This window comes from Lithobates pipiens, unplaced genomic scaffold (assembly GCF_037356315.1).
Source record: "Lithobates pipiens isolate NorthernLeopardFrog02 unplaced genomic scaffold, aLitPip1_a1.2 Scaffold_8, whole genome shotgun sequence".
NCBI classification, from domain to species: domain Eukaryota; kingdom Metazoa; phylum Chordata; class Amphibia; order Anura; family Ranidae; genus Lithobates; species Lithobates pipiens.
In genome coordinates, this window is record NW_027507903.1 from 680,622,088 (window position 1) to 680,898,540 (window position 276,453).

The 276,453-nt window shown below is 46.2% G+C and overlaps 5 protein-coding genes across 6 annotated transcripts; 2 read left to right on the forward strand and 3 right to left on the reverse strand.

Annotated features, from left to right (window-relative positions):
* The first annotated feature begins 5,699 nt into the window (after window positions 1-5,699).
* Window positions 5,700-7,603, forward strand: LOC143962090 (E3 ubiquitin/ISG15 ligase TRIM25-like). The gene has a single exon (XM_077471416.1). The coding sequence runs from the start codon at window positions 5,700-5,702 to the stop codon at window positions 7,281-7,283; it is 1,584 nt and encodes a 527-aa protein (XP_077327542.1). The 3' UTR covers window positions 7,284-7,603.
* On the reverse strand, window positions 5,717-120,685 carry LOC143962087 (NACHT, LRR and PYD domains-containing protein 3-like). Of its 2 annotated transcripts, XR_013270625.1 has the most exons (11): window positions 120,490-120,685; window positions 114,794-114,858; window positions 87,630-87,932; window positions 83,317-83,355; window positions 80,806-82,522; window positions 44,202-44,327; window positions 39,895-40,065; window positions 33,937-34,113; window positions 30,276-30,354; window positions 30,076-30,171; window positions 5,717-5,850 (listed from the first exon to the last, which is right to left on the reverse strand). XR_013270625.1 is itself a non-coding variant. In XM_077471414.1 (10 exons), exons 2-9 carry the CDS (start codon window positions 114,825-114,827, stop codon window positions 30,312-30,314), a joined length of 2,610 nt encoding a protein of 869 aa, XP_077327540.1. In that variant the 5' UTR covers window positions 114,828-114,858; window positions 120,490-120,685; the 3' UTR covers window positions 25,812-30,171; window positions 30,276-30,311. The 2 variants fall into 2 exon arrangements, 1 of the variants encoding a protein (XP_077327540.1); XM_077471414.1 differs by lacking the exon at window positions 5,717-5,850 and having other exon boundaries at window positions 25,812-30,171.
* Window positions 120,686-176,005: 55,320 nt separating this feature from the next.
* LOC143962091 (E3 ubiquitin-protein ligase TRIM39-like) lies at window positions 176,006-178,274 on the forward strand. The gene has a single exon (XM_077471417.1). It carries the CDS (start codon window positions 176,039-176,041, stop codon window positions 177,605-177,607), a length of 1,569 nt encoding a protein of 522 aa, XP_077327543.1. The 5' UTR covers window positions 176,006-176,038; the 3' UTR covers window positions 177,608-178,274.
* A 12,096-nt stretch (window positions 178,275-190,370) lies between these two features.
* On the reverse strand, window positions 190,371-192,917 carry LOC143964326 (E3 ubiquitin-protein ligase TRIM11-like). Its single transcript, XM_077474024.1, has one exon. The coding sequence runs from the start codon at window positions 192,844-192,846 to the stop codon at window positions 191,245-191,247; it is 1,602 nt and encodes a 533-aa protein (XP_077330150.1). The 5' UTR covers window positions 192,847-192,917; the 3' UTR covers window positions 190,371-191,244.
* A 33,101-nt stretch (window positions 192,918-226,018) lies between these two features.
* Window positions 226,019-228,034, reverse strand: LOC143964328 (E3 ubiquitin-protein ligase TRIM39-like). The gene has a single exon (XM_077474025.1). It carries the CDS (start codon window positions 227,961-227,963, stop codon window positions 226,311-226,313), a length of 1,653 nt encoding a protein of 550 aa, XP_077330151.1. The 5' UTR covers window positions 227,964-228,034; the 3' UTR covers window positions 226,019-226,310.
* Window positions 228,035-276,453: the final 48,419 nt, after the last annotated feature.

The window sequence follows — 276,453 nt, forward strand, 5'->3', positions numbered from 1 at the left end:
CAGTCACTCCTTCCCTAGACCCACCATGTCCTCCTGAGGAGTCCCCTGAACTGTTTGAGCACATGCTCCAGGAGGATGCCTAGTGTTTTGCAGGCTCTGATGATGATACTCAGCTAGAGGAAGGCAGTAGCGTGAGTGCAGAGAGAGGGGATGCTCAAGAAGGACAACAATCTGGCAGTAATGGTCCACATGCTGCAGCATACTGCTAGGTTTGCTCCAGTGTTGAAGAGGGAGGGGATGATGAGGTCACTGACTCCATGTGGTAGCCTGATAGGAGAGAGGAGGAGGAGGCACATCTCCAACAATGCAGGATGCCCTCTGGGGGCCAGCTTAGGGGCAGCACACTGACTGAATCACACAGCAGAGCTCCGCCTGTGCAGGGCGCTGCCTCTGTGCATTATTTTAAAAGTTCTTTGGTGTGGGCCTTTTTTGAGACGAGTGCATCAGATCGCACCGCTGTTATTTGCAACATATGTTTCAAGCGTATCTCGCGTGGCCAAAACGTCAGCCGCTTGGGCACCACATGCTTGACCAGACATATGTTGACCTGCCATGCAGCTCGTTGGCAAGCGTACCTTAAGAACCCACACCAAGGAACAAAGTGGACCTCTCCTTGCTCCTCATCAGCTGGGATCTCCAACCCCACTAGACCTTCAGTCCTCTCTAAAACCTGCACTGAGGGGAATGAAGGTGTAGAATTAGGTGTGTCACAGCCAAGTGCTAGCCATACACCCACGTCCGATTGTAGCAGGCAAATTACTATACACACCCCAGGTACGAAATTTAAAGGAATATTACACTTTTATTGTTTCACTTTAAGCATTATTAAAATCACTGCTCCTGGAAAAAAAACTTTAGTTTTTAAAACCTTTTTTTTTTTTTGCATTGATACATGCCCCCTTGGCCAGGACCAAGGTCCCCAAACACTTTTTTTTTATGACAATAACTTGCATATAAGCCTTTAAAATTAGCACTTTAGATTTCTCCCATAGACTTTTACAGGGTGTTCTGCAGATTTTTAAATTTGCCGTGAACACCCCAAATTGTTCGGTGAACAGGCAATGTTCGAGTCGAACATGAGTTGGCTTCACCCCGACAGCAAACACAATCAACAAAGATGAAATATCCCTGCCTGCCCTCTTGTCCCTCAGTTGGGAAAAAAGTACCTTCCTACACCAGTGTAAAAGGTGGGGGGGGGGGAAATCTACCCCCCCCCCCCAACACCAAAATGGGTGGCAAGTAGGCCTGCTGTCCTGGACAATTCCCAGAAACGCCATTACCAGTAAGTCTAACTGGGAATTTTTTTGTTCATGTCCTCTTCCAGGATGGCACACCTAAGAGGAGAAACAAGTATACCAGGTCTACCTCAGGGTGGGACCACTGCTTGCAAAACCTTTCTGCTGAATGCCAGGTCCTGCTGTGCAAATACCTCCACTCTGTAGTACCTTGTCAGGGTATCCTGGCTTGCCTGTGTGGTTGCATGGCAGATTTGTTACATAATCTTGAGGAATGAACTTTCAAATATATGCTAACTTACAAACCATACCCCTCCATAGGCTAGTGTGTTGGCCTGCCTAATCCATCTTGATAATGTTGCCTCTAAACCTTTCCTGGACTCCTAGAATAGAACTAGAAAATGTTTTGACCAGTTGAATTATTTGACTCAATCTAGATATGTTGGAGACCTCTCCTAGCATCTAAACAGTGAAAACTCTGTTCCCTCAGTTTTCCCCTAATTTTGTGATTATCTGAAGAATATCTCCTGTGACCTATGGAAATGTGTGGCCGCTTTCAGTAAGGACAGGGTGTTTTATTAAAAAAAAAAAAAAAAAAAAAAAAAAAGAATTCCATCTTCCAAAACAAAAAAAAGGTTCCTTAATGGACAGACCTTGTAAATGCCCTATCCTTCTAGCCGTAGTAATGGCCAACAACAAGGCAAACTTCAGGAACAAAATTTTAACGTAAATTTGCACAATTGGCTTAAAAGGGTGTTTAGTCCTAGCTTCTAGCACCTTCAATAAATCCCAAGGAAGGATCTGTTCATTCTAATAGGAGTCTCCCTCTCCCTTGCTGCCAAAAATCGATTAACTAATGGCTACCTTGTGAGCCTCAAGCCTAGAAAATTTGACAGGGTTTGCGATCTGGCACTTTGTCTAAACACTCCCTCTATTTAAGGATTCCCCACTCAATAGCCATTTGAAAGAAGTCCTGGCTTGGGGTGTATAACTGCAGTGGAGGCACGAACAACCTCTTTACTGTTGCAAACCAGACCCTGCTTGGCCACCACGGTGTGACAAGGTTAGCCTGCACCCTGACCCAAGTACAGTACATACAGTACAAGAAAGTACATAGGCTAGGCTGATAAGTCAGACCCTAGCCAATGTGTTGATTTTCTCCCAGCTCCTACCATGGGCCATGGAAAATAACTGCTCCATCTTGCCGTTCCTTTTGTAGATGTCCATAGATCCTGCGTAACCATGAAAAAAAAAAAAAAAAAACATTTAACAGGTTCTTCTGAACACTGTAGTTGCTTTCCATGTGAAACTTCTTTTATTCAAAAAATCTGTTCAGTTTTCAGAGGAAATATAGTTTGCCTAAAGGCTTGTAAACCGCAAAAACTTGGGAGTAAAAACTTTAAAGACACTGGTTCGCTGCAACAGGGACAACTACTACTACTACAAATAAACATTTGAGGGATAGAGAGAGTCTAGGTCAGTGATTGTGAACCTTGGCACTCCAGATGTTTTGGAACTACATTTCCCATGATGTTCATGCACTTTGCAGTGAAGTTGATCATGGGAAATGTAGATCCAAAACATCTGGGGTGCCAAGGTTCACCATCACTGGTCTAGGTGATATGCCACAGTTGTTTCCAGAGGGATATGTGGACTGTCTGATCCTTTCCCATTGTGATAGGAACTGAGACAGCTTGCCTTCTATCTTGATCCTGGTGTAATTTTTGGTTTCTTTATTAGAGGGACCTGGGGAAGTAAACAACCCTCCTTTCTGCTTCCCTTTACTGTTGCTCCCTTTTTTATTTTTTTTGCCAGAATCTCACTTGGGCCTCAACTGGTTTTAGCTGAAGGGGTCATGAATAAACCTTTATTTTTAACAGGCATTTTTTCCCCTTTTCCGAGCACCTCTATAACTCCGGATCCAAGCCTGAACTGAACAACGGAGAACCTTCAGAAGACATACCACCCAGGTGTTAGACATGTAATCCCCTTCATATGCCTCGACCAGTGGTTCTCAGCATCAGTCCTCAAGTACCACCAAAAGACCTTGTTTGCAGGTTTTCCTTTATCTTGCACAGGTGCTTTTAAATCCGAGTCAATGGCTTGGTATTTTGGACAGCTATTTTATCTAAGAGAAATTCACAAAACATGGCCTGTTGGGGGTACTTGAGGACAGTGTTGAGAACCACTGATCTAGACCACTCTTCTAGTCGAGATGAGGTAGGTCTCAGACTCTAGCCATCACCCTCACCACATTCTCCAAATACGCTATCTCCTTGCCAATGACTATTGGGATTCCAAAACCTGTTCCATCTTGGCACTCTGGGACACATGCCCCATGATCCTGTCAAGCCAGAAATCCATATTTCTTACTACACAAGTGGCTGATAATGCCAGGGCCATAGATGACTCATTTATATCCAAAGCTTTCCACAAGAGTCTTTTGTCCTGCGATCCACTTGGTCTTTACTATTTCCAGAGTCCTCAAAGGACAGGTCTGATTTCTTGGAGAAACTGCCTGCAGGATATTGGAAGGAGGCAACCATTTGTCAAGAGGGAAGAAATATATATTTTTTTTACACTATGGTGAGTTTCTTTTTCCATTAAGACCGTGATCGTTACTTGCTGGTCTGCCTATTGAGTTGGGATCCCCTGGCTTGTTCTCGGTGCAAGCATAGCCAATTCCTGCCATTGTTGGTCTGATTTAATACTACAGGCTTTACACCGCTTGCCTTCTGGTAAGCGCATATGTTGTGTGGTGGAGGGTCACAAGAATCAGTGTCTTGTCTGCACTGAAGGTTTTTACTAAGTCACCATTTTCACTTATCTCACTGGACTTTTATATAATTTTCCACTATCCTCCTGAGTTTGAGGATTGGTTATATATCACGTATTGCTTAATCATTGATTATTGTGATTCAATTGTTTATTATAGTGATTATTTGGTGCAATAATTCAATTATTTATTTTTGTCACTGCATATTTTAGTTAAATTTTTTGGCGCAGCTTATTTTCCATTTCATGATTTGTCAAGAGGGATCGATGAGTACAGACAGGAGAGACTAAAGACTAATGCCCCATACACAAGAGCGGATTTTCCGTTGGAAAAATCTTGGATGGTTTTTCCGACGGAATTCCACCCAAGCTTGGCTTGCATACACACGGTCACACAAGTTTGCTGAACTTTCGACCATCAAGAACGCGGTGATGTACAACACTACGACAAGCCGAGAAAATGAAGTTCAATGCTTCCGAGCACGCGTAGGGATTTGCGCGTCGGAATTGCTACAGACTATCGGAATTTCCAATCTGAACTTTTTCCGACCGAAAAATTGAGAACCTGCTCTCAATCTTTTGCTGGCTGGAATTTGGCCAGCAAAAGTCAGATGGAGCGTACACCCGGTCGCATTTTCCAACCAAAAGCACTTCTCTGTCTTTTGCTGGCCGAATTTCCGATCATGTGTACATGGCATAAGTGTTCCTGCCACCCCTCTTGTGTGCTTGAAAGTCAGATGTGTGTTTGCCAAGGAGCTTTGTCCTGAAGAGCATAGTAAAGGAGCTGTTGCTTGGACTGTTCACCGAGGAAGGGTAAACCTCCTTAATGTTGTTATTGCAGAACCCGTCCACCATCTGATACACAGAAAGTTTAGTGCCCTCACTAATTCTCCCCCTCATTTCAGTTCAATCCTTTATTAAAACATCAAGACACCAACCCTGGACTGTTTATTGAGCTGAAGCAGTAAATGCCCAAATGTGCCTGGCAGTTGTGGGGGAAATAACTCGGCGACCTTTACAATTGCTGGCTCCTACAGGGGTCCCACTACACTTGAATTACTGGTTAATTTCCCAGGAAGGAAACCTCCTCTGTTCAGAGGCCCTGTCTGGGGTGGAAGCACTGCCGACTTTATTATAACCCCCCCCCCCCCCCTTCCACTTGGTGAAGGTTCTAGGCCTTCTAGTTACCTACAGGTTTAACACCCCAGCCTGCTTGGCCATTTCCCATAACCCCCAATGGAGGGCTACACAAGTGAAGTAAATGTCTGGATTATACGTATTTTGTGAGTTGTTGAATTTTTGCACCGCATTCCAAGAGTTTGAAAGGTTAAGTAGGGTAACCTGTTATCAATAAAATGATTAGTAATAAAGATAAACCCAATATTACATTGTGATACTGGGGAGGGTGGAAGTGAGGTTCTGGATGGCCAAGAGGCAAGTTCCCCTAAACTGACCAGAAAGGTGCATTCTATAGAGATGAGTTGGGGGGTGGAAAAAAGTGTGATAAATCGACACCTTACTATAGAAAGAAATGTCATGTTTATGTTTGTGTCTGTCCTGTAAGAACAACCAACCATGTCTTTTTAAACTTTTTTTTATTTCCCTTACAGCAATGTTCAAAGGTCCATGAAACCACTTTTGAGAATCTCGAAAATCTATTGGAGATTTTCATTTTGTCTGCTGTCAGCGATGGCGTTTACTGATCTGCTAGCTGAGCTGGAATGTTCCGTCTGTCTGAACATTTATACCGATCCTGTAATGCTGAGATGTGGACACAACTTCTGCCGGTTCTGTATGGATCGTGTGCTGGATAAACAGGAGTCCGGAGGTTACTTCTGTCCTGTATGTAGAAAAAGGTTCAAACGTCGTCCTGCACTGCACAGGAACATAACATTGAGTAACATAGTGGATAATTTCCTGTCTGCTCAGCCAGATCAGGAGGAGTCCGGGGTCTTCTGTTCTCACTGTGTGGACTCTCCTGTACCTGCTGTTAGATCCTGTCTGCACTGTGAGGTTTCTCTGTGTGATAAACACCTGAGAGTCCACAAAAAGTCCCCAGAACACGTCTTATGTGACCCCACCTTGTCCATGGAGAGCAGGAAATGCTCCGTCCATAAGAAGATCCTGGAGTATTACTGCACTGAGGATAAGACCTGTATCTGTGTATATTGTTGTGTGATTGGAGGACATAAAGGACATAAGATGGAGTCACTGGATGAGGCTTCTGAGAAGAAGAAGGCGACACTGAGGAATGTTCTGCAGAAACTTCTAACAAAGAGAGAGGAGATGGAGGAAAGAGTCCAGAGTCTGCAGGAACACAGGAGGAAAGTAGAAGAAGAAGAAGAAGAAGAAGAAGAAGCTGGTGACATCGAGAGAGTCACTGCCCTGTTTAGAGATCTCAGGAAACATCTGGAAGACCTGGAGGAGAGAGTCCTGAGGGACATCTCCAGGCACGCAGAACAGGTCTCTATCTTTATCCGGGATCTGGAAATAAAGAAGGAGGAGCTGTCCAAGAAGTTGCGTCACATTGAGGAGCTGTGTAACGTGACGGATCCACTGACTGTCTTACAGGAATCAGACACAGGTGACTTGTGTGATACTGAGGATGGAGATAATGAGGACAGAGAGAGACATGTGGAGCTCCTCCATGATGGAGGGGGTCTGGATGTGGCGGGGGTCTTACACACAGGTTTATCTGATATAATAACAGAGGTAAATGTATACTTCTATATACAGGGAGTTATAGATGTATTACTGGATATAAACACATCTCATAATACTCTGCATTTATCAGATGACAGGAAAACTGTATCCTGGTTAAGTATAAACCAGAATCACCCAGAAACACCAGAGAGATTCCAATATTATCCTCAGGTGATGAGCAGTCGGAGTTTCTCCTCAGGGAGACATTACTGGGAAGTGGATGTTGGGGGATCACAATTCTGGAAAGTGGGGATGTGTTACCCCAGTATAGCCAGAAGAGGAAGGCAGTCGGAGATTGGAAGGAATAACAAGTCCTGGGGGTTGGGGAGGTATGATGATCAGTATGGGGTGATACAGAACAGTAAATTGACCCATTTACCCACCCATCCCTCCAGTAACAGAGTCAGGATATATCTGGATTATGAGGCCGGGCGGATCTCCTTTTATGATCTGTGTGACCCGATCCGACACCTCCACACCTTCACCACCACCTTCACTGAGCCCCTCCATGCTCTGTTTGGTGTATTGGGAGGTTGTTTAAAGACGTGTGAGGGGAATACAGAGATGTGAGAACTCCGCCAGAGTTTGATGACATCACAAGGATGGGTGGTGGAATTGATCCATTGTTCCGCCAATGCTTGGAGGAAATGGTGACTCCTGGGAGAAGTAAGAGGGCTGCCATTGCAGGTCTCCTTATGAAAATGCTCGTTACCTTGCTTTGTACTTGTTCTGTGTCCAACACTGGAAGGCTATTCAATACAAAGCATAGACAAGACAGCCAGGGAAGTAGCATTCTCAAAGGGAGAGTTCAGCAATGGCAGCCCCCCATAATTCTGTTATGACAGATGCCTTATGTCCCTTTCTGCTCATTGTGTTTTTTATGTGTGTGTGTATGTATATATATTGGTGTATATTTATTTTATAGGCCTGTCCACAAGAGGTTATACCAAGATCATGACTGCTCAGCTGTGTTTGGTGTTTCAGTGTCTGATCACTTTTATAACACTGTAAATGGATGCAACCCCCCCCCCCCCCCCCAACTACTGCAGCTCTCCCAGCCTTCTTGGGAGCTTGGACATTAGTAAGTGGCCAAGACCGCATCACGCTTAAGAGATGGAGGAACATCAGTTCTGCAATCTCGTTTGGGACAAATTAATCCGCAAGTGATAATGATTTCATCACTTCCAGTTTTAGAGATTCTCCTCTGCCCTCTGGAGGTCAGTCGAAACATTGGAGGGTGATCTCTCCATAAAGAACACCTGTCAAAAGCTATCACAAAGGGGCAGTGCTGGAACAAGGTCACCCAGCGCCCAGGGCAAAGATGCCAAACTGCACCCCCCCACCCCCGTTTATGATGTGCAAGCTTAGAGGGTCCTACACCCAGTAAACTATTGCACCCATGGCCACTTTCCCTCCTGCCCATCCCTTGTCCTGGCCCTGCAAAGGGGATAACCAGTGACTATTTTATTCCTCATTTTCTATCATGTCGACAGTATTTAGTGCTGGAAATACACGTCTCCTTAATACAGGACAGAATTCTGGGAAATCTCTTGCAGAAAACATGAGCAGGAATAAGTCTACCCAATCTTTTGTGATAGTATTGTTTTGTTTTTTGTTTGCTTTTTTTATGTTTTTTGTTTCTAATTGTAAAATTTTGCAAATAAATTATTGAACAACATTTATTCGGCTACATTTTTTTTTTTTTGGTAAAAAATACCCCAAATCGGTGCATATTATTTAGTCCGTGTGAAAGTTATGGAGTCTACAAACTATGGGATATGTACAGTATTTGAAAACTGGCCCTGATGTACTGACAGCCAATCTCATTTCTTGAGGCCCTTAAAATGCCAGAACAGTGCAAATATCCCCCAAATGATTCCTTGTGGAAAGTAGACAGTCCAAGGTATTTAGTAAGAGGCATGGCAAGTTTTTATTTTATTTTTTTTTTTGATCAAATTTTCGGGGAAATTTTTTCTAGAATTGTTGTGTTTTTTTTTTGCAATTTTAACAAGTTATTTTTCATACACAATATAGGCATGCTTAGCATTACACTCCAAAACCTATTCTGTTTGCCTTCTGCGTATGGGGATACCAGACTTTTTCATAGCCTAGATGCATAGAGGGGCTCAAAATCTTAGGAACACCTTCAGGATTTCAAGGAGCATACCTTGCACATTTAATTTCCTGACTACCTATCATATGTAGCATTTCCCCTGTAAGAGCTGCTGATTTGTGTCCCCTGGCCATCCCTCTCTGTATAGCAGCAGCCAGACACACAGCAACTTCAACTTTTTTGGCTCAAACAGTCAAGGGGTTGCCTTTTTAACAGTTTATTGCAGTGTAAAAGGGGTTAACAAAAGCACAGTCGCTAAGATCTTTCTCCCTTAGGGCTTGCATTTTTCCCCTCAGATTCAAGCATGCATACTTCTATGTAAAGCTCCCAAATGTGATCCTCAGTGGCACCCCTCTTTGGCACCCAAAGAACTTGTAGAAAGATGGGCTCCCCAGCTAAGTACAGCTGGGACCTCGTGAGCAAGGCAGAATCTTGAACAGAGTGGTCAGGAAGGGCTTGTAGCCCTCTTACTGAGAACCTCTCCTCCTAGAAAAAATCTCTGCTCTCTGGGGCTCCAAACTATTTATGCACTCCCCAACCACCATCTGGGCACACCTACCAAGGGATTGGCTGGAGCTGCATACATATTCAGGCTGCTCAGTGCTCATTTGATTTTTCCACCCTCTGTTCTGGAAATCTCCAGAAAACAGGAGGAAGCAATAAAACTTGCAACCTGAAGAGCCCAGACCAACCTAAAGCAATCACACACCGGTCTGCTAATTAGAGATGGATGGGACATTTTGCAAATGCGGCCAAAAGTTCACGAACCGCAAAGTTTGCGGCGGGCCCCATTGACTTCAATGGCAGGCGAACCTTAAAAACCTACAGGTCCTATTTTCAGCCAAAAAATACTTACTAGCTGTGCACACATAGTCCCACCACATGGTCACTGACATAACAAAAGTATGAAGTGAATCTGGGATCGACAACTACGAGCATTCTTTTTTTTTAATCTGTGAAATTTTGACAATTCAGAACTCAGGAGCGCATGAAGGCAATGGAGGAGAGGAAAGGTCAGGGTAGGCTATGAAGAGGGTGCAGGAGATGATCACCAGCACCGAGATAGAGAGCACTGACACCAGCACCGAGATGGAAAGCACTGACACCACACCAGCACCGAGATAGAGAGCACTGACAGAAGCACTGATACCAGCAACTCGCTGCTGGGCCCCAAAAATGACACCGCTCAACCTCTTCAAACAGGAGGGTACGGGCATATAGTACGGTGTGCTTTTTTTTGTACAAGGAAGAGAGCCAAAGGTAGAAAAAAGGTCTGTGTGCTTGATTAAATAAATTGTTTATAGAGATATACATGGTCTACTGGTCACGTGTTGAATTCCTCTGAGATCCATGCCTCATTCATTTTTAGAAATGTGAGGTAGTTAACACTGTCGTGAGCTAGGCGAGTGCGCTTATCGGTCACTATCCCCCCTGCTGTGCTGAACGTCCTTTCGGACAGGACACTGGACGAGGGGCAAGCCAACGGTTCCAGTGAAAATTGGGCAAGCTCTGGCCAGGGGTCAAGCCTGCCCACCCAGAAGTCCAGGGGTTCATCACTCCTCAGAGCGTCCACATCGGCCGTTAACCTGATGTAGTCGGACACCTGTCGGTCTAGGCGTTCCCTGATGCTGGATCCGGATGACACCTGTCGATGGGTCGGCTGAAAGAATGACCTCATATCAGAAGACACCTCTTCAAACCGCCCTCTTCTTGCAGGCGCTGTTGGATTGGTACCCGCAACTCCTTCTCTGGGAGTGGGAATTCCTCTGCCAGTGCACGCAAAAGCAGAATGCAGCATTTCTCTATGCAAGGCCTGGAAGTGCTCCATTCTAACAGCCCTCTGTGACGGTGGTAACATTTCCACCATTTTGTTTGTACTGGGGGTCTAAGTACGTTGCCACCCAGTACTGGTCCTTGACCTTTATGCTTTTTATACGGGGGTCCCTGTTAAAACAGTGGAGCATGAAGGCCCCCATTTGCACTAAACTGGAAGTGGTGTGGTGGCCTGGCTCCTGCTAATCATCCAGGATAATTGTTGTCCTCCTCGTTCTCCTCTCGCCATCCACGGACAACAACAGGGATCCCAGAAAGGTTTAAAGCATGCTCTTCTTGCTCCTCCTCATCCACCCCGGCACCATCCTCCTCTGACTCCTGTTGTTGACTTGTCTGAGTAGCCCCCCTGGGAATTCATCCAGCATTGCGAATTCATCTTCCTGCTTCTCCACGGCTTGATCAATGACAGGACGCAATGCACGCTCCATAAAAAAGGCATAAGGTACCATGTCACTGATGGCGCCATGGCTGCGACTGACCAGTTTGGTGATCTCCTCAAATGGCCGCAGAAGTCTGCATGCGTCGCACACACCACTGGCGCGGTGAAAAAAACAAGCTCCCCAGAACCTGTTCTGCCGCAGAGTTCGTACAAGTAGACATTAACTGCACGTTTCTGCTGGAGAAGCCTATCAAGCATATAGAAGGTTGAGTTCCAATCGCAAATAAGACGTCTAACCGGCAGATTGTGTCGCCGCTGAATGTCAGCAAGGAGAGCCATGGCCGTGTAAGATCTTATGAAATGGGCCGAGATTTTCCTTGCTTGCCGCAGGATGTCCTGGACCCCAGGGTATTTGACAACGAATCGCTGCACAACCAAGTTTAAGATGTGTGCCATGCATGGCACGTGCGTAATCTTGCCCTGTTTCAATGTGCTAAGCAGATTGGCACCGTTGTCACACACCACTTTACCAACTGTCAAATTGAGCAGTGTTGGCCACTGATCGACTGTGAATGCAAAGCTGAAAGGAGTGCAGGGCCAGTGTGGCTCTTGGCTTCCAGGCACAACAAACACAGCACAGCATGGCAACGTCTCACCTGGCATGTCGAATAGGTCCTGGGGGGCTTGGGCGGCGCAGAGGAAGAGAAGCTAGCAGCGGAAAAGGAGTCAGCCGAGGAGGAGAGGGAGGAGGATGGAGGAGGAGAAGAGCCAGGCCTGCATGCAATCCGTGGCGGTAAAACCAAATCTACATGGGTGCCACGGGTTACATGCTTGACGGCCGTCAGAAGGTTCACCCAGTGGGCAGTAAAAGTGATATACCTTCCCTGCCCGTGTTGGCTAGACCACGTGTCTGTGGTAAGATGTATCTTGGCACCGACACTGTGTGCTAGAGATACATTCACTTGCCACTGAACATGGCCATATAGCTCTGGGATGCCCTTCTCTGAGAAATACTTCCTTCCTGGGACCTTCCATTGTGGTGGTCCAATGGCCACAAATTTTCGAAAGGCCTCCGAGTCCACCAGTTTATATGGCAGTAGTTGGCGGGCTATCATTTCTGACAAGTCAGCCGTCAACCGTTGGGCAAGAGGGTTATCCGGCCTCATCATTTTTTTACGCTCAAACGTTTGTCCCACGGAAGCCTGCCTTTTTCCAGAAAAAACGTGAGGATGGCGTGATGGAAGGTGGAGTGGAGGACAATTGTGAGGAGAGAGGAGAAGTAGAAGACGAGGCTGGACGGTGAGAGCCCGGAGTGTGGCTTTGTGTGTTCCGTTGCTCCCACTGGGCTCGGTGATGGCAGCTCATGTGCTTTAGGGCGGTCGTCCCTAGGTGAGTGTTGGGCTTACCGCGACTTATGCGTTGATTGCAGATGGCAACACTATTGTCAGCAGCGGTCACGTTAAAAAAAAAAAAAAAAAAAAAAGCCCACACTGCAGAGCCATGTGCCGACGTCCTGGGAGCGCCAGATGTGACCGTACATGGTTGATGCCTCGCTCCTGATACATTAGCAGTCTGCTTTGTCCCTCCTGTGTAATGTAAGTTCTTCCTGCTTCTCCTCCCTATCGGCTGGTCCATATCTCCCTCTAAACTCCCCTCCTCTTCCTCTCTTGTGGGCACCCACGTGACATCACTAGACACGTCATCATCGACGTCACCTTCCCCACCACTATAATTAGAGATCTCGGAGTAGGCAGCAACAGCGGGGACCAACCTCCTCCTTGGGCTGATCTGGGTACTGTCATCAGACTGCTGAGTGGCGGTTGTTGCTACCTCCTCTTCCTGATCCAATGCCAAGAGTGGCTGCGCATCGGCAATGTCTTGATTAGGAATGAGCTTCATGTTCGAGTCGAACATACGTTCGACTCGAACATCGGCTGTTCGCGCCAAATTCGTGTGGCGCTCACAGCCCACAATGCGCAGTGCATTGCTGGCTCATGATTGGCCAAGCATGCACTGTGACCCCGCATGCTTGGCCAATCACAGCGCTGGCAGCAAGCAGAGCCATGATTGGCCACAGGCAGGATGCCTGTGGCCAATCATAGTTCAGGCTGTGTAGTACACGCCCGCACTATATAAGGCTGCCAGCGCGGCGGCCTTGTGTAGTGTGTTGGCGTCTGTAGGAGTTAGTGGGTGTTCTGTGTACCTTCAACACGGTATACACCGATTGTTATTGGCCAATTTTGCGTTCTTGCTCTTCTGTAGTGGTTGTTGTGTGCGTGCCTTGACCGCAGTATACACCGCTATATCCACCTATATAGCTAGCTATATTTCTATTTTTTAATAGAGCTTGCAGTCAGTTGTAGGAGATTCTGCGTGCTATCTGCATGCGCTGAACCCAGTATACACTGCTGTATCCACCTATATAGCTAACTATCTTGCTCTTTTTAAATAGAGCTTGCAGTCAGTTGTAGGAGATTCTGCGTGCCCTGACCACAGTATACACCGTTATATCCACCTACATAGCTCTTCTCTAATTGAGCCATCTGCAGGAGTTAGTGGGTGTTGTGTGTGCCTCCAGCACAATATACACTACCCAACTGCTGGTTTTCCCATCTCCCTTCAGGTCATTACCATGTCTGGAAGGCCAGCAAGGAGAGGCAGACAGGCGCTAGCCGATAAAAGAGGGCAAGCAGGCTCTGTGTCTAGAGACAACAGTGCTGGCCATGGGACACACTTGTCCTTCTTTTCGGCAGCTGGACATGTTGAGCCGCAACATGCCAACGACTTGGTAGAGTGGATGACCAAGCCCTCTTCATCCTCCTCATCCTCTCTCACCCAGACTCAGGGTACTAGCAAAGCAGCATGCCAATGCATCGTCTTCCCTCCTCTCAATGTCATCATCAGTGACTCCTTCCCTAGACCCACCATGTCCTCCTGAGGAGTCTCCTGAACTCTTTGAGCACAGTGTTGAGTACATGCTCCAGGAGGATACCCAGTGTTTTGTAGGCTCTGATGATGATACTCAGCTAGAGGAAGGCAGTAGCGTGAATGCAGAGAGAGGGGATGCTCAAGAAGGACAGCAATCTGGCAGTCATGTTCCACAAGCTGCAGCATACTGCCAGGTTTGCTCCAGCGATGAAGAGGGAGGGGATGATGAGAGCACTGACTCCACGTGGGTGCCTGGTAGGAGAGAGGAGGAGGAGGCACATGTCCAACGAGGCAGGATGCCCTCCGGGGGCCAGCTTAGGGGCAGCACACCGACTGAATCACACCGCAGAGCTCCGCCTGTGCAGGGCGCTGCCTCTGCGCGTTATTGTAAAAGTTCTTTGGTGTGGGCTTTTTTGAGACGAGTGCATCAGATCGCACCGCTGCTATTTGCAACATATGTTTCAAGCGTATCTCGCGTTGCCAAAACATCAGCCGCTTGGGCACCACATGCTTGACCAGACATATGTTGACCTGCCATGCAGCTCGTTGGCAAGCGTACCTCAAAGACCCACACCAAAGAACAAAGCGGACCTCTCCTTGCTCCTCATCAGCTGGCATCTCCAACCCCACTAGACCTTCAGTCCTCTCTGAAACCTGCTCTGAGAGGAATGAAGGTGTAGAATTAGGTGTGTCGCAGCCAAGTGCTTCTGGGCACTCTGCTAGCAGTACACCCACGTCCTATTATAGCAGGCAAATGTCCCTGCCCCAGCTGCTGGACCGGCGAAAGAAGTTCACTCCCAGCCATCCACATGCCCAGCGGTTGAATGCTAGCTTGGCTAAATTGCTAGAACTTCAACTGCTGCCTTTTCAGTTGGTAGACTCAGCCCCCTTCCGTGAGTTTGTACAATGTGTGGTTCCTCAGTGGCAGGTCCCCAAACGCCACTTTTTCTCACAGAAGGCGATTCCGGCCCTCTACCGGCATGTGGAAGGCAATGTCCTTGCCTCGCTGGACAGGGCGGTCAGCAGTAAGGTGCATGTTACCGCTGACTCATGGTCCAGCAGGCATGGACAGGGACGTTACCTGTCTTTCACGGCCCATTGGGTCACTCTTCGGGCAGCTGGGAAGGATGCAGGACAAAGTACAGTAGTGTTGGAGGTTGGTTGTGACACACCTCTCTCCTCCACCCCCTCCTCTTCTTCTTCCTCCAAGGCCTCTTCCAGTGCTCTGTCCTCTGAACCAGCGGTGCTCCACAGGCGGTCAAGGGGCTATGCAAGCAAAACTATGCCATGCCCTGCTTGCGCTGGTTTGTTTGGGGGACAGGAGCCACACTGGGGCAGATATTTTGTCAGCTCTGCAGGGGCAGGCTGAGAGGTGGTTGACGCCACGCCAGCTTAAGCCAGGATTGGTGGTTTGCGACAATGGCACCAACCTCCTCTCCACCCTCCGACAGGGACAACTGACCCATGTGCCCTGTGTGGCTCATGTCCTTAACCTGGTGGTGCAGCAGTTCTTGGGCAGGTACCCGGGCTTACAGGATGTCCTGAAGCAGGCCAGGAAAGTCTTTGTGCATTTCCGCTGATCATTTAATGCCTGTGCTCGGCTGGCTGAACTCCAAAAGGAGTTGAACCTGTCCAAGAACCGCCATATATGTGACATGCCCACCAGGTGGAACTCAACATTGGCCATGCTGCAGCGGCTGCATATGCAGCAGAGGGCCATCAATGAGTACCTGTGCGACTACGGCACCAGGACAGGGTCAGGGGAGCTCGGTTTTTTTCTCCCCACGCCAGTGGGCATGATCAGACTTGGACACCTTTCCCACCGAAAATCCTCTGGCTTACTGGGTCTTGAGGATGGATCACTGGCCAGAGCTTGCACAGTATGCAATTGAGCTACTGGCCTGTCCTGCATCCAGCGTTCTTTCAGAACGCACCTTTAGTGCTGCTGGTGGCTTTGTTACCGATCACAGGGTGCACCTGTCCACTGACTGACCTTCATAAAGATGAATCAGTCTTGGATCACCCACAGCTACCAAGCACCTGAAGCTGATGTAACCGAATATTTTTTTTTTTTAAATATCACATCCTTTCAAGACAATGCTGATGCTGAGTGACTGTCCTGTTATGTTGATTGTCTATCCTTTTCCTCCTCCGCTGATATGTTGGAAGAACATTTTTGGTTCTGGGTGATGCCACCAGCCCAATTTTTCTGCCCCTGTTTAACAGGGGCATTTAATTACAATTTTTGATGCAATGCTTTGCAGCAGGGCTCATTCCTGCACTACAACTAGAGTATATGGGAGAGGTTGCAGTGTGGTGGCACCAGCACCAGTGCCTAAGGCCCAATAATTTTTCAGCCCCTGTTTAAAAGGGGCATGTAATTACAATTCTTAATATAATATTTCACAGCAGGGCCCATTCCTGTGCCCACCGAGAGTAACTGTGAGGACTTAGTGTTGTGGCACCAGCACCACAACCACTAAAGGCCCAATTTTTCTACCACTGTTCAACAATGGCATGTAATTACAATTCTTGATATAATCGTTCACAGCAGGGCGCTCCAGCGCCCACCAAGAGTCACTTTGAGGGCTTACAATGTTGTGGCAACACCAACACCTTGTTCCGCCATTTCTGCAGAGCATATAGGGCAGGCCCCTACTTTCAAACATCCAACTTACAAACGTCTCCTACTTGCAAACGGAAGGAGACAACAGGAAGTGAGATGAAAAAAGACGGACGGCAAAACAAATTATACAGGGGTGATAACCCTTCCCTATGGTTTCCAAAAAGCTTAAAAATAGATTTTTTGACTGGAGCTACACTTTAAAAATGTACCAGTTCAAAATTACAAACAGATTCTACTTAACACAACAAACCTACACAGTCCCTGTCTTGTTTGCACCGCCTGTATACTGCTGTTCTGAGTATATAGGGCCTGGGGGCCTCACGTCTTTCCTTTTTTTAATATGGATACGGGGTTCCCCTTAATATCCGTACAAGACCCATAGGGGCTGGTAATGGGCAGGGGGCTACCCATGCCATTTTTCTCAATGATTTTCATCCATATTGCCGAAACCAGATAATACATTAAAACCGCAAGCAGTTTTAAATTACTTTTTTTTTCATTAAATGTCATTTTGTGCAGGGACTGTTCTAAACACGGGAAACACATGCCACTTCACAGGGCTACTACTATAGACACCCTCCAGGCACGATATTTAACCACTTAAGCCCCGGACCAATTTGCAGCCAAAGGACCAAGCCCCTTTTTGCGATTCGGCACTGCATCGCTTTAACTGACAATTACGTTGTCATGCGATGTGGCTCCCAAACAAAATTGGCATACTTTTTTTCCCACAAATAGCGCTTTCTTTTGGTCGTATTTGATCACCTCTGCGGTTTTTATTTTTTTGCGCTATAAACAAAAATAGAGCGACAATTTTGAAAAAAGTTCAATATTTTTTACTTTTTGCTATAATAAATATCCCCAAAAAATATATAAATAAAATGTTTTTTTCCTCCGTTTAGGCCGATACGTATTCTTCTTCTACATATTTTTGGTTAAAAAAAATCGCAATTAGCGATTATTGATTGGTTTGTGCAAAAGTTATAGCGTTTACAAAATAGGGGATAGTTTTATAGCATTTTTGTTAATTTTTTTTTTTTTACTAGTAATGGCGGCGATCAGCGATTTTTATTGTGACTGCAACATTATGGCGGACAAATCAGACATTTTTGACACACTTTTGGGACCATTGTCATTTATACAGAAATCAATGCTATACAAATAAAAAATAAAAAACAAAAGAACCGCGCTCTTCTCAAAAAAAAACAAACCCAAAGCATGAACACACACCTTCCCCCAGAGACTACAGTCTCAGCCGGGAAGCTATATATGAAAAAGGAGGTATAAAGTATAACCCAATTGTGCATTTATGATAGATGCAAAACTCCATTAGCCTCCTATAGTAAACATATTCATCGTGAATTGAAATTCTGCAAAATAATAGAAAAAATAAATAAAATGCAAAATGTGAAAAACCTGTGAATAAAAAAAACACACGAAAATAAATAATCAAATTTGTCGCGTATAACAGTCCTCAAGAAAAAGGTCCATCTGTGACACACACATTAAAAATGCGAAACACCACATGTCAATTGAAGTGTTCAAAGGGAATGGTTCTTTACTTCATATTCCAATTCATGAAGTGTACCAGAGTGCACCACCACCAGAGGCCAAAATGGCTCCTTACCAAATATCACAAGTTGATTCGCATATCAGAAGTGAAGACAGACTGTACACCCTCCTCAATCCTCCAATCGCCACAATTCTTTAGAATCACCGTTCAATATCATAGACTCCAATTCATATGTGGTAAGTGATCCACCATAAGGGAGAAAAAAAAAACGCTCCAATAGTGTAAAATCGCTTATTTAATAAAAATATAACTCATATAATAACACTTACAAACATGCAACAAGATATGGCTTTTCAAGTGGGAAGCATCGGCCGTACGCACATCTCCACCAGCCTATACTTTTCCAAATGGTATGGATCTCAACTCTCAAAGCAAAAACAGTGCGTCACGCTGCCCTACGCGTTTTGTGAAATGTCACGTCGTCTCGGGGCACGGGTGAGAGTTGAGATCCATACCATTTGGAAAAGGATAGGCCGGTGGAGATGAGCGTACGGCCGATGCTTCCCACTTGAAAAGCCATATCTTGCTGCATGTTTGTAAGTGTTATTTTATGAGTTATATTTTTATTAAATAAGCGATTTTACACTATTGGAGCGTTTTTTTTTTTTTTCTCTCTTATGGTGGATTACTTACCACATATGAATTGGAGTCTATGATATTGAACGGTGATTCTACTGAATTGTGGTGTTTGGAGGATTAAGGAGGGTGTACAGTCTGTCTTCACTTCTGATATGCGAATCAACTTGTGATATTTGGTAAGGAGCCATTTTGGCCTCTGGTGGTGGTGCACTCTGGTACACTTCACGATTTGGAATATGAAGTAAAGAACCATTACCTTTGAACACTTCAATTGACATGTGGTGTTTCGCATTTTTAATGTGTGTGTCACAGATGGGCCTTTTTCTTGAGGACTGTTATACGCGACAAATTTGATTATTTATTATCATGTGTTTTTTTTTATCCACAGGTTTTTCACATTTTGCATTTTATTTATTTTTTCTATTTTGCATAATTTCAATTCACGATTGAAAATGTTTACTATAGGAGGCTAGTGGAGTTTTGCATCTATCATAAATGCACAATTGGGTTATACTTTATACCTCCCTTTTCATATATAGCTTCCCGGCTGAGACTGTAGTCTCTGGGGGAAGGTGTGTGTTCAAGCTTTGGGGTTTTTTTGAGAAGAGCGTGGTTCTTTTGTTTTTTATTTTCCTAATATATATTTTTGGTATATAATAGAACTGCAGCACTGATGTGAATTGATTTTTCTGTTTTATCACATTACTGTAGCGTGATTTTTCTTTCTTTTTAATGCTATATAAATACACTGATTCCTGTGTAAATGACACTGGCAGTGAAGGAGTTAACCACTAGGGGGCAGTGTAGGTGTTATGTGTGACGTTATGTGTTTTTTTTTATTGTAGGGGGCGTGGCCTGGCATGTGACGTCACTGATCGTCCTTCCCTATAAAAGGGAAGAGACGATCGGTGGCAGCCATACAGGGAAGCACGGGGAGAGGTTTGTTTACACAGACCTCTCCTCGTTCTTCAGCTCTGTGACCCGATCGCGGGACACCAGTGGCGATCGGGTCCGCTGGTCCCAAGGCCACGGTCGCGGACCACAGGACCGGGTCGGGAGTGCGCCGCCAGCAGCGCGCTCCCGACCCACGGCTACCACTTAAAGACCCACGGCTGGGCACTTAAAGAATGACGTACCGCCAAGTGATTGTGTCCAGCCATGCCATTCTGCCGACGTATATCGGCGTGAGGCGGTCCTTAAGTGGTTAAAGGAATATTTCACTTTTTTTTTCACTTTATTCGTCATTAAAATCAGTGCTCCCGAAAAAAACTGCAGTTTTTCACAACATTTTAGGCATTGACCCATGTCCCCTGGGGCAGGAGCCAGGACTTCAATGGAGTTCTAAAGTTCGTACGAATTTGCGGTCCGTTTGAAAAGTTCTGGTGCGAACCGAACCGGGGGTTCGGCTCATCCCTACCCACCATCACCTATACTAAATGCTGTCCACTGGGGAGATAATGAGGCATGCTTGAAAGTCCTGCCAACTGTGGTCATTAAGCCTACAATCAGCATGTTCTGCAAAGTTAAGCAAATTAGTGAGATGGAAGGTAGTGTGGGGTGTGCAGATGTGGGCAGAGAAGGAATTACAGTTTGGGGTGCACAGGTGTGCAAGGAGGGGATGTATAGAGGTAAGGAAGGTGGGTGCAAAGATGAGCAGAGGAGGCAGGTAGAGTTGAAGGGGTGGAGTGTTGGAGTGGAGAGGATGGGGGATGGTTTGGGGTGCAGAGGTTAGCAGGGGTTTAAGGATGCGAAGGTGTACTGACAGGGTGGATAAAGATGTAGGTAGCATGTAGGGCAGCCAAATGTGGAAGAAAATCCCAAACCCTTTTTCAAAATCACACAAAAACAATTAATGGCACTGCTGTGCTAAAGGCCAACACGTTTCTGTGGTGTCAGGAAAGCGATTTTGCATGCGTTACCAATACAGACAAATGTGAACGCAGGCTAAATGTCTCAGTTACATTGGGGCTTGGTGTAGAATTCTTACATCCACACTAGTGGCCAGTGTGAATGTCCCCCTTCATTGGTGGTCAGTGTAAATCCCTCCTTACATTGGTGGTTACTGTGACTGCTTCTATTACATTAGTGGTCAGTGTAAATCCACATTACATTGGTGGCCAGTGTTGGAACTCCTCTTTTATATAGGTAGTCGGTAAAAAATAAAAAATAAATCAACGTTGCCATTGATTACACCCTCCCCTCCCCCGCCAGCACTGCCACTGATCCCAGGAGCCCTAGGATCACTAGGAGTTTTCTGTCTATTAATGAGTACCCTCAATTCCCCAGTTCATAGTGTGCAGGCAGTGAGGAGATTATGTGCTGTAACTTCTAGCAACCAATCAGTAAGCAGAAATAATGTGCTGTAACCTCTAGCAACCAGCCAGTGAGTGGTAATGATAAACTGTAACCTCTGGCAACTAGTCGCTGCCCGTTCTGATTCAGTAAACATATTTTTAGTCTAGCTGCTATTTATGTCTCAGAGCAGGTGGAGAGCGAAACTGCATGGGGAGGAGGGGGCCCCAAGAAATTTTTTGCCAAGGGTCCAATCAATATTAAAGATGGCTCTGCCACCAACCGCTGTACCCAAGTGGCCGTGCCCCCTGCCTACATAAGAGCCGTTCACCTGCAGGGCGAGCAGTCAGTGGGAGGCTTCCCAGAAAGCGGAAGTGTTTTTATCCTATATTTTTCGGGGTCTGTCGGGCGTTGTGATTGACAGTGGATTTACTTTGGGGGACACTTTTTTTAAATAAAGGATTTGTCAAAAAACGATCCTCCTGTTTTTCCTTCTTTTTTGGTGAATGGGTAGGGTTATGATGTACCCGATACCCATTCACATAGGGGTCGTGGGATCTGGGGGCTCCCTTTATAAAGGGGGCTTCCAGATTCTGATAAGTCCCCCCACCCGCATACCCCAAAAACCACAGGACAGGGTTGTCAGGAAGAGCCTCCCCTGCCCCAAAGCACCCACCCCCCCCCCATGTTGAGGGCATGTGGCCTGGAATGGTTCAGGAGGGGGGTGCACGCTCAACCCCCCCCATCCTGACCTGCCAGGTTGCATGCTTGGATAAGAGTCTGGTATGGATTTTTTGGGGGACCCCACGCCAATTTTTTTTTTAAACCCCATGACATTTTTTTTCTTTCTTTTTTTTTTAAGTTGGGTGTCGACAATTGTAACCGCAAGTCATTTTTAATAGAATTTTTTTTACTTCAGAAATGTCAGTTTTGCTGTAACATGTTCTGCACATGCTACAAATACGCCACTCTACAGGCACATTAAGGGGGTCACCCCAGGCACAATATTTAAAGGGATTTTTCATTTTCATTGTTGCACTTTAAGCATCATTAAAATCACTGCTCCTGAAAAATCTATTGTTTTTTTTTTATTATTGATACATGTCCCCTAGGGCAGTACCCAGACCCCCATACCCCTTTTATGGCCAAGTACTTGCATATAATGCAATTTTTTCCTTTTTTTTATTCAGCTGTCAGTGGGGAAACCCATTGACAGCTGATGGGTCACTTGGTGTGAAGGACACTGCAGCCGGCTTTCCAGCCCCGTTCCTGTGCAGCGCTCAGTGCATTGCAGGGTGTTCATGGGGGATGAACACACTGTAAATTCAGGTGTTTGGTGAATAGCCAAACAGGCAAATGTTTGGCCCGAACTCATGCTCGGGCCAAACCGTTCACCCATCCCGAATAGTGTTGAATAGTGTATATACAGGACTAAGCTACTAGTCCGGCCACCAGTTGCCCCACTCCTAATTCTGCCCCTAAATAAGTCCTCATAAAGTATCTCATGATATTACACCGCTAAATGTTTTATGCAGAATTAAGTTACAAAAATTTATTTTTAACAACAGCAACTTTAACAATATTAACATAAAGCAATGTAAACATAAAAAGGAAAAAAGTGCTGTACATGGAAATGGCACAAAAGATGATCAGAGACTGTGGAAATGACACAAGAGATGATATCAGAGACTGCAGACATGATACAAGAGATGGTCAGAGACTGCGGACATGGCACAAGAGATATCAGACTGTGGACATGGCACAGAAGATGATATCAGAGACTGAAGACGCAATACAGGAGATGGTAAGAGACTGCAGACATGGCACAAGAGATGGTCATAGACTGCGGACATGGCACAAGAGATGGTCAGAGACTGAGGACACGATACAGGAGATGGTCAGAAACTGCAGACATGACACAAGAGATGGTCAAAAAATGCTGAAATGACACAAGAGATGATCAGAGACTGCGGACATGGAACAAGAGATGATCAGAGACTGCTAAAATGGCCCAAGAGATGATATCAGAGACTGCAGAAATGGCATAAGGGATGGTCAGAGACTGCAGACAGGACACAAGAGATGGTGAGACTGAGGACACGATACAGGAGATGATCAGAGACTGCAGACATGACACAAGAGATGGTCAGAGACTGCGGACATGGCACAAGAGATATCAGACTGTGGACATGGCACAGAAGATGATATCAGAGACTGAAGACGCAATACAGGAGATGGTAAGAGACTGCAGACATGGCACAAGAGATGGTCATAGACTGCGGACATGGCACAAGAGATGGTCAGAGACTGAGGACACGATACAGGAGATGGTCAGAAACTGCAGACATGACACAAGAGATGGTCAAAAAATGCTGAAATGACACAAGAGATGATCAGAGACTGCGGACATGGAACAAGAGATGATCAGAGACTGCTAAAATGGCCCAAGAGATGATATCAGAGACTGCAGAAATGGCATAAGGGATGGTCAGAGACTGCAGACAGGACACAAGAGATGGTGAGACTGAGGACACGATACAGGAGATGATCAGAGACTGCAGACATGACACAAGAGATGGTCAGAGACTGCGGACATGGCACAAGAGATGATCAGAGACTGTGGAAATGGCACAAGAGATGATCAGAGACTGTGGAAATGGCACAAGAGATAATCAGAGACTGCGGACATGGCACAAGAGATGATCAGAGACTGCAGACGTGACACAAGAGATAAGAGACTGCGGACATGGCACAATAGATGGTATCGGAATCTGCGGACATGACACGAGATGATATCAAAGACTGCGGACATGACACAAGCGATGATATCAGAGACTGCGGACATGGCACACAAGATGATCAGTGACTGCAGACATGACACAAACGATGATATCAGAGACTGCAGACATAGCACAAGAAATGATATCAGAGACTGCGAACATGGCACAGGAGATGATATCAGAGACTGCGAACATGGCACAGGAGATGATATCAGAGACTGACGACACAATACAGGAGATGGGTCAGAGACTGCGGACATGACACAAGAGATGGGTCAGAGACTGCGGACATGGCACAATAGATGATGTCAGAGACTGCGGACATGGCACAATAGATGATGTCAGAGACTGCGGACATGGCACAATAGATGTCAAAGACTGCGGACATGACACAAGAGATGATATCAGAGACTACGCATTTGGCACAAGAGATGATCAGAGACTGCGGACATGACACAAGAGAGATGGACAGAGACTGCAGGCAAACTACAGGATATGGTCAGAGACTGGTTTACCAGATGTTGCACTGTTTACTCACTGTGTCTGTGTCGTGCCCCTCTTCATGGTGTGGTGGTGTGTGTCCTCTTTGAGACTGCACCGGAGGGCACAGCGGGTACTTTATAATACAATATACTGTACTTTTACTCTATTCACTATTTTGCTGTGACACTTTGAAGCCATGAAATGCATTGATGGTGTATTTTACAGTTCTTGTCCAATAAACTCCGACCTTTTAAAGAAAACATTTCAAAGTTTCCTCCTTTACCATGGGAGCTTCTGCTGACCTTACCTTTGTGTTCTTGGTGGGGTAAAAGCCCCCCCTGGGATCCAAATACTGCTTAGTAAAGCCAATCTCAACGAAGGTTCCTCCAGAAGTTGCTACAAGTTCTTTAAGCTGTGGTTGGTTGAACTCCTATCGGATGGTGTCTAGATAGATCTGGGTCTAACACCACTTGCCAAAGCCGACACACCAATGTTCTTTTTAGGTGTTTGAAAGGCGGGCATTCTGACCACCATTAGTGGTTTTGCCAATGACTGCTCATGTAAGGGGGATTTTTTTCCCACTACCCCCCCTCCCCCAATTTTAGCAGGGGTTCCCTAAGACCTGAAAATAGTTTCAGGGGTTCCTCTTGGGTAAAAAAAATGTTGAGAAAGGCTGCCTTTATATATGATCATCAAGATATCCCTAATGACCACCAAGTGTGACCGCATATCAAAGACCCCACTCACTAAAAGATCGACTTGTGAGGAGTCACTCTACCCACAGGGGTAGGGAAAATAATATCGCGGGCAATTTCCCTTGTGGAAGGTGTAACTATGGTCCATTATCCTGAAGGGTCATAAGGTAACCCTTCCCAGCGATTGGCAATCGGAAGGTAAACTGTTAGCCCTTCTACACACGGTCAGAGTTTGCGACGGAATGTGTCCGATCGGAGCGTTTTGTCGGATATTCCGACTGTGTGTGGTCTCCATCGGACTGTTTCTGTCGGAGTATCCGACAGACCAAGTTTTCCAACTTGTTGGTAACATTTTCTGACAAAATGCTCCGATCGGACATACTCCGATCATGTGTAGATAATTCCGATCGGACAAAGTGCCACGCATGCTCAGATCAAATTCCTACATCAAAGCTATTGGCTACTAGCCTGAACATAGTCCCGTCGTAACGAAATAATGTCATCACATCGGATTTTCTGACAACTTTGTCCGACCGTGTGTATGCAACAGTTTCGGACAAAATCCGACGGACAGAATCCGACGGACAAAATCCGACGGATTTGGTTGTCGGAATCTCCGACCGTGTGTACAAGGGCTTAGGGTTATTCTTCTCTTGTGATCAGTCAAACTCCAGGTGTATTGAGAAGCAGACAATCTATTTCTGATGTGTCACACAAAAGAGAGAAGCTTACAGGGCAAAATATCCAGTAAGACTCGCACAAAGGAATGTATATTCCTCCTTCTAATACCTACAATAATACAGCCTTTACGCATCTATTGGCTGAGGAAACGCAGATAGCGTGCCTGGTACACGATGGTACTTTATTTTGGCTAATTAGGGTTTCCTGTACAATCTTATGCTACCATATATGGTTAAGCCTAATCATCCTACAACTTACTATGGAGTTAGTTAATAGTTAGTGTTGCTTACCTAATGAAATCAGTGGTGCCCTTTATATAGGGAAAACGAAACGGGAGTTTTTTAATCAAAATTGTAATTAAGTTTTTTTTTCCGAAAAACAAAATGGAGCCACCAATTAGTATACACGTGGGTTTACACCATGATTTTACTTTAATGGGACACAAATTGGATATTATACAGTATATTCAATTCTACCCAATACCTGGGTTTAAACGATTCTATTAGTTACAAACCTTTTTTATAATTATCTAAATTTTTGCACACGTATCAGCCCTTTTTGCTATGTGTAAATGGTCACTATTTTGATAACATTTTGATAATTGGCTATATTCAATTTATTTGTATTATTTGAATTATGTTTTTGTGTTTGTTATCGATTTTGTAAAATTTCAAATATTTTATTTGTAATAGTGTAATGGATATGATTGAAATATCAAAATGAAATGTCTATTCCATAATATGTTTTTAAATATATACAGTAAGTACATGTTTCAAACAAGCTTCTGCTTATTAGCCTTAAACTCATATTCAATAGATAATGTGAACAACCCACCCCTCCCTAATCATGGAACAGCAAGAGTTAACGAAAAGACTGCGCCTGCTTCTACACCCAAAAAGACGACATCGATGTCGAGGAGCAAGGTACCTACCCTCCTACCCTATATGGCTTTAATAGAATGCTACTACCCTATGTGGACAAGGACCCAGCTTAAAATCTATGTACTGTCGTGCATTATCATAATTATCATAAGATGTATACGTTTTTGTGGTCACTTTGTAGTTTGCATAAGCCTGCCTAGTCTGATAACGAAATGTCCGGCTATCAGTATCGCTTTAGAAGTTCAAAACAGGAACTGAAATAAACAGAAAGTTGATACGCTGATACTGTGTCTGTCTCGGTGAATTTTGCTTTTGGTGTGCTAACACCCTAATAATGTTAATCTGACCAGGGGCAGAAATTATCTTGGACCTTGACTGGTTCTAACCAAAACAATAGATGTCCCGCCCATCACTTTGTGGCCACATTTTATCTATAAGTGTACAAGGATCTGTCTTGTCTGCACCCTGGTTGTCATCTTTAAGGTGAGTGAAGTGACAACTGTATGCATGCCCGGGGCACATTGAGATGGACCGAGGTATTCGTGAATTTTCCTGGGCCTTGGTGCACCTGCTGTGCCAGTTTGGCCTGCTGCTGCTTATGCCATTTTGCCCACCTTCTTTTCACCCTGTCCCTTCTACGCACAGTTGCCCTAGTGGTGCGCTGTGTGTGGAGTGGATGGAAACGGGGGGTTGACTGGTGCACTGCAGTTCCTCCTATCCTATGGGGGAGCTGTGTGTGCGGCGGGGATGTACCTTTGTATACATTGTTTGTATTGTTTTGGAAAATTGAATGAGGTTACAATTTGTTTGATGTTTTAGTTGATAATGTACACAGTGTTTTGCTGTTTTACCATCAGATACTCGCCACTGGGCTCAATGATGAAAAAAAAAAATTATATAAACGGGTTGATCATATCATTGCCATTACCCTGCTAGGGACATAGATAAAACTCTCCTCGCTCCGGCCTTGTCACCTAGAGATGTTGGTTGAGCCCTTCCCTTACCAGCCTCATCACATTTGACCTGCATGAGATGTAGGTAGAACTCCCCTTCCACCAACCCCATAACCATTGTCCTGCTATACCATTGTCCAATTATATATAGAACTTCCCTCTCTCTGTGCTCTTAGACTCTGATCCCCCTGGACCCCTGTCTCCTAGACTTTGATCTCTTATGCCGCGTACACACGAGCGGACTTTTCAACATCCAAAGTCCGACGGACTGATTCCGTTAGACTATTCCATCGTGTGTGGGCTGCAACGGACTTTTGATTCGCCAAAGTCTGACGGACTTTAGAATATGGAACATGCTTCAAATTTTTCCCGATGGAACTCCGCCGGACCCGGTCCCTTCGAAAAATTCGCTCGTGTGTATGCTATTCCGACGGACTAAAACCGACGCTAGGGCAGCTATTGGCTACTGGCTATGAACTTCCTTATTCGAGTCGAGTCGTACGTCATCACGTTCGAACCCGTTGGAGTTTAGTGTGATTGTGTGTGGCCAAGTCCGTTCAGTCGAAAAGTCCGTCAGAACTCTGTCGGAACTCCGGCAGAACTCCTTCGGAAGTCTGTCGGACATAAGTCCTCTCGTGTGTACGGGGCTTTAGATTCTGATCCCGTGGACCTCTGTCTCCTAGACTTTGATCTCTTAGATTCTGATCCCCTGGACCCCCGTCTTCTAGACTTTGATCTCTTAGGCCGCGTACACACGGGCGGACTGTTCGCCCAACTTTGTCCGCTGAACAGTGTTTCAGCGGACAGTCCGCTCGTGTGTGGGCTTCAGCGGACTGTTTCAGCGAACAGTCTGCTGAACAAAGTTTTTCGGAATTTCCACTCGTGTGTAGGCTTGTTCGCCAAACTAAGTTGCGCGCATGCTCAGAAAGGATTTTCACGGCGAAGGTTGCATTGCAGTGTATTGGACGTCGAATTTCTCGTCCCGTCGTACGTGCTGTATACGTCATCGCGCTAGGTTTCAGCGGACTGTTCGTTCGTCGTGTGTGGGCAAGTCCATTCATGCAAATTTTGAGCGGACTGTTTCGGAAACTGTTTGACGAACAAGGTTGAGCGAACAGTCCCCGCGTGTGTACGCGGCCTTAGATTCTGATCCCATGGACCCCCGTCTCCTAGACTTTGATCTCTTAGATTCTGATCCCCTGGACCCCCGTCTCCTCGATTTTGATCTCTTATGCCACGTACACACGATCGGCATTCCGGCCAGAAAAAGACAGATGAGAGCTTTTCATTGGAAAATGCGACCGTGTGTATGCTCCATCGGAATTTAGCTGTCTGAATTTCTGCCAGCCAAAAATTGATAGCATGTTCTCAATTTTCCCGATGGAAAAACTTTCTATCGGTAATTCCGATTGTGTGTATCCAATTCCGACACGCCAAAAATCACGCATGCTCAGATTCAACTACGAGACATAAGCTATTGGCTACTGTCTATTGAACTTCCTTTTTCTAGTCCCGTCGTATGTGTTGTACGTCACGGCGTTATAAAAGATCGGAATTTGGTGTGGCCGTGTGTAGGCAAGACAGCCTGAGCCAAATTCCGTTGGGAAAACCATCAGAGCTTTTTCCGATGAGAATTCCGATCGTGTGTACGTGGCATTAGACTGTCCACAGAGGAGAATTGGAATGAAGGATGGAGATCACCCCCCTACTGTCCTCATCCCTCCACAGAGGAAAATTGGGATAAATGACTGAGATTGCCCCCACTGTCCTCATCCATTCACAGAGGGAAATTGGGATAAATGACTGAGATCACCCCCCACTGTCCTCATCCATTCACAGAGGAGAATTATGATGAAGGATGGAGATCACCCCCTACTGTCCTCCTTCCTTCGCAGAGCAAAATTGGTATAAATGACTGAGATCGCCCCACTGTCCTCATCCATCCACAGAGGAAAATTGGGTTGAAGGATAGAGATTTGCCCCCACTGTCTTCATCCATCCACAGAGGAAAATTGGGTTGAAGGATAGAGATTTGCCCCCACTGTCCTCATCCATCCACAGAGGAAAATTGAGTTGAAGGATAGAGATTTGCCCCCACTGTCCTCATCCATCCACAGAGGAAAATTGGGTTGAAGGATAGAGATTTGCCCCCACTGTCCTCATCCATCCACAGAGGAAAATTGGGTTGAAGGATAGAGATTTGCCCCCAATGTCCTCATCCATCCACAGAGGAAAATTGGGTTGAAGGATAGAGATTTTCCCCCAATGTCCTCATCCATCCACAGAGGAAAATTGGGTTGAAGGATAGAGATTTACCCCCACTGTCCTCATCCATCCACAGAGGAAAATTGGGTTGAAGGATAGAGATTTGCAACCACCGTCCTCATCCATCCACAGAGGAGAATATGGATGAAGCATGGGGATCTCCCCCCCCCCCCCACTGCCCTGGAGGAATCTTCATGTCATGAACAGGAATTTCCCAGCATGCTGGTCTCATCAGTGGTGTCAGTTTTGGTGTGAAGATCCAAAAATCACATTTGTTTTATGTAATATATGAATAAATTACCAATACGATATAAAACTTAGGAATCGGAGGAAGATCACCGCTCAGATCATTTCGGAATAATGTTCAGTAGATATCAATCAGTAGTATCATCATCATCTGTATGTGAAGAAAAGGAAAATGATGAATAATCAGCGTCAAGAACAGGTTACTTGGATACAATTCCATTCTTGACATTCTCTTAAACAGGATCTGTGTATTACCTGCAGGGGGGAGTGGAGCTCCCACAGACCATTTTCTTATCTTCTTCTGTTTATAGATGCAATCCAAAAACTTCTAATCCTTCATAGAGGAATAAAATGAGAGTGTTAGAGGAGAAAATGCTCCTGTGATGATGGAAAATGGGGAACTCATACTGTGCTCAGAAAAGGTCCGACAGAATCATTCCGTCGGATATTCCGATCATGTGTGGGATAATCAGTTTTTCAAAACAAAATTCAGACGGACCTAGAAATAGAACATGTTTCAAATCTTTCCAACGGAATCAATGCCTAGCGGGAAAAACGTTGGTCTGTATGCTGGTCCGACGGACCAAATACGACGCAAGCTATGTTATTGGCTACTGGCTATAGAACTTCCTTTTCTAGTCCCGTCGTATATTATCACGTTCAAAAAGAACGGACTTTGGTCCGTTCATGTGTGGGCATGTCCGTTTGGTCGGAAACTCAGTCGGAACTCCGTCGGGAAGACCGTCGGACCTTTTTTGCCGGAAAGTCTGGGCGTGTGTACGTGGCATAAGAAATGATTAAAAAAGGGGGAGCTCGTACTATTCTCTGTAAGAAATTATGAAAAGGGGGGAGGGGCACGTACTGTGCTCTGTAAGATATTATGGAAAAGTGGGGGCTTGTACTGTGCTCTGTAAGAAATTATGGAAAAGGGGGGGCTTGTACTGTGCTCTGTAAGAAATTATGAAAAGGGGGGGCTTGTACTGTGCTCTGTAAGAAATTATGAAAAGGGGGGGGCACGTACTGTGCTCTGTAAGAAATGATGGAAAAGGGGGGCTCATACTGTGCTCTAAGAAATGATGGAAAAGGGGGGCTGGTACTGTGCTCTGTAAGAAATGATGGAAAAGGGGAGGCTTGTACTGTGCTCTGTAAGAAATTATGAAAAGGGGGGCACGTACTGTGCTCTGTAAGAAATTATGGAAAAGGGGGAGCTGGTACTGTGTTCTGTAATAAATAATTGAAAAGGGGGGCTTGTACTGTGCTCTGTAAGAAATAATTGAAAAGAGGGGGGCTCATACTATGCTCTGTAAGAAACTATGGAAAAAGGGGGGGCTCGTACTGTGCTCTGTAAGAAATGATGGAAAAGGGGGGGCTCGTACTGTGCTCTGTAAGAAATTATGGAAAAGGGGGCACTCGTAGTGTGCTCTGTAAGAAATGATGGAAAATGGGGGGATCGTACTGTGCTCTGTAAGAAATTATGGAAAATGGGGGGCTTGTACTGTGCGCTGTAAGAAATTATGAAAAGGGGGGGCACGTACTGTGCTCTGTAAGAAATGATGGAAAAGGGGGGGATCGTACTGTGCTCTGTAAGAAATTATGGAAAATGGGGGGCTTGTACTGTGCTCTGTAAGAAATTATGAAAAGGGAGCACGTACTGTGCTCTGTAAGAAATTATGGAAAATGGGGGGCTTGTACTGTGCTCTATAATAAATTATGAAAAGGGGGGGCACGTACTGTGCTCTGTAAGAAATGATGGAAAAGGGGGGCTCATACTGTGCTCTGTAAGAAATGATGGAAAAGGGGGGGGCTCGTACTGTGCTCTGTAAGAAATGATGGAAAAGGGGGGGCTTGTACTGTGCTCAGTAAGAAATTATGAAAAGGGGGGGCACGTACTGTGCTCTGTAAGAAATTATGGAAAATGGGGAGCTGGTACTGTGTTTTGTAATAAATAATTGAAAAGGGGGGCTTGTACTGTGCTCTGTAAGAAATAATTGAAAAGGGGGGGGCTCATACTGTGCTCTGTAAGAAACTATGGAAAAAGGGGGGGCTCGTACTGTGCTCTGTAAGAAATGATGGAAAAGGGGGGCTCGTACTGTGCTCTGTAAGAAATTATGGAAAATGGGGGGCTTGTACTGTGCTCTGTAAGAAATTATGGAAAATGGGGGGCTTGTACTGTGCTTTGTAAGAAATTATGAAAGGGGGGGGGCACGTACTGTGCTCTGTAAGAAATGATGGAAAAGGGGGGCTCATACTGTGCTCTGTAAGAAATTATGGAAAAGGGGGGGGCTGGTACTGTGCTTTGTAAGAAATTATGAAAGGGGGGGGCACGTACTGTGCTCTGTAAGAAATTATGGAAAATGGGGAGCTGGTACTGTGTTTTGTAATAAATAATTGAAAAGGGGGGCTTGTACTGTGCTCTGTAAGAAATAATTGAAAAGGGGGGGCTCATACTGTGCTCTGTAAGAAACTATGGAAAAAGGGGGGGCTCGTACTGTGCTCTGTAAGAAATGATGGAAAAGGGGGGGCTCATACTGTGCTCTGTAAGAAATGATGGAAAAGGGGGGCTCGTACTGTGCTCTGTAAGAAATTATGGAAAATGGGGGGCTTGTACTGTGCTCTGTAAGAAATTATGGAAAATGGGGGGCTTGTACTGTGCTTTGTAAGAAATTATGAAAGGGGGGGGCACGTACTGTGCTCTGTAAGAAATGATGGAAAAGGGGGGCTCATACTGTGCTCTGTAAGAAATGATGGAAAAGGGGAGGGCTCGTACTGTGCTCTGTAAGAAACTATGGAAAAAGGGGAGCTAGTATTGTTCTCTCTAAGAAATGATGGAAAAGGGGGGGGGGGGTCGTAATATGCTCTGTAAGAAATGATGAAAAAGGGGGGGCTAGTATTGTACTCTGTAAGAAATTATGGCGGGATGGCTCGTACTATGCTCTGTATAAGAAAAGATGGAAGGGGGGGTGGACTTGTACTGTGCTCAGTAGGAAATTATGGAAAAGGGGGGGCTTGTATTTTGCTCTGTAAGAAGTGATGGAAAAGTAGGAGCTCATACTGTGATCTGTAATTCTGTAATAAATAGAGGACATTTGTATACACAATAAAATGGGAAGTGTTTTTCTGTCTTCCTGGAAATGTGTACGATGTGCAGATCGGCAGCTGTACAATGTACATCAGTGGTCTCCTATGCTGGGAGTAGATCTGACGTAGTTTGTATGTAGATGGTGGGATGTGTGATCTCATCTCTTCATAAATGACCCCACTATGCAAATACACCAAACCATCCCCTCTGTCCTCACACTTTAGGGGTTAAAAGTTGTCCCCTTTAATAGTCCCTCACCACCTTGCACATTACCCACCTAATAATGAGGGGTCATCACACTCATGGCCATCCAGCCATTGGGATAGCAGACTCTATACCTGGTATGCTGGGCTGTCCTGTGTACAGGCTGAGAACACACATCTAATTGGTTCAGTATTACAGATATATTGGATATACATTGGAGGATGGGGGTATTTAATTAAATTAATGTTATTTTTATTTCATGGTAAAACCTTGTGGAACATTGTAGGACCTAAGATTATTATTGAAGGATCTGATTTTCCCCATCTGTAATGATAAAACTTGGGATGAGGAATACATTTCCCATCATCTGGGAATTCGGTGACTGGCACAGGAAATCTCAATCATCTCTCTCGTAAACTGTACAACTACAGAAACCTCCAATGGTTTCAACAGAAATTGTATAGAATCTTTGTCACCCTGTCCTTCCATTTTCATTACAGTGCAGCCCGGGGGAAAGAAGACCTCCCAACAACGTTCTACTTCCATCTTCTCATCGATACCCAATGTTGTCTACATTTTACTATTCAGACTTAGTATGTACAGTATGTTACCTCCGATATAAACAGTTCTTACCCTCTTTCCACAGTGAAGCCAGCATCCCTGAGGACCTCACAACAACGATCTGTTTCTGAGTCTGATATCTTCTCAGCACCATACAATAACATCCTCAGCCAGGTCAGAGTTTGGTTTGTGGGGATAACGGAGCAAAGATCATTGCAGCACGATAATGTCCAATTACCGCAATTTACACTGGTGGGAGAAGGAGGAAAGAGGAGAAATGTTCTTCCAGTGATGGGCAAAAGTAGACACATCTAATAAATAATTAGTGGGTGTGGTCTTAGAAAATGAAATGTTGGGACATTTGGATGGATGATTTCATGGAATATTGGTTGGACCTCCCCTGTGAAATGGAGGTAAGTTTTCACCCACCTTAAAAGTCTTATGCCGCGTACACACAGTCGGAATTTCCGACGGGCAAATATTCAATGGGAGCTTGTTGTCAGAAATTCTGACCGTGTGTAGGCTCCATCGGACATTTTCCATCGGAATTTCCATCGCACAAAATTTGAGATCTGGATCTCAAATTTTCCGACAACAAAATCCGTTGTTGTAAATTAAATTTTTCTCGGCTTGTCGTACGTGTCGTACATCACCGCATTCTTGTCACTTGCAATTTCCGACCAACTTTGTGTGACCGCGTGTATGCAAGACAAGTTTGAGCCAACATCCGTCAGAAAAAAAACATGGAATTAGTTTTTGGAATGCGCGATCACGTGTACGCGGCATTAGTCTGGAGTTATACTGTTGCGGGTACAGTCTCGGGCAGAACCAGGTGATGTAATTTCCCGCCTGTAATGCCGTGTACACACGATCAGACTATCCGGCGGACATAGTCTGGCAGACAAACCGCTGGAAAGTCCGCCGGACTTTCCGAATGAGCGGACCTGCCCACACACAACCGGACTTTTCTGGCGCACCAAGTCCGCCAGACTACGGCGGGAGTCCGCCGGACTTTTGAAATGAACGGACCTGCCCACACACAGAGTAAAGTCCGTTCATTTTGGAGGTCTTCTCGCCGGACTCCTCCGCTATCTTCTGCTCTTTTGCTAGCTCTTTTACTAGCGGAGGAGTCTGGCTTTCTTCTTCGTCACCGACCGGGGGTCTTCTTCCGACTTTGGGGGCCTTGTCCCCCTCTTCAGTTCGTCTTGCCGGGCCTCCGCTTTCTTCCTATAGCTCCTTCACCAGCGGTGGCCCGGTCTTCTGTTGCCGCCGCCTCTTCTTCCGACTTCGGGGGTCTTGTCCCCCTCTTCGGTTCTTCTTGCCGGGCCTCCACTCCTTCTTCCAGCTCTTTTACTAGCGGTGACCCGGTCTTCTGTCATTGTTGCCGTCGCCACCGCCTTCTCTTTTCTTCTTCTTCTTCTTCTTCCTTGAGATGTTGACTCGACGCTGTCTCTGGCCGTAATCACAGGGACGCGTTGTGCGGCGACTTATATAGGGACAATGGGCTGGGTCACCGGGTGATGTCCCCGCCCCTTATGATGTCACAGTCCCAGCATCCTCCGGATAGTCTGATCATGTGTACGTGGCATAACTGAAACAGGAAGGGGTGCTGGTGAGTGATATTATCTATTGTCCAATTGGCTACTTGATATGCTGTACTTCACTGTTGGTATTTTTGTTTTGTTTGGAGTTCTATATCTAGTCAACCAAGAGGGACCAGATCCCTTAAAGGGAACCCATGCTTGTGACAGGTGATCTTGCGGGAAGTCCCCCAGGCCCGTTGAGCCCCCAGATTGGGGACAAGCACATGACACCTATATTGTATATGGGGCCAATACCCGAGGTGAGCATTTTATAAGCACGGAGGTGGAGGACTCTAAACACACTTTATTTTGTAGTGACCCACTGGAGGTGGCACCATCATTGAGGAAGACTGGTCACAGATATATGGACTTTCCTCTTATCCATATACACCTGAAAGAGCATATTATGAGTATCGCCTCTGGTCTAAATCTTTATAAGTATTGTATAAAGTAGTGGTTGCTAGGCAATCTGTTCTGGCGTTCTATCAGACCGCCGAACGGACGCACCTGCGCAGTAGCGATCGTTTAGTACGCCTGCGCGATGCGGAGAGGCGGACCACATGGCGTCGGACGCCGCCGATTTCCGGCGGACGTTTAGACGCCATGTGTGTTGGGGTGTCTATTTAACGGTCTGTTTGACCGCTGAATGGACAGGTTCGCACGGACTCCATCAGGACTGTTTTAGGATATTGTCCCCGCTGACAGGTAACCATTTTATATGATGTTACTTATTTATGAATTTATCCAATTTTTTCCCTGACGTTTTGGCTTTATAATGCCCGTCGGCCTTTTACCTTGTCTATATTCAAATGTTTTATATACCTTTTGCAGTATTGATGGCCATTAAGCTACCTAACAGTGGACCTGGTAATTGATACTCAGCGAACGGTACAATATCCTTACAAACAAGTTTGTTTAACCAGCTCAACCCTGATGTCCTGTCTTTACACGATTTCTTGATTGGCTTGTTGGTAAGCCGATTCATTCTTATTGTAACCCCCCTGGAATTAAGGATCCTTATTGGGGTGAAGGGTTTCTTTCTTTTCCTCCTTTTACACTGCTCAATCCACATGATATACATTTGACTATTCACGTTTGATTTGCTAATAATTTTCACATATTTATATCAAATAGTATGGTTTAACCACTTTTGACCTTATACCTCTGGTAATTATATGTAGTCACCTGGAGCATTTCACCTTCACTCTTCCCACCCCCTTCCCTTCCCCCCCCTCCCCCCCCTCCCCCTCTTCCCCCCCCCCCCCCTGTTTCCCTCCCTTTCCCTTTCCCCTTCCCTTTCCTTTCTTTCCCCCCCCCTCCCCCCTCCCCACTTTTCTAGTCACCTAATATCACGGTTCCACCGTCACGAGGTCTTTCTCCTTCTTCTTTCTCTCCTCCCCCCCTTCCTCTTTCTTCCTTAATTCGAGATATACCCCTCCTAATTGATAAATTATTATAATATTATTTATCCAGAGCCGGCGCTAACCAATCCCCCATGTTCACCGTGGGGGGACTCTGCGGATCTCCTTACCTGCAGCCTGTTCCTTGAAGTAGGGTGAGCTGACCTCCTCTTTTAAACATATAGGGAATTTGTGTATGTAAAATCAATAACATTATGATAACTGTATTGCTTATATCTTTACATGTGTATATTATCTAATGACTGTGATACTTTTATATAGATATCCTCCTGAAGAAGCGGGCCTTTTCCCGCGAAACTAGTCGAGGAAATTTATTGTGCACTCTCTACGGTTGAATGTTCCCTATGGAGAACCCGTCAGGAATACCTCAACTGTGATGTGCATATTATTATACTCCTTCAAGTGATAATTCAGTGTTGTTTTGTTTTATATCTTTATTAAACATTATATTGATTTTAAATTTTATTAGTGTTTTTCCATTACCAAGTACCGGTATAGTCCAATTATTATATGGCCGAATGGAACTACATATGGGGTTGGTGTGAGCGACTACCCGGTATTTCCATTTAAGCCCTCCTTCCTTTAACTACACCTGAAAGAGGAAGTAAACCCTGGTGGTTTCCTCAGCTGTCAGTGGGCTTCCCTACTGACAGCTGAATATAAAAAAAAAATGCTGGCAAGAAAAAAAAAAGAATTGCGTGGGGTCCCCCACATGCATACCAGGCCCTTTGGGTCTGGTATGGATTTTAAGGGGAACCCCATGCCATTTTTTTTTTACAAAAAATGGTGTGGGGTTCCCCCCCAAAATCCATACCAGACCCTTATCTGAGCATGCAGCCTGGCAGGCCAGGAAAGCAACCCCCCCCCCCCCCCCGAACCATACCAGGCCACAAGCCCTCAACATGGGCACCCCAAAGCACCTTGTCTCCATGTTGATGGGAACAAGGCCCCTCCCCCTGTTCATGCTGAGTCGGTGACATCACATGGAGGGGTGCCACCAGGTGATGTCACCAGATGGTCCTGCCCCTTATCTATTTAAGAGCTGGCACATGGTGGAGCAGGCAGTTGACAGTTAGTCTTCATCACAGGCAGAGCTTTTTTTTTTTTTTATCAGGTCCGGCGGTGCGGTGGGCATTGTGATTGACAAAGGATCTATATGGGGTACATTGTTTTTTGTTTTTTTAAATTTTAATAAAGAAATTTTTATTTCTTTTTGACACTTTTTTGGTGAATGGGTAATGTTACAATGTAAACTATACTCATTCACATGGGGGGAGTTATCTGGGGTCCCCTTGTTAAAGGGGGTTTCCAGATTCCCATAAGCCCCCTTCCCGCAAACCCCCACAACCACCACCCAGGGTTGTAGGGAAGAGGCCCTTGTCCCATCAACATGGGGACAAGGTGCCTTGGGGTGGGGGTTTACATTCATACATGTCCCCCCAGGTCAGTACCTGGGCCCCCCATACCCTTCTTATGGCCAATAACTAGCATGTAAGCCTTCAAAATGGGGGCTTTTGATTTTTTCGCGTTCGCGGCTCATATCTGAACTTTTTCCCTGTTTGGGAGGGAGTTCTGGTCCGAACCAAACCAAACCCATCGCTAGTTCTAAAGTGTATATACAAGAAACATTTGTCTGGTAGATGGAGAGATCTGAACCTTGTTCAACCACTTGCTGACCAGCCACAGTATATATACTGCGGCAGGTCAACTCTATTTCGTGAAACGACAGGCTCGATGTCTGCCGGCCACCCGCGATCGCCTAGTACAGAGGCAGAACGGGGATCTGCCTATGCAAATGAGGCAGATCCCCATTCTGACAGGTAACAACATTGACATCTGCTGCTCCTAGTGGTCAGGAACAGCGATCTCTTTGTTGTCCCAGGCAGTTCTGTCCCCATACAGTTAAAACACACACACACTAGGGAACACATTTAACCCCTTGATCACCCCTAGTGTTAACCCCTTCCCTGCCAGTGTCATTTTATACATTAATCAGTGCATATATTTAGCACTGATCACTGTAATAATGTCACTGGTCCCTAAAAATTGTCACTTGGGGATAAAATTTGTCCGCTGCAAATTTTCAGTCCCGCAAAAAAAAAAAAAAAAAAATAATAAAAAAAAAAAAATCGCAGATCTCCGCCATTACCAGTAAAACCATTAAAAAATAAATAAATGAAAAAGTCCATAAATCTAGTCCCTATTTTTTAGATGCGATAACGTTTGCGCAAACCAATCATGTGATTTTTTATTTTTTTACCAAAAATATGTAGAAGAATACATATTGGCCTAAACTGATGAATACATTATTTTTTTCTATATATTTTTTTGGGATATGTATTATAGCAGAAAGTAAAATACATAGTTTTTTTTTTTTTTTTACTTATAGCGTAAAAAAAAAAAACAACAAAAAAGAAAAACCACAGAGGTGATAAAATACCACCAAAAGAAAGCTATATTTGTGGGAAAAAAAAGGACATCAATTTTGTTTGTGTACAGCGTGGCACGGTCGCGCAATTGTCAGTTAAAGCGACGCAGTGCAGTATGGGGAAAAAATGACCTGGTCATTAAAGTGGTTGTAAACCCATGGGGGGGGGGGGGGGGGGGAAGCAACCTGCAAGGCAAAGGCATAATGAGCTAGTAGGCATAGCTGTCTACGGTGCCCAGTGCGCCGCTGTCTGTTTTTTATATCATCCACCCAACATCCCACCTCGCCATAGACATAAAGTCTAATCTCTGATGGAGGGGGTGGAGGGGATGAAAGCCAATAACAGTAAGTGACCTGAAGGACTATGATGGGAGCTCCCAATGTAACCGGCTAAGCAGAAGTCTGTCTTGGTTTACCGTTCATCTGGATCCCTCACCTAGAAGATTTAATCCAAAATCTGGCCAAATATGATATTGTTTATAGTATAATTTCCACTTCAGCACTTGCAGGATATATCCTGGATCTCTAAAGTCCCTTAAATAGAAGATTTATACTAGAATAGTGCAGAATATTATATAATTTATAGGATAATTCTCACTTCAGCCACTGCAGAGTACAGCCAGGATGTCTGAGCCCCTCACATAGAAGTTTTATTCCTGAATCTTCCAGATTATTATATAATATATCCAGTCTGGTGAGGGATTGGTTATTGATAAGAATGGATCGGAGATCATCACAGCCGGAGGAATTCAAATCACATCTATCCAACCTGCAGAGGCAAATACAGACACATGATAGTATATTATGGAACTACCTAAAATCTCTTATGCCGCGTACACGCGATTGGAAATTCCGACAACAAAATCCTGGATTTTTTTTCCGACGGATGTTGGCTCAAACTTGTCTTGCCTACACACGGTCGCACAAATGTTGTTGGTGATTTCCAAAAACGTCAAGAACGCGGTGACGTACAACGCGTTCGACGAGCCGAGAAAAATGAAATTCAATAGCCAGCGCGGCTCTTCCGCTTGATTGCGAGCATGCGTGGAATTTTGTGCGTCGGAATTGTGTACACACGCGCTCGGAATTTACGACGACGGATTTTGTGGTCGGAAAATTTGAGATCCGGCTCTCAAATTTTTGTGTCGGAAATTCCGACAGCAAATGTCCGATGGAGCCTACACACAGTCGGAATATCCAACAAGCTCACATTTCCAACAAGCTCACAAGCCGAACATTTGTTGTCAGAAATTCCGATCGTGTGTACGCGGCATTAGGGTATGGTCATCATAAATCAAGATAAAAAGGAAAAAGGCAATGGGATCCCATCATCAAGGTGAGAAAACCCAATAAAATCCACTCATGGTGATCCATGGACGGGGAAGGGTAATTACCTCCAGCAGTCTATTCTCCATGTAGAAAGGGTGTCTCAGGAGTAGAATGCCCACCATATCATTACTGGGATCCGAACAAATGATGGGCACATATTGATCAAGAGCATATAAGGCCTGACATAGGGGGAGGGGCTCAAGGGAAAATTTGGTTAGGAAATGATCCAAAAGTGTTTGGTGAAGTCAGACATCTGCAGATAGAATTAACAGCACAGACAGACATGAGACAAAAAGTCCACTTTCTTGTTGATATCACCCAGAAAAACTGAAATTCAAAAATAGGTAAAACCGCCTAGAAGGAGAATATAAGGAGGATGTTCCTCCCCAGAGGAGAGCTCTACTCATTTTATGGAGAAATAGTTTGTAATGAGGAAATCCAGTGGTGGCCGCTCAACACGGGATGCAGGAGTGTCGCCCCCCACTAGTCCATGCGCCCGGCCCATAATCTACATGCAGGACACATGGATTTCTATGTCTTTTTTTGAAAGCACATGATTAGACCCCGAGGCTCTAATTGGTTTAAAAAAAAAGGGTGAACTCGGGGCGCAGGGCCCCGCACCCTGAGCCCACCCACTTGTGTGACAATAGCAAATTCGTATTCTCTTTTGTCTTCCTGCATATCCTCACAGCCAATCAGAAAGTGGGTCTTACGACTCGATTGGCCCAGAGGAGAAGCAACCATATTGGCCAGGAGCATGGGGGGGGGGGGTGGCACAGAGGAGAAGACACAGGGGGAAGCCACCTAAGATGCTCGCAGCCTGGATGGGGTAAGTGAGGGGCTGAGGGAAGGATGAATGGTGTGATGGAGGGGTTTTGACCGAACGAATGGGGGGAGGGGGCAGGTGGTTTGTTTGCACCCCCCAAAAAAACTCTACATAGTATATTATGTGGTTGTGGAGGGACTCTGGAGGGGGTTTATGTCCATAGCATATAACCTTCATACCTGAACAGAACCCCCACCAGGAGAAGAGAGGGGGAGATAGACACTCACTGCCCAGTAGACATGTGCAATTCATTTATTTCCTTTTTTTTATTTCCTTTTTTTTTTTACGAATTTAGACAAATTCGTTAATTCCGAATTTCTGAATTTTTCAATTTCTGAAATCTCCAAATTTTACGAATTTCAAAATTTGTGAAATTCCGAATTTCCGAAATTTCAAAATTTTGAATTTTTGGATTTGCGAATTTGCGAATTTCCGATTTTCGGATTTCTGAATTTCCGATTTCCGAATTTCGGGTTTTCGCAATTCCGAATTTTCGGAAATTCGAAAATCAGAAAAAAAGAAAGATAATCTGTTTAATTCTAAATAATAACTAACTATTAAATTATAGGTAATGGAAGTCCCTTTCAAATTTGTGTGTTAGTGAACATAATGAGTACAAATTTATCCGAAGTTATGAATTATCTGAAATAACAAATGCCACATCTAAACAAATGGAACGTAACAATCTAAAAATAATAAAACCTTTTTATTATTAATTATTTATTATTAATTTGTTCCCTTCCATTTTATTAGATGCGGTATTTGTTATTTCAGATAATTTGTAACTTCGGATAAATTCGTACTCGTTAATTTAATAGTTCGTTATTGATTAAACTGATGTTCTTTCTTTCTTTTTTTCAGATTTTCACATTTTTTAGACTTTCAAATCTTTGAAAATTCCAAAAATTCGGAAATCCGAAAATTCAAAATTCGGAAAATCGAAAATCGAAATGTGAAAATTTCTGAATTTCCAAATATTCAAATTTCAGAATTTCTGATAAAAATCAAACAAACTAATGAAACGAAAATGAACTAATTGTTTTGTCAGTGCACATGTCTACTGCCCAGAGCCAGGACAGAGGAAAGAGGAAGCAGACAAGACCTCATAAAGATGATGTAAGTTAGGAATGTTCATCAATTCTTTTAGTGATGGGGGAGGGATGACTTTCCAGGATTTATAACTCCTATCCTGCAGAAGTGAGACAATGACAGGTAATATTTCTGGAGTATGGGCTCTATTGATTATGGAATGGCCTTTTGTACAGAAACGCTCTCCCGAGGGGGGGAGGGTTACCTTGTGGGCGCGCTTCCGAGTCCAGCATTTGCGTCCATACACATGAATGCCAGACTCAGCCCCGCCCCCCGCATCATTGGATTTGATTGACATCCAATGGCTGCACTGCTATCAATCTATCCAATCAAGAGCCGGGGACCCCATGGAAAGAGGGACAGCACATCCTCGTCGAGGGAAATACGGGGCTCAGGTAAGTAAAACGGGAAGACTAGGGGGCCAGTCACTGCCAGAAGTTTTTTCACCTTGATGCATAGGATGATTTTGCAACCCCTTTAACATTTTCATTTCCAGCCAGCAAATGAAGCTTAAAGTGGTTGTTAAGCCCCTCTAACCTATATACACCATCAACACTGCCTCCTATTGTAGTATCCCCCTCTATGTGTGATTTATAAAAAAATAAATGCTGCAAATACCTCATTTCACTGCTGAGATTGCGATCACATGACTTGCCAGCTTTCTCCTTTCCTCCTCTGAGAGATGCAGTGGGCGGGGCTGAGATTCCTCTGCTGATGTCAGTCTGGAGGGGAGGTGGAGAGAACTGGCTGGTCATGTGATCACAATCTCGGCTCTTAAATTAGGTATTTACAGCATTTATATTTATAAATCATTCACAGAGGGAGCGGCACTGCAATAGGAGGCAGTGCTGATGGTGTATACAGGTTAGAGTTATGAGAGCAGCAGGAGGGGGAGGGGAGGCTCACGCACAGATTGAGGAGGGAGGGAGGAGGAGAGATGAGAGCAGACAGCAGACTGCTGATGATAGAGGCACGTAAACTGACCACGGTGTCTGGTCTCAGCAGCCATGATACACCGTAGTCAGTTTACAGAGGGGTGGGGAGAAATTGGTATTGGTGTGGCAGGGGGCCAAATGACACAGGACAAGCACTCTAACCAAAAACATCAATTGCAGTCTCACTGTGCACAGTAGCTGCATTTGATGGGCACAGTGAGACTGCAATTGATGTTTTTTTTTTTTTTTTTTCAGTTTGCGTTCCCCAAACAATTTTGGGCACCAGCCGCCACTGCTCACAACCGCTTGACTCAAAAGTGTGAGAGTAGAGGAGAGAGCAGATTCCTGAAACCCACCTTGGGGGACTTCACTGGATATTCTGTGAAAACTGAGGATGGATTGATCCATGGTGTCTGCAGCTACAGAGATCAGTGAGGGTTTGCTGTAAAGCTTATTTGCTGCTTGTTAAGAATATGGATGATCATTTCATATGTTCATAGCCTGGTCACTGTTCTACTATAAGGGGAACCCCAAATCCCATTAAAGAAATTGCAATTAAGGAAGATTCTTGTAGAGAGCAGAAGAGATGAGAAGAGGACAGGTGATAGAAGATTCTACAATTGGTGAGGATGGAGGACACCTGAGATATTAGGAAACACTGAGAGACGGGAACAATCACAAGATGTCACATTTCCCCATCACTATAGGATTGCAGATTTCTCTTACCATAATTCCTGAATTTTACTCTCCGGGTTCATCAGAAAGGAAAGAGTATCAGACTTTATTCCATCTTCATATTTTGCTTCCTCCTCTTCTGGGCAATCTTTACTGGAAATAATACAACCCCAAAATCTAAAACACAATAGTGAGATGATAATTCCTGCGAAGAATGTATGACCTCTGACAACAAGAATAACATGTAACACCCAAAAATTTCCATCTCGCATGACTGCCTTCCCTCTGGCTCTACAGTCTCACACTGGACCTGATGAGGACTTTTCATTGTTGGCCTTGAAGCCCCCGATATACAAAACATCCATCCTACCTACACAGGGGTTTCCATTTATCAACATAGTTAGGTTGAAAAAAGGCACAAGTCTATCTAGTTCAACCAATAAAAAAACGAAAAAAAAATCATAAAATCCCATATACACAATTCTATACCCATAGTTGATCGAAAACAAGGCGAAAAACCATAGCAAAGCCTTATCCTATTTGCTACATCAGGGAAAAAATTTCTTCCTGAACCCCTGGAGAGGCAATTGGATTCTCCCTGGATGAACTTCACCTATAAATGCCATTACCCAGTTATATGATTTACATTAACCTCTCTGGTGGTAATCCAGAGTGTGGCTCTGGGTTAAATTTCAGAACCATGGGTCGTCTTTAATATTGATTGGACCCTGGGCAAACATTTTGTTGGCCCCCGCCCCCCATGCAATTTCGCTCTCCACTTGCTCCGAGACATACAATAAATAGCAGCTCAAAATCAGTTTACTGAATCAGATCAGGGCAGCGATTGCAATTGGTTGCTAGAGGTTACAGTGTATCACTACCGCTTCCTGACTGGTTGCTAGAGGTTACATCACACATTACTACTCACTGGTTAGTTGATAAAGGTTACAGCACATGATTTCTGCTTGTTGATTGGTTGCTAGAGATTACTGTATATCAATACTGCTCACTTATTGGTTGCTAGAGATTACTGCATATAAATACTGCTCACTTATTGCTTGCTAGAGGTTACTGCACACCATTACTGCTCACTGCTTGGTTGCTAGAGGTCACAGCACATCACCTCCTCACTGCCTGCACACCATCGACTGGCATTGTGAAGGGAACCCATCAATAGACAGAAAACTCCTAGGGATCAGTTGCAGTGTTGGGGGGGGGGGGGGGGTGTTATCAATGGCAATGCTGATTTTTTTACCGACTACCAATATAAAAACGGAAAATTTATGTCAAATACTTACCGTAATTTTCCTTTCCTGATGGACTCCATGGCAGCCTACGTGTGGGTTTAGTCCCGCCTCCATTACCCTATAGGACGATACTCCCATAAATCTTTGCTCCCTGCCAGAGGCCGTGTTCGGTAACTATCCTACTCCAGCCATTTGGGAGGGAACTCCTGCTGCCATGGAGTCCATCAGGAAAGGAAAATTACGGTAAGTATTTGACATAAATTTTCCGTTTTCCTGACAGACTCCATGGCAGCCTACGTGTGGGAAATAACTCGCCAAAACACACCCGGGTGGGCAAAAAGGCTGCTTAACAAAGATTTATTTGACACCTTCAACCGACAAAACTTTGACTCCAAAGTCAACTGAGGATAGAGCGGCCGGCTCAACACAATAATGAGACATAAAGGTGTGAATTGAAGACCACGAGGCCGCACTGCAAATCGCATCAGGAGCCACGTGGCGAGAGGCCACCCACGAGATAAAAAGACTTCTGGTCGAATACGCCGACACCGCCTGAGGAGGAGCCAAGCCCCTTACTCTGTATGCCTACTGGATCGCTTGAACTATCCATGCCGCAATTGACCTGACTGATGCTCTAGTGCCCTTGTTCTTCCAACAGAACAGAACGAACAGGAAGTCTGACTGCCGGAATGGAGCTGTAGCTCCCAAATAGAGCTTTAATGAGCGTCCAACATCAAGAGGACGAATTTCCGAGGAATTAGAGGATCTGAATAAGGGTAGAGAGATTTCTTGATTTTCATGAAAAACCGAAGTGACCTTAGGGTTTGACCCCAACTTTGGAACTGGGACCACTCTGTCCGTAAAAAGGTTAGAAAAGGCTCCTTGACTCCTAGAGCTTGAATCTCTGATACTCGTTTCGCCGAGGTGACCGCCACCAGGAATGCAGTTTTCAAGGTGAGTTCTCTGATGGAAAGAGCCTTACTGAGAAGAGAAAAGAAGCCCAGCACTAGAGGCAGATCCCATTTAGGGAATCTGGGCTTTCTCTGGGGCCTCAATCTTTCTGCGCCTTTGAAGAACTGCTGGATAAGGGCATGCTTAGCCCACAGAACCCCTGTAAATGCGGAAATAGCCGAGACTTGAACCCGAAGGGAGCTAACTGATAAGGGTAAGCCCAAGCCTGATTGCAGGAAACCCAAAACGTCTTGAACTGTGGGTAAAACGTAGGAACTGGTTCTGGAGGACACATAAGATAAAAATTTGGTCCAGATCCGTTCATACATCTTATTAGTACTTCTTCTCCTTGCACTTAAGAGGGTGGAAAAGGCTTCCTAAGGACACCCCAGTGCTTCCAACCTTCCCCTCTCAAGAACCAGACCCTCAACTGAAGGTGAGCCGGACATGGATGGAGAATCAACCCCTGGGAGAGCAGGTCCCCTCCGGACAGAAGAGGAACTGGGTCCCGAAAGCTGAGGAGGGATAGGAGAGGAAACCAAGGCCTGTTGGGCCAATGCGGAATTATTGCTAACACCTCCACTTCTTCCCATCTGAGTCTCTTCAGGAACTGAAAGATAATTGGAATTGGAGGGAAGGCGTATGCCTTGTGGAACCACCACTGCTCTGTTAGGGCATTTATCCTGTAGGCCTGCTGATCCTTGAACCTTGAATAAAACCTTGTTAGCTTCCTGTTGAAACAGGAGGCGAAGAGATCCACTTCTGGAGACATCCCCAGGGATAGAACCCACTGAAACACATCTTCGTGAAGGGTCCGCTCATTGTTGTCCAAGTGGACTCGTGATAGAAAGTCCGCTTGGACACTGAGAACTCCAGGCACATAAGCTGCTGTTAGGTTGGCCAGATTCCTCTGGGCCCAACGCATTATTGGATCCACTTCCCTCAGCAGAGACCGACTTCTGGTGCCCCCTTGCTTCCTTACGTATGCGACCGCAGTCGTATTGTCCAGCCTGAGGACTACGGATGCACCCATTATCAGATGCGGAAATGCCAACAGCGCTAGGAAGGCTGCTCAAAGTTCTAACACATTTGACACTATTCCCTGAGAGGGAAAGACCCCAAATGCCCTGAGCCACTTCCGATAGACAATGTGCCCCCCAGCCCTTATTGCTGGCATCTGACGTTACTGAGATCCATTTGATTGGAAAAAGAGAGTGGCAATTCAATAGATTCTCCCGACAAAGCCACCAGAGGAGGGAACCTCTCATGGTCTGAGTAATTTCGCTGGACTGGACCTTTTCTCCCGACCATTGGCGAAGAAAACCCATTTGAAAGGGACGCATCCACCACTGTGCCCCCTTCACTATCGGTATAGTAGACACCATGGTGCCTATGATCTTTAGGCAATGAAGAGCACTGAGACGAGACGAAGAGAGAGTGAGGTGGATCCTGTCCCGTACTACTGCAATCTTCTCCTCGGGCAGAGAGATGGTACCTTTTGCCGTATTGAACAGGGCGCCGAGGAACACAAGAGACTGTGTAGGAACTAACTGGCTCTTCTCTAAATTCAGGAGCCACCCGAGTTCCTTGAGGGTTGCAATGACTTGATCCCTGTGTTTCAAGAGACAATCCTTGTCCTGAGCAAGAAGAAGCAAATCGTCCAGATAATGATGAATCCGGATTTTCCTGACTCTCAACAATGCTACAACTGCTAGAAGGACCCTCGAGAATGTGCGAGGAGAGGTTGACAGACCAAATGGAAGGCAGGTAAACTGTAAATGAAGCTGGCCAATGGAGAAACAAATAAACTGTTGGAACTCTGTGGTAGTGATGGACGAACGTTTCGCCCGGCGGTCGTTTCGCGGCGAATTTCCGACATTCGCGGTCCGCACGTTCGAACGCCTTTTTCCGTCGTTCGCCGCGGCGGACTTACGTGTTTAATGTATACAAGAACTTTAACCTTTGGTGACACGTTTATCATGTGATACAGGACAGCCAATTGAGACATGACAGCACATGGACACTTGGACATTCCCCCTAACCTATAAATACACCCGATCCGGTGGCCATTTTACATTCTTTCTTCTGTTACGATAGGGACAGGTTCCTGTGTGGAGTAGGGAGAGATAAACCACTAGCTATTTGGTACACAAAAGTTCTTTTCAGGACTGGTATAGGTGTTAGGTGTTGATAGGTTTGCTGTGCTGCTGATTCTTGCAGCAGCCTGAGTGTCTTTTGTTAGTTTAGAGAAAGGGAAAGGACGGTGTATGCTACAGGGACAGCCAGATTAGTCTTTCATCATCATCATCATCATCATCATCATTAGCTGTTACTATCAAGGTCCACAAAAGAGCTGTTCCAGTAACCACTAATCGTTCTCTTTTTTTGCCAATTTGTATAGGGACAGGAAGGAAGCAGTGTTGTCAGGCAGTGAGGGTAATTTTAAAGACTTGCTGTTATTATTAGTTCCACAAAGGTTCTTTTCAGGACTGGTATCAGTGGTACAGTAATAGGCTTGTACATGTATAATATTCTTTCTTCCAAATATAGAAAGGATATTATACTTGACTGCTGCCCTTCTGCTGCAGTCTGCTAAACATTCACAACTCACTTGTTCCACAAAAGTTCTTATAAGGACTGGTAACTTGGTATAGGGTGCTACGGTACATAGGCTTGAGTGCGGTACAGTCTGCTGTTCTGTAAGGACCGCTATCGGTCCACAATAGATAGGGTTGACGTGCACCACTGCTGACCGCTGCCCTATACTGCAGCAGTCCTTCAGCGGTATAGGGACTGACGTACAGTCTGCTAATCACTAACACACAACCTGCTTGTTCCACAAAAGTTCTTATAAGGACTGGTAACTTGGTATAGGGTGCTACGGTACATAGGCTTGAGTGCGGTACAGTCTGCTGTTCTGTAAGGACCGCTATCGGTCCACAATAGATAGGGTTGACGTGCACCACTGCTGACCGCTGCCCTATACTGCAGCAGTCCTTCAGCGGTATAGGGACTGACGTACAGTCTGCTAAACACTAATACACAACCTGCTTGGTCCACAAAAGTTCTTATAAGGACTGGTAACTTGGTATAGGGTGCTACGGTACATAGGCTTGAGTGCGGTACAGTCTGCTGTTCTGTAAGGACCGCTATCGGTCCACAATAGATAGGGTTGACGTGCACCACTGCTGACCGCTGCCCTATACTGCAGCAGTCCTTCAGCGGTATAGGGACTGACGTACAGTCTGCTAAACACTAATACACAACCTGCTTGGTCCACAAAAGTTCTTATAAGGACTGGTAACTTGGTATAGGGTGCTACGGTACATAGGCTTGAGTGCGGTACAGTCTGCTGTTCTGTAAGGACCGCTATCGGTCCACAATAGATAGGGTTGACGTGCACCACTGCTGACCGCTGCCCTATACTGCAGCAGTCCTTCAGCGGTATAGGGACTGACGTACAGTCTGCTAAACACTAATACACAACCTGCTTGGTCCACAAAAGTTCTTATAAGGACTGGTAACTTGGTATAGGGTGCTACGGTACATAGGCTTGAGTGCGGTACAGTCTGCTGTTCTGTAAGGACCGCTATAGGTCCACAATAGATAGGGTTGACGTGCACCACTGCTGACCGCTGCCCTATACTGCAGCAGTCCTTCAGCGGTATAGGGACTGACGTACAGTCTGCTCACTTCCTTGACCCAAAAAAGCACACCGTACTATATGCCCCTACCCTCCTCTTTGAAGAGGTTGAGCGGTGTCATATTTCTACTGGGGCTGCTTATGATATCCCTGTGCTGTGCTGACTTCCTCCTGGGGGTTCTTATTATGAAGGGATCACACTATCCCTGTGCTGTGCTGACTTCCTCCTGGGGGTTCTTATTATGAAGGGATCACACTATCCCTGTGCTGTGCTGACTTCCTCCTGGGGGTTCTTATTATGAGGGGATCACACCATCCCTGTGCTGTGCTGACTTCCTCCTGGGGCTGCTTACGGTGCTGCTGTCAGTGCTGTATGTCACGGTGCTGCTGTCAGCGCTGTATGTCACGGTGCTGCTGTCAGTGCTCTGTATTACGGTGCTGCTGTCAGATGCCTCTATCACGGTGCATGTGTCATTCCGGTATGTCACGCTGCTGGTGATCATCTCCTGCACCCTCTTCTTTGCCTACCCTGGTCCCTGACCTTCCCTCTCCTCCATTGCCTTCATTAGCTCCATAGTCCTGAATTGTTAGAACAATTTCCCAAATAAAATAAAAATGCTTGTAGTTATCGATCCCAAATTCACCTCATACATGTATTATGTCATTGTCCAGATGGTGGGACTACGTTTTACCCCCTAATAATTACCACGTGGCCGCAAATTCGACATGAAGGTTTGCAAAGTTCGCCTCCCATTGAAGTCAATGGGGCCCGCGGCGAACGTTCGGTTTCGCGAACGTTTGGGTCCGTTCGCATTTCGCTTTCGCGAAACGTCCCGTCGGAAGTTCGTCCATCACTACTCTGTGGCCACTGGGACGTGAAAATAGGCGTCTTTGAGGTCTATTGAGACAAGCCAGTCTCCTGGCTGCCCTGAATGTTGAATCGTGGACAGCGTTTCCATTTTGAATTTCTTATGAAGCGATTTAGACGCGTCAAGTCTATTACAGGTCTCCACGTACCGTTCTTTTTCTGGACCAGGAAAAGAGGAGAGTACATTCCCAAGCCGCGATGATCGTCTGGAACAGGAATAACGGCGCCTTGATCCAACAAAGATTTTATGTAGGTTAGAAGAATTTGTCTTTTTTCTTCCAACTCTGGAAAGGATGTGGGAACACACTTGAGTTTGGGGACACTGCTGAACGACCACGTGTGCCCGGAGGAAACCGTCTTGACGGTCCAAAAGTCCTGGATCAAGGCCGCCCAGATGTGCCGAAAGCGGAACAAACGAGCTCCTACCCGGCCACCTGGACGGGTACGATCTCAAAAGGACTTAGTAGGCTCCTTTTCCCCATCGAACTGCCCTTTGCGAATTTTTTGAGAGATGTCTGTCTGGACCTCCAAGATCTGGAAAATTCCTGTCCAGGTCTGTAAGTGCGTGCCTCCCTGGCACGATCTTGACTCTGCTTTCCTGGGAAAAATCTCCTTTGATTCTGCAGGTGCCTATCCTGGGGGAGAAATCCCTACCTACCCCCAGTGGCTCGAGTCATAGCACTATCCAGCTTATTGCTGAAAAGGGAAGAACCATCAAAGGGAATACGGCACCAAACCTGCTTAGAAGCAGGATCGGCTAGCCAAGGACAGAGCCACAGGGCACGCCTGGCAATTACAGAAGAGAGCATAACTCGAGCCACCAGTCGGATAATATCGATTGAGGCCTCTCCTAAGAAGGCTGAAGCTAGTCTTAGTTCTTGAATGGGAGAACTCTTGGACAGATCTTCAGAAACATTCCTGAGCGTTTCATCAACACTATTGGACCAAACTTCCATCGCTCTAGACAGAGCCGCTAAGGCCAGGGTCGGCTTACAGGCCATGCCAGCCGTAAGATAGATCCTCTTCAGGTCAGAATCAAATCTCCTATCCAGAGTGTCCTTACCTTAGAAGGGAAAAGTCTCTGAATTTTAGATAGAAGAGAATTCTTTTCTCTACCTTACTCCAATCATCCGAGATCACTTCTCCCAACTCTGAGAGGAAAGGGAAGCTAATACGCTCCTTCTTTAACTGCTTAAAAAACTCTCTTTGTTTCGCTGGGGCCACTACCGGCTCCTCCCAGTTCAGTGTTTCCTTGATAGCTTTTACCAAGGGAGGGAGCAGGGCAAAGTCAAAACCCGAACCAGACTCTTCCTCCTCAGATTCACTCTCTGAGAGGACAGCAGACGGATGGCTAGGCAACGAGGAATCCCATGTGTCCTGGGCCTGAGCATCCCTCCCCGGAGACCTTGGAGACTCTAAGGGAGACAACTGGGGGGCTTCAAATTTCTTTAGACTGTCCTTGACCAATCTTTCCACCATTGACCTCAGCTGTTGGTCAGAGTCACTCCTTTCACCTGTCGCTTTAACATAACAGGCATCACAAAGGGACTTGTCAGCAGGAACCTGCGTCCTGCATCCCCAGCATAAACCTTCAGCTGCGTTACCTGGGCAGGCTGTTGAAGGGCGGGAAGATTCCCGGCTATGGAGACTGGATCTCGCAGGAGAATCATGTCGTCTGGATCTGGAAGAGGAATGCCGGCGGTGGGATTTAGACAAATCACTTCCTCGGTGAGAACTCCGTCGCTGAGTAGACCTAGAAGGGCTGAAAAAGGGAAAACCCCAGCAGTGTTAGTGGAACATTCCCTAATGTTCCACTGTCGCCCCCCCCCCCCCCCCCGGCAGGTAACCCAAAAAAACAAGTACCTTCTCCGAGAGGGCTGGCCACTAGCAGGCGGTGAGGTATCCAAAGGATCCATCAGGGCTGGAGATAAAACAGCCTTAATTAAACACAGAAAACAGCTGAGGAGGCAGAGATAAACTGACCTTAACAGAGACACATACCTAATGCTGAAAAACCAGGGCTCAGGAATGGCACTGCAGGCTTTACAAGTATCCCAGTATCACTGCAAGTTGTTTTCTGTTTTTAAAACTGCCGCCTTAATGACGTCACGAATTGCGTCATAAAAATGCTAGTGCGCATGCGCGAAGCCCACAACGCCCATGCGCAGAACGACCGAGCGGCGAACGAGGAAGTAACCGGGCGGCTGGAACGCAAGGAAACCAGCCGCCCAGCAAGCCAGATACAGCGCTGTGCGGTGTATGGGGAAAGAAAAGCCACTGCAAAACAGCAAAGAAACATACAGAACTGACACAGAAAGGCTGCCATGGAAAAAACAAACAGCTCACTAGTGATGGACGAACTTCCGACGGGACGTTTCGCGAAAGCGAAATGCGAACGGACCCAAACGTTCGCGAAACCGAACGTTCGCCGCGGGCCCCATTGACTTCAATGGGAGGCGAACTTTGCAAACCTTCATGTCGAATTTGCGGCCACGTGGTAATTATTAGGGGGTAAAACGTAGTCCCACCATCTGGACAATGACATAATACATGTATGAGGTGAATTTGGGATCGATAACTACAAGCATTTTTATTTTATTTGGGAAATTGTTCTAACAATTCAGGACTATGGAGCTAATGAAGGCAATGGAGGAGAGGGAAGGTCAGGGACCAGGGTAGGCAAAGAAGAGGGTGCAGGAGATGATCACCAGCAGCGTGACATACCGGAATGACACATGCACCGTGATAGAGGCATCTGACAGCAGCACCGTAATACAGAGCACTGACAGCAGCACCGTGACATACAGCGCTGACAGCAGCACCGTGACATACAGCGCTGACAGCAGCACCGTGACATACAGCGCTGACAGCAGCACCGTGACATACAGCGCTGACAGCAGCACCGTGACATACAGCGCTGACAGCAGCACCGTGACATACAGCGCTGACAGCAGCACCGTGACATACAGCGCTGACAGCAGCACCGTGACATACAGCGCTGACAGCAGCACCGTGACATACAGCGCTGACAGCAGCACCGTGACATACAGCGCTGACAGCAGCACCGTGACATACAGCGCTGACAGCAGCACCGTGACATACAGCGCTGACAGCAGCACCGTGACATACAGCGCTGACAGCAGCACCGTGACATACAGCACTGACAGCAGCACCGTAAGCAGCCCCAGGAGGAAGTCAGCACAGCACAGGGATGGTGTGATCCCCTCATAATAAGAACCCCCAGGAGGAAGTCAGCACAGCACAGGGATAGTGTGATCCCTTCATAATAAGAACCCCCAGGAGGAAGTCAGCACAGCACAGGGATATCATAAGCAGCCCCAGTAGAAATATGACACCGCTCAACCTCTTCAAAGAGGAGGGTAGGGGCATATAGTACGGTGTGCTTTTTTGGGTCAAGGAAGTGAGCCAAATGAATTAAGAAGGTCTGTGTGCTTGATTAAAAAAATAGTTTATAGACATATACATGGTCTACTGGTCACATGTGTTGAATTCCTCCGAGATCCATGCCTCATTCATTTTTAGAAATGTGAGGTAGTTAACACTGTGGTGAGCTAGGCGAGTACGCTTATCGGTCACAATCCCCCCTGCTGCGCTGAACGTCCTTTCGGACAGGACACTGGATGAGGGGCAAGCCAACAGTTCGATTGCAAATTGGGCAAGCTCTGGCCAGAGGTCAAGCCTGCCCACCCAGTAGTCTAGGGGTTCATCACTCCTCAGAGCGTCCACATCGGCCGTTAACCCAATGTAGTCGGACACCTGACGGTCTAGGCGTTCCCTGATGCTGGATCCGGATGACACCTGTCGATGGGTCGGCTGAAAGAATGACCTCATATCCGAAGTCACCAACACATCTTCAAACCGGCCTCTTCTTGCAGGCGCTGTTGGATTGGTACCCGCAAATCCTTCTCTGGGAGTGGGAATTGCTCCTCTGCCAGCGCACGCAAAAGCAGAATGCAGCATTTCTCGAAGCAAGGCCTGGAAGTGCTGCATTCTGACAGCCCTCTGCGACGGCGGTAACATTTCCGCCATTTTGTGTTTGTACCGGGGGTCTAAGTACGTTGCCACCCAGTACTGGTCCTTGACCCTCATGCTTTTTATACGGGGGTCCCTATTAAAACACTGGAGCATGAAGGCCCCCATTTGCACTAAAGTGGAAGCGGTGTGGTGGCCTGGCTCCTGCTCATCATCCAGGATAATGTCGTCCTCTTCATTCTCCTCTCCCCATCCTCGCACAACAGGGATCCCAGAAAGGTTTAAAGCATGCTCTTCTTGCTCCTGCTCATCCGCCCCGGCACCATCCTCCTCTGACTCCTCATCAGACTCCTGTTGTTGACTTGTCTCAGATAGAGTAGCCCCCCCTGGGAATTCATCCAGCATTGCGACTTCCTCATCTTCCCGCTCCTGCTCCTCCACAGCCTGATCAATGACACGACGCAATGCACGCTCCAGAAAGAAGGCATAAGGTACCATGTCACTGATGGCGCCATGGCTGCGACTGACCAGTTTGGTGATCTCCTCAAATGGCCGCAGAAGTCTGCATGTGTCGCGCATGAGCAGCCACTGGCGCGGTGAAAAAAAACCCAGCTCCCCAGAACCGTTTCTTTCGCAGAGTTCATACAGGTAGACGTTAACTGCACGTTTCTGCTGGAGCAGCCTATCAAGCATATAGAAGGTTGAGTTCCATCGCGTCGGGCAATCGCAAATAAGACGTCTGACCGGCAGATGGTGTCGCCGCTGAATGTCAGCAAGGCGAGCCATGGCCGTGTAAGATCTTCTGAAATGGGCCGAGATTTTCCTTGCCTGCCGCAAGATGTCCTGGACCCCAGGGTATTTGACAAGGAATCGCTGCACGACCAAGTTTAAGACGTGTGCCATGCACGGCACGTGCGTGATTTTGCCCTGTTTCAATGCGCTAAGCAGATTGGCACCGTTGTCACACACCACTTTACCAACTGTCAAATTGAGCGGTGTTAGCCACTGATCTGCCTGTGAATGCAAAGCTGAAAGGAGTGCAGGGCCAGTGTGGCTCTTGGCTTCCAGGCACAACAGACGCTGCACAGCATGGCAATCTCTCACTTGTTGAATAGGTTCTGGGGATCTTGGGCGGCGCAGTGGAAGAGACGCTAGCAGCGGAAAAGGAGGAGTCAGCCGAGGAGGAGAGGGAGGATGGAGCAGGAGGAGGAGAAGAAGAGGCAGGCCTGCATGCAATCCGTGGCGGTAAAGCCAAATCTACACGGGTGCCACGGATTACATGCTTGACGGCCGTCAGAAGGTTCACCCAGTGGTCAGTAAAAGTTATATACCTTCCCTGCCCTTGTTTGCTAGACCACGTGTCTGTGGTCAGATGTATCTTGGCACCGACACTGTGTGCCAGAGATACATTCACTTGCCGCTGAACATGGCCATATAGCTCTGGGATGCCCTTCTGTGAGAAATACTTCTTTCCTGGGACCTTCCATTTTGGTGTTCCAATGGCCACAAATTTGCGAAAGGCCTCCGAGTCCACCAGTTTATATGGCAGTAGTTGGCGGGCTATGAGTTCTGACAAGCCAGCCGCCAACCGTTGGGCAAGAGGGTTATCCGGCGTCATCATTTTTTTACGCTCAAACATTAGGCCCACGGAAGCCTGCCTTTTTGCAGAAAAATGTGAGCTTGGCGTGATGGAAGGTGGAGTGGAGGACAATTGTGAGGAGAGAGGAGAAGGAGAAGTAGAAGACGAGGCTGGACGGTGAGAGCCTGCAGTGTGGCTTTGTGTGTTCCGTTGCTCCCACTGGGCTCGGTGATGGCTGCTCATGTGCCTTCTTAAGGCGGTCGTCCCTAGGTGAGTATTGGGCTTACCGCGACTAACGCGTTGACTGCAAAGATTGCAGATGGCAACGCTATTGTCAGCAGCGGACACGTTAAAAAAAGCCCACACTGCGGAGCCATGTGCCGGTGTCCTGGGAGCGCCAGATGTGACCGTACATGGTCGATGACTCGCTCCTGATACATTTGCAGTCTGCTTTGTCCCTGCTGTGCAATGTAAGTCATTGCTGCTTCTCCTCCCTATCTGCTGGTCCATATCTCCCTCTGAACTCCCCTCCTCTTCCTCTCTTGTGGGCACCCACGTGACATCACTAGACACGTCATCATCAACGTCACCTTCCCCACCGCTATAAGTAGAGATCTCGGAGTAGGCAGCAACACCGGGGACCAACCTCCTCCTTGGGCTGATCTGGGTACTGGCGTCAGACTGCTGAGTAGCGCTTGTTGCTACCTCCTCTTCCTGATCCAATACCAAGAGTGGCTGCGCATCAGAAATGTCCTCTTGATATGGATCGGAAAATAATTCCAGTGACTCAAGCGGAAGGTATGTGGTGGTGGTGGTGGTGGTCGTGTTGTTGGTGGTAGTGTCTTTGGGGGTGCACATAGCAGAGAGTGAAGAAGAGGGTGCAGATCGAGAGGATGAGGAGGGTGCAGAAGAGTAAGGCTGAGCGAGCCACTCAACCAAGTCTGGTGCATCCTTTAAAGTAATTGAACGCACCTTCTGCAACTTCCCACTTTGGCTCAAGCCTGTTGCTCCTGCCCTACCCCTACCACCCCTGCGGAAGGGCCTGCCTCTTCCTCTGCCTGTCATTTTTTAAATGACCCTGTGACAAAACTCTTAGTCCCTATACCGCTGAAGGACTGCTGCAGTATAGGTGAGCGGTCAGCAGTGGTGCACGTCAACCCTATCTATTGTGGACCTATAGCGGTCCTTACAGAACAGCAGACTGTACCGCACTCAAGCCTATGTACCGTAGCACCCTATACCAAGTTACCAGTCCTTATAAGAACTTTTGTGGACCAAGCAGGTTGTGTATTAGTGTTTAGCAGACTGTACGTCAGTCCCTATACCGCTGAAGGACTGCTGCAGTATAGGGCAGCGGTCAGCAGTGGTGCACGTCAACCCTATCTATTGTGGACCGATAGCGGTCCTTACAGAACAGCAGACTGTACCGCACTCAAGCCTATGTACCGTAGCACCCTATACCAAGTTACCAGTCCTTATAAGAACTTTTGTGGAACAAGCAGGTTGTGTGTTAGTGATTAGCAGACTGTACGTCAGTCCCTATACCGCTGAAGGACTGCTGCAGTATAGGGCAGCGGTCAGCAGTGGTGCACGTCAACCCTATCTATTGTGGACCGATAGCGGTCCTTACAGAACAGCAGACTGTACCGCACTCAAGCCTATGTACCGTAGCACCCTATACCAAGTTACCAGTCCTTATAAGAACTTTTGTGGAACAAGCAGGTTGTGTGTTAGTGATTAGCAGACTGTACGTCAGTCCCTATACCGCTGAAGGACTGCTGCAGTATAGGTGAGCGGTCAGCAGTGGTGCACGTCAACCCTATCTATTGTGGACCGATAGCGGTCCTTACAGAACAGCAGACTGTACCGCACTCAAGCCTATGTACCGTAGCACCCTATACCAAGTTACCAGTCCTTATAAGAACTTTTGTGGACCAAGCAGGTTGTGTATTAGTGTTTAGCAGACTGTACGTCAGTCCCTATACCGCTGAAGGACTGCTGCAGTATAGGGCAGCGGTCAGCAGTGGTGCACGTCAACCCTATCTATTGTGGACCGATAGCGGTCCTTACAGAACAGCAGACTGTACCGCACTCAAGCCTATGTACCGTAGCACCCTATACCAAGTTACCAGTCCTTATAAGAACTTTTGTGGAACAAGCAGGTTGTGTGTTAGTGATTAGCAGACTGTACGTCAGTCCCTATACCGCTGAAGGACTGCTGCAGTATAGGTGAGCGGTCAGCAGTGGTGCACGTCAACCCTATCTATTGTGGACCTATAGCGGTCCTTACAGAACAGCAGACTGTACCGCACTCAAGCCTATGTACCGTAGCACCCTATACCAAGTTACCAGTCCTTATAAGAACTTTTGTGGACCAAGCAGGTTGTGTATTAGTGTTTAGCAGACTGTACGTCAGTCCCTATACCGCTGAAGGACTGCTGCAGTATAGGGCAGCGGTCAGCAGTGGTGCACGTCAACCCTATCTATTGTGGACCGATAGCGGTCCTTACAGAACAGCAGACTGTACCGCACTCAAGCCTATGTACCGTAGCACCCTATACCAAGTTACCAGTCCTTATAAGAACTTTTGTGGAACAAGCAGGTTGTGTGTTAGTGATTAGCAGACTGTACGTCAGTCCCTATACCGCTGAAGGACTGCTGCAGTATAGGGCAGCGGTCAGCAGTGGTGCACGTCAACCCTATCTATTGTGGACCGATAGCGGTCCTTACAGAACAGCAGACTGTACCGCACTCAAGCCTATGTACCGTAGCACCCTATACCAAGTTACCAGTCCTTATAAGAACTTTTGTGGAACAAGCAGGTTGTGTGTTAGTGATTAGCAGACTGTACGTCAGTCCCTATACCGCTGAAGGACTGCTGCAGTATAGGGCAGCGGTCAGCAGTGGTGCACGTCAACCCTATCTATTGTGGACCGATAGCGGTCCTTACAGAACAGCAGACTGTACCGCACTCAAGCCTATGTACCGTAGCACCCTATACCAAGTTACCAGTCCTTATAAGAACTTTTGTGGAACAAGCAGGTTGTGTGTTAGTGATTAGCAGACTGTACGTCAGTCCCTATACCGCTGAAGGACTGCTGCAGTATAGGTGAGCGGTCAGCAGTGGTGCACGTCAACCCTATCTATTGTGGACCGATAGCGGTCCTTACAGAACAGCAGACTGTACCGCACTCAAGCCTATGTACCGTAGCACCCTATACCAAGTTACCAGTCCTTATAAGAACTTTTGTGGACCAAGCAGGTTGTGTATTAGTGTTTAGCAGACTGTACGTCAGTCCCTATACCGCTGAAGGACTGCTGCAGTATAGGGCAGCGGTCAGCAGTGGTGCACGTCAACCCTATCTATTGTGGACCGATAGCGGTCCTTACAGAACAGCAGACTGTACCGCACTCAAGCCTATGTACCGTAGCACCCTATACCAAGTTACCAGTCCTTATAAGAACTTTTGTGGAACAAGCAGGTTGTGTGTTAGTGATTAGCAGACTGTACGTCAGTCCCTATACCGCTGAAGGACTGCTGCAGTATAGGTGAGCGGTCAGCAGTGGTGCACGTCAACCCTATCTATTGTGGACCTATAGCGGTCCTTACAGAACAGCAGACTGTACCGCACTCAAGCCTATGTACCGTAGCACCCTATACCAAGTTACCAGTCCTTATAAGAACTTTTGTGGACCAAGCAGGTTGTGTATTAGTGTTTAGCAGACTGTACGTCAGTCCCTATACCGCTGAAGGACTGCTGCAGTATAGGGCAGCGGTCAGCAGTGGTGCACGTCAACCCTATCTATTGTGGACCGATAGCGGTCCTTACAGAACAGCAGACTGTACCGCACTCAAGCCTATGTACCGTAGCACCCTATACCAAGTTACCAGTCCTTATAAGAACTTTTGTGGAACAAGCAGGTTGTGTGTTAGTGATTAGCAGACTGTACGTCAGTCCCTATACCGCTGAAGGACTGCTGCAGTATAGGGCAGCGGTCAGCAGTGGTGCACGTCAACCCTATCTATTGTGGACCGATAGCGGTCCTTACAGAACAGCAGACTGTACCGCACTCAAGCCTATGTACCGTAGCACCCTATACCAAGTTACCAGTCCTTATAAGAACTTTTGTGGAACAAGTGAGTTGTGAATGTTTAGCAGACTGCAGCAGAAGGGCAGCAGTCAAGTATAATATCCTTTCTATATTTGGAAGAAAGAATATTATACATGTACAAGCCTATTACTGTACCACTGATACCAGTCCTGAAAAGAACCTTTGTGGAACTAATAATAACAGCAAGTCTTTAAAATTACCCTCACTGCCTGACAACACTGCTTCCTTCCTGTCCCTATACAAATTGGCAAAAAAAGAGAACGATTAGTGGTTACTGGAACAGCTCTTTTGTGGACCTTGATAGTAACAGCTAATGATGATGATGATGATGATGATGATGAAAGACTAATCTGGCTGTCCCTGTAGCATACACCGTCCTTTCCCTTTCTCTAAACTAACAAAAGACACTCAGGCTGCTGCAAGAATCAGCAGCACAGCAAACCTATCAACACCTAACACCTATACCAGTCCTGAAAAGAACTTTTGTGTACCAAATAGCTAGTGGTTTATCTCTCCCTACTCCACACAGGAACCTGTCCCTATCGTAACAGAAGAAAGAATGTAAAATGGCCACCGGATCGGGTGTATTTATAGGTTAGGGGGAATGTACAAGTGTCCATGTGCTGTCATGTCTCAATTGGCTGTCCTGTATCACATGATAAACGTGTCACCAAAGGTTAAAGTTCTTGTATACATTAAACACGTAAGTCCGCCGCGGCAAACGACGGAAAAAGGCGTTCGAACGTGCGGACCGCGAATGTCGGAAATTCGCCGCGAAACGACCGCCGGGCGAAACGTTCGTCCATCACTACAGCTCACCATTCCTGTAGACGGACACCAGCCGAGGTAGGTCCCCACACATGCCGGACTTCTGGGAGGAGGGGGGGGCGAAAGTCACCTGCTAGTAGCTAGGCTCACGACTAATCACGCGGCTTCACCTGTCAGTGACCAGGCATACACCTCTTCAGCGCCTCTTCCATATGCCCCTTTTCCATACTCCGCTAGTAGCTAGAGCTTATTGGAAATATGCGACTCCAAGTCGCTCAGCCGGTCCGTATCGCAGAACAAAATGCAAGTCTTCAGGGTAAAAAGACACATGTTAGGTCCTATGGAGGAGGACAAAAAAAGAACACGGCCTCTGGCAGGGAGAAAAGATTTATGGGAGTATCGTCCTATAGGGTAATGGAGGCGGGACTAAACCCACACGTAGGCTGCCATGGAGTCTGTCAGGAAAGAGGTGTTTTAACACCGATCACCAATCTAATAGAAGCCTTCACAGTGTGACTGTTTGAGTTGGTGGACAGGTGTCTTTTATACTGATAACAAGTTCAAACAGGTAATGAGTGGAGGACAGAGGAGCCTCTTAAAGAAGAAGATACAGGTCTGTGAGAGCCAGAAATCTTGCTTGTTTGTAGATGACCACTTATTTTCCACTATAATTTGCACATAAATTCTTTAAAAAAGAGAAAATAGCCCTAAGTACATTCAACCTGAAGAGTTAAAAAAAAACATTTTCTCTTCAGTTCAAATGCTTTTCACTAATAAGAAGAGATTGAATCTGGAAAATGCTGCAATATGACCACTAGATGGAGCTGATAAGAAATAAGTATTAAAAGCTGAGTTCCACCCAAAAATTCTACTTCCGCTGATCAGATTCCCCCCCCCCCCCCCCGCCACCCTCCACCATTTGACACATTTCAGGGGGAGGGGGGGAGCATATATCTGTCTAATACAGGTATTTGATCTCGATTCCAGCGATAGATCGCCGCAGAATCTGCTGGCCCCTCCTCCATCCCCCCACTGTCTTCTGGGAGGCACACAGGTCCCAGAAGACAGCAGGGACCAGTGAGGACGCGCAGCGCGACTCGAGCATGTGCAGTAAGGAAACAGTAGGGAAACAGCATTCAAAAAAAGTCCATAAACACAAATAAATATAAAAAAAAGTGAATAAAAAGGGAGTAAAAATGATGAGAGAAACAAATGAAAAAACACAGAAAAAATAAAATCAGTCCATTGGGGTAATGCGTTCCAGAAGATATCCACCTTCACTGGAGGGGAGAAAAAGGAAAACAAGGAAAAGAACAAGGGATCCCAGTCTGAAGAGAGAATCCCACACTATGAGTGGGGACCCTTCCCCCGAATTGATGGACCCCCTCAAGAGCGAGGTGGTAAGTGCAGGCAGATTAAGCCCTCTGCGGGGTCTCATAGATCTCCAACGTCTCCAGGCTCTTCGTATTGTGGACGGGACCCACTCAGCAGCACTTGATGAAGCTAAACAGGCAGGCACTCAATCTGGGGATATATACTTGGACCCAAAGCCACAAGTGTAAAGAAGGAAGAAGGGAATCCGATCGTGAAAAAACATTTAAAAAGAAGCCTTTAATGCTCATAAAAAAGGGGGGAACATAAGCGGTAAAAAACGCAATGTGACAAGTACAGCTTTAAAACAGCCGGCAAGCTAAAAAACAAGCAAACGCCCGTGTATAGGGGTCACATGTGGCGTGATGGCGTCAGCGCATAGCACCGCCCTACATGTTTCGTAATACCTTACATCTTCCTGGGGCACTTCCTGATTCCCTTACTAAAGATGCCGGTGCCTGCACCCGGGAGCCGAGAGACAGATCGGGTGAGGACATCGCGGGTGCCTTAGACAGGTAAGTGTCCTAATATTAAAAGTTAGCAGCTGCAGTATTTGTAGCTGCTGACTTTTATTTTTATTTTTCAGGCGGAAATCCGCTTTAAGTGTAATGAATCATCTACTGCAGAGAGTGATCTCTTATACAGAACACATACAATGTTACAGAGTGACCTCCTAAATGTGCTGTACCACAATGGCAGGTTCCTAGTGGCTATTTCTTGTCACGTAAGGCAATTCCAGCTCTGTACCATCACGTGGAAAGCAATGTTGTGACATTGTTGGGCAAGGCAGTCAGCTGCAAGGTCCACATTACTGCTGACATGTGGTCCAGCAAGCATGGTCAGGGACAATATATTTTGTTTACAGCACACTGGGTAACTCTGCTTGCAAACTTGGAAGGATGCAGGACAGGGCTCAGTGCTGGAGCTTGCTGTGCGGCAGGTCTCCATACAGCTGGTGGTGATGATGCAAGATTTGTCAGCTCTACCCCCTGTTCCTCCTCCTCCATACCCTCCTCTGCTGAATTGTCCTATGAACCACCAGTACCCACTAAGTGTTCAAGGGGCCATTCACTAAGTCAGGCTAAAAGATTCTATGCAGTGATTCAGCTGGTGTGTCTAGGGGACAGGAGCCACACCGGAGCAGAGATTCTTGCAGCTCTGCAGAGACAGGCCCAGAGATGGTTCATGCCACACCAGCTGGAGCCAGGAATGGTGGTGTATGATAATGGCACAAACCTCCTGCCACCCTTAGACAGGGAAAGTTGACACATTGTCCCATGCCTGGCACATGTCCTCAATTTAGTGGTTCAGCATTTCTCAAATGGGTACCCAGGGTTGGAAGATCTGCTAAAGCCAGTGCTCAATTAGCTGAAATTCTGTGGGAATTCCACTTGCCCTTAAAATAACTGATTTGGGACATGCCCACCAGGTGGAACTCAATTTTGACAATGCTGCAGTAGCTGCAGGAGGTACGTCAATGGGTATCAGCGTGAGTATGGCATACCAACAGGCTCAGGTCGGCTCAGCTTTTTTCTCCTTGCCAATGGCTGCTGATAAAGGATGCATGCACTGTACTGTCACCATTTGAGGAGGCCACAAGGATGGTGAGCTGTGACAATCCCTGTTGTGTTCCTGCTGGAGCAGATAATCCATGGCATTATGAACAGGGCACTCAAGGCAGAGCCGAGGGAGGAAGAGGAAGACTTTCTTTACTCTCAAGGCCTTCTTTATGCAGACGCTATTCTTGCGATGCCACACAACACACAAGAAGAGAGGGAGGGGGGCATGGCCTGGACGGAGACCGAGATGGCTGCCTAGCTTGGGAGCTCCTGCGTTCTGGGGACATATTTCCTACTTGTACGGGAGCCTACCACCCTCTCCTGCTATGCACAGGTCCACTAGAAGCTCGTCCACCTCCCGCATCCCCAAGGAATCTCAGACCCATTTGGGGAGAAATATTCCGGAGATATTTTGATCGCAGAAGTTCCAGGCACGCGCGGGGCCCTCCCTCCCCCTAGCCTTTTGGACTTAGAGAAAGTCGCCCAGGATATTAAAAGTATGGTAACAGCGGCGATTGCAGATTTGAAGGCTGACCTGCTTGCTGTCACCCACAGCATCGACAATGTGGAACAAACGGCCCAGACACATGCTGCAGCCATTCGTCAGGTACAATCTGCCTATGATTCCCAACTCTCCCAGGTTTTTGAACTTCATAGACATGTGGAAGACCTGGACAGACCTCCCCCTATCCCCCCTCCCTCCCCCGCTTCCTCTCCCCATCTCCCCTCCTTCGCAGGCCTTCCTTATTTGCCATAAATTGTTTTCTGTCAAGATTCCGAACATTGGCCAAAATGTTTATACACTGTTTATATACTGTTGATACTCTGTAGCCCACGGCCCGAGAATCATGCTTGTTAAGTTATAACGTTCTCACTGTTTTATTTTGCTGTTCATATGTATGTTTTCTAGGCTCTCTTCCAGTGGTAGGCTCCCTACTACGCTATGACCTACCTCAGTTTAGGTGAGGTCCTTTCTATCTTTATCTGGTCCCCCAGACCGTGGCTATCCCGTGGTCCCCGCCCTTTCCACAGTCCCCACACAGCGGTCTCTCTGAGATAAGGCTGACACTCCAGGACTTCCCCCCTTCCCTTCAGGTGGGTAGCAGGACTAACCCCACCTCTGGTATACTTCTCCCCTGGATCTCTACCCCCACCCCCCCATCTTATTCTCCCTCTTTTTCCTTTCCTATCCTTTCCCTTCTTCCTCTTATTCTCTCTTGCCTTCCCTTTTCTCCTCCCCTGCTTTGATCTTTTATCCCCCCCCCCCCCCAGACCCTATATCCCCGCTTTTTCAGACCTCCCCTTGCCCCCACCCCAGCCCCCTCCTTCAATTCTCTTTGGGGGTGTGGCCATCACCCCCCTTCCTCCGTGCAGAACTCAGCATCTTCGCTACCGGGAGATAGCCTCTCCCACCGTTTAGCCTCCTACAATGCAACCCACGCTCCAAGTTAGCAGTCCCTTGAAGCTGCAGTGTGTATCACTTAATGTGAAAGGCCTCAACCTGCCGGAAAAGAGGTCTCAAGTTCTTTCCTCCCTCACTAAATTCAAAGCTCATTTTATTCTCTTACAGGAGACTCATTTCTGATCTGATGCCATCCCTAGGCTAACCACATATGCCACCATGCCACCAATCCTGGCGCTAAATCGAAGGGCGTCTCCATCCTTGTCTCTAAACATGCAAATTTCCATCTGACTGACTACCTAATAGATCCACAGGGCAGGTATATCTTCCTTAAGGGCACATACGCTTCCACTCTGATCACATTGGCTAACATCTACTGCCCCAATAAACATCAAGTGACTTTTTTCCGCAAAACCTGTGTCCTTTTATCCTCTTTCCAGAGCGGGCTAGTCCTCCTGGCTGGCAACTTTAATGTGCCCCTGAACCCCCTGCTAGACACGTCCACGTCTTATGCCAGATCAAAGCCCAACTCCAAGCCTTGTCTCTCCATGATGCCTGGCGCACTCTCTATCCTTCCACTAAAGACTACACCTACTTTTCGGCCCCCCACCAAAAATATTCCAGAATCAACTTCTTTTTTCTGTCTCAGACTGACCTCCCCCTCCTACAACACTCCTCCATCGAACCCATGTTCCTCTCCGACCAACACCCCATCACAAACACGCTGTCTTTTCCCGAATCCTGTCCCAAAACTAAGGTCTGGCGCTTTAATCCATCTCTATGAAAGGACCCAATTGCCCTGGAACACATACACTCCCACATTCAGTTATATTTCCAGGAGAACACCGGTTCAGACGTTACCCCTGTCTCCCTCTGGGAGGCGCACAAGTGCATGATCCGAGGAGAACTGTTAGTCCTGTCCTTTTCGGGCCAAAAAACTTCATCAGGAACGTGTTACTACTCTCCTGAGGAAGTTGAAAACACTAGAACTGTCTCATAAACGAGTACAAGCACAAACTACCCTTCAAGAACTGATCAGTACTCACACTCTACTTGCGGAGGAGTTAGGCAGGCGCACTAGAAGACGGTACATTCTTGGCCAAAGGATCTTTTACAAACATGGCAACAAGTGTGGCCGCCTCCAGGCGCGATCGGTTCAATCAGCCAAGTTGTCTTCCACTGTCCATAACCTACGCAACCCCAGAGGCTCCCTACTAGCCAAAAACAAGGACATTGCAAACGAGTTTGAAAACTTTTATGCCAAGCTCTATAACCTTCAGCCGCACCAACCGCCCCAGACCGCCCGCGATGCGCACAAAACTCTTATCACAGACTTTATTTCCCTACACGGGCCCAAATCCATCTCCCAGTGTGTGCAATCTCTAGAAGAATGATTTTCGCCCCTTGAGCTGGAAACGGCCCTGAAACAAATGAAAATTGGCAAAAGTCCTGGGCCCGACGGTTATACACTCCAATACTACAAGACCTTTTTAGATGTTCTCTCCCCAAACCTTTTACATACCTTCAATGCCCTGGCTGACCCACAAGTGCAACCAGGCAGGATGTTGGCGGCACACATCACCGTAATAGCTAAGGAAGGCAAGAAACCCCTTCTAGTGGCAAATTATAGGCCAATATCGCTGTTGAACATGGACATAAAAATTTATGCCAAGATCTTTGCTAATAGACTGTTGCCCCTGATCTCCGGCCTGATCCCCACTGACCAGGTGGGCTTTGTTCCCGGGCAGGGAAGCCCAGGACAACACCACCCGTGCGCTGAACTTACACCACTGGCTCACTTCTTCCAAAACCCAAGGCTTCTTCCTTTCACTAGATGCAGAGAAGGCGTTCAATAGGGTGGCCTGGGACTACATGCGGGCAGTTCTGGAGGTGATAGGACTGGGAGACCGCATGCTCACTTCCATAATGGCATTGTACTCAGGCCCCACTGCGGCGGTGAGAGTTAACAGCCACCTGTCGAACGCCTTCCCCATCAGCAATGGCACTCGCCAAGGTTGCCCCCTTTCCCCACTGATCTATATTCTAACCCTAGAGCCCCTCTTGAACAAACTTAAAGCGAACCCAGATATCAGGGGAGTTTTGGTGAGGGGCAGGGAGTTCAAGGTCTCAGTCTTCGCTGACGACATCTTGCTTTCCCTGACGTCTCCGTGCACCTCCTTGCCATTACTCCTCCAGGATTTGGAGGCCTTCGGGAAGATCTCGAACCTCAAAATCAATTACACAAAAGCTCACGCTTTAAACGTAACCCTCCCCCCCCAGGAAGTAGCCCATTGCCAGGAGTCCTTCCCATTTCACTGGGGAACGAACTGCAATTTCCTACCTAGGGATTAAGATCCCACCCCACCTCTTGGACCTTTACTCACTCAACTTTCACACTGTCTTGGTTCAGACCCAAAACTATCTTAAGGATTGGCTGAACTTAAATGTATCATGGTTTGGCCATTCAGCCCTGATCAAAATGATTATTCTACCTCGTTTGCTGTACCTGATCCAAACCATTCCTATCACCCTACCTGCTTGCTTCTTCTCCTCCTACCGGAAGGCTTGCTCTTCCTTCCTCTGGAGGGACTCCCCACCAAGGATTAAATATGCCTGGCTCACCTTACCCAAATCCAAAGGAGGTATTACTCTTCCAGATCTACATAAATACTATGTCGCCTGCCATCTCGCGAGAATTGCGGATTGGAACATCCACTCCCTCGAAAAAATATGGGTCTCCCTTGAAAACGCTTTTTCCCCCACTCCTATTCATCTTCTTCCCTGGCTGCTCCCGAAACAATGGCCGCAAACACTTGCCACACACCCATTCATCTACACTTCGTTAATGCTATGCAAGAAAATCCCGGCCAGCAGAGCTCTTGCACCAACTCCAGGCCCACTAACCACACTGAGAGGCAATCCCGATTTCTCCCCTGGAAATTCACCTAATTTCCTCAGACGGGAATGGCCTTTCGTTGATGTCCTTGCCTCCCACTTTTACCCAGACGGTAAACTCGCCTCCATAGATACTCTTAGAAATCTCTCGAAGACCTCATCCTTTTCGTTCTGGACGTACAGACAAGTATGCCATTTCTTATCCACCCATGCTACCCCAGACAGATGGACGAGACAACTCACTCCATTTGAGGACCTGTGCAATCGTAAGATTCCTCAAAAACATCTCATCTCCCTCCTGCACGCTCTCCTCCTTGAACCCGGTGACTTGACCCTTTTTCCATCGTAAACCTCATGGAACAGGGACTTGACTACTCCTTTATCTCCAAGGGAATGGACCGGGGTCCATGAATATGCACATGGGGTTCACTGAATGTCACCATCCAGGAGAATGGCTACAAAATTCTCACTAGGTGGTACAGGACCCCCTCCCGCCTTCACAAATTCTCACCCGCCATACCCAATACCTGCTGGAGATGTAATTCAGGAGTAGGTTCCATGATCCATATATGGTGGGACTGCCAATGTATCCAACCCTTCTGGAGGGAGGTCCATAGACTTATCTCAGCAATCATCACCTTTACTCTAGACTATACACCAGCACAGTACCTTCTTCATCACACGTCTTTATCTAAAAAGGCTTACTTCAAGTCCTTGGCCATGCACATGGTCAATGCCGCGAGACTATGTATCCCCAAGCACTGGCGCACTAACCACACCCCAACTCTCAAGGAATGGTTTGCAAGCATTTCAAGAATTGGTGACATGGAAGAGTTGATCCACATTTCACAGGAGAGACTGGAGAAATGTTCTCATATCTGGGCCTGTTGGTCTCACTTCACAACTACCCCAGAGTACAAGCAACATATCCCTCCAGATTAAGAGGAGACTCTCATGGGGAACTGCAACCCCATCCCACCTTACGGGGCTGGGTGAGGTGCTACCCCCCTTCCTCCTTCCCCCTCCCCCTTCTTTACCCACCCCCTCCCTTTTCCCCATCTGGCCCCCCCCCCCCACTCCCGTCTCCACTGTCACCTCTCTCTTTTCCTTCTTCCCTTTCCCTTTTCTCATTTTCTTTTTCTCTTCTCTTCTCTTGCCACCCTCCTTCTCGCCTTCTCCTACTCTACCCTCCTGCCCTTAAACCTTCTTTCTGGTGATGCAGGCGTGTGCTGGTAGCCGCCTGTGGCACCCTATCCAACAGTAAAGGTCATATGCAAGCGAAAATAGAATTAAGACGACAAAGACTTCAGGTTGGGTCTCCCTCCCTCTTTATCTAACTGGGTACACCCAGGAGACCCCCCCTGGCCTATTATACATTGTTTCTTTGGCTGTATCATATGCTGTATCAGTTTGATTGTACGTATCTGTTTCTGTTTTTATTGTAACCTCAATAAAATCTTTATGGAAAGAAAGAAAAGAAGAGAGGGAGGAGGATTCTGTCTGTTTTGGAGGCACTGAAGCAGAGCAGAACCCTTGGGAGAGTAGTATGTGGCTGGGAGGAGGCAGTTTCAGATACTGTAATCCTCAGTGAGCCTGAGGAGTCTGCTTCTTATGCCTACATGGGCTCCCTCATTCTTTAAAGCCTGCGAAAGGACCCGAGAATATGTGGCATCAAGGAGAAGGATCACTATTGGTTGGCAACCCTCCTTGACCACCGTTACAAGGTGAAAGTCTCGGAGCTCATCCTGTCCCCACAGAGGGAGCAGGAGATGAGATCTCTTGAGGACCCCTTAAAGAGGAGTTTATGTAATGCCTTTTCAGACTCTGGTAGATTACAGTCTGGTGGAAAACGTAGTTTTGAGTCTTCTGTTGATCAATAGAGGAGCGGTGGAGAAGAGGACCACCTTAGTGATGCCTTCCAAATTTGTTTAGTGCTCAATGCTCATGGCTGTCAGCTTCCATATCTACATCATATGGTGGGAGATTATCTATTGGCAAACACAGATATGGAGAGCTTTCCAGTAGACAATCCACTGGATTACTGTGTCATTAGAAAAGACCATTGGCCAGAACTTGCCCAGTATGCAAAATTGAGCTGCTGGGCTGCCTTACATCCAGTGTGTCTTTCCCGAACGGGCATTCAGTGCTGCCGGAGGTTTTGTGACAGATAAGAGAGTGTGTTTGTCCACAGACTCTGTGGACAGGCTGACATTTATCTAAACAAATCAGTCCTGGGTTAGCAGTAGCTATTAAACCCCAATGCCGATGTCGCTGATTAAGTGCTTGCTAGATCATGAATCTCTGAAAGACTATCTACACTGCTTAGCTTTGTGGGTTTTGATTTCATCTGGAAGAAATGTTTGGGTATAGGCTTCAAAAGCACATTTAACACCCAAGGAACAATTTTTCCACACCTGTTTGATAGGTGGAAATTCTTTCAAATTTTGACAGCAAGGCCAATTCTTGCTTTCATCAAGAGCACCTCTATAGGGTTACGGTGTGAAGGCATCACCGACACCCAAAGACCAATTTTTACACACCTGTTTGACTGCTGCATATCTTACACATTTACCGGACTGAACCCTTCACATAAGGAGCCCATCCTAAGAGAAACTCTTGCTTGACCACCTGCGATCCTCTGATGTCCAGCTGAAGGTGTAACACACTGACAGTAGTTCTGAGTGTAACAGAAACCATTTGATAAATGAGAACATGTCACTGATATGCATCACAGGACCAGGCTACTCTAAGACCCTGTACACACAGTCGGAGATTTCGACAACCAAATCCCTTCGGATTTTGTCCGAAACTGTTGCATACACACGATCGGACTAAGTTGTCGAAAAATCCGATCATTCAGAACGTGATGACGTAATTTCGTTACGATGGGACTACGTTCAGGCTAGTAGCCAATAGCTTTGATGTAGGAATTTGATCTGACCATGCGTGACACTTGGTCCGATCAAAATTCTCTACACATGATCGGAGTATGTCCGATCGAACCAGTTGGTCGGGAAATATTTCCAACATGTTGGAAAATTGGGTCCGACGGATATTCCAACGGAATCAGTCCAATGCATACCACACACAGTCAGATTATCCGACGACATGGTCCGATAGGACACATTCCGACGGATTCTCCGACCATGTGCACAAGGGCAAAGACTTCTTGGATTTCTATCATATCCTCCCTTTACATAGATGCTTGACACTTTCTGTTGCCGGGGTGGCTGGAGGTGAGCAGCTCTACCATTTCTTTCTCTCCCTGGGCTCCTATTTCACATGGCAGGTTTCCGTTACACTCCGAACTCCTGTCAGTGTGTTACACCTCCAGCTGAACATCAGAGGATCGCAGGTGGCCAGACAAGAGTAGCTCTTAGGATGGGCTGCTGATCATAGTGGATATGTTAGGCTACTTCCACACTGGGGCGTTGGGGGTGTCGGAGGTAAAGCTCCCCTATTTTTTACCGTCCCTTTTGCATCGCTTTTTGAGCATTAGCAGGGAGCTTTTAACCCCTGCCATCGCCCGAAAAAAGGGTTAAAAGCTCCCACAAAGTGCCCACAAAGCACTGCAGTGGCTCTTTGCCGGCTCTTCGGCAGCACTGCCCAATGATTTAAATAGGCAGGGGAGCTTTAAGAGCGGTGTATACACCACTCCTACAGCGCCTCAAAGATGCTGCTTGCAGGACTTTTTTTAGCGTCCTCCCAGCACACCGCTCCAGTGTAAAAGCACTCGGGCTTTCATACTAAAGTGAGAGGAGAGGATCTTTACAGGCTATGCAGGCACTGTTTTTAGCATTATAGCGCCTGTAAAATGCCTTAGTGTGAATGCAGCCTTTATAAATGATTTATCCATTGATCATGTGGTGGCATTTTATGTTGTGCGGTTATGTCAGTCAAATAAAAGTTTTTATTGCTCTAGGTTTGCACTTTCTATGTCTCTTGTTGGATAATCAAAGGGAAAGCTGCACAGTTCTTGTCATTTTTGCTTAGAGCTGATCTTGGAGTCTTTGTCTGCAGGGGCCACACCTGTATGTGAATGGGGGATTGTATCCATTCTGTATAGCAGCTCCCTCTTTTCTGATCATTACACTATCAGTGGTGAGCACAGGAATCTCCATACACTGAGATCAGCTCTTCCTCACATTATTTCCTCTTCTGGTCGAATGTTCTTAGGAACATTTTCTCTTAGGATGGAATGTTACACTTACACTGTGAAAGGCAGCATATAGAAACTGACATCTCATACACATTACAAACATTGCTGGGAATTTTTGTGAATTCTGTGAAACTTTTAAAAAAAGAAAGCCCGGAGCAAAAGACATCAGCGCAGGGTGGGCATGACAGGGTTAACAGGGTGGTGTGCAGTGCTGGGGAAAGATGAGAGGATGGTGCTGACTGGAAGGGAAGAGCAGGAGGGGCGGAGCAGAGTTCACTGAGCAGGGGGAGTGGTTCCTCCCTAGCTCAGTCTGCGTGGAGGAAGGGAGCTTACAGGATGGCTGCAGTGGAGGAGCTTTTTGCTCATTTGAAGGCCCAGGAGGCTTCACAGGGTCCATCATGGCTGGAAAGCAGACTGGCAGAGGCGCTGGGAGACCCAGGTACAGTGGCCCGGGCGGTGGGGTGGGAAATGGCACAAGCGCGGTACACCAGGCCGCCGGCTCGTTTCTCTCCAGACCCCCCTCTCCCCCTCCTTTCTGGGAGACAGTCAGGGCAGGCAGAGCTGGTTCTGGGCCTCCCGCGAAGTGCACGGCGGTGCCTGCGGGGGGCAGGCAACAAGCAGCAGGCAGCACAGAGACATGTGGGGGATAGCGCCAGCAGCTCCAAGGCGGATGCTGGGCCCAGCAGGAAGGTTGGATATAGTGATGGACGAACTTCCGACGGGACGTTTCGCGGACGCGAAACGCGAACGGACCCAAACGTTCGCGAAACCGAACGTTCGCGGCGGGCCCCATTGACTTCAATGGGAGGCGAACTTCGCAAACCTTTAGGTCAAATTTGCAGCCACGGGATAATTATTAGCTTGGCAAACATAGTCCCACCACATGGCCAATCACATAATACATGTATGAGGTGAATTTGGGATTGATAACTACAAGCATTCTTTTTTTATTTGGGAAATTGTTCTGACAATTCAGGACTGTGGAGCACATGAAGGCACATGAAGGAGAGAGGGAAGGTCAGGGACCAGGGTAGGCAAAGAAGAGGGTGCAGGAGATGATCACCAGCAGCGTGACATACAGCAATGACACCTGCACCGTGATAGAGTCATCTGACAGCAGCACCGTGATACAGAGCACTGACATCAGCAGCGTGACATACAGCATCAACACCAGCACCGTGATATACAGCATTGACAGCAACACCGTGATAGAGAGCACTGACATCAGAAGCGTGACATTAAGCACTGACATCAGCACCGTGATATACAGCACTGACAGCAGCACCGTGATAGAGAGTACTGACATCAGAAGCGTGACATTAAGCACTGACATCAGCACCGTGATATACAGCACTGACAGCAGCACCGTGATAGAGAGCGCTGACATCAGAAGCGTGACATAAAGCATTAACACCAGCACCGTGATATACAGCACTGACAGCAGCACCGTGATAGAGGGCACTGACATCAGAAGCGTGACATTAAGCACTGACATCAGCACCGTGATATACAGCACTGACAGCAGCACCGTAAGCAGCCCCAGTAGGAAGTCAGCACAGCACAGGCATGGTGTGATCCCCTCATAATAAGAACCCCCAGGAGGAAGTCAGCACAGCACAGGGATAGTGTGATAAGAACTTTTGTGGACCAAGCAGGTTGTGTGTTAGTGTTTAGCAGACTGTACGTCAGTCCCTATACCAATGAAGAACTGCTGCAGTATAGGGCAGCAGTCAGCAGTAGTGCACCTCAACCCTATCTATTGTGGACCGATAGCGGTCCTTACAGAACAGCAGACTGTACCGCACTCAACCCTATGTACCGTAGCACCCTAGACAGACCAAAGAGCTTTGTGGAACAAGTGAGTTGTGAATGTTTAGCAGACTGCAGCAGAAGGGCAGCAGTCAAGTATAATATTCTTTCTATATTTGGAAGAAAGGAATATTATACGTGTACAAGCCTATTACCATACCACTGATACCAGTCCTGAAAAGAACCTTTGTGGAACTAATAGTAACAGCAAGTCTTTAAACTGACCCTCACTGCCTGACAACACTGCTTCCTTCCTGTCCCTATACAAAGTGGCAAAAAACAGTAGACTGGAACGATTAGTGGTTACTGGAACTGCTCTTTTGTGGACCTGATAGTAACAGCTAATGATGATGATGATGATGATGATGATGATGATGATGATGATGATGATGAAAGACTAATCTGGCTGTCCCTGTAGCATACACCGTCCTTTCCCTTTCTCTAAACTGACAAAAGACACTCAGGCTGCTGCAAGAATCAGTAGCACAGCAAAACTATATACACCTAACACCTATACCAGTCCTGAAAAGAACTTTTGTGTACCAAATAGCTAGTGTTTTATCTGTCCCTACTCCACACAGCAACCTTTCCCTATAGTAACAGAAGAAAGAATGTAAAATGACCACCAGATCAGGTGTATTTATAGGTTAGGGGGAATGTCCAAGTGTCCATGTGTTGTCATGTCTCAATTGGCTGTCCTGTACCACATGATAAACATGTCATCAAAGGTCAAAGTTCTTTTACACATTAAACACGTAAGTCCGCCGGGGCGAACGACGGGAAAAGGCGAGCGAACGAGCGGACCGCGAACGACCGAAATTCGCCGCGAAACGACCGCCGGGCGAACCGTTCGTCCATCACTAGTTGGATATGCAGGAGAGGCCCAGGCTTCCGGCCTAGTGTAGGCGGGGGTGGGGCCTAGTCGGGAGAAGACCAGAAAAGTGGCTACCAGGTACCCCATGAGGACAGCAAGAGGCACTACAGAGCGAGAAGGGCGGAAGGAGGCGAAGGGCAGTGGCCAGGGGCGGCACTGCGGGAAGGCACACTCAGACCCAGGAAGGTGATGGGCAAGTCCATGGGCGGATCTGGCATAAGGAGGAGGGAGATGGAGGACTGCGGATCCCCGGCATCCAGTGCCGCATCTGCCGGAGGGCTGTCGGCCAGTGAAGATGACATGGTAGGCGTTCTTTCTGAGGGTGAGCTGTCGCAGTCGGAGGATGATGAGCAGCAAGGACGTCAAGCAGCGGTGGAGATGGGACCATCGGCTGGGGGGACCCCTTACAGGCATCACGGTAAGTCAGCATTGCTGGGGTCAGTGGTTTTGGGGGGATGGGGGCACAGGGGGAGTGTATGGGGGCGGTTAGGGCTCAAGCGGTGTGGTCGGTCTCGACCGTGCCCCCCGTTCCGGCCACGTTGGCTTCTGCCAGCGCCATGGTGTAATCAGGTTTTCAGGGTTTTTTAGCATGCTTGAAGGAATTGGTCCATAAGTTTGAACCGGGACAAGGTGGGTTGCGGGCACCAGTGGCAGCGTGGGTGGCCCCTGAGGTGGGGGTCTAGTGAGGTGACGACGGTTACCAGGAATCCTCCGGCATTGGCTGGGGAACAGGCGGTGCCCGCAAAGGGGTGGCAGACAAGGAGGCTGTGCCTAAGACTACGGGAGAGTCATTTAACGACACGACTAAAAAACAAGATTTGGTGAGATTGGCAGATGCAGCAAAATGCGAGGTCTATGTGTGCTTCGAGGGACCTCTCGGGCACACTTAAAACCGGAGGTGAAAGAAAAGATCTGGAGTGGGGAATACATTGAAATTTTCACGTTGTTACCTCTAGAGAAGTTTAATCTGGACAGGCCTGAAGACCACAAGAAGGAGGATGAAGAAAAGAGGAGATACAGGCTCATTCCCAGGACTTTCCCAAATTGGCTGCAGGCGTTTGCAATAATGGTGAGCTTAATAGGGGAAAAGAATCTGGAGCACTGCTAGGCCCTGTTCTATTACTTGGACACCGTGGGAGAGGCATACAGAGTCTACGGGGGACAGCTTGGCTGAATTAGGACAAGCAGTTCAGGCAGTGGAGGGTGATTCGTCCGTCCTTGAGGTGGGATCATAAGGACATTAGCTTATGGATGCACCTGATGACTTTTACTAGGCCGACGGGTCAATTTTTTCAAGGGGGGGGGGGCGGTGGATGAACCAACCCTGGACAATCGAACACAAGAAAGAAAGGGGTGTGTTGGTAATATAATGAGGGGTCCTGCAAGTTTGGGGGGTTGTGCAAGTACAAGCACAATTGCTCTGGATGCGGAGGTGGACACCCCATGTCCCATTGTTTTAAGCAGGTAAAAAGGTCGGGCAGGAGACGCTGCTGGTAAAGGGGACAACTCCGGTGAGGGTGGAAAAGATGCAGTCTTTTCTCAATAGGTACCCAGATAGGGAGACGGCGCAATTGCTGGTACAGGGGTTTTTCAGAGGGGTTTTGAATTCTGTTGCGACTGGTTAACACTCCCCCACTGGCGCGCAATTTGAGGTCTGCTATGCAACACACCAGGTTGGTTTCAGACAAATTACGAAAAGAGGGGGCTTTGGGCCGCATGGGGGGCCCCTTCGCGGCAATGCCCATACCGGACTTGGTGGTTCCACCATTGGGGGTAGTACTCAAAAAGGAGCCTAATAAATTTAGGCTCATACATCATTTATCGTATCCAAAAGGGGGTTCTGTGAATGATGCCATTGACCCGGAGATATGCTCTGTATCTTATACATCGTTTGATGCAGCTCTATTTTGGGTGAAAAAATATGGAAAGGGGCACTGATGGCAAAAACTGATATAGAATCAGCTTTCCGTTTGCTCCCGGTTCATCCAGATAGCTTTAGGTTGTTGGGCTGTCATTGGCAGGAGGAGTTCTACGTGGATCGGTGCTTGCCCATGGGGTGTTCGATCTCCTGCGCATTGTTTGAACAGTTTAGTTCTTTCATTGAGTGGGTGGTCTGGGATGTCGCGGGTTTGAACTCGGTCATGCACTACCTGGATGATTTCCTCTGCGTGGGCCCGCCGTCTTTGGAAGTGTGCACGGTCCTGTTAGCTATGGTAGAGCATGTCACCAAGAAGTTCGGTGTTCCGTGAGCACCGGAGAAGAAAGAGGGTCCGATGACTGTGCTGAGTTTCCTGGGCATCATTTTGGACTCAGAGAGAATGGAATGTAGGTTGCCGGAGGATAAATTGGTGGCTCTGAAGGGTGAAATACAGGGGGATCATGGGACTACATAAGGTGCAACTTAGACCATTACAATCGTTATTGGGCAAGTTGAACTTTGCGTGTCGCATCTTGCCGATGGGTAGGGCGGCTGTCGGCAAGTACCGTGGGGGTTACATCCCTCAAGCACTATATGCGCTTGGTGAGGGCACATAGGGATGGCCTGGCGACATGGCACTTGTTCCTGGTTAAGTTTAATGGCAGGGTGTTGTGGATGTCCGGGCCTGTTAGCAACTTTGACCTGGAGCTGTATATGGATGTGTCAGGGGCAGCTGGCTTTGGGGCCTTTTTCCAGGGCAAGTGGAGTACGGGGCCTTGGCTAGAATCATGGACGGCAGCAGGGCTCGTGAAGAACATGTTGCTGTTGGAATTATTTCCCGTCGTACTAGCAGTAGAATTGTGGGGGGAATCTTTTCAGAATTTGAAAGTGCGGTTCCATGGGGACAACTTGGGAGTGGTACAGGTGATCAACAAGGTGTTGGCGGCATTGCCACCGGTAGTCTGGTTGCTTGGACACCTGGTTTTGCGCTGTTTACAGTTGAACGTGTTTATCTATGCTGTTCACCTCCCGGGTGTAGAGAATGTCATCGCTGATGCCTTGTCTCACTTTCAGTGGGACAAGTTCCAGGACTTGGCACCAGGGGCGGAACAATGCGGGGTCCCTTGTCCCGGGTGGCTGTGGAAGATAGCCTTGGAAGAGTAGCCGGATGGATCAGATGGTCGGTGAGTGACTCGATGTGGTCAGCGTACAGTAGGGTTTGGGGGGGGAATGGATTGCATTGGTACAACAGATAGCGGAGGGGTGAGAACAGGACCTCCGTTTGTTAGTTTTATATTTTGTTTCTAGGAATTTGGAGGCAGGGGTGTCAGTGTTTGGTCTGGACAAAAAACTGGCGGGGTTAGTGTTCTGGTTTGTTAAAAGGTTTTCCGGACTTGACCAAGGATTTGTGGGTGAGACAGGCGGTGAAGGGTTATAGGCGTTCTAAGCCGGGCCGGGATACGAGACGCCCGGTTTCTTTTGATTTATTGGGCAGGTTATTGGCCAAATTAGCGGTTACATGCTCATAGGAGTATGAGGTAGTTTTATTCAAGGCAGCATTCACATTGGCGTTCTTTGGGGCCTTTCGGATTGGCAAGTTGGTGAGTCCCTCCACGAAAGTATAGGGGGGGGTTAAGGGTGTCAGAGTTAGTTTGTGAAGGGGATAGACTGTCCTTACTGGTGTGCAAGTCAAAAACGGATCAGCGGGGCAAGGGACGGAAGGTGCAAGTATATTCACTGCCTGGTTCACCCTTGTGCCCGGTAGATTTGGTGCAGGGTTTCCTGACTCTGCGCCCGGAGGTAGGAGGGTCTCTCTTAGTGCACCCGGGATGGGCGGTCCTTATCTAGATTTCAAAATTGCGGTATTTAAAAAATGTTTAGAGGGTTTGGGGGATCAAAAGTTTTCGTCCCATTCATTCCGCATAGGGGGCGGCTATGGAGGCGGTCAGATGGGGGCTGGATGAGGCTGCTGTAAATCGGATTGGGAGATGGGAGTCTAGGAGGTTTAAATCATAGGTTCGCCCTCATCTGTTGTCAGTGTAATGTAAGATAGTTAATGGGTAAGGGTTTTACACTGTGGTGTCTTGTATACGGTTAATATTGATTGTTTTTGGGGGTTGTTTTTTCTTCTTTTCTTTCAAGAAGAACACAGGGATTGGTCTGGATTGTGGGCCACTCATGTGTGTTGAGGGGTTAAGAGAGGTGATGCTCGTCCGGAGGGGAGACAGCTAGGTTTTTCAAGACAGAAGGCATGTATCAAGTGGTTTGGGGTGCTGGGTATGCTTTGGGGCAGGACGGTCTCCCAGGTGCATAGGTTTGCGCGTATGGACCAGCCTCCTGACGTGTTAGTTCTACATGTGGGGGGCAATGATCTCGGCAGTAGGTCTATGTTGGACTTGGTACGTGATATCAAGTTTGATTTGTGGCTACTCCGCTTTGCCCTCCCACACATGATTATTGTGTGGTCTGACATGGTGGCACGGACCACTTGGCGTTTAGCACGGTCAGTGGACGAAATCAATCGGGCACGGAAGAAGGTGAACAAGGAGGTTAGTGGTTTTGTTGTCAGGAATGGTGGGTTGGCCGTCCGGCACCTGGAATTGGAAGTGGATACTTGGCGGTATTTGAAGAGCGATGGAGTTCACCTGAACGATGTGGGGATTGACTTGTGGGCGCTGGGATTTTAGGATGGGATACAGCGAGCTTTGAGGGTTTGGCAAGGCACACAAGGGTAAGGTTTTCCCCTGGTGTGCTGTGGCATTGTGTTGGTCCTTGCTGTTGAAGGATTAGCCCCAGGTTTGGAAGATTTTGGGACCCATCGGTGGTATGGTACCCGAGGGTGGTATTCCAGCTAAAGGTGGTTATCGGGTGCACTGCGGTCAGTGTTTGTTGTCTCTGAGATAGCATGTCAGCTGGAGGCCTATTTTAGTTTTAAGGTACCGCAGTGCCGGGATGGATCTGGTGTTAAGATTGTTTGTTTTTTTTTTCCCCGCAAAGATCAACGGGTGGAATTTAATGGAGGAGGTGGTTTAGTACAGGTTTATACAGTTATGTTAATTTATGTTAATTGTATTTGAATGTTTAACAATAAAGATAATTGGCTGCTAAGGCCAAGTTTTTACCCCTAGATTGGAGTGGACTCCTTTTCTGAGGTTGAAGGGTGGGGTACATAGCAGTGGGAAGTATGTGGGATGGTAATAATGAGTTAGCATGACACATCTGTTATACAATGGTCATGGACAGGTGGTCTGTTTACATGCAGCTACTCATAGAGGAGGCAGTCTGTGTCCGTATCCGCACACAGACTTGCCATCCGCCTGCTTAGTGGGGATCAGCGGAGAGATCCCCTGCTGAGCAAACATATAGCAGCCTCTGTCCACCCCATGTGAAAGGGGCATTACAAGTGAGGTAGATGCCGGAGAACATGTCTGATAATCACTGTTATACTGTATGAAGGTTCCTGCCCATTCTCTGAATTCAGTTGGGATATCCTCACACTTACTTACTTGACCTTCTGACAACTGTGTATTAATGGAGAAAGAACTTTTTGGCACTCTGGATCCACAAGGTGTCTATGAACCTCTAAAGACTGAACATTTTCTCTCGTCAAAGTCTTCAAGCAATATCTCAGCTGTTTGCAATAATTTCTATTCTGCCAAAAGTGAGCAATAGGTGATCCATGCAACTTCAAACTGGAACAATGAGACATGACTCTCCTAATGAAGTTCTCATCCTGAGTCTCGTATAGACAGGATATGGTTGGAATATAGAAAGCCTGTATGATGTCCTTCATGGCCCATTTTATCATTGTAGCTCTGGCTCGGAGTGAAATGTTGATTCCTGTGGTCTCAGAGAATGTCTTCAATGGCTTTTCATGTAAGAAACCAAACAGGAATTGTACAGCTAATGTTAAATGTACGAAACCGCGCCAGACGTCACCGAATGATTTCCCTTTACAGATCTCTGGGAGGAAAGCACCTTTCATAAATCCAAACCCATCATCCAGCACATAATACAGAGCAGCAAGGAACTCCTGTACACTTAGGTGGATGAAGCTGTAGCGAGTCTCGGTGCGAAAAATGTTCTCATTCAGAAATACAGACTCCACCTCATCCAGAGAAATTCCACGCCTTTCTAGATCTTTCTTCTCAAATAAGATTTGTTGGTTCAGAACTCCCCGATTGGCCAGAGCACACAGCTTCTTCAGACAGGTTTGTTTCCGGTGTACAGACTGCTCCTTCTTGCTATGATGGGTTAGTAAAACCTCCAGGTAGAGAAGGTAAATTGAAGTCATCGTAATACACTGAATTACATCCAAATCTTTTCTTATTTCTTGTTTCATTGCAGTGCAGACAACCCAGCATGTGATGGGGACGGCACACATGGTGTACACAACTTCATTTTCTTTTATTATACTGAGAACCTTGTCTGCATCTTCTTTATTTGCATAGAATTTATGGACATATTCCTCTCGAGCTTCCCTTGTAAATCCCAGGATTTCCACATTGCGAGAATCATCGATGAATGTGTTAAGTTTCTCCATGGCCAGTGACCTCGTGGTGATGATCAGAGAAGATTCTGGGAGAACCTGTCCCCTGAGCAAGCTTTGGAGAATTATTTCTTTGTGGGTTTCCATAGAAATGTCAAGACAACCCTCAGATTTCTCCTCCGGAGACCACCTCAGTTCATCAAACCCATCAACTATGGTGAGAAGTTTTCTCTGACTTTCAGGATCCTTCAGAATAGACACCAGGTCATCTGAACTCAGTCTGCAGGTTCTGGATAAAAGTCCCACAAGACTTATGTTTTCAGGGAAGGTGTTGATTTCTCTACAGTTCAGATAAAACACAAAGTCAAACTTGTCTTGGTAGAGATCCCCAGAGGCCCAGTCCAGCATGATCTTCTTGGAGGTCATTGTTTTTCCAATCCCAGCAGGTCCTTCTAACACCACAATCTTAGGGATGAGCCCATTTTCATCAGGGTCAAAGAGGGTCTGAATTGTGATTGGAGAGTATTCATCTTGTCTTTTCTCTATGATCTGTATCTGTCTTCTGTCTAAACCACTTATTTCATACTCTTTTCCCTTTTTATTCTGGGGTGCCTTTCTCATTAATATCGTGGTGAATCTTTTCTGTAGATGAACAGCCTCCCCCATACAGGAATTATAGTGGGTAATCCTCTGAAACTTCTGTTTCGCAGACCCTCTGTATTCCTTTCTGAAATCTTTATGAGAGAAATGAGAATATTTTATTCCTCATATACACATGAAATAGTATTTACAGTATATGACACTGTTGGAAATATTGATTTCTAACCACAAATCCCAAGAATGTAACCCTAAAAGAAGATATCCCCCAAAAAAACTAAAACAGGAGAATTGTGAAAGTATCTAAACTATGGACACTCCATTCAGACCAGAGGCATAACTAGAACCTCTAGGGGCCCTTTCCATTGATCCCTTTCCTCTGGTCCCAGGGCCATTGCCTCTGAGGCCGAGGGCTTTCCCCTGAGGCCAGGGCCTTTCCCACTTGCTCCTATGATGGGGTCCTTTATAAGCCCCAGTTCACACTGCTGTGACTTATCATGTGACTTTCAACACATAAAGTCGCATGACAAGTCAAAACACATAACATTTCAAGGGGGACCATCTTAATTAATGCAATTCAAGTCGTAGCAACAAAAGCAAAAAGGTTCATGCACTACTTTTCTGCAACTTTGGTGCAATTTGAATGCCATGGATGGCAAGGTTAAATCACAAAAATGTTGCAAAGGAAGTGGCAAGGAAATTGCAAGCAGGTCACATGACTTTCAGGTCACAGCAGTGTCAACCGAAACCATACTCTGCAGTGGGACCGCCTTCCTGCCGTCTTGGGGCCCCCCCATGGTGGTGGAACACCAGGGCCCAGTCGCAAGTGTGACCTTTCCAACTCTAGTAGTTCTGCCACTAATCTAGACTACAACAGAACAAAATGATCATCCAGAAGATATTTCATATCAAACGCAGATGTCCTACTAACCTGATGATCTGTTGTCATGCGTCATCTTCTTCAGGTTAGCTGGAAATAAGAATAGGGAAGTGATTAGTCCTGACAAACCTCTGAAATGTATAAAATAATAACTGAGAGTTATTAGTGCAGCAGATCCTCCCAGACACCATCATCAAACCAACCCTCTGTAGATTGGAGTCTCGCCTCCTACGTTTCTCCACTCAGAAAGCCTAGAGGCGATTCAGTTCGCATTGTGCGCTATACAAGTATTTCATTCATTCATTCATTCAGGTGATGGGGAGTTTCTTTCTCTGCCTGGTAATATATTTCAGCACATTGCAGAAGAACCCCCAATTCTCTATGCAGGGTTTACAGGCACACACCTAGAATCTGGAGCCTTGACTCCTCTTTCTGATGGAGGTTCAGGTGGATCCATGGGGCACAAGGCACAAGAGTCTCCCGGGAATACAGCTATAAATATTGAGGTTTTGGATAATAGACAAATGGCTGCAATTGTATTGCTCTGCTCGGCATGCTGAATGATGTCATTGTGTTATGGTGACTGACTGCTGGTATCCTAGAGAATTGTTACTGTGCTTCCATTTTAGATTGTTTCTGAACTCTGTAATCTTTTCCTTCTTCCAAAATCTTGATATCCAAATGAATTTTATTCTGTAAACTCCCTCAGTAAGGAAAGTTTAACTGCGGGTAAAACAAATCCCAACACCTGAACACAATTATGCAACTTTGACCTGTGTTAATAAATCTGTACATATCATAACTATTTTGTGCACCCAGGTGGATTATATTGCCTTTTTCAGGACAAATTGGGCTGCATTTGGTGGAAAATGGTAACAGATATCTCCTGATTTTTTTTTTTTTTAATTATTATTATTATTATTATTATTATTATTAGGGATGAGCTTCAAGTTCGAGTCAAACTCATGTTCGACTCGAACATTGCCTGTTCGCCCGTTCGGCAAACAGTGAAAAATTTGGGGTGTTTGCGGCAAATTTGAAAAGCCGCAGAATACCCAGTACAAGTCTATGGGAGAAAACTAAAGTGCTAATTTTAAAGGGTAATATGCAAGTTACTGTCCTAAAAAAGTGTTTGAGGACCCGGGTCCTGCCCCAGGGGACATGTGTCAATGCAAAAAAAAAAAGTTTTAAAAACGTCCGTTTTTTTTGGGAGCAGTGATTTTAATAATACTTAAGGTGAAACAATAAAAGTGTAATATTCCTTTAAATTTCGTACCTGGGGGGTGTCTATAGTATGCCTGTGAAGGGGCGCATGTTTCCCGTGCTTAGAACTGTCCCTGCACAAAGTGTCATTTCTGCAGGAAAAAAAGTCATTTAAAATCACTCGCGGCTATAATGAATTGTCGGCTCCCCGTAATACAGAGAACAGTCATTGAAAGTCATTGATTGAAAAAAAAAAAAAATAATAAAAAAAGTGTGGGCTTCCCCCATATTCAATTAGCAGGCCCTTCAGGTCTGGTATGGATATTAAGGGGAACCCCGCGTCAAATAAAAAAAAAAAAAAAAAAGACGTGGTGTTCCCCCTAAATATCCATACCAGACCCTTTATCCGAGCACGCAACCTGGCAGGCCACAGGAAAAGAGGGGGGGGGAACGAGAGAGCGCCCCCCCTCCTGAACCGTACCAGGCCACATGCCCTCAACATTGGGAGGATGCTTTGGGGGTCTGTGACCCGTCCAAGCACCTTGTCCCCAGGTTGATGAGGACAAGGGCCACGGAAACCTGCATTACATCAGAGGGGGGTGGGGTCACCCACACGTCATTGGGGAAGCCAGGCTTTCCCACTTGCGTCAGAGGGGGGCGGGGTCAGGTGACGGTGGCCCCTCCCTCCTCATATAAGAAATGTCAGGCTGCCAGGATCCCCGCAGTGTCTCTGCCAGTGGAGACAGAGGATGGATGGACTGCCCTGCGCTGGAGGGAGCGATCACCCGTCGCTGGATCAGATCAGCCATCTCTGGACCCCGGAGAGATGATCATCCATCGCTGGATAGCAAGAGGGGATTACCACCGCTAGAATCTTTTTTTACATTTTTTTTATTTGTAATAAAGGACTTTTACAACGGTGTGTGTCTTTTTTAACATACTTTTACATTTTCTTTGTGAAATGGTAGGGGTACTTTTGTACCCCCTTACCATTTCAAACAGGGGGGGCTGGATCTGGGGGTCCCCTTGTTAAAGGGGGCTTCCAGATTCTGATAAGCCCCCCGCCCGCAGACCCTCACAACCAACGGCCAGGGTTGTGGGGATGAGGCCCTTGTCCTCATCAACATGGCGACAAGGTGCTTTGAGCAGTCACAGACCCCCAAAGCGTCCTCCCAATGTTGAGGTCATGTGGCCTGGTACGGTTCAGGAGGGGGGGCTCTTCCAGCGGCCTGCCAGGTTGCGTGCTCGGATAAAGGGTGTGGTATGGATTTTTAGGGGGAACCCTGCGTCATTTTCTTTTTCATTTGATGCGGGGTTCCCCTTAATATCCATACCAGACCTGAAGAGCCTGGTAATTGAATTTGGGGGAACCCCATGCTTTTTTTTTTTTTAATCAATGACTTTCAATGAGTGTTCTCTGTATTACGAGAGCCGAAAATTCATTATAGCCGCGAGTGATTTTAAAATACTTTTTTTCCTTGCGAAATGACACTTTGTGCAGGGACAGTTCTAAGCACGGAAACATGCGCCCCTTCACAGGCATACTATAGACACCCCCCAGGTACCAAATTTAAAGGAATATTACACTTTTATTGTTTCACTTTAAGCATTATTAAAATCACTGCTCCTAAAAAAACGGCCGTTTTTAAAAAAAAAAATTTGCATTGATCCATGCCCCCTGGGGCAGGACCCGGGTCCCCAAACACTTTTTAGGACAGTAACTTGCATATTACCCTTTAAAATGAGCACTTTAGATTGTGAACGTTCGAGTCCCATAGACTTTAATAGGGTTCTAAAGTTCACACGAAGTTTAGGTCTGTTCGCAGGTTCTGGTGCAAACCGAACAGGGGGGTGTTCGGCTCATCCTTAATTATTATTATCAAAAGGAACACTGTCTAAAAATAAGGGAAAATATATATTTTTTTTTTATGTTTTTAATGTAGATGTATATTTCTTGCTATTGCCATGACTTACCATCCAAAAAAACAACCCAAAATAAATTCTCCCATTCCTGATGATCACAGTGATATCACATATGTGTATGGTAGTTGTTGTTTGTACCCGTAGTAGGGCCATAAACAATAGTGCACATTTTTCTTTTATTTCTACCTAAAAATGACTGGGATTAACGTTTTATATCATGTATACTGCATGTATACAATGTATTATATATTGTATCCTGTATGTATACAATGTATTATATAATATATCCTGTATGTATACAATGCAAATATAATGTATCCTGTATGTTTACAATGTATTTTATAATGAATCCTGTATGTATACAATTATATAATGTATCCTGTATGTATACAATGTATTATATATGGTATCCTGTATGTATACATTGTATTATATAATGGATTCTGTGTGCATACAATGTATTATATTATATATACTGCATATATACAATGTATTATATAATGTATCCTGTATTTATACAATGTAAATATAATGGATCCTGTATGTATACAATGTATTATATAATGTATCCTGTATGTATACAATGTATTATATAATGTATCCGGTATGTATACAATGTAAATATAATGGATCATGTATGTATACAATGTATTATAGAATATATCCTGTATGTACAAAATGTATTATATAATGAATCCTGTATGTATACAATTATTATACAATATATCCTGTATGTATACCATGTATTATATAATAGATTCTGTAGGTATACAATGTATTATATAATGGATTCTGTGTGCATACAATGTATTATATTATATATCCTGTATGTATACAATGTATTATATAATGGATCCTGTATGTATACAATGTATTATATAATATATCCTGTATGTATACAATGCATTATATAATGGATCCTGTAAATAAAAAATAAAAACACAGGGGCGGGCTGAACAGTGACTGATTACTATGATAGCCAGTCAAAGACTTGGTAAGGTCCTAGTCTCTGTGCAGTGCACTCCCAGCATGAAGAGAGGTACACAGATATGTGGCCCCCAGGATAAAGACCCCCTTCTGTGAGGCCCCATATGTGCGTACTGTCAGCTGGGAGAGGTTCATCCAGTTGGAAGCTCCTGATTGGTCACTGGCTTTCCCTGGATGACATTCCTAGTTCTTCCTCACACAGATATTGATCAGGAATTGGTAGGAAATTGTCATTATAGACCGGAACTCACCATTCTGTTCTCTCCTCTCCTGGAGGTCATTTGCGGGTCCCATCAGACCAATCACTGTAAGGACATCAATGGTGACGTCCAGAGCCCCTTCTTCTCCATATGTGTGTATCAGGAGGTCCTTGGTGGTGATCCAGTCTGCATTTTCTAGTTTTCCTCGGGGAATGGGAAGTTTATCTTCATTGTAGAAATCAGACAATTTGTTCCTAAATCTCTTGAAGTCACTTCCTTTCAGATCCTCCAGAGAATATACAATAAGATCCCCGGGGGTTTGTGGGACCCTTCCCAGGACACCAGAAGCCGACCCTGCAGAGAGGACAATCAGAAACTATAAACATTATTCTTAATTTGGATGATCTCTGACACATAAGAGCAGATAAGTCTGTACTGGCAGCCGGCGATGCTATAAAGAGCATATAGAAGAGAAAATAATTTATCTCCAATTTGTGGCAGCCCGTCCATTAGGAACTCAGGGGCACCGCCCCCCCCCCCCCAATCCATGCGCCCGGCCCTTAATCATGCAGGGCGCTGGACGCATTGATTAAGAATGTATTTTTGAAGCACGTGATTAACCAGTAGGCGTCTGCGCTATAGCTGAAAGACGGCTACAGCGCGGCACTCAATTGCCGGGAGGGCGTCCCTGCATGCCGCCGCGGGCATGCATCAGGGGAGAAATCTGTGTTGACCGTGTCCCTTGGACACAGCCAATCACAGATCATGCTAAATGTTCAATCACAGCGGCCATTTAGCACTCGATCGGAGCTTGCAGTGAGAGATGATCTCATATGTAAACATATGAGATCATCTCTCATTGCCGGCTCTCCCTCCTCTCACAGAGACCGCGTGTGAGGAGGAAGAGCGACCTGTGCTGCAGCGTGAGAGAAAAAATCATAAATTACAGTGCCACACTAACACAACACAGTGCCATCTGTCCCCAGTGCCACCTATCAGTGCAATTTGTCCCCAGTGCCACCTCTCAGTGCCATCTGTCAGTGACATCTGTGCCCAGTGCCACCTATAAGTGCCATCTGTCCCCAGTGCCACCTATCAGTGCCATCTGTGCCCAGTGCCGCCTATAAGTGCCATCTGTCCCCAGTGCCACCTATCAGTGCCATCTGTGCCCAGTGCCGCCTATAAGTGCCATCTGTCCCCAGTGCCACCTATCAGTGCCACCTATAAGTGCCATCTGTCCCCAGTGCCACCTCTCAGTGCCATCTGTCAGTGACATCTGTGCCCAGTGCCACCTATAAGTGCCATCTGTCCCCAGTGCCACCTATCAGTGCCACCTATCAGTGCCATCTGTCAGTGACATCTGTGCCCAGTGCCACCTATAAGTGCCATCTGTCCCCAGTGCCACCTATCAGTGCCATCTGTGCCCAGTGCCGCCTATACGTGCCATCTGTCCCCAGTGCCACCTCTCAGTGCCATCTGTCAGTGACATCTGTGCCCAGTGCCACCTATAAGTGCCATCTGTTCCCAGTGCCACCTATCAGTGCCACCTATCAGTGCCATCTGTCAGTGACATCTGTGCCCAGTGCCACCTATCAGTGCCATCTGTCAGTGACATCTGTGCCCAGTACCACCTATCAGTGCCATCTGTCCCCAGTGCCATCTGTCTCCAGTACCACCTGTCAGTGTCACGTGTCATCAGTGCCACATATCGGTGCCATTTGTCATCATCGGTATAAAAAAAAGTGGGCAAGTGGGACTTTAAATGAAGCATGTCAATTGAAAATAAAAATAATGACTACATGTGAGTAGATAAAATGATTTAGATTTAATTTATAATCAATAAACATCATTTTATCTACCTCACTTGTATCAGTTATTTTCATATTCAATTGACACGCTTCATTTAAAGTCCCACTTGCCCACTTTTTTTCTTTATACAATTTGCCCGGGATGGAAGCATGCCATTGCTACTTGGTACTGTGGCAGGTCACTTCTCTCAAATCTACATAATTGGGTGGAAGACACCCGCTCCTTTGGTGACCGTGCTGCACAATTATTCATTATCCTTAGTAAATATTCCTTTGTATGTTTATCCCGATTCATTTATAATCCCGGTTTCGGGTTCATAAACCCGCGACTTGAATTATTATTTTTTATATATGTGTTTCCATCAGTTATTGATAACTCCTTATTATTATTACTATTACTTTATTATTATTATTATTATTATTATTATTATTTTTTCCTGTTTTTTTTTTTTTCCCCTGGAATCTATCCATCGATCAATCGAACATATGGTTTTATGGTTTATGTTATGTGTTTGCTGGGTATGTTGCTGTCTTTTTTTTTCCGGGGGTTGCGATGGGCTCAGCTCCCTCCCTACCTCTCTTTATGTATCTCAAGGGGCGGTGGGGTCCGATCTCAGCACATCGGCGTCGTGCACAAATGGGCCCCTCGAGCGGCGTCAACAGATGCTGCAAGGTGGGATTCTGCGTGTTTTTTTTTTTTCTTTTCTTTCCACCTGATGCTGCAGCTAAGATGAGTGGGCACCCACTGAGGTATAGATTATCCTCAGCTGTGAGTGTTCCCTCACCTCCTCACAGCTGCATGCCGCTGGCAGGGCCCCCGCCCAGGACCTGGTGTATATGAGCTGGGACAGACAGACGGTTCACTCCTCCACTGAGCTCCACTAGTAAGGGATCACGTTTACATTCCTTGTAACAGGAATAAAAGTTATCATTATTTTTTTTTAAGTGTCAAACTAAAAATAAAAGTAAAATTTATAATAATATTTTTTTTTTAAAGCGCCCCTGTCCCCGTGAGCTCGTACGCAGAAGCGAACGCATACGTAAGTCCCGCCCACATATGAAAACGGTGTTCAAACCACACATGTGAGGTATCGCCGCGAACTTTAGAGCGAGAGAAATAATTCTACCCCTGGAACTCTTCTGTAACTCTAAACATGTAACCAGTAAAAAAAAATTGAAGTGTCGCCTATGGGGATTTTTAAATACCAAAGTTTGGCGCCATTCTACGAGCGCGTGCAATTTTGAAGCGTGACATGTTTAGTATCTATTTACTCGGCGTGTCTTAATCTTTCACATTATGCAAAAAAATTGGGCTAACTTTACTGTTTTTTTTTTTATTTAAAGCATGAAAAAAACGTGTTCGAAAAATTGCTGCGCAAATATCGTGTGCGATAAAAAGTTGCAACAACCGCCATTATATTCTCTAGTGTCTTTGCTAAAAAAACATATATAATGTTTTCGGGTTCTATGTAATTTTCTAGCAAAAAAATTATGAATTTTATATGTAGGAAAGAAATGTCAGAATCGGCCTGGGCGCGAAGTGGTTAATTCAACATATAGGTAATAGAGTTTTATTCATGTTTTTTTTTTTTTTTTTCTATGCTGATACATTGTTTCATTCAGAGCACTGCACACATTTGAATGGATGATTTTGTATTTTCTTATCATCCATTCTCACTTATTTTACACACATTTAGCTTTCTCCGATTTCCCAATCATTTTTGCATATCTCATTCACACACATTTTTCAGTAATTAGCTACCGTATATACTCGAGTATAGGCCGACCCGAATATAAGCCGAGGCCCCCAATTTACCCCAAAAAAACTGGAAAACTTATTGACTCGTGTATAAGCCGAGGGTGAGACATGGCTGTCCATCCCTGTGTGTCCGTCCATCCCTGTGTGTGTGTCCGTCCATCCCTGTGTGTGTGTCCGTCCATCCCTGTGTGTGTGTCCATCCATCCCTGTGTGTGTGTCCATCCATCCCTGTGTGTGTGTCCGTCCATCCCTGTGTGTGTGTCCGTCCATCCCTGTGTGTGTGTCCGTCCATCCCTGTGTGTGTGTCCGTCCATCCCTGTGTGTGTGTCCGTCCATCCCTGTGTGTATGTGTCCATCCATCCATCCCTGCGTGTGTGTGTCCATCCATCCATCCCTGCGTGTGTGTGTCCATCCATCCATCCCTGCGTGTGTGTCCATCCATCCATCCCTGCGTGTGTGTGTCCATCCATCCATCCCTGTGTGTGTGTCCATCCATCCATCCCTGTGTGTGTGTCCATCCATCTATCCCTGTGTGTGTGTCCATCCATCCATCCCTGTGTGTGTGTCTGTGCAGCCTTGTGTGTCCAGCCTACCTGTGTCCCGAGCCTCCGTCCCGAGCCTCCGTCCCGTGCCTCCGTCGTCCCGTGCCTCCGTCGTCCCGTGCCTCCGTCGTCCCGTGCCTCCGTCGTCCCGTGCCTCCGTCGTCCCGTGCCTCCGTCGTCCCGTGCCTCCATCGTCCCGTGCCGCCTCCGTCCCGTGCCGCCTCCGTCCCGTGCCTCCTCCGTCCTGTGCCTCCTCCGTCCTTCCGGGATCGCCGCTCTTCATCGGCGCCTCGGCGGCCATTCTACCTTTCAAAAGCCGCACCTCCGCCTGTGATAGGCGGAACACTCAATTTCCCAGCAGTCTGTGTTCCGCCTATCACGGACATCCTCTCATCCTCGTCCGTAGTAATGGACTTAAAGGGACACCCAACGCCGAAAAAAATCGGCGTGGGGGTTCCCCCAAAGTCCACAACAGACCCTTGTCCGAGCACGCTACCCGGCCGGCCAGGAAAGGGGGGGGCGAGCGAGCGCGCCCCCCCCCCCTGAGCCGTACCAGGCCGCGTGCCCTCAACATGGGGGGTGCCTTGGGGAAGGGGGGGCCGCGCGGCCCCCCCACCCCAAAGCACCTTGTCCCCATGTTGATGAGGACAAGGGCCTCTTCCCGACAACCCTGGCCGTTGGTTGTCGGGGTCTGCGGGCGGGGGGCTTATTGGAATCCGGGAGCCCCCTTTAAGAAGGGGGCCCCGGATACCGGCCCCCCACCCTATGTGAATGAGTATGGGGTACAATGTACCCCTACCCATTCACCTGTGAAAAAAAGTACAAAAAAAAACACAACACGGGGTTAAAATATTTTATTGCACAGCTCCGGGGGTCTTCCGTCTTCGGGGGTCTTCTCCGGACTCCTCCGCTATCTTCTTGTAGCTCTTTTGCTAGCGGAGGAGTCCGGCTTTCTTCCTCCCCGCCGCTGGCCTCTTCTTCCCCCTCTTCGGTTCTTCTGCCGGGCCACCGCGCCTTCTTATAGCTCTTTTAGAGGCGGTGGCCCGGTCTTCTGTCGCCGCTGTCGTCGCCGCCGCCTTCCGTTCTTCTTCTTCTTCTTCTTCTTCTCCTTCTCCAGGAGATGTTGACACGTCGCTCCCTCCGGCCGGAATGCCAGAGCCGTGCAATAAAATATTTTAACCCTGTGTTGTGTTTTTTTTTTGTACTTTTTTTCACAGGTGAATGGGTAGGGGTACATTGTACCCCATACTCATTCACATAGGGTGGGGGGCCGGTATCCGGGGGCCCCCTTCTTAAAGGGGGCTCCCGGATTCCGATAAGCCCCCCGCCCGCAGACCCCGACAACCAACGGCCAGGGTTGTCGGGAAGAGGCCCTTGTCCTCATCAACATGGGGACAAGGTGCTTTGGGGTGGGGGGGCCGCGCGGCCCCCCCTTCCCCAAGGCACCCCCCATGTTGAGGGCACGCGGCCTGGTACGGCTCAGGGGGGGGGCGCGCTCGCTCGCCCCCCCCTTTCCTGGCCGGCCGGGTAGCGTGCTCGGACAAGGGTCTGTTGTGGACTTTGGGGGAACCCCCACGCCGATTTTTTTCGGCGTTGGGTGTTCCTTTAAGTCCATTCCAGGCAGCGGTGCCCGCGACGTCTCCTTCGCGGGCCCCGCCTACCTGTACACGCGCTCGAAATGGGCGGACTTTTCTCCGTGCGGGAAAAGTCCGCCCATTTCAAAAGTTGAGTGAACAAGCCTACACACGCGGCAACTGTTCGCTCAAACAAAGTTTCAGCGGACAGTTTTTCGGAATTTCCGAAAAACCTTGTTCAGGAGACTGTCCGCTGAAACTGTCCGCTGAAGTCCCACACACGAGCGGACTGTCCGCTGAAACACTGTTCAGCGGACAAGGTTGAGCGAACAGTCCCCGCGTGTGTACGCGGCCTCAGTGGTTTTTTTTGTTTTTTGTTTTTGTTTTTTTGTTTTTTTTCAGTAATTGTATGCATTCAGATCATGGACTACCCCTAGGGGTTATTGATTATAAATTAAATCTAAATCATTTTATCAACTCACATGTATTCATTATTTTTCCCAAATCCCACTTGCCCAGTTTTTTCTTTATACAATTAACCCGGGATGGAAGCATGCCATTGCTACTTGGTACTGCAGCAGGTCACTTCTCTCAAATCTGTCATCAGTGCCACCTGTCATTGTCAAATGCCATCTGTTATCAGTGTCACGTGTCATCAGTGCCACGTATCCGTGCCATCTGTCATCAGTGCCACATCGCTGTCACGTGTCATCAGTGCCATGTATTAGTGCCATCTGTCATCAGTGCTATGTATTAGTGCCATCTGTTATCAGTGCCATGTATTAGTGCCATCTGTCATCAGTGTCACGTGTCATCAGTGCCACGTATCAGTGCCACATCAGTGTCACCTGTCATCGGTGCCATCTGTCATCAGTGCCACATATTGGTGCCATCTGTCTTCAGTGCCATGTATTAGTGCCATCTGTCATCAGTGCCACATATTAGTGCCATCTTTCATCAGTGTCACATGTCATCAGCGCTACATATTAGTGCCATCTGTCATCAGTGCCACATATTAGTGGCATCTTTCATCAGTGCCACGTATTAGTGCCATCTGTGATCAGTGCCACATCAGTGTCACGTGCCATCAGTGCCACATATCAGTGCCATCTGTCATCAGTGCCACATCAGTGTCATGTGTCATTGTCCTGTTGCTTTAGGGCCTTCAAAAGTGTAATAAGTAGTCAACAAGTTAGATGTGTCATTTATGCTCCTAGAACACCTGATGGCACTCCCTGCATGTTGGGCCTCTCTATGTGGTCAGGCTGTGGAAATGCCCCACACATGTGGTATGGTTAGAGGAGTAGCAGAATGTATTTTGGGGCATCATTTGTGGTATACACATTTCATGTGAGAGAAATAACCTTTCTTGATCATACATCACAGGACACAGGAGCTTCATTACATAGTGGGTTATATAGGCACCTCTGGTGATTGGACACTGGTTGACCCCCAATTATGGAGAATTCCTCTCCTATATAACCCCCTGCCATATGGGAGGCACCTCAGTTTTTGCGGCAGTGTCTAAGGTGGTTGGCCACGTAAAACATGTGCTATGAAGAAAGCTCTGTGCATGTCCCTGCGGGGGTCTAAGGGCTATGATAACCGGATCCATATCTCGGGCCGATATTTGACTCCCAAGATGGTATGGTACCCGGGCCTCGTCATCCGAAGAAACGAGGTTTTGCCTGTAAGTCCTCTCCTTTTGGAAGACTGGGCGCTGGGAAAACCAGACTTGGTGTACTATTTGCATAGTGGCATGAAAGTTTCTGGCAAAGTCTTTTACAAGGTCCAGGTAAGAGGTTCCTCTGAGAAGGAACCCAAAAAATCCTGAAGGTTGGCACAACTCTGCCCGCCATGATGGGTGAAGGCTGGAATCTGTTTTCAGCAATTCCTGTGGCAGGGACAGGTAAGAGAAGTTAATCCTATATAAATCATATATTGTGGATTTCTTCATGTGAGTAGTTGTATGTCTTACCTGGTTTCCACTACTAGAGGGAGTAAGAGCAGCCTGATGCATACTTACATGCCTTTCAAATACACATGCTCAGTGAAGCCTGTTTTCATATGGCTCACATCTTCCGCTGCAGACTCTGCTACAATAGAGAGGTAAGAGAGAGGTCCCACGTAGTCTAGGGGTCCTGCACGGCTCCATAGGTGATCCTCCCCCCCCTTGGACGACCAGCAGTCCTCATGCATACATGCGCGCGTGCACGCGCGCTGAGCACACTCCCATACTAATGGAAGGAGGGGGGGTGGTTGCGGGCAGTGCACGCTGGCTTTACTGTGCAGGCGCCAAAGTGGCAATTTTAAAAAGCCCAGAACATCAGGGGGCTGTAAGTGGAGACACAGGAGCTGTGGGCAGTAAGCATCCTAAGGGATTGGATCCAGGCAAGCCGAAGACACCTACTCAGTATCAGGTTGTGCAGTTTAAGCATATATATTTATTGTGAGACTTGTAGCACAACAGTGACTGCACTTGTACTAGTACCTCTGCTTTGTAGCTTAGGACTATGTCTCCTCATAAGAGGGTCTCAGGGGGAGGTAACAAGGGCACTGGTAAATCACCGCCTAGGTCCAGGGGTTCTAAAAATGTCTGTAGATTACCATCCCCCCCTGCAAGACTGGAGCCAGCCTCACAGGATGAGTTAGTGCCCCTGTCAGGTTTTGCAGCCTCTCCTAATGTTTCAGCCCCAGTGTATGTCACTGAAGACTCCCTTAAGGCTACATTGGAGGGTTTTGAAGGGAGAATTATGAATTTTATTTCAGCTTCCCTGAAAAATATCAGAAAAAGGGGTAGATCCCCTCCCTCTGCTGAGATTCCTCTTTCAGATGACACCTCCGACAATGAGGAGAGATCCCTATCATGGGATAGGCATCAAGAGCAGTCAGATGAGTCAGAGGAAGAGGAGAGAGTCCCCTCCTCCCAGGAACTCAGAAAACATGTTCCATATTATACTGAACTGGTGCGTACCACTTTCAGGATGCCTGCTGCTGAAGTCGCTACATCCTCTGTTTCTTCCCTGGGGGTCAGGAGAATCCCACAGACTGCCTTTTCCTTTCCAATTCATCCCTTAACCTCCCTGGCGGTACCATTATTTCGGATTTTAGGTGCTAAAAGCGGTACCATTATTTTGCATGAAAATTTGGCGTTTTATATTGTAGTCCTGCAATTCTTAGGAATAACTCTCTTAAATCTGTCCAAACCAGAGTCTAGCAGACATCCCGGGTATGATAAAGTTTGAAAAATTAAATCATAAATTATAATATAATAAATAATTATAAATAATTGTACCAAATAATAATATAACAATAATAAAAATTATTCAATAATGTAATCAAATCAAAAACACTGAAATTTGCTCAGTTGCAGAATTGTCACTGTCATTACTTTTCAGTATTTGATGACGGATCTCCCCACAAATCGCTATCGCTCAATTCTGCGAGTGATTCTAATTTATTATCGCTGTTTTCTAGCTGGTCTAAAATCATTTTTGATGTACAGTGACAGTTTTGGTTGCTATGGGCAATCTCCAGTTTCCAGGCATAAAGAACAGTTTTTATTATATAAAACTGCATGCAGGGCACTGGGCAGACCACTAGGGACAACGGGGATGTGAAATATTTACATACAGCAATGTAATCTGTAAGATTACATTATACTGTATGTTTACTGTTTGTTTCACTTTTTGAATTTGGCACCGATCTCCGTGCCCGTGCGTCGCAACGCTCGCAGGGCACGGAGATCGCCGATGTGATAGATCGAGCGAGACATGGCTCGCTCGTACAGCGGGGAGACAACGCTGGATCCGAAGGAGAAGGTAAGTAAACCTCCTCCTGGATCCAGCGACGCTGTCCCGAGTCTGACTCGGGGATACCGCTTTTGGTATGAAAAATCCACCCCGAGTCAGACTCGGGAATACCGTCAGGGGGGTTAATGGATAAATTGTTGTATGAGGATTGGGGACATCCCGATAAACTGTTTGCTCCTCTTAAAAGGTTTTCTATGCTTTATCCTCTGGAGGAAAGTTTCACCAAGAAGTGGGGGGTCCCATCTGTTGATGCGGCTGTTTCTTGTGTGAATAGAAACCTGACCCGTCCTTTGGATAATGCTCAGGTATTTAAGGATCCAACTGATAAGAAGCTGGAAACATTATTAAAAGCCTCCTTTTCCATGGCTGGCGCTGTAGTGCAACCTACAGTCGCAACTGTGGGGTTGTGTCAGTTCCTCAAGGAACAGGTTAAGCAGATTCTTGGGCTCCTTCCCAGTGAGGAAGTAGAGAATTATGCAGAAATACCTCAAATTCTGTGTTTTATGATTGATGCGATTTTGGATTCTGTCCAACAAGCATCTCGCTTGTCTCTCCTGTTGGTACACATGTGAAGGGCCCTATGGCTAAAAAATTGGGCAGCTGAGCTATCATGTAAGAAGTATTTGATTGGGTTCCCGTTTAAGGGGAAAGCTTATTTGGGGAGGAATTAGATAATCTAAAAGATTGCAGGGGGTAAATCTACTCTCCTTCCAATCAAAAAGAGCAAACATCCATCATTTAGGCGTTCTTTCTCCCGGAGCATCAAGCTCTAAGCAGTGGCGACGGCCTTCCCAACCTCCCTCTAGAGGAAAGGCCCAAGGTCACCCCAGGGGCAGAAAAAGACTTGGGGGCGAAAACCTGCCAAGCAGAGCCCAAAAGCTTCCTTGTGAAAGGGCACCCCCACTCGGCAGTGGGGGGAAGGCTCCTGCACTTTGCAGAAGCCTGGCGGGAAGAGATTCGGGACAAATGGGTAACCTCCTCGATATCTCTGGGCTACAAGCTAGAGTTTCAGGGGATTCCACCTTCTCGCTTCCTAAGGTCAAGGATCCCCAAGGGTCCAGTAAAGCAAAAAACGCTACTTCTGGCCTTAGATCACCTGCTATCCCATGAGGTGATAGTGGAAGTGGACTCAAAACAACAGGGTTCAGGCTTTTACTCAAATCTCTTCACCGTTCCAAAGCCAAATGGAGGTGTCAGACCTATCCTGGATCTGAAGGATCTGAACCAGTTTTTGCACATCCGGTCTTTCCGAATGCAGTCAATACACTCTGTGGTCTCCTCCCTGCAAGGGGGAGAGTTTATGGCATCGATAGATATCAAGGATGCATATCTTCATGTGTCAATTTTTTTACGCACACCAAAAGTATCTAAGGTTCGCGGTAGATCAGCGCCATTTTCAATTTGTGGCCCTGACGTTCGGTCTCGCTACAGCTCCTCGAGTCTTCACAAAGATTCTAGACCCTCTCTTGGCAAACCTAAGATCTAAGGGTATAATCGTGATGGCTTATCTAGACGATTTGCTACTCATAGAGCAAACAGTAGCGCTCTTGAACCACAGTTTTACCAAAACGTTAGAGCACCTGAAACACCTAGGTTGGATTATAAACCTAGAAAAGTCATCCCTACAGCCTGCTACCAGGTTGGAGTATCTGGGCATGGACATCGACACCACTCAGGGTGTGGTGTTTCTACCAAGCCCAAAGGCCATGGCTATAGGGGCTCTGGTGCACCTAATTCTGGGCAGAAGAACTTTCCCCAATCGGTTGTGTATGAGACTGTTAGGGAAAACGGTCGCCTCCTTCGAGGCCGTTCCATTCGCCCAGTTTCACTCAAGGCCTTTGCAAAGATGCATCCTTGCAGCTTGGAACAGGAAGCCCCAGGCCTTGGACCTTCCTATGTGTCTATCCCCAGGGACACGCAAGAGTCTCATTTGGTGGTTACAAACCAAGAATCTGCTGAAAGGCAAAACTTTTCTTCCTCTTCCATGGAAGATTATAACTACAGATTATAACTACAGATGCCAGCCTGATGGGCTGGGGAGCAGTGTTGGAGGAGACGTGCACGCAGGGGAAATGGTCTGCGACCGAAAGGTTATTGCCCATAAATATTTTGGAAATTCGGGTAGTTTTTATGGCTCTCATAAACTGGTCTTACAGACTACGGGGTCTCCCTGTTCGAGTTCAGTCTGACAATGCCACAGCTGTGGCCTATATCAAACACCAGGGTGGCACCAGGAGTCTGGTTGCACAAAGAGAGGTGAATCGCATACTTGCTTGGGCAGAAAGGCATGTTCCATGCCTTTCTGCAGCCTTCATTCCAGGAGTGGAAAATTGGCAAGCGGACATTCTAAGCCGCCAACAGTTATGCCCAGGAGAATGGGCTCTACACCCCGACATATTTCAGATCATATGTCACAAGTGGGGCACTCCAGACATAGATCTGTTTGCGTCCAGGTTCAACAGGAAGCTGGACAAATTTGTATCAAGGACAAGAGATGTACTTGCTCAGGGGTCAGATGCTCTGACAGTTCCCTGGGATTGGTACAATCTAATTTATGCCTTCTCACCATACCCGCTTCTGTCGCGGTTCCTGGGAAGAGTCAAGAGGGAAACAAAGTTGGTTCTTTTGGTAGCCCCGGCTTGGCCCAGGCGACCTTGGTACGCAGTAGCACAGCAGAGGAGGGTAATATGGCGCTCGCTGGGGATCCCAAAAATATTGTTGTATGATAACAGAATGTTAGTATAAACAATTGATCGTATTTATATAGCCAAAGTATATTGATTTTTGTGTGGGTTTTGGGTATATCCACACACGAGTATCCACGATGAGAAGTTCAGGGTCTATGTAGATCGTCAAAGTGGTCCGCGAGGGGGATCAGCAGTACAGGCTGTACCCTAAAGGGCTGCCAGTCTTAAAGCAAGAAGTAGCTCTAGGAAACAATGGAATAGAGAAAGAGACGGCGCCCTCTAAGTGCAGCAGTGAGGTTACTCAAATTTATTAAAAGTGGTTAAAAAACACTCACATTAGATTAGTGGTGTAAAGGCACATCAGAGATGTAATGTTTCATCCGTATGTCCATGGGGACGACTCGCAGGGCTGTAAGGCAGGGTTTCCAGCATCTGACTTTTTGACCGATGGTTGGTGTTTTGGTCTATTCCATGTATTTCCTCGAAATGGTCAGAGTAATCGGGGTACTGCTGGTAGCTGTGGTGCCCTTGGTCCGATGTTCAAGGAGTCGGTGTCCTCAGGAGACGGGCTGGACAAAGCGGCGCTTCGGAGCATGCATGCTCCTTCATCAGGCTTTAGGTCCTTGGTACGCAGAGATCATGAAGTTGGCTGTAGGCAGGCCGTGGATCCTTCCTCTCCGCCCAGATCTGCTCTCGCAGGGTCCAATTTACCATCCTGCTTTACACAGTCTGAATTTAACGGTTTGGCTGCTGAGACCCACATTCTGAGAGATCGTGCACTTTCGGAAGCCAGTCCTTTCTACTCTGGTCAATGCCAGAAAGCCGGCCTCCAGGCTTATTTACTGCAAAATCTGGAGGGCATATGTTTCCTGGTGTGAACCCAGGGGATGGCATCCTAGATAGTATGTCATTAGCAGGATCTTGGCCTTTCTCCAGTCAGGCCTAAAAATAAATTTGGCCGTAAGCACTATCAAGGTGCAGATTTCGGCCTTGTCAGTGTTTTTACAGAAGCCCCTTGAATCACATTCCCTGATGCGGGCTTTCATCCAGGGGGCTATGCGGTTAAGGCCGTCAGTCAAACCTCCGGTATGCCCATGGGATCTGAATTTGGTTCTCTCGGCATTGCAGGGGCAACCATTTGAACCTTTGCATCTGGCTTCATTAGTTCTTTTGACTAAAAAATTGGTTTTCTTGATAGCCATATCCTCGGCTAGAAGAGTGTCAGAACTAGCAGCTCTTTCCAGCAAGGAACCTTATCAAGTTATTCATAAGGACCGAGTAGTGATGCGTCCGAATAGGTCTTTTCTGCCTAAGGTGGTTTCGGGATTCCATTTGAATCAAGACATAATCCTACCATCCTTTTTTCCGGATCCACAGTCCGCAGAAGAAGAGTCTTTGCACACTTTAGATGTGGTAAGGGCAATCAGTATCTATCTTCAAGCAACTGCTCAGATAAGAAAAACTGATTGCTTATTTATTTTGCTGGAAGGCCCTAGGAAGGGCCAGGCGGCATCAAAATCCACTCTCTCAAGATGGATTAGAAAGGTTATTCTTCAGGCCTATAGTGTAAAGGGGAAGATTCCTCCTTTTCAAGTGAAAGCGCACTCAACGAGGGCCGTAAGTGCTTCTTGGGCAGTGCATCACCAGGCCTCCCTGGCTCAGATCTGTAAGGCTGCAACTTGGTCATCAGTCCACACATTCACCAGATTCTATCAGGTGGATGTCAGAGGGCAAGAGGATACCGCCTTTGGGCACAGTGTACTGCAGGCTGCAGTTTAGATCCTCTGGTCCATGATGGTCTATATTTCTGATCTGTGTCTCCCTCCCCTCAAACTGAGCATTGCTTTGGGACATCCCACTATGTAATGAAGCTCCTGTGTCCCGTGATGTATGATCAAGAAAATAGGATTTTTGTATACAGCTTACTTGTAAAATCCTTTTCTTGAGAGTACATCACGGGACACAGAGCTCCCGCCATTCTTGGGTTTTATGTGGTTTCTTATTGCTTTGCTACAAAACTGAGGTGCCTCCCATATGGGAGGGGTTATATAGGGGAGGAATTCTCCTTAATTGGGGGTTAACCAGTGTCCAATCACCAGAGGTGCCTATATAACCCACTATGTAATGAAGCTCCTGTGTCCCGTGATGTACTCTCAAGAAAAGGATTTTACAGGTAAGCTGTATACAAAAATCCTATTATTACAATGAAAATTTTGTTGGAAAAAAAAATCTTAATTTTGCAAAGAATTGTTGGAAAAAATGACAACATCAAAATTTACATTATCCCCTTGATCGCCCCCTAGTGGTTAACCCATTTCCTGCCAGTGACATTTACACAGTAATCGGTGCATTTTTATAGCCCTGATCGCTGTATAGATCAGTGACGTGTCACACACAGCCACGCCCCCCCCCCCACAGTTAGAAACGCACCCCTAGGACACACTTAACCCCTACACTGCCACCTAGTGGTTAATCCCTTCACTGCCAGTGTCATTTACACAGGAATCAGTGCATTTGTATAGCACTGATTGCTGTATAAATGACAATGGTCCCAAAATTGTGTCAAAAATCTCAGATCTGTCCACCATAATATGGTGAAGAGTCTGGCCAGAACAGGTTAATAGATTCAATAGGCACTCAAATGGTTAGGTGATAAATATACTATCGTCCAAACTAAAAGGTAATGTATAAAAACATAAAAAACAATATACGTATTTAGGGAATAGTGAGGGGCCCTCACTGCTATGCCGTAGTAGTATTTTGAGTAAAGATCAAGTGGATATAGGAAATTCCAATAGTTAGAGCTAGTGATTCCCAATGCGATTGTATAAGATTAACAAAGTTGCATGAAGTGACAGTGCTGGATATGAAGGAGGTCCGTGAAGATAACTACTACATCATAAAGTGACTTAAATAATATATATAAAACAGTCGACGAGATATATAGTGATTCCCAATGCGATTTGTTAAAACTGACAGAATTGACACATAAAAGTGCCGGTGCTGGACAATAAATAGGTCCGTGAGAATATCTACTACATCAGAATCTATAGATAACAGTATACAAAAGAACAGTCACTAACTAAATAAAACAATAGTGCAAATAATGGTTGACCTGTGACTGAAGGAATCGCATAAAGTGTCAATGCCAAGGGAGGGTTAAAAAAGAGTGAATATGTGCAAATGTCCTATACCATAGAAAATGGTATCAATGCAGTGAGCAGCAAAATAATAACATGGAACAAAAAATATATTAAATCAAAAACGAAACAAAAAACGCTAAAGCAATCTTGGTGTTGGGGGAGGGAAAGAACCCTCTGGAAATAGTCCAAAAAAAAAAGGAGGTGTGCACAATATTTAAAAAATTTGTAAATAAAAGAAAATTGAACAATGATCTTTGTTAAAAAATGTCCATTCAACTTGTGCGACAACTGGTGGCGATTATCCCGAAAATCGCATGTAACGAGGCAATCGCATACAGCGCTGGTGCTTTAAATATATGTGCACTATAAAGTAACAGATTAAACGGTGGTGGTAATGGTGATGGTGGATGTATCCCACGTGGTCCTGTGTGATCGAAATATGGGTGTCCCCTTAGGGCCGGTTCACACAGCGAGCCACGGCGAGGCGTCTCCGACTTCCTCGCCGCGACTTGCAGGGGGGGTCAGCGGCGACTTGCAGAGGACTTCTGCATAGAAGTCAATGCAAGTCGCCCCCGAAGTCGCCCCGAAGTAGTACAGGAACCTTTTTTCTGAGTCGGAGCGACTCGAGTCGCTCCTCTCAGAGCGGTTCCATAGTACTGAATGGGGGCGACTTGCGGGAGCGAGGCGAGGCGAGCCGTGTCGCCTCGCCTCGCCTCGCAGTGTGAACCGGCCCTTACCTTACAGCTGTAAGGTAACAGCATATGATATATGTGTCCTCAGGGTTCCTGGTGATCGTTATCCCTCGAGGTCCTGTTCCTATGTCCCCGGATCCTGGCGTCTCCTGCCTATTGTGCCGTATTGGACTCTTTATGTGGTCACTCAGCAGTACTTCAGCGTGGGGGGGGTACCTTGGCGATGGGTGTTTATGTAAGGGGTTAAACAAATGAGGAGGAAGGGAGCCCCATAGTGTAGTAATTTTTTAACAGTATTGAAGTTTATTCATAAAAAAACGGATTAAGTACTCACAAACAGATAGTTTTCTTGTATGAGGTATAAACGAGCCTCGAGCTCGATTGCGTCACTTCCGGTAGCGTCCCGACGCGTGTTCGTCACGGTCACGTGACTTCATCAGGGGATGCCTAGTGCTCAGGGAAGTGTCTTTAAATAGAGACATTAATTGCTTGTTTGTCGGCCATTTTGGGGAAGACCCGGAAGTGTCCCGGCGGCCATTTTGCAGTATACATGGTCGCCGGAAGTGTGCGGGCGGCCATTTTTTTGGTTATCACGCCGTGTTTATTATGTTACTGGCTGGAAAAAGGCGTGTGACTATTTTTGAAGGTGTCTCCAGCGGAACATATCCACATTTGCATATGGATGTCGCCGCCCACCTTAATAAATAGCGTATTTGGTCGTAAATAAAAAAACGGGGAAGGGGGCGAGGGGGGTTATTCCAAATATGCAAACCGGGCTATTGATTTACACCTATGGTGAAGATACTCAATGCTCTGTTTTAAAATGAATTTGTTAACAGGAATCTGGATTAACCGGATGATGGTAACCATGGCGATGGATTTAAAAATATATGTTCAAACAGTGCACTAAAATTGATTGCGTGTGAAGTAGAAAATGGAGAAAATATCCAAATATGCGTAAAATTACATACAAAAAATATCTATCTATAAAAAAATTATTTTTAATTCTACATTTAAATATAAAGAAAAGTTAATAATTATTAAATGACATAAATAAGATTAAATAATTGGTGAGACCTTAATAATAAGCGTAAGATGATATAATTTTATCCGAATGGTAATTAAAATTGAGATTAAAATCTAAAATTAGTTTAAAGAAGTAAAAATCAGATAAAATATAATAGAAAAATAAAATAAAAATAAAATTGAAAAAACGAGGGAAATAATTCCCATTGCTGCCGTAAATGACGTTTAGAGCGGGTTTATACAAACACATTCTGAGTATTTGAGCGCGAAAGCTAAGATCCATAAAAGGGGTGCATATATATGTGTGAACCCATCCATATATGCATATATCATATATATCTATGCATGCCACTATTGTGATTCAGTAACTCAGGTGATCATATTGCATGCAAACAATCAAAGTATATAATGGGGGCTATTCTAAAAAAGAGGTTAAGGTGCACCCAGGGTCTGAGGTGTGAGGAGGAAGATATATGGACTATACAAAGTATATAGAATGGTCTAAAAAATATATAGAATAAAATTGCCAGAGGTTTGAGAGGTGATTAAAAATCGCTAATAAAACAATTCAAGTCAAATTCCATGTTGAGTCCCTTTGGCGTGAATGTGTCTAGTGTAAATATCCATTTGGACTCAATTTGACTGAGGGTTCTTACTTTATGTCCCCCTCTCCAATGTTTAACATAAGGTTCGATTCCCCAGAATTTGAGTTATTAACTTTTCTTTATATTTAAATAAATGTAGAATTAAAAATAATTTTTTTATAGATAGATATTTTTTGTATGTAATTTCACGCATATTTGGATATTTTCTCCATTTTCTACTTCACACGCAATCAATTTTAGTGCTCTGTTTGAACATATATTTTTAAATCCATCGCCATGGTTACCATCATCCGGTTAATCCAGATTCCTGTTAACAAATTAATTTTAAAACAGAGCATTGAGTATCTTCACCATAGGTCTAAATCAATAGCCCGGTTTGCATATTTGGAATAACCCCCCTCGCCCCCTTCCCCGTTTTTATTTACGACCAAATACGCTATTTATTAAGGTGGGCGGCGACATCCATATGCAAATGTGGATATGTTCCGCTGGAGACACCTTCAAAAATAGCCACACGCCTATTTCCGGCCAGTAACATAGTAAACACGGCGTGATAACCAAAAAAAATGGCCGCCCGCACACTTCCGGCGACCATGTATACCGCAAAATGGCCGCCGGGACACTTCCAGGTCTTCCCCAAAATGGCCGCCAAACAAGCAATTAATGTCTCTATTTAAAGACACTTCCCTGAGCACTAGGCATCCCCTGATGAAGTCACGTGACTGTGACGAACACGCGTCGGGACGCTACCGGAAGTGACGCAATCGAGCTCGAGGCTCGTTTATACCTCATACAAGAAAACTATCTGTTTGTGAGTACTTAATCCGTTTTTTTATAAATAAACTTCAATACTGTTAAAAAATTACTACACTATGGGGCTCCCTTCCTCCTCATTTGTTTAACCCCTTACATAAACACCCACCGCCGAGGTACCCCCCCACGCTGAAGTACTGCTGAGTGACCACATAAAGAGTCCAATACGGCACAATAGGCAGGAGACGCCAGGATCCGGGGACATAGGAACAGGACCTCGAGGGATAACGATCACCAGGAACCCTGAGGACACATATATCATATGCTGTTACCTTACAGCTGTAAGGTAAGGGGACACCCATATTTCGATCACACAGGACCACGTGGGATACATCCACCATCACCATTACCACCACCGTTTAATCTGTTACTTTATAGTGCACATATATTTAAAGCACCAGCGCTGTATGTGATTGCCTCGTTACATGCGATTTTCGGGATAATCGCCACCAGTTGTCGCACAAGTGGAATGGACATTTTTTAACAAAGATCATTGTTCAATTTTCTTTTATTTACAAATTTTTTAAATATTGTGCACATCTCCTTTTTTTTTTTGGACTATTTCCAGAGGGTTCTTTCCCTCCCCCCAACACCAAGATTGCTTTAGCGTTTTTTGTTTCGTTTTTGATTTAATATATTTTTTGTTCTATGTTATTATTTAGCTGCTCACTGCATTGATACCATTTTCTATGGTATAGGACATTTGCACATATTCACTCTTTTTTAACCCTCCCTTGGCATTGACACTTTATGCGATTCCTTCAGTCACAGGTCAACCATTATTTGCACTATTGTTTTATTTAGTTAGTGACTGTTCTTTTGTATACTGTTATCTATATATTCTGATGTAGTAGATATTCTCACGGACCTATTTATTGTCCAGCACCGGCACTTTTATGCGATTCTGTCAGTTTTAACAAATCGCATTGGGAATCACTATATATCTCGTTGACTGTTTTATATATATTATTTAAGTCACTTTATGATGTAGTAGTTATCTTCACGGACCTCCTTCATATCCAGCACTGTCACTTCATGCAACTTTGTTAATCTTATGCAATCGCATTGGGAATCACTAGCTCTAACTATTGGAATTTCCTATATCCACTTGATCTTTACTCAAAATACTACTAAGGTATAGCAGTGAGGGCCCCTCACTATTCCCTAAATACGTATATTGTTTTTTATGTTTTTATACATTACCTTTTAGTTTGGACGATAGTATATTTATCACCTAACCATTTGAGTGCCTATTGAATCTATTAACCTGTTCTAGCCAGACTCTTCACCATAGTACTGCGCATCACTACTTCTCTGCCCTCTTTTTTCTTTAATTGGGGTTCTAGTACCCCATCCCAGTGTGTGCAGCGGTACAACAATTAGACTTCTTTCTGATTAGGCGCAGGAATAATTCCTTTTACACTTAGCTTGATACCTATCTTGACCCATTCTTGCAGCCATCATGGACGTTTTTTCATTTTTAGATAAAAGACAGGTTAATTTGGGAGAGGTTTTTAATGCAACTATACCCACCAATAAAAGCAGTGACCTTGAAAGCCTAATGAGGAAACTAGGGCACAACATGGAAAAGAAGGTCAGTCTATGGTGGGACATCACCACCTTTGAACAATATTTCAAGGATGGGATTGTCCCCAGACGCTTGAGATGGGATGTCATACCAAACGATGGATTGACAGATCAAGAATCAATTGATGATTGGTTCAAATTTTTTAATGGGAAAGGTTTAGAACTTCTAATGTTCCTATTAGATAGAAAAAAGAAAAAACAAAAAATAGTAGATGAGATCATTATGGGAGTGAAGGAGGAATTGGAAGCTTATAAGGATACAGCGGAATTCACATCCCTAACAGCACAACTAAACAAAGACCTCACAAAAAAGGATAGAGAAGTCCAACAAAGGAAAAGCAAAAAATACAATCGAGACATAAACGATTTTAAAACCGATCGAGCTTTCAAATGGCAAAGCCAAGTGGGACATCTAGACCCAATCTCAGCCTACTCTACTCCAGAAAAACTAGTAAGAGTACAGCCGGAACATACTAACATGCGAGTAAACCAAGAAAACCAAAATCCAAATGGGCCATATGATACATATGAACGAACCAGACCTGACACGATGAGGAACGAAGCTAGACAAGGCAACCATCACCAATATACTCCCCGAACAAACGATAGAGGACATACACCTTACAGAAACGAGAGGAGACCTTACCACCAAGATAGGACACCCCGAAACGGTTGGAAAAAACCTTTTTGGAAGAACAACAGGAGGAATAACGGACCAAGACCTCACTATGATAATAGAACCTACCATCAACAAAGAGATAATAGAGGAGCAAACAATGACAATAGAGGGCACCCCTATGATACACAAGCACCAAGGGGAAGAAGCCCCTATAGACAACACGAGAGAAGGGAAGAGGTATACCACAACCCTCTCCCTCAAACACCATACCGCACATATGAAAGAAGCCCAATTCCGACATACAACTACTATGCACCTCTGGAGCAAAGATAGGAAGACGACAGAGCGGATAGACACAGACAATCCGACATGGAATATGAGAGGTCTTTTTTAGAGAGGGGCCGAGAGAACGTTCCAGCGAGGAGGAACGAAAATCCAAGGAACAAGAGAAGAACACCAGAAAGAGGGGATGTAGAGGGGGGAAGAGATCACAAAAGAAAAAGAGAGTGAAGGGAGAGGGAATCTTTAACCTCAGCGGACAACCACTCTCTCATGAAGAAATAGGGGTTCTCGATAAGGGTCTAAAATACGCACCTACAAAAAATCTCGATAAATTTCAAACATACATTGGAATCCAGAAATTTGTGAGGAAATTAAACATTAAGAAGTACCTGATCAGCAATCCATGTAAACCCAAGACCACAAGATCCACCAATGAAATTATGCACAGTACCCTGAGAAATAAATCTACCTTTAATCTAGTAACAAAAGACAACAAACATATAGAAGTATTTAAACGTATTGTTCTGGAGGAGGTGAAAGGACTAAAGATAAAGAAGCGTGATGAACCGAAAAACACATTAAAAGCGGTATTCGTAAACTAACAAAAAGAAAAGACCTGGTCATACGACCAGCAGATAAAGGAGGAGGCATTGTAATACTGTCTAAAGATCAATACAATGCAAGTATGAACTCCCTACTCGAAGACAAAGACACATACGTCCAACTGTTGAGTAATCCAGTCTTCAAATGCAGGAAAGCACTCGAACAAGTGGTACATTTAGGCCTCAAGAAGGATATTCTCAACAAGAAAGAAGCCAAATATTTAATACCTGAGGCATGCAGAACACCAATTATTTATTCACTCCCGAAAATCCACAAAGATAGGGATAATCCACCTCCCAGACCAATAGTCAATGGCATCGACTCTTTGACAGCGAGAATGGGGCAATATATAGATTACTATCTACAGCCGGCAGTACAGAAGACACGGGCATACCTGAGAGACACCAAGCACATATTACAAATCATAGAGGATATACCAACAGAAGAAGGACCTTGGTGGCTTGCCACAGCAGATGTAGCCTCACTATACACAAGAATTCTGCACCACCAAGCCTGTGAGGCAACAAAATGGGGACTACGGAAATATACAGATCTCCCCTGCTTCCAGAGAAAATTCCTCATAAAATGTCTCGACTTCTGTCTGAAAAACAGCTACTTCTGGTACAATAGGAATTATTACCATCAAAAGACGGGCGTAGCCATGGAAGCGAAATTCGCCCCTAGCGTCGCAGGCCTCTTTATGGCACAATGGGAGGAAGAAGAAGTATTCGCCAATCCTCCAAACAAACTGCACACATACCGAAGATATATCGATGATGTCATCATATTGTGGAAGGGCGAACGATCAAGTCTGACGACCTTTTTGAAAAAATTGAATAAGAACAACAGGAACATAAAACTGTCATGGGAGATAAGTAATAAATCCATTACTTTCCTGGACCTGGAAATAATACAAGACAATAAGAAACTTCTTTCCAAAACACACTTCAAGAGCATAGACCGTAATAGTTATTTACCATTGGAAAGTTGTCACCACAGGAATTGGCTGTACAATATACCAAAAGGCCAACTTATGCGCCTGAGGCGCAATTGTACACAAGAGGATCACTTTCTTGATCAAGCCAGTAACATGAAACTAAAATTTATAGAAAAAGGCTACGATGAAGAATTTATTAACAAGAAAATATCAGAAGTCGCTAACTTAAATCGCAAAGACCTTATAAAAAACAAACCCCACAATGTGACCACACAGGACAATATTCCTATTATTTTGGATTTTAATGTGCAGTTCAAACAGGTTGAAAAAATCATTAAACGCAATTGGGAGATACTACGCTCAGATACATGCCTTAAAGATATTTTGCCCACTCGCCCAAAATTTGTTTATAGGCGAGCCCCTACCATTAGGGATAAATTAGTAAAGAACATCCCAGATCCACCAAGTAGGGGCCTTTCCTTTTTCACGGGAAAAGGATTCTTTCCCTGCAAACGATGCTACGCATGCACCAAAACAAAGCGTCCTAATGAAAAGAAAAAAGAGTTTACTTCAACCAGTATAGGCAATAGCTACGATATCAAAGAGTTCATCTGTTGCAACACTATTGGAGTGGTATACGCATTGGAATGCAGCTGTGGCCTCCAGTACATAGGCCGTACCAAGAGACCACTTAAGGTACGTGTCAAAGAACACGTAAAGAACATACTGAAGGGATTTGACAAGCACAGCGTATCCAGGCATTTTGCGCTATACCACAAGAAAGATCCCTCCCAACTCAAATTCTGGAGAATCGAACCTTATGTTAAACATTGGAGAGGGGGACATAAAGTAAGAACCCTCAGCCAAATTGAGTCCAAATGGATATTTACACTAGACACATTCACGCCAAAGGGACTCAACGTGGAATTTGACTTGAATTGTTTTATTAGCGATTTTTAATCACCTCTCAAACCTCTGGCAATTTTCTTCTATATATTTTTTAGACCATTCTGTATACTTTGTATAGTCCATATATCTTCCTCCTCACACCTCAGACCCTGGGTGCACTTTAACCTCTTTTTTTAGAATAGCCCCCATTATATACTTTGATTGTTTGCATGCAATATGATCACCTGAGTTACTAAATCACAATAGTGGCATGCATAGATATATATGATATATGCATATATGGATGGGTTCACACATATATATGCACCCCTTTTATGGATCTTAGCTTTCGCGCTCAAATACTCAGAATGTGTTTGTATAAACCCGCTCTAAACGTCATTTCCGGCAGCAATGGGAATTATTTCCCTCGTTTTTTTCAATTTTATTTTTCTATTATATTTTATCTGATTTTTACTTCTTTAAACTAATTTTAGATTTTAATCTCAATTTTAATTACCATTCGGATAAAATTATATCATCTTACGCTTATTATTAAGGTCTCACCAATTATTTAATCTTATTTATGTCATTTAATAATTATTAACTTTTCTTTATATTTAAATAAATGTAGAATTAAAAAGAATTTTTTTATAGATAGATATTTTTTGTATGTAATTTTACGCATATTTGGATATTTTCTCCATTTTCTACTTCACACGCAATCAATTTTAGTGCTCTGTTTGAACATATATTTTTAAATCCATCGCCATGGTTACCATCATCCGGTTAATCCAGATTCCTGTTAACAAATTAATTTTAAAACAGAGCATTGAGTATCTTCACCATAGGTCTAAATCAATAGCCCGGTTTGCATATTTGGAATAACCCCCCTCGCCCCCTTCCCCGTTTTTATTTACGACCAAATACGCTATTTATTAAGGTGGGCGGCGACATCCATATGCAAATGTGGATATGTTCCGCTGGAGACACCTTCAAAAATAGCCACACGCCTATTTCCGGCCAGTAACATAGTAAACACGGCGTGATAACCAAAAAAAATGGCCGCCCGCACACTTCCGGCGACCATGTATACCGCAAAATGGCCGCCGGGACACTTCCGGGTCTTCCCCAAAATGGCCGCCAAACAAGCAATTAATGTCTCTATTTAAAGACACTTCCCTGAGCACTAGGCATCCCCTGATGAAGTCACGTGACTGTGACGAACACGCGTCGGGACGCTACCGGAAGTGACGCAATCGAGCTCGAGGCTCGTTTATACCTCATACAAGAAAACTATCTGTTTGTGAGTACTTAATCCGTTTTTTATGAATAAACTTCAATACTGTTAAAAAATTACTACACTATGGGGCTCCCTTCCTCCTCATTTGTTTAACCCCTTACATAAACACCCATCGCCAAGGTACCCCCCCCCCCACGCTGAAGTACTGCTGAGTGACCACATAAAGAGTCCAATATGGCACAATAGGCAGGAGACGCCAGGATCCGGGGACATAGGAACAGGACCTCGAGGGATAACGATCACCAGGAACCCTGAGGACACATATATCATATGCTGTTACCTTACAGCTGTAAGGTAAGGGGACACTCATATTTCGATCACACAGGACCACGTGGGATACATCCACCATCACCATTACCACCACCGTTTAATCTGTTACTTTATAGTGCACATATATTTAAAGCACCAGCGCTGTATGCGATTGCCTCGTTACATGCGATTTTCGGGATAATCGCCACCAGTTGTCGCACAAGTTGAATGGACATTTTTTAACAAAGATCATTGTTCAATTTTCTTTTATTTACAAAGTTTTTAAATATTGTGCACACCTCCTTTTTTTTGGACTATTTCCAGAGGGTTCTTTCCCTCCACCCAACACCAAGATTGCTTTAGCGTTTTTTGTTTCGTTTTTGATTTAATATATTTTTTGTTCTGTGTTATTATTTAGCTGCTCACTGCATTGATACCATTTTCTACGGTATAGGACATTTGCACATATTCACTCTTTTTTTAACCCTCCCTTGGCATTGACACTTTATGCGATTCCTTCAGTCACAGGTCAACCATTATTTGCACTATTGTTTTATTTAGTTAGTGACTGTTCTTTTGTATACTGTTATCTATATATTCTGATGTAGTAGATATTCTCACGGACCTATTTATTGTCCAGCACCGGCACTTTTATGTGTCAATTCTGTCAGTTTTAACAAATCGCATTGGGAATCACTATATATCTCGTCGACTGTTTTATATATATTATTTAAGTCACTTTATGATGTAGTAGTTATCTTCACGGACCTCCTTCATATCCAGCACTGTCACTTCATGCAACTTTGTTAATCTTATACAATCGCATTGGGAATCACTAGCTCTAACTATTGGAATTTCCTATATCCACTTGATCTTTACTCAAAATACTACTAAGGCATAGCAGTGAGGGCCCCTCACTATTCCCTAAATACGTATATTGTTTTTTATGTTTTTATACATTACCTTTTAGTTTGGACGATAGTATATTTATCACCTAACCATTTGAGTGCCTATTGAATCTATTAACCTGTTCTGGCCAGACTCTTCACCATAGTACTGCGCATCACTACTTCTCTGCCCTCTTTTTTCTTTAATTGGGGTTCTAGTACCCCATCCCAGTGTGTGCAGCGGTACAACAATTAGACTTCTTTCTGATTAGGCGCAGGAATAATTCCTTTTACACTTAGCTTGTCCACCATAATGTCGCAGTCATGATAAAAATCGCATATCGCTGCCATTACTAATAAAAAAAAAAATAATAAAAATACTTTAAGCCTCGGTTCACACTGGGGCGACTTGTCACGTGACTTAGCCGCCTGACAAGACGCGATCCATTCTGTACAATGGAACCGGTCTAATAGGAGCGACTCAAGTCGTTCCAACTTAGAAAAAGGTTCCTGTACTACTTTGGGGGCGACTTGAGGCGACTTGCATTGACTTCTCAGTGTGAACCGGCTCTAAATCTATCCCCTATTTTGTAGACGCTATAACTTTTGCGCAAACCAATCAATATACGCTTATTGAGATTTTTTTTTTACCAGAATACATATCGGCCTAAACGGAGGGAAAAAAAAAATTGCTTTTTTATATATTTTTGGGAGGATATTTATTACAGCAAAAAGTAAAAAATATTATTTTTTTTTTTCAAAATTGTCGCTCTTTTTTTTGTTTATAGCGCAAAATATAAAAAACGCAGAGGTGATCAAATACCACCAAAAGAAATCTCTATTTGTGGGGAAAAAAAAGGAAGTCAACTTTGTTTGGGTGCAACTTCACACGACCGCGCAATTGTCAGTTAAAGCGACGCAGAAAAATGTCCCAGTCATTCAGCAGCCAAATCCGAAGTGGTTAATCCTTACTAGCTATATGCACTCCTGGGCCCTGGCTTGCTGACCTCCTGGTGGGCCAATCCTGAGGACCATAACCTGGTACTAACTTGCAGATAAATGCATATCCACCATCAGAAGCTCTGGGGAACACCAGTTAGAACTTAGACCCCACACCAAAGGTGAGCCTACATCATCCACTAGGGTGACCTGCTTATCCCATTGGCTGGTGGAAGTCCCACTACTGTTATGGCAACTGGTTTTCGAGCCTGACCCCAGATCGTCACAGTGATTGTGAAATTGATGAAAGCTCCTGAACTCTTCTAATGGGTGGACTGACCACATGTGTACAGGAAATGTCCAGACCACGGAGACATAAGATGTCCTGTCATCTAATTCCAATCTCTGGAGATGTGAGATGGAGGAAAACACTGGAAAGGGTTATCAGGATCAGCAGTCATACCTTGTGAGGGGGTTTTGGAGAAGAAGGTTCCCATGACATCAGGAGATGACCCGAGATGATGTCACCTGGAAAGAACACAAACAACCTCATATGTAGTGCATTGAACTAAAATAATAAGTAGAGTTTTGTGCCCTCATGTGGATAACTATTGGCTATCTGGTTGTACATTTAGAGAAAATCAAAATTGGATGGACATTATATACAACCCTTAAAACTATGAGGGCCAATCAGAACCTTCATCCCTGCATTCATCTGATTGGTATGTCAGGGTCACAAAGGAATTTTACCCTGTTTATGGGCAAAATTTATACAGACTCATACTTTCAGTTGTCACCTCCACAAATCTGTGCTATTCATAGCCAAGACTGGTACTAATCAGCACCAAAGTATCTTCCAGTAAGATTTCTATAGAGAGGTCAGGTAAAAAAACAAAAAAAAAAGTATATGGCCTCAAAATGGAACCAGTCTGTGGTCATCAGAGGTGTCCATTCATTAACCACTTGCCGACCGCACTATAGCTGAATGATGGCTACAGCGCCGTCATCCCGTTCTAGGAAGGTGCCTATTACCATCCTCCCATAACCGTGCTCCCACATGCCTTCTGCGGTGCACACCCAGTGTGTTCTGCGATCGTTGTGTCCTTTTACCACGTGATCAGCTGTGTCCAATCGCAGCTGATCACAAAGTACACACACTTGCCTGTTGTTGGCATTCCTTTCCTCATGCTGTCACAGTGTGAGGAGAAGAGAGCCAGTAGCCGGCTTGTGTGAAAAGGGACATCTACACTGATAATCAGGGCAGCCCCAACAGTGTCCATCAGTGCTGCCTATCAGTGCCAATCAGTGCCCAGAAGTTCTGCCAATCAGTGCCCATCAGTGCCTCCTCATCAGTTCCACTTATCAGTGATGCCTATCATCAGTGCCCATTAGTGCCACCTATCAGTGTCCATCACTGCCGCCTATCATTTCCTATCAGTGCTGCCTATCAGTGCCAATCAGTGCCCAGCAGTTCTGCCAATCAGTGCCCAGCAGTTCTGCCTATTAGTGCCCAGCAGTGCTGCCAATCAGTGCCCATCAGTGCTGCCCATCAGTGCCTCCTCATCACTGCCACTTATCAGTGATGCCTATCAGTGCTGCCTATCAGTGTCTTTCAGTGCCACCTATCAGTGTCCATTAGTGCTGCCTATCAGTGCACATTAGTGTTGCATATCAGTGCAGCCTTGTCAGTGCCACCTATCAGTGTCCATCACTGCCGCCTCTCAGTTACCATCAGTGCTGCCTATCAGTGCCAATCAGTGCCCATCAGTGCTGCCTATGAGTGCCAATAAGTGTCCAGCAGTCAGCGCACATCAGCGAAGAAGAAAAATTACTTGTTTGAAAAATGTTATAACGGAAACTATGAAAAACGTTTTTTTGCTCAATTTTTAGGTATTTTTTCAAGGCAAGTGGTTAATATTGATCATAAAAACAGGTTAAGCACCATCAACACGTTCAGTGCCTCTTTAGTGGCCACTTTGCCAGGAAACATAAAGTACACTTTAATGGATGGGATCTGTGTGCACTCCTTCAGCCCAGGAGTACAGTTTTTATGAAATTAGATTAGAATTAATCATATGAATTCTGAAGGAGACCAAGAAGAAATGTTTTTTGTATGATTGTCCACCTTAATAACAGAGACTTAAGCCTCGTACACACGATCGGATTTTCCGCAGACCCTTTGGGCACCTTCTGCTAATGTTGTGTTTGGTGAGAATTACTTTACGAGCATGCGTGTTTGTACTTTTGTCTGATGGACTTGTGTACATATGATCGGAAAATCTGTCAAAAAGTCCTGTGTGTTTGTAAACACAAGACCCTGTGCTGTGAATGTGTAAGGGATACCGAATGCAGGTATCCAGCAAGGATGACCAGATCGGTCTGCTGTTGGAGAGAGGGCCGACTGCCCCAACTCCCTGGAGCCATGAAGACATGGAAAGTTCTAGGTAGAGGCCAGCGGCACTCTGCCCTGTTGCCAGCTGGTGACCCCACATCCTCCACTTTGGCTGACTCTTGAGGAGGGAGGATAGCTTCTTCCACCCTGGGTGGTGGATATGCTGATGGGGGCGGATGATGACCACCGTCTCTCCCGGATGGTTGATCTGCTGCTGTGGATGGATGATGACCACCTCCTTTCTCAGATGATTGATCTGCTGCTGAGGGAGGGTGACCATTTCCTCTCCCAGATGGTTGATCTGCTGCTGGGGAGGGAGGGTGACCACCTCCTGTCCCGGATGGTTGATCTGCTGCTGGGGACGGATGATGACCACCTCCTCTCCCAGATGGTTAATCTGCTGCTGGGGAGGAAGGGTGGCCACCTCCTCTCCCGGATGGTTAATCTGCTGCTGGGGGCGGATGATGACCACCTCCTCTCCCAGATGGTTAATCTGCTGCTGGGGAGGAAGGGTGGCCACCTCCTCTCCCAGATGGTTGATCTGCTGCTGGGGACGGATGATGACCCCCTCCTCTCCCGGATGGTTAATCTGCTGCTGGGGAGGAAGGGTGACCACCTCCTCTCCCGGATGGTTAATCTGCTGCTGGGGACGGATGATGACCACCTCCTCTCCCGGATGGTTGATCTGCTGCTGGGGAGGGAGGATGACCACCTCCTCTCCCAGATGGTTGATCTGCTGCTGGGGAGGGAGGATGACCACCTCCTCTCCCGGATGGTTGATCTGCTACTGGGGATGGATGATGACCACCTCCTCTCCCGGATGGTTGATCTGCTACTGGGGATGGATGATGACCACCTCCTCTCCCGGATGGTTGATCTGCTACTGGGGATGGATGATGACCACCTCCTCTCCCAGATGGTTGATCTGCTGCTGGGGACGGATTATGACCACCTTCTCTCCCGGATGGTTGATCTGCTACTGGGGATGGAGGATGACCACCTCCTCTCCCAGATGGTTGATCTGCTGCTGGGGAGGAATGATGACCACCTCCTCTCCCAGATGGTTGATCTGCTGCTGGGGAGGGAGGATGACCACCTCCTCTCCCGCATGGTTGATCTGCTGCTGGGGAGGGAGGATGACCACCTCCTCTCCCGGATGGTTGATCTGCTGCTGGGGAGGGAGGATGACCACCTCCTCTCCCGGATGGTTGATCTGCTGCTGGGGATGGATGATGACCACCTCCTCTCCCAGATGGTTGATCTGCTGCTGGGGAGGAATGATGACCACCTCCTGTCTCAGATGGTTGATCTGCTGCTGGGGAGGGAGGGTGACCGCCTCCTGTCCCGGATGGTTGATATGCTGCTGGGGACGGATGATGACCACCTCCTCTCCCGGATGGTTGATCTGCTGCTGGAGAGGGAGGATGACCAACTCCTCTCCCAGATGGTTGATCTGCTGCTGGGGAGGAATGATGACCACCTCCTCTCCCAGATGGTTGATCTGCTGCTGGGGAGGTAGGATGACCACCTCCTCTCCTGGGACTGCAGATCTGCTACTGGGGAGCAAAGAAGACTTCCTCCCCCTTCTCTGGTCCTTGGCCTGCCCCTAACTGTGTGCAATGTGTGCTGATTTTACTATGAGACTTGGCTGCTTTTTCTCCCTACTTTGCAGGGGAGTAGAAACAGCCAGATCGCCGATCTGTGTACAGAGTCCTGTGTGTTTGTAAACACAAGACCCTGTGCTGTGATTGTGTAAGGGATACCGAATGCAGGTATCCAGCAAGGATGACCAGATCAGTGGGCTACACCTTAAGGAATCAGGAAGCAGACTGAATGAGATGAAATAAAGTCTATTAACATAAATATCACTCTTTCAACACCAGTAATCCACAGACAATGTAAAAAGTGATAAAATATACAAGATCTTGCGGCAACCCTTCATGCCAAAAAAATATCAGGACCCCTTGAAATCCATACCAGACCCTTATCTGAGCATGCAGCCGGGCAGGCCAGGAAAGGGGGGGAGGGGAGCATTTAACCCCTCCCCCCTGGACCATACCAGAGAACATGCTCTCAACAGGTTCTCAAAGCATCTTGGCCCCAAGTTGATGGGAATAATCCAGTGGAAATGAGCTGGATAGAAGTGCAAAGAGTTAGGAGGACAAATTAGGATATTAGTGAAGGGGATGCTGGGACTTGTAGTTCTCCTATGACTGGACACGCAGGTGATATTAGTGAAGGGGATTCTGGGACTTGTGGTTCTCCTATGACTGGACACACACAGGTGATATTAGTGAAGGGGGTGCTGGGACTTGTAGTTCTCCTATGACTGGACACACAGGTGATATTAGTGAAGGGGGTGCTGGGACTTGTAGTTCTCCTATGACTGGACACACAGGTGATATTAGTGAAGGGGGTGCTGGGACTTGTAGTTCTCCTATGACTGGACACACAGGTGATATTAGTGAAGGGGATTCTGGGACTTGTAGTTCTCCTATGACTGGAAACAAAGGTGATATTAGTGAAGGGGGTGCTGGGACTTGTAGTTCTCCAATAACTGGACACACAGGTGATATTAGTGAAGGGGATGGTGGGACTACCATGTATACACTATACTGTATATATGGAGAGTGCACAATATACAGACTCCTTTCCATATACCATGTATACACTATATATATGAGAGAGACAGAGACAGAGAGAACAATATACAGACTCCTCTCTATATACCATGTATACACTATATATATGGAGAGTACACAATATACAGACTCCTCTCCATATACCATGTATACAATATATATATATGGAGAGTACACAATATACAGACTCCTCTCTATATACCATGTATACACTATATATATGGAGAGTACACAATATACAGACTGCTCTCCTCTCTATATACCATGTATACACTATATATATGGAGAGTACATAATATAGAGACTGCTCTCCTCTCTATATACCATGTATACACTATATATATGGAGAGTACACAATATACAGACTGCTCTCCTCTCTATATACCATGTATACACTATATATATGGAGAGTACACAATATACAGACTGCTCTCCTCTCTATATACCATGTATACACTATATATATGGAGAGTACACAATATACAGAATCCTCTCTATATACCATGTATACACTATATATATGGAGAGTACACAATATACAGACTCTTCTCCTCTCTATATACCATGTATACACTATGTATATGGAGAGTACACAATATACAGACTGCTCTCCTCTCTATATACCATGTATACACTATATATATGGAGAGTACACAATATACAGACTGCTCTCCTCTCTATATACCATGTATACACTATATATATGGAGAGTAGACAATATACAGACTCCTCTCTATATACCATGTATACACTATATATATGGAGAGTACACAATATACAGACTGCTCTCCTCTCTATATACCATGTATACACTATATATATGGAGAGTAGACAATATACAGACTCCTCTCTATATACCATGTATACACTATATATATGGAGAGTACACAATATACAGACTGCTCTCCTCTCTATATACCATGTATACACTATATATATGGAGAGTACACAATATACAGACTCCTCTCCTCTCTATATACCATGTATACACTATATATATGGAGAGTACACAATATACAGACTTCGGGTCTATGTGGAATTGGGGTGCTGTGAGCGGAGTTCCCATTTCCTGCCGGATCTCAGAATATGGATTTCCTCCCCATTTCTGATTGGTGGGGGTCTCACCTTGTTGGATCTGCCCATCCGTCCTCCAATCAAATTGTTTGTACTTGACAATGAAGAGAGCAGCTGGCAATATATCTAGGAAAGGTGAAGCAACCAATCACAGAAGACTTCAGTAAGAGATAAGATTGGCACTGGGAGCGTTCAAATCCAACTTCCAATACGAGGCCAATACTATTCTCACAGATTCCAGGAAGAGGAGGAGAGGGGGGAGGGGAGACGTGCTTCCGCCTGCAGAGACTGTTTGGTTATCAGTCGCCTTGAACACTAAACATGGCGGGGTGTGTCCACATTCCTCCGCTCGTATAATGTATAACACACTGTACAGGTTTAAGGCTCTGCGTGTGCAGAAATATTGACTGATGTAATAAAATCCCACCGACAGGAAGGTTGATTTCCTTCTAGAATATCATTTAATGTCACACTGGAGCTTCTCTAGACTCCGGAGAGTAGGGTCGCCACCTCATCCCTTTAAAACTGAACACACATTAATTACACGGGTTCTGTGCCTGATTAAGGTGGTAATTGAACTCATTTGAGTAAGAAGGGTAGTGGTGCGCTGTACACAAGGAGGATATATCTATTGATAAAAGCAGTATATAAAATTCGCAATGGGGGGGATATCCAGTAAACAATACAGGTCTGGGTATGTCTATGTGACTAGTTTAAACAGCAACACTCATTTCTACTAATAGTCCACAACATAAATACATAAAATAGTGAAAATTCATATAAAATCCAAAGTGCAACGTGTTGCGATCCTGTAGTCGCATAAAAGTGCAAATATTCCAATGTGCCGCAGTGACGGATAAAACAATAATGTTTGTTGCTATTAGTGTAAAATCTACAACATAAAACCGTGAAATAATAAAAACAAGAAAAAAGAAGAAAAAACACAATATAACATTCAAAAGTGCAGCGTGTTGCGATCCTAAAATCGCATAAAGTGCAAGTGTTCAGCTGTGGTGCACATAGGCAAACCTTCAAACATAAATGATAATTAAGTGACAAAAAATATAAGTGTATCAGACACAAAGTCCGTTTTCAGTGCAAAGTGCTGCGATTATTCTCAAAATCGCATAGGGTGTGACTTCTTCAACAAGATATATGATGTGGAGCTGTTGCAATGGGAAGGGCAGTGGTGCTGGTGGAAGGGGATATGGCCTTGGTGGTCCCGTATATACCAGTAATGGATGTCCCCTTACCTTAAGGTAACAGCGTATATATAGAGAGCTTTTTGGGATCCTTTAGCGGAATTTTCCCTTTAATGTGGGGTGCCCAGGTCCTGACCAATGATATGGTCCCTTTAAGGGGGTTTCCTCTGTGGTATTGCAGTCAGGGTTCAAACAAACAGTCTGTACAAGCAGTGTATAAAAGAGCTGCGGGCTCGGTCTACGTCACTTCCTGGTTGCTGTGTCCCGACGCGTGTTCGTCACGGGTCACGTGACTTCATCAACCTGTACAAGCAGTGTATAAAAGAGCTGCGGGCTCGGTCTACGTCACTTCCTGGTTGCTGTGTCCCGACGCGTGTTCGTCACGGGTCACGTGACTTCATCAACCTGTACAAGCAGTGTATAAAAGAGCTGCGGGCTCGGTCTACGTCACTTCCTGGTTGCTGTGTCCCGACACGTGTTCGTCACGGGTCACGTGACTTCATCAATCTGTACAAGCAGTGTATAAAAGAGCTGCGGGCTCGGTCTACGTCACTTCCTGGTTGCTGTGTCCCGACGCGTGTTCGTCACGGGTCACGTGACTTCATCAATCTGTACAAGCAGTGTATAAAAGAGCTGCGGGCTCGGTCTACGTCACTTCCTGGTTGCTGTGTCCCGACGCGTGTTCGTCACGGGTCACGTGACTTCATCAATCTGTACAAGCAGTGTATAAAAGAGCTGCGGGCTCGGTCTACGTCACTTCCTGGTTGCTGTGTCCCGACGCGTGTTCGTCACGGGTCACGTGACTTCATCAATCTGTACAAGCAGTGTATAAAAGAGCTGCGGGCTCGGTCTACGTCACTTCCTGGTTGCTGTGTCCCGACGCGTGTTCGTCACGGGTCACGTGACTTCATCAACCTGTACAAGCAGTGTATAAAAGAGCTGCGGGCTCGGTCTACGTCACTTCCTGGTTGCTGTGTCCCGACGCGTGTTCGTCACGGGTCACGTGACTTCATCAACCTGTACAAGCAGTGTATAAAAGAGCTGCGGGCTCGGTCTACGTCACTTCCTGGTTGCTGTGTCCCGACGCGTGTTCGTCACGGGTCACGTGACTTCATCAATCTGTACAAGCAGTGTATAAAAGAGCTGCGGGCTCGGTCTACGTCACTTCCTGGTTGCTGTGTCCCGACGCGTGTTCGTCACGGGTCACGTGACTTCATCAATCTGTACAAGCAGTGTATAAAAGAGCTGCGGGCTCGGTCTACGTCACTTCCTGGTTGCTGTGTCCCGACGCGTGTTCGTCACGGGTCACGTGACTTCATCAATCTGTACAAGCAGTGTATAAAAGAGCTGCGGGCTCGGTCTACGTCACTTCCTGGTTGCTGTGTCCCGACGCGTGTTCGTCACGGGTCACGTGACTTCATCAATCTGTACAAGCAGTGTATAAACGAGCTGCGGGCTCGGTCTACGTCACTTCCTGGTTGCTGTGTCCCGACGCGTGTTCGTCACGGGTCACGTGACTTCATCAATCTGTACAAGCAGTGTATAAAAGAGCTGCGGGCTCGGTCTACGTCACTTCCTGGTTGCTGTGTCCCGACGCGTGTTCGTCACGGGTCACGTGACTTCATCAATCTGTACAAGCAGTGTATAAAAGAGCTGCGGGCTCGGTCTACGTCACTTCCTGGTTGCTGTGTCCCGACGCGTGTTCGTCACGGGTCACGTGACTTCATCAATCTGTACAAGCAGTGTATAAAAGAGCTGCGGGCTCGGTCTACGTCACTTCCTGGTTGCTGTGTCCCGACGCGTGTTCGTCACAGGTCACGTGACTTCATCAATCTGTACAAGCAGTGTATAAACGAGCTGCGGGCTCGGTCTACGTCACTTCCTGGTTGCTGTGTCCCGACGCGTGTTCGTCACGGGTCACGTGACTTCATCAATCTGTACAAGCAGTGTATAAAAGAGCTGCGGGCTCGGTCTACGTCACTTCCTGGTTGCTGTGTCCCGACGCGTGTTCGTCACGGGTCACGTGACTTCATCAATCTGTACAAGCAGTGTATAAAAGAGCTGCGGGCTCGGTCTACGTCACTTCCTGGTTGCTGTGTCCCGACGCGTGTTCGTCACGGGTCACGTGACTTCATCAATCTGTACAAGCAGTGTATAAAAGAGCTGCGGGCTCGGTCTACGTCACTTCCTGGTTGCTGTGTCCCGACGCGTGTTCGTCACGGGTCACGTGACTTCATCAATCTGTACAAGCAGTGTATAAAAGAGCTGCGGGCTCGGTCTACGTCACTTCCTGGTTGCTGTGTCCCGACGCGTGTTCGTCACGGGTCACGTGACTTCATCAACCTGTACAAGCAGTGTATAAAAGAGCTGCGGGCTCGGTCTACGTCACTTCCTGGTTGCTGTGTCCCGACGCGTGTTCGTCACGGGTCACGTGACTTCATCAACCTGTACAAGCAGTGTATAAAAGAGCTGCGGGCTCGGTCTACGTCACTTCCTGGTTGCTGTGTCCCGACGCGTGTTCGTCACGGGTCACGTGACTTCATCAATCTGTACAAGCAGTGTATAAAAGAGCTGCGGGCTCGGTCTACGTCACTTCCTGGTTGCTGTGTCCCGACGCGTGTTCGTCACGGGTCACGTGACTTCATCAATCTGTACAAGCAGTGTATAAAAGAGCTGCGGGCTCGGTCTACGTCACTTCCTGGTTGCTGTGTCCCGACGCGTGTTCGTCACGGGTCACGTGACTTCATCAATCTGTACAAGCAGTGTATAAAAGAGCTGCGGGCTCGGTCTACGTCACTTCCTGGTTGCTGTGTCCCGACGCGTGTTCGTCACGGGTCACGTGACTTCATCAATCTGTACAAGCAGTGTATAAACGAGCTGCGGGCTCGGTCTACGTCACTTCCTGGTTGCTGTGTCCCGACGCGTGTTCGTCACGGGTCACGTGACTTCATCAATCTGTACAAGCAGTGTATAAAAGAGCTGCGGGCTCGGTCTACGTCACTTCCTGGTTGCTGTGTCCCGACGCGTGTTCGTCACGGGTCACGTGACTTCATCAATCTGTACAAGCAGTGTATAAAAGAGCTGCGGGCTCGGTCTACGTCACTTCCTGGTTGCTGTGTCCCGACGCGTGTTCGTCACGGGTCACGTGACTTCATCAATCTGTACAAGCAGTGTATAAAAGAGCTGCGGGCTCGGTCTACGTCACTTCCTGGTTGCTGTGTCCCGACGCGTGTTCGTCACGGGTCACGTGACTTCATCAATCTGTACAAGCAGTGTATAAACGAGCTGCGGGCTCGGTCTACGTCACTTCCTGGTTGCTGTGTCCCGACGCGTGTTCGTCACGGGTCACGTGACTTCATCAATCTGTACAAGCAGTGTATAAAAGAGCTGCGGGCTCGGTCTACGTCACTTCCTGGTTGCTGTGTCTGCATTCAGTTAGCTTAGGAAGCCGAGTAAGGCTGGATTCACACCATTACAAATTGGATTAGGGATCCCCGCGTCCAATTTGCAATAGCAGGAGCCGGTTCACATATCTCCACATCAGGTCTGGCGCATTTTGCACAAAAATGCTGTGCGTGTTTTGCTCTGTTTCAGGTCCAAATTCAGACCAAAATTTGGGTTGAAATCGGATCTGAAACAGTGAACCAGCACGCACCGGACCCCCGCTGTCAGATGTATGTGGCTCATATGTGAACCCAGCCTTTTTCATATGTGTTCGGATTTAAAGGGATGAGGTGGCAAGCCTACCAGAGAGAGACATAATCCCTAACCTGTATATTATTATTATTATAATACACGACTTATATAGCACCAACAGTTTATGCAGTGCTTTACAATGTAAGGGGGGGGACAGCACAATTACAGTATAGTTCAATACAGAAGGGACAGGAGGGACCGGCTCATAGAGCTTACATTCTAAAGGGAGGAGGTGGTGGTACAAAAGGTAATAGATGCGTAGAATGATTTGATGGGGGTGGCTCTGGGACAGTTGTTAGGTGGGTGTGGGATAGGCTTCCCCGAATAAGTGAGTTTTCAGGGCTCTCCTAAAGGTGGACAGGTTAGGGGCTGATCGGATATACAGGGGCAGGGAATTCCGGACGATGGGAGAGGCTCTGGAGAAGTCCTAAAGACGAGCATGAGAGGAGGTAACAAGGGAGCTAGAGAGCAGGAGGTCCTGGAAGGAACGGAGGGGGCGATTTGGGCGATATCTGTAGATGAGGTTGGTGATGTAGATGGGGGCAATGTTGTGGATGGCCTTGTATGTTGTTGTTAGTATTTTGAATTTTATATGGTGGGGTAGGGGAAGCCAGTGAAGGGATTGGCAGAGAGGGGCAGCAGTCGTGGATCGGTTAGTGAGGGGTATTAGTCTAGCAGCAGCATTCATAATAGACTGAAGGGGGAGGAGCCTACATAAGGGTCGGCCATTAAGGAGAGAGTTGCAGTAGTCAAGACGGGAACTAATCAAGGAGTGAATAAGTTGCTTTGTAGTGTCATTAGTCAGGAAGGGTGGAATTCCGGAGATGTTGCGGAGGTGAGGGCGGTAGGTTTTAGCCAGTGATTAAATGTGGGGGCGGAAGGAGAGATCAGAGACAAGGATTACACCCAGCAACCTGGCATGTGTGGAGGGACCAATGGTTGTGCTCAGGGCCGGACTTACTATTGGGCTTGACTGGGCTCAAGCCCAGGGGCCCCGCCCAATAGGGGGCCCCGCAGCCCTGCCAAGATACATAGCTGAACCTGTCACTCACAGTGTCTTGTGCAGCAGACAGAGTGTAACTCCCCTCCCCCTCTCCAGCCCACCACATTTGACTACACAGGTGCTGAATGGGGGATCTGGGAGGGAGATGCACGGTACCTGAAGCCCCAGGAGGACATAGCAGAGCAAGGTATGACTATAGGAAGATCCTGCAGCACTGAACACACACATCATTCTGGCTGAATGGGAAGAAGATGGTGGGGAGCCCTGTACAGTCACATGTAATGCTGGCCGAACAGTGTCTTCCACTGTGTATTGTATACACAGGCAGGGAGGAAGTGATGTCATTCTCCTCGGGGCGGTCTTATTGACCGGGCTATGAGGAGAAGACACAGTAAGTCTGCACCAAACACTACACTGACACTAAATAACACATAGGCACACAAACCCCCCCTGACCCCCCCCCCCCCGATCCCCCCCCAGTCACAGTGTCACTGATTGCAGTGATCATTTATTTACTGATCACTGCATTTAGTGTCAGTTGTAAAAGTAAAAACTGTCAGGGCAGTTAGTGTTAGGTCCAAGGTAGCCCTCTACCCCCCCAATAAAGATTTAACCTTTTGCCAGTGTCACTAAGCGATCATTTTTCTGATCGCTGCATTAGTGTCGCTAGGTAGCTAGTTATTTTTTTAGGTTCACCGCCAGGTTTTTATAGCGCTAGGTACCCCGATATACTACCCAATAATGGTTTTAACCCCCTGATTGCCCCTAATTAACCCTTTCACCCTCTTTTGCCAGTGTCACTAAGCAATCATTTTTCTGATCGCTGCATTAGTGTCGCTAGGTAGCTAGTTATTTTTTTAGGTTCACCGCCAGGTTTTTATAGCGCTAGGTACCCCCATATACTACCCAATAATGGTTTTAACCCCCTAGTTAACCCTTTCCCCAGCGATCACAGTATAAGTGTCACTGGTGATGCTGGTTAGCCAGTTAGTTATTTAGGTTCCCCGTCAGGTTTTTATATAGCGCCAGGGACCCCCATATACTACCTAATAAAAATTTGAACCCCCTGAATGCCCCTAGTTAACCCTTTCACCAGTGATCACCGTATAAGTGTTACGGGTGACTCTGGTTAGTTTGCTTTTTATAGCATCAGGGCACCCACCATTTATTACCCAATAAAGGTTTAACCCCCTGATCACCCAGCGGGTGATATCAATTAGGTTTTAGGGTCAGGGTCTGCGTCGCCCCCGGCAGCGCTAGGTTAGTGCCAGTACCGCTAACACCCACGCGCAAAGCATACACCTCCCGTAGTGGTATAGAATCTGAACAGATCAATATCTGATCTGATCAGATCTATACTAGCGTCCCCAGCAGTTTAAGGTTCCAAAAAAACGCATTGTTAGCAGGCCCAATACCTGCTGGCACCTGCGTTTTGCCCCTCCGCCCAGCCCACCCAAGTGCAGTATCGATCGATCACTGTCACTTACAAAACACTAAACACATAACTGCAGCGATCGTAGAGTCAGGCCTGATCCCTGCCATCGCTAACAGGTTTTTTGGTAGCATTTTATATTTAAATCCGGAAGGCAGTGCTTGGTTTTCGGGGTCCCGTACGTGGATAGGCTCCCAAAAAGTCCCCCACATGTGGTATCCCCGTACTCGGGAGAAGCAGCAGAATTTATTTTGGGGTGTAATTTGACTTATGCCTATAGCATGTGTAAGCAATATATCATTTAGTGACAACTTTGTGCAAAAAAAATTGTAATATTCCTGCAACTTGTGGCAAAATAAAAAAAATATTTCCTGGACTCAACATGCCTCTCAGTAAATAGCTCTGGGTGTCTACTTTCCAAAATGGGGTCATTTGGTGGGGGGGGGGGGTTGTGTTATTTTGGCATTTTATGGCCTTTGAAACTGTGATAGGTAGTGAGTAGGGATGAGCTTTGTGTTCGAGTCGAACGCATGTTCGACTCGAACATCGGTCGTTCGTGCGTTCGCCGAATTCCGAACGTTTGGGCCGTTCGCGGCAAAATTCGTGTGGCCCACAATGCACTGCGATGGCGCAATGCATTGCTGTCTCACGATTGGCCAAGCATGCACTGTGACCCCGCATGCTTGGCCAATCGCAGCGCCAGTAGCGAGGAGAGCAATGGTTGGCCACAGGCATCCTGCCTGTGGCCAATCATAGCTCAGACTGTGTAGTGCACGCCCCACACTATATAAAGCCGCCTTTCAGGCGGCCTCGTGTAGTGTTTGTTAGCATCTGAAGCAGTGGGTGTTCTGTGTACCTTCAACACAGTTACACACCAATCGTTTTTGGCTGATTTACTATTTTGCTCTTGTGTAGTGCTTACTGTCTGTGCCCTGACCGCAGTATACACCACTATATTCACCTCACCTATATAGCTAGTGATCTAGCTTTAATAATAGAGCTTGCAGTCAGTAGTGTTAGTGCGTGCTGTCTGCGTGCTCTGTACCCAGTACATACCACTATATACACCTACATAGCTGTTCTCTATGTTACCGGCCTCAAAATGTGAATTAAGAGAGCCGATGATTGTAGACGCGATGAGATAAGGTGATCAGCTTGGCGTGGACTGCAAAGAATCACACAAACAGCATGAGATATGACCACTGACTTTATGGCTGGAAGTAGTTTAATTTTTACATAACAATACATCTTTTACATTTTTATAGTCACATGTTTATAAACATTAACAATATATATAATACCGATTTTAACTAAAGTATTTTAAAACGTAGTTATAACAATGAACATTACTATATTTTAATAACATATATATCCCTGTTATTCAGTGTTATAGATAATTATCTTTATCTCTCTGGTACATTTTAAGTGTGCAATAATCATACTAGCAATGCATTGCTTTAATACAAATATTATCATGGTAGTACTCTTTTTTAACCACTAGATGGTGCATATTGCATGTCTGTATGATGCAATACATAAGCTTTACATACAATAGGTTTTTTTCTTAATGCTAACAGAAAACATGTGCGTTATAATCTATGCAATTTTCAATAATCAGGTTTAAATATACCTATTTAGAAAGGTTTAGTGTTTATCATAGACATTTGTTCTGACTAATGCAGTATTTTCATGTTCTTATGCACTTTTCACTTGTTTCTGACACATGCTGTTCTAAACTTCTAATTACAGCAAAACTATAGCATAAAATCTGCTGAGACTTTTTTTGCATCTGCTCAAGATGTTTAGGAATCTTTCTATCACAGGTTAATACAGATTAGGAACAATTTAGAGTACATACCTGCAAAGAATCACACAAACAGCATGAGATATGACCACTGACTTTATGGCTGGAAGTAGTTTAATTTCCAGTCACATGGTGTGTGGCCTTATATAGACTCTGTTTGTGTACCTTCTCTGCCATCTACTGGTTATTAATAGAATAGAAGGTAGATGTTTAGAAATATAAAAAAAAAATGAATATGTACTTTGCTTTGGGGTGTCTGTTTTGTGACCATATAAACCCCACTCCGTCACACTCTCCCCTCCTTCAGTTAATGGCTCCTGACATTAAACTCAATTGGTATCCGAACACTATTTAGTGATTTAAGTAACCCAAATAGGTACTTGTTGCCACCAAGGAGCTACGTTAACTACCTGGCATGTCATGGGAGTAGCTAGCATTGTAGGAGTTTGTATGGTGTGAATCTGACTTGGTATGTATCTTGGCTGACCTAGTGTGTCATATGTAAAGATCTCTTTAGGCTTAGCTTGTCTGGTAGATCTTCTGACAGGAGTTGAGTCTTCTCCATCAACATCATTTTCCATTTGCATATCTTGGTTCACAGGTAAGTTTTGACTTAATGAGGGTAATTCTGCAGTGTCTAGTCCCACCATATCTGTAGCCCAGATTTGGTCGCCAACTACTGTTCCATCATTTTGTTCTTGTTCAAGATTGGGTGTGGTAGTTGTAGGATAGAACTCTTCAGCAGAAACTCTTAATGGGATTTTCTGTACGTTTTGAGAGTTTGGTTGAGACACAACACAATCATGACTTTCTGTAGTCTCTGGTATATAAGGATAATACCATCTTTCTTCATCTGAACATTCCTCCTCCTGGTCCACATCCATTCTGGTATCCTTTCTGTTACTTGATTGTCTTTGTTTCATCGGTACTCTTGGAATGTGTCCTTCAATTGGTAGGTCATTTACTGGTAGTAAAAGATTTCTGTGCAGTACTCGAATAGTCTTTTTACCACTTTCAGGCTGAATTTTGTACACAGGCCCATCTTTGATTCTTTCTACCACTTTGTGTACTGATTCTTCCCAGTATGAACGAAGTTTACCAGGTCCTCCTCTTTCAGAGAGATTTCGTACTAAGACCCGATCACCCGGTTGAAGAGGTGCTCCTTTTATCTGTTTGTCATAGTACTTCTTCCCTTTAGCAGATGATTTTTTGCTATTCTCGGATGCGATTTTGTAAGCTTCTTGCATTCTAGATGCCCATTTCTGAGTAAATATTGGTTGACTTTCTGATTCCTTTTCCAAATTTAGGTTGAGCATTAGGTCAATTGGCAAACGAGGAGATCTTCCATACAATAGAAAGAATGGTGAGTATCCTGTGGCTTCATGCCTGGTGCAATTATATGCATGAACCATATGTGGAAGATGTTCTTTCCAATCTGACTTTTTCTCTTCCTCTAAGGTGCGAAGCATCTGTAACAAAGTACGGTTCAGTCTCTCCACTGGGTTACCCTGTGGATGGTATGGAGTAGTTCTTGAATGAGAAATCCCTGCCAATCGTTGCAATGTCTGAAATAAGTTGTTTTCAAATTCTCTTCCTTGGTCATGGTGGAGTTTCTCTGGATAGCCAAAACGTGGTATGAAATCTTGAAAGATCTTTTCTGCCGCCGTTTTTCCAGATTTGTTCTTAGTTGGATACGCTTGTGCAAAGCGTGTGAAATGGTCAACTATTACAAGTATATACTCATATCCTCCTTTGCTTTTCTCCAAGTGAAGATAATCAATGGATACTAACTCCAAAGGTGAACTGGTAGTAATCGAACCCATAGGTGCTCTTTCGGTGATATTTGGACGCTTTCGTTTGATGCAGCTGCACTTCTTCAGCACATATTCATCAATGTCTTTTTGCATAAATGGCCAGTAAAATCGTTCACGTGCTAGGTGGGTTACTTTGTCAGTACCAATGTGACCCATGTCATCATGAAGATTTCTTAAGACCAATGGTTTTAACTTTTCTGGTAGAATTAGCTGTTTTCGGGTTCCAGAGTGTCGGTAGAGGATTCCTTCATCGACTCCGAGTTTATTCCATTCATGTATCAAACGTCTTGTTTTGCTGGTCATACTCTCCTTTTCTTTGTGGTTTGGAATCCAGTCGTTCTCCTTTAGCCAGACCACTTCTCTAATGTTGGTATCGTCTTGTTGTAATGCTCTGATATTCTCCTGAGTCATTGGGCAGATTGTCTGTCCTTTCAGCAATTCTTCGGCCACATCACTTTCTGAGTGAAGAGTCAATGAAGCCACCCATAATGCCTCTTCTTCGTCAACAGCTTTGCTCCCTTGCCACATAGCTGACACAACCTCAGATGGTACAAGCTCTGTGTACTCACTCAGATTCTTTGTGAGTTCCACCGGAAATCGTGACAGTGTATCTGCGTCTGCATTCTGTTTACCTGGCCTGTACTTGATATCGAAGTGGAAATCAGCCAACTCGCCAACCCAGCGATGACCCACAGCATTCAGTCTGGCAGTACTCAATACATATGTCAATGGGTTGTTGTCTGTGTAAACGGTGAATGTTGGAGCGTAGTACAAGTAATCTCTGAATTTGTCACAGACTGCCCACTTGAGAGCTAAAAACTCAAGTTTACCAGAGTGAAGATGGTAATTGCGCTCTGCTGGAGTCAATGTTCTGGAGCCAAACCCAATAACACGAAGTTTTTCTCCTTGTCGTTGGTATAGTACAGCACCTAGGCCTTCATTGGAAGCATCAGTGTGTAAGACGAAGGGTAAATCAAAATCAGGGTATGCTAGAATTGGTGGATTGGTTAGCATGTCCACCAGTCTGGATACTACAGCTTGATGTTTGGGTGTCCATTGAATCAGTGTTTTAGATGGCACTTGTGCTTTGTTCCCGTTTTTCTTTGTAGATTCCCTCCGATTGTTTTTGGGGATGGATGTAGCAGATTTTTTCTCAGTGTTCTGCAAAAGTTCATACAGTGGTTTAGCAAGTCGAGAGAAATCTTGAATGAAGGACCTGTAGTAGCTCAGGAATCCTAACAAAGATCTGACCCCTCCCACTGTTTTGGGTTCTTTCCTTTTCAAATGTAATACCGCTTCAAGATCTTTTGGGTCAATTTTTATGCCTTCTTCTGACACCATTCGTCCAAGGTATCGAATCTGTCGTTTAAAGAGTTCACACTTCTTCGGTCTAAGTTTGATACCATGCTCACGCATTCGACTAAGCACTTGCCTAATATCATTGACATGCTCCTGAAAAGTTTTGGAGTAGCAAAGTACGTCATCCAAGTATGGAGAACAACATTTGTCTCTGATGCCCTCTAATACATTCTCCATGCATCTCTGAAAAGCTGCTGGGGCATTCGTTAATCCAAATGGAATACGGTTCCACTCCAGGAGTCCCCAGGGGGTGCTGAAAGCCGTCAGATGTCTGGAGTCTTCATGCACAAAGCCTTGATGATACGCACTACCCTGGTCCAGGATTGAGAACCACGTAAATCCTCCTAAGCTATCCAGCAGATCTTGTATTCTGGGTAGTGGATGTCTATCTGGGATAGTCTTTCGGTTTAACTCCCTAAAGTCAACACATAGTCGTAGGCTACTGTCCTTCTTTCGAACACAAACAACTGGTGATGAGTATGCGGAAGAAGATTTTGTTACCCAACCTCGGTCAAGAAGGTTTTGGATATATTCTTTCACTTCTTTGTATAGGGGTTTCGGTATCGAATTGTAGCGTTTCTGGACAGGAGTTTCATCTTTCAGATTTATCCTCAGTTTCAGGTTAGGGATGCATCCTATCTCTCCCTCATCTCGAGCAAAGACATCTGATTCATCATATAACATTTGTCTCGCTATCTCCTGTTCTTCTTCTGAGAGATCTTCCAAATTGACAGGTGGGTGCCACTTAACAGATTTGTTAGTGGGTAGCTGATTTCCAGTTTCCACTTGATTCAACTGGTTTACATGAAACAACCTTTTCTTCTGGTCAATTCCCTTTCCATCGTCTTTGTTTGGAGACAATGGTAGAATCTCAGCTGCTGGAGAAATGGTACCCAATACTGTTCTGGGTGGAAGGTAGATGTCATGTTGAGCACAGTTCAGTATAGGTATCTTCACCAGTTTAGAGAACCCATCTGGCACATCTACCACTGAAGGAAATAGTTCAAGTCCTTCCTCAACTGGATATTCGGGAAGTGGTTCAAATGACATGATTCCTCCTTTCGGCCATGCTCTAATTCTGCATTTGACTTCACAGAGCTCGCCTCCTTTAATCTGGAGTCCCTTCTTCCCCACTTTAACCATACGACTATCGAATATTTCTCCTGGGTCAGTTGCTTGACTGACAGCATTGACAATGTTATTCGCTACACTCTGTCTTACTTTCATAGCTTCACTCAGCAAGATAGTCAGGTTTTGGGTGCTGTTTGGTCGGTCACGGTTTTCTCTGATCAATTCTTCGATAACATTAAACCCAAGAATTGGATTGTCATTACAGCAGTCACTCACCAGCATTGGCACGTAAATGGCTAAGTTTCCATGTCCACTACTTTTGAATTCCAGGCAGACTTCAATCCATCCGATGAATGGAATGAGAGAACCATTTGCAGCTGTAATGGATAAGTTTTCATCACAAAGTAAATCTTGTATGTGACTAATGGAGACGCTGGGTAGAAACTTTTCTAACCATGCCTTCCCGACAATGCTGACCTGAGCTCCTGTATCCATCAACATGTCAACCGGTACACCATTCATCCGACATGACAGTAGGCATTTTCCTCCAATTAATTGTGCTACGTGTTGTTTGGAGAATCCATTCTCTTTTGGGAGTGTTCTAGTTGACCGGTGGGTGAATACCCTGTTTACCTTAGCATGGGACAGATCATTTGAGGTGGTCACTGGTTGTCCCTTTCCCAGTGACCGTCTGTCGTTTCCCGACTGCCTTCTTTTCTTCAAGCAATCAACCGCTCTGTGTCCTGTCCAACCACAGTAGAAACAATGGTAGCAGTTCTGACTCTCTCGTTTAATGCAATCATCACACCTGGGCTTGCAGTGAGTTGTATCTGGAACTTGAACATTGGTTAGTGGCTTAGTCATTTGATTTCCAACAATAGGAGTTAGCTTCATCATCTTTTCCAGGTTCTTTGTGAGAGCAGAGACCTGTGTTGTTAGTTCCATTAATGCAGTGTGATTTGCTCTAACATCTCCCTCAACTCTCTTTTGCAAGGTGTCTTTTTCACTATTCCCTGGTGTCTGTGATGAATGAACAGTAAGAGGTTTATGTTTAGGTGCACTGTTTAAGCGTCTCTGCCTTTCTGTTTCCTCATCAACTGATCTGGTGACTTGCTCTATGATAAAGTCATCCGTTACTGTCAAATCAGACACGTAAGGCTTGATATCTCGTCTAACATTAGAATTTTTCTCATTTAGTCCCTGATACAGTGTATGAAGGAATATGCCTTGCACCAGTTTTTTGTCATAGTTAAACTCTTGCCTATCATGTTGTGATGTAGACAGAACTTTTTGTTTTAACCCCACTAGCCTGTAAACAAATTGTTGTGCTGTTTCTCTTTCTTGCTGGGTAGCATTGCTAAGGTCCTGAAATAACTCATTACCACTTCGTTCTCTCATATGTGACTTCAAAAACCTTTTCAATTCAGCAACAGTAAGATCATCTTTGTCAGTCAACATATCTTTAAAATTACCAGGTTTGATTATTCTCAACACTGTGCGTATAATTTCAGATTCAGGGAATTTTTCTGTTAGACCCTCGTCAATTTGTCTGCACACGCTACTGTAACTCATGTCCGAACCATGATCTGAAATTACACCACCATGCATTTTAAATTCTCTACGTGGCAATAAAGCAACAACATCAGTTAATCTCACCACCTCCGATACCTGTTCAGTCCTTGCAGTCCCACTACTTATTTTTTTTGCAGCGGTTGCAATGTCCACAGTTGGTGTACTTTCCTTGTTAAGTTTTAGTTCATTGATCTTGTCTTGGATGATGAGTAGGTACGACATACCTTGATCTTCCAACTTTTCCAGCTGATCACTTCTCAAGTAGTCTTTAATAAATTCAACAAGTTCCATTTCGTTGGTACCAGTCACTGATGGAACGTCCACGTCTCTTTCATCTCCCAGCGTAATAGCGAGGCTATGCAGCTGTTCTTCATTAAGCAGATGAATTTGTTTCCGGATATCCCACATCAGCGCACGATGAGGAGACGCCATCTCTGTTGCAATCTGAAGACTTGCACTCACAAGGCAGACGACACTCAGGACTCTCCTTGTAGCTCTGTAGCAGGCTCACGCTTGTCTCGCGCTTCCTTTTCACTGGTAACACAACGAATCCCGGCACACGAGCCCCCAAAATGTTACCGGCCTCAAAATGTGAATTAAGAGAGCCGATGATTGTAGACGCGATGAGATAAGGTGATCAGCTTGGCGTGGACTGCAAAGAATCACACAAACAGCATGAGATATGACCACTGACTTTATGGCTGGAAGTAGTTTAATTTTTACATAACAATACATCTTTTACATTTTTATAGTCACATGTTTATAAACATTAACAATATATATAATACCGATTTTAACTAAAGTATTTTAAAACGTAGTTATAACAATGAACATTACTATATTTTAATAACATATATATCCCTGTTATTCAGTGTTATAGATAATTATCTTTATCTCTCTGGTACATTTTAAGTGTGCAATAATCATACTAGCAATGCATTGCTTTAATACAAATATTATCATGGTAGTACTCTTTTTTAACCACTAGATGGTGCATATTGCATGTCTGTATGATGCAATACATAAGCTTTACATACAATAGGTTTTTTTCTTAATGCTAACAGAAAACATGTGCGTTATAATCTATGCAATTTTCAATAATCAGGTTTAAATATACCTATTTAGAAAGGTTTAGTGTTTATCATAGACATTTGTTCTGACTAATGCAGTATTTTCATGTTCTTATGCACTTTTCACTTGTTTCTGACACATGCTGTTCTAAACTTCTAATTACAGCAAAACTATAGCATAAAATCTGCTGAGACTTTTTTTGCATCTGCTCAAGATGTTTAGGAATCTTTCTATCACAGGTTAATACAGATTAGGAACAATTTAGAGTACATACCTGCAAAGAATCACACAAACAGCATGAGATATGACCACTGACTTTATGGCTGGAAGTAGTTTAATTTCCAGTCACATGGTGTGTGGCCTTATATAGACTCTGTTTGTGTACCTTCTCTGCCATCTACTGGTTATTAATAGAATAGAAGGTAGATGTTTAGAAATATAAAAAAAAAATGAATATGTACTTTGCTTTGGGGTGTCTGTTTTGTGACCATATAAACCCCACTCCGTCACATCTATTTGAGCCCGATTGTCATTTGCTGGAGTTATTGGAAGTTGTGTGTGCCTCCAGCACAGCACAGTATACATCTGTATATACCCCTTTAACTCTGCTGTTTTCTGGTTATTATCTGCGTGCCCTGACCGCAGTATACACCGTGATATTCACCTCACCTATATAGCTAGTGGTCCATCTTTAACAATAGAGCTTGCAGTCAGTAGTCTCACTCAGGAGATAGTGCGTGCTGTGTGCGTGCTCTGTACCCAGTACATACCGCTATTATCCACCTACATAGCTGTTCTCTATTTGGGCCCGATTGGCATCTGCTGGAGTTATTGGAAGTTGTGTGTGCTTCCAGCACAGCACAGTATACATCTGTATATACCCCTTTAACTCTGCTGTTTTCTTGTTATTGTCTGCGTGCCCTGACCGCAGTATACACCGTGATATTCACCTCACCTATATAGCTAGTGGTCCATCTTTAACAATAGAGCTTGCAGTCAGTAGTGTCACTCAGGAGATAGTGCGTGCTGTGTGCCTGCTCTGTACCCAGTACATACCGCTATTATCCACCTACATAGCTGTTCTCTATTTGGGCCCGATTGACATCTGCTGGAGTTATTGGAAGTTGTGTGTGCTTCCAGCACAGCACAGTATACATCTGTATATACCCCTTTAACTCTGCTGTTCTATAAAAAAGGCATCTGCAGGAGTTAGTGGGTGTTGTGTGCCTCCAGCACAATATAAACTACCCAACTACTGTTTTACCCAACTCCCTTCAGGCCATTACCATGTCTGGAAGGCCAGCAAGGAGAGGCAGACAGGCGCGAGCCGATAAAAGAGGGCAAGCAGGCTCTGTGTCTAGAGACAACAGTGCTGGTCGTGGACGCGGTGCATTGTCATCAGCATGTGGCCATGGGACATGCTTGTCCTTCTTTTCTGCAGCTGGACATGTTGAACCGCAACATGCCAACGACTTGGTAGAGTGGATGACCAAGCCCTCTTCATCCTCCTCATCCTCTCTCACCCAGTCTCAGGGTAGTAGAAAAGCAGCTGCCAACACATCGTCGTCCCTCCTCTCAATGTCATCATCAGTGACTCCTTCCCTAGACCCACCACGTCCTCCTGAGGAGTCTCCTGAACTCTTTGAGCACAGTGTTGGGTACATGCTCCAGGAGGATGCCCAGTGTTTGGTGGGCTCTGATGATGACACTCAGCTAGAGGAAGGCAGTAGCGTGAGCACAGAGAGAGGGGATGCTCAAGAAGGACAGCAATCTGGCAGTCATGTTCCACAAGCTGCAGCATACTGCCAGGTTTGCTACAGCGATGAAGAGGGAGGGGATGATGAGGGCACTGACTCCACGTGGGTGCCTGGAAGGAGGGAGGAGGAGGAGGAGGAGGCACATGTCCAACGAGGCAGGATGCCCTCCGGGGGCCAGCTTAGGGGCAGCACACCGACTGAATCACACCGCAGAGCTCCGCCTGCGCAGAGCGCTTCCTCTGCGCAGAGCGCTTCCTCTGCGCGTTATTCTAAAAGTTCTTTGGTGTGGGCCTTTTTTGAGACGAGTGCATCAGATCGCACCGCTGCTATTTGCAACATATGTCTCAAGCGTATCTCACGTGGCCAAAACATCAGCCGCTTGGGCACCACATGCTTGACCAGACATATGTTGACCTGCCATGCAGCTCGTTGGCAAGCATACCTCAAAGACCCACACCAAAGAACAAAGCGGACCTCTCCTTGCTCCTCATCAGCTGGCATCTCCAACCCCACTAGACCTTCAGTCCTCTCTGAAACCTGCTCTGAGAGGAATGAAGGTGTAGAATTAGGTGTGTCACAGCCAAGTGCTTCCGGGAACTCTGCTAGTGGTACATCCACGTCCGATTATAGCAGACAAATGTCCCTGCCCCAGCTGCTGGACCGGCGGAAGAAATTTACTCCCAGCCATCCACATGCCCAGCGGTTGAATGCTAGCTTGGCTAAATTGCTAGCACTTCAACTGCTGCCTTTTCAGTTGGTAGACTCGGCCCCCTTCCGTGAGTTTTTACAATGTGCGGTTCCTCAGTGGCAGGTCCCCAAACGCCACTTTTTCTCACGGAAGGCAATTCCCGCTCTCTACCGGCATGTGGAAGGCAATGTCCTTGCCTCGCTGGACAGGGCGGTCAGTGGTAAGGTGCATATTACCGCTGACTCATGGTCCAGCAGGCATGGACAGGGACGTTACCTGTCTTTCACGGCCCATTGGGTCACTCTTCTGGCTGCTGGGAAGGATGCAGGACAAGGTGCAGTAGTATTGGAGGTTGTTCCGCCACCACGCCTCCAAAATGCTACTATTGGTTGTAACACACCTCTCTCCTCCACCCCCTCCTCTTCTTCTTCCTCCATGGCCTCTTCCAGTGCTCTGTCCTCAGAACCAGCGGTGCTCCGTAGGCGTTGCAGGGGCTACGCAAGTATGCAGGCAAAACGATGCCATGCCGTGCTTGCGCTGGTTTGTTTGGGGGACAGGAGCCACACTGGGGCGGATGTTTTGTCAGCTCTGCAGGGGCAGGCCGAGAGGTGGTTGACGCCACGCCAGCTTAAGCCAGGAATGGTGGTTTGCGACAATGGCACCAACCTCCTCTCCGCCCTCCGACAGGGACAACTGACCCATGTGCCCTGTGTAGCTCACGTCCTTAACCTGGTGGTGCAGCGGTTCTTGGGCAGGTACCCCGGCTTACAGGATGTCCTGAAACAGGCCAGGAGAGTCTGTGTGCATTTCCGCCGATCATTTAATGCCTGTGCTCGGCTGGCTGAGCTCCAAAAGGAGTTGAACCTGCCCAAGAACCGCCTTATATGTGACATGCCCACCAGATGGAACTCAACATTGGCCATGCTGCAGCGGCTGCACACGCAGCAGAGGGCCATCAATGAGTACCTGTGCGACTACGGCACCAGGACAGGGTCAGGAGAGCTTGGTTTTTTCTCACCACGCCAGTGGGGCATGATCAGGGATGCATGCACTGTCCTGTCACCGTTTGAGGAGGCCACAAGGATGGTGAGCAGTGACAGTGCATGCATCAGTGACACTATACCTCTTGTCCACCTCTTGGAGCATACGCTGCGTGGAATAATGGACAGGGCACTTGAGGCAGAACAGAGGCAGGAAGAGGAGGACTTCCTTGCCTCTCAAGGCCCCCTTTATCCAGACAGTGTTCCTGCTGTGCCACCCATCACACAGGAAGAGGGTGAGGAGGAGGAAGAGGAGGAGGAGGATGATTGTGTCAGCATGGAGGTGGAGGCTGGCACTCAGCATCAGCAGCAGCAGTCTTATAGGGATGATTTACAGTCCCAAGAAACACGTGGACTTGTACGTGGCTGGGAGGAGGTAGCTGCGGATCATGTTGTCCTTAGTGACCCAGAGGACTCCGGACCGAATGCCTCAGCTAACCTACGCTGCATGGCCTCCCTGATCCTGCAAAGCCTGCGGAAGGATCCTCGTATTCTTCGGATCAAGGAGAGGGACCATTACTGGCTGGCCACTCTCCTTGATCCACGGTACAAGGGTAAGGTTGCCGACCTTATCTTGCCATCGCAGAGGGAGCAGAGGATGAGACATCTCCGGGAGGCCTTGCAGAAAGCTCTGTGCAACGCGTTCCCAGAGACTGGGAGGTCACAAACTCCTGGTCCTGGACAACGTGTTGCTGAGGCATCAGTCAGAAGGAGCGGTGGAGAAGGTGGCCGTCTGACTGATGCTTTCAGACAATTTTTTAGTCCGCAGCCCCAAGGTATGATTGGTTCCAGCACCCATCGCCAGCGTCTAATTTACATGGTGCAGGAATACCTAGGGGCAAGGTCAGACTTGGACACCTTTCCCACTGAAAATCCTCTGGCTTACTGGGTCTTGAGGATGGATCACTGGCCAGAGCTTGCACAGTATGCAATTGAGCTACTGGCCTGTCCTGCATCCAGCGTTCTTTCGGAACGCACCTTCAGTGCTGCTGGTGGCTTCGTTACCGATCACAGGGTGCGCCTGTCCACCGAATCAGTTGATCGACTGACCTTCATCAAGATGAATCAGTCTTGGATCACCCACAGCTACCAAGCACCTGAAGCTGATGTAACCGAATAATTTTTTTTGAAATACCACATCCCTTCAAGACTGCCTATGCTGATGCTGAGTGACTGTCCTGTTATGTTGATTGTCTATCCTCTTCCTCCTCCGCTGATATGTTGGAAGAACATTTTTGGTTCTGGGTGATGCCAGCAGCCCAATTTTTCTGCCCCTGTTTAACAGGGGCGTTTAAGTACAATTTTTGATGCAATGCTTTGCAGCAGGGCTAATTCCTGCAATAAAACTAGAGTATATGGCAGAGGTTGCAGTGTGATGGCACCAGTGCCTAAGGCCCAATTTTTCTGCCCCTGTTTAACAGGGGCGTTTAAGTACAATTTTTGATGCAATGCTTTGCAGCAGGGCTAATTCCTGCAAAAAAACTAGAGTGTATGGCAGAGGTTGCAGTGTGATGGCACCAGTGCCTAAGGCCCAATTTTTCTGCCCCTGTTTAACAGGGGCGTTTAAGTACAATTTTTGATGCAATGCTTTGCAGCAGGGCTAATTCCTGCAAAAAAACTAGAGTGTATGGCAGAGGTTGCAGTGTGATGGCACCAGTGCCTAAGGCCCAATTTTTCTGCCCCTGTTTAACAGGGGCGTTTAAGTACAATTTTTGATGCAATGCTTTGCAGCAGGGCTAATTCCTGCAAAAAAACTAGAGTGTATGGCAGAGGTTGCAGTGTGATGGCACCAGTGCCTAAGGCCCAATTTTTCTGCCCCTGTTTAACAGGGGCGTTCAAGTACAATTTTTGATGCAATGCTTTGCAGCAGGGCTAATTCCTGCAAAAAAACTAGAGTGTATGGCAGAGGTTGCAGTGTGATGGCACCAGTGCCTAAGGCCCAATTTTTCTGCCCCTGTTTAACAGGGACATGTAATTACAATTCTTGATATAATATTTCACAGGAGGGCCCCTTCCTGTGCCCACCCAGAGTAACTGTGAGGACTTATAGTGTTGTGGCACCAGCACCACAACCACCAAAGGTCAATTTTTCTACCACTGTTCAACAATGGCATGTAATTACAATTCTTGATATAATCGTTCACAGCAGGGCACTCCAGCGCCCACCAAGAGTCACTTTGAGGGCTTACAATGTTGTTGCAAAACCAACACCTTGTTCCGCCATTTCTGCAGAGCATATAGGGCAGGCCCCTACTTTCAAACATCCAACTTACAAACATCTCCTACTTGCAAACGCAAGGAGACAACAGCAAGTGAGATGAAAAAAGATGGACGACAAAACAAATTATACAGGGGTGATAACCCTTCCCTATGTTTTCCAAAAAGCTTAAAAATATTTTTTTTGACTGGAGCTACACTTTAAAAATGTACCAGTTGAAAATTACAAACAGATTCAACTTAACACAACAAACCTACACAGTCCCTGTCTTGTTTGCACCGCCTGTATACTGCTGTTCTGAGTATATAGGGCCTGGGGGCCACACGCATTTCCTTTTTTTAATATGGGTACAGGGTTCCCCTTAATATGCGTACAAGACCCAAATAGGCTGGTAATGGGCAGGGAGGGCTACCCATGCCATTTTTCTGAATGATTTTCAACCATATTGCAGGAACCAGATATAACATTAAAACCGCAAGCAGTTTTAAATGGTGTTATTTCCGCTTAATGTCATTTTGTGCAGGGACTGTTCTAAACACGGGAAACACGTGGCACTTCACAGGCATACTACAGACACCCCTCAGGCACCATATTTAAAGGAATATTTCACTTTTTTTTTTTCACTTTAATCGTCATTAAAATCAGTGCTCCCACCAAAACGGTAGTTTTTAAAACTTTTTTTTGCAGTGACCCATGTCCCCTGAGGCAGGAGGCAGGTCGCCAAACCCTTTTTAGGACACTATCTTGCATATTAGCCGTTAAAATTAGCACTTTCCAATTCGAACGTTCGAGTCCCATAGACTTCAATGGGGTTCTAACGTTCGTACCGAACGCGGGGGTCGTTCGCAAGTTCTGGTGCGAACCGAACCGGGGGGTGTTCGGCTCATCCCTAGTAGTGAGGAGTGAAATCAAAAATTTGCACCCTTAGAAATCCTGAAGGCAGTGATTGGTTTTCGGGGTGCCGTACGTGGCTAGACTCCAAAAAAGTCCCACATATGTGGTATCCCCGTACTCAGGAGAAGCAGCAGAATATATTTTGGGGTGCAATTCCACATATAACTATGGCATGTGTGAGCAATATATCATTTAGTGACAACTTTTTGTAAACTTTTTTTTTTTTTTTTTTTTTTTGTGTCATTATTCAATCACTTGGGACAAAAAAAAATATTCAATGGGCTCAACATGCCCCTCAGCAATTTCCTTGGGGTGTCTACTTTCCAAAATGGGGTCATTTGGGGGGGGATTGTATTGCCCTGCCATTTTAGCACCTCAAGAAATGAGATAGGCAGTCATAAATAACTATATAGCTAAATAGCTATAACTTTTGCGCAAACCAATAAATATACGCTTATTGACATTTTTTTTTACTAAAAACATGTGGCTGAATACATTTTGCCCTAAATGTATGACTAAAATTGAGTTTATTCGATTTTTCTTATAACAAAAAGTAGAAAATATCTTTTTTTCTCAAAATTTTCGGTCTTTTTCCATTTATATCGCAAAAAAAATAAATATCGCAGAGGCAATCAAATACCACCAAAAGAAAGCTCTATTTGTGGGAAGAAAAGGACGCAAATTTCGTTTGGGTACAACATTGCATGGCCGCGCAATTACCAGTTAAAGCAGTGCAGTGCGAAATTGTAAAAAGACCTCTGGTCCTTAGGCTGTTAATTGGTCCGGGGCTGAAGTGCTTAATGTTTTTGTGAAGGATTTCCTGCTGATTCAGGCTGGAAGTTTCACAGACCCATTAACTGTTTACTGTCCTCCACTAATCCTGACCAGATCACTGTTTGTAAAAAAAAAATGTTATTTTGGAAATGAAATGCTGCCTTGTCACTTGGTTGCACTTTTCAAAGAAGGATTGCTGACTCGATCTTGCAGAACCAGTTTAAATAGAGTGTCACAGCCCTGCAATACTATATATATGTACACTGAGTTCAACCATATCAGCAGTCTCTGACCATCCCATGTACCGTGTCTGCAGTCTCTGACCATCCCATGTACCGTGCCTGCAGTCTCTGACCATCCCATGTACCGTGTCTGCAGTCTCTGACCATCCCATGTACCGTGTCTGCAGTCTCTGATCATCTCTTGTACCATGTCTGCAGTCTCTGACCATCTCTTGTACCGTGCCTGCAGTCTCTGACCATCTCTTGTACTGTGTCTGCAGTCTCTGATCATCTCTTGTACCGTGTCTGCAGTCTCTGACCATCTCTTGTACCATGTCTGCAGTCTCTGACCATCTCTTGTACCATGTCTGCAGTCTCTGATCATCTCTTGTACCGTGTCTAAAGTCTCTGATCATCTCTTGTACCGTGTCTGCAGTCTCTGACCATCTCTTGTACTGTGTCTGCAGTCTCTGATCATCTCTTGTACCGTGTCTGCAGTCTCTGACCATCTCTTGTACTGTGTCTGCAGTCTCTGATCATCTCTTGTACCGTGTCTGCAGTCTCTGACTATCTTTTGTACCGTGTCTGCAGTCTCTGACCATCTCTTGTACTGTGTCTGCAGTCTCTGACCATCCCATGTACCGTGTCTGCAGTCTCTGACCATCTCTTGTACGGTGTCTGCAGTCTCTGACCATCTCTTGTACTGTGTCTGCAGTCTCTGACCATCTCTTGTACTGTGTCTGTAGTCTCTGAACATCTCTTGTACCGTGTCTGCAGTCTCTCATCATCTCTTGTACCGTGTCTGCAGTCTCTGATCATCTCTTGTACTATGTCTGCAGTCTCTGATCATCTCTTGTACCATGTCTGCAGTCTCTGATCATCTCTTGTACCATGTCTGCAGTCTCTCATCATCTCTTGTACCATGTCTGCAGTCTCTCATCATCTCTTGTACCGTGTCTGCAGTCTCTTTCTTTTTCAAATATTTTATTGAATATAATTGTCATGAAAATCTCACGAAGAGATTGTCCTCCAGGTCTTCTGATGTACGATCGTCGCGGGTACGCACGATCGTACGAACGCCCTTACGTTCATACACAGGTGCGCGTGCGCGGGCACGCGCACGGTAGCGTGCGTGCGTCCGTATTGGCACCAAACGGCCTATTTAAACCAGCCTTTTGCCAACAGTCTTTGCTGTCTGCTCAACAGCGTTATACCTGTGAGACCTGATCTGTGTTGTTTGTTCCTGTTTGACCCGGCCTGCCTGTGACCCATCTGCTATCCGCCTGCACCCGACCTCGGCTTGTTGTGACTATTCTCCTGCCTGTTCCCTTGTACTTCGTTCCCGCCTGGTATCCGATTCGGCTTGCTCTGACCATCCGTCTGCTAGAAGGGTAACCTGCTTATATACTGAACTGTTCATCTGCTATAAGTGCCTGCTCATATTGAACTACCTATCTGCTGCAAATAATCTGCTTATACTGAACTGTTCATCTGCTATAAGTGCTTGCTCATATTGAACTACCTGTCTTCTGCAAGTCACCTGCTTATACTGGATTGTATTATCTGCTACAAGTGATCTGCTAGTATTACACTATCCATCTGCTTCTAGTACCTGCTTATATTGACTGTTATCTGCTGCAAGCACTTGTGTATATTACCCTGTTCACCTGCTACTAGTGACCTGCTTCCCTGCACTGTTTATCTCCAAGTTACCTGCTCCATTGAACTGTGTTGTCTGCTATAAACTACCTGCTGATCCCTTCACTGTGATCACCTGCTCCACTGATCCTCGCCTACCCATCCTACCCATCTGTTGATCCTGCCAGGCACCTGTACCCCTCCTTACTCCTGTGTTCCCTGTTGTATTGCCAGGAAACCGGTAGTGGGAGTCGTAAAGGAGGCCTCTCTCCGCAATCCGGGCTCGCTACTAGAAGGTACGTGACAATAATGCAATAAAAAGAGTCATACAATAGATTTATAGTTAAGTAGAATGTATAAAAGTGTGAAATGAGGCTTCTCGGTATATTAACAGGAGGTGAATACTATAATAACAGTCATGTAATTTGGGATATATTAGTTTAACACATTTTAGCTAAAGATAAACTGCCCTCCTAAAACTCACTAATGACTTACTAACAGCCAAAACCAATGGTCATTATTCCATACTCTTACTCTTTCTGCTGCCTTTGATACAGTTGACCATCCCCTCCTCCTCAAAGAACTCAATTTGCTTGGTCTCCATGGCTGCACTCTCCGTTGGTTTGAATCTTACCTATCTCATCGCACCTTCAGTGTCACTTACAACTCTACTTCCTCTTCTCCAACTCCTCTTTTACCATTGGGGTCCCCCAAGGTTCTGTCCTTGGACCTCTACTATTCTCGATCTACACGTCCTCCCTGGGTCAGCTGATAGCCTCCCATGGCTTTCACTACCATTTATATGCTGATGACACCCAAATCTATCTCTCTGCCCCTCAGCTCACCCCATCAGTCTCCTCACCCATCACTGATCTACTAACAGACATATCAGCCTGGATGTCACACCACTTCCTCAAACTTAATCTATCTAAAACCGAGCTCTTAATATTTCCTCCCCCACGTGCCCCTTCGCCTGACTTCTCTGTCAAGATCAATGGCACATCTATCAGTCCATCCCCACATGTCAGGGTGCTAGGGGCAACCTTAGACTCCGAAACTGTCCTTTCAGGCCCACATACAAGCCCTGTCCAAATCATGCCGCCTCCACAACATTCCCAGAATACGCCCCTTTTTTAACTAGTCTCTGACCATCTCTTGTACTGTGTCTGCAGTCTCTGATCATCTCTTGTACCATGTCTGCAGTCTCTGACCATCTCTTGTACCGTGTCTGCAGTCTCTGACCATCTCTTGTACCGTGTCTGCAGTCTCTGACCATCCCATGTACCGTGTCTGCAGTCTCTGACCATCTCTTGTACCGTGTCTGCAGTCTCTGACCATCTCTTGTACCGTGTCTGCAGTCTCTGACCATCTCTTGTACCGTGTCTGCAGTCTCTGACCATCCCATGTACCGTGTCTGCAGTCTCTGACCATCTCTTGTACCGTGTCTGCAGTCTCTGACCATCTCTTGTACCGTGTCTGCAGTCTCTGACCATCTCTTGTACCGTGTCTGCAGTCTCTGACCATCCCATGTACCATGTCTGCAGTCTCTGACCATCCCATGTACCGTGTCTGCAGTCTCTGACCATCCCATGTACCGTGTCTGCAGTCTTTGATCCTCTCTTGTACCATGTCTGCAGTCTCTGACCATCTCCTGTAGTGTGTCTTACACATATACAACTCACATCACTCACACACACAGCCTACATAGGCTGTATGTGAGTGATGTGAGGTGTATATGTGTGACATAGGCTGCATATGAGTGACATTATACACACATACACAGAAAATGTTCACACATATATTAAAGAGAGGACCGGAGCGGAAATGGAGCTGGGAGGAATGTAGAAGAGGGCCGGGCATGAGTGTGTCAAGTGACACACTAAGGGGTGGGGTTTAGAGCAGGTAGGCGGAGAAACGAAGGGGAGCGGCCATATAAAAAAGGGGCGGAGCTACGAACGGGCAGTCGGAAGGGAGAACGCGCGAGGAGGCAGTTTTTTCACTGCTCCTCGTTTTTCAGCGTGAAGATGGCGGACGCGGCGGCGTTGCTGGAGCAGCTCCGAGCGGCGGCGGCGGCATCCAGAGGGCCCGATTGGTTACAGCGGCAGGTTGCGGCGGTGCTGGCGGAAGCGGGCGGACGGCTGGACGATGGCGGACGGGCTGGAGAGGACGGCGCGGCAACACACGGCAGGATCTGGAGGCCGCCATCAAGGTACTCTCCTGGGGCTATAGCGGGGCCCTCCCGGGGGGCCAGGAGTCCCAGGGGGGGATCACTTGGTGCCGCCAGCAAAGAGGAGCCAGACAGCTTTCACGGCGGGGCCTGGACGGCCTGCACGCCGCGGCCCCGTGACGGGGGGCGGGGCCACGGGCCTTCATGGTGCCACTTCCCCGGGGGTGAGGAGGAGAAGATCCCCGACCATGTGGTCCCCGGTGGCTCTGCACGAGCCAAGGGGAAGGAGCAGCCACACAGCCAGGAGCCCTGCTGGGGATGGGGACTTGTGGGTGGGGCGGGGGGACCGGGACTCTGCATTGGTGTCGCCCCCAGCAGCTCTGCACGAGCTGTAGGGGAGGGGTGGGAGGTCTGCACGGGACTCTGCTAGGAAGGGGAGGGAGCCGGGTCCAGTGGTAGCTGGACCAGTCACCCCTGCAGCTCTGCACGAGCCGAAGGGAGTCCGTGGCGGGAAGGCAGGCCGCGTCAGGCACAGGCCGCGTCCGGGGCAGGCCGCGTCAGGCACCCCGGCGGCTTTGCACGAGCCGCGGGGGGTCACCAGGGAAGAGTCAGCTCCATCCTCTGTGGATCGTGCTTGTGGGTCTCTGGACGGCACAGTGGGTGGGCGGACGCCGCCGTGTGCAAGGGGACAGGACTTCCGCGGCAGGAGTGGTGCCAGGGCCGGCCCACCTGCGTGCTCGGAGGGAGGACTGCGCCGTCGCTTGGCCGGCTCGGTGCCGGCGGAAGATCGGCCCGGGGCGCGGAGGCGCTCGGCGTCCAGGAGCCCCTCCCCGGAGGGGCTGCCGCTCCTCGAGAGTCAAGATGATGGGAGTCGGTCTGAGGGCGAATTGTCGGATGACGTGGAGGAGCAAGCGGCGGGGGAGGTCATCGCCAAGCGGCTGTTGGAGCGGCCCCCAGTCAGCCCGGTAAGTCCCATGAAAATGTTGATTTTGCCTATGTGTTGCGGGGTTTATTGGGTGGGGCTGCTGTGCAGGGGGGGAGGCGGGGCCTCCCGCTACGCTGTTGGCGGGTCCTGTCCAACCGCGGGTGGGGAGTGGGGCTGCGGTCTCGGGTGCCGGGGGTCCGTTAATGGCGTTGCTGGAGGGTCTGCGGGCTTTGGTGGGCCAGTTCGAGGGTGGTCAGGGGGCCGCGCCGACTGAGGCCCCCCCGGGCGGGTCCACGGCGGGCGTGGTGCCGGCCGCCGGCAGTGTGCAGGGCCCCTCCACCGCGGAGACGCAGCCGGTCCAGGCAGCGGTGCAGGCAGCGGAGAAGGTGAGTGTGGCAGTGTCAGGGACCACGGAGACCGATGGGAGAGCCGACATCGTGTGGATCGCGGATGTGGCGCACTGCGAGGTGTATGTGTGCTTCGAGGGACCGTTAGGGGCCCACTTAAAGCAGGATGTCCGAGACAAAATTTGGAAAGGGGAGTATGTGGAGATTTTCTCCTTGCTGCCTCTTGAGAAGTTTAATCTGGACAGGGTGAAACTGGACGATACGAAGAAGGAGGACGAAGAAAAACGGCGTTACCGCCTGATTCCGAGGACGTTTGCCAATTGGCTACAGGCCTTTGCTATTTTTGCCAGTGTAGTCGGTGAAAGGAACCCCGAACACTGTTCGGCGTTATTTTGTTACATGGATGCCATTGGGGAGGCGTATCGTGTTTACGGGGGCTCCGCATGGCTGCGCTATGACGAGCAGTTTTGGCAGCGCAGGGCGGTACACCCGGCCGTGCGCTGGGATCATAAGGATATTAGCCTCTGGATGCGGCTAATGACGTCGGCTAGGACCCCGCCTCAGTCTTTTCAAGGGGGGGCCGGGGGTAGCAACTCCTCGGGATCGCCGGCCGGAAAAAAGTGGGGAGTGTGCTGGCAGTTCAACGAGGGCTCTTACAAGTTCGGCGGTGGCTGCAGATTTACGCACGAATGTTCGGGATGCAGGGGGGGCACATGCCCTCGCTAAGTGCTTCAAGAAAGGAAAGCGTGCCGGTGAGCCTGCGTACAAGAGGGACGACTCCGGTGATGAGGGAAAGGATGCTGCCTTTTCTAAATAGATACCCGGATAGAGCGGCGGCGAGGTTGATCAATGCTGGATTTCAGGACGGTTTTAGGATCCCATGTACATTGACTGTGATTCCCCCGATTGCGAGTAATTTGAAGTCGGCTATGCAACACCCGATGGTGGTCTCTGAGAAGTTGGCGAAGGAGGTGGCATTGGGGAGGATGGCTGGGCCGTTCGCTCAGGTTCCTTTCGACGATTTGGTGGTGTCCCCGCTAGGGGTGGTTCCCAAGAAGGAGCCAAACAAGTTTAGATTGATACACCACTTGTCGTTCCCAAAAGGGGGTTCGGTGAACGATTTCATCGACCCCGAGGCCTGCACGGTTTCTTACACCTCGTTCGACGCGGCGGTCCGCTGGGTTCGCCGTTATGGCCAGGGGGTGCTGATGGCTAAGGTCGACGTGGAGTCGGCGTTTCGGCTGTTACCGGTGCACCCCGATAGTTTACATTTGCTGGGTTGTTGTTGGCAGGGATGCTTTTACGTAGATAGGTGTTTGCCCATGGGCTGTTCGGTTTCTTGTGCTGTGTTTGAAGCATTTAGTTCCTTTTTGGAGTGGGTTTTGCGGGACGTGGCTGGTTTGGATTCCGTCATCCATTACTTGGATGATTTTCTCTGCGTGGGCCCTCCGTCGTCCAATGTGTGTGCGATTTTGTTGTCCACGTTGCAACACATTGCGGAGAAGTTTGGTGTGCCGTTGGCGGCCGACAAAACGGAGGGCCCGCGGACGGAGCTGAGTTTCCTGGGCATTGTGATCGACTCCGTGGCTATGGAGTGCAGGTTGCCAGAAGGGAAGCTCAGGGATTTGCAGGCGGAGATTAGGGCGGTTCATGGTTGTAAGAAGGTTCAGTTACGTGCTTTGCAGTCCCTGCTGGGCAAGTTGAACTTTGCTTGCCGTATCATTCCCATGGGGAGGGTTTTCTGTCGGCGGCTGTCGGCCGCTACGGCGCGTGTGAGGGCTCCTACGCACTTTATTCGGCTGAGTAGGGAGCATAGGGAGGACCTCCGGATTTGGTGTTTGTTCCTTTCCGAGTACAACGGCAGGTCAGTGTGGATGTCGGGCCCGGTGAGCAACTTCGACGTGGAATTGGTTACTGACGCCGCGGGATCTACGGGATACGGAGCATTTTTTCAAGGAAGTTGGAGTGCTGCGCCGTGGCCTCAATCGTGGGTGGCGGCAGGTTTCTTAGGGAATTTGGTGCTGTTGGAACTGTTTCCAGTGGTGCTGGCTTTGAAATTGTGGGGGCAGGCGTGCCGGAACCTGAAACTGCGTTTGAATTGCGACAACATGGGGGTAGTGCAGGTTATCAATAGCATGTCGGCGTCTTCGCCGCCTGTCATACGTTTGATGCGACAGTTGGTGTTGCGCTGCTTGCATTTGAATGTTTTTATCTACGCTGTACATATTCCGGGAGTAGATAACACCCTAGCTGATTCTTTGTCTCGCTTCCAGTGGGACAAGTTCAGGGCCCTGGCGCCGGAGGCAGACAAGGAGGGAGTGCCGTGCCCGGATTGGATCTGGGAATTGGCGTTGGAATCGTCGCACGGTGGATACGACGATCAGTGAGTATGTCCACGTGGTCGGCGTACCAGAAGGTATGGCAGGAGTGGTCGGAGTTCATTTTGGAGTCGGAGGGTTGTGGGGGCGGGACCGATTTTCGGCTGCTGGTTTTGTACTTTGTGTCCAGGAATATGGAGGCGGGGAAGTCCGCTTCGGCTATTGACAAGAAGATGGCGGGCATAGCGTTTTGGTTTAAACTGCGGGGTATGTCGGATTTGACTAAGGACTTTTGGGTGCGGCAAGCCCTGAAGGGGTACAGGAAGGGGCACAGGAGGCAGGATGGGAGGCGGCCTATTACGTTTGCGAATTTGTTGATGCTGGGGGAGCAACTGGAATCGGTGTGTTCCTCGATTTATGAGGTTGTTTTGTTTATGGCCGCTTTTTCGTTGGCCTTTTTTGGGGCATTTCGCATTAGCGAATTGGTGAGCCCTTCCCGGCGGATGGTGGGTGGATTGGGTTACCAGGATGTCGAGGTGTTTGAGGATAAGGTGTCGGTGCGGCTGCGGAGGTCGAAAACCAATCAAAGGGGTGTGGGAGTGCAGTTGGGTTTGTACGCTATCCCGGGGTGTGCGGTATGCCCTGTGCGGACGGTGGGGAAGTTTGCACGGGTGAGACCCGCAGGAGAGGGGCCTTTCTTGGTACATGAGGACGGGTCGCCCCTGTCGAAATTCCAGTTCGTGGCAGTGCTGCGCAAATGTTTGGGGAGGATGGGTATGGACAGTTCCGCATATGCCTCACACTCCTTCCGCATTGGGGCGGCCACTGAGGCTGCCAGGTGCGGGTTGGATGAGGCGGCGGTGCGCAGGTTGGGTAGATGGGAATCTAAGCGATTCCGCTCTTACATTCGGCCTCAGTTGGTCTGTGAATAAAAAAAAAAAAAAAAAAAAAGAAGGAATGTTGAACAATGTTACAGGTACTGGGGGTTTGTGTGTGGTGGTGCTGTTTGGGATACGGGGATGTTATTGGTTCGCTGACAGTTGGGTTATGTTTTGTCTTTTCAGATGGAGGGCCTCCATGTCTCATCTGGATCCTGGGGCATTCCTATGTTTGTTGGGGAGCCCGGAGGGGGGACGCACGACCAGGTGGGAGACAGTTGGGTATCTCTAGGAGGGAGGCGGTGCTACGGTGGCTGGGCAAGCCGGGTATGTTGTGGGGCGGGGTGGTCCCGGAAGTGGAGCGTTATGCTAGGATGGACAGGCCACCGGATGTATTGGTGATCCATGCAGGGGGCAATGACTTGGGAGTGCGGACTGTCAGGGACCTGATAGCGGACATCAAGTCTGATCTAGTGTACTTGCACGCGGCCTTCCCAGATACATTGATACTCTGGTCAGACATGGTGGCGCGGACTGCTTGGCGCATGGCTCGGTCGGTATATAGGCTGAATAAGGCGCGAATTCGGGTGAATAAAGTGGTCGGGCGCTTTCTGGCCCGGGATGGGGGGTTGGTGATTCGCCATAAGGAGTTGGAGATTAATGTGGGTCTCTATTTACTGACGTGGGTATCGACCTTTGGTCTCTGGGGCTGCAGGAGGGTATTAGGGCGGCCCTGCGGGTGTGGAGGTGCCATCATGGGTGAGGTTTCACCTCTTCAGGCTGTGGCGGTATTTATTGTTGGTCAGTGACGGTAGCATAAAAAGAGGTGGTTAAGTAGGTGGGGGGCTCATCGGGAGATGGCCCCTCCGGTGTGTACATCACATTTTTGATGTTAATGGTGTTTGTTGCACTGCGGGAAAAGTGGTTGTCTCCGAGCGGCACAGCTGGAGGCCGGTAAGGTGGTGGTAAAGGTCCCGCAGTGCCCCCTGGTGTGTATACAGATATGTATACTTGGAAAAAGTAGCTCTGTCACTGACCAACAGAAATTTGGGTAAAACATGTTGTTTATCATATGTTGTTTATCATATGTGGTTTCCACATGTTGTGGAAAATGTTTAGGATATTAAAATTTAAATTTGGAGTTTTATTTGTTTTGTTTTAATAAAGGCTGTTGTGGCCATTTTACTCCAAAAGCATGGTAAGGGTTTAAGGGTTAGGACTCGGAGTAAAAGGGTCGGTTACAACAGAGTGAGTCATATCTGGGCTACACTAGTCATGTGTCATGTGGGGGGTCTTGTTGCGTCACCTCCCTGAAATTAGATTTTGCAGGTTGGGATTAGGGATGAGCTCCGGCGTGTTCACACACTCTATGTGCAGAGCCCGCCAGGAAGTCAGCGCAACGCAGCACACATCGAGGCAATGTCTCACTGCCTGTGATTCGCCCAGCGCTGCACCGACTTCCTAGCGGGCTCTGGACGTGGAGTGTGCGAACACGCTGGAGCTCATCCCTAGTTGGGATGTCTGTGACTGTGAGCCGAGCCAAGTATACTTGGCTACTCTCGGCTCCGCTCGGGACGGCGAGCAGACCCAAGAGCCGCAAAGATACACAGGACTCTGTATCTCTGCGGTGCCATTTTTAAACTTCAAGACTGCAATGACAACAAGGCTGCAAGTGACACTGACAAGGCTGCATTGATGGGCATTTAAATGTAAGGTTTTTTTCCCTTAAACTTCCCTCCTAAACTTTGGGTGCGTGTTAGACGCCAGCGCGTGTTATACGGTAATGTATAGAAGGTAGGGCCTGAAAGTGACTCAAGCCCAGGGCCCCGACCACCCTAAGTCCTGTCCTGGTTGTGCTGTTGATCTTAATGGTGAAGTCATGGGGGGGACCGGGAAGGAGGAACTATTACAAACTCAGTTTTAGAAAGATTGGGTTTCAGAAAGTGGTGTGACATCCATACTGAGATGTAATTCAGTAAGTTTGAGATCCGTGAGGAGATTGAGGGGGTGAGTTGAGGAGTGGAGAGATAGATCTGGGTGCCATCGGTGTAGAGGTGGTATTGGAAGCCATAGGAGGTTATCAACTGGCCCAGGGAAGAGGTATAGAGCGAGAATAGAAGGGGTCCAAGGAAAGAGCCTTGGGGTACCCCAACAGAGAGAGGAAGAGAAGTAGAGGAGATGGAGTTGTAAGTGACACTGAAAGTGCGCTGAAATAGGTAGGAGGAGAACCAGGATAAAGCAGAATCACAGAAGGTCAAGGGAGTGGAGTTTACTGAGGAGGAGAAGGTGGTCAATTGTGTTGAAGGCAGCAGAGAGGTCTAAGAGTATGAGTATGGAGTAATGCCCATTGGTTTTATCAGTTAGTAGGTCATTGGTGAGTTTTAGTAGGGCAGTTTCAGTAGAGTGTTGTATACGGAAGGCAGACTGTAGGGGGTCGAGAAGGCTGTTGTCCGTGAGGTAGCGACTCATTCAGTCATGGAAAAGGTGTTCAATGAGCTTGAAGGCAAATGGGACCAGGGAGATGGGGCTTAAGTTATTCAAACAGGTGGGGACTAGTGAGGGTTTTTTAAGTATGGGGGTAGCCAGTGCATGTTTGAGTAGGGAAAGAAAGGTGCCGGAGGAGAGGGAGAGGTTGAAGATGTGGGTTAGGGAGTTTAGGATAGAGTGGTAAGGTGGTCACAGTAATTGTGAGGGGACAGGGGGTGAGGTGGGTCATGGAGAGGAGTTTATCAACTACATCAGTGGTAACTGGACAGAAGGAGGAAAGTAATCAGTGTGGTGTTGGGCCTGATGTGTTGGGTAGGGGAGGAAGTTGAATGTTGGATATCTCCATAGGAGATATCCATATCCGGATATCCATGTATAGGAGGAAAGCACTCACTGACCGGTCCCCACCACACACTTTTCTCTTTGATGTGCAGCACACACTAGAGTCAGGCCATGTCTTTATCTCCTTGGGCAAAGTGACTGAGTAATACAACTACTGAATGTATAGGAGGCATGTGATCAGGGCTACTGAATGTACAGGAGGTAGGTGATCAAGGCTACTGAATGTACAGGAGGTAGGTGATCAGGGCTGCTGTTAGACATCATGGGGCCCTGTACAGCCTACCTGACAGGTCCACTTCCCCCTGAAAATATCAAAATGATATTTTTGCTAAAAATACACTAAAATCATTATTGCCAGACACACACACAACATAACTTATAACATTCCTGCTCAATCCTAAAGATAAAACTCTATTGAGTTAACCATTTCCCACTCGGAATATAGCACAATGACAGCTGGTGGGGGTTTCATTGTTCTGACAGCTGCTGGGGGTTCATCATATAACATCCTCCAGAAGAAGCTACTCATGCGTGCCCCCGGAGCACACAGCGCAGTGATCAGTGGTGCGGTGTGTCCTTCGGATCACCTATCAGTGCCATATATCACTGCCCAATGCCCATCAGTGCCCATCATTTATGCCTATCAGTGCCATCTATCACTACCCATCAGTGCCCAGTAGTGCTTATTTTTTCCACCTATCAGTGCTCATCAGTGCTGCATACCAATGCCGCCTATCAGTGCCCATCATTTCAGTGCCCATCAGTGCTGCATACCAATGCCGCCTATCAGTGGCATCTATCACTGCCCAATGCCCATCAGTGCCTATCTGTGACAGCTATCACTACCCATCAGTGCCCAGTAGTGCTTATTATTTCCGCCTATCAGTGCCCATAAATGCTGCCTATCATTGCTCATCAGTGCTGCATACCAATGCTGCCTATCAGTGCCCATCAGTGCTGTATACCAATGACGCTTATCAGTGCCCATCATCTCCACCTATCAGTGCGCATAAAAGCTGCCTATAAGTGCCCATCATTTCTTCCTATCAGTGCTCATAAATAGTGCCTATCAGTGCCCATCTTTTCCGCCTATCAGTGCCCATAAATGCTGCCCATCAGTGCTACATACCAATGCCGCTTATCAGTGCCCATCAGTGCTGCATATCAATGCCGCTTATCAGTGCCCATAAATTCTGCCTATCAGTGCCCATCAGTGCTACATACCAATGCTGCTTATCAGTGCCCATAAATTCTGCCTATCAGTGCCCATCAGTGCTGTATATCAATGCCGCTTATCAGTGCCCATAAATTCTGCCTATCAGTGCCCATCAGTGCTGTATATCAATGTCGCCTATCAGTGCCCATTAGTGCCTATCATTTCCGCCCATCAGTCCCCTTAAATGCTGCCCATCATTTCCACCTATCAGTGCCCATAAATGCTGCCTGTCAGTACCCATAATTTCCGCCTATCAGTGCCCATAAATGCTGCCTATCAGTGATCATCATTTCCGCCTATCATGGCCCATAAATGCTGCCTATCATTGCCTATCAGTGCCCATAAATTCTTCCTGTCAATTCCTATCAGTGCCCATCATTTCCCCCTATCAGTGCCCATAAATGCTGCCTATCAGTGATCATCATTTCCGCCTATCAGTGCTGCATACCATACCGCTTATCAGTGCCCATAAATGCTGCCTATCAGTGCCCACCAGTGCTGCATATCAATGCTGCCTATCAGTGCCTATTAGTGCCCATAATTTCTGCCTATCAGTGACCATAAATGCTGCCCATCATTTCCACTTATCAGTCCCCATAAATGCTGCCTATCAGTGCCCGTTAGTGCTCATAAATGCTGCCTATCAGTGCCCATCAGTGCTGCATATCAAGCTGCAAAAGGAGGTTTGGTGATTCACCCTGATGTAGGGGAATTGCCAGAGGACTTATATTGCATCTGTCATGTCACAAAAATATGTGTGGATTAACATACCGAAAGAGACAAAATTGCGAAGGAATTTGGGAAAGATTCCCAGAAAGTTGGTATACAGTGACCCCTGGCAATATCTAAGCAAAAAGGACAATGTTTATTGGACTCAAAGTTTAGTATCAAAAAAGACAATAACAATTAATAAGAAATCTCCACCAAACACCACAAATAACAATGTTGTTATTTGATCATTAAAATATAACACATACAGAGCCAATAGGCACAGATTCATGAGAGCGGGAGACCATATCCTCTGTTTATGGTGTGTGAGTGAGATCAATCAGATAATTTGCCCAAGTGAGCTATATTGATCCCTTTGTGTAGGGATCAGACACCACGACATATAGACAATGAATCGCCCGCTCAAGAGATAAGTTGGTATCAATGAAATTGTCAGGTGTATACTGGTGTATAATGGAAAAATCTCTCTTATTGTGGATTCAGGTAAGGGCTGATTATACTGGGAGCATACCCTATGGTATGGCAAAAAGTCCAGGAGTTGAAATGGAAACACAGATCCTAAGCTGTGATAAGGTTCCAACAGCAGTTGTGAATGCTCAGGTGGGGATGTGCCTATCTCCTGCTACGATCCCCTCGGCCGAATGTTATATGTTATCCAGGCTCTGACTACAAGTTAGAAGGCTGGCCATCGGCTAGCCTGAGTTTGTAGGAGTCTGGGATTTATTATCCCCCCTCCTTCCCTACACACTCGTTGGCTAGCGTTTTCTGGTGGAGGAAGCAGTTGACACGTCACTTCCGGTTCTAGGTCAAGCTCAGTGGGAGTTCCCTGTCTGGCAGTGCAGACACTCTGCCCCCCAGCTAGCTGGCTTTTGATCATTCTTTTCTCCGCTCAGGAGAAGCTTGGCTTGATCCAGATCGTGAAGGGAAGGAGGCAGGCTGTCATTTTCCGGCTATCGGATGGCAGGGGGGTCGCCGTGTGGACGCTCACCTCATTTCAATTGCTTGCTTCCGGTGGCTCATACGGCTCGGCAGCTTGGCTATCAGTACAGGTACCTACCTCAGGTATTGCACCCAGACACGCAACGGTCTGGTAAAAGTAGGTGCGGGGTCGGGGTGGCTGGGGGGGATGGTGAAACACATATACCATACCATGGGGCGGTCACTGGCCCTGTGGTTAGGCAATATAATGGAGCAATTTTGATGGGGGGAAATAGGATGGGGCAGGTTTGATGGAGCAATTTTGATGGGGCAGTTTTGATGGAGCAATTTTTATGGAGCAATTTTGATGGTGGCAGTATAATAGGGCAATTTTCACTGCAGGTTTCCTCTGGCATGGCTGGCTGCATCATTTACTCTAGGGGTTTAGTCACCGGACCTCCCCGTGCATGGTGTATCACTGGGTCTGCCCATGGTGTTGGTTTGACCAGCTGTCAGCATTTCCAGCACCAAGGGTCATAGCACTGGGCACATCACTAGTGTCATTCATGCAATCCGCTGGGTCTTGTTGTTCCTCTACTTGCAGCCTTGTTTAGCCCCTCATTGGGTGCCATATCGCAAACGTCAGCACAATCAGGGCAGGCAGGGCTCAGCTCCAGGGGCTTCAGTCCTGGGAACATCACTGGCGTTACTCGGCCAGTCCACTGAGTCTCATAGTTACACGGCTTGGTGGCCACATTGGCCCTTCATTGGGCTGCCACTGTCACTGGCATTTGCACCATGTCACAGCTCACAGGTGGGTCGGGCCACGCACAGCCTGTTCCCTCAGCCACTCACCTTTTTTCTAAAGAGGGGGTTTCATGTTATTCATTCTCCTCTGCAGGTTCCCCATTCTTTCTCCCACCACAGAGCTCACGCTTCACGCTGGTCAGGTGGTGTCTTATTTTGTGTTGCTTTTAAGTTTTGATTTTCTGTTTGTTCATTCCATCATTTTACTTAGTGAGTACCTCATGATGTTGTTTCAGGTGGATTCCACATTTTACGTTCAGGAACAGCAAGGTGTGTTCTCTGTGTCTTTCGGTCAGGGATTATAGCTGGGGGCATTACATACCAAGATCTGTGACGTCTACAGCTCTGTGTGGGCTGAGGTTTCGTTTTTAAATGATTGTAACATTCGCAGTCTTCTCACCTGTACTTCATACGTTGCACGTCACTTACATTCCTGTTTTTACCTACCACGGTCTGTAGGTTCCAAGCTCTGAGTGTTCATTTTTAATTACCTGTCTTTGTGCTGCAGGTTGCTCGAGCTCGCTTACTACATACACACAGGGGGGTTATGGTTATTAGATTCGCTGTTCCTGTTTGTTTACTTTGGTTCACAGCGCCTACATTTTAATCAGAGTTAGGCACAGTAGGGTGTCTTTGTTTTTTCAGGATTCAATTTTTCTGGGGTCTGATGGTCTAAAGTTGGGTTTTTGCACATATATGTACATGTCGCAATGTTTCAGAGAGCGATGAATTTGCCTTCATCCCTCCTACTCCTGTTAGGGGTTCAGAGCACGGCAGTGCCCCATCTCGGAGAAACTGGACTATACCGAAGCTCATTGTAGAGCTCCAATGCAGGGGCAATCCATTCTCAGCTACGGCCAGGAAAGCAGAGTTGTTCACGCTGTTATTTTCTAGCCCGCCACAGCCACAGCCATCCACTAGTGCAGAGAATGTGTCCTTGCTTACGTCACTAACCCAGATTCACACAGTCATTAACACACTCTCCACTTCTGTTCAACTGCTTCAAGATAGGATGGATGTGATGGAGGCCCGCCCTGCCAGGATGGAAGTTGCTGCTGCTCCCACGGCCCCTGTGTTAGCTGGCACCTCTGAAGGTAATACCAGCATGCCATTACCTATAGCTAATACTTCACCACTAGCAGTGCTGCCATCCATGTCCCCTGCACACTTCATCCCTGCCAACCTCAAAAAAGATATCTAAGCCCTTGTACACACGATCGGAGATTCCGACGGAATGTGTCCGATCGGAGCGTTTTGTCGGATATTCCGACTGTGTGTGGTCTGCATCGGACTGTTTCCGTCTGAATATCCGTCGGACCAAATTTTCCAACTTGCTGGAAATATTTTCCGACAAACTGCTCCGATCAGACATACTCCGATCATGTGTAGAGAATTCCGATCGGACCAAGTGCCACGCATGCTCAGATCAAATTCCTACATCAAAGCTATTGGCTACTAGCCTGAACGTAGTCCCATCGTAACGAAATTACGTCATCACATTCTGAAAGATCGGATTTTCCGACAACTTTGTCCGACCGTGTGTATGCAACAGTTTCGGACAAGATCCGTCGGACAAAATCCGACGGATTTGGTTGTCAGAATCTCCGATCATGTGTACAGGGGCTAAGAGGGGAAGGATATACAGTAAATCTGGCATCCCTGCTCATAGCGTCACAAGATGTGGTAAAAAACAAGTCTTATGCTTGCGGGGAAGTCTCTGTGGTTCTCAAAACTAGAGACCCGAGGCTCAATCTTAAACTCAGCATTGCAGAGTTTGTTCTGTCCTTTGGCATTTACAGAGACGTCATTTGTGCTGTTAGTCCTGGCAGGAGAGAGGATTTGGACCTTTATCTACACAAGGTGGTGGACCTGGCTCACAAGTACAGTGGCTCTACATTCTATGACCATCTTTTTCAGCGAAGGTCGCAGCTAGTTGGGCGCAGTTTCAAATGGTCACATATTGGAGCAACATTGACATGGAATTGTTCTGTAGGCACTTTTCCAATCAGAAGTCTCCAACATGAGGTCATTGTCAGTCATCAGCCTACACCACCAATTGGTGACCCAATCTGGAGCATTCCCTGCCATCAGATTCTGCCAGGCAGGTGTCCAGTGGATCCTCCACAGGGCCGTCGGGTCAGGTAGACAAACTGGGCATACCCATTCATTTTCTAGGCAAGGCTCAGCTGTGGAATAATTTCAATTTCAATTTCTTGACCTGTAACTATAATCAGTGCAGACTCCTTCATGTTTGAGCCAACTGCTTCAGGGCCAAATCCTCTTGTCTTAAGTCATCTGGTCCTTCTTGACTAAGCTAAGTCAATGTTTCCAGATTAGAATTTGGGTTGTTACACCACCCATCCCCTCCTCTCAGGCAGTTTCTCGCAGGGGGGGTTTCTGACAATTTTCATATGGGCCTCATTACTTTACCTTTGCAGAATTTTGAATGTGCTAACATATTATCTGCCACCAGCAATGCCCTATTAGTAGATGCATTGTTACAGGTCGAGTTAGCCAAGGGGATTGTCATAGGGCCATTTCTTGCTGCACCTTTCAGTATGTGGAGGGTCAGCCCCATCTGTTTGGTTAAGGGTACGTTTTCTAATAAACAGCGCTTAATCTACGACTTGTCTGCTCCTCATTCCTCACATATACCTAGTCTTAATTCTCATTCTTTCAGAAGAATTTTTGCTGCAATATTTGTCAGTGGACTTGGCCATTCAGTACATTTTGCAGTCAGGTAGGGGCACATGGTTATCCAAAGCCAATATTTCGGATGCCTTTAAACTCCTCCCCATCAATCTGACCCCTGGCAATGGCATGGGTTCAAATGGCGGGAGCAGTATTATTTTGCCACAAAGTTGGCTTTTGGGTCCAAGAGCAGTCCATGGCTCTTCAACACTTTTGCCTCTGCTCTCAATTGGATATTGTCCAATTGCAAAGTGTGTCATTCATTATTTGGACAATTTTTTGTCCAATTGCAAAGGGGGTCATTCATTATTTGGACAATTTTCTGCTATTAGAGAGCCCTGCGTAATCTCCCAAGGATCTTGAATCGCCCATGGAACTGTTTTCTGATTTAGTCCTCTTAGCTGCCCACAAGGTGGAAGCGCCTTCCGTGGTTATTACCTTCCTACGTATTACCCTTGACACTAATCACATGATCGCTAGTTTACCTCAAGAAAAGCTAGATATTATTTATGGCACCATTCACAATCTTTTCAGGTCCCCTGTTTGCTCTAGGAAGGATTTGCAGTCTCTGTTAGGCATGCTTAACTTTGTCATGAGGATTACTCCTCATGGTAGGTCGTTTGTGTCTAGGTTGTTGGCTCTCCTACCTCTGTGCCAGAACACATATTCAGCTGTGAGTTTACAAGATGACACTGCTGCTGATCTGCTCACGTGGGACCAGTTTTTGAACAATTGGAGCGGTATCTCCATGTTTATCCATCTTCCTAAGGCCATGTCCCCCACAATTTTTTCAGATAACGCAACCTCAGTGGGTTTTGCAGCAATTTATTGATGTCAATGGTTGGCCGGTCCATGGCACCCTGAGGTTTTCAACATTGCCGGGTTTTCTCCGACTTCTGCTCTGTTAGAGATTTATCCAATAGTCGCAGCAGTTGTCAATTGGGGCCCCACTTGGTCTGGCCACACAGTCCTTTTCTTTACCGATAATGCAGCCACAGCCAAAATAATCAACAAGGGTAGATACGGGTCGCTCATCATAATGTCCTTCATGTGCAGGTGACATGGTTGGGCCTCATGAATAATTTTCATTTTCAGGGCGGGTTTATCAGTGGTGTCTGTAATGTGGCTGCTGACACCTTATCTCATTCTGATTTCTGAGTTTTTTCCTACAGCATCTGGAAGCAGGGCGAGCCGGTACCTCTCTTTTCCATGTTGACAATGGATTAGCTGATCTGTGGGTGTAGGTTGCCAACCTGGTGAATTCTTCATTGTCAGTGAATACACTCTAGGCTTACAAGATGGCTTGGAGGTGTTTTTCTAGATTCATCTCCCTTTATCCTTGTGATTCGGTCGGACATGTCAAATACATGTTGGCTTTTGCTGCTTATTGTCATGGCGAGTTGTCACTTTCATTCAATGCCATCAAGTTGTACTTACATAGTTACATAGTTACATAGTTAGTAAGGTTGAATAAAGACATCAGTCCATCCAGTTCAACCTGAGTGAGTGTCTACAATTGTCCCTATCCCTTTACATTGCACACTCACATTGGTCCCTACCCTCAAGGAGCCACAATCCAAGATCCCCAGTTGTATACTAGGGCCAATTTTAGACAGAAGCCAATTAACCTACCTGCATGTCTTTGGAGTGTGGGAGGAAACCGGAGTACCCGGAGGAAACCCACGCAGGCACAGGGAGAACATGCAAACTCCAGGCAGGTAGTGTCATGGTTGGGATTTGAACCAGTGACCTTTTTTACTGCTAGGCAAGAGTGCTAACCACTACACCACTGTGCCGCCATATATACTTCTCAGGTATTCAGCACTTTATGTCACTTCAGGATTCTGATAGACCATCTTTTTTTGTGGCTCATCCCATTAAAGCCATTTTGAAAGGTATGCAGAGGAATCAGGGTCAGTCAGGTTTGACGCGTCTACAATCACCGACCGGATGTTCCGTGGGCTGTCTGATTTGTTGTGCTTATCACCGTTTGGCTCAGGTCCCAGCCTTGTCCTCAAGGCTGCAATCTTCCTGAGTTACTTTGGTTTCCTCAGACACGGGGAGGGATCCCAAGCCAGTCACAATGCACCAGTGCTCCTCAAGGGTAGTCTCACCAGCTATCCTGATCACTTTTCACTTCAACTACCCAATAAAAAAAAAAAAATTACAGACTGGTCAGGGTTTCATCATCAATTATTACAAGACCAACACTATCTGGCGTCCATTTGATGTCTTGGACCAGCTCTCCTCCATGTCTGCAGCAGCTCCTCTTGATAGCCCACTACTCCGTTTCCCTACGCAACCTCTGGCTTCCAGACAGTTCATCGCTCATGTTCGAATTTTGCTCATTAGTTTGGGATTAAATCCAAAACAGTTTTTGGGTCATTCCTTAACCGGTTCCCGACCAGCGCACGCCGATGTACGTCGGCAGAATGACACGGGCAGGCATATTGGCGTACAGGTATGTCCAATCTCTAATGCCCCCTACCATCGAAGGCGTGCTCGCGTGCTGGTCGGAACCCCCCTGAGTCTGGTCGTGGATCCCACGGACTCGATCGCCGCGGGCATACCCGCGATCGTCTCACGGGGCGGCTGAACGGAGAGATGCCATTGTAAACAGCATCTCACTGTTCTGCCTAGCAACTAGTGACGCTGATCTCTGCTCCATGTGATTGGAGCAGAGATCAGTGTTCACTAAATGAAAGCCCAGCCCCCAACAGTTAGTAACACACCTCTAGGAACACTTAACCCCTACACTGCCACCCACTGGTTAACCCCTTCACCGCCAGTTTCATTTACACAGGAATCACAATGCATTTATATAGCAGTGATTGCTGTATAAATGACAATGGTCCCAAAAATGTGTCAAAAATGTCCGATGTGTCACATAATGTCACAATCACAAAAAAAATCACTGATCGCCGCCATTACTAGTAAAAAAAAGAATTAATAAAAATTCCATAAAACTATCCCCTATTTTGTAAACGCTATAACTTTTGCGCAAACCAATCAATAATCGCTTATTGCGATTTTTTTTTTACCAAAAATATGTAGAAGAATACGTATCGGCCTAAACTGAGGGAAAAAATGTTTTTTTTATATATTTTTGGGGGATATTTATTATAACAAAAGTAAAAAATAATGCCTTTTTTTCAAAATTGTCGCTCTATTTTTGTTTATAGCGCAAAAAATAAAAACCATAGGGGTGATCAAATACCACCAAAAGAAAGCTCTATTTGTGGGAAAAAAAGGACGTCAATTTTGTTTGGGAGCCACGCCGCACGACCGCGCAATTGTCAGTTAAAGCGACGCAGTGCCGAATCGCAAAAAGTGGTCTGGTCTTTGACCAGCGAAATGGTCTGGGGCTGAAGTGGTTAAGGATTGGAGTGGCTTCCTCGGCATCCAAGCAAGGGGTCCCATCCCATGTCATCAAATACATGGGTCATTGGAAATCATCCTGTTACAGTCAATATATTCCTGATCCTCACGAGGAAGTTAAACAAGCTTTTGCTACTCTGCTTGACTGACTGTGCACATGTGTTGCATTAAACTTCACTTTTCTTACCTTGTTCTTGTATTTTTGTCCTCTTTTAAGCATAATGTTCCACACGACCATGACACACCTCAGGTCGCCGTAGTTGGGGTAAGTCGTATTCCGGTATCCAGGTTCTGACTACAAGTTAGAAGGCTGACCATTGGCTAGCCTGAGTTTGTAGGAGGAGTCTAGGGCTTATATTCCCCCCTCCTTCCCTACACACTCCTTGGCTAGCATTTCTGTTTCCCTCCCACCCATACCCCTCATACTGCTTATTTCATACTCATAGATGCAGTCTTGTCGTGGGTAGTTACCCAGTGGTTGAAGGGGTTGCGGGGGGCCATTGGCCATTGTAGATAAAAGAGTGATCATCTAGGTGGGCTTGTTCCTGAGGAGTAAGTTGCGATTTCACAAAAGAGTCCCATCTGTTGTGGAAGCGCTGTAGTGAAGAATGTTAACCATCCATGCATGGATTTCTCAGCTGAAGACTTCGATTATCAGCCTAGAGTTAGCTTGTTGCAGAGCTCTCCGTGGCTCTCATGGATCATGTGTGTTTCCAGGCGGGCATTTCCTTTCCGCATCTGTTTAATCTTGTTCCTGGGGCTAATGTTAGCCCTCACCTCTGCTGTGTCCCCAGCCACACAAACCCCTCATTCACACTGTATGGGCCAGAGAACCTGCATGAATGAGCCCTCATTTGTTAAATTATTTTTTACAATCTATTCTGTTCCTGTCCTCCCCCTTAACCTCCTTTCCTAAGCTACTAAAAACCCTAGACCCATTTGCACGAATATCGGGCTTAGTAGTGAACCCTCAGAAATCTAAAGCCTTTAATATATCCATACCCCCTCGCTAATACCACAATTTCAACAAGCACTACCATTCTCTTGGTCCCCCCAATACATCTCCTACCTGGAAATCAACTTGACTGCAGATACCCTAAGGCACTGCATTCCACCAACTACCCAGCGATGTTGACCCATTTAACCATTTTCATGTCCTTGTGGTCCATACTCCCCCTGGCATGGATGGGCCGCATCACTGTTACCAAAATGGCAATCTTCCCGGAAAATGCTTTACCTTTTTTGAAGCTTACTGATCCCAGTTCCATCCCATTTTTTTAAGAATCCTGCAATGTTGTGTGTTCAACTATGTTTGGGGTAGTACAAGACCTTGTGTCGCAAGGCACATTCTATACCTCTCTAAACTTAAACAGGGACTGGGGTATTTCACTGGTCCATCTAGGGCTCCCCAATAATCACTAAATATTACCAAGCCGCACACCTGGCTCAACTTCCCAAATATCACGCGACACAGGAAATACCCTTGTATTTCTTGTACCTAATTGTATCAGTAGGTTCTGACTCCCTATCTGTGGCCAACTTACTGTGGCTCCACCCAAGAGATCGCAGATCACTAAACAACCCAATAACCTGTCACTCCTTAGCGATTTCGGACAAACTTAAAAGTAAGTACAGCTTCCAATCTCCTCACATTCCGCTCCTGTTATACCTCTGTAACACAGCCTTCTATCCTGCCTGGACCTCCCCCGCTTCATTCCACAGGTAGACCTCTGGTAACCTTATTCATGCCCACAAATTTACAACTCCCAATGAGTTTAAGTTACTCCTGACCCTCCACGAATATCATGACATCTCTTATTCTGTTATCTCCAAATTAAGCATTTCTTCACCTTCTGCCTCCGAAGAAACACATCCCTACCCACTATGTCAACATTTGAACAAAACATGTAAAACAGACCCCCCCCAACTTATGGAACCCCTTTCCTCTACACTCATACCCTATGCAGCTAACTCCCTCTTGACACCATAGACTGGACAGAGATCTGGAAAGTTACCAAGTAAGTGTTGCAGAATATAGTGGCGTTGGAAACAAATTATAAGGTTTTTTTTTGTGCTGGTATCTGGTCCCTGCCTGGATCACCAAATCCCACCCCACCTACACTCCCACATGTTTTTGAGGCTGCCCAGATGCCGGTACACATCTCCACACCAGGTGGACCTGCCCACTGGCCCAAACGATCTGGACTGAAATCTTCCATATTCTTTCAACATTGTTCAAAGGGCCACTGGACCCTAACCCAGCCACAGTCCTACTTAATAAAAAAAGCCTCCGTAACTAACCTGCACACAATTTAAACTCCTCTTGCAGGTTACTACCGCGGCAAAGCAAACCATCGCGAAGGTCTGGAAATCTCCATGCCTTAGCATCACAGAAACCAAAAATAGGGTCACCAGGGCCATAATCCATGCTAAAGTGGAAACTACTCTCTTAAGCAAATCAAAAAAATATCAACGCCTATGGAAACCATGGGTGGATCATTATCTCCCTTCTGACTTCAATCAATCACTGCTGTCCCCTCAAACCCCCTTACTTATTTTACTAAGGACCATTGAATGAAAACTCTCTAATACTACACCCCCCGGGACCTATCCTCACTTCCTCCGCCCCCCCCCCCCTCCCCTCATAGCTCCCCTGCCCCTGTCTTCCTCCTATCACCCCCTACCCTCCTGCCCCATTCCCCTCTACCATCTTTTGCTATCCTTTCTTACCTTCATAACCTCCTTCTTCAGATCACGCAGTCTTAGCCCAACAAAAACTACCCCAACCGGGGACAGCCTATCCCTACAATAGCATGCATAAGAAGTTAGCAGCACCTATTGCCACACAATCTTTACTCCACATATTCTCTCCAAAAATAGCCCATGTCATTCTCCCAAACTGTCCAGTCCAATACCCCTACCTAAATACCCCAAATGTTATATGTTGTCTCTTGGCACTTAGATCATACAGCACCTCAAATGTGTTTAACCACTATGTTTGATCTAGCTGAACAGTTAGAATTAACCACATCCCTATGCATAGAGTTATTACATTATTATTTTATACCGCACGTTACTGTTCTAAATACTTTTCCTGCCAAACTAATATGGGCTGCGTCCCCGCGCAACTAGCATGATATTCCCTTTGTATCCTAAGCCCTTGTACACACGATCGGAGATTCCGACAACCAAATCCGTCGGACTTGGTCCGACGGATTTTGTCCGAAACTGTTGCATACACGCGGTCGGACGAAGTTATCGGAAAATCCGATCTTTCAGAACGTGATGACGTTATTTCGTTACGATGGGACTATGTTCAGGCTAGTAGCCAATAGCTTTGATGTAGAAATTTGATCTGAGCATGCGTGGCACTTTGTCCGATCGGAATTCTCTACACATGATCGGAGTATGTCCGATCGGAGCATTTTGTCGGAAAATATTTCCGGCAAGTTGGAAAATTTGGTCCAAGGGATATTCCGACGGAAACAGTCCGATGCAGACCACACACAGTCGGAATATCCGACAAAACGGTCCGATCGGAGCCACATTTCATCGGAATCGTGTGTACAAGGGCTTAGACTGTTATGCCGCGTACACACAATCGAATTGTCCGGCAAACATTCCGGCAAACAATCCGCCGGACTTTATAATGAATGGACTTGGCCACACACGGACGCTCCGAAAGTCTGGCAATTACTAACGCGATGACATACAGCACGTACGACGGGACTAGAAAAAGGAAGTTCAATATCCAGTAGCCAATAGCTTCCTTCTCATACTTGCTTCAGAGCATGCATCATTCTTAGTCCGCCGGACTAGCACACTGACAAACAGATTGTCCGCTGAAAGCCAAGTCCGGCGGACAAATTTTGAGTCAAAACTACTTTCTAAGTCTGCTGGAAAATTCGATCGTGTGTACGCGGCATTACTGTACTTGTTTGTTATCCTTTTATTTCTGTAAAAATAAAATCATTTGAAAAAATATATATACTATATACAGTAACTCATAAAAGTGAGTATATCCCTTACATTTTTGTAAATATTTTATTCTATCTTTTCATGTGACAACACTGAAGAAATGACACTTTGCTACAATGTAAAGTAGTTGAGTGTACAGCTTGTATAACAGTGTAAATTTGCTGTCCCCTCAAAATAACTCAACACACAGCCATTAATGTCTAAACCGCTGGCAAGAAAAAGTGAGTACACCCCTAAGTGAAAATGTCCAAATTTGGCCCAAATTCTCCCTCCCTGGTGTAATGTGACTCGTTAGTGTTACAAGGTCTCGGGTGTGAATGGGGAGCAGGTGTGTTAAATTTGGTGTTATCTATCTCACTCTCTCATACTGGTCACTGGAAGTTCAACATGGCACCTCATGGAAAAGAACTCCCTGAGGATCTGAAAAAAATTATTGTTGCTCTACATAAAGATGGCCTAGTCTATAAGAAGATTGACAAGATCCTGAAACTGAGCTGCAGCACGGTGGCCAAGACCATACAGCAGTTTAGCAGGACAGGGTCCACTCAGAACAGGCCTTGCCATGGTCCACTAAAGAAGTTGAGTGCACGTGCTCCGTGTCATATACAGAGGTTGTCTTTGGGAAATAGACATGTAACACTTAGCCCCGAAGGAGCGGCTGGTTTGTTTGGGCTTACCGGTTACCTCCTTCACCTCGTAGCTCATCATTCTTGTCTAGGGGTTCCCGAGGTTGATGGCCCAATAACTGCAGAGACCGACAGTTAAATTCCTTCAGAAATTTTTATGTGCGTAAAACAATTGAACAGAAACTCAGTCTCTCAGTTTGGAGTAGAGGGTATGGATAGAAAAGCTCAGGTACTTTGGAACTGCTGACACTTAGTAAATGTCTCTCTAGATGATCCAGGGAGTAGCCACTCGCAGCTGGATACTTCAATTGTTAGATAAATTCTTGTTTGTGGATCTAGCAGCCAACAAGTGATTTAGCTTAGCGAAGTCTCTGCCACAGATTTGGTTGTAAAACTTTAGATGAAAAGTCTTTCAAGGGGAACTTAGTTGCAACTGACTGATAAAGTTAGGAACTTTCTTACATTACCAGTATCTTGCAGCCGGTCCGGCGATACCGTAAGAAATGCAGAATCAATTAGTGTCCTTATAGCTCAGCTTCCAGGCTCTTACCAAGCAGCCAGCCTTGTAGCCCTCTTTCGAGGAGTCCTCCCCTGGTTGCATGTAGAGTTGCTGGGCCTCTCCAAACCCGAGATGGCACCGGACCACCTTAGAACCCTCCTCCCAGTTGCTGTGCCTCGGAATAGCCAGTTCCAAGACTCGGAAATGGATGGATCTGCACCCCATCCATGAGGGCCTCTGGGGGCTGGTCAGGAGGACCAGGACCATGGAGTCAGAACAAACTTCTGAACCGGAACCCAGAACCACGTGACTTCAGCACCTTAAGTACCCTCTCCCGGAATGCACAGCGAGACAACACACCCACTGATGGGCTCAGAGAGAGAAATTGGTACCTAATACGCACAACCAGAGTGCGTTCCATTGCCTGTCAAAGGTGATACCTACACCTATGACCAGTAGACATGGGCGCCGTCAATAAATTTGTTTTGTTCTATTCCGTTATGGTTCGTATTAAAATTAATTCGTACTTCATATTTCGTGTCCGAAATTCCGTTTTAATTCGTACGAAATACGAATTGTTGTTAGGTTCGTTAACTTGTACGAACGTTCGTTGAGATGAATTTAACGGCAAAAATATACCTCAATATGACAGTCGATGCTGATGGAAGTTTGGTTTTTATCCGAAATACGAAATTCCGTTGAAGAATTTCTTATCCGAAATACGAATTTTCGCTAGATGAGGGGCTCCCACCATCCCTGTGCTGTGCTGACTTCCTCCTTCGGATTCGTAGACAAAAGTTCGTATTTCGTACAGAATTCGGGTGCATAGGAATTCGTATATCAGATCCTCCCGAACGTACGAATTTAGGGAAATGACCAGGCTAATGGCCAGGCAGAACATAGTGCAGCCCAGCCAAACTGATGCCAAACCTACAATTTTAGACAAATTAACCCCAAGACTCAACTACAGTCTTAGGAAAAAAAACAAATTTACAGTACAAAGTGCGTACTCTTCAGGAGTACCGGCGCTACAGACGTATGAGTGCTGTCAGCATTGCTGCAGAGTTTGAAGGGGTGGGGGGTCAGTCTGTCAGTGCTCAGACCATATGCCACACACTGCATCAAATTCGTCTGCATGGATGTCATTCCAGAAGGAAGTGAAATGGATATTTTATAGATAGGCAACTCATATCCTCATATTGATCATATTGATTAGTGGTTCCAAATTAATAACTACTGCAGTAGGGAACAGACACAAAAGATACGCTCAGCATCTTTCCAAATAACCGTTCTCCTTTATTATGATGCATGTGAAGGTTTTTATACACATAATTACGTAGGTATCACATTAATATTACAATTGTACGTTTATGGTAACAAGGGGCATTACATAGGCAGGCTAATTCTAATCAGGACTCAAAAGAATGCAAAACATGTACTGAAAACATTATTAGTGCCGTGTGTACAGTGAGGGCATTGTGCAATACATATAAAATATAATACAATTATATACAGAACTTACAAATTTCCATTACAGAAGCCTCTTCTAAAGATGATGCACAAGAAAGCCTGCGAACAGTTTGCTGAAGACAAGCAGACAAAGGACATGGATTACTGGAACCATGTCCTGTGGTCTGATGAGACCAAGATAAATGTATTGGGTTCAGATGGTGTCAAGCGTGTGTGGTGGCAACCAGGTGAGGAGGACAAAGACAAGTGTGTCTTGTCTACAGTTAGGCATGGTGGTGGGAGTGTCATGGTCTGGGGCTGCATGAGTGCTGCCGGCACTGAGGAGCTACATGAACCTGATGAAGAGTCTTTAGGTGATGGACCAACTGAGCAGAAGAACCAAAGAGATAAAAAATAGTCAATACACCCCAAAAAAGGCTGAGCTATAACTTCCCAGGTCAATGTTTAGAAGAGACTGTGTACACAGCCTGAAAGTCTTCATAAATGCTGGAACTTTCTGCCACAGCTTTGGTGGAAAGCAACTCCTACTTCCTGTGTGCCCACTTCATAACACACCTTGGTGGAAAGTTCCCTTGGCCTTGCAAGTCTCCTGACACCTCTGACACTCTGGGTTTGGAGATTTCAGCAGTAGTAAACAAGAAATATGGATGCAGACACAAAATAGTTCACAGTAACCCAACTGAATTTTACTTAACGTTTTCCAGTAGAATCAGCAGAAAATGAATCAGAAAAGAGAAATAAGGTTATTGTTATACTCTTTATATGAACAAGCAAATTGATTGTCAACTGAATTTCCCAGGTGAGTAATAAATCAGCGAATTTAAATAGGTCAAGGTCTATGACTGCAGGTCAGAAAAGGGTAGAAAAATTACCAGTCTGGAGTCAGACTACTCCCTTTAACCTCCCGACGCCACAGCCTCCTTTAATACAAACACTTAACACAGCTTAGAAAGTTGTATCTGGATGTTATGACCTTCTCTCTGAGTAAAAGAGAATTCCTTGATGAAATGGGGCCAGATGGGCACCCAATATTCCTGTCCCTTGTGTAGGGGGGGCAGATACAGTAGTCTTTTGATGCAGAAGTTTTGTGTCTTCAGTTAGCTCAATTGACTGGGCCCAACGTGATTTGATGAGTTTAATGAGTATAACATTCACTCAATGCACAATGATTGTTTATTGGTAGAATTTTAATAATGGGGAACAAAGCAATGGTGTCTGCATGCAGTGTCCTTGGATATAAAGAGGATGGGCATACGCCCACTCACCAGTCCAGATGATATCAAGCTCAGAAAGGATGATGTTCAGTCCCTGCAGCAGGCCTCTACAGATACTGTGTTCAAACAAGGGTGCATGACCCCACATCTCTCAGCACTGCCGCTCAGCTGAATTTGGGATGCAGGTGAAAAAAGTGACCTCCCGGCTGCCACCTGATGTCCAGACACTGCTGACAACAGGTGCATCAACACATGCTCTCCGAAGGCTCTCCTCGACCATCCAGATCACTGCTCCCAAATAAAGGCCATGGCCCCAAGAGAGCGACTCTTCCCCAACACAGGTTATTTATTACCTCTCCCAGTGTTCTGTTCTCTCACTGCAGCCAACAACAATCAGTCCCCAGTGTAGATTTGGGCCCTTTGGACTATGTGTCCCAAGATCCTCTGCTCTTCTGTAAGTTTTTACTCATTCTGTATTCAGGATAAAGAGATGGTGATATGGGTTGGTGATAAATTCAAGACAAGCACCAACATTCCTGAAAGGACACTAGAAACAGAGACATTTGAACCGGGACTCTTAGGTGTTAATACAGTGAAACCAAGTATTCAATTCGAGTAAAAAGATTTTTTATTAAGACACAGATAAAATCAGAAATGTGTTGTTTTTGGACAACATGGACATCAATACAGCTTATAATAAGATACTTCCATATGCACAGCATATCTTATTGTGTGGAGGGTGGCCGTTAATGAATTTATCAGTTTAAAGAGACCAGAGCCAATGCTTTTAATAGTGCTTAAAATGACATTAGCCTTTGTTCTCCAACATAGCAGCTGGGCCCCAACAAGCTGGCAAGCATAAATTAAAGAGAGAGAATTGTTTAGAGACTGAACTGTCTGTGTGGCAACATTTTCCTTAGGTAGGATTGCTTCAGTATAGGGGCTGGAAGGAGTTACTTTCCACACCCATTATACTATTCACCTAATTTCAATATATATTTCTGGCATAGTTTAACTGTTTGCTGAATCATTGCTGTTGTTTCATATCTCTTTTGCTACTGGGGTACTGCATATACATCTGTAATATATATTCCCCACATAGCCAGGTGTGCCAAAGTGTTCAGAGTCATGGCCACAGAAATAGGGGACCCAATACATTTAAATAAAACCAAAGAAATTCCCAGCTCAGCTTACCTGCTGCCAACAAAATGATCCCATCCAAAAGTATGTGCTAAAAAAAGGGGGTTTTGTTTGCATAGATTTGCAAATACATACCTAAGCTGAAGAGCCACTTCACTGTGTTGTGGAAATTTTTATTATTGTATGTTGTCAGATGTCCCCCAGTGTCGGTTTTGCTGTAATAAGCTCATGTGAGGGTATTCGCACATACAGTACAGACGTTGGTGGAATACCATTGGCTGCGGAAACCTTCCCGTGGACATGGAAGATCTGTTTGCTCTTTTAAGGATGTTCGTTCATGCCTCACCAAAGGACTGGCCACTCCATGGCGACCGCATCTAAACTCCTAAGTAAGCAGATCTGCATACATGGGAACCATAGCATAACCATACAAAATTATAGCCCACTGAGCCATGATAGAGTACAGCTCGCATCATTGGTAACAGTGGGAGTGTGCACACGGTCGTGTTCAGAGCCATGTAAGTAGTGTTCAAATTGTGAGGCACTTTGTGTCTCACAAGACGCTTGCCGCATGGCTCTGCACATGACCGTCTGCACACGTCACTACTGTATTTATATTTGAATATATACATGTGTGTGTGTGTGATTGGTTCTTTTGAAAGAATACAAGTGTTTGATTGGCTGATTCTGAAGCCACCACCTTCTTTTGTTTATTCATGTTGACAGTATAAATAAAAGGAGTAAAGCATTCAATGGAGGATTCTGCTAAGCTCAACGTGATACCAGTGTCTGTGTCTGTGTTACTTGCAAATATACAAGCGTGCTTTCTCGGTAGTACATAAGAGAGCTGTTTTTGTGCTTTTAAGTGCAAATAAATTATTTGCTTATAAGGAGAAGCTTAAAATTTCCCGGACAATGGGACCCCAGTATTATTTGCAGTCCTAACTAAATTTTTTGAGAGCCTCCATAGTAGAAGAGGTAAGTTGAGCTGGGAATTTCTTTGGTTTTGTTTGACATGCATCGCGCTTCCATGTACCCCTTCCTCCGAAGGCCAGTTATAGGTGTGGGCAGTGGCCATTTGTTTGTACTGACCCAATGTTCAGTGGCTCCTACAGAAGTAAGTGCTATGAACATATTACTGCTAGTATTTTATCATAAAAAGTCTATATACTGTATGGTTACTGTTTATGCTGAGTGCAGTAACACCTTTGCTCAAAAATTAAGATTACTGGTTACCGTATTTATCGGCGTATAACACGCGCCGGCGTATAACACGCACCCCAAGTTTAGGAGGTAATTTTAAGGAAAAAAACTTTTAGGAGGGAAGTTTAAGGGGGAAAAAAAAAAATTACATTTATATGCCCATGAGTGTCATCTGCAGCCTTGTCCACCATTGCAGCCTTATGCAGCCTTGTCCACCATTGCAGCCTTATGCAGCCTTGTCCACCATTGCAGTCTTGTCCCCCATTGCAGCCTTGTCTATTTTCTTTGCTATTTGTTTTTTTATTTTTTTAAAATGCCGGCTCTGTATCTCGGCGGCGTGTGGTAGTTCTCGACGGGCCTCCGGCGCCTTCGGCTCTTCTCGCCAGCTCGAAAGCTGCCGAGAACGGCCGAAGGCGGCCGGAAGTTGCTGAGAACGGCCGAAGATGGCCGAAAGCCGCCGATAATGGCCGAAGATGGCCGAAAGCCGCCGATAATGGCCGAAGGTGGCCGAAAGTCGCCTTGAAGAGCCGAAGGTGGCTGAAAGCTGCCCAGAGGCTCAGAATTTCGGGGGATCGGCGTATATCATGCACCCACGATTTTCCCCTGCTTTTAAGGGGAAAAAGTGCGTGTTATATGCCGATAAATACGGTAATTTCATAGGAAGGCAATTCCCTCTGCTCACAGAGACCCTGTCCTGGGTGCAGGCACTGCCAAATTTACTAAAACTGTAACTTTGTGAAGGCTCTGATCCTTTTTTAGCACCACAGCCTATTTGGGAGGGTCATTCCACCTAAATTTACTCCAGAACAAGGCTAGAAAAGTCAAGTAATTGTCTTTAGAATTCTACTTTTTTTAAAAAACTGAATTATGTTTATGTTGCTTATGTCCTGTAAAAACAGTCAACCATGAGTTAAACCTGTTGTAATCCAATGTTCAAAGGTCCTTGCTACATCTTAGATATAAGTCAGAAAGTACCAGGAACTTTCAGTTTAGTTTCTCTTCTGCTGTCAGCGATGGCGTCTGGTGATCTGAGAGCCGAGTTGAAATGTTCCGTCTGTCTGAACATTTATACCGATCCTGTAATGCTGAGATGTGGTCACAACTTCTGCCGGGTCTGTATTGATGGTGTGCTGGATACTCAGGAGGGGTCTGGAGGATATTCCTGTCCTATATGCAGAGAGAAGTTTTCGGATCGTCCTGCATTGCCCAGGAACATAACACTACGTAACATAGCAGAGACTTTCCTGTCTACTCATCAAGATCAAGAGGAGTCCGGGGTCTTCTGTACTCACTGTGTGGACTCTCCTGTGCCTGCTGTTAGATCCTGTCTGCACTGGGAGGTTTTTCTGTGTGATAAACACCTGAGAGTCCACAAAAAGTCCCCAGAACACGTCTTATGTGACCCCACCTTGTCCATGGAGAGCAGGAAATGCTCCGTCCATAAGAAGATCCTGGAGTATTACTGCACTGAGGATGAGACCTGTGTGTGTATATCTTGTATGATTGGAGGACATAAAGGACATGAGATGGAGTCACTGGATGAGGCTTCTGAGAGGAAGAAGGAGATTCTGAGGAATGTTCTGCAGAAACTTCTGACAAAGAGAGAGGAGACGGAGGAAAGAGTCCAGAGTCTGCAGGAACACCGGAGGAAAGTAGAAGAAGAAGCCGCCGGTGACACCAAGAGAGTCACTGCCCTGTTTAGAGATCTCAGGAGACGTCTGGAAGACCTGGAGAAGAGAGTCCTGAGGGAAATCTCCGGGAGGGCAGAGCGGATCTCCATCTCCATCTGGGATCTGGAAATAAAGAAGGAGGAGCTGTCCAGGAAGTTGCGTCACATTGAGGAGCTGTGTAACGTGACGGATCCACTGACTGTCTTACAGGAATCAGACACAGGTGACTTGTGTGATACTGAGGATGGAGATAATGAGGACAGAGAGAGACATGAGGAGCTCCTCCATGATGGAGGGGGTCTGGATGTGGCGGGAGTCTTACACACAGGTTTATCTGATATAATAACAGAGGTAAATGTATACTTCTATTTACAGGGAGCTGAAGACTTATTACTGGATGGAAACACAGCTCATAATGATCTATATACATCAAATGACAGGAAGACTGTTTCCAGGTCATATATAGACCAAAATCACCCAGAAACACCAGAGAGATTTAGGTTTTGGCCTCAGGTGTTGAGCAGTCTGAGTTTCTCCTCAGGGAGACATTACTGGGAAGTGGATGTCGGGGGATTAGATAAATGGAGAGTCGGGATGTGTTACCCCAGTATGGAAAGGGGAGGAAGGAAGTCACTGATTGGATGTAATAGAAAGTCTTGGGGTTTGTACAGGTCTGGTAATCAGTATTGGGTGATACATGACAGTAACTGGATCCCTTTACCTGCCAATCGCTCCAGTAACAGAGTCAGGATATATCTGGATTATGAGGCCGGGCGGATCTCCTTTTATGATCTGTGTGACCCGATCCGACACCTCCACACCTTCACCACCACCTTCACTGAGCCCCTCCATGCTGGGATAGGTGTATGGGGAGGTTGTATAAAAATAAGTGGGTGGAACCAAGAGATGTGAGAATTCCACCCAAAGTTTAGTGACATCACAAGGATAGGTGGAGGGAAAGTTTCTGTGTTCAGCCATTGCTTGGATGAAGTGGTGACTCTGTCATGGGAGAAATATGAGGGCTTTTACTGAGGTCTTTCTTCTGAAAATACCTGGCTGGGTCCAACTTAAGAACTTACCAGGAAGAAACATGCTATAAATAAGAATCATAAAAAATATCAGAGTTATTTTTTTGTATACTGGCTCTGAGTCAAAAGACAGTAGTGAAGCAAAAGTATCGGTAAAGCCGCGTACACACGTAGCGGTATGTCCGACGTACTTAGTCTGGTGGACTTCCCGCCAGACTTTCCGTCGGACTTTCCGAATGGGCTACTTGCCCACGCGCGGCACTTTTTGAGCGGACTAATACGGCGTACTAAGTCCGCCGTACTATCCGCCCTACTTTTGAAATGAACGGACTCGCCCACACACGCGGAGGAAAGTCCGCTCAGTCGTGTGTTGTGGTTTTTTTTGTACTTTATTTTACAGGTGAATGGGTAGGGGTACATTGTACCCCATACTCATTCACATAGGGTGGGGGGCCGGTATCCGGGGGCCCCCATATTAAAGGGGGCTCCTGGATTCCGATAAGCCCCCCACCCGCAGACCCCGACAACCAACGGCCAGGGTTGTCGGGAAGAGGCCCTTGTCCTCATCAACATGGGGACAAGGTGCTTTGGGGTGGGGGGGGCCGCGCGGCCCCCCTTCCCCAAAGCACCCCCCATGTTGATGGCACGCGGCCTGGTACGGCTCAGGAGGGGGGGGCGCTCGCCCCCCCTTTCCTGGCCGGCCGGGTAGCGTGCTCGGACAAGGGTCTGTTGTGGACTTGGGGGGGACCCCCACGGCGATTTTTTTCGGCGTTGGGGTTCCCTTTTAAGTCCATACCAGGCGGCGGGGCCAGCGACGTCTCCTTCGCGGGCCCCGCCTACCTGGAGACCCGCTCGAAATGAGCGGACCTTTCTCCGGGCGGGAAAAGTCCGCTCATTTCAAAAGTACGGCGGACTCGCATACACATGACCGGATTGTCCGCCGAAATGCCAGTCCGGCGGGAAGATTGGAGTGCAACACGGCATTCTAAGTCCGCCGTACTTTCGGGTCAAAAAAGTATGCCGGAGGCTACACACGGGGGGATTGTTTGGCGGACTTGAGTTTGCCGGACTTTTACACCTGATTGTTTGATCGTGTGTACGCGGCATAAGAGGCACAAGAAACTAGATTTCTCAAAAGGAGGGTTTAGCAATGGCAGCCCCACCATGATTCTCTCATGACAGATGATTATTAAATATAATGAATAAAAAGTATTAACTGACACAATTATAACTGCCGGGTACGTCTGGATTCCAGGGACAGTCCCGGGATATAGAGGGTTGTCTTTGGAAATTGTGCAGATTTTAATATTAATTCATACAGAGATTTCTATTATAATTTGTATCAATTATAATTAGTAAATTCACCTTCATGGTAATAATAAACAGCGATAGTTGCATTATTTCTCAGTTTCACGTTTCTATCAATGTCGGCAGTTTTCAGTCCTGGAAATACACGTCTCCTTCATGCTGGACAGAATTCTGGGAAATCTCAGAAAGAAAATATAAGGATTATAAGGATAAGGTCACTTCAGTTGGAGACTTCATTGATTTTCTAGCCATCTGTAGGTAGTTCTTTTACAAATTTTGTTCCAGAAAGAAATATTTAAATAAAAAAAATAGTCTTTTAACATTTAGTAATAGGGACCAATTATGATAAGCGAGTAGCAAATCTGTCCCAATTTGAGTTTCAAGGAGTTTTGTTTAGAATGATGTTACAGATCCCATTCAAGTCTATGGTGGGGGGAGAACCTGGTTATTAAATTTGGGTGATTTTTAGGGATAACAACCAAGCTATTGTAATAAAATAAGGCATTGAATACCAAACCCCATCATAGTAGACCTACAGTATGTCAATGTTCCAATGTGAAAACTATATAGCAAAATGTTGGCAGCAAAGTGGTTTCAATATCCTGACCGGACGTCATATGACATCCGGCAGGATATCAAGACAATAGGCGTGCATCCCGGTGATCGTTGTTGCGGGATGTCAGTCTGACACACCACATCACCGATCTAGGTAAAGAGTCTGACGGAGACTCTTTACCACATGATCAGCCATGTCCAATCACAGCTGATCACAGTGCAAACAGGAAGAGACGGTGATCGGCATTTCTTCACTCGCGTCTGTCAGACACGAGTAGAGGAGACCTGATCGGCTGCTCCTCTGACAGAGGGGGTCTGTGCTGATCAATTATCAGTGCAGCCCCCCTGAGGTTGCCCACACTGGACATCCAGGGACACCACTAGGACTACCAGGGATTCCACCACTAGTCACCACCAGGTATGCCATCCTAGACCACCAGGGATGCCAACCAGTGCCCATAATGGATGCTAATCCATGCCCACAATGGGCATCACTGATTGCCAGGCATTGTTTGGCACTGATTAGCATCCACCAGTAACATTTATTAGTGTACAGTGCCACCTATCAGTGCCCATCCATGCCACCTATCAGTGCCCATCTGTGCTGCCTATCAGTGCCCATCTGTGCCTCCTTTCAGTGCCCATCAGTGCTGCATATCAGTGCCACCTTTCAGTGTCCCATCAGTGCCGCATATTAGTGCCCATCATCATTGCCACCTCATCGGTGCGCATCAGTGCTACCTTATCAGTGCCCATCAGTGCAGCCCCATCAGTTCCCACAAGTGAAGGAGAAAAATTACTTATTTACAAAGTTTTGTAACAAACTAAAAAAATATTTTTTTTCAAAATTTTCGGTCTTTTTTTTTATTTGCTTAGCAGAAATTAAAAACCCCAGGAGGTGATCAAACACCACCATAAGAAAGCTCTATTTGTGGGAACAAAATGTATTGGTACCCCCCCCGTAGGGGCTGATGATTAACTCAATACCCCACTGGCTATCCCCTACTCTGCGGATCCTCTCTTACCTCTGACACCTCGGGTTCCATATTGTAAAGTGATGTTATCAATGAGAATCACACAACGAGCTGCTGAATATTTAAGTAAATTTACTTTAATATATTCTGAACATAAATGAAAAATGCAATTCAACATAAACAGCAAGTAACAATTGACAACGTTACATATACGCTTTATGAGTGTGGATTAAACAGTTACCATAAGATATGTATGCAAATGGGAAAGAAATGGGATAAGCGTCCAATATACCAAACTCATATACTAAACGCCTTCCCTCCAACCCCAGAGCATACACACCAATTCTGCAAGAGATGCTATGCACGCCAGTACAATACACTATATTGATATCCTGCACTCAAGGGCTCCCCCTAGGTTGCAATACAATGTTCTGAATGCAAAGTGAACTATGATGTTCTGTGAAAGATGATAGAAGCCTCTTGTTTTCTTGATCTTCAGCTAGCTCAGATTATTAGACTGCAGTATTTGTAAATTCAAACAGGGAAACAAGTAAGCAGTAGCTTGTAGAAGGAATAATGCGCTGATAGTTATGTACTTGTGACAAAAGGCTCTTACAATAATTCCTCCTTAGCGGTGGATGTGTTGCAACTTCAACTTTATAGCACATGGAAAACAATCCTGAAGTTCCATTGTATGCAGGCTATGAATGAATGAAAATACTTCTGAGAAACTACAAGTCCCGCCAACAGTCTGTAACTACGTAACACAGCAACAGTACAGTATATTGATCTGGGCAAGTGCCCGCTCACCACAACATGCCCAGATGCTTGCAAGGTTCTTTTCTTGGTATCTCAGTCCTGATCCCAGCTGGCGCTGTCACACCACACCGCTCCTTCCGATGGCTGATGTTACTGTAATGCAGGAAACCTTTGGAAATCTCGGATCCTCCGGTCCATCCGCACGCTGGTCCAGCTGACTGTGCTCTGGAAACTCCTCAGAGGCCAAATGATTCCGCTCCGCGCCTTCCAGGGCGCAATTTCTCGGTCACACACAGACCCCTCTGCAGGCAGGCTTTGAATGGCGTCCCAAGAGGCCGGACAAATGGCCGCACTGCCCCTTATATGTCACTACCCAGCAGGTTGTTCTGTGACCTGGCATTGTGGGTAGGTGAACTAAGCATTGTGGGTCAGTAGTTCAAAGACTGAGTATTAGCACATGAGAGTCACTTCCTCATTCACTATATCTCCCACAATGCTTTGGAGCGTGACTTTAATGAAACCAAACAAAAAGTCTTAATAGCATTAAATAAAAAAGACACTAGAGGGAGCCAAACTCTTACTCATAACCTACTGCAATGCATAAGCTAGCAAAGCATGGCTACAAAAATTATAAAAATTTTGTTTGGGTACAGTGTTGCATGACCGCACAATTGTCATTCAAAGTGCGACAGCGATGAAAGCTGAAAACTGGTCTGGACAGGAAGGTGTATAAGTGCCCAGTATTGAAGTGGTTAAAGCGGAACTTTACCCATAACAACTTTCTTCTTTATGGGGGCTGGCATTTTGCTGAAGCTCAGAGCCCCTAAACAGCAGTAAATCATGCCAGGATTGCCAACTGTTATATTTGCTTGTGTCCTCAACCAAACTGTCAAGCCATCAAATGGCCGGTGTCGTAACTGATCACATGAGCAGCACCATGGCAGTTGCAATTTAAACATATGGTGCCCACCCTATTTAGCTGGGTGCTTAATAGGTTTTCTGTAAATAGTGATAGGTAGATTTGGCCAGGGCCTTGTACTTTTTAGGCCTGGTTGTTTATTTGGGAGAGGGGAGTGCTAGAATAGAGGTGGGTGTGGTCACCTACACTATGGCTCAAGGAAGTCCCCTCAGCCTTTCTGTGGAAATGTTCTGGAAGGGAGGCAAGATTTGGGACTGGAGTGGTAGGCAGCTTATTTGGAGAGCTCTGGACCAATCATTAAATTGTGTTGGCAGGGGTAGGACTCACATATAAGCTGAGGGTCACATGCTTCCGGGAGGAGGAGAGAACCCAAGATGTAGAGAATGCAGTGGGAGCAGGCTTGAAGGCCTTGGATCTGTGTTCAGCAACCCCTGAGTCAAACCCTGGAGGTCTTCTTACCCCTAGACCCAATTCATTAGCTACTTGTTAAAACTCAAGGCACCTCATAGTTATTTAATAACATTTGGACCTTAAGAGACCACAGTGGCATCGCTGGGGGGGGGGGGTGCAGTGGCACCTGCTATAAGGGTGACACCATCTCAAAGTCTCAAGGGTGACATGGGCGTGCCTGGCACCTGTCCTCCTCCTTCTTTCACTCCTGCGCTGCCCAAGCCTGTCATAATCTGCTCTCGACCCGGGGGGGGGGGGGGGGGGGTGCGGCTGCACACTGTCCTTTCCTCTCCAGCTGCCACCCAGGTGTTCCATGTACCAGAGCTGACTGAGCTAGTGCTGTAACAGATGGGGGGTGTTGGCTTGCGATTGGGTAGGGGATGTCCTCCGCCACCAGAGGTATGGTGCTGTGACCGGGGGGGGGGGGGGGGCTTGCTGATGAGGTTGATATTTGCTGCTGGACACATCACATTTCATTTTCAAACATTGTTTTGTGTTAACCGCTTCCCAACTGTCACACACAGATGTACATCGGTAGAATGGCACGGACAGGCAAATGGGCGTACATGGTACATCCCTTTAAATTTGCCGCCATGCCATCGCGCGTGCACCACGGGCTCTGGTCGGGACCTCCGTGAGTCAGTTTGCGGGTCCCGCGGACTCGATCGCCACGGGGATACCCGCGATCATTGCGAAGAACGGGGAGATGCTATAGTAAACAAGCATCTCCCCATTCTGCCTGGCAACAGTGTCACTGATCTCTGCTCCCTGTGATTGGAGCAGAGATCAGTGATGTGTACAACACAGCCACTCCTCACCCACAGTTAGCAACACACCCCTAGGACACACTTAACCCCTACACTGCCACCTCCTGGTTAACCCCTTCACTGCCAGTGTCATTTACACAGGAATCAGTTCATTTGTATAGCACTGATTGCTGTGTAAATGACAATGGTCCCAAAAATGTGTCAAAAATGTTCGATGTGTCCACCATAAGGTTTCAGCCACAATAAAAATCGCTGATGGCTGCCATTAATAGTAAAAAAAAAAAAAATATTAATAAAGATGCCATAAAACTATCCCCTATTTTATAAATGCTATAACTTTTGCGCAAACCAATCAATAATCACTTATTACGATTTTTTTAACCAAAAATATGTAGGAGAATACGTATCGGCCTAAACTGAGGAAAAAAAATGTTTTTTTATACATTTTTGGGGATATTTATTATAGCAAAAAGTAAAAAATAATGTGTTTTTTTTTTTTTTTCAAAATTGACGCTCTTTTTTGTTTATAGCGCAAAAAATAAAAACTGCAGGAGCGATCAAATACCACCAAAAGAAAGCTCTATTTGTGGAAAGAAAAGGACGTCAATTTTGTTTGGGAGCCACGTCGCACAACCGCGCAATTGTCAGTTAAGGCAACGCAGTGCCGGATCGCAAAAGGTGGTCTGGTCTTTGGCCAGCAAAATGGTCCGGTCTGAAAGTGGTTAAAGATATTTCACATTGCTAATATTCACATGCGCAAGTGCCGTTTATGCACTGAGAATACTCTTGTAGATTATATTTTGTTTTGTACAAACAAAAGTTTTGGGACAGCAGCTGCAGATATTTATATTTATACAGGTGGTGCGAGTGTATTTATTAACACTGGAACTGCTGCTGAGTTTGTTGAGGACAAAGACAACATTAAATACCTGGCAGCGGTTTTGTGGCTCCATTATTTTATGCTGCCCCCCCACACGTTTGTTCATGCTAAAAACATGAATGTGTAAAGGGATAGGCTATCCCAATTACAAAGCTTTCTCTCTATTTTATCTCACTACCAATATCTATTGTTTAACCGCTTCCCGCCCAGCCAATAGTAGAATGACGGCCGGGCGGTGGTTCAGTTATCCTGACTGGGCATTATATGATGTCTTTCAGAATAACAGCCGCCACACGCGCCCGTGGGGGTGCGCATCGCGGCCATTGGTGGTGCGGCGCGTCAGTCTGACACACCGCTACGCCGATCTCGGTAAAGAGCCTCAGACAGAGGCTCTTTACCACGTGATCAGCCATGTCCAGTCATGGCTGATCACGATGTAAACAGGAAGAGCCGTTGAACAACTTTTCCTCACTCGCGGCTGACACGAGTAGAGAAGAGGAGAGCCGAACGGCTGCTCTGCTGATGGGGGGTCTGTGCTTATTGTTTATCAGTGCAGCCCTCCCTCGGATGGCCACCCAGGACCACTAGGATGCCACCAGGACCACCAGAGATTGCCATCACACTTTACCACCAGGTATGTCACCCTAGACCACCAGGGAAATGCTAATCAGTGCCCAGGCAGCTGCCAATCAGTTCCCATCCCCAATGCCCGCCAGTGCCACCAGTTATGCCTATCAGTGCCATCTATTAGTGCCACATATGAGTCCCACTTATCAGTGCACATCAGTACCGAGCAGTGCCGCCTATCAGTGCCCATCAGTGCCACCTATCAGTGCCACTCATAAGTAACCAGTGCAGCCTTTTAGTGCCCATCAGTGTCACCTATCAGTGCTCACCAGTGCCACCCATGAGTGTCCATCAGTACCGCCTATCAATGCCCATCAGTGCCGCCTACCAGTGCCCAGTGCCACCTCATTGGTGCCACCTCATAAGTACCCATCAGTGCAGCATTTTAGTGCCCATTAGTGTTGCCTATCAGTGTCCACCAGTGCCACCTATCAATGCCCATCAGTGCTGCATATCAGTGCCATTCATACGTGCTGCCTACCAGTGCCCATCAGTGCCGCCTATCAGTTCCGCCTATCAGTGCCCATCAGTGAAGGAGAAAACTTACTTATTTACAAAATTTTATAACAGAAGCAAAAGAAAAACAATATATTTTTCAAAATTTTCGGTCTTTTTTTTATTTGATTAGCAGAAAATAAAGAACACACAGAGGTGATCAAATACCACCAAAAGAAAGCTCTATTTGTGGGAACAAAATGATAAAAATTCAGTTTGGGCACAGCGTAGCATGACCGTGCAATTGTCATTTAAACAGCGACAGCGCTGGAAGCTGAAAATTGGCCTGCGCAGGAAGGGGGGAAGTGCCCCCCGGTATTGAAGTGGTTAGTGGTCATTGCTGTGTACATTTTTTTGTTTGTTTTTTCCCCTCAGAAAGCTTGTCCTGAAACATTAGATGTTAGTGCAAATAGAAAAGTATCATGGACAGTAGTCAATGTGCACTAATACGGCTGCAATCACCTCGAGCAGGGTGAACACAGGAAACTGTCAGATGATGATAGAAGGTCACCAATCAGCTGCAATCAAGGAAATTCCTACCCCAGAGTTGTGGTGGGTACAGGGGTGGACTGACAACTCATAGGGCCCCTGGTCAATAGGAGATTATGGGGCCACGCAGTATACACAAACACACACATGCAGTATACAATCATACAGTATACCCAGACATGTTTCTATTGGCTAAGAAGGTACTGGAGAGGTGGGGCAGCTATAATCTCTGGATTTTTAGACCAAAAGGATGTCGGTAAGAGACATTTCAGAGACAGATGTGAAAAAAAAAAAAAACACACAAATTTTTACATACTGTCCCTGGTTTTACTGAGGCTGGCAACCCTGATGGGGCCCCCTAGTGGCATGGGGCCCTCGGGCAGTGCCGAGTGGCCCAATGGTCAATCCGCCCCTGGGTGGGTAACAAAGTGACGGGATTCTGGTGACATCTCCCTAATAATGACTACATGACCATAGTTAGACAATGTCTTTGGCTATGTGGCCATATTAGGCCAATGAAGTCACCAGCTTCCCTGTCTTATTATCATGTGTGGCTGTTGAGGCAGGAATTTCTCTGGTCACAGCCTGCAATCATGTGGTTTCCCATACACTTGGGTCAAACTGGGTTCAGCCCAAACCTTAGCTCATCACTCTTTACAATAAGGCCCCATGTACACTGCTGCTGCTAAACGGACCTTCAGAGGGAGTTGGACACTTTTTTCAACTGCCCTTAAACTCATTCAGGTTCCATGAACACTGGACTTAAAAATTCTACAGGCGTTTGATGTTTTTTTTTCGCCTGCATCTAGAAGCACTTCTATTGTGTTCTATGTGTCTTTGCACATTATGTCTACTACAGACGGTCAGAGGCAGGAAAACAAAAAACCCTTCTCTATCGCGTTTTCTGGAGAAGTTTAGGAGCTGTAAAAACGTCAGTCTCTCCTAAACTTCTCTCATCTCTTCTAAGGCCGGGTTCACACGAGTACAACAAATGCTCCGATGTTGGGAGCTCATGTCGCATGACGTGTGAAAATCAATGTTTCCCTATGGGAGCCGTCTTAACTGGTCTGACACAAGTCGGTCCGACTTTGAAAAGGGTCCCTGTACTACTTTGGTCCGACTTTGATCCTACTTCAGCCCGTTGACTATCACTGAAGTAGGATCAAAGTCGGATCCTTGTCTTAACCATCCAACTTTGGCATCCAACATTGTGTTATTTCCTGCCCCCTGCTGTAGCCCCTCTCATTGTCTGTTAGTTTTGATCGATCAAAGGACAAGTTGTACTATCTGAAAAGTCAGATCAAAGTAGTATCCTGTTCATGAAAGTCGGATGGATGTAGGACCAATGTAGGACTGATGTCGCAGAGCAAAGTAGGATCAAAGTTGTACTACTGTCGTGTAGTATAGTGTAAACCCAGCCTTAACATCAAGTTTCAACATTTTGTTTTGTTTTTGAGTAAAAAAAAAATGGCGTGTTGTCCCTGCACATCATTTCCTGGCTTTACAGGAAGTATCTTTTGACCCTGTCCATCGTCTCCATCTTTCTATGAGAGAGCCACACGTTCAGACATGACCAGGAGGGAGGTCTCACAACATCAGTTGATTTCGGCTCTGCAAGGACATGCCAACCTCTAGGATAAATCTCACCCAGATTATAAAGACAGAATTATAAAACACTCATCCTGGGAGGAGATAGCGTGAACTGGAGCAACCTGAGTATTCGGAAGAGTAGAATTGAAGAGTCGAGTGGCATGGCTCTCGATGGCTCAGGAATCTCTGCTCACAATATCCTTTGCTCTTTCTGTCCAAAATGAACTGGAGCAACCCGGGTATTCGGAAGAGTAGAATTGAAGAGTCGAGTGGCATAGCTCTTGATGGCTCAGGAATCTCTGCTCACAATATCCTTTGCTCTTTTTGTCCAAAATGAACTGGAGCAACCCGGGTATTCGGAAGAGTAGAATGGAAGAGTCGAGTGGCATGGCTCTGGAATCTCTGCTCACAATATCCTTTGCGCTTTTTGTATAAAATGAACTGGAGCAACCTGAGTATTCGGAAGAGTAGAATTGAAGAGTCGAGTGGCATGGCTCTCGATGGCTCAGGAATCTCTGCTCACAATATCCTTTGCTCTTTTTGTCCAAAATGAACTGGAGCACCCCGAGTATTTGGAAGAGTAGAATTGAAGAGTCGAGAGGCATAGCTCTTGATGGCTCAGGAATCTTTGCTCACAATATCCTTTGGTCTTTTTGTCCAAATTGAACTGGAGCACCCCGGGTATTCGGAAGAGTAGAATTGAAAAATCGAGTGGCATGGCTCAGGAATCTCTGCTCACAATATCCTTTGGTCTTTTTGTCCAAAATGAACAGGAGCAACCCGAGTATTCGGAAGAGTAGAATGGAAGAGTTGAGTGGCGTGGCTCTTGATGGCTCAGGAATCTCTGCTCACAATATCCTTTGCTCTTTTTGTCCAAAATGAACTGGAGCACCCCGAGTATTTGGAAGAGTAGAATTGAAGAGTAGAATTGAAGAGTCGAGAGGCATAGCTCTTGATGGCTCAGGAATCTTTGCTCACAATATCCTTTGCTCTTTTTGTCCAAAATGAACTGGAGCACCCCGAGTATTCAGAAGAGTAGAATGGAAGAGTAGAGTGGCATGGCTCTTGATGGCTCAGGAATCTCTGCTCACAATATCCTTTGCTCTTTTTGTCCAAAATGACATGTGTGCATGGAGCCTAATATTATCTTAAAGCCCGTACACACGATCTGACTTTTTCACAACAAACATGCAAATTAGCTGTTTTAAGGCAACATCCGACCATGTGTACGCTCCATCGGACAAACTTTTTCGGTTTTCATCTGACTTTTCGGCAAACTTTTTGACAACATAAGTCCAATGGAGCAAATTCCGATCGTGTGTACACAAAGCCATCGGACTTTTGTACAAAGTACAAACAGGCATGCTCAGAACCAATGCAAAAAAATCACACAACAATACAGACGTTGACCAAAGGTGGCGGTAAAGAGCAGAAAAACCACATGATTTGGTGAAAGTTGGCTGAAAAAGTCCTGCCGTGTGTATGCAATACAAGTTCAGGGCCGACGCACTTTGTACAAAAATGCACGGAAAAGTTTGTACAAAGTCCGATCGCGTGTATGAGGCTTTATGTGTACATGTACACAGGTTTGTTTACTGTCTTTTTTAGACAGTTGCGTTTATAGGCTTTTCTTTTAAGGTAAAAAAAATGAGTTCAGACGCCGAAGTTTTCAGACGTTTCAGACGTGAAACACGGCTAAATGCGGTTACTCGCTTTTTATTTATAGGCGCTTTTTGTTTTTGCAGATTTATAAAAAAACGTATTTTTTTTAAAACACTTCAAAATGCAAACGCGGCAAAATGCCACTAAACACGGCATATAAATGCAGCCAAAGGGACGTTCCCCATCTGTCAAGTGGAATCGTTCAGTAGAGGTTGTAAAAACGTCCCGTGTACATGAAGCCTTAAAAGAAAATTGCCTAAAGCCCTGTACACGCGATCGTAAATTCCGCCAGCAAGTTCAACGTGAGATTTTGGTCGGATATTCCGACCGTGTGTACGCTCTATGTGACTTTTGCTGGCGGAATTTCTGCCAGCAAAAGATTCAGAGCAGGTTCTCTATTTTTTTCGCTCTGAAAAAGTTCCGATCGGAAATTACGAACGTCTGTAGCAATTCCGACGCGCAAAATTCCAACTCGTGCTCGGAAACGATTTGGCGCATGCTCGGAAGAATTGAACTTAATTTTCTCGGCCCGTTGTAGCGTTGTACATCACCGCGTTCTTCACAGTCAAAAGTAAAAAGCAAAAAATATTTCACCAGCACACCAAGGATCTCCAGAATGGGTCCAAAGCTTTAGCGATCAGATCGTTACAGTGCATAGTAACATTTTGAAGCCACACAGGACCCCTTCATCAGGCTTTTGCTATCTGTTGTAACGATGTGATCGCTGATTAATGATGAGTATGTAGCGCTAAGCCATCCAAACTATGATAGAAAAAAAAAATCACAAACTTGTGAGTGCAATTAATCAAACAAGCTACTGGTGAAAAAATTCCACATATAAATTAGTGAAGCATAAAGTGTCCATCAATGAGTGAATTGTAAGCAGGGTGTCACACAGCCATGAGGATCATCGAACTGTAGACGTCGTCAAAGTAAACGATAAGGTTCATACACGCTTACCAGAGATGTTGGACTCGACAATATCGCAAGACAACAAGTCAATCCAGCATGAATGCACCCATGGTGGACATGCCAGCGGTGACCGTGCCAGCGGTTCCCACAAATAGAGCTTTCTTTTGGTGTTATTTGATCACCTCTGCGTTTTTTATTTTTTGCAAAAAAAAAAAAAGACAGAAAGACACCAAATTTTATAACAAAAACAAAGAAAAAAACTTTTATTTTTGTTTTCAAAATTTTCTAAATAAGTAAGTTTTCTCCTTCACTGATGGGCAATGGTAAGCTGCACTGATGGGCACTGATAAGGCGGCACCGATGAGGTGGCACCAATGAGATGGCACTAATATGGTGGCACTGATAGGCGGCAATGATGGGCACTCGTAGGTGGCACTGAAAGGCTGCACTGATGGGTACTTATGGGTGGCACTGATAGACAGCACTGCTGAGCACTGATAGGCGGCACTGATGGCCACTGATAGATTTCACTGATAGGCATAACTGGTGGCACTGGCAGGCATTTTTCATTGGCACTGATTGGCAGCTGCCTGGGCACTTATTGGCATATCCCTGGTGGTCTAGGGAGGCATACCTGGTGGTCCTGTGTGGTGGTCTTCCCTGGTGGTCCTGCTGGTCCTGGACGGGCATCCGAGGGGGGCTGGACTGATAAACAATCAGCACAGACCACCCCCCCCCCCCCCATCAGGAGAGCAGCTGATCAGCTCTCCTCTACTCGCGTCTGTCAGTCACTAGTGAGGAAAAGCCGATCGACGGCTCTTCCTGTTTACATCGTGATCAGCCATGATTGGACACGGCTGTTCACATGGTAAAAAGTTTCCTTAAAAGACTCTTTACCTAGATTAGAGTTGCAGTGTGTCAGACTGACACGCCGCAACAACGATCGCTGCGATGCAGGGCCCCCACGGGTGCGCGCCAGCAGTTATCCTGCTGGACATCATATGACGCAGTCAGGATAACAACCACCGCCCAGTCGTCATTCTGCTATAGGCTGGGTGGGAAGTGGTTAAAGTTACCTTTAAGTCCAAACATTGGCTCTGTAATCAACCAATCCCATTCCTCCTCCCTGTGATGTCACCAGTTTCTGGCCAGAGTTCTGAAATCTCCAGATTTCCCCCCACATATCTTTATACAACCATCCCCTACACATATCCCAGCATGGAGGGGCTCAGTGAAGGTGGAGAAGGTGTGGAGGTGTCGGATCGGGTCACACAGATCATAAAAAGAGATCCGTCCGGCCTCATAATCCAGATCTATCCTGACTATATTACTGGAGATATTGGTGGGTAAGGGGGTCTTATTACTGTCATGGCTCACAAAATACTGATTACCACACCTGAGCAAACCCCAAGACTTGTTATTCCTATTTATCCCTGCTGGAAAAATGGTCCTCTCTATACTGGGGTAACACATCCCGACTATCCAGAAATCTGACCCCCCGACATCCACTTCCCAGTAATGTCTCCCTGAGGAGAAACTCCGACTGCTCAACACCTGAGGATATTCAGTAAATCTCTCTGGGCTATCTGAGCGCTTCTGGTTCCTATCTGACCAGAACAAAGTTTTCCTGTCACCTGATATTTGTAGCTCATTACCAATTGTGTTTACATCCAGTAATATGTCTGCAGCGCCCTGTATAGGGAAGTATACATTTACCTCTGTTATTATATCAGATAAACCTGTGTGTAAGACCCCCGCCACATCCAGACCCCCTCCATCATGGAGGAGCTCCTCATGTCTCTCTCTGTCCTCATTATCTCCATCCTCAGTATCACACAAGTCACCTGTGTCTGATTCCTGTAAGACAGTCAGTGGATCCGTCATAAAACACAGCGTCCTAATGGGATGCATCTTCTTGCACAGCTCAATCTTCTTCCTTTCCAGATCCTGGATGAAAACTGATGTGGAGCTGGAGATCCGCTCTGCCCTCCCGGAGATCTCCCTCAGGACTCTCTTCTCCAGGTCTTCCAGACGTCTCCTGAGATCTCTAAACAGGGCAGTGACTCTCTCGGTGTCACCGGCGGCTTCTTCTTCTACTTTCCTCCGGTGTTCCTGCAGACTCTGGACTCTTTCCTCCGTCTCCTCTCTCTTTGTCAGAAGTTTCTGCAGAACATTCCTCAGTGTCTCCTTCTTCTTCTCAGAAGCCTCATCCAGTGACTCCACCTGGTGTCCTGTGTGTTCCCCAATCACACAAAACGTACAGATACAGGTCTCATCCTCAGTGCAGTAATACTCCAGGATCTTCTTATGGATGGAGCATTTCCCTATGTCTATGAACAAGATGGGGTCACATAAGACGTGTTCTGGGGATTTGTTGTGGTCTCTCAAGTGTTTATCACACAGAGAAACCTCACAGAGCAGACAGGATCTAACAGCAGGTACAGGACAGTCCACACAGTGCGTACAGAAGACCCAGGACTCCTCTTGATGTGGCTGAGAAGACAGGAAAGTCTCCACTAGGTTATGTAGTGTTATGTTTCTTTGCAGTTCAGGACGATCCGGAAACTTCTCTCTACATTTAAGACAGTAATATCCTCCAGACCCCTCCTGTGTATCCAGCACATGATCAATACAGACCCGGCAGAAGTTGTGACCACATTTCAGGGTTACAGGATCTGTATAAATGTTCAGACAGATGAGACATTCCAACTCATCTCTCAGATCACCAGACTCCATCGCTGACAGCAGAAGCGAGAAGTGAAAGTTTTGGATATTTCTCTCAGAGTGGTTTCACAGACCTTTGGATATTGCTGAAATTACAAAAAGATGAATTAATGGTTGGCTGTTCTTAGAAGACATAAATAACATAAACATGATGTTCTTCTACAGTAAGGTGTCAGCTGATCACACATTTTTTTTACTATAAGTTTTGTTGACCTTTTTTGTGCAAACAATCTAGATATAAAAATTGTACCAATAACTTGTCAGGGATATGCAATTAGCGGACCTCCAGTTGTTGCAGAACTACAAGTCCCATGAGGCATAGCAAGACTCTGACAGCCACAAGAATGACACCCAGAGGCATGATGGGACTTGTAGTTTGCAACAGCTGGAGGTCCGTTAATTGCATATCCCTGTTGTACAGAGTAGAAGAAAATAATTTTTGTCCAGATCTATAAGCATATGATGTCATAACCATTGTAAGCTATTTAATAAAAAATGAAATACTCAGTTCAGATCTACACTATCCTTTCCTGCAAAGATGTATAAACCCATTTTAAATAAACGAAAAGAGGCAAAAGAAGGAAGAAAGGACAGGAGATGGAGGGGAGTGCCAGCTAAAGGGGATAGAGGAGGTCTCAACTGTGAAAGAGACAAAAGAAAGGTCAAGTGTCACCATATATCATTGAGACAGAAGTATGCTTCATATATATGACTTGACCAGTGTAGCCCAGTTGTCCCCAACCATCATAACTGCCCAACCACTTCTACTCCACCTTCCCCCTTACCGTTACCTAAATTAACATCCACAACTGAAATTGGAGTATAAATGGCCATAGCAGCCTTTTTAATAACAAAATATAAAAATTTAACAACCTTTAACATATAAACAAAACTATTAGTCACTCAGACTTTTGGTCTTTGACGGCACCCCAAACTTAACACATACAGTATTCCACCTCTACACTGCGGGACCTTTTTCCATTGTAAAGGAAATTTGTAAGTTCTGTATATAATTGTATTCTATTTCGTATGTATTGCACACTGCCCTCGCTGTGCACTGGGGATGAGCTTTGAGTTCGAGTCGAACGTAAGTTCAACTCGAACATCAGCCATTCGACGAATTACAAACATTATGGGCCGTTTGCGCCAAATTCGAGTGGCGCTTCATGGCCCATAATACACTGCAACATCGCAGTGCATTGCTGGCTGATGATTGGCCAAGCATGCACTATGACCCGCACGCATTGGCCAATCACAGCGTGGTAAGAACGGAGAGCCATAATTGGCCAAAGGCAGGGGGGATTGGCCCAATTAGGCCTCAGGGGATTTAGTACACGCCCCACACTATATAAGGCCATCTGGAAGTCGGCCTTGTTCAGTGTGTTCCAGCATGCTGAGAGAGAGATAGAGAGAGAGAGAGAGAGACACAGTGTCATTTCATTTGAGTTAGCTGCAGTCTGTGTATTTAATATGTATAAATATATATACATACACACACACACACTGTATTCAGTTTAGCTAGATCCGTTCCTGTTATTATCTTCCTAATAAACTTAGAGGCAGGCAACTGCAGTATTTTCAGTCAGTGTACTGTATCCTGTGCACAGTGTACAACTAAAGCTAACTGCAGACAATTGCTGGTGTTCTCTTCATAATAATACCACAGGCAGGCAGTTGATTGAGCTAGCTGCAGTATAATCAGTAATATATATATATATATCCATATCCCAGCTTTGTGCAGCTACATTTCACTGCAAGCCATGCCTTGTGTACCGATTCCAATACATCAAAGACAGTATGTCTGGAAGGTCAACAAGGAGAGGCAGTCACAGGCCAATAAAAGAGGGCAAGCAGGCTCTGTGTCTAGAGGCAACAGTGCTGGTCGTGGACACAGTGCATCCTCATCAGCACGTGGTTGCTTGGCATGCTTGTCCTTTTTCTCAGCAGCTGGCCATGTTGAGCCACAACATGCCGAAGAGTTGCTAGAGTGGATGACCAAGCCATCCTCCTACTCCTAATCCTCTATCACCCAGGCTACCTTGGCTGCCAATTCAGGTGCCAAAGCAGCCTATTCCTTGGACTTGAGGTTATCATCAGTTACTCCTTCCCTAGCCCCACCGGAGGAGTCCCCCAAACTTTTTGACCACAGTGTCGGGTACATGCTGCAGGAGGATGCGCAGCGTTTTGAAGGCTCTGATGATTGTACCCAGCTTGAAGAAGGCAGTAATGTGAGCCCAGAGAGAGGGGTTGCCCAAGAAGGACAACAAACTGGCAGTCATGTTCCCCCAGCTGCAGCATACTGCCAGATTTGCTCCAGTGACGAGGAGGGAGAGCTCACTGACTCTACGTGGGTGCATGATAGGAGAGAAGAGGAGGAGGTGGAGAAGGTGCCAATTGTGGCGCCGGAGGGGGGGAGGGTTCCAATGAGAGGAAGGTCCACTTTAGGGTGGACCTCCGCTTTAAAGAGAGCTAACCACTTAAAGACCAAGCCTCTTTTTCAGACTCGGTGTTTATAAGTTAAAAACACGTATATTTGCTAGAAAATTACTTAGAACCTCCAAACATTATACATTTTTTTTCTAACACCCTAGAGAATAAAATGGCGGTCATTGCAATCATTTTTGTCGCACCGTATTTGCGCAGCGGTCTTACAAGCGCACTTTTTTGGGAAAAACTTCACTTTAAAAAAAAAAAAGAAAAATAAGACAATAGTAAAGTTAGCCCAATTTTTTTTTTATACTGTGAAAGATAATGTAAATTTATACCCAACATGTTACGCTTTAAAATTGCGCCTGCTCGTGGAATGGTGTCAAACTTTTACCCTTAAAAATCTCCATAGGAGACGTTTAAAAAAATTCTACAGGTTGCATGTTTTGAGTAACAGAGGAGGTCTAGGGCTAGAATTATTGCTCTCACTCTAACGATTGCGGCAATACCTCACATATGTGGTTTTACCACCGTTTTCATATGCAGGCGCTACTTATATATGCGTTCGTTTCTGCGTGTGAGCTCGTCGGGAGAGGGTGCTTTAAAAAATGTATTTTTTTCTTATTTAATCTACTTGATGTTATTTATTTTTACACTGTTTTATTTTATTTTATTTTTTAATAATTGGGTCACTTTTATTCCTATTACAAGGAATGTAAACATCCCTTGTAATAGAAAAAATCATGACAGCTCCTCTTAAATATGAGATCTGGGGTCAAAAAGTGGACTTAAATGCAATAAAAATAAAAAAATTGCCATTTGAAAAAAATTACAACAGAAAAATGGCCCTTTAAGACGTATGGGCGGAGCTGACGTTTTGATGTCGCTTCCGCCCTGCTATGGTATGGAGACGGGTGGGAGCCATCTTCCCCTCACTCGTCTCCATACCCAGCCACGGTCAGGTCCGATGGCCTCCGCCACTACAGACGGCTCCGGTAAGCGAGGGCGCAGGAGAGCAGCGGGAGGGGGGGGGTGCCTCTCCCACCAACTGATAATGGTGATCCTACGGTGACTCCGCCGTAGAGACAGATAGTATCTGGTCGTTGCTCCCAAACAAAATAGAGCTTTCTTTTGGTGGTATTTGAACACCTCTGCGGTTTTTATTTTTTTGCGCTATAAACAAAACATTTTTTTGAAAAAAAAAACGCATTATTTTTTAATTTTGCTATAATAAATATCCCCCCCCAAAAAAAAAAAAAAAATTTCCCTCAGTTTAGGCTGATACGTATTCTTCTACATATTTTTGGTAAAAAAATGCAATAAGCGTATATTGATTGGTTTGCGCAAAAGTAATAGCGTTTACAAAATAGGGGATAGTTTTATGGCATTTAAAAAAAATGTTTTTATTAGTAATGGTGGCGATCAGCGATTTTTATCATGACTGCGACATTATGGCGGACACATTGGAAAATTCTGACAAATATCTGTGACCATTGGCATTAATTAAAAAATTGCATTGATTACTGTAAATATGGCACTGACAGTGGGAAAGGTGTCCAATGCCGCGTACACACGTAGCTGACTATCCGGCGGACTTAGTCTGGCGGACTTCCCGCCAGACTGTCCATCGGACTTTCCGAACGAGCTACTTGCCCACACACGGCGCTTTTTCAGCGGACTAATATGGCGTACTAAGTCCGCCGTACTATCCGCCGTACTTTTGAAATGAACGGACTCGCCCACACACGCGGAGGAAAGTCCGCTCATTTAGAGCGCGTCTCCAGGTAGGCGGGGCCCGCGAAGGAGAAGTCGTTGACTCCGCCACCTGGTATGGACTTAAAGGGGAACCCCAACGGTGAAAAAAATCTGCTTGGGGGTCCCCCCAGGTCCACATCAGACCCTTGTCCGAGCACGCTACCCGGCCGGCCAGGAAAGGGGGGGGACGAGCGAGCACCCCCCCCACTCCTGAGCCATACCAGGCCGCATGCTGGGACTGTGACACCATAATGGGTGGGGACATCATCCGGTGATGTCCCTATATAAGTCGCCGCGCGTCCGGTCCCTGTCATTGTGAGCGGAGGGAGCGATGAGTCAACATCTGAAGAGAAGAACAGAAGGCGGCGACGATGACGACAGCGGCGACAGAAGACCGGGCCACCGCCTGTAAAAGAGCTATAAGGAGGCGCGGTGGCCCGGCAGAAGAACCGAAGTGGGGGACAAGACCCCCGAAGTCAGAAGAAGAGGCCAGCAGCGAGGAAGAAAGCTGTGCTCCTTCGCTAGTAAAAGAGCTAGCAGAAGATAGCGGAGGAGTCCGGCGAGAAGACCCCCGAAGACAGATGACCACCGGAGCTGTGCAATTAACTATTTTTACCCCTTTTGCTTTGGGGTGGGGGGGCCACCCCATGTCCCATGCTCATAATTGGCTGGTTTTGGATGAGTCCAATGCGGCGGTGGTCCTGGAAGCGGCGTGGTTGGGGTCATATGAGGCACTAAGATACTTGGTGTATCGCGGTCTACGAGCCCCGTTCCCTCTTACTGCTGCAATGAGGGTGGTTATAAGGGCATGGAATGTTGCTAATTTGATACACCCCGTACCTTCGGGACACATCTCCCCGCATAGTCCTCTTTGGTTTAACCCGAATTTACCAGAATTTGGCTCTATTCCCGACTCTAGTGTATGGGCAAGCAGGGGTATCAAATATATTGAACAACTCTGTTTTGAGGGCAAAATACAGACCTTTGACAGGCTGAAGCAACAGTATGCTTTGCCCAACTCACACTTATTCAGATTCTTACAACTTAATCATGCCTTTCAAACACAGTTTGGAAACGCCCCAGTCGTATTCTACACCTCGAGGTTGGAATCTCTGCTCAGAGACGATGATCTGTCTAAACCATTGTCCGCTATTTATAAGGTGTTACTCCCAAATGCAAAAAGAAAAGATAAGATTGCGCTATGGACAAATTTACCTGTTTGCTAGACAAGTTTAAATAAGTTTAAATGTTAAAATGACTACAATAAAGTGAACTGTGAAGGGTTAAAGCTGCCTGTGCTTGAAACCTATCCCTCAAGATGGGAATAGATTAGAAATCTGAAAAGCGCTCCAGATGACGTCGCTCTGACGAAACGCGTAGGGCGTGGCCTAGAACGTGCACCTTACACTGCTATTCAAGCAGTAACGCCGGCGGAACATATTTCACAGCGATCTATCTTTTTTGGAATTTGTGAGTAAAACTGATTTTAATAAACATAGTACGTTTATACAACAATATTGCACCATGGTTGTACTTCTGTTTCCCTTCATGTACAAACGCTAAACGGACCATTCACGGAAGGAAGAGTGTAAAATATCCCCACAGCACAGCGGTGGCAGAGCCTTGAGAGAGCTGCACAGTGGCTCATACTGTGACTGCTTGGTTAACCCATTGGGGGTTTAATGTCTGGTGAGCGCATATATACATTTTTTCTCTAACACAGAGTGGCGCACCGGAGAGGAATTTAACCCTTGTCTTCACCAGTCACCTTGCTTCACCTTCCTATCTGATAAAAGTCTTATGCGTTTTTTCAGCAACTAGATGATGCGACTTTGAACAAATATTTTTTTTTTTAGTTGGACATTATAATATATTTTGGATTGGACATTATATGATCTTTTTGGTGTTTTCACTTGGTATTTTCACAATGCCTTTTTGATTATCACTTTTTAGAGTATAAGTATTGGCTCATTTATGTGAGCAAAAGCACTTTTTACCAAAGCACTTACATTTTTAGTTGTGATAGATTAGTTGTATTTTTCATCATATTATTTACCACACTTGTGCATAGTTATTATTTTTTACCACACTTGTGCATAGTTGTTATGTAAGATAACGGATACACATTCCCAATCACATATATTTTTAATATCCCGTATACAGTGTATTGGTGAAATTCCCACATTGGGCTTCATTTTATGTAATTTGCAGAGTATTAGCATTTTTAGCACACCATTTAGGTTTTAGCGCCAAAGCTTAATTTACTTTTCATGTTACTCCCAAATGTCCATACGGGTCTGGAACTCCTGAGGGCAAAGTGGGAAGCTGATTTTTCCTCATTAGACACGGAAGACTGGGAAGATGTATGGGAGTATCCTTTCTTACAGTTAGTGTCAGCCAGAGATAGATTGGTGCAATTTAAAATAGTACATAGGGTATATTACACTCCGCAACGTCTTCACAGAATATATCCATCTGTCCCTGCCTCCTGTTGGAGATGTAACTCACTTTTGGCGGATTTTATACACATGTTCTGGAGCTGTCCTCAGATAGCTAGTTTTTGGGTGGAGGTGACTAATTTTATTTTGGCTGTTACCACCGTTAATATACCGTTATCGGTCGAGATATGCCTCTTAGGACTGGTCGAGCCGCTGGCTCCACGCCGAGCGCTCAGAACACTCCTGGGCTTATTGCTATACTATGCCCGTAAGTCGATTGTTCTTAAATGGAAGGCCCCGATAGCCCCCTCTATTAGTTTCTGGAAGAGTTTAATGAATACAGCTCTCCCTCTATACAAGGCCACCTACCTTTCGCGCGACTGCGGCATTAAATTTCATAAAATATGGGACATATGGACGGAGTCACGTGACACCAACGCTGACTTGAATCCAGACTGACAGAGTTCCATTAGTGATTAGTAGAGGGGTTCTAAGGTTTTGACAATCATGTAGCCCTGGGTCATTATTTATGGGGGCAGCAGGGGATTAGTAGGTGGAGGGTAATGCTTGTATATTTCATCCTGGGTCTGATTGTAGACTGCAGTAGAGCATGGGCGAATTAGGTAGCTGTCCTGAGAGATGTGGAGTGGTGCTAGAGCGTACGGTGGGTTTTTGGATGCATACGCCGGTGGCGGTATGTCGGGTGGGGGGAGGGGAGGGTTATTGGTTGTTCCCTGATTGTTGACTCAGGGGGGTGTTGTAATAGTCAGCCTGGGCATGCCCAATAGGCTGTAAGTTGTTTTATATTTTACTTGCAAATTAATAAAAATAATAAAAAATTAAAATACTTTTAGTACCTGCTGCTGAACCCCCCCAGAACACAAAAATGATCTATGACCCTAATATACTCCCACCCAGGGCTGAACAGGTCTACTGTGATACCTTCCAAAAGGTGTAGCTGCTGACTTTTAATAAACGGACACTCACCTGTCCCACGCTCCATCGATGAGGGCGTACAAAGCCCTGCTCATCTCCCCCTCCTCTCCACGGCACCGGCATCACTACTGTGGGCGCCCGGCTAAGGCTTCACAGCCTGGCATGCACGAGCCATGCTGTGCGATGGGATTGGCTGGGCAATCTTCTGGGACCTGTGACAAGTCCCAGAAGATTGCAGGGGGGGGGGGAGGGGAGAGAGGTAAACTTCCTTTTGGTGCCGTGGAGCTCCCGGAGTAAGTGGGAGCTGGATGCCTCTAAAAAGAGGGTATCCGCTCCCCCCCCAAAAAAAAAATGACTTGCGGAATGTGGCATGTCAGGGGGTTACCGTCACTTAAAGCAGATGTTCCATTTTTGGGTGGAACTCCACTTTAACCACTTAAGGAGCGCCTCATGCCGATGTACGTCGTCAGAATGGTGCGGCTGGGCACGTAGATGTACGTGATTCTTTAAGTGCCCAGCTGTGGGTCGGGAGCTTCGCCGCTGCCGGCGCGCTCCTGACCCGGTCCGGAGCACCATGACCGTGGCTGCGGGACCCATGGACCCGATCACCGCTGGTGTCCCGCGATCGGGTCACAGAGCTGAAGAACGAGGAGCAGTCTGTGTAAACAAACCTCTCCCCGTGCTTCCCTGTGTGGCTGTCACGATCGTCTCTTCCCTTTTATAGGGAAGGACAATCAGTGATGTCACATGCCAGGCCACGCCCCCTACGATAAAAAAAAAAAACACATAATGTCATACATAACACCTACACTGCCCCCTAGTGGTTAACTCCTTCACTGCCAGTGTCATTTACACAGGAATCACTGCATTCAAATAGCAGTGATTGCTGTATAAATGACAATGGTCCCAAAAATGTGTCAAAAATGTGCGATGTGTCCACCATAATGTCGCAGTCACAATAAAAATCGCTGATCGCCGCCATTACTAGTAAAAAAAAAAAAAAATATTAACAAAAATGCTATAAAACTATCCCCTATTTTGTAAACGCTATAACTTTTGTGCAAACCAATCAATAATCGCTAATTGAGATTTTTTTTTTACCAAAAATATGTAGAAGAATGTGTATCGGCCTAAACTGAGGAAATTTTTTTTTTATATATATATATATTTTTTGGGGATACTTATTTTAGCAAAAAGTAAAAAATATTGCATTTTTTTCAAAATTGTCGCTCTATTTTTGTTTATAGCGCAAAAAATAAAAACCGCAGAGGTGATCAAATACCACCAAAAGAAAGCTCTATTTGTGGGAAAAAAAGGACGCCACCTTTGTTTGGGAGCCACGTCGCACGACCGCGCAATTGTCAGTTAAATCAATGCAGTGCCGAATCGCAAAAAGGGGCCTGGTCCTTTGGCTGCAAATTGGTCCGGGGCTTAAGTGGTTAAGTAACTTCAGACCAGGCATGACAACGCTTTAAACATTGTACTTGAATAATGCGGTATGATGAGTGCACTCTTTTGCCAACATCCCTAGTGTGCTTGTGTACTGTTCTGGTATATCTGCTTAGGAAAGAGTCCATGGCTGACATCTTCTGGGAGTACTGCAAGTCCCAGAAATCCCCCTACATGTGGCTGGCTCCAGGATGCAGGTTTTTAGCAGCTTTGCTGGAATTAGGAACAGAAGCTTTCTCCCACATCTTACTGGCTATGTGCGTCTTTCCTTACCAGTTGTGAGACCAGCTGTGAGACCTTGTGGGACCACAAGTCTCAGCAACCCCAGACAAGTCGACAGGCTCCTCAGGCAACCAATCACCAGTGAGGAAAGTCAGGATGAGAAGGCTGCTGAAGACAGAGAGGAACAGAGCCCTCAGGTGGTTGCTGGAGGGTTACATGTCAGCTGTCAGCCTTCTCTCTTCCCACATGGCTGGGACATGTCTGGACAGAGCCTTCCCTCCTAAATTTATATGGGGGGGGGCAGAGTCAAGCAAAAGCCCACCAAAACCAGAGATACCGTTAACTCTTTCCCTCTCAGCTGGGCAGCATGCTACTAATTAGCTTTTCAACCTGCTTACATGCAGAAGATCCACGGGACCCCTCAGGTATGGCAAAGATTTTGGTCATAACAATTTTCAAACTTCATACCTGTAGAGTCTGTACAAGTCTGAGTTATGGATGCGAAAGAAGAATTTACACCCCAGCTCAGGAACAATTTGGGTAATGGCAATCTTCAACATCTCATTACTGTTTCCAGTTATGGATTATGGATATATGAAGAAGGAGCAACGGTCCTGGCTTATGTACTGCAGAGTGTCAATAGTACCCTAAAAATTCCCAAATATTAATAATGCCACCATATGTTATCATAAACCCGCAACCAGCATGCATGGTGTGAAAGAGCTTGTCTTTGTGTCTTCTATAGAGTCAGGTCGTTTTATGATTTTGTGCGAGAGGGGGATGGGAAAGGAATTATGAGATTATTTTTGAAGGTTGAAATAAAAAAAATGTAGGCAGGTGCAGTCTGTACTACCCACTATAGGCGGCGCTTGACCAAAACAGCAATACATACTGGCAGGGTAAGGTTCCGGAAAGTGCAGGGACTGTCCTCCTCCTTACAGTGGCTCCTCTATTGGGGTGGACCAGCCAGGCCACACTTCCATTCCTCTTTGAATACACTTTCAGAATCGCTCTAAGCCCCGGGATCGCTGCTGTGTGTTTTGTAAGTGGCATTGGACAGCGCCAGCACTAGCAATAGGCAGTTGCCTGAGGATGTTAGGAGGAATAGGGGGGTAAAATCCCAGGAGCCCAGTATGTAAACCCTGGAGTGGAGTCCAGTGTCAGAACAAGTTCCTGCACTTGGCTCCAGTGACTTGCTCGGCAGGGCCGTGCGGGTGTGAACACCAGTGACACCTGCCTAGCAGCTTGTGTGGGGTGTTTCGGCTCCCACACGCTTCAACTGTATCACACCATCTCTGCCTCGCCCACCTCTGCTGCCTCATGCCAGCACACTGACTGCATGCAGAGCAGACTAAAGCCCCCCCCCCTCTGATCTTTTCCTGTATACAGACAGGAGGAGGAGGGGAATGAGGATGGACACCGCTCTGTATGTCCCATGCCAATCTGAGGTCTGTAGTGAATGCAATATACATCATGAGACTTACAGGGGAAGGGGACACAGGGAAAGGGATTTGGGGGACATGAGAGGATACTGTATGTGCTAGGGAGTGCTTTGGGAGGGAAGAGGACTTGTTCTGGGGGGTGAGGTTTTATAATCAACCACCCTTCTAGCACAGGTTTCTTTCCCTCCCAGAGCACCCCCTAGCACATACAGTATCCTCGTATTCCCCCCCCAAATAACTGCAAGTGTTCTTCTTTCACAACTTGCCTCCATATTCAAAGAGATGCTGGCTTCTACAGAGGGGTCAATTTTGTCATCTGGGACCCCTGGCATCTCGCTAGAGATTTGGAGCAATTTTTCCTGGGTGTCCCTGACAGCATTCTGGTGTGAATAGGCCTTTAGACCAGATTTACTGTATTTAGTTTGTATCTCAGGAAGGTCACACCAAAACCAGGGCAGTTGGGAAGTGTGGATATGTATTAGAAGGGGAGAGGATTTGTGTTTGAGGAGGGAGGGTTTGTCCTGGGAAGGGTGATTTGGGCGGGAGTATTTGTGACAGAACTGGGGAGAGAACTTGTGCTGACGTGGGGGATTTTTTTTGTGAGGGGGGGAGGAGAAGATTTGTGCTGGGGAGGATAGGGGGAACAGGATTTGACCCAGGATAAGGGTGCGGTTGTGCTTGAAGGGAGAACATGGGGTAGAGGATATGTGCTAGTATTTTTGCATAAAGGGGGATTGGGGGGGGGTGGTTTAGTCCTGGATGGATTTGAAGAGGTGTCCTTCATGCTGCACCCTATCAAATATGGGCACAATGTGAGGTAGGTTGAAGAGGTGTCCATGCTGCACCCCTTCACAAATATGGGCACAATTTGAAGGAGGTTGAAGAGGTGTCCTTCATGCTGCACCCCATCACAAATATGGGCACAATGTGAAGGAGGTTGAAGAGGTGTCCTTCATGCTGCACCCCATCACAAATATGGGTACAATGTGAAGGAGGTTGAAGAGGTGTCCATGCTGCACCCCATCACAAATATGGGCACAGTGTGAAGGAGGTTGAAGAGGTGACCTTCATGCTGCACCCCATCAAAAATATGGACGCAAAGTAAAGGAGCCCCTACGCGGCTGAAGACAGTGGGGGTGGGGGGGTTGCATTGTGGAGGGGAATGGCAGAAGGACAGTAGGGGGGACACCAAAATGCATCTTCTATGTAGACAAACATCCTTGCACCAGCCCTGCCCGCCAGACATATTTTTACCTTGTCGGAATGTTTCCAATACATTCCAATTCATAGCACTCTGCCTCTGGGTATTCTCTGTACTACTACACCCTTTTGCACACTGCTTGTACTCACTCCTTGTCTCAGAGACCTCAGTGAGACTTTTAAACCTCCCTGATGGTTTGGGATGTAGACACATCGGCTGGTGTTCAGTGAGGAGCACACCGGATCTAATGACCCCCCTCTGTAAAAGCCAATTACACATTTGGGACTGGAAAACATCATGATGTAATATACAAACAATTCATAAGCTAGGTGCTTGGAATAGAGAAGAGTAGTAGGCATCTGTCAGTAATGGAAACAGGGGAGGTAATAAAATGATTAAGATCCACATCACTACTACAACCACAAGTAATAGTCCGGACCAGGATACATCATCTTCAGATATTTCTATACACACAGCTGAGCTCTGGATATAGAGCAGGATAATAATCCGCAGATTTACCTGGATGGTAATGTCAGGATTGATGGAGTCCGGGTCGGTGGGTGTCACAGATCTCTAGTACTGCAGCAGTCGCTGTTCTCTCCGGAGAGCTCGGGGGGGAAATGAACCTTCTCCTGGATGAACCATGAAAGAATGTTTCTGACAATAAGGAAATTGTACTTGTATCCTCTACGAAAGACGCTCTCTTTAGGCTGTATCATGACCCCGCCCCTTTCTCAATGATTAAAGTAGAGTTTTCAACCCTCTGCAAACTTTTTTTATGACTAAAAATGAAAAGAAAATTACTGACGGAGGTCAGTTTTTACTGACAACCTGAAAATATGACTGAAACGCCTATTAGAAACTAAAACGATTAATATTTCAGTAGATGTAAAATGTTGAGCATATAACAACAAGTAATCTGTCTGACAAAATGTGAACAAGATTATGATTATTAAAGAGGAAGTAAACCCTGAAGAGTTTACGTCCTCTTTCATTCCCTGCAAAGGTAAAGCTTAACGGGCTACTATGCATCGCATCGCATAGTAGTCCATTATGTGTCACTTACCTGACACAGGAGCCAGCGAAGTCACCGCTGTCCCCTGTAGCCCGGCGCATCCATCTTCTCGGTGGGTTTCACTGCTCCGCCCGCTGTCATTCGGCGAAGCCGCGATGACGTCACTCCCGCGCATGGGAGCCGCCACGCGCGGCATATCGGCGTTGACGGCGGCGCGCTCGGTGCTCCTGTGTGCCGCTGTCTACGGCGCATGCACCGTAGACAGCAGTGCCTGTCTTTCGCCAAATATCTCCTAAATCGTGCAGGTTTAGGAGATATTTCTTGGACCTACAGGTAAGCCTTAATCTAGGCTTACCTGTAGGTCAAAGTGTGTTGTAAGGGTTTACAACCACTTTAAAAGTCAACAGCTACAAATAATGACTTTTACTATAAGGACCAGGCCCGGACTGGCCATAGGGCAGACCGGGCATTTTCCCGGTGGGCCGGGGGCCGTCGGGCCGCATGTCTGCATCCTTGGGATATGCAGAGCTGGCCGCGGGCTCTGACACGCAGGACCGGTGTTCTAACACCAACCGCTGATGTTCGGCCAGTGGTGTACTAAGTGCTGTATTTGTGCTTTGCAGTGGAGGTTGGGTGCGTGCGAGCCTCCTCGGCGCACTCGAATGACACCTGTCGGCACATCAGGGGGCCCGGGACCAGCAACGTTCCCCTTCTCTCTGGCACGGTGGCCGCGGCTCTGAACAGTCTCGGCTCGGCAAAGTGTAGCAGCCGCCTCTCCCTCCTCCTTTATGTCTACACAGGGGGAGGGGACTCGACATGCAGTCCCGCTTTGATCCAAGGTACATTATGGGTCTGAAAGGGGGGGGGGGGTTCTGTATTGTAGGGGGTCCGAACTTTAGGGGGTTCTGTAATGTGGGGGGGCATGTAATGTAGCGGGGGTACTGTAATGTAGGGATGTTCTGTAATGTGGGGGGTCTGTAATGTAGCAGGGTACTGTAATTTAGGGGGGTCTGTAATGTAGGGGGTTCTGTAATGTGGGGGGTCTGTAATGTTTGGGGGGTCTGTAGTGTAGGGGGGTCTGTAATGTAGGGGGGTCTGTAATGTAGGGGGGTCTGTAATGTAGGGGGCTCTGTAATGTGTAGGGTTCTGTAATGTGGGGGGTCTGTATTGTAGGGGGCTCTGTAATGTAGGGAGTGGTCTGTACTGTAGGGGATCTGTAATGTAGGGGGGTTCTGTAGAGTAGGGGGGTCTGTAATGTGGGGGGTCTGTAATGTAGGGGGGTCTGTAGTGTAGAGGGTCTGTATTGTAGAGGGGTCTCTAATGTAGGGGGTTCTGTAATGTGAGGGGGTTCTGAATTGTAGGGGGGTCTGTAATGTGGGGGGTCTGTATTGTAGGGGGGCTCTGTAATGTAGGGGGGGCTCTGTACTGTGGGAGGGGGTCTGTAATGTAGGGGGGTTGTAATGTAGGGGGTATGTAATGTAGGGGGGTTCTGTAGTGTAGGAGGGTCTGTAATGTAGGGGGTCTGTAATGTAGGGGGGTTCTGTAATGTAGGGGTTCTGTAATGTAGGGGGGTCTCTAATGTAGGGGGTCTGTAATGTAAGGGGGTTCTGTAATGTGGGGGGTTCTGTATTGTAGGGGGGTCTGTAATGTGGGGGGCCTGTATTGTAGGGGGGCTCTGTAATATAGGGGGTGGTCTGTACTGTGGGAGGGGGTCTGTAATGTAGGGGGGTTATGTAATGTGGGGGGTTCTGTAGAGTAGGGGGGTTCTGTATTGTTAGGGGGCTTTTGTAATGTAGGGGGGTTCTGTAGTGTAGGAGGTCTGTAATGTAGGGGGGTTCTGTAGTGTAGGGGGCTGTAATGTAGGGGGTTCTGTATTTTTGGGGGGTTCTGTATTGTAGGAGGTCTGTAATGTAGGGGGTTCTGTAGTGTAGGGGGGTCTGTATTATAGGGGGGGTTCTGTATTGTAGGGGGTTCTGTAATTTAGGGGGCTTCTGTAGTGAGGGGGTCTGTAATGTAGGTGGGGGTTCTGTAATGTGGGGGGCCTGTATTGTAGGGGGTGGTCTGTACTGTCGGAGGGGGTCTGTAATGTAGGGGGTCTGTAATGTGGGGGGTTCTGTAGAGTAGGGGGGTTCTGTATTGTAGGGAGGTTCTGTATTGTTAGGGGGCTTTTGTAATGTAGGGGGGTTCTGTAGTGTAGGAGGTCTGTAATGTAGGGGGCTGTAATGTAGGGGGGGTCTGCATTTTTGGGGGGTTCTGTAATTTAGGGGGCTTCTGTAGTGAGGGGGTCTGTAATGTAGGTGGGGGTTCTGTATTGTAGGGAGGGGGTCTGCACTGTAGGGAGGGGGTAAGGTGCTGGAACCACCCCACATCCCATCTCCCATCATCAACCACCCCCATGAAGCGCTGCCGCCGCCCCCCCCCCCCCCCCCCCCCGGGCTGCTCAGTCTAAAATGCCCGGACCGATTTTTTGTCCCAGTCCAGGCCTGATAAGGACACTTACCTGTCCAGGGATCCCGCAATGTCCTTCGCCCAAGTGGATTCTTGCATGAGTCGCGCTGTGCCTTGTAAATGGTCCCGTAGTCTTTTGGGACCTGTGATGTGTCCCAGAAGTCTGTGGGGGGAAGAGGGGGCCCAACTTCCGACTCAGTTTATCATGGCGATCTGAGCCGGAAGTGGGTATTTCTCACTTTTTGGGGGCTTCTCCCTGCCCTCAAAAGTGGCAAATGTGGCAGTTGGGGGGGAGGGGGGCAATCGAACTTGGAAAACCGGCCACGACCAAGTGCTCCTCACAAGAAATCTGACAGAGGAGTGAAAAGAATCATCAGAAGAGTTGCCCAAGAGCCAAGGACCACTTGTGGAGAGCTTCAGAAGGACCTGGAATTAGCAGGTACACAATAAGTAATGCACTCACCTGCTGTAGCCGGTATGCACGCTCACCACACAACACTCCTTTGTTGAAGAAAAAGCATGGTGAAGCTTGGTGAAAGTTTGCTGCACAACATTTAGACAAGCCTGTGAAATACCGGTAGTATATAGTCTGGTCAAATGAGACCAAAATGGAACTCTTTGGATGCCATAATACACACCATGTTTGGAGGTCACATGGCACATCACCCCAAAAACAACCCCCATACCAACAAATGAAGTTTGGAGGTGGGAACATCATGGTGTGGGCAGAGCTGTTTTTCAGCATACGGGACTGGACTGGCAAACTTCATGAAGGATGATTGGTGATAAAAATCTGCTGCCATGTACCCGGATGATGAAGATGAAACGAAGGTGGACATTTCAGCAAAACCAAGGAGAGACTCTCAATTGGCGTTAAAGAAAGGAAATAAAGCAGCTAGAATGGTCCAGCCAATCACCTGACTTGAATCCAATAGAAAATCTATGAAAAGAACTAAATATCAGAGTTGAGAGGCCCCCGGAAGCCTTCAAGATTTGAAGACCGTGTGGAAGAATGGGCCAAAACCAAACCTGAGCAACGCACGCGACTAGTTTCTTCATACAGGAGGCATCTTGAATCTGTCATTACCAACAAAGGATTATGTACCAAGTATTAAATACATTTCAGTTAGCGTGTTCAATACTTCTTCCCTGTGTCATTACATGGAACTTAATTTTGGAACGTATTAGTTTTGGTGTCTTTGTATGTATGAATTGCATGGGTTGTTACCAACAAGTGGGGAAAATTTCATGTCAATACCACCTTTACCAATATATTTACCAAGAAAAATGGTGACGTGCTCAATACTTATTTTACCTGCTGTAGATCAGACCAAAATGACGGAGAAATAAGGAGGAAAGGGGGGGAAGGGAGGGACAGGCCCTTGAAATTTCTGAACGGACGGGAGCGATAGTATGTATACCCAATACAGAGGGTTACAAATCTGTTCTGTTAAGCACTGATGTCGATTTACGCTTGGTTTTTGGTTTTCTGTTTATCTCTACATACTATGACTTCTCGGTGACTATGCATGATAAAACACCCTTCGGGTAGGGTGTATCTTATTTAATTCTCGATTTCCATTGAAAGGCCTGTATTATTCACCGTGCATTGTTTTCTGACGACAATATATTTTCTAATGTTGGAAGTTCCTCTGTAATGCCTTTCTTTCTTTCCGACTAGTAAAAAGAGAACCTTTTTTCAGCTGCTATAGCCAGAGGGGCCACGTACTTCCGCATTCTCACTCACACCCATGTCCGCAAGGCCTTTCACACCTGCTTTCTAGGCTGTTTTGACAAGGTTAATGGTCTCATCTTTTATGGCTGTTTAATTTTTCCTGTGTTTAGAGGCCTACTAAACAATTTTCCATAATTTTTTTTTTTTTGTTGGCAGGTGGGCCCCCTATTTAGATCCTTTTCTTTTTTTATTTTTTTTATTTTTTTTACTGAACCTACAAAATTCTGGACACTTCATGATCTAACCTTTCCGGATCACGTTCCCCCACAGCGGACTTTGAGTCTAGACAGATTGTTCTGGCACGTGTGCATTTTTAGGTGGTCTAGAAGCTCTATGCCTACCTCCGGGAGTTACTCCCCTATATAGATGGGCTGAACACCCCCATGGTTCGGTTTGCACCCCCGAACAGCAAACCCTATTAAACTCTATCGGACCTGAACTTGATCAAAAGTTCCTATTTTAAAAAGGTCTATATGCAAGTTATTGGCCATAAAAAGGGTATGAGGGCCCAGGTACTACCCTGGGAGGACATGTATCAATGCCAATTTATTTTTATTTTTTTTAAAAGATTGCTTTTTCAGGAACAACAATTTTAATGATGCTTTAAAGTGAAACAATAAAAATGAAAAAATGTATTTAACCACTTAAGCCCCCGGACCATTTTGCAGCTAAAAAAGGACCAGGCCCCTTTTTGCGATTCGGCACTGCGTCGCTTTAACTGACAATTGCGCGGTCGTGCGACGTGGCTCCAAAACAAAAAATTGGCGTCCTTTTTTTCCCCACAAATAGAGCTTTCTTTTGGTGGTATTTGATCACCTCTGCGGTTTTTATTTTTTGCGCGATAAAACAAAAATAGGAGCGACAATTTAAAAAAAAAAAAAATACTACATTTTTAAAATATCCCCAAAAAATATATATAAAAAAAATTTTCCTCAGTTTAGGCCGATAAAAAAAATAAAAAAAATGTAGAAGAATATGCATCGGCCTAAACTGAGGAAAATTTCTTTTTTTATATATAATTTTTTGGGGATATTTATTATAGTAAAAAATATAGCATTTTTTTTTTTTTTTTTACCAAAAATATCACAATAAGCATTTATTGATTGGTTTGCGCAAAAGATATAGCATCTAAAAATAGGGGATAGTTTTATAACATTTTTATTAATTTTTTTTTTCTACTAGTAATGGCGGCGATCAACGATTTTTATTGTGACTGCGACATTATGGCGGACACGTCGGACAATTTTGCACATTTTTGGGACCACTGACATTAATACAGCGGTCACTGCGATTAAAAATGCATTGATTACTGTAAAAATGTCACTGGCAGTGAAGAGGTTAACACTAGGGGGCAGTGAAGGGGTTAAGTGTGACCTAATGTGTGTTTCTTACTGTAGGGGGGGCGTGGCTTGGCATGTGACGTCACTGATCGTCGTTCCCTATGACAGGGAACAAGCTCACTAGGAAGCACGGGGAGAGGTTTGTTTATACAGACCTATCCCCATTCTTCAGCTCTGTGACCCGATCGTGGGACACCGGCGACGATCGGGTCCACGGGTCCCGCAGCCACAGTCAAGGAGCTCAGGACCGGGTCACGAGTGCGCCGCCAGCGGCGCGCGTGACCCACGGCTGGGCTCTTAAAAGGGCAACGTACCTGTACGTGCTTGTGCCCAGCCGTGCCATTCTGCCGACGTATATCGGCGTGAGGCGGTCCTTAAGTGGTTAAATATAGTACCTAGGGGGTCCCCTTATGCCGCGTACACATTTTCCGTCGGAAAAATCTCGGATGCTTTTTCATACGGAATTGCGCTCAAGCTTGTCTTGCATACACACGGGTCACACAAAAGTTTGCTGAACTGTCAACCGTCAAGAACGCGGTGACATACAACACTACGACGAGCCGAGAAAATGAAGTTCAATGCTTTCGAACATGCGTCAAATTGTTTCCAACCATGCGTAGGAAATTTGTGCCTCGGAATTGGTACAGACGATCGGAATTTCCGATCAAAACTTTTTCCGACAGAAAAATTGAGGCCAACTAAAGTCCAATGGAGCGTACACACGGTCAAATTTTCCCGACCAAAAGCTCTCATCAGTCTTTTGCTGCCCGAATTTCCGATTGTGTGTACGCGGCATCAGTCTGCCTGTAAAGTGGCACATCTGTACCATGTGTAGCATCCTGATGTTTAGGCAGGGTTGCTATTAAATTTAATTTGCCAAGTGATAGTTGCCTTGGCCAATTTCTATGAGGTCAATTGACTTTGCCCTAAATATGGAACAGCTGCCCTTTTCTCTTCTGTCGCTAGGTGGCCGGGTATCTGGTGACATTAGATAAGAGAAGGGCATTGCGAGGACAGATTAGGAGTGAATGGGGTGTCTCAGCCAATGGGCAGGGTTTTTCTTGCATTGCTTGGCCTGCTGGGAGAGTCTACTTATTTGGGTGGAGTCAGGTGATCGGGGTTTTGTGCGACCTGGGTGGACGTGTGTTGTGTGGCCCCGGACTGCTAAGCGGGAAGCATGAGGCCTATCCTGGGGACGTCTGGCTGCTGGGCTGTCTGAGGGACTATCCATAACCAGGAGAGCAGCGTAGGGTTGGGACTGCGGCTTGCAGTCCAACCAAAAGTAACGGTTCTGCCGGCCGGAGAACCCGTCATGGTCGGAGGTAGAGGGGAAGCTGTCGCCACTAAAGGGACCATCCACCTTGTTACCGGGGATCACTGTGAGTAGCTGAAGCAAATACCAGAGCAATCTTATAACCAGCCGGGGATGGTGGAGAAGTGGGAAACTTCAGCAAGTGCCATGCCAGGGACCCAGCCAGTGGAGGTGACGCTTGCAGAGCATTATTGTGTGCCAAGCCAGGGACCCAGCCAGTAGAGGTGACGCTTGCAGAGCATTATTGTGTGCCAAGCCAGGGACCCAGCCAGTGGAGGCGACGCTTGCAGAGCATTATTGTGTGCCAAGCCAGGGACCCAGCCAGTGGAGGTGAGGCTTGCAGAGCATTATTGTGTGCCAAGCCAGGGACCCAGCCACTGGAGGTGACGCTTGCAGAGCATTATTGTGTGCCAAGCCAGGGACCAAGCAGGCCATTGGGGTGTCCCTTGAGGAGTATCTGAGTGCCAAGCTTGGGACCCAGCAGGGACGCAGGGGGTGACACTTGAGGAAGATACTGAGTTAGAAGATTGGAAGAGCTCAGGAGGTCCAGTGGCGAGTGGATCTGGTAGTCTAGTGAAAGACTGGGAGGTCAGCTGAGTGACGATTGTAGAAGAAGTGAAGGAGTTCATTGCAACTTTTGTTAGAAACCGTTATAAGATTGTTGGCCTAGGAGACAGCGGTCCTACTCATGCAGGTGTGGTGTCTAGCTGGATGCCTTTCCCTGCATGGCTGTCTGCCTATAGAAGTCTCAGAGTCTGACAATTAACATTGCAACTACTAAAGGATGTCCTGGCCCTAACCCGCTCTCCCACAGTTCTGTTTAAGAGACAATAAATCTCTTTGCGTTCAAGAAGTGTCTGGCGCCCATCAATCCACCTTGAATTACACCCACCAAGCCTTGTAACCCACTCTACACAGGATGAGGTCAGCTGTCCCCGGCTCTGGAGGTCACCGTTAGGCCTCTGGTAGCCTGGGACCTTCACTACACATGTATAGAACCTGCTGCATCAAAATTGAAATTTATAAAAGAGAAAAAAAATTATGAAATGACATATAAAAACTGCCGGCAATAGAAAAACTCCTGGCTTTGACAGGTCCTTTATAAGTAAGGGCGCAGCCAACTGGCTACGTCACCTGATGGCACTTTCCCCTTGTGAGGTCACTGACCCAGCATGCACCAGTGTAAATGTAAATTGATGATGTAAATTCCCCAGTCACGATCAAAGCCTGCCGACCCAAAAAATAGAGAATATCAAAATCGCTTCCGCTTCATAAGAGGCTACACGCCGTATGCGCCCTCTGTGCTTTGACAGCTCTAATATAGGCAAGGATAGGGCTACCCAGTGACATAACTAGGTGACCCTGCCCCCTTCTGACGTCATGTGATGTCAGAAGGGGTGGGGCCACTGATACCCATTCACATAGAGGGGCGGGATCTGGGGGGTCCCCTTGTTAACCGCTTAACCACCTCACGCAGATATACTGCAGCAGAAGGGCACGTATAGGCAGAATCACGTATCTGTACATTGCTCTTTAAGAGGTCAGCTGGTGGGCATGCCCGCAGGAAGCTCCACGAGTCGGGTCGCGGGTACCGCAGACTCGATCACTGCAGGGATGCCCGCGATCGTGTCACGGAGCGGAAGAATGGGGAGATGCTAAAGTAAACAAGAATCTCCCCATTCTGCCTAGTGATAGTGTCACTGATTTCTGCTCCTTATGATCGGGAGCGGTGATCAGTGACATGTCACACACAGCCACGCCCCCCACAGTTAGAAACGCACCCCTAGGACACACTTAACGCCTACACTGCCACCTAGTGGTTAACCCCTTCACTGCCAGTGTCATTTACACAGGAATCAGTGCATTTGTATAGCACTGATTGCTGTATAAATGACAATGGTCCCAAAAATGTCCGATGTGTCCGCCATAATGTAGCTGTCACGATAAAAAAAAAAAAAAAAAAAAAAAAAAGCTGATCGCTGCCATTTAAAAAATAAAAATAAAATTATTAATAAAAATGCCATAAAACGAACCCCTATTTTGGAACTAACTTTTGCGCAAACCAATCAATAAATCGCTTATTGCAATTTTTTTTACCAAAAATATGTAGAAGAATACGTAATCGGCCTAAACTGAGGGAAAAAAATTAATATTTTTTATACATTTTTGGGGGATATTTATTAGAGCAAAAAGTAAAAAATAATGAGTTTTTTTCCAAATTGACGCTTTTTTTGTTTATAGCGCACAAAATAAAATCCACAGAGGTGGTGAAATACCACCAAAAGAAAGCTCTATTTGTGGGGTAAAAAAAGGATGTCAATTTTGTTTAGGAGCCACGTTGCACGACCGCGCAATTGACAGTTAAAGCGACGCAGTGCCGAATTGCAAAATGTGTTCTGGTCAGGAAGGGGATAAACTCTTCCGGGGGGCTGAAGTGGTTAAAGGGGGCTTCCAGATTCCAATAAGCCCACCCACCCACAGACCCCGACAGCCCAGGGTTGTCGGGAAGAGGCCCCCCATCAACATGGGGACAAGGTGCTTTGGGGTAGGGGAGCACAGATTCCGCCCCCCCCCACCACTGCCACAAAGCACCCGACCTCCCATGTTGAGGGCATGTGGCCTGGTATGGTTCAGGAGGGGGAGGGTGCTCGGTCATCCCCTCCCTTTTTCTAAGCTGTATGCTCCGATAAGGGTATGGATTTTGGGGGGGACCCCACACCATTTTTTTTTTTAAGGGGTATATAATCACTTTTGTGAGATATCCACTGCAGCCTATGATATATCTCTATCACATGTGTATCCACCGCCAGCCCATGATATCCTAACGTTTTAAAGATGTACGGCGTGTATCCATAATAGATTTGATATGGTTTCCTTTATGGTGGTGTTTTTTGACACACTGTTAGGCTGGGTTCACACCTACACAAATTGGAATGTGGGTTTCACTGCATTCAATTCGCACGACAGGAGAATGTGACCGGCTCTCTATGGAGCCGGTTCACATATGCCTGGGGCGCCTGTGCGTCTTTGGCTCCGTTTCAGGGCCGAATTCAGGCAAAGAGTCGGCCCCCGATTTGTCCCAGAAACTGAGAACTTCTAGTCATTTCTTCAAATGTAAACATAATCTACCTTTATTTTTATAGTATATCATTTATGATTTATTCTTTGCTGATCATTGCTCCTTCAAATACTCCTGAGAAAGCCCTAACCCCGCAAAACATGTTGAGAAATACTGGATAACTTTCATCACAAACCCCATGTCCTATTGGGGTTCTATGCTGTATTGTTAAACGTCCAGTATTAACTACTTCCCACCTGGCCAATGTACATATACGGCCGGGTGGGTGCCCTCTCCTGAGTGGACGTTCAGGAACGTCCTTCAGAAAGAGAGGGATCGCGCACGCGCGCGTGCCTGCACATTGCCGCGATCCCGATGCACCGCGTCACCCGGACACAGTGCATCTCCGATCGACAGGAGGGCTCTGTGATTGGCCCTCCTGATCACATGGCGGCCATGTGCCAATCACAGCCATCATGTGTTGTAAACAAACAGCCGGTTGCGAGGCAATCAGCTCTCCTCTCCTCACACGGAAGTTGTCGCTTAGGAAAGGAGAGCGGATCTCTGCAGCCGGCTGGTGATCAGTGAGTATGAGCTGCAGCTTTTTACTCACTGATCCCCAACCTAGTGTAAACACACATGTCCCCACACAATGTCCCCAAAACAAAGATGAAGATCAAGATTCACCGAGGGACATATGGGAGGATATGACAAAGAGAAGGAGCCGTTGTGGAAAATTGTATGTTGTCAGATGCCCCCCAGTGTCAGTTTTGCTGCAATACACTTATGTTAGGGTATTCGCACATACAGACATTGGTGGAAGACCATTGGAATGCGGAAACCTTCCCTCGGACACGGTGGATCCGTTTGCTCTTTTAAGGTTGTTTTAAAGCCCTGGTCCAGATGAGCTCCCAGTGTTAGGCCTCATGCACACAAGCCACTGTTAAACGCGTGTTCAGAGGCAGTTGGACACTTTTTTCAACTGCCCCTGAACTCATTCAATGCTATCCTATGTGTCCATGTACACAGTCTAGTTTTTTGCCGTTTTTATGCAGTTGCGTTTAACCTTGTTTTTCCAGAAGCAAAAAAAAAAATAAAAAATGGGTTCAGACGCAAACATTTCCACGCTTCAGACGCAAAACGTGGCTAAACGCGGCACACACGCTTAGCCACATTTGCTTTTATAAGCGTTTTTAAAAAGGAACCCAATTTTTTGGACCTGAAAACTCAGAAATATGATGGAAAACCATAGAAAATGTTTAAAAAAAAAAAATGTTGTAATTACTTTATATAATTCATAGAGCGTATTTACTTTGTGATACAATCCCATAAAATCTCTAGTGTTTCCAGTAGCTTGGACAATGAGGAATGCCTCCATTTCTTTGCCCCAAACCCTCATCCAATTTCTAATCTAATCAGTGACTCCACCTAGTCTGGCCAAACCATAGCATTGTCTTTTTTTCACATAGAAAAACCTGCATACCAATGTCTAGTCAGCCCCAACCCCCCCCCCCCCCCCCCACCATGTTTCAATGTTGAACACCCATCCTTCATAAAACTGAAACTTTTTTCCACAAGACACCCCCGTTCCCCCAAGCTAGGCTTGTCCACACCTTGGATTGTGATTAGCAAGTTGATCATCTTGGAAGACACATCTCTGAAAATGACTTCCGATGTAACCCAAAACCAATTAATTGAAGTAATTCAGAATCACATGCAATTATGGGACAAATCTCATATGGCAGAAATAGTGAAAAAAAAAAACATGCTTTGAGAGCTTGGGGAGGGTCTACATGATGTTATCTTTATAAACGCCTTTAAAACGCAAACGCGGCAAAACGCGGCTAAACGCGGCATGCAAACGCAGCAAAACGGGCGTTTCTAAGTGCGCGTTTCGGCTTTTTTTTTTAGCAGAGTTTTCACTGGCGTCTCGTGTGCATGAAGCCTTATAGTACCGTCGCTGAGATCCTCTCACAACCTTTTCTGTATGAGGCAAAACCCCCACCAGACTCCAGCCCGAATTTCTTGAGGCACATATCACGGTTCTTCACAAAAAAAAACAAAAAAACAAAGATGGAACCTCGGTCCTATACTATTCATGAATATTGTTACTATATGTAGACATCAAGTTTTTTGCAAAAATTCTTGCAAACCTACTTCGGTCATTTCTACCTACCTTCCAATTAGCGAGGTATTGGTTTGTCTATGAATGCTGAGGCTCGACGCATTTGACAGAGTGGCCTGGGACTAGAAGGAAGAGGCTTTGTTGTCCTTGCCCCTGGGGAAGTTTATACAAGCAAACATCACTAGTCTTTACTCCAATCCCCAGGGTAAAAGCCGATGGTCACCTGTCAGATGCCTTCTCCATCCAAAATGGTACAAGATAGGGCTGTCCACTCTCCCCAATCATTTTTGTACTAACACTGGAACTACTCATCAGATATTTCATGGCTACTAGAAACACACAGGTGTGGAGATGCGACCCTGTGTCAAAGGTGCATATAAGCCGTGTGTGCCTGATTTTTATAGACATGTGCACACCGAAATATTTTGTTTTGGACTTTAGTTTTCATCCGAAAAATTTAATTTAGTTACTCCCGAATTTCGTTTTTATTTATTTTGTTTTTTAAAAAATGCATTCATCCGAAAATCCAAAATAATGAAGGTCGAATCTGTCATTGAAGGCTCATGGTGTCCGTCGAATGTTCTAAGAAGAGTCGGCGGAGCAGCTAAACTGTCGCAATACGCTGCAATCGTACATTTCCGGCCACATGTTCAGTTTACAAGCTATAGTAGAATTCTAATGTTGTAAGACACTAGTAATAATTATATTTATTAATCATTATTACTAGTCAACCAACATTAGAATTCTTCTATAGCCTATGGGGCAGAGCATTTGACCATAAATGTCCGCTCGCGGCGACCGCTTCGTCGAATAATCTTGGTCTAATAGAGTTAGGTTAGGCACATTCAACCTTTTTTGCTATTGTCTCTATAATGTCAAATCTTTTCTCTCTGGTGTCGAATCTTTTCTCTATTAGTCCAAGATTATTTGACAAAGAGAAAATATTCGACATTATAGAAAATGAGGTTAGGCACATTCAACCTTTTTTGCTATTGTCTCTATAATGTCGAATCTTTTCTCTGTGTGTCAAATCTTTTCTCTTGGTGTCGAATAATCTTGGACTAAGAGTTAGGTTAGGCACATTCAACCTTTTTTGCTATTGTCTCTATAATGTCAAATCTTTTCGCTCTGGTGTTGAATCTTTTCTCTCTCTGTCGAATCTTTTCTCGATTAGTCCAAGATTATTTGACACAGAGAGAAAAGATTTGACACAGAGAGAAAAGATTCGACATTATAGAAAATGAGGTTAGGCACATTCAACCTTTTTTGCTATTGTCTCTATAATGTCGAATCTTTTCTCTGTGTGTCAAATCTTTTCTCTCGGTGTCGAATAATCTTGGACTAAGAGTTAGGTTAGGCACATTCAACCTTTTTTGCTATTGTCTCTATAATGTCAAATCTTTTCTCTCTGGTGTCGAATCTTTTCTCTATTAGTCCAAGATTATTTGACAAAGAGAAAATATTCGACATTATAGAAAATGAGGTTAGGCACATTCAACCTTTTTTGCTATTGTCTCTATAATGTCGAATCTTTTCTCTGTGTGTCAAATCTTTTCTCTTGGTGTCGAATAATCTTGGACTAAGAGTTAGGTTAGGCACATTCAACCTTTTTTGCTATTGTCTCTATAATGTCAAATCTTTTCGCTCTGGTGTTGAATCTTTTCTCTCTCTGTCGAATCTTTTCTCGATTAGTCCAAGATTATTTGACACAGAGAGAAAAGATTTGACACAGAGAGAAAAGATTCGACATTATAGAAAATGAGGTTAGGCACATTCAACCTTTTTTGCTATTGTCTCTATAATGTCGAATCTTTTCTCTGTGTGTCAAATCTTTTCTCTCGGTGTCGAATAATCTTGGACTAAGAGTTAGGTTAGGCACATTCAACCTTTTTTGCTATTGTCTCTATAATGTCAAATCTTTTCTCTCTGGTGTCGAATCTTTTCTCTATTAGTCCAAGATTATTTGACAAAGAGAAAATATTCGACATTATAGAAAATGAGGTTAGGCACATTCAACCTTTTTTGCTATTGTCTCTATAATGTCGAATCTTTTCTCTGTGTGTCAAATCTTTTCTCTCGGTGTCGAATAATCTTGGACTAAGAGTTAGGTTAGGCACATTCAACCTTTTTTGCTATTGTCTCTATAATGTCAAATCTTTTCGCTCTGGTGTTGAATCTTTTCTCTCTCTGTCGAATCTTTTCTCTATTAGTCCAAGATTATTTGACACAGAGAGAAAAGATTCGACACAGAGAGAAAAGATTCGACATTATAGAGAGTTAGGTTAGGCACATTCAACCTTTTTTGCCATTGTCTCTATAATGTCGAATCTTTTCTCTCTATGTCGAATCTTTTCTCTCTGTCGAATCTTTTCTCTATTAGTCCAAGATGATTCGACACAGAGAGACAATAGCAAAAAAAGGTTGAATGTGCCTAACCTAACTCTATTAGTCCAAGATTATTCGACACAGAGAGTTAGGTTAGGCACATTCAAGCTTTTTTGCTATTGTCTCTATAAATGTCAAATCTTTTCTCTCTGTGTCGAATAATCTTGAACTAATCGAGCTAAGGTTAGGCACATTCGACCACAGGTTCGATGCACACAGATCGCTATTGTCAGCGTCATGTCGAATCTATCTATATTGAACTGTTGCAACGAAAACGAAGCTTTTTTTTATGTCGGATCTGTCAGTTTTTCGAAAATACCCAAAATTTCGGACGAAAACCGCATTCGGATGAATAAACGAATGCACATGTCTGATTTTGGCAGGGATGCCAATTGCACACCTGTGTGCTGGCTTCATAATCCTCCCAGGAAGAGAGCTCAGGGCTCACACTTGGAGACAGCTCCACCCTACAGACAGGAGGCCTGGTCTAGGAGGTCAGGAGGATCCCAGTAGGAGACGTCTCCAGCAGAAAGACACAAGGTCTCTGAGCCTAAGGCTGCAGGCGGCAGCCTAAGCGTGTATGTCTGCAGGAGGCAGATGTGGCCCACCACCGAGCAGCACAAAGTTGACCAAATAAGCTCCAGGAGGGAGCTTGATTAAGTAACAGTGAGTAAGCCAGGAGGCTGAATTGTGTGTATACAGTGATGGTGGAACCCCCTGCGAGAGAAGTTACTGTTTGAACTTTCTTTTCCTTCAATAAAAGTGGGCAGCCATGCCCTTATAAAGACAGTCTGGAGTGGCACGCACCACTTGAGTATAATCACCCCAATATCTTCCACAGGTCATCTCCATTGGCAACAAGGAGCATAGAATTTCTGCATTTGTGGATGTTTTTCTATTGCTTCATTTAAATCCATTAGTGTCCTTTCCTTCTGAAGATTTTTTTTTTTTAAATGCTGTATGCAATTTTTAAATAAATCTTACTCAATTCTATGCTCTTAAAGTGGTTGTAAGCCCTCAGGTGTTCTCACTTTAATGCATTCTATGCATTAAGGTTAAAAACCTCCTGTGCTGCAGCTGCCCCCCAGAGCCACCCCCCCTTTTACTTACCTGAACCCAATCTTTCCAGCGACGGGGACAAGCACACCAGCTCCAGCCAGTGCCTCGGGTCCTCATTGGATAGACTGATAGCAGCAGGAGCCATTGGCTCCCTTGCTGTCAATCAAAACCAATGACGTGTGAGCCGGGGGGGGGGGGGGATCCTGCTGTCTGTGTCAATGGATGAGGCAGCAGGACTTGGGAGCACGCCCGCACGAGTGCCCCCAGGAAAAGCGCGTCTCTGTGGGGGGGGCACTCGGTGCGGGGAGGAGCATTGCTAGGGGGGGGGCCCAGAAGAGGAGGATCGGAGCCACTGTGCAATACCCCGAAAAAAAAGGACCTTACAACCCCTTTAATATAACTTGGTCTATAGACTTAATACTTATTGTCAACAGACATTCCCGTGCTCTCACCTCCCTTGCCATCCAACTACCTTCTGATCCCAAGGATCTCTATTCCATAAATTTCCCATCTCTGCTGTCGGACTTTCAACAAGACGTAGCCAAATTGGGATGAACTTGGATTTTCATAGTTTGGTAGAGTTGCTACCTTAAAGATGAATGTGAAACCAGGAATGCCTATGTAATGTAGGCAATCCCTGTTAAGTTGCCTATTGGTTTCTTCTCCTCAATCCAAAGAACTGTTTAGATCATTTATCCAGAAACTGCCACCCCTAAACGGAGTCTAATATCCTTGTCATTGCCCAAGTTCAAAGGGGGCATTTGGGTCCCAGACACACGGCAACATTATAGAGCCTGCCAACTGACCAGATTAGTTGACTGCCATGTCCACACGACCTCGAAAGACTCCATTGCTTTCAAACAGTCTCTTGCCTGGAATATCTTAACTTTCCTTCCATGGGCCCCCATTGGGTAAACTCTCCCATCCACTTATTGGACCAACCTTGCAGTGTTTTCATTCAGCCTGTCTCTGCAGGCTTTGCTTTAAAGTTTTGCCCTATGACTCCACTTTTTGCCAATCCAGATGTTCTGCCAGGCTTGCAGCCAGACCTACAGTTGTGTTGCAAATGTGATAGACCGACCCCCCCCCCCCCCCCCCAAGAGCTTACCAGTTTTTCTCTAGAGGCTCCTTCGCCTCTCGATCTGACATTCCCCTTTCCGAACAACATCAACTCCCTTTGTGGTTTTACCTTCAGATTAGGCATTATTTAAAATGATCCTACATTTAGAGAAGCCTTCAGTAGATCTCTGCCTCATTTTGAACAATTATGCATGGCCAACTCTACTCAATGGCATCTCATTTTAACCATTTACTCTATATTGTTGTCCAACACGTCTTACAATTGTCGGTCTTAGCCCTTGTACACAAGGTCGGACATTCCGACAATAAAATCCGTCTGATTTTTTTTTTTCCCCCCCCCCGACGGATTTTGGCCGAAACTGGTGTTGCATACACACGGTAGGACAAAGTTGTCGGGAAATCCGATCGTTCATAACGTGATGCCGTTTGTTCGTTGCAACGGGACTACGTTGCGGCTAGTAGCCAATAGCTTTGGTCGATCAGAATTTTCTACAAACGATCGGACAAAGTCAGATCGGACCATGTCGGAAAATTTTATATCCGACTCTCAAACTTTGTTGGTCGGACATTCCGACGGAAAAAGTCCGATGGAACCCACACACAGTCGGATTATCCGACAACACGGTCCGATCGGATATTTTCCGTCGGAATTTCCTACCGTGTGTACAAGGGCTTACATTGAGCACGGTATTCTCCTAACAGAACCGCTTTAGAAAGCGAGATCCAGACAGATACCTCCCAAGGATGTGCAATAAAGTGCATGAGAAAGATAAACAATCCAGAATAGGACTGTTCAGTCTAAATGCCCTTCCTCTAAAAGCTGTGGTCAGAAAGAAACTTAGGAGAATGTGTTGATTTCTGAATCAGAGAATTTTCCAGAGATCTGAGTGCTACAAAGTAACATTGTGGGCTAAATTGTATCTGCAGAAAGGATAGTCACTGATCCTGCTAAAGTGGAGGCTGTGGAGAACTGGCCTTGTCTCACAAACCCCCCTTCAAGGGTCTTCTATATATTTTGGGGGACTTTTGGATAAGTTTCCGTACTTTCTTTTTTAAAGAATTTGGTGGCAATGAATGTCATTTGCTGTCTATTTAAGTTGTATTGAAAAAGTTAGTAAACATCACTTTTACTGTAGTATAGGGATGGACAAATCTACAAATAAATGAACATATGGGGTGCTCGCGGGAAGTTTGCTCCCCGCGGAGCGCCCCATAATGCACTGCGGGATCACAGTGCATTGACTGCTGCTGATCGGCCAAAGCATGCTCCTGACCTGTATGCTTTGGCTAATCACAGCACAATGTACTGCGAGAGCTATGATGGACCAAATGCAGGGTGCTTTTGGCCAATTATGGCTCAGGGGGCTAAGTCCACACCCCACACTATACAAGGCTGCGCCTTTCCGGGCGGCCGTATATAGTGAATGAATGGAGATTAGGTAGGGTAGTGTACAGTTAGTGTAGTATATAGAATTCAGTTCAGAGTATATATAATACAGTGTATTGAAGTTGCTAAGGGGAACCCTATGACAGAAGAAAAATGGCATGGGGGTCCCCCCCAAAATCCATACCAGGCCCTTTGAGTCTGGTATAGATTTTAAGGGGAACTCTATGCCAAAATAAAAAATGGCAAGGGGTCCCCCCAAAATCCGTACCAGACCCTTATCTGAGCATGCAGCCTGGTAGGTCGGTAAAGGGAGGGGACAAGTGAGCACCCAATGCCCCCCCTCCTGAACCATACCAGGCCACTTGCCCTTAACATGAGGGTGCTTTGGGGTGCCCCTTGTCTCCATGTTGATGGGGACAAGGGCCTCTTCCCAACAACCCTGGCCTCTGGTTGTCTGGGTCTGCGGGTGGGGGGGTCTTATAGGAATCTAGAAGACCCCTTTAATAAGGGGGGCCCCCGGATCCCTGCCCCCCATATGTGAATGGTATCGGGTACATTGTGCCCCTACCCATTCACCAAAAAAAATAAATATTAAAAACTACAGACATTTTAACAATCCCTTTATTGTAGAAATAAATAGAAGTGTCCCGCAATGTCTACCCATCAATCACAACACCCAATGGACCTAAAAAAATAAAAAATAGAAAAGTAAAAAAAAAAAAAAAATTAAGCCATGAGAGGCCTCCCAGTGACTGCTGTCCCTTGGCTTTGACAGCCGTTATATAGGCAAGTGTGGGGCCACCTGGTGACGTACCTGAGGGACCCTGCCCCCTTCTGACATCAGAGGGGGTGGGCCATCCAGTCATGTCACCGGGTGGCCACGCCCTTGCCTGTCAAAGGGAAAATACAGCAGTTTCCGGGAAGCCTCCAATGGAGGCAGAGTTTTTTCCTGTTTTTTTCTATTTTTTGGGTCCATCGGGTGGTGTGATTGAAGATAAATGAACATCATGGGACACTTTTTTGATTGTTTACTTTTTTTTTTTTTTTTTTTTATTAAGGGAATTGTCAAAAACTGTCTCCTGTCATGTGTTTACTTTGACACCTTTTTGGTGAATGGGTAGGGCTTCAATGTACCCAATACCCATTCACATAGGGGGAGGGTGCAGGATCTGGGCCCCACACACCCTTGTTAAATTCCCTTTCCAGATTCTGATAAGCCCCTCCCTCCTCTGACCCCAACAACCACAGCCCAGGGTTGCCAGGAAGAGGCCCTTGTCCCCATTAACACAGGGACAAGGCGTTTTGGGGTGGTTACGCAGAGCTCCCCTGCCCCAAAGCACCCCCCCATGTTGAGGGAATGTGGCCTGGTATGGTTCAGGAGAGGAGCTCGCTCGTCCTCCCCATCCTGCCCTGCCAGGCTGAATGCTCTGATAAGTGCCCAATATGGACCTTTGGGGGGGGTTGGGCACAGTTTTTTTTTTCCATCTATATGGCAATACATTACAGCCACCTGCAAGTTTAAATGACATTTTTTCCCCTCTTTAGAACAGTAATTATTGCTGCAAAATCATATCGTTCATTTCCATCTCCTGTTGAGGGGGGGTGGCATTGGTTTGCAGCTTCCCCCCCAAATTAATTGGAGCACCAGCCGCCACCTCAAAAAGGGAAATGTGACAAACAAGAATACAGACACCAACCTGCAAATAGATTTCTGGATTATTACAGATTTTTATTTTATACCAAAAGAAAGATGGTGTGAAGATGTGTTTTTTCACAGGTTGCAAACTGTCAACGTTAACTTAAACAGGAAAATCAGAAATAACAGTCACAGTCACCATTTATTATCATCATGAAAGTGAACTGACCCTGTAATACAAATCATAATAGAAAAACAAAAAAAGGATATGAAAAATTTGATTCAAACTGGGAATATTTCCTGGGACAAACCTCTAAATCCCGGGACTGTCCCTGGAATCCAGACACACCTGGACGTTATCATCGGGTCAGATAATGAAGTACATTTATTATATTTAGAGGGTATCTGTCATGAGAGAATTATGAGGGCCGCCATTGATAAACTCTCCTTTTGAGAATGCTAGTTCCCTGGCTGTCATGCTGATGCTTCGGCTTTAATATAGTCTCAGTCTCTGACCCGGAACAAGTATAGAGATAAGGAATTCAGACACTTATCTATGAAGGAGCAGTGGAGACCCCCTTGGACAGTAGCCTTGTCTGAAAAAGGGGGGGGGATGTTAGATTGACTAATTGACTTAGATGGACTTTACATAAGTGACCGAAAAATTAAAGCCGAGGTCCAGATAAACACTTTTACAGCAACATTTTTGTTTCCGTTTTGAGATAAATACATAGATTAATGAATCAAAGCTGATCATTTTGAGCACCCCTGTCTGTTTTAAATGGTTTGTCCCAACCCTCTAACCGCCACCTTTTGCTGGACAGATTGGTCAGTTAAAGACAGTTGAGAAATAACAGCAGAGCCAACAGGTAAAAGAACTAAGTTACAGGCGGGACTCATGTCATTTTTTTTTTATTTTTCCTTTAGAACCACTTTATAAAAAGGTCTCACATTAGACACAGCCAGGGAACTAGCATTTTCAGCAGAAGGCCTACATACCCAGCCCTCATACTTCTCACCACTTCCTCAAAGCATTGAGCTGAACAATGAACCGATCCCATTACCTGACCCTGTGCTGTCGTCAGACGGGGCGGAGTTCTCACATCTCCCGCCTACCCCACATATCGTTAAACAACCTTCCGCTACACATATCACAGCATGGAGGGGCTCAGTGAAGGTGGTGGTGAAGGTGTGGAGAAGTTGGATCGGCTCACACAGATCATAAAAGGAGATCCGCCCGGCCTCATAATCCAGATATATCCTGACTCTGTTACTGGAGAAATTGGTGGGTAAGAGGATCTCATCACTGTCATGAGTCATCCAATACCTTAATGTATTACAGTTCAAACCCCAGGACTTTTTATTCAATCCAATCAATGACTCCTTCCCTCCCCTCTCTATACTGGGGTAACACATCCCAACTGTCCATTCATCTGACCCCCCGACATCCACTTCCCAGTAATGTCTCCCTGAGGAGAAACTTTGACTGCTCATCACCTGATACCAATACTGGAATCTCTCTGGTGTTTCTGGATATTTCTGGTCTATATATGACCTGGATACAGTTTTCCTGTCATCTGATATCTGTAGTTCATTATCAGCTGTGTTTACATCCAGTAATATGTCTGCAGCTTCCTGTATATAGAAGTATACATTTACCCCTCTTATTATTACATCAGATAATGTGTGTAATATGTGCAAGACCCCATACACATCCAGACCCCCTCCATCATGGAGGAGTTTCTTACGTCTCTCTCTGTCCTCATTATCTCCATCCTCAGTATCACACAAGTCACCCGTGTCTGATTCCTGTAAGACAGTCAGTGGATCTGTCACGTTACACAGCTCCTCAATGTGACGCAACTTCCTGGACAGCTCCTCCTTCTTTATTTCCAGATCCCGGATGGAGATTGAGATCCGCTCTGCCCTCCCGGAGATGTCCCTCAGGACTCTCTTCTCCAGGTCTTCCAGACGTCTCCTGAGATCTCTAAACAGGGCAGTGACTCTCTCTGTGTCACCAGCGGCTTCTTCTTCTACTTTCCTCCGGTGTTCCTGCAGTCTCTGGACTCTTTCCTCCGTCTCCTCTCTCTTTGTCAGAAGTTTCTGCAGAACATTCCTCAGTGTCTCTTTCTTCTTCTTAGAAGCCTCATCCAGCATCTCAACCTGGTGTCCTCGATGTTCTCCAGCCAAACTGCAGGACATACAGATACAGGTCTCATCCTCAGTGCAGTAATACTCCAGGATCTTCTTATGGATGGAGCATTGCCTGCTCTCCATGGACAAGGTGGGGTCACATAAGACGTGTTCTGGGGACTTTTTGTGGACTCTCAGGTGTTTATCACACAGAGAAACCTCACAGAGCAGACAGGATCTAACAGCAGGTACAGGAGAGTCCACACAGTAAGTACAGAAGACCCCGGACTCCTCCGTATCTGGCTGAGGAGACAGGAAAGTCTCTGCTATGTTACGTAGCGTTAAGTTCCTCTGCAGTGCAGGGCGACTCCTGAACCTTTTTCTGCATACAGGACAGAAGAAATCTCCAGACCCCTCCTGTGTATCCAGCACACGATCAATACAGACCCGGCAGAAGTTGTGACCACATCTCAGCATTACAGGATCCGTATAAATGTTCAGACAGACGGAACATTCCAACTCGGCTCTCAGATCACCAGACGCCATCGCTGACAGCAGAAGAGAAATTAAAGTCTCTAATATTTTCTGAGATTCTCTCTAGGTATGGACCTTTAAACGTTGCTGTAAAATAAAAAAATAAAAAGTTGAACTCATGGTTGCCTGTTTTTACAAGACATAAATAACATAAACAGGACATCTTTTAGTAATGTGTCCCTTTATGTTTTTTGTCCTTCATATCTTACTGACTCATCACTGGATTATGCAGTTGCCTGGTCAGTTTAGGGGAATCTGTCCCTTGGCAATTCAGGACAATCAATCAATCATAGGGGTAAAATCCTCACTTCCACCCTCCCCAGTCACATTGTAATAATGTTTATCTTTATTACTGATGGTTTGATAACAGGTTACTCTGCTTAACCTTTAAGAATCTTGGATGTGATACAGTAATGCAACTCACAAAAAAGTATAATTAGGACATTTACTTGGCTTGGGTAACTATAGTTATGGGTCCTCCCCAAACAGGCTGTGGTGCTAAACCTGTAGGTAACTAGAAGGACCAGAACCTTCACCAAGTGGAAGAGTGAGTTTGATAATAAAGTAGGAAGTGCCTCCACCCAGGACAGGGCCTCTGAACAGAGGGGATGCCCTTCCTGGGAAATGAATTAGTAATCTAATCAAAGTAATTGGGAGCATATGAACTACTGCACCCAGCATATAATATTAGTATGCATAAAGTAATACAAGCGTCATATGAAGAAATAATACATCATCCACTATACAAACATATGACCTCAGCAAATTATCCCAACCGAAGCCCTGGTGGAGTTGTGTTTATATACCCGGGTATAGACAGTCATTTACTAAAGATACCTCCAGATGACAACTAGGGAAGAGCCAAACAGCCCCGCTTCAAAAAAAAAAAAAAAAAAAAAAAGTGTGAACACTGTCTATGAGACACGAACGTTGAAAAAAACAAACAAACACAAGAGTGCTCATTTTAAAGGCTTATATGCAAGTTATTGCCATAAAAAAATGTTTGGGGACTCTGGTCCTGCCCCAGGGGACATGTATCAATACAAAAAAAAGGTTTGAAAAATGGCTGTTTTTTGGGAGCAGTGATTTTAGTAATGCTTAAAGTAAAACGATAAAAATTAAATATTCCTTTAAATATCATGCCGGGGGGGGGGGGGGGTCTGCCTGTAAAGTAGCACATCTTTCCCATGTTTATAAAAGTACCACAGCAAGATTACATTTGTAAAAGGGGAAAAAAAAAAAAAAAAAAAAAAAAAAAAACACACACATTCCACACTACATGGCCTGCCCTATATACTCTGCTGAAAAATTGGACCTTAGGTGTTGGTGGTGCCAGAACACTAACCCCTCACAGTTACTTTTGTTGGGTGCAGGAATGGGCCCTGCTGTGACAAAAAAAATAAAAAAATTTGGCCTTGGGTGGTGGTGCCCTAAACCAAAAATATTGTTTGAAGCCAGCATCATCAAGATTGAGGCGGAATTGGGTAGTCAGCATAGGCAGTCCTCAGGGGATCCCAGATCCATAACAAATTCAATCAGTTAAAATCAGCATAAGCTGCTTGATAGCTGCTGATCCAAGACCCATTCATTTTTATGAATGTGAGCCTATCAACGGAGTCTGTGGACAGGCGCACTCTTTGATTCATTACAAACCCTCTAGTAGCAATGAATGTGCATTCAGAACGAACACTGGATGCATTACAGGCCAGTAGCTCGATTGCATATTGAGAAAGTTCTGGCCAGTGGTCCATCCTCAAGACACAGTAGTCCAGTGGATGCGCTGTTGGAAAGGTATCCAAGTCTGCTCTTGCCCCTAGATATTCCTGCACCATATAATGCAGAGGCTGCTGATGGTTGCTTGAACCGATCAGACCTTGGCACTGAGGACTGAAATAAATGTTTAAAAGGCAACAGTCAGCAGGCCACCTTCTCCACTGCTCTTCTGACTGAACAAAGCCTCAGCAACACATAGTCCAGCACCAAGGAAATGGTAACCTCCCAGGGTCTAGAAATGCGTTGCACAAACCTTTCTTCAAGGCCCCCTAAAGAGGTTTCATCCTCTGCAAAGGCAGGATGAGTTCTGCAATTTTACCCTTGCTACGTGATCCCTCTCCTTTATAACACAAATAGATTTTGCCTCAATAGATCTTGTAAGCCTGGGTACCTGCTCAAGAACTGCTGCAGCCCCAAATTCAGGATGCATGCCAAACATGTAACATGGGTCAAGTGTCCCTGTCAAAGGGAGGGGAGAAGGTTGGTGCCATTGTCACATACAACCATTCCTGGATGAATCTGGCATGGCGTCAACTACCTCTGAGCCTGTCCCTGCAGAGCTGATAGAATCTCTGCTCCAGTGTGGCTCCTGTCGCCTAGGCAGACCAACTGAAGCACCGCAAGAAATCTTTTAGTCTGACTGCTTTGCGTAGCCCCTTGAATGCTTACGGAGCACTGCTGGTTTAGAGGACAAATCTGCAAAAGAGGCCACAGAGGAAGAAGAGAGGGTGGAGGATAGAGCTGTGGCAGAATCTAGCATTTTGGAGGTGTGGTGATGGAACAAGCTTCAACAACACTGAACCCTGTACTGCATCCTTCCCAGCTGCCAGCAGAGTTACCCAGCGCACCGTGAAGGAAAAGCAACATCCCTGCCCATGCCTGCTGGACCATAAGACAGTAGTAATATGCACCTTACTGCTGACTAGGGATGAGCTTGATGTTCGAGTCGAACATACGTTCGACTCGAACATCGGCTGTTCGCACGTTCGACGAATACCGAAGGTTATGGGCCGATTGCACCAAATTCGTGTGGCGCTCACGGCCCACAATGCACTGCACCATCGCAGTGCATTGCTGGCTCATGATTGGCCAAGCATGCACTGACCCCGCATGCTTGGCCAATCACAGCACCGGCAGCGAGGAGAGCCATGATTGGCCACAGGCAGGATGCCTGTGGCCATTCATAGCTCAGGCTGTGTAGTACACGCCCCACACTATATAAGGCCGCCAGCGCGGCGACCTTGTGTAGGGTGTTGGCATCTGTAGGAGTTAGTGGGTGTTCTCTGTGTACCTTCAACACAGTATACACCGTTCGTTATCGGCCAATTTAGCATTCTTGCTCTTCTGTAATTGAGCTTTTAGCAATCTGCAAGTGTTTGTGGGTGTTGTCTGTGTGCCCTGACCGCACTATACACCATTATATCCACCTATATAGCTAGCTACATTACTCTTCTGCAGGAGTTAGGTAGTTTTGTCTGCCTCCAGCACAGCATACACCAGTATCTACCCTTTAATTCCTGTTCTATAATAAAAAGGCATGAGAGGGAGAGGGAGAGGGACATGTCCAATGAGGCAGGATGCCCTCCGGGGGCCAGCTTAGGGGCAGCACACCGACTGAATCACACCGCAGAGCTCCGCTTGTGCAGGGTGCTGCCTCTGCGCGTTATTCTAAAAGTTCTTTGGTGTGGGCCTTTTTTGAGATGAGTTGCTATTTGCAACATATGTCTCAAGCGTATCTCGTTTGGCCAAAACATCAGCCGCTTGGGCACCACATGCTTGACCAGACATATGTTGACCTGCCATGCAGCTCGTTGGCAAGGGTACCTTAAAGACCCACACCAAAGAACAAAGCAGACCTCTCCTTGCTCCTCATCAGCTGGGATCTCCAACCCTACTAGACCTTCAGTCCTCTCTGAAACCTGCGCTGAGAGGAATGAAGGTGTAGAATTAGGTGGGCACAGACAAGTGCTTCCCGGGCACTCTGCTAGCAGTACACCCATGTCCGATTATAGCAGGCAAATTTCCCTGCCCCAGCTGCTAGACCGTCGAAAGAAGTTCACTCCCAGCCATCCACATGCCTAGCGGTTGAATGCTAGTTTGGCTAAATTGCTAGCACTTCAACTGCTGCCTTTTCAGTTGGTAGACCCGGCCCACTTCCGTGAGTTTGTACAATGTGCGGTTCCTCAGTGGCAGATCCCCAAACGTCACTTTTTCTCACGGAAGGCGATTCCGGCTCTCTACCGGCATGTGGAAGGCAATGTCCTTGCCTCGCTGGACAGGGCGGTCAGCGGTAAGGTGCATATTACCGCTGACTCATGGTCCAGCAGGCATGGACAGGGATGTTACCTGTCTTTCACGGCCCATTGGGTCACTCTTCTGGCAGCTGGGAAGGATGCAGGACAAGGTGCAGTAGTGTTGGAGGTTGTTCTGCCACCATGCCTCCAAAAATGCTACTACTGGTTGTGACACACCTCTCTCCTCCACCCCCTCTTCTTCCTCCATGACCTCTTCCAGTGCCCTGTCCTCAGAACCAGCAGTGCTCTGTAGGCATTCAAGGGGCTACGCAAGTACAAAGGCAAAAGCATGCCATGCCGTGCTTGCGCTGGCTTGTTTGGGGGACAGGAGCCACACTGGGGCAGATATTTTGTCAGCTCTGCAGGGGCAGGCAGAGAGGTGGTTGATGCCACGCCAGCTTAAGCCAGCAATGGTGGTTTGTGACAATGGCACCAACCTCCTCTCCGCCCTCCGACAGGGACAACTGACTCATGTGCCCTGTGTGGCTCCCGTCCTTAACCTGGTGGTGCAGCGGTTCTTGGGCAGGTACCCGGGCTTACAGGATGTCCTGAAGCAGGCCAGGAAAGTCTGTGTGCATTTCCAATCATTTAATCCCTGTGCTCGGCTGGCTGAGCTCCAAAAGGAGTTGAACCTGCCCAAGAACCGCCTTATATGTGACATGCCCACCAGGTGGAACTCAACGTTGGCCATGCTGCAGCAGCTGCACACGCAGCAGAGGGCCATCAATGAGTACCTGTGAGACTACGGCACCAGGACAGGGTCAGGTGAGCTTGTTTTTTTCTCACCACGCCAGTGGGGCATGATCAGGGATGCATGCACTGTCCTGTCACCATTTGAGGCCACAAGGATGGTGAGCAGTGACAGTGCATGCATCAGTGACACTGTACCTCTTGTCCACCTGTTGGAGCATACGCTGCATGGAATAATGGACAGGGCACTTGAGGCAGAACAGAGGCAGGAAGAGGAGCACTTCCTTGCCTCTCAAGGCCCCCCCTTTATCCAGACAGTGTTCCTGCTGTCCCACCCATCACACAGGAAGAGGAAGAGGATGAGGACGAGGAGGATGATTGTGTCAGCATGGAGGTGGAGGCTGGCACTCAGCATCATCAGCAGTCTTGTAGGGATGATTTACAGTCCCAAGAAACCCGTGGACTTGTACGTGGCTGGGAGGAGGTAATGCGTCTCATGTTGTCCTTAGTGACCCAGAGGACTCCGGACCGAATGCCACAGCTAACCTACGCTGCATGGCCTCCCTGATCCTGCAAAGCCTGCGGAAGGATCCTAGTATTCTTCGGATCAAGGGGAGGGACCATTACTGACTGGCCACTCTCCTTGATCCACGGTACAAGGGTAAGGTTGCCAACCTTATCTTGCCATCGCAGAGGGAGCAGAGGATGAGACATCTCCGGGAGGCCTGCAGAAAGGTCTGTGCAACGCATTCCCAGAGACTGGGAGGTTACAAACTCCTGGTCCTGGACAACGTGTTGCTGAGGCATCGGTCAGAAGGAGTGGTGGAGAAGGTGGCCGTCTGACCGATGCGTGCAGAGAAATTTTTTAGTCCGCAGCCCCAAGGTATGATCAACCATCGCCAGTGTCTGATTTACATGGTGCAGGAATACCTAGGGGCAAGGTCAGACTTGGACACCTTTCCCACCGAAAATACTCTGGCTTACTGGGTCTTGAGGATGGATCACTGGCCGGAGCTTGCACAGTATGCAATTGAGCTACTGGCCTGTCCTGCATCCAGCGTTCTTTTGGAACACACCTTCAGTGCTGCTGGTGGCTTTGTTACCGATCACAGGGTGCGCCTGTCCACCGACTCGGTTGATCGACTGACCTTCATAAAGATGAATCTTGGATCACCCACAGCTACCAAGCACCTGAAGCTGATGTAACCGAATATTTTTTGGAAATATCACATCCCTTCAAGACTGCCTATGGTGATGCTGAGTGACTGTCCTGTTATGTTGATTGTCTATCCTCCTCCTCCTCCTCTGCTGATATGTTGAACATTTTTGGTTCTGGGTGATGCCACTAGCCCAATTTTTCAGCCCCTGTTCAACAGGGGCGTTTAATTACAATTTTTGATGCAATGCTTTGCAGCAGGGCTCATTCCTGCACCACAACTAGAGTATATGGGAGAGGTTGCAGTGTCGTGGCACCAGCACCAGTGGCTAAGGCCCAATTTTTCAGCCCCTGTAATTACAATTCTTGATATAATATTTCACAGCAGGGCCCGTTCCTGTGCCCACCGAGAGTAACTGAGGACTTAGTGTTGTGGCACCAGTGCCACAACCACCAAAGGCCCAATTTTTCTACCACTGTTCAACAATGGCATGCAATTACAATTCTTGATGTAATCATTCACAGCAGGGCGCTCCAGCGCCCACCAAGAGTCACTTTGAGGGCTTACAGTGTTGTGGCAACACAAACACCTTGTTCCGCCATGTCTGCAGAGCATATAGGGCAGGCCCCTACTTTCAAACATCCAACTTACAAACGGAAGGAGACAACAGGAAGCAAGATGAAAAAAGACGGACGGCAAAACAAATTATACAGGGGTGATAACCCTTCCCTATGTTTTCCAAAAAGCTTAAAAATAGATTTTTTGACTGGAGCTACACTTTAAAAATGTACCAGTTCAAAATTACAAACAGATTCTACTTAAACACAACAAACCTACACAGTCCCTGTCTTGTTTGCACAGCCTGTATACTGCTGTTCTGAGTATATAGGGCAGTGATGGCGAACCTTGGCACCCCAGATGTTTTGGAACTACATTTCCCATGATGCTCATGCACTCTGCAGTGTAGTGGAGAATCATGGGAAATGTAGTTTCAAAACATCAGGAGTGCCAAGGTTCGCCATCACTGATATAGGGCCTGGGGGCCCCACGTCTTTCCTTTTTTTAAAATGGGTATGGGGTTCCCCTTAATATCCGTACAAGACCCAAAGGGGCTGGTAATGGGCAGGGGGGGGCTACCCATGCCATTTTTCTCAATAATTTTCATCCATATTGCCGGAACCAGATATTACATTAAAATCGCAAGCAGTTTTAAATGACTTTTTTTCCCCGTTAAATGTCATTTTGTGCAGGGACTGTTAAACACGGGAAACACGTGGCACTTCACATGTATACTATAGACACCCCCCAGGCACGATATTTAAAGGAATATTTCACTTTTTTTTTTCACTTTAATCGTCATTAAAATCAGTACTCCCGCCAAAACGGCAATTTTTAAAAACATTTTAAGCATTGACTCATGTCCCCTGGGGCAGGAGCCAGGTCCCCAAACCCTTTTTAGGACAGTATCTTGCATATTAGCGATTAAAATTAGCACTTTTTATTTCGAACATTCGAGTCCCATAAACTTCAATGGGGTTCTTAAGTTCGTACGAATTTGCGGTCCGTTCGAAAGTTCTGATGCAAACTGAACCGGGGGGTGTTCGGCTCATCCCTACTGCTGACTACCCTGTCCATCGAGGCCAAAACATTGCCTTCCACATTAGGAACCTGTCACTGAGGTACGGCACATTCCACAAATTCACAAAAGGGGCAGAGTCTACCAGCTGAAAAGGCAGCAGTTGCAGTGCTAGCAATTTGGCCAAGCTAGCCTTTAGATGCTGAGCATGTGGATGGCTGGCATCAATTTTTTTCACATTTTAGCAACTGGGGTAGGGAAATTTGCCTGCTAAAATCAATTGGTGTAATGCTAACAGATTGGCTGCAAGTACTTGGGACACCTATTGCTATACCTCAGGGATCTGCAATTAGCGGACCTCCAGCTGTTGCAAAACTACAAGTCCCATCATGCCTCTGCCTTTGGGCGTCATGCTTGTGTCTGTCAGAGTCTTGCTATGCCTCATGGGATTTGTAGTTCTGCTCATCTGGGATCTCCAACACTACTATACCTCCAGTCCTCTAAAAAAAACCTGCACTGAGAGGAATGAAGGTATAGCAGGGATATGCAATTAGCGGACCTCCAGCTGTTGCAGAACTACAAATCCCATGAGGCATAGCAAGACTGACAGCCACAAGCATGACGCCCAAAGGCAGAGGCATGATGGGACTTGTAGTTTTGCAACAGCTGTAGGTCCACTAATTGCAGATCCCTGCTATACCTTCATTCCTCTCAGTGCAGGTTTTTGAGAGGACTGGAGGTATAGTAGGGTTGGAGATCCCAGATGAGCAGAAGTTTGCCCTTTTCTTTGATGTGGGTCTTTCAAATGCTATTGTGAATGGACTGCATGGGAGGTCGTCATATGTCTGGTCAAGCATGTGGTGCCCAAGCGGTTGCTGTTCTGGCCACACTTGATCTGCTTCAGATATAGGTTGCAAACAGCAAAAGTGCGATCTGCTGCACACGTGTCGAAAAAGGCCCACACCAAGGAACTTTTAAAAGTCAGCAGGGAGTGAGCAGCGCCCTGCACCTGCGGAGCTCTACTGTGTGATGCAATAGGGTGGCTGCCCTTAAGCTGCCCCCTAGAGGACATCCTGCCTTTTTTGAGTTGCACCTCCTCCTCACTTTCCTCCTCTCAGGCACCCAAGTACAGTCAATGACCTTATCCCCCAACTCCTCATCACTGGAGCAAACTTGGCAGTATGCTGCAGCTGGGAGAACATGACTGCCAGTTCTTTGACCTTCTGTGGCACCCCCTCTCTCCAGGATCACATTACTCCCTCACTCAACCTGGGAACCAACATCATGTAACCAACACTGTGGTTGAATAATTCTGAGGACTCCTCCATGCACGATGGTTAGGCTACAGAAGGAGTGACTGGACAAGGAGCCAGTGGAAAAGGCGGCTTTGGCAACTGCGTTGAAAGGCAAACTATTCTGAGCCTAGGTGACAGAGGACGAGGATGGCTTCATTATACATTCCGCCAACTCTTCTGCATGTTCTGGCTCAATAACACGGCCAGCAGCAAAGGATGCACCATGTCCATGACCAGCACTGTTGACGCAGAACCTGATGACGCTTGACCTCTTAGTGGCCTGTGAGTGTCTGCCTCTCCTTGGTGGCCTTCCAGACATGATGTATTTTTTGTTTTGCAACGCCGCACTATACTGTGTACGCCGCCTGAAGTGTATTAGAAACCACACACACACACACCCCATTACCATGTTACGCTGGAGTGGAGGCCGGGATCTGGGGGTCCCCTTGTTAAAGGGGGCTTCCAGATTCCAATAAGCCCCCCACCTGAAGACCCCCACAACCTCCGGGCAAGGGTTGTAGGGATGAGGCCATTGTGCCCATCAACATGGGGACAAGGTGCTTTGGGGGGGGGGGGCTACCCCCAAAGCATCCTCCCCATGTTGAGGGCATGTGGCCTAGTATGGTTCAGGAGGGGGGGGCACTCTCTCATGCCCCCCTCTCCCCTCTTTTCATGCTGCCTGCCAGGTTGCGTGCTCAGATAAGGGTCTGGTATGGATTTTAACCACTTGACCACTGGGCACTTAAACACCCTTAATAACCAGACCAATTTTCAGCTTTCGGTGCTCTCGCATTTTGAATGACAATTACTCAGTCATGCAACACTGGACCTATATGAAATTTTTGTCCTTTTTTTCACAGAGCTTTCTTTTGGTGGTATTTAATCACCGCTGGGTTTTTTTTTTTTGTGCTATAAAAGAAAAAATACCGAAAATTCTGTAAAAAAACGAATTTTTCTTTGTTTCTGTTAGAAAATTTAGCAGATTAGAAATTTTTTCTTCATAAATTTTGGCCAAAATTTATACTACTACATATCTTTGGTAAAAATAAGTACAAATTGGTGGATATTATTTGGTCTTTGTGAAAGTTATAGAGTCCACAAGCTATGGTGCCAATATCTGAAAATTGATCACACCTGAAGGACTGACGGCCTATTTCAATTCTTGAGACCCTAACATGCCAGAAAAGTACAAATACCCCCCAAATGACCCCTTTTTGGAAAGAAGACATTCCAAGGTATTTAGTAAGAGGCATGATGAGTTTTTTGAAGTTGTCATTTTTTCCCACAATTCTTTGCAAAATCAAGATTCTTTTTACTTTTTTTTTTTTTTTTCACAAAATTGTCATATTATCAGGTTATTTCTCACACACAGCATATGCATACCACAAATTACACCCCAAAACACATTCTGCTATTACTCCCGAGTATGGTGATACCACATGTGTGAGACTTTTACACAGCGTGGCCACATACAGGGGCCCAACATGCAGGGAGCGCCATCAGGCGTTCTGGAGCACCCAGGACAATTCTGACATTTCTCTCCTACATGTAAAAATCATCATTTATTTGCTAGAAAATTACATAGAACTCCAAAACATTATATATGTTTTTTTAGCAAACACCCTGGAGAATACAATGGTGGTCTTTGCAACTTTTTATCTCGCACGGTATTTGCGCAGTAATTTTTCGAATGCTTTTTTTTGGAAAAAAAACTGTTTTGTGCTTAAAAAAAAAAAAAAAAACACAGTAAAGTTAGCCCAATTTTTGCATAATGTGAAAGATGAAGTTACGCTGAGTAAATAGATACCTAATATGTCACTCTTCAAAATTGCACACGCTCGTGGAATGGCGGCAAACGTCGCTACTTAAAAATCCCCATAGGCGACGATTTACATTTTTTTTACTGGTTATATGTTTTGAGTTACAGAGGAGGTCTAGGGCTAGAATTATTTCTCTCGCTCTAACGTTCGCAGCGATACCTCACATGTGTGGTTTGAACACCGTTTTCATATGTGGGCGGGACTTACGCATGCGTTCGCTTCTGCATGCGAGCACATGGGGACAGGGGCGCTTTAAAAAAAACATTTTTTTTTTATTGTTCATTTTACTTTATTTATTTTAGTTTGACATTTTTTTCCCCAAAAATAATTTTTTTGATCACTTTTATTCCTATTACAAGGAATGTAAACATCCCTTGTAATAGGAATATGGCATGACAGGTCCTCTTTACAGTGAGATGTGGGGTCAATAAGACCCACATCTCACCTCTAAGCTGGGAAGCCTGAAAAAAAGACTCAGTTAGACTTACCGGTGACGGTATTTCTAAGAGCCTTTCAGGACAACCCCGGAGAGAGTAGCTCCACCTTGCAATCAGGAAACACATGCCCACTTTAAAAACACCTCCTCTTCCTCCATGGCTTCAGTTATTGTGGCCTTCCGACGCTGGAAAACAAAGCACAGAAAGCACAACACCATGGTAGAACTTAATACATTTACTAAGCATAACCTAGGGAGGGAAGTAACGGTTGTCCTGAAAGGCTCTTAGAAATACCGTCACCGGTAAGTCTAACTGAGTCTTTCTCAAATCGCCTTTCAGGACAACCCCGGAGAGGATAACCGAGAAACTTACCCTAGGGCGGGACTACTGCCTGCAGTACCTTCCTGCCGAAGGCCTGATCTGCTGCAGACAGTAGATCTAACCGGTAATGCCGGAGAAATGTCGAATAACTGGACCAAGTGGCAGCCTTGCAGATTTGTTCAGGCGTGGCACCGGCCCTTTCAGCCCAGGAAACTGCCGTGGATCTAGTAGAGTGGGCAGCAATACCTGAGGGAGGTATTTCTCCTTTTGCTTTATAGGCTTCTGTTATAGCCAACTTAAGCCACCTACCCAGCGTACTTTTAGAAGCTTTCTCCCTCTTGCGTGATCCAGAAAATATCACAAAGAGGGCGTTTGATTTTCTAAATTCTTTAGTAACTTTCAGAAACTGTAAAAGACATCTTCTCACATCCAATGTGTGAAAAACTTCCTCTCCTGCATTTGCTGGGCTTGCAGAGAATGTAGGTAACACTATTTCCTGTGATCGATGGAAAGAGGAGGATACTTTCGGTAGGAATGCTGGATCCGTCCTCAGTACCACCCTGTCCTGATAAATTCTAAGGAAGGGTTCTGTAATAGCTAGAGCTTGGAGCTCGCTGACTCTCCTGGCCGAGGTGATGGCCACCAAAAAGATTGTTTTTAAAACCACCTTCTGCAAAGAAGCTTCCTATAAGGGTTCAAACGGTGCTCCCGAGAGACCCTGTAAAACTGTAGACAAATCCCAACTGGGAAAGTCTTTAAGGGCTACTGGTCTATTTCGAGCAAGAGCCCTAAAAAATCTAGAAATTAAAGTTTCTTTAGATAAAGTCTTTTCAAAGAAAACTGATAAGGCAGCCACCTGAGTCTTCAGGGTACTGGCTGCGAGACCCTTCTCCATTCCTTCATGGAGAAACTCCAAGACTGACACCGTGCTCTTGACCTTGAGTTCTCTAGAACTGCACCAGGAGTTGAACTTTTTCCAGACCTTCATGTAAAATTGCCTGTGTAACTGCCTTCCTACTGGACAGCAGGGTCTTTACTACTTTATCTGAGAGACCTTTAGCTTTTAACAGGTCCTCCTCAGAAACCAGGCGGTTAGCTGCAGGAGTTCCACTTCTGGATGACTTACTGTCCCCTGGGATAACAGATCTTTTCTGAGTGGTAACCTCCATGGGGGCTTCGAGGCTAAGTTTCGAAGACCCGCGAACCAGGGTCTTTTTGGCCAAAAAGGAGTGACTAGTATTAAGTCTGTCCTTTCTTCCCTGAATTTCCTCAGTACTAGTGGAATTAGAGGAAAGGGGGGAAAGGCATAGCACAGCTGGTAATGCCAGGGGTGAGCGAATGCATCCAACCCTATTGCTGCATCTCCTCGGTGAAGAGAAAAGAATCTGTCCACCTTTGAGTTCTGCTGGCTGGCAAAAAGGTCTACCTGAGGAACCCCCCAGGCCTCGGAGATCATCAGGAACACTTCCTGATTCAGACTCCATTCTGCCTCTAGCAATTTGCGCCTGCTTAGGAGGTCCGCAAACAAATTCTGAGAGCCCTTCAGATGCACTGCCGATAGTGAGGCTGTGTTCTGTTCTGCCCAGGCTAACAACAGATTGGCCAGCTCCATCAAGCTCCTGCTTCTGGTTCCCCCTTGCTTCATAATGTAGGTAACCGCTGTTGTGTTGTCTGACAACACCTGAACATGGTGGCCTCTCAAACTCTGCTGAAATGCCAATAAACCCAGAAAGATCGCCTTCAACTCCCTCCAGTTGGATGATCTTTGAGCTTCCTGTTTGGACCAGACCCCCTGAGATGTCTGACCATCCAGATGGGCTCCCCAGCCCCAGGCACTTGCGTCTGTAGTAAGGCGCTTGTCCACAGGAAAGGTCCACACCAGGCCCCTTGAGAGGTTTGCCTGGTCTCTCCACCACCAAAGAGCCCTTTTCGTCTTTGACGAAATTTTTAGCTGTTTTTCCAAAGGATCCTGATGGGACCAGCTTGACAGAACCTCCCTCTGAAGGGGTCTGGAATGGAACCTGGCCCACTGAACAGCTGGGATTGCTGCCGTAAGCAGGCCCAGAACTGCCATAGCCATCCTGACTGAGACTGTCTGGTTGCTCTGTATCCGCTGTACAGCTAGCTGTAACTTTTCCTGTTTTTCCAACGGCAGGAAAACTTTCTGGAGAATCGAATTTAATGTATACCCCAGAAATTTCATTTCCTGTGAGGGGGTCAGGATTGACTTCTCTAGGTTTAGGAGCCATCCCAGGCCCTCGAGGTGAGACTGGGCCCTCTGGAGATTGACTAGGACCTGCTCCCTGGAGTCTGCAAAAAACAAAAGGTCGTCCAGATAAGGAACGACTGGAATCCCCTTCAATTTCAGGGGTTCCAAAGCCTCTGCCATAATCTTCGTAAAGACCCTGGGAGAGGACGAGAGTCCGAACGGCAGAGCCCTGAATTGGAGGTGCCATACCGAACTCCCTACCTTCAATGCCAGGCGCAGGAACTGCTGCGATGCCTGATGAATTGGTATATGAAGGTAGGCATCCCTTAGGTCCAGGGATGCCATGAAGCATTCTGGGGTCAACAGCTTTGTGATGGAGAAAATTGTATCCATCCTGAAATGTTTGTACCGAATGAACCTGTTCAGGAATTTCAGATTCAGGATTAGACGGTACTTCCCTGAGGGTTTTTTCACCAGAAAAATATGTGAATAAAAACCCCCGCCCTGCTGGTTTGCTGGGACTTGAATCAGAACCTCTTGCTGTATCAGCTCCTGTAACAACAGCTTCATTGCAGAGGCCTTCTCCTGATCCCTTGGTAATGTTGTCACATAAAACCTGCTCGGGGGTAGTTCTGAAAACTCCAACCTGTACCCCTGATCGACAACGCTCTTCACGAACAGATTTGGAGACAGCCTGTCCCATTGTTCGCAAAAAGCTGACAGTCTCCCCCCCACTGGGGAGATATTGTCACTTGTTCTTAGGGGACTGCTGAAAAGCACGAAAATTCTTTTTAGCAATCTGCTTTTTCTTAACTGGAAAAGCCTTCTTTTTATCGGCTGTTCTATCCAGCACAGACTCTAAATCGGAACCAAAGAGCAAGTCACCCGAGAAGGGAAGACCACACAGCTTGACCTTAGAAGCAGTGTCCCCAGACCATCTCTCCCTGGTTCAGGCACATGCTTCCTCCAAGGAGGAAACACAATAACTGAAGCCATGGAGGAAGAGGAGGTGTTTTTAAAGTGGGCATGTGTTTCCTGATTGCAAGGTGGAGCTACTCTCTCCGGGGTTGTCCTGAAAGGCGATTTGAGAAAAAAAGATTCTGGCTTTGATCGTATTAGCGATTCGGTAGAAGCACCGGAGGGCGGAGGGCGGCGGGAGATGTCTATGGCTGGGTATTGCAGGGTATCACCGACTATGGCTGGGTATCTCAGAGCATGGTGTTGCAGAGTACTGCGTTGCAGAGCATTGCAGGGTATTGGCGGGTGTTGCAGAGCATTGCAGAGTGTTGCAGGGTATCGGCGGGTGTTGCAGAGCATTGCAGAGTGTTGCAGGGTATTGGCGGGTGTTGCAGAGTGTTGCAGGGTATTGCAGGGCATTGCGGAGTGTTGCAGGGCATTGCGGAGTGTTGCAGGGCATTGCGGAGTGTTGCAGGGCATTGCGGAGTGTTGCAGGGCATTGCGGAGTGTTGCAGGGCATTGCGGAGTGTTGCAGGGCATTGCGGAGTGTTGCAGGGCATTGCGGAGTATTTGCAGGGAATTGCAGAGTATTTGCAGGGAATTGCAGAGTAATGCAGAGTATTTGCAGGGAATTGCAGAGTAATGCAGAGTATTTGCAGGGAATTGCAGAGTAATGCAGAGTATTTGCAGGGAATTGCAGAGTAATGCAGAGTATTTGCAGGGAATTGCAGAGTAATGCAGAGTATTTGCAGGGAATTGCAGGGAATTGCAGAGTAATGCAGAGTATTTGCAGGGAATTGCAGAGTAATGCAGAGTATTTGCAGGGAATTGCAGAGTAATGCAGAGTATTTGCAGGGAATTGCAGAGTAATGCAGAGTATTTGCAGGGAATTGCAGAGTAATGCAGAGTATTTGCAGGGAATTGCAGAGTAATGCAGAGTATTTGCAGGGAATTGCAGAGTAATGCAGAGTATTTGCAGGGATTTGAGGGGTTAATTTTCGGTGAGCAGCGATGTGGGCACTGCAGATGCAGCCCACATCGCTGCTGACACCGATCTCTTCCCCCTCCGCTGTACCGATCGGTACAGAGAGGGGGAGGGAGGAACCGGCGTCATAACATGACGCCGGCTTGTTTACAAGTGATCACTCCGTCATTTGACGGAGCGATCACGTGGTAAACGGCCGCGATGAGCGGCCGTTTACCGTGATTCGTGATGCGCCGGGTCCACTGGACCCAGCGGTCACGGATGCTCTCGTGTGTGCGCCCCAGGGGGCGCGCGAGAGCAGAATTCTAGGAGGCCGTTAATTAACGGCCTCTTAGAGTTAAACAACCGCCCTGATGCCGTTAATCGGCAATGGGCGGTTGTTAAGTGGTTAAGGGATTTTTTTTTATTTTGGCGCAGGGTTCCCCCTAATATCCATACCAGACCCGAAGGGGCTTGTATTGAGTTTGGGTGGACCCCCTCACAAATTTTATATATATTTTTTTTATTTTGGTTTGGGGTTCCCCTTAATATTCATACCAGCCCCAAAGGGCATCACATTTTTTTCAATGACTTTTTTTTATCTGCATTGCCGGGACTGACAATTCATTATAGCCACGAGTGATTTTAAATTACTTTTTTCCCTTTAGAAAGGACACTTTGTGCAGTGACTGTTCTAAGCACGGGAAACATGCGCCCCTTTACAGGCATACTATAGACACCCCCCAGGTACGAAATTTAAAGCAATATTACACTTTTATTGTTTCACTTTAAGCATTATTAAAATCATTTTTAAAACTTTTTTGCATTGATACATGTCCCCTGGGGCAGGACCCGGGTCCCCAAACACTTAGTTAGTGTCCCATAGACTTTAACGGGGTTCAATTTTTTTTTTGCCTGTTTGCACGTTTTGCTGCAAACCGAACTGGGGGGGGGGGGGTGTTCAGCTCATGCCTATTCATGAGTAAGGCTGCTATGTTACCATTACCATGTTACTCATTCACAAGGTGGGGGGGGGGGAGTTAGTATCTGGGGTCTCCCCTTATACCTAAATGGGGTTTCCACATTTAAAAGACCCTCACAACCACTGGACCAGGGTTTTGAGGAGGAGGACAAGGTACAAGATACTTTTCAAGGGGAGATCCCTCCTAGAAAGGTACCTCCCATGTGGAGGGCATGTGTCCTGGTATGGTTCAGGAGGAATGGGACATGCTCACTCCTCATTTGTCCTAACCAGCCAGACTGTGTGCTTCTAAAAGGGTCTTGTATGGATTTGGAAGGGGGGGGGCCCCACACTTTGCTGTTTTTGTTGAGTAAGCCTCCTTATAAAAATTCCATATCAGACCTGAAGGGTATAATATAGAATTTGAGGGACCCTACACAATTCTGTGTGTGGGTTCCCCCTTTACAACCATACCAGACCTCCATCAAGGATAAGAATCGGGGATTAATTTTGGGGGAACCCATGCTCACCCCCCCCCCCATGAGGTCCCCCTTAAAATTTATACTAGATTTCCATTAAGGATAACATCCTAATGTGCTTATTATACATTTTTTTGTGTGTGGGGGTCCCTCATCTAGTATTCTGGTATAGATGAAGGGAATCCCCAGCCACTCAGTTTATATTAAGAAGTAAAGTGGCAGGGAACTGTCATTTACATACAAGGCTAACAGCATTTGTTTCCTATGTAAATATCAGTTTTGCTATAGTAGGTTGTATACATCGTACAGATTCACCACTTCACAGGAAGAAGGTTTAGGGCGCCTCCAGGTATGGTATTAATAGGCATTTTGCATACCTGATGTTGCCCTTTAAACCACTTGCCGACCAGCCACTGTCGTTATATGGCGGCAGGTCGGCTCTCCTGTTGGAATCACCGTAGCTGCATGGCGGCTCACGCAGGCACACGCCCACGCCCGCTGTGGGAGCATACCCACGGTTCGGGTGGACTCGATGTCCACCGGCAACCCGCGTTCGCCTAGTACAGTGGCGAGACAGGGAATCTGTAAACAAGGCAGATTCCCATTCTGACAGATCTACTGCTCCCAGTGATCGGGAACAGTGATCTCTGTCATGTACCCCTCAGCCCCCCCCTACAGTTAGAACACACTTAAACCCCTTGATCGTCCCCTAGTGTTAACTCCTTCCCTGCCAGTGTCATATTCAACATCGATCAGTGTATTTTTATAGCACAGGTCAATGCAATATTGTTACTGGTCCCCAAAAAGTGTAATTTGAGGTCAGATTTGTCCGCCACAATGTCACAGTCCTGCTAAAAAAATAATCCATAAATATATCCCCTATTTTGTAGAACATACATACACATTTTATTTATTTATTTATTTTTTGGGGGATATGTATTATAGCAAAAAAAAAATTTGTTTTTTTTTTCCCCAAAATTGTCGCTCTTTGTTTACAGAGAAAAAAAAAACGCAGGTGTGATCAAATACCACCAAAAGAAAGCCATTTGTGGGGGGGGGGGGGGGGGAATAAAAAAAAAGGGGGGGGGGGGACATCAATTTTGTTTGGGTACAGTATTGCACGGCCCTGCAATTGTCAGTAAAAATGATGCAGTGGCGCATCGCAGAAAATGGCCTGGTCATTAAGGGGGAAATCTTCCAGTCCTTAAGCGGTTAAGCTTTATTAGAATTGCCACTTTCCACAAAAAATATTTATGCATTTTTTTTGCTCTGGTCCATGTGCCCCAGAGCAGTGCCCAGACCCCCGTGAAATTTGTTTCAAAATTGGATTGTTGTCTCTTGTAGTAACCCAAGTAGTCAACCAATCAGGGTTCATCTTCAATAAAAGCTAAATATTGATTGGTTGCTGAGCTTTTCATATTGGGTTTTACTTTACACCACCCTATAGAACAGTCTTCATGGAGCAATGAGCCACCAATCTGAATTCATTTCTCAGCAATGATGGGACATTCCGATTGGGAACGCCGTCCAGTCTTCCCACAGCTCCCTCTGACTCCATGTCAAGTGAATCTTATTAAAAGGATTTATCAAGTCAAATTTTGGTTGGTTTGCATTTCGGGTGGCGTGGTTAAAAAAAAAAAAAAAAAAAAAAAAAAATTAAGACCTTGGTCAAGTTTTTTTTACTGCTACTGCTTGAGGAACCCCTCAAAGAGATATCCCCTCACTTCCTGTCCTGTTGACAACAGTTTCTCCAAACTGGAAGTGAAGTAAAATCTCCAACAGGGACACTGTTCAAAACTTTACAAAAAAAAAGAAAAATTAAAAGATAAGAGGATATTTCTGTCTGTGTTGTTGCTGGAGAGTTCCTCTCACTTCCCGTCTGGTAAAAATGTAGTCACCAAGACAGGAAGGCAAACCTCTAACAGAGTCACAGCTAACAGTAAAATTGACAGGGTATCCAATCCTCCCCACCATCCAGAACTAAGAAAAATGAGTTATGGCTGGACATACAATTAATGCATAGTTCCCACCGGTCCTTCATTTGGAGGGATTGTCCCTCTGTGGAACCAAGTCCCTCTGTTCGCTTCTCCTTCTCAGTTGTCCCTCTTGTTGGTCTGAAGTGTAGACCTCTATACAATGTATTATTTACCTATCAAACATGTTATATTGGCACTAAATAATAATAAAACCACACGCACATACACACATCTCCTGACCAGCAGTGGTCCATCTATTGGAGAGATTTCCAGGTTATATACAGATGGTGTACAGAGCTCCAGATATAACCAGTTCCACCATCTCCTGACCAGCAGTGGTCCATCTATTGGAGATATTTCCAGGTTATATACAGATGGTGTACAGATCTCCAGATATAACCAGTTCCACCATCTCCTGACCAGCAGTGGTCCATCTATTGGAGATATTTCCAGGTTATATACAGATGGTGTACAGATCTCCAGAAATAACCAGTTCTAACCTTCCAACCGAACCCCTAGCCGTGTCCCATCACTAACTACACAATAGCAGTCCTAGTTCACCAGCTGCACAGTCCTAACACTTGTCATCTTCACAATACAAACTCTTCCCAGGATCACCAACCTCAGCTCCAGCAGATCCCTCCTGTCTGCTCCCCCAGACTACCGAGCTCTGCCTGGGTGTCCCAGGTGAACCTAAATTGCCCAAAAGGGAGAGAGCAAAACCCGGAGTGTACAGAGGATCAGAGGGCTGAAAAGGGGGAAGAAAGGAGCCTGGAGGATGTGTAAACCCTGGACAGGACTTTTCCAGGTTCACTGCCAGACCCTCTACTACAGAGATCAGGACATCAGATGGGTCATGTATGTCTCTTGAAGGCCTGAAGGTGCTTCTAAAGCCTCGAACACATGATCGGCTTTCCATCGGACAAAGCGTAGGACTTTTGTCCGAAGGGCATTGGCCATGAACTTGTATTACATACAAACGGCAAAGAATTATTGGCCAACAAACACAAAACTACGTGGTTTTTCAGCTCTTTAGTGCCACCCTTTGGGCAACGTATGCTAATGTTGTGTTATGGTGAGCATTGCTTCTGAGCATGCGTGTTTGTACTTTGGATTTTTTTTCTGAAGGACTTCTGTACACACGATCGGATAATCCGATAACAAACATTTGTTGTCGGAAAATTTGAAAGCATCCTATCCAACATTTGTTGGCGTAAAATCCAACAACGATTGACCGATGGAGCGTACAAATGGTCGGATTTTCTGACAACAGCCTACCATCACACAATTCCTGTTGGAAAATCCGATCGTGTTTACGGGCCTTAATACTCGGGAGAAATATCAGAATGTATTTGTGGGTGTGACTGTGAAGCCTCGTACACATGATCAGATTTCCATCGGACAAATCCGTGGATTTTGTGCGAAGGGCGTTGGCCGTGAATTGTTCTGCATACAGACGACCAAACTTTTTCAGCCAACATTCACAAAACAAAGTGTTTTTTCTGCTCTTTAGCGCCACCCTTTGGGCAACTTCTGCTAATGCTGTCTTATGGTTTGCATTAGTTCTGAGCATTTGTGTTTGTACTTTGGATTTTAGTCCGACGGACACGATCTGATAATCAACGGAACACATTTGTTGTCGGTAAATTTGAGAGCATGCTATCCCACATTTGTTGTCGGAAATTCCGCCAAACAATTGTCCGATGGAGAGCGTACAAACGGTCGGGTTATCCGACAAAAACCCTGCCATCACACATTTGTTGTCGGAAAATCCGATCGTGTGTATGGGCCTTAAGTCCCGCTACAAATCAAAGGGAGATCGCAAATTCGCAGTCCAAGGACCACGGCTATGGAACGCTCTACCCACGAACATCTGCATGGAGGAAAACCATCGGGTCTTCAGGAAAAAAACTCAAGACCCAACTCTTCTTAAGCCTCATACACACAATCGGACTTTGTATAAACTTTCCCCTGGATTTTTGTACAAAGGGCGTTGGCCGTAAGTTTGTATTGCATACACACGATCAGACTTTTAGGCAACAAACACGAATGTAGTGACGTTTCAACGTACTGACGACACTTCAAAAGAGAACGTTCAATTACTCCAGCGCCATCTTTGGTCAACTTCTGTATTGTTGTCTCATCTTTTGCATTGGTTTTGAGCATGTGTGTTTGTACTTTGTACAAAAGTCCTGTGGTTTTGTGTACACACGATTGGACTTTGCTCCATCGGACTTATGTTGTGAAAAAGTTTGTCCGTTCGCACAGCCAACAAATGTCCTATGAAAGCCGAAAAAGTTTGTCCGATGGAGCGTACACACGGTCGGATTTTGCCTTAAAACAGCTAATTTGCATGTTTTTTGTCAAAAAGTCCGATCGTAAGTATGGGCCTTTAGTCATACGCACAAACAAATGTGTTTAACCACTTTAAGCCCCGGACCATTTGGCTGGACAAAGACCAGAGCACTTTTTGCGATTCGACACTGCGTCGCTTTACCTGACAATTGCGCGGTCCTGCAGTGCTGTACCCAAACAAAATTGACATATTTTTTCCCCCACAAATAGAGGTTTCTTTTGGTGGTATTTGATTGCATCTGCGGTTTTTATTTTTTGCGCTATAAACAAAAAAAGAGCGACAATTTTGAAAAAAGCGCATTATTTTTTACTTTTTGCTATAATAAATATCCCCCCCCAATATGTTGGGCCTCTGTATGTGGCCACACTGTGTAAAAGTCTCACACATGTGGTATCGCCGTACCCGAGTAATAGCAGAATGTGTTTTGGGGTGTAATTTGTGGTATGCATATGCTGTGTGTGAGAAATAACCTGATAATATGACAATTTTGTGGAAAAAAAAAAAAAGTAAAAAAAATCTTGATTTTGCAAAGAATTGTGGGAAAAAATGACAACTTCAAAAAACTCACCATGCCTCTTACTAAATACCTTGGAATGTCTTCTTTCCAAAAAGGGGTCATTTGGGGGGTATTTGTACTTTTCTGGCTTGTTAGGGTCTCAAGAATTGAAATAGGCCGTCAGTACTTCAGGTGTGATCAATTTTCAGATATTGGCACCATAGCTTGTGGACTCTATAACTTTCACAAAGACCAAATAATATCCACCAATTTGTACTTATTTTTACCAAAGATATGTAGTAGTATAAATTTTGGCCAAAATTTATGAAGAAAAAATTACTAATCTGCTAAATTTTATAACAGAAACAAAGAAAAATTCATTTTTTTACAGAATTTTCTGTATTTTTTCTTTTATAGCACAAAAAATAAAAAACCCAGCGGTGATTAAATTACACCAAAAGAAAGCTCCATTTGTGTGAAAAAAAGGACAAAAATTTCATATAGGTCCAGTGTTGCATGACTGAGTAATTGTCATTCAAATTGTGAGAGCACCGAAAGCTGAAAATTGGTCTGGTTATTAAGGGTGTTTAACCACCTTCAGACCGGACCATTTTGCTGGTAAATGACCAGAGGTCTTTTTACAATTTGGCACTGCGCTGCTTTAACTGGTAATTGCGCGGTCATGCAATTTTGTACCCAAACAAAATTTGCGTCCTTTTCTTCCCACAAATAGAGCTTTCTTTTGATGGTATTTGATTGCCTCTGCGATTTTTATTTTTTGCGATATAAACGTAAAAAGACCGCAAATTTTGAAAAAAAATGATATTTTCTACTTTTTGTTATTAGAAAAATCGAATAAACTCAATTTTAGTCATACATTTAGGCCAAAATGTATTCAGCCACATGTCTTTGGTAAAAAAAAAGTCAATAATTGTATATTTATTGGTTTGCGCAAAAGTTGTCACATCTACAAACTAAGGTACGTTTTCTGGAATTTACGCAGCTTTTAGTTTACGACTGCCTATCTCATTTCTTGAGGTGCTAAAATGGCAGGGCAGTACAAAACCCCCCCAAATGACCCCATTTTGGAAAGTAGACACCCTAAGGAAATTGATAAGTGGCATGTTGAGCCCATTGAATATTTTATTTTTTTGCCTCAAGCGATTGAATAATGACAAAAATTTTTTTTTTTTTTTTTTTTTTACACAAAGTTGTCACTAAATGATATATTGCTCACACATGCTATGGGCATATGTGAAATGACACCCCAAAATAAATTCTGCTGCTTCTCCTGAGTACCGGGATACCACATATGTGGGACTTTTTGGGAGCCTAGCCACGTACGGGGCCCCGAAAACCAAGCACCGCCTTCAGGCTTTCTAAGGGCGTAAATTTTTGATTTCACTTCTCACTACCTATTACAGTTTTGAAGGCCATAAAATGCCAAGATGGCACAAAACCCCCACAAATGACCCCATTTTAGAAAGTAGACACCCCAAGCTATTTGCTGAGAGGCATTTTGAGTCCATGGAATATTTTATATTTTGCCACAAGTTGCGGGAAAATTACAAACTTTAATTTTTTTTTCACAAAGTTGTCACTAAATGATATATTGCTCACACATGCTATGGGCATATGTGAAATGACAACCCAAAATAAATTCTGCTGCTTCTCCTGAGTACGAGGATACCACATATGTGGGACTTTTTGGGAGCCTAGCCGCGTACGGGGCCCCGAAAACCAAGAACCGCCTTCAGGTTTTCTAAGGGCGTAAATATTTGACTTCACTCCTCACTACCTATTACAGTTTTGAAGGCCATAAAATGCCGAGATGGCACAAACCCCCACAAATGACCCCATTTTAGAAAGTAGACACCCCAAGCTATTTGCTGAGAGGCATGTTGAGTCCATGAAATATTTTATATTTTGCCACAAGTTGCGGGAAAATTACAAACTTTTTTTTTTTTTTTTCACAAAGTTGTCACTAAATGATATATTGCTCACGCATGCCATGGGCATATGTGAAATGACACCCCAAAATAAATTCTGCTGCTTCTCCTGAGTACGGGGATACCACATATGTGGGACTTTTTGGGAGCCTAGCCACGTACGGGGCCCCGAAAACCAAGCACCGCCTTTAGGCTTTCTAAGGGCGTTACAGTTTTGAAGGCCATAAAATGCCAAGATGGCACAAACCCCCCCCAAATGACCCCATTTTGGAAAGTAGACACCCCTAAATTTAGGGGTACACTAGTGAGACTAGGTAATAAATGGCGGGTGCCCTGAAACTATAAAAAAAATAACTAACCAACCAGCGTCACCTGTAACAGTTATATGGTGATCACTGGTGAAAGGGTTAACTAGGGGGCAATCAGGGGGCTTTATGCGGTAGTATATGGGGGTCCCTGGCGCTATAAAAAGCTGCGGTGAACCTAAATACCTACCTGCCTAACTAGCGTCACCTGTGACACTAATACAGCGATCAGAAAAATGATCGCTTATTAGGCTGGGTTCACACTGGAGCGATGCGGGAACGCCACGAATCCGCGGCGGGTTCCCGCATCGCATGCCTCCCGGCGGCAGTTCACACTGCCCTATGCGAACTGCTGGGAGTGTCAGTGAAATGTTAATGACACCCCCAGATCAGTTTGCATATCGCAGTGCGATCTGCAAACTCGGATCGCATGGTGTGAACACCCATGCGATCCGATTCTGCTGCGGGCCAAAAAAAAGGTCCCGTGCGAATTTGCGGCGGGTGCGGCGGGTGCGACACGAATTCAGCCATACTATCTGTATGGCTGAACTCGAATCGCACAGAGATCGGATGTGATTTGCACTGCAGTGCGGTGCGAATCACATTCGTTCTCATAAACCGCTGCAATGTGAACCCAGCCTTAGTGACACTGGCGACGGGGGGTGATCACGGGGTTAAACCTTTATTGGGGGGGTTAGGGGGGCACATTAGAACTAAAGGGGGCTAACCCTAACTGCCCTAACAGTTATTACAGTCACAAATGACACCAATGCAAAAAAAAAAAAAAAAAGCAATTGGTGTCACTGTGACTGGGGGGGCAGGGGTAATTGGGGGGTGATCGGGGGGTAAAGGGGGGGTGTGAGTGTGCATGGCATGTTCTACTGTATGTGTGGTGTGTTGGTGCAACTCACTGAACCTCTCTCCTCGGTACCGGAACGAAAAATACCGACACGGAGGAGAGAATACATCACTTCCTCTCCTGTGTTTACATTACAGGAGAGGAAATTATGTCACGGGACATTTTCATTCGTCGGGAGCGATCGCGAGGGGGTGGCCATGAATGAATGGCCGTCCCCTCGTCCGGGATCGCTCCCGAACGAATACCGACCGCCGCAGGCACCGGGCGGGGGCCCGATCGGGCCCCTGACCGGCGGGCAGGCAAGGACGTACATGTAAGCCCTTATGCCTGCCCGTGCCATTCTGTCGACGTACATCGTAGTGCGGCGGTCGGGAAGTGGTTAAGTAAGTGGTCAAGTGGTTAAATAATGTCAGGGAGGATTTAACCCTTTCATGACTAAGCCTATTTTTGGAATTTGGTGTTTACAAGTTAAAATCCATATTTTTTGCTAGAAAATTACTTGGAACCCCCAAACATTATATATATTTTTTTAGCAGAGACTCTAGAGAATAAAACGGCGATTGTTGCAATATTTTATGTCACACGGTATTTGCGCAGTGGTGTTTTAAACGCAACTTTTTGGGAAAAGGGACACTTTCATGAATAAAAAAAAACAAAACAGTAAAATTAGCCCAATTTTTTTGCGTAATGTAAAAGATAATGTTACGCCGAGTAAATAGATACCAAACATGTCACACTTTATAATTGCGTGCACTTGTAGATTGACGACAAAGTACGGTACCTAAAAATCTCAATAGGCGACGCTTTAAAATTTTTTTACGGTTACCAGGTTAGCGTTACAGAGGAGGTCTAGTGCTAGAATTATTGCTCTCGCTCTGACGATTGCGGCGATACCTCACATGTGTGATTTGAACACCGTTTACATACGCGGGCGCGACTTCCGTATGCGTTTTCTTTGCTTCGCGAGCTCGCGGGGACGGCAGGCGCTTTAAAAAAATTTTTTTTCTTTTTTTATTTATTTTATTTATTTTAAAATGGCTAAATTGTTTAAAAAAAAAAAAAATTGATCACTTTTATTGCTGTCAATGGAATGTAAACATCCCTTGTGACAGTAATAGGTGGTGACAGGTCCTCTTTATGGAGGGATCGGGGGTCTAAAAGACCCCCCACCCCTCCTTTACACTTCAATGTATTCAGATCGCCGAAACCGGCGATTCTGAATACCGGATATTTTTTTAAAACCGGCGCCATTGGCAGCCGAGTAAACGGGAAGTGACGTCATGACGTCGCTTCCGTGTTTACGATGAGGAGACTGGAACGAAGCCGATTACGGCTTCGTTCCAGTTCCTCCGCAGCAGCCGGAGGCGTCGGAACACTGATCGGTGCTCCCGATCGAGCGGGAGCACCAGTAACAGCGGCGAGAGGCGGGAGGGGACGTCCCCCCCTCCCGCTCCTCCGGCATAACAGCCGAGCGGCTTTTAGCCACATCGGTTGTTATGCCTGGATAGCCAATCGCCCGCTGCAAAAAACGGTACCGGGATGATGCCTGCAGGTGCGGGCATCATCCCGGTATAACCCCCGGAAGCCGAGTATGCATATCTGTGTACGCTCGGCGGGAAAGGGTTAAGAAAATGGAGTAGTCTATCACATTCCTGGCTGGCAAAGTCAATATTGTCAAAATGAACAAATTACCCCTTATCTTATTCATCTTCCAAATGGTCCCATTGGGTGTTCCTATAGGGTTCTTCACCACTCTGCAAACCTTGATCTCCCTACTTCATTTGGAAGAACAGCCACCCCAGAGTATCTAGAGATGTATTATTTCGTTCCAAGGACTCTGGGGGACTGACCCTCCCAAATTTTAAGACATATTATCATGCTGTCATATTGTCTAGATTGGCTGAATGGAAATATGCTGTTGACTCCAAACTATGGGTAAACCTAGAACACTCCCTAAGTGTCGTAGACCTTTCGGTTGCACCTTGGTTACCCTGCTCCTAAAGACATCTTGCCCAAACAGCTTCTTTGCTTACCACATCTACCTTGGACATATGGGATGCCCTGCACAAAAGGTTCTCCTGGTCGTATGATTCCCCCTTGCTACCACTCCTTAACCATAATTATTTCTTACCAGGCTTAATAATCCCAGGATTTAAGTCATGGTCACCAGACGGTCCGATCTTACTACATCATGTCCTCCGTGCTAATCCTCTTAAGCCACTTTTTTTTCATTCTGGGCTCTAAACTAACTACATTCCTGGATAAATGGAAGTTCCACCAGCTTCAAAGCTTCCTCCGGACCCTCCTTCAACCACTAAGAGGACTCCAAGACTTAAACAGCAATGTTTAACCCAAAGGACCCACCTCTACACTGTATTTCGCTTTTCTACAAAACCCTCATCAAGCTCCAAAACCCTTCACACCTGTCTTTTCTGGCTAAATGGGAAACAGATCTGGACTCTTCCCTCACAAAAAACAAAAGGATAAAGTTCTACAACTAACCCATATTTCATCCCTTGCTTCAAAAATGGCTGAAGTCAATTACAAATTACTCACCAGATGGCACTATACCCCATCCAAATTGCACCAAATGTTTCCTACCAGTTCCCCATTGTGCTGGAGGAACTGTGGGAACAAAGCAACTCATGCACACATTTGGTGGTCGTGCCCACTCATCCACCCCTTCTGGACCAACATACTCCACTTAATACAACAAATCTCAGATGTCAATCTTCCCAATGATCCTTGGACCATCCTCTTCTATGCTACTAAGGAGCCCATCGGCATCTACAAACGCTGACTTATCCCCCACTTACTAAACATGGCCAAAGCTTTAATACCCACCCTTTGGGGCCAATACACGACTCCATCAATGAAAAGCTGGTTACAAAGGATAACAGATGTCCATCTTATGGAAGGAATTACCCATAACATCAAAGACACTTCTCAACATCATGCACTAACTCGGGCCCCTTGGATAAAATTTACAGCTGCCCCCTACTATAAGGAGCTCATAACACAAACCAACTGAGATTGAGCTCGTCACTCAAAATGTCCTAACTGCTCCCTTCATCTGAGTGATGAATCTCTTGAGATTTATGCTTGGCTTTTCTCCTGCAAGACCCTAAAGGATTAGTGGCATTTACTTTTAAAATGATGACATGCATGCCAACGGCCCTCCCTCTATCTCACCAATACCTCTCCCACAACCCCTTCCCCTTCCTATCCCCCCTCCCCCCTTTTTGCCTTTCCATCTTAACTCATTTCCCCCTCTGAACTTTCTCCCTTTACTAGATAAACTTTATCTACCAAGTTTGACCTGAATGTATACATAAAAGCGCACATTTACCTGACTGAATGGTATACGCATTTGTACCACTATTGTAACAAGCACAGTGCTTATTATTTGCTTCTTGATTCCAAATGTTACAAAATGCTCAGGTAAACTAATGTACTCTACATGTAAGATTGTATAATCTTTGTTGATTGTCTATTCTTTACCTTTATTGTTCCAATAAACATTTATTAAACAAAAAAAACTCTTGGAGGAGAAAATTTTTCCTTCCTAGGGGTAGATTTCCTCTCACTTCCTGTTGTCTCCCTCCGTTTGTAAGTAGAAGTTGTTTGAAAATAGGGGACCGCCTGTATATACTATATGGCCTGCCCTATACACTCTGTGGAAAATTGGGCCTTAGGTGTTGGTGGTATCAGAACACTGTAAGCCCTCACAGTTACTCTTGGTGGGTGCTGAAACGGGCCTTGCTATGAAATATTATATCAAGAATTGTAATTACATGCCCCTGTTAAACAGGAGCAGAAAAATTGGGCCTTAGGCACTGGTGGTGGTGGTGGCACAACGCTGTAAAGCCTCAGAGATACTCTTGTTGAGCGCAGGAGCGGGCCCTGCTGTAAAATATTAGATCAAAAATTGTATTTACGTGCCCCTGTTAAACAGGGGCAGAAAAATTTGGCCTTAGGCAGTGGTGGTGGTGCCCTGAACCAAAAATAATCTTAGAAGCTATCATCATGGGCGGCACAGTGGTGTAGTGGTTAGCACTCACCTAGCAGTAAAAATGGTCACTGGTTCAAATCCCAACCACGACACTACCTGCCTGGAGTTTGCATGTTCTCCCTGTGTCTGTGTGGGTTTCCTCCGGGTACTCCGGTTTCTTCCCACACTCCAAAGACATGCTGGTAGGTTAATTGGATTCTGTCCAAAAATTGGTCCTAGTATATAAATGGGGACCTTGGATTGTGGGCTCCTTGAGGGTAGTGACTGATGTGAGTGTGCAATGTACAGGAATAGGGACGATTGTAGACACTCACTGAGGTTGAACTGGATGGACTGGTGTCTTTATTCAACCTTACTATTTAACTATATAACTATGATTGAAGAGGAATAGGATAGTCACTCAGCATATGCACTCTTCAAGGGATCCCACATCCATAGAAAACCAGGTGCTTGGTAGCTGTTGATCCAAGACTGATTCATTTTTATGAATGTGAGCCGATCAACAGAGTCTGTGGACAGGCGTGCTCTGTGATCGGTTACAAAGCCTCCAGCAGCACTGAATGTGTGTTCAGAAAGAGCACTGGATGCAGGACAGTAGCTCAATTGCATATTGAGCAAGCTTTGGCCAGTGGTCCATCCTCAAGACCGAATAACCCAGTGGATGTTCTGTTGGAAAGGTCTCTAAGTTTGATCTTGCCCCTAGACATTCCTGCACCATTTAATTCAGATGCTGGCGATGCTTGCTGGAACCTATCAGACCTTGGCACTGAGGACTGAAGAATTGTCTGAAGGCATCGGTCAGCTGGCCACCTTCTCCACCGCTCTTTCTGTGACTAAACGAAGCCTCAGCAACACGTTGTCCAGGACCAGGAAATTGTAACCTCCCAGGCTCTGGAAACGCATTGCACAAACCTTTCTGCAAGGCCTCCCGAAGATGTTTCATCCTCTGCTCCTTCTGCGAAGGCTGGATAAGTTCTGCAACCTTACCCTTGTAATGTGGATCAAGAAGGTTTGCCAGCCAGTAATGATCCCTCTCCTTGATACCACGAATCCTAGGGTCCTTTCGCAGGCTTTGCAGGATCAGGGAGGCTGTGCAGCGTAAGTTTGCAGAGGCATTCGATCCTTAGTCCTCTGGGTCATTAAGGATCCTCAACCACCTCCTCCCAGCCACGTAAAACTCCATGGGTTTCTGGGGACTGCAAACGACCCCTTGAAGACTGCTGCTGAGTGTTATCCTCCATCTCCATGCTGACACAATCCTCCTCCTCCTCCTCCTCTTCTTCTTCCTGTGTGATCGGCAGGCCCTCAGGAATACTATCTGGATAAAGGGAGACTTGAGAGGTAAGGAAGTACTCCTCTTCCTCCTGCTGTTCTGCCTCAAGTGCCCTGTCCATTACTTCATGAAGCGTGTGCTCCAACAGGAAGACAAGAGGGACAGTATCACTGATGAATGCACTGTCACTGCTCACCATTCTCGTGGCCTCCTCAAATGGTGACAGAACAGTGCATGCATCACTGATCAGTAGCCACTGGCGTGGCAAAAAAAAAGCCAAGCTCCCCTGACCCTGTCCTGGTGCCATACTCACACAGATATTCATCGATGGCCCTCTGCTGCATGTGCAGATGCTGCAGCGTTGCCAACGTTGAGTTGTGATCAGTCTTCAAGGGATCTCACATTCATAAAAAAAAAAAAATCGGTTGCATCAGATGCTTGGTAGCTGGTGATCCAAGACTGATTCATTTTTATGAAGGTGAGCCGATCAACCGAGTCTGTGGACAGGGGCACTCTGATCGGTTACAAAGCCTCCAGCAGCACTGAATGTGTGTTCAGATAGAATGCTGGATGCAGGATAGGCCATTAGCTCAATTGAATATTGTACAAGCTCTGGCCAGTGATCCCTCCTCAAGACCAGTAACCCAGTGAATTTTTGGTTGGAAAGGTCGCCAAGTCTGATCTTGCCCCAAGGTATTCCTGCACCATGTAAATCACATGCTGGCGATGGTTGCTGGAACCGATCAGACCTTGGGGCTATGGACTAAAAAAATTGTCTGAACTCATCGGTCAGATGGCCACCTTCTCCACCACTCCTTCTGTGACTGACCGAAGCCTCAGCAACACGTTGTCCAGGAGGACCAGGAAATTGCAACCTCCCAGGCTCTGGACCGCATTGCACAAATCTTTCTGCAAGGCCTTCATTCTCTGCTCCCTCTGCCAAGGCTGGATAAGTTCTGCAACCTTATCCTTGTAATGTGGATCAAAAAGGGTTGCCAGCCAGTACTGATCCCTCTACTTGATACCACAAATCCAAGGGTCCTTTTACAGGCTTTGCAGGATCAGGGAGGTCATGCAGTGTAGGTTTGCTGAGGCATTCTGTCCGAAGTCCTCTGGGTCACTAAGGATGACATGATCCGCAGCCACCTCCTCCCAGCCACGTACTAGTCCATGGGTTTCTGGGGACTGAGAACAATCCCTTGAAGACTGCTGCTGAGTGCCAGCCTCCTCCTCCTCAAGTGCCCGGTCCATTATTACATGCAGCGTCTGCTCCAACAGGTAGACAAGAGGAAAAGTATCACTGATGCATGCACTGTCACTGCTCAGCATCCTCGTGGCCTCCTCAAATGGTGTCAGGACAGTGCATGCATCCTTGATCATTAGCTACTGGCGTGGCGAAAAAAACAAAACAAGCTCCCCTGACCCTATACTGGTGCTATACTAGCACAGATACTCATTGATGGCCCTCTGCTGCGTGTGCAGCTGCTGCAGCATTGCCAACGTTGAGTTTCACCTGGTGGGCATGTCACAGATGAGGCAGTTCTTGGGCAGGTTGCATTCCTTTTGAAGGTCAGCCAGCCTAGCACTGGCATTATATGACCGGCGGAAATGCCCACAGACTTTTCTGGAGATCCTGTAAGCCCGGGTACCTGCACAAGAACCGCTGCACCACCAAATTAAGGACGTGAGCCAAACAGGAAACATGGGTCAAGTGTCCCTGTCGGAGGGTGGATAGGAGGTTGGTGCACTTGTTGCAAGCCACCATTCCTGCCTGAAGCTGGCATGGCGCCAACCACCACTGAACCTGCCCCTGCAGAGCTGCCAGAATCTCTGCCCCAGTGTGGCTCCTGTCCCCTAAGCAGACCAACTCAAGCACCGCATGTCATCTTTTTTCCTAAATGCTTGCATAGCCCCTAGAACGCCTATGGAGCACCGCTGGTTCAGAGGACAAATCTGCACAGGAAGAGGCCATGGAGGAAGAAGAAGAGGAGGGGATGGAGGAGAGAGGTGTGTCAGAATCACCACTACCAGCATTTTGGAGGCGTGGTGGCGGAACAAGCTCCAACTTTACTGCATCCTGTCCTGCATCCTTCCCAGCTGCCAGTATGATTACCCAATATGCTACGAAAGAAAGGCAACTTCCCTGTGCATGCCTGCTGGACCATGAGTCAGCAGTAGTGATGGCCGAACGGTTCGCCCGGCGGTCGTTTCGCGGCGAATTTCGGACGTTCGCGGTCCGCTCGTTCGGCGGACTATTGGCGCCGTTCGCCCGGTGGACCTTCGTGTTTAATGTGTAAAAGAACTTTGACCTATGATGACACATCCATCATGGGGTACAGGACAGTCAATTGACACATGACAGCACATGGACACTTGGACATTCCCCCTAACCTATAAATACACCCGATCCGGTGGCCATTTTACATTCTTTCTTCTGTCACTATAGGGAAAGGTTGCTGTGTGGAGTAGGGAGAGATATATCGCTAGCTATTTGGTACACAAAAGTTCTTTTCAGGACTGGTATAGGTGTTAGGTGTATATAGGTTTGCTGTGCTACTGATTGTTGCAGCAGCCTGAGTGTCTTTTGTCAGTTTAGAGAAAGGGACAGGACGGTGCTGCAGGGAGAGTCAGTTTAGTCATCATCATCATCATCATCATCATTAGCTGTTACTATCAGGTCCACAAAAGAGCTATTCCAGTAACCACTAATCGTTCCAGTCTCCTCTTTTTTGCCACTTTGTATAGGGACAGGAAGGAAGCAGTGTGTCAGGCAGTGAGGGTCAGTTTAAAGAGTTGCTGTTACTATTAGTTCCACAAAGGTTCTTTTCAGGACTGGTATCAGTGGTACGGTAATAGGCTTGTACACCTATAATATTCTTTCTTCCAAATATGGAAAGAATATTATACTTGACTGCTTCCCTTCTGCTGCAGTCGGCTAATCATTCACAACTCACTTGTTTCACAAAGCTCTTTATCAGGACTGGTAACTTGGTCTGTGTAGGGTGCTACAGTACATAGGGTTGAGTGAGGTACAGTCTGCTGTTCTGTAAGGACCGCTATCGGTCCACAATAGATAGGGTTGAAGTGCACCACTGCTGACCGCTGCCCTATACTGCAGCAGTCCTTCAGCAGTATAGGGACTGACGTACAGTCTGCTAATCACTAACACACAACCTGCTTGGTCCACAAAAGTTCTTATAACGACTGGTAACTTGGTCTAGGGTGCTACAGTACATAGGGTTGAGTGAGGTACAGTCTGCTGTTCTGTAAGGACCGCTATCGGTCCACAATAGATAGGGTTGAGGTGCACCACTGCTGACCGCTGCCCTATACCGCAGCAGTCCTTCAGCAGTATAGGGACTGACGTACAGTCTGCTAATCACTAACACACAACCTGCTTGGTCCACAAAAGTTCTTATAAGGACTGGTAACTTGGTCTAGGGTGCTACAGTACATAGGGTTGAGTGAGGTACAGTCTGCTATTCTATAAGGACTGTTATCGGTCCACAATACATAGGGTTGAGGTGCACTACTGCTGACCGCTGCCCTATACTGCAGCAGTCCTTCATTGGTATAGGGACTGAAGTACAGTCTGCTAATCACTAACACACAACCTGCTTGGTCCACAAAAGTTCTTATAAGGACTGGTAACTTGGTCTAGGGTGCTACAGTACATAGGGTTGAGTGAGGTACAGTCTGCTATTCTATAAGGACTGTTATCGGTCCACAATACATAGGGTTGAGGTGCACCACTGCTGACCGCTGCCCTATACTGCAGCAGTCCTTCAGCGGTATAGGGACTAAGAGTTTTGTCACAGGGTGATTTAAAAAATGACAGGCAGAGGAAGAGGCAGGCCCTTCCGCAGGGGTGGTAGGGGTAGGGCAGGAGCAACAGCCTTGAGCCAAAGTGGGAAGTTGCAGAAGGTGCGTTCAATTACTTTAAAGGACGCACCAGACTTGGTTGAGTGGCTGACTCAGCCTTACTCTTCTGCACCCTCCTCATCCTCTCGATCTGCACCCTCTTCTTCACTCTCTGCTATGTGCACCCCCAAAGACACTACCACCAACAACACCACCACCACCACCACATACCTTCCGCTTGAGTCACAGGAATTATTTTCCGATCCATATCAAGAGGACATTTCTGATGCGCAGCCACTCTTGGTATTGGATCAGGAAGAGGAGGTAGCAACAACCGCTACTCAGCAGTCTGACGACAGTACCCAGATCAGCCCAAGGAGGAGGTTGGTCCCCGGTGTTGCTGCCTACTCCGAGATCTCTACTTATAGGGGTGGGGAAGGTGACGTTGATGATGACGTGTCTAGTGATGTCACGTGGGTGCCCACAAGAGAGGAAGAGGAGGGGAGTTCAGAGGGAGCTATGGACCAGCAGATAGGGAGGAGAAGCAGGAATAACTTACATTGCACAGAAGGGACAAAGCAGACTGCAAATGTATCAGGAGCGAGTCATCGACCATGTACGGTCACATCTGGCGCTCCCAGGACACCGGCACATGGCTCCGCAGTGTGGGCTTTTTTTAACGTGTCCGCTGCTGACAATAGCATTGCCATCTGCAATCTTTGAAGTCAACGCATTAGTCGCGGTAAGCCCAACACTCACCTAGGGACGACCGCCTTAAGAAGGCACATGAGCAGCCATCACCGAGCCCAGTGGGAGCAACAAAACACACAAAGCCACACTGCAGGCTCTCACCGTCCAGCCTCGTCTTCTACTTCTCCTTCTCCTCTCTCCTCACAATTGTCCTTCACTCCACCTTCCATCACGCCAAGCTCACGTTTTTCTGCAAAAAGGCAGGCTTCCATGGGCCTAATGTTCGAGCGTAAAAAAATGATGACGCCGGATAACCCTCTTGCCCAACGGTTGACGGCTGGCTTGTCAGAACTCATAGCCCGCCAACTACTGCCATATAAACTGGTGGACTCGGAGGCCTTTCGCAAATTTGTGGCCATTGGAACACCACAATGGAAGGTCCCAGGAAGGAAGTATTTCTCAGAGAAGGGCATCCCAGAGCTATATGGCCATGTTCAGCGGCAAGTGAATGTATCTCTGGCACACAGTGTCGGTGCCAAGATACATCTGACCACAGACACGTGGTCTAGCAAACACGGGCAGGGAAGGTATATCACTTTTACTGCCCACTGGGTGAACCTTCTGACGGCCGTCAAGCATGTAACCCGTGGCACCCGTGTAGATTTGGTTTTACCGCCACGGATTGCATGCAGGCCTGACTCTTCTTCTCCTCCTCCTCCTACTCCATCCTCCTCCCTCTCCTCCTCAGCTGCCTCCTCCTTTTCTGCTGCTAGCGTCTCTTCTGCACCGCCCAAGCTCCCCAGAACCTATTCCACATGCCAGGTGAGACGTTGCCATGCCGTGCTGCGTCTGTTGTGCCTGGAAGCCAAGAGCCACACTGGCCCGACACTCCTTTCAGCTTTGCGTTCACAGGCAGATCAGTGGCTAACACCGCTCAATTTGACAGTTGGTAAAGTGGTGTGTGACAACGGTGCCAATCTGCTTAGCGCATTGAAACAGGGCAAAATCACGCACGTGCCATGCATGGCACACGTCTTAAACTTGGTCGTGCAGCGATTCCTTGTCAAATACCCTGGGGTCCAGGACATCTTGCGGAAGGCAAGGAAAATCTCGGCCCATTTCAGAAGATCTTACACGGCCATGGCTCGCCTTGCTGACATTCAGCGGCGACACAATCTGCCGGTCAGACGTCTTATTTGCGATTGCCCGACGCGATGGAACTCAACCTTCTATATGCTTGATAGGCTGCTCCAGCAGAAACGTGCAGTTAACGTCTACCTGTATGAACTCTGCGAAAGAAACGGTTCTGGGGAGCTGGTTTTTTTTTCACCGCGCCAGTGGCTGCTCATGCGCGACGCATGCAGACTTCTGCGGCCATTTGAGGAGATCACCAAACTGGTCAGTCGCAGCCATGGCGCCATCAGTGACATGGTACCTTATGCCTTCTTTATGGAGCGTGCATTGCGTCGTGTCATTGATCAGGCTGTGGAGGAGCAGGAGCGGGAAAATGAGGAAGTCGCAATGCTGGATGAATTCCCAGGGGGGGCTACTCTATCTGAGACAAGTCAACAACAGGAGTCTGATGAGGAGTCAGAGGAGGATGGTGCCGGGGCGGATGAGGAGGAGCAAGAAGAGCATGCTTTAAACCTTTCTGGGATCCCTGTTGTGCGTGGATGGGGAGAGGAGAATGAAGAGGACGACATTATGCTGGATGATGAGCAGGAGCCAGGCCACCACACCGCTTCCACTTTAGTGCAAATGGGGGCCTTCATGCTCCAGTGTTTTAATAGGGACCCCCGTATAAAAAGCATAAGGGTCAAGGACCAGTACTGGGTGGCAACGTACTTAGACCCCCGGTACAAACACAAAATGGCGGAAATGTTACCGCCGTCGCAGAGGGCTGTCAGAATGCAGCACTTCCAGGCCTTGCTTCGAGAAATGCTGCATTCTGCTTTTGCGTGCGCTGGCAGAGGAGCAATTCCCACTCCCAGAGAAGGATTTGCGGGTACCAATCCAACAGCGCCTGCAAGAAGAGGCCGGTTTGAAGATGTGTTGGTGACTTCGGATATGAGGTCATTCTTTCAGCTGACCCATCGACAGGTGCCATCCGGATCCAGCATCAGGGAACGCCTAGACCATCAGGTGTCCGACTACATCGGGTTAACGGCCGATGTGGACGCTCTGTGGAGTGATGAACCCCTGGACTACTGGGTGGGCAGGCTTGACCTCTGGCCAGAGCTTGCCCAATTTGCAATCGAACTGTTGGCTTGCCCCTCGTCCAGTGTCCTGTCCGAAAGGACGTTCAGCGCAGCAGGGGGGATCGTGACCGATAAGCGTACTCGCCTAGCTCACGACAGTGTTAACTACCTCACATTTCTAAAAATGAATGAGGCATGGATCTCGGAGGAATTCAACACATGTGACCAGTAGACCATGTATATGTCTATAAACTATTTTTTTAATCAAACACACAGACCTTCTTTCTTCATTTGGCTCACTTCCTTGTCCCAAAAAAGCACACCGTACTATATGCCCCTACCCTCCTCTTTGAAGAGGTTGAGTGGTGTCATATTTCTACTGGGGCTGCTTATGAGGGGATCACACCATCCCTGTGCTGTGCTGACTTCCTCCTGGGGGTTCTTATTATGAGGGGATCACACCATCCCTGTGCTGTGCTGAGTTTCTCCTTGGCCTGCTTATTATGAGGGGATCACACCATCCCTGTGCTGTGCTGAGTTTCTCCTGGGCCTGCTTATTATGAGGGGATCACACCATCCCTGTGCTGTGCTGACTTCCTCCTGGGGCTGCTTACGGTGCTGCTGTCAGTGCTGTATATCACGGTGCTGGTGTGAGTGCTTAATGTCACGGTGCTGCTGTCAGTGCTGTATATAACGGTGCTGATGTCAGTGCTTAATGTCACGCTTCTGATGTCAGTGCTCTCTATCACGGTGCTGCAGTCAGTGCTGTATATCACGGTGCTGATGTCAGTGCTTAATGTCACGCTTCTGATGTCATAACTCTCTATCACGGTGCTGCTGTCAGTGCTGTATATCACGGTGCTGATGTCAGTGCTGTATGTCACGCTTCTGATGTCAGTACTCTCTATCACGGTGCTGCTGTCAGTGCTGTATATCACGGTGCTGATGTCAGTGCTGTATGTCACGCTTCTGATGTCAGTACTCTCTATCACGGTGCTGCTGTCAGTGCTGTATATCACGGTGCTGATGTCAGTGCTGTATGTCACGCTTCTGATGTCAGTACTCTCTATCACGGTGCTGCTGTCAGTGCTGTATATCACGGTGCTGATGTCAGTGCTTAATGTCACGCTTCTGATGTCAGTACTCTCTATCACGGTGCTGATGTCAGTGCTTAATGTCACGCTTCTGATGTCATAACTCTCTATCACGGTGCTGCTGTCAGTGCTGTATATCACGGTGCTGATGTCAGTGCTGTATGTCACGCTTCTGATGTCAGTACTCTCAATCACGGTGCTGCTGTCAGTGCTGTATATCACGGTGCTGATGTCAGTGCTGTATGTCACGCTTCTGATGTCAGTACTCTCTATCACGGTGCTGCTGTCAGTGCTGTATATCACGGTGCTGATGTCAGTGCTGTATGTCACGCTTCTGATGTCAGTACTCTCTATCACGGTGCTGCTGTCAGTGCTGTATATCACGGTGCTGATGTCAGTGCTTAATGTCACGCTTCTGATGTCAGTACTCTCTATCACGGTGCTGCTGTCAGTGCTGTATATCACGGTGCTGATGTCAGTGCTTAATGTCACGCTTCTGATGTCAGTACTCTGTATCACGGTGCTGCTGTCAGATGACTCTATCACGGTGCAGGTGTCATTGCTGTATGTCACGCTGCTGGTGATCATCTCCTGCACCCTCTTCTTTGCCTACCCTGGTCCCTGACCTTCCGTCTCCTCCATTGCCTTCATGCGCTCCACAGTCCTGAATTGTCAGAACAATTTCCCATATAAAAAAAGAAGGCTTGTAGTTATCGATCCCAAATTCACCTCATACATGTATTATGTCATTGGCCATGTGGTGGGACTATGTTTGCCCAGCTAATAATTATTTGGTGGCTGAAAATTTGACCTAAAGGTTTGCGAAGTTCGCCTCCCATTGAAGTCAATGGGGCCCGCCGCGAACGTTCGGTTTCGCGAACGGTCGGCCCCGTTCGCGGTCCGCATTCGCGAAACGTCCCGTCGGAAGTTCGTCCATCACTAGTCAGCAGTAATATGCACCTGACCGCCCTGTCTAACGAGGCCAAGACATTGCCTTCCACATGCCAGTAGAGAGCCAGAAAAAATGGTGTTTGGGAACCTGCCACTGAGGTACCGCGCATTCTACAAATTCTTGAAAGGGGGCAGAGTCTACCAGCTGAAAAGGCAGCAGTTGGAGTGCTAGTAATTTAACCAAACTAGCATTCAGCCGCTGAGCATGTGGATGGCTGGGACCAAATTTCTTTTGATGGTTTAGCAACTGGGATAGGAAAATTTGCCTGCTACAATCGGATTTAGGTGTACCGCTAGCCGATTGTCCTCAAGTGCTTGGAACACCTAATTCTACACCTTCATTCCTCTCAGTGCAGGTCTCTGAGAGGACCTAAGGTATAGTGGGGTTGGAGATCCCAGCTGATGAGGCGCAAGGAGAGGTCCACCTTGTTCTTTGGCGTGGGTCTTTTAAATACTGTTGCCAATGGACTGCATGGGAGCTCGAAGGCATGTGGTGTCTAAGCGGCTGCTGTTTTGGCCACGCGAGATACACTTCAGACATATGTTGCAAACAGCAACGGTGTGATTTGCTGCACACGTCTCCAAAAAAATAAATTAAAAAAAAGGCCCACACCAAAGAACTTTTGAAAAAACGCATGAAGTCAGCTGCGCCCTGCACATGCGGAGCTCTGTGGTGTGATGCAGTCAGGTGGCTGTCCTTAAGCTGGGCCCTGGAGGGCATCCTGCCTCATTGGAAATGTGCCTCCACCTCCTCTCTTCTATCAGACACCCACATAGAGTCAGTGACCTAATCATCCCCTCCCTCCTCGCCACTGGAGCAAACTCGACAGTATGCTGCAACTGGGGGAACATTACTGCCAGTTTCTGGTCCTTCTTGGGCACCCCATCTCTCTGGGCTCATGTTACTGCCCTCATCCTCAACCTGGGTACCATAATCGGAGCCTTCAAAATGCTACTCATCCTCCTGCAGCATGTACTCGACACTGTGGTCAAACAGTTCGGGGGACTCCTCAGGACATGATGGTGGGGCTAGGGAAGGAGTGACTGACGCCATTGAGCTGATGGAATAGGCTGCTTTGGCAGCCAAACTTCTCAGAGTGGGTGACAGAGGAGGAGGACGGCTTTGTCATCCACTCTACCAACTCTTCTGCATGTTGTAGCTCAACATGGCCAGCTGCCGAAAAAAAAAGGACAGCCATGTGCGGAAGATGCACCGTATCCATGACCAGCAACGTCAGCTGTAGATACAGAGCCGACTTTCCCTCTTTTAGTGAGCTGTGAGCATCTGCCTTTCCTTGGTGGCCTTCCAGACATGCTATAAATTGGATTAGCAAAACACCTCCTGAAGTTTACTAGAAAAATTACATCAGGAATGGCCTGCAGTCAGGTATAGACTTGGCTAGACTAGAATGCAGTGTATATATGTAGGCGACAGTATATATTTTATGCACTGCAGATCACCGAATCACCTGCCTGAAAGTGTATTTGAATATGTACACCAGGAATTATTATACACACACAAAAAAATACACTGCAGCTAACTGAATCAACTGCCTGCCTGAAGTAGAGTAGAAACAGTACAGCAGGAACGGTCTGCAGTGAGATCTAGCTAACTGAATAAACTGCCTGCTCAAAATTAAATGAAATTACACTTTCTCTCTCTCTCTCCGCCAGCAACACACTACACAAGGCCGACGCGCAGGCAGCTTTATATAATGTGGGGTGTGGGCTTAACCTCCTGAGCCAATTATGGCTCTTTGCTTACGGCGCTGTGATTGGTCAAAGCATGTGGGTCATAGTGCATGCATGGCCAATCATCATCCAGAAATGCACTGCATTATAGGGCGTGACGCACCGCTCGAATTTGCCGCGACCGCCCCATAATGTTCGAACAATCGAACAGCCGATGTTAGAGTCGAAATCATGTTCAACTTGAACTTGAAGTTCATCCCTAAATAAGACACTAATTAGGCAAAAAAAAAAGCACAAGATTTAAAAGGGATAAAAAACAAAATGAAGATCAGTAGCAGCCTGAATAAGACATAAAAAAAAAATTAGTAAATGAGTAGGTGTTTTTGAGTGCAACATCAGAGATATAGTTACAAAATTTGACCAGCAACAGGACAGAAAATGAGCAGCAAATATGTTGCAGAAACTGTCAGATGACAAGGAAAGACAAGAAAGGTGATTTGCAGCAAAAAAAAAAAAAAAAATAGAGTATAACATCCGCCCCCTTTTGACATCATGCAACGTCACGCAACACCTGAAGGGGGCAGGGGTCACCCATTTACATCACTGGGTGACCCCGCCCTCAGCTATATAACAGCTGTCATTGCAAAAATCCTGCAGTTGCAGGACGCCTCCCACTGAGGTGGAGTTTTTCCATTTTTTTTCCCTCAGCGCCGTCATCGAAGATGAAGTTATATCATGAGACACTTTTTTTTTTTTAAATAAAGGACTTGTCCCAAATTGTCTCCTGTCATTTTTACACTTTTTTGGTGAATGTGTAGGGCAGGGATATGCAATTAGTGGACCTCCAGCTGTTGCAAAAAAAAGTCCCATCATGCCTCTGCTTCTGGGTGTCATGCCTGTGGCTGTCAGTGTCTTGCTATGCCTCATGGGACTTGTAGTTCTGCAACAGCTGGAGGTCCGCTAATTGCATACCCCTGGTGTAGGGGTACAATGATACTCCTACACATTCCCATTCCCGATACCAATCCACATGGGAGGGCTGGGATATGGGGGTCCGCTAAGACTCCCACAACCGCCTTACAGGTTGTGTACTCGGATAAGGGTTTGGTATAACATTTTGCATGGGAACATCAAGCAATTTTTTTTTGTGCGGTGTTCCCCTTAATATCCATACCAGACCCAAAAGGGCCTGCTAATGGACAGGGGGGCGGACCCATGCCATTTTTTTTTTTTTCCAATGATTTTTAGGTATATTTACGGGATCCGGCAATACATTACAGCCACGAGCAGTTTGAAGTTACATTTTTTTTCTTTTACAAATTCATAAAGCTATGTACGGCTGCCGTGTAAGCAGCCTTACATAGTGTGGGGTGTGGGCTCAGCCCCTTGAGCCATGATTGGCCAAAGGCACTCTGCCGGGGAACGGGCAAACACCGTTATTCTAATCGAACTTACTTTCGACTCGAACATTGGGCTCATCCCTACTTGGTACCTCAAAATGTGGCTGCTATTAAAAAGAATGATGATATTCTGTTCATCTCTCTTTGTCTACAAATTTACCTCCTATTAGTATGAGTAAGAATCTCTGCAGAAAATTGATAATTGTTATACTCCGCCTATAAATCCAAATTAAAGACATATCTATCTATCTATCTATCTATTCTCTCTGTGTGTGTGTTATGTCCAGATGCAACATGCCAGCTCAAGCTCTTAGGGGTGGCATACTATCAAAAAGACCTAAAATACGCACTTGAAAAATTGCGATTTTTTTTTTTTTTGGTATGGAGTTAAAAAAAAAAAAAAAAAAAGTTTATATTAAATATATATCTTTTTTTATTATTTACAGGTGCAATCGACCTGCCATCTACCTCAAAATTGATCTGTTCAAATGATTTAAAGGCAAATTGTGCAAATCTGTATGTGTTTTAACCTCTGCTGTCTGTAATGAAATAGCCCCTTCTCTATTGTAAATTGCAATATATTTGCCCTGTGGTAAAAAAAAAAAAAAAAAAAAAAAAAAAAACACACCATTACACACAACACTTTCTTATTTTCAGCTGCAATCTCCTTGGTTGCTTCTTATAAGATATGCAGGTAATCTGTCAAATTTGTCCTTCAGTCTGCGACTACGAAAAAGAAACTCGCGTTTTATTGCAAAATGCAGTCTGCTTACTCTCTTTCCCTTATAAAACTGCGGCCCTAGCTCATCGAGGCTTTAACCATGTGGTGCAACAATATACACGGATCCAAGCCACGCGCTTAGGTGAGGAGTGACCTGGCAGATGGAAATGCCATAATAATGGCTGCTCACCCACTTATTTGAACCACATGTGATGAGACACACAAACCAAAAATGGATCTCCTGCAATGTTTGGTAATCCACGGTCAGTTATTGTAAATGGGACTTGAGCCCAAATAAATAAAAACTTGCCAGGCAATAAAATCAAAATTGGCAGTAAAATCTCTATCTTAATTAAGCAAAAACAGTCTCGTAAATCCACTTGTGCATATTAATCAGCAGCTGCTTACATGAGGCTTGGCCAAGGAGATGACGTGTTCCACCAGCCGGGAAGTTGGACAACTCCCAGGAGATAAGAAGGTGGTATGTGGTGCCTCCCTTTTGTGTGTGTCTGCATCACACAACTTGATTTCCACAAAGCAGGCCCCCCCCCCCCGGCATCTTCTGCCAGTACCGTGATGCCATTTTCATCCGGATGACCGGGTCGCTTCCGATCCTTGGGAGACATAATCACTGGCAGCTGTTGGAAGCACATACAGTATGTGCCATCAATCCAGCCATCTTAATTCCTGGAGCAAGGTCACTTATTTATCCATCCTCCCAGCCAGCGGAACACGTCATCTCCTTGGCCTAGGCCTCATGTAAGCAGCTTTTATTTAAATATGCACAAGACTATTTATCCATAAGTGGATTTGTTTAAAAAAAAACTACAGATTTTTCAGAATTATTGCCTGAATAGTGAATTAACATTGCAGGCACTCCATTTTAATGTATATGAAACTCTATACAAAATGCTTGCCTTTTCATTTAAAAACCATAAAGAACCACATTTTTTTCCCCTAGATGAAATATGCCTGCTCAGTCACTCAGAAATTGTGGCCTGTCCATATGGGTTTAATAGCTGAGAAGTCATTGTCGCCCCCCCCCCCCCCCCCCCCCCGGCTCTGAAAAAAAATATACTAATTTTCTAGTTCAAGATGCAACCGGCTTTCCTGACGCCTTCATGGCAGCACACACTGGGTTGTGACTCCGCCCCCACAACCTGACAGGATTGGATTAACTATAAATTTGAAGGGGAGACACCCTGCTGCATTCTCTTTTTTATCCTCACCTGACAGGTTGGACGGACGGAGTTTTCCTGTTACAGATGAATAAGCCTCTACCGCATTCGCCCCCAGCAGGTTCAAGCCTCTCCTGTTTGGAAGTCCCTCCTGTACAGTCTCTAAAGGAGCTTCTATGGAGGGAACCCCCGCTCTGGTGGTCTCAAGGGGCTACTGGATTTCTGGCATTACCAAAGCTTTAAAGAAGCTTTTTTACCTTTGCAGTGGACTCCCCTTCTTCCTTTGCCTATTAATTCCTCTTATTTAAATAATATCCATCTTTTATTCCTATAGTAAGTGGTGGTTTATATTCCCTTTTTTTCTCTACCTTTGGGATTGCTGTCTCTTGTAGTCCCCTGTCATGGCCGCCGTTTGTTTCTCCTTCAGTGGTGTTTTCTCTATGCTGTAATTCCAGCCTAGATGGCGCCGTTCGGCCACTCTGAGCACGTGCAGTGCTAGTGTTTTTTTTTTTTTTTCCTATGTTTTCAATGTGTGTTCCCTTATCCAAAATGGCGCCGGAACACTCGGGAAGCTTCTGTGCATGCGCAGAGCGTCAATTAGCCGCCACAATGGCGCTATTTTCAAATACAGAGCTGTATTTCTCTGTGATTCTGCTGTGCAATCTGCAAAACTTAAGGAAGGTTGCTGCCTCTGCATGTAGATCACTCTGCTGTCTCCAGGTAAGTCCCTGTGGGACTCCTATATATATTATTATTGTTATTATATTGTTTCTTGCAGATAAACTTTGTTAATAAATAATATATATATTTATATTTATAAGTGAATTGTGTGTGTGTGTATGTGTATGTGTATGTATATATGTGTGTGTGTGTGTATATATGTACACATTATTTCTCTCTATATCTCAGACTGTCCTTCACCCCTTTTTTTCTATGGAGTCCACTGCCCACGCAGACCACCATCAGCAAGTTAGGTAAGAGGCTTTACCGGGCAAGGTAAGTATTGAAGGGGAAAAAAAAAAGAGTGCCAGACGTTAAATGCTGCATTTTTTTGGCAGCCCGTCTAGATCAAGAGGCGCAAGTTTCAGCCATGGGAGAAGGTCTAGCCATACGTCTAGCAGGATGTCCCGCAGGAGCCGCTCAAGATCTCCTTCATGGCACTGAAGACACAGCCACTCACAACATAGCTACTCACGCCACAGTCGATCAAGTCGCAGGAGATCTCCTTCCTCACAATGTCAAAGCCGCCACACCCAACCTGCAGCAAACGCTTGCTGGGTATGCGGCGCTCCGGCACTGCCAGATAACTTGCCTGTCGCAGACGCAAGAATTGCTACAGACCTCATAAGAGAATCAGTGCGGGAGTCCATACTGGAAACAACAACACCAGCATTAGATAGAGCTGCTCCCAGTACGTCTTCAGCAGACCCCCATCTCACTCAGGCATCACAATCTTCCTCTGAAGATGAGGGTCAGGAGATGTCAGTGGGCTTTGATTTTTCCCTGGTGGAACCCTTTGCAAAGGGCGTTAAAGAAGCATTCGGCTGGCAAGATGATGCGGCGGAACCTCAGAAAATACGGAAATATTTTCTAAACCTAAAAAGAGATCCGTTATCCTTCCCATTTATAGTGGAGCTGGAGGATCTCATTAAAGACGAGTGGGAGAGGTCTGACAAAAGATCTAGTCTTACAAACAGATTAGCCAAGATGTACCCTTTAAAAGAGTCAAAAGTGAAGCCTTTAATTAATGCTCCCATCATCGATTCCTCATTAATGTGCCTCACCCGCCACGTCACACTACCAATCGAGGATGCTGTTTCCTTTCGGGATGTGCTCGACCGAAAGATGGACCTAGAATTGAAGAAGGCATATTCCATGGCTGGGGGAGCCTGTAGACCAGCAATTACCACAGCAGCAGTGGCCACAGCCATCTCAGGATGGGCATCTAAAATAGAAAAAGACCTACAGGATGGCATTGAAATGGGAAAGATTATTTCCTCTCTGCAAGAAGTCAAACTAGCAGAGGCATCAGTAGATATTATAAGATCTTCAGCCAAGGCTATGCTGGCCTCCATAACAGCGAGAAGAGCGCTATGGCTCAAACCGTGGATGGCCGATACAGCATCAAAAATAAATTGGTGCAGAATTCCATATGATGGCGCAAATCTGTTCGGTGCCAAGTTAGACTCTGCCATATCCAAGGTAACAGGAGGAAAGTCAGGCCTGATCCCCTCCGACAGGAGACCCAAGACGCAGAAGGAACCTGTTTACAGACGTAATCTTCCGGACAAATATAGAGAGTCCAGGTCCTACTCTCCTGGTAGGGAATTTAGAAGGGACTGGAAAAACACAAAACCTTCTTTTCTAAGGATACAGAAATCTAAGGCCACCCCGGCAGGGGAACAGAAGGAACTTCACCAAGATCTGGTCAGACCATATAAAGGATTTATGGACATTGTCCACAATCCGATTCGGACACAGGTGGAAATTCAAAAACAGACTCCCACCAAATCATTTCCAGGCAACCAGAGTACCATCCGCAGTACCCCAAAGGATTCTGCTAGTAAAGTACGTAGCAGAATTGAAACAAAAGGGAGCGATCCTGGAGGTCCCATCATGCCAAAAGGGAAGAGGGTTCTACTCTTCCTTGTTTCTGCTAAAAGACAGGGGATTTGCGTCCTGTATTAGACCTCAAGATGCTCAACAAGGATATCAAAGTGGAGGCTTTCAAAATGGAAAACCTTCAATCCATACTTCTAGCAATAAATCTGGGCGATTGGATGCTTTCAATAGATTTATCGGACGCTTATCTGCATATACCAATTCATCCGGCCTTTCAAAAGTTTCTCCGGTTAGCCATAAACCAACATCATTTCCAATTCCAGTGCCTCCCATTCGGCATCTCTTCGGCACCCAGGACATTTACAAAAGTATTGTTACCGTTGGTGGCTTTCCTCAGAGAAAAGGGATTACGCGTCCACCATTATCTGGACGACATCCTACTTTTAGCAAAGGATCAAGAGACGTTGATTCATCACCGAGAGATCCTCCTTACAACCCTCCAGAAGTGGGTGGATAATCAATTGGGAAAAGAGCTGTCTGCGACCCACACAAAATATGATATTTTTAGGGGCAGATCTAAACACCAAAACAAACAAGATACAGCTCCCACAAGAGAAGATCCGGCCTCTGATACAGAAAATGCAGAAGCTGCTATCAAGGAATCATTTACCAGCCAGAGCCTGTCTGAGTGTACTAGAGTCCATGTCCGCAACCATACCCATGGTGCGATGGGCACAGTGACACATGAGAACCTTACAGAACTCATTCTTCAGGCAGTGGGATGGAGTCTCAATGCGTCAGCCCATCTTCATCTCCAGATCGGTGAAGCAATCGATATGGTGGTGGACGCGCCCGAGCAATCTCAGGAAATACAAACCGATAGTCCCTCCAGACCCGGAAGTAGTCACTTCGGATGCCTGCCAGAGCGGTTGGGGGGCCCACTATCAAGACCAGGCAGCCCAGGGCCAGTGGCATATTCAGGCTCAAGGTTTGGTCTCGAACATTTTAGAGCTCAGGTAAGCCGTTTATGCCTTAAGGGCATTTGCACCATTTCTGACGGACAAGAATGTGCTCATTCAAATGGACAACCAAGTAGCAGTGTCTTATGTTCAGAAGCAAGGGGGTACCAGGAGTGCCACCTTGATGAAAGAAGTTCGGCCCATCTTGGAATGGACTCAGATACATCTAACAAGTTTAAAAGCAGTGTATGTCCCAGCGGCACAGAACATACTACCCGACTGCCTGAGTCAAGAAACGCTATCCAACAACGAGTGGTGGTTGAACCCTCGGACTTTCTCCCTCCTTACGGAAATCTGGGGAACGCCGGAAGTAGATTTAGCAGCCACTCCGACGAATACCAAGTGCCACAGATTCCTGTCAAGAGGTTCATTCCCATCGGGGGAGGGAGTGGACTGTCTAGTTCACCCATGGAACTTCAAGTTGGGGTATATATTCCCTCCAACTCCGTTAATTGTGAGGTTCCTATCCAGGCTTAGCAGATCCTCGGTGACGGTATTTACGATTATTCCACTGTGGCCGAGGAGGCCGTGGTTCACGACTCTTACAGCTCAGCCTTCAACCTCCAGTTCCTCTCCCAATAACTCCGGATCTTCTGTCTCAAGGTCAATTTTTACATCCTGCATCAGAGAAATTGCACCTGATGGCCTGGAGATTGAGAGGGCTAGACTAAGAGCGCAAGGCTGTTCTCATGAAGTCAACCCTGATGCAAGCCAGGAAAGCCACTACCAATACCATCTATTCAAAGGTTTGGGGAAGATTCTGCTTCATGACACAACAGAAAGGATGGAATTCCCTTTCTCCGCAACCCTCTCAGGTCCTGGAATTCCTCCAGTCGGGGGTCAACAAGGGTCTAAGCTTAAGAACCCTAAAGGTTCAGGTATCAGCTCTGTCAGCTAAAACAGATACTAAGTGGGCATTCCACCCATTGGTAATCCAATTTACAGAGCTTATCTAAACATTAAACCCCCCAGGAGGC

Excerpts from the sequence above, each read along its gene's own strand:
- LOC143962091 (XM_077471417.1), top strand. The coding sequence starts at position 176,039 with ATGGCGTCTGGTGATCTGAGAGCCGAGTTGAAATGTTCCGTCTGTCTG.
- LOC143964326 (XM_077474024.1), bottom strand. The coding sequence starts at position 192,846 with ATGGAGTCTGGTGATCTGAGAGATGAGTTGGAATGTCTCATCTGTCTG.
- LOC143962087 (XM_077471414.1), bottom strand. The coding sequence starts at position 114,827 with ATGGGAACCTTCTTCTCCAAAACCCCCTCACAAG. Across the intron at positions 34,114-39,894 it reads TGTACTCTGCAGTGGCTGAA|TGTAAATTGCGGTAATTGGA; the intron begins GTGAGAATTATC and ends TTCTCCCACCAG. Across the intron at positions 30,355-33,936 it reads GGCTTCACTGTGGAAAGAGG|GATTAGAAGTTTTTGGATTG; the intron begins GTAAGAACTGTT and ends TCCTCTATGAAG.
- LOC143964328 (XM_077474025.1), bottom strand. The coding sequence starts at position 227,963 with ATGGCGTCTGGTGATCTGAGAGCCGAGTTGGAATGTTCCGTCTGTCTG.
- LOC143962090 (XM_077471416.1), top strand. The coding sequence starts at position 5,700 with ATGGCGTTTACTGATCTGCTAGCTGAGCTGGAATGTTCCGTCTGTCTG.